General features: G+C 39.7%; 4 protein-coding genes and 1 pseudogene across 4 annotated transcripts; 4 read left to right on the forward strand and 1 right to left on the reverse strand.

The window, feature by feature from the left end:
- Nucleotides 1-524: 524 nt before the first annotated feature.
- SYT12 (synaptotagmin 12) lies at nucleotides 525-44,628 on the forward strand. Its single transcript, XM_070957364.1, has 8 exons — nucleotides 525-606; nucleotides 17,058-17,119; nucleotides 18,256-18,449; nucleotides 22,615-23,004; nucleotides 39,362-39,577; nucleotides 40,175-40,295; nucleotides 41,496-41,629; nucleotides 44,455-44,628. The coding sequence occupies exons 2-8, from the start codon at nucleotides 17,086-17,088 to the stop codon at nucleotides 44,626-44,628; spliced, it is 1,263 nt and encodes a 420-aa protein (XP_070813465.1). The 5' UTR covers nucleotides 525-606; nucleotides 17,058-17,085.
- A 32,226-nt stretch (nucleotides 44,629-76,854) lies between these two features.
- IGHMBP2 (immunoglobulin mu DNA binding protein 2) lies at nucleotides 76,855-157,184 on the reverse strand. Its single transcript, XM_070957365.1, has 15 exons — nucleotides 157,003-157,184; nucleotides 154,290-154,459; nucleotides 147,215-147,407; nucleotides 146,498-146,595; nucleotides 141,108-141,271; nucleotides 137,213-137,413; nucleotides 132,239-132,386; nucleotides 127,868-128,042; nucleotides 98,958-99,140; nucleotides 93,890-94,008; nucleotides 90,138-90,232; nucleotides 89,443-89,566; nucleotides 86,674-87,495; nucleotides 84,668-84,852; nucleotides 76,855-77,137 (listed from the first exon to the last, which is right to left on the reverse strand). Exons 1-15 carry the CDS (start codon nucleotides 157,083-157,085, stop codon nucleotides 76,940-76,942), a joined length of 2,958 nt encoding a protein of 985 aa, XP_070813466.1. The 5' UTR covers nucleotides 157,086-157,184; the 3' UTR covers nucleotides 76,855-76,939.
- A 65-nt stretch (nucleotides 157,185-157,249) lies between these two features.
- On the forward strand, nucleotides 157,250-177,551 carry MRPL21 (mitochondrial ribosomal protein L21). Its single transcript, XM_070957366.1, has 7 exons — nucleotides 157,250-157,341; nucleotides 159,809-159,869; nucleotides 170,927-171,012; nucleotides 171,959-172,122; nucleotides 175,195-175,247; nucleotides 176,135-176,238; nucleotides 177,272-177,551. The coding sequence occupies exons 1-7, from the start codon at nucleotides 157,287-157,289 to the stop codon at nucleotides 177,334-177,336; spliced, it is 588 nt and encodes a 195-aa protein (XP_070813467.1). The 5' UTR covers nucleotides 157,250-157,286; the 3' UTR covers nucleotides 177,337-177,551.
- LOC139327522 (E3 ubiquitin-protein ligase RNF4 pseudogene) lies at nucleotides 161,632-162,441 on the forward strand (annotated as a pseudogene).
- A 13,929-nt stretch (nucleotides 177,552-191,480) lies between the features above and the next one.
- Nucleotides 191,481-225,741, forward strand: LOC139327525 (ras-related and estrogen-regulated growth inhibitor-like). Its single transcript, XM_070957367.1, has 4 exons — nucleotides 191,481-191,577; nucleotides 217,252-217,308; nucleotides 221,975-222,048; nucleotides 225,256-225,741. The coding sequence occupies exons 1-4, from the start codon at nucleotides 191,481-191,483 to the stop codon at nucleotides 225,739-225,741; spliced, it is 714 nt and encodes a 237-aa protein (XP_070813468.1).
- Nucleotides 225,742-264,313: the final 38,572 nt, after the last annotated feature.

Here is a 264,313-nt window from a genome sequence, read left to right on the forward strand (position 1 = left end):
GGCGCTTTTTTTTTTTTCTTTATTAGCAGGGACGAATACTTTCCCCAAGGGCATTTTTGGTGCAGGGACGGAGCGCAGCGCCTGTGTTTCGCGGGACTCTTCCTTCCCCCCCCCCTTGACCTCGTGCTTCTGGTCTCCCCGGGGAATCTCCTCCACAGAGCACAGGCGGGGATGTTCCGCTGGCGCGCTGAGCGGCCTCTCCAGTCATTGCAGGGGGACGCCGTGGCGCTCCCGCAGTTTTAGGCAGGGGACGGGCTTCCATTCATTCCCCGAAGCCGCCGGCCAGCGCGAGGTTAGCTAAACCGCTCGGAGCGGCAAGAAAGGCGCCAATTCGCGTCCTCCCCGCGAATCGCCAGCCCTAGACTCGCTCTCTTTGCAAAGGGAGCCTTACGGCTTCCTTCCCAGCTGGAAAAGAGGGGGGGCGGGGTAATTCAAGCTGCCGCCGCCGCTTATCCTCCATGGGAGGAGCCCCGTCAGAAGACTTGTGCCTCTGCCTCTTCTCAGGCCGTTGCCGGAGCAAAGGCGGCGTGTCGATGAGGGGCCGTTGAGAGCCCGAGCTGCAGCAGAGTTTGCGGGTCGTCAGTCCTGCACCAAACTCCCGGCGAGGTAAGTGGCGCGGCGGTTGCTCCTGCTGCTTATTAGGGGCGTTTTTGGAACTAAGCACCGGGTGGGAAGCGGCGGTCGAGGTGGACTAGCCAAACCCCCGCCGACGGAGCCGTTTCTCTGGAAAAGAGCGGCTGTTTTGTAATGCGATCCGCTTGGCGCGCTCGCCGCTCCGGTGCACTTTAAAGCGGCGCTTTAGTTTCGCTGCCCGGGAAGGTGGTTTTTTTTTTGTTTTGTTTTGTTTTTTGTTTCCCCCGCTCGGTTGCGATGGCTGTTTTCCCGTCGACGGATCCCGATTGTACGGACCGACCCCAGCGGCCTCTGATGGGAGTGGAAAGATAAGGACGCTGCAAAATGCGCGCCTCGGTTCCGCGGACCTTTGCAAGGGAGAAGGGTTGACCGAGGATGCCTGACTGCCGGACCGATCTGACCTTCTTTGAGAGGCGGAACTGTCCGGAGAAGTCCAGCTGGCCTAACAGTGTCCTATCAGGCCGTCGTTGAACGTCAGTAAGAAAGCTAGGAGAGGATTCGGGGCGAGAGGGAATCGGACCGCTACAAGGCTAGGCGCTACAAGCAGCCAAGGACGGAGACTCGGAGAAGTGACCTTTGCAATCCCACACTGGGATAAAGCCCGAGGAAAGGACCGTTTATGCCTAAAGGGATATAAGACGTTCCCTTTAAAAAGTTCTAGGGTTTTTTTGCAATGCAAAGACCTCCGAATAAATATGTTGAAATAAATATGTGAAAATATTTACAGACCCCTCTCATCCTGGACATAAACTGTTTCAACTCCTACCCTCAAAACGACCCTATAGAGCACCGCACACCAGAACAACTAGACACAAGGACAGTTTTTTTCCGAACGCCATTGCTCTGTTAAACAAATAATTCCCTCAACACTGTCAAACTAGTTACTAAGGCTGCACTACTATTAATCTTCTCATCGTTCCTATCACCCATCTCCCACTTATGACTCTATGACTGTAACCTTGTTGCTGGTTTCCTTAAGATTTATATTGACTGTTTCCCTATGACTATCATTAAGTGTTGTACCTTATGATTCTTGACAAATGTATCTTTTCTTTTATATACTCCGAGAGTGTTTGCACCAAGACAAATTCCTTGTGTGTCCAATAGAATTCTATTCTATTCTATTCTATTCTATTCTATTCTATTCTATTCTATTCTATTCTATTCTATTCTATTTTGTTGTACACCTCCTAAGTCGGCAGAAGCTGCCCCCCCCCACTCCCCAGTGAATTTTTCAGTGAATCTCCTTTGAGCGAATGGGGTAGGACTCGGGCCGGCAGCTTAGTCTGCCCCGCAGGATGCTTTTTAGGTTGTCTGTGCGCTCAGAAGCACGGAGGTGTGTGGGGGTTTTTTACACCTGCTTTGTGTATAGGAACGATGGCAACGCAGAGCCTTCCTAGAAGTTCTCTTCTTCTGCCAGAAGGATGTCCAGGGAAAGCTCGCAAGCTTTCATATCTGGGTCAGAGAGGGAGGCTTGCTGGGGATTGAAGTGGGGCTTCTTCCCCACCGGGTAACACCACGCTCTGGGGTATTTGGTGGTAGTGTAGTCAGTTGGTAGCAGGAGCAAGGATTCGGAGTGGCTTTCTCCCAGCCATTGCGAGGTCTCTGTGAGCCCGAGCGAGGGGGAAACGGTGGGGATGAGAGGGGGGGGGGCTGCGGATTGACGCTAAAAAAGGATGAAGAGATGGCTGCTCCTGTCACTTGGCTTTTGCAGCAGCTTCGCTTCAGAGCTGCCTTGGGGATATTTCCCCTTCGAGTTTCTGGGTACAGATAAAAGTATCTTTGCTGAGCCGGATAATGTTAGTAAGGACTCAGCAGGCTCAGATAAAGACCCTTGGGTTTATTTTTCCTCTAAAGGCGTCCTGGGTGTTATATTTCCTTCCTTCCTTCCTTCCTTCCTTCCTTCCTTCCTTCCTTCCTTCCTTCCTTCCTTCCTTCCTTCGAAAACAGGATTGTAATACATGTGAATAATGAAGGAATATATTTTGCATTTACAAGTGTTGCTATTGATTGGCAAAAGCTTCAAGATTAGGCAGAATGTGAGGTAGACTAACAATTTGCATGGGGAAATGCAAAATCCATTTGGAATTCTCAAAGTGAAACAGGATTTATTTTATTAATTTGCTTGCAGTACTCCCTCTGAAGGTGCCTTCATTAACAATATTTACGGTATTTTTCCTTTTTAGTACCTAGCCTTTTTGTTAGGCAATCACAGCAGGAAATGCTATATTTTACCCATTTTCTCTTCCCCCCAAATGTAGTTCTTTGAGGCCAGAAACTAAAACTGGCTGAACATAGGTTTTGAAACATTTCTATTAGCCATATTCCAAACTCTATTCACTGACCCAGATCAATTTTACAACAAGTGCATTAATATTCAGTAATATATAATATATTCAGAAACAGCATCAATGAAGTGGCTTTGTGCTAAATCTTCAGAAATTCTGTCAAAAACCAAATAAAATTGTATCATGATGTTAATGTTTGACTGGGATAATAATGATGGTTTCAACCACCCTCTCGTGAAACAATCTCTTTAGAATATATAATTTTAGGCTCATTTGTCTGCAAGAAAGACAATATACAGCAGAGCAAGATTTAAGGTAAAACATCCACATGTAGAGTTCATTTTTGGTTGACTTTGTGGTTAGATCCATGTACCTTTCTTGGTAGCTGCATAGAAATGTTTGCTGTTGCTTTCTTTTAGGCTGTTTTTTTTTCCAATTTCCTCTCTTAATCTAAGGCCTTGGAATGCCCTTACAGTCCCCAAATGTTAACCAGGGCAGTCCTACTTAGCTTCTGAACTAGATTAGCTGCTGCTATTTGTGAAGACAGTAGAATTCAACTTTAAGGAATATGTTCATCAAAGTTAATGAACTCTTTCTTCCAAAGCAAAATAATGTACTATCTGCCATCCTACTGACAACATCCTTAAAAATACTCCATTAAAATTTCTATTGCACATCCTTTTATTAAGCTAGCCTACTTGAATACATTAATATAAGGGTGGGGTTTTTTGCCAAAATAACAGACTGAAGAACTGTATCTGCCACAAGCAGGAAGTGATTATTTACAAGTGCACTGTATGTATATATATTTCATACATCTTAACTACCAATCTCCTTCAGATAGGACCATTTGTATATCTACAATTTCCATACTATAATGGTCCCTAGCAAAGAAAGAGTAGACATATCTCATAGTACCCTTCTGCATTTCTCTAGGGAACCCAACTTTGGAAATTGTGGCCTTGGAGATAGATATAATTTATTTCTCCTTCCTACAAAGTTTGATGATAAATTCATGTCACTTGTCATAAATAGAATGAAAGTACCATTTTCTATAACTGTATTCTTTACTTCCATTGCATAGTGATTGTTTTGATCAAACTTATACAAACTCTTATGGTATCAGAGTCCAAAGGATAGGCTAAAGCGAGATTCATCTTACAGTCACCTTACTTTGGAATTGTTTTAATACTACTGTATGTGAACAACAAACTGCTGCAAATAGAGTAGTAACATTTGAAAAAGGTGGCTCTATTTTAACAGAGGTTTAAAAATTCTGCAGATCATTTTGATTCAAGGGAACATGCTACTGCAACACAATCTATACATTATGCAATATGATGTTTAATCAAGATGAATTTCTGCTTATGTTGTAGTAAAATGCCATTATTGTGTCAGGTTATCTCCTTTCAGCTGAGTTGGTCTCAGTATACTATGTTTAACTCTTAATTGCTATGAAATGGGCAACAGTATGGTGTCTTTCAAGGTAAAATCAATGGCCCTTGTGGCCATTAACAAGTGATGCTGCATGTAGTCTCAGTATATAACAAAAGCTTATAACTTTGTTGATTCCTTTTCTTTTTACTAAAAAGCATTCCATGAAAACTTCCACAATGAGTGGCTGAGATTAGAATATATGCTCCTATCTGATGACTATGGTCTATGGAAAATTGTGACTTGAAATTTAAGAAGATAAACGGTAAAGAACATAAATTAACAAGCGAAAAGAAACATACAAATAGTTGGGAAGAAAAAAAAGATGTGATGGATCTGAATGAAGAGTTCTGATCTGCAGTAGAATTGATGAGTATATATGGGGAAGCAAAGCTGTAGGTTGAATTAGGAATGAAAGGGTCAATATATATGTCAGAACATATGAATTGGTGTCACCTAGAATATTATATAACTATATAAAAATAGGAACTTGTAGATTCGTAATAGTTGCATGTTATGCTCCAGTGAATGATGATAATGGAAAACTAAGGATAAGAATTTGGAAAAATTGTACAGCATTCTGAATGAATGTATACAGGAAAAAATTAGGTAGCAGGAAGGGAATGGTGGGAATAAAATGAGAGAGCACTGTAACAGTTTTTGAGTTACTTGGTGCCTCAAGGATTAATGAGAATTAGGCTTGTTTGGTAAGCAGCTCTTAGAAAAAAGATTTCTTTTGAAGGCATAGTTTAAGCATGGGTCTGTTAATCTGCGCACACAGAAAAACAATGAATTTTAAGAATTGATTCTTTATGATGAAGGATTTAGAGAATTAATGGAAGGATACAAAAATGGTGAGAGGTCTTTATTTGTGTGTGTCAAGACAAGATGCAATAAAATCTAATTTTAAAGGGTGCTGAAAGAATGTGGACTGAACACAAGAATGTGTGACCAGGACAAAAGAAGAACATTGAGCATTAAGATGGTTTTGATCACATAGAAAAAATGAATGAGGGTCACATGGCAAAACAAATATTTGAAGGACAAATTAACTGGTTAAGAGGAAGGGAAGACAAAGTCCTTGTTGAATATCGTTGAAGAGATCCTTAAAAAGGAAAAGACAAGGATTTTAAAGAATAAAAGGCAGTGTTTGTGGTTGTGATAAAAAAAAATAGAGAACTAAAGTGAGGTATTATATTATGCCTTTTATTTCTTCTACTTACCAATTCTTACTTCTTTTCTGTGCTTTGCATGGTTGCTTAACCCAAAGGGAATGATACGGTGGTTATTTATGTACACGTTTGTAGGACCTCACTGTTCTGAGACATTAATTTAGAAAATTTCATTTGACTTTAGGCTCTTTCAAGAATATGCCATCTAAGCTTTTTCATTAGCTTTAGTGCTGGGAAATTTGAGGGCAGATTTTATAATATCAGGTTCATAAATCTGCTGATAGAAGGTAACATTTTCCATGGAAGTGTATGTTTGTGAGATAAAATGTTACCATTGGTATTTGGATTTTCTCATACTGATGCATGATACTCATATCCTTTTAGATTTGTTGTTTTACTAAAGCAAGAAAAGCTGGGATCCAAGTACAGGTAGTCTTTGACTTACGGCCACAATTGAGCGCAAAATTTCTGTTGCTAAGCAGAATAGTTGTTAAATGAGTTTTGCCCCATTTTATGATCTTTCTGCCACAGTTTTTAAGACCTTTCCATTATTCATCCTCATTCACACAGCTAGAATTGAAATGGGACGAATGGGAAAATGTGTGTCTACATGCAGTCTTCAATCTCTCACTTTTGCTTGGAGGAAGCAGTTGTCCCTGTCATCCCCCCAGTCAAAAATGCTCATTTCTCTGGAGCCAGTGGACATGTGGCAGTCACCACCATCACACTGAATCTATCACCTGAGTTATCTTTTCTCTCTGGCCCCTATTCCCCTCTTTTCTCTTCACCTGGCAATTCAGTTCAGTTTCTATTTCCCGTCCTATGCTGTCCCCACTATTCTGTGCTTCTCTCCTTCCTTTCCTTTCAGCTTCCCTTCTGAATAGCGATTTGCTCTCCCTGTCAACTTGCTTGTCAGCTTGTTTTTTTTAAATATTACTTAAAGGCTGAAGAACCTTCTGCTTAGATTGAATCTTGATATATTCCTGTTTTAATTAGAGATCTGATTTCTGTTTTTTTTCCCCTCCTCCTTTTGGGTGGGTGAATACCTTTGCAAATCTTTGGGTCTCCTGTACATTTTGCTACATCCCTTTTGTGAGCAGGGCAGGGTTGCATAAAGCATAAAATTGAAAAATAGGGGGAATAATAATAACAAGGTATGTAGGAATTTTGTAGAATGAGAAACGATAATAGTTTATACTGTATTTCCCTGAAAATAAGACCGGGTCTTATAGTAATTTTTGCTCCAAAAGACAAAGCATTAGGTCTTATTTTCCGGTTAGGTCTTATTTTGGGGGAGATGTGGTACTAAAATGTGTCCGTCTGACTGATTATCTTAACGGGGACTTATTTTGGGGGTAGGGCTTACATTATGAGCATCCTGAAAAATCATGCTAGGGCTTATTTTCCTTTTCTGTCTTATTTTCAGGGAAACAGGGTAGTAGTGTAACCTATATTATAAATTATGCACTATAGCTAGGAATTCTCAAAATTGAAGTCCCAGCTCATCTAGAAGGCATCAGATTGAATAAGGCTAAACTAGAGGGAACTTATTAGAGTGCACTTTCTGCATATGGTTTTCTCCCATTTTCTATGGGTTGTCCTCACAAGAACACCATTGTTGCTATAATCTGACTGAGTGTGGGTAAGAGTCTATATGCAGGCTTATTCTATGACAATAAAATTAATGAAATGTCAATATTTTCCCACTCAAACAAATCCATAGAGTGCCCTCTGACAACCCTTTTTAAAGTGACCCAAACTCTAATGGGCAGAAACAGGCAAGAGGACTGTCTTAGGGCCATTATGAAGCACTTTCTAGTCATGTCAAGTATACAGTTGCTTAGATTCACTCAGCTTGATGCTGTTTGGGCAAATCCAGAGGAGATATTAATTTTAATCAAGCTTGTGCTTTCTATTTTGAGATAAACTAAGTGCACCTTTGATTCAGGAACTCTTTGTTCTTTATGTATATTTTTTTCCTTGTCACCCATTTCAAAATGTTATTATTTCTTTCCGGCAAATGGTGTGTGCTTTCCTCGGCTTCATGTAGTCCTTCCTGTCATCACTCTCTTGGCTACAGCAGCTCATAAAGGAAACTAATGAGAATCTGTCTAGAATCACTTTTGTCTTCATTAGATTTTCATCACCCACCACTGGCTCCATCCATGCTTTAACGAAACTACTAGTGACAAATTGTCAGTACACTATTAAATAATGTTGCTCCAGGATATGAAAACAGAACTTCAACAACAATCCATGGACATCCAGCTGGGATATTTACATGAAGTCCTAGAACAGTAACACAGAAACATTTTTAAGGGAAAATAAAACGTTGCATGAGGATACAAACTACCTTATAATGGTTCCAATCATTTTTTCGTGTAGCTCTAGAATGCCTCATCTGACTGGCAGCTCTCCAGAGTCTGAAACCAAGAGCTACATATGAACATAGAACATAAAGTAATAGGGTTGGAAGCAACCTTGGGGGGGGGGTCCCTTAATGATCATTAAGATTTATTTGAGATACGTTTTGCCTTGAGATACCAGTGATTGAAATGGTGGCCTTCTGCATGCCAAAGCAGCACTTCAGCCAGTAGGCTGAAAAATGAGAACAATCTTAATGAATTAAATGTAGATGTGTTCTTTTAAAAGCAGTTCTTTTAAAGTTAGAAGAATTCTGCTGGCATTCACTCATTAGAGATTGGTTTCTTCAGACTTTGGAGCACAAAAGAAACAACATTTAATGTGTAATTTCATTCTCCTTTTGAAATTTTATCAAAGAAGATATCTATTAAGGGACATTTTGAAATAAGGGAAAATGTTTAATGGAAAGAAAAAAAATGAAATACTGAAATTTACTGGAAGTTTGTTTATGTCCTAACATTTCTGTTTTTCTGTTGTTTTCATCCTGTGCTATTCTGACTATAGACTTCCAAGGCCTAAGATTGTTCCTGGTTTTATTTAATATGTATATATATAATTTCAAAATTAAGTGGACTGCACTGCAGTCAGTTTTGAAATTCACAATAGCATACAGCCAGTTAGCGAAGAAAAGCTCAGTAGCATTGTCTGGTAAATAAGATTACTTTTCCTTGGCAATGTGTACTAGGTGAGTCTGTTTATAGGAAGACACCCCATAATCTTCATAGTACTGCTTTGATGTGTAGTTAAGTGACATATCTTGATAAAGAGGCTACTGTATATAGAGAAGGATGTCAGCGGAAAGTCTTTAAATATAATTGATGTGAAAGAAATTAGCTAGACATCTAGCTCCTAAGACACTTAGTGCCATCAAGACTTCTTGACCTGAATTTCAAAGCTTAATGCTTCCTGGATTCCTCAGGAATCCAGGAAATGAGCCATGTATGAATTATAGGGGCAACACAGCTTGACTCTTCTATATCTTCTGATGGGAATCCTTGCTATTTTCAGTTGGCGGGGAATATTTAGAACATTAACAATATGTTGTAGACATATGTACACTTGTGAAAATGTTCCTGTCCTGAGAATTTTTCCAGATAAGAAATCCATCATTTTTATTATGTAAGAATATATCTGGGGTTCTAGTGCAGGGGTGGGCAACTATGGCCCATTTATGACTTGTGGACTTCAACTCCCAGAATTCCTGAGCCAGCCATGTTAGCTCAGGAATTCTGGGAATTGAAGTCCACAAGTCATAAAAGGGCCATAGTTGCCCACCTCTGTTCTAGTGGAATCCACTAGATTGGATTGGAAATATAAGTACTCCTAAAAGATATTTTACAACATTCAGCTTCCATATATAATATTTAAAAAATTAAATGTATGCAGTCTTGTGCAGAAACTGATTCATGGATTGAGAAAATGTCAGATGAGTTGACAGTGGAATAACCCATTGTTGGGTTCCAAAATTTTTTACTACCAGTCCTATGGGTGTGGCTTGGTGGGCATGGCAGGGGAAAGATACTGTAAAATCTACATTTCCACCCCACTCCAAGGGAAGGATACTACAAAATCCCCATTCCCTCCCCACTCCTGGGGCAAGGATTTCCTCCCAATCAGCTGGGACATAGGAGGCAGAGAATAGATGGGGGCGGGGCCAGTCAGAATTTTTACTACCAGTTCTCCAAACTACTCAAAATTTCCGCTACCGGTTCTCCAGAAGTGGTCAGAACCTGCTGAAACCCACCTCTGGAATAACCCCTTATATAATTATGCTTGTTTATTTAAAATGTTTCTAGGTGGTGAGATTTCAGATGAATCTCACAGAATCAATTACATAAAAACATTCAGGCAATAAACATTAACTAAATTATAGGATTAAATAAAACAGATTTTTTTTCCTCCCCAAATCACATTTCTTCTTCAAAAAAATGAAACATATCTCTCTGCAGCTTTTGTTAACATCCCACAAAGCCAAATCTATATGGCCCAGTTAATAGGAATTTTCATTTGGATTTAGGAAACTTGTAGGTATTTAGAATAGCCAGGAATGGAGACCTCCCATCTTTAGCCCTCTACAGGGTTGCACTTGCCCCTTTGGAAGGGGTGCACAATTTAGGGATTCCAAAGACAACTGGACTTTTTGGGGTTTTGCCTTGAAAAATCATAGACACAATTTGGGGATCTTCTTGGACTCATAGATCTTGTTCTAGGAGCAAGTGGCAGCTCTAGCCAGGAAGGCTTTCATACAGATCCATGTATTGTGATGCATCAATTGTGCCCTTGCTTGGGCAAGGAAGCCTTTAAATCCTTGGTCTCCTTGCATTTAGGTGATTACAATTCATTCTACATGGGACTACCCCTGAAGACCACCTGGAAGCTGCAGCTGGCCTACAGTGCAGTGACATGGGTGGTTATAAGGGTGCCATGATATGCTGATGTAATACCTCTTCTTCATAGGCTAAAACTAGGCTCCTGATATTGGAAATAAAGCCCTTCATGTATATGGCTTAGTTATATGAGGACTATCTTTCTTCCATGATTCCTACCAATTGTGTATAATCAGGCAGTTGGTATGCTCTAGTTTCCATCTATTAAGTAATGTCATCTGATGGTACCTAAGAATGGTACCTAAGATACTTAAAAATAGCTTTCAGAATCTAGTTCTTTCCCTAGCCTCTGGACTGTAGTAGGTATAGGCCTCTTATGTACAGGCAGTCCTCAATTCATGACTATAATCAAGCCTGCCCATTATGGTTGGAAGTGATGATGGCTATTAAGTGAAGCACCCATGTGATTGCCTTACTTACAACCCTCCCCCAGCCCTGCTCTCACTAATATGGTCATTAATGTGCAGGCCATTAAGCAGAGCATGGAGTGCCTCAAGGCCCCAGGGAAAGCCCTGGAAGTTGCAGGACTTTCCCCAGGCTGCCCCCACCCCCATGCTCTGCTTTCAGCCCAATGTTTTTTTGCTTGTGTTTTTTAATGTATATTATACTTTAAATATTATATATTATACTTCCCAGAGTGGCAATGGAATTGGCCAGCTTTATACATTTAATAAATGAATAAATCCATGCAATGACAATAAAGTAAACTAAACAAACCACCATTTCAATACATGACTATATAATATATATAGTGATTAATATATGGAAACTTATATAAATACAAATAGCATACATTCCCTTTGTATATATGTGGAAAATCTCAACTGTGTGCTGAATTTATATGTAACAATAGTAAGTGTTTATTATTTCACTATGGTATGCCTGGGTTGGACAGTATTTCTATTTTGTTTAGAAACTCAATGTGTGAAGTAATCTACCGAGACCCTGTCTTATATTTTTTTGAACCCTGAAATAAGCACTTGGCCTTATTGCCATGCGCTCATAAGCCCGATTGGGCTTATTATCAGGGGATGTCTTACTTGGGGAGAAACAGGGAAAATTTATAAAAACTTCAAAAATATGGTTATTAAGGCAGATACTTTCTTTTTTTTTTTTTTTTATTGAAAAAGTTTTCAAATACAAATTTTCCCCCTTTTTTCCTTCCCCCCTCCTCCCTAACCCCCCCTCGCCACCCATCCCCCCGTGACTTCTTCACACCAAAAACCTAATTCGTAACAGATTACATAATATTTTACCATCGCCTTACTCCCTCCTCTATATACTGACCCTTACTTACTAAAAATATTATTAATATTGTTACTTTCCCCTTTTACCATACATTTCAAAAAAAAAAGCAGTCTGCTATAACATTGTATGATAACTTCTAGTTTAGCATAATATTATTATAACTCCCAATTTAGCAATAATCTGCCCTTTTTGTCCTCCCCAAAACTTATATCTATGTATTATTACAACATTTCAAAGCAACCTTCCACTTTAAGACTGTATAATAGATCCTACTTTAACATTTATTCTTTGTGTATATTAATATAACATTTCAAAGCAGCCTTCCCCATAAATCCTAATTTAACATTTATTCAACTCTATCCATTTCCTCCACTACCCTAAATATATCACTTAAACATCCCTTTTCTTAAGCTAATCCATCAGTAGACTAACATATTTCCACCCACTTTCCTACAAAATTATCATGCACAACAATTCTTAATATCTTCAATCCACTGCCCACTCTGCTAATATATATATATATATATGTATATATTCCGTTATTTAAAAAAAAAAAAGACAATAACTTTAAATTTATAATCCATATAATATCTTCTTTAATGTCTTTCCACTGGATTGTTGAGTCCCTCATCCATAATTGGGTAACGTAGCATCCTGGTGCAACAGTTTGTTCAAAGTCTTCAGTCATCATCTGCCCCCATCAGTAATGAATATCCTCATATATATATAAAAGTAAAAACAACCACCCGAGTGACATTATGATTGTATTCCATATAGTTGTAATTGTGGCTTTCATCAGGATTATTAATTCCCATCATCGTAATGGGTAACAACCAGATCTTCTGCATGCCCCAACGTAGCTCTCTTGCCTTGTAACTCAGAATAGTTATAATATATTTATCAATACAAGAAAAAAATCCAAAATAGATAATTCAAATCCAACAGTTTAAGGCTCTTTTCACATCCCAAAATTACGGCATTGCAGAGGTCTGTCACTGTCCTCAGGATGATATTAACCAATACTTCGCCTCCACTATCTTTTCACATATTCATTCATTTTTTTAAAATCACTGGCTTCACCGTTGCTTAATTTAGAAATTTCTGTTTTTATGAGACCTATTTCTTTTTTTCTTTTCTTTTTGTGGGTTTAATTTCCATCCTGTTTTCCTTTCTACAAGTTGTATATCAACTGATCGGTTTTCATTCTGCTTTATAAGTTGATCTTGTTGGTTTTGTTTTTGTATCTCATATTTCTTTTTTGCCAATTGCATATCAGCTAATTGATTTCCATACTTGTCTTTAACTTGGTGAATCATCACGTTGAAATCAGATGCCGCTTCTCTCATATTTGTAGATAATCCAGCTGGAGTATCGAGAGAATCCAAAGACAATTTGTCTACCGCAACCTCTGTAATTCGATGTTTTCCCTTTATTTCCAACTCCTTCTGCTTATCCTGTATTGTGCCTATAGATGTTAAGTTCATTTTCAAAATTTTTTGATAAAATTCTTCCGCTTTTTCAACAGTATCTAATTGGTATCTTTCTCCTTGATATCTCAATATTATGCCAACTGGGGCATCCCACCTAAATGGAATATTTCTGTATTTTAACTCAGTCACCAGAAAACCAAATTTCTTCCTTTCCATTAACATCTTGGGGGGGGAGCTCTTTGTAGATCCATATCTTTCTTCCATACAATTGCAAAGTAGAATTGAAGGAATTTTGCACAATATTATTCCTAATTTCCTTATCTGTAAAATAAATCACCACATCTCTAGGCAATTGCCTTTGCTTTGCAATCCAGGAGTTTATTCTGTACACTCTGTCAATCCTACAAAACACTTCCTCAGGTTGAACCTTTAAAACCCAGCCAGAATTTCAGAAGATATTTTCCTTAAATCATCTCTGTTATTTTCCTGCAAACCTCTGAGTCTGATCGCATATTCTGTAAAATTGTAATGCACCATTAGGACCTCTCTTTCAATCCGTTGTTGTAAATTTTCTGCATTACAAGACTTTTGTTCAACCTCCATTTTAGATTTTTCTTCTGAGCTATTGTCTTGAATATTTGTCAAATCATTTTCAATTTTTTGTATTTTATTATCCAAATTGTCCTCAATTTCTTCCACTTTAGACTCTAATAAGTTAGTATTTTCATCCAACTTAATCATAAATCCTACAAAACCATTAGCCATTTTTATAATCTTTCGATCCAGAATATCAAACTTTAATTGCACTAATTCTTTAATTTCCTGCTTAAATTTTTCAAAGTTCTGATTCACAATCTCATCCCTTCTTACAATCTCCTCCAAAAGAAATTCAATTATATTAAAATCAGTTTTCTGAGACTGGAGCTTTAAAACTTGGTCACGTAATTTGTTAATGGGGGAATCCCCCCCCATTGCTTGTTTGTCCGGCTGTTTGCAATGACAATAAAGTAAACTAAACAAACCACCATTTCAATACATGACTATATAATATATATAGTGATTAATATATGGAAACTTATATAAATACAAATAGCATACATTCCCTTTGTATATATGTGGAAAATCTCAACTGTGTGCTGAATTTATATGTAACAATAGTAAGTGTTTATTATTTCACTATGGTATGCCTGGATTGGACAGTATTTCTATTTTGTTTGGAAACTCAATGTGTGAAGTAATCTACCGAGACCCTGTCTTATATTTTTTTGAACCCTGAAATAAGCACTTGGCCTTATTGCCATGCGCTCATAAGCCCGATTGGGCTTATTATCAGGGGATGTCTTACTTGGGGAGAAACAGGGAAAATTTATAAAAACTTCAAAAATATGGTTATTAAGGCAGATACTTTCTTGAATTGTAAATATATTTAACATTTATATTACAAAAACTCCAAAATTGTACAAGAACATGCCACTGAGTCTCCTACTACTCTTAATACTGTAATCCTTATGGTTAACACAAAATTGGCTGTTATGTAAAAAGATACTTTTTTGTTGTATAAACTGAAACATAGATTTGTACTTAAAATATCTTTTACTTGAATTTCAAAGATTATTTTCTTTTTGGATGGCTTGAGTCTAACCTTAAATAGTGACCATAATTTTAATTCCAAAGTAGAGGAGTAAGACAGATGATGTGACTTAGATGTGCAGACTATAAAAGTCATAGTTCCAAACCAAAACGTTGTAACACCAAAATTGAACTACTTCTTGAGAGAGACAAACCATATTGAGCCCCCTAATCAACATTCATCTGAATGTCTTCTTGCCAATATGCTTTGATATTCAAGCAGCTGCGAACTGACTCAAAGACTATGCTTGGCTCCCATTAGAAAGGGATAGGCTCAGTTGAATGCCAGGATTTGCTGGAGCAAGTTGGTATGTAGAGCTGTCCATGGTCCTGAAAATCCGCTTGAATGATTGGCTGATCATGTTTGGCCTACTGTCTTCCATGAGAGATTTCCTATGTATGGAGTCACATTCAGGATTGTATCATAATATTCAGCTACTGTTGTGAAATCTCTGCTGTTTCATGATAAGAATGTGTGAAGCAGCCTGGGAAACTTTCCAAGATAGATCCAATTAGACTGGTTGGCCAGAAGACTTGATGGGGGGAAGAGAAAGACACAGAGAAAAAGAAAGGATACATATTTGTGTGTGTATGCAAACTATACACTAGTACATACACGCAAACATCACAGCATATTGAGCATCAGAAATGTTTGGACACTCTTTTTCCAAGATATGACAGTTGACCATTTAACACTTTGATAAAAAAATACCTTCATGGAAATTATTGGTGTTAAACACTGGAAACTACTCAAAAGATTATCAGCTAAACGGGATGATCTCAGGCAAATCTTTATCCAACAGTTCATTAGCAGAACATGAAATGGAATAATGTAGTGATTCCTTACCAGTAAATAAAGAACATTCAGAAATGTAAAATAAAATGGACCTTTCCCATTGGCAGGTTGCTTAAAATGCTTTTGCAAAGTTTCAACAGTCTTTGACCTCTAATCCTAGATACCCTATTTGAAAATCAAATCTTAATGAAATATTGCCACAAAACATCATGTACCAATGACTCATGGAAAACCAAAGACACTTTGATTTTAAATGTATTTCGTCTATCAGCATTTCAAGACACTAGTGCTGCTTGAAAAGCTTTATAATACAGGTTTCAAGATTTAATTAATATGATTGCCACAATTGCCACTATAAAATGTTCCATATTAGTCTAAGGGAAGCAACTTTGAGGAGCATTAAAAATTAGAAACTTAAAATAATACACACATTTTTTACTCTTCGTCCAAGATTTTCTTTATTTTTAAGCTTGTTTTTTTTAAAGAGCTGGAACCTTCCCAAAGGGAATCATCCTACAAGTTTTAACTATGACATTGAATCAATCCTTATTCCCCAATGGCTTTCATTGTTTGATTACAATCAGCTTGAAGTGTTTAACATAAGGCTGACTGTGTGAAATGAAATCTCTGTAGTTTGAATTCTCAGCAGCAACTGATCCATAATAGTCTTGTCTACAGCAGAATTTTAAAATGCTCTCAAGATGCAGATTAATCAACCTAGCTATTAACCAGTAGGGTTCCCTGTACACTTCTTTTTTTCTGACACAGATTTATAATACCTGCATGGTTGACAAAAATCAATTTTCTTCCAGCTCATGTTTGAGAAAGCTGCAATCTTTGAATTGTTGACCCTCCTACATCTATTAAAGGGTCGGTAACTTGTCTGGAAACAAGGTAGCAACCATTTTGGCTATCTCAGGTTTATATAAACATAGTGGATTGGTTTGACTAAAGTTGCAATGCTGTGCATGTTTATTTTATGAAAGCCTCCCTGTATTTCTGATAGATTGGAAGCTAATAATATTTTGCTTTGTTTAGAATCCTAGAACTGGAGAAGTGGGGCACTTTTTGGATTTATGGTAGCTTAACAATAATGGGGATCTTGTAGTGATAGTAGAAGTGAAATAACCCTCATATCAAGGGTTGTTTCACATAAGGAGTCTTTATAGTAATGAAGATAAGCTTCTGTGTAGAAGTACTATACGTAACAGGTTATGTAGCATAAGTGTTAGTAGCATAATGGGATGACGAAATAGTTCTGTACAAATATTATGGTTCACATCTTCCCTCACCTTAATAGGATGATGCATACATTAAAAGTAGGAGCAAAGGACTCTCTTGATCCTGCTGTAGCCAAAATAGCATTAGAGGATTATATTTCCCAGGAAGAAAAAGGAATTCAAATGTACAAAGGGATGCTTTCACATAGATGTGTGACAAATTGTGGTGGAAATGACATTTAATAACTGTGGAAGAAGTATGGGACCAACCAGAAAAAAGATTAGTGCCTTAAGTGACCCTACATATAGAGCAAGCCTTCTGTGCTTTTGGACAATCCTGCATGGTGACAGTACCGTAATCTCTTTGTCTTGGATTCTGTTTGTATGTTCTTGCAGGTAACTGATGTAATTTGAAGTAGTCACCATGGATCATGACATTGCTGACCAGCATCTCAGTGGTGAGTATTACGAATTTTTAACAAACTGGCCAAAAAGCATTCTTTCTGAGGCCATCGTAACCTCAAATGGTCATTGACTGGTCATTAAGTGAGGACTACCTGTGTGGGGAGAATACGTGGGCATATTAGATTACCCATTTTTGAAAAAAATCATAAACCTGTCATTCTTCCAGAGCCTTTGAAATGATTTTTAGACATTTATTTCTTGACTCCACCTCCTCTTTTCCTCACCCACACACCCCAAAGCATAATGTTAGGTTGCAGTCATAAGAACTTCCAGGTCTCATTTTAAGGAAAGTTGGGGGGAATGGGGAAAAAAATCCAAAACAAACAAAGATTTAGATCAGGCGTGGGCACCTATGGCCCCTTTACAACCTGTGTTCTTCAACTTCTACAATTCCTCAGCCAGACATGTTGGTTCAGAAATCCCAGGAGTTAAAGTCCACAGATCATAAAAGGCCATACTTGCCCACCCCTGATTTAAATATGTAGAGAAGCTGTATGTTGTTATGGTTATGCTATTAGCCTTTGGCATAGCACTGATTGTGAGTTTACTTGTTCACAGATTTCATAATTAAGGGAAGCAATATGAAGCCTAAAGCATGAAGTTGAAGTCTTGGCCATGCATTTTGTGCTGAAAAGAAAAATGTTGCTCATGTGAAGGTCTGGACAAATAGGGAAACAGAACAGAAAAAAAGATTCAAAATCTTGTAGAAAAGAAACTAATCACTACGAGGAGACATTGGTCAATTTTAAAACTTGATACTCAGCCTGAAAAAGGATTTGCAAAGATTAAAACAGCAAATATATTTTAGAATTTGTTACAGTGGTTCTTAATAGAGTTTATTAAGCTATTTACATTTTTGCTGAAGACAGTATATACCTACATAATGATGCTGTCATTCAGTTTAAAAAATTTTAAAAAGTATTTGCGCTTTGCCATATATTCCAGCTACTTTACAACAGTTTTCAAGGGGAAAAAAATCTCCCTGCAGTTTGGCGTATCAATTTCCTCCTTTTTCCAGCAGCATTAATCACATAAAAGGCATATTTGTACTGTTGACATAAAATATTTCTGCAAGATGGAAAGGCTCTGGTAGCTGCTTTCTTCTGATAAGAACTTTGTTTTCTTCCAGTCATAAGAAATCCATCTGGGTGGGAAATAGGTGTCTATATTACTGGTGCTCTTGCTCTCCTGGGAATAGCTGGAGTAAACCTATGGAAGTTATGGAAATCGGGTGGCTATCCTGCACCTTCTCCATTTCCAAACTATGACTACAGATACCTAGAACAAAAGTATGGGTCCACATATTCTCAAATCAAACAAAAGGTAAGGAGCAATTAATTGTGACAACAGTGTTAAGAAGCTCATCTGTTGCCACATCCATCCATCCTCTTTGCATGTCATCAAGCATCCTTTAATGAACATCCAACTCTTAATTTTGTCTTGAATATTGCAAATTAAGATGGTGGTGATTATGATAACAAAACTGAAAAGACAGGGGTAGGTTTAAGAAAAGAATCTTGAGCTAGGCATAAAATATAGCAATAGCACTTAGATTTATATACTGCAGTGCTTTACAGCACTTTCTGATTAGTTTACAACATATTGCCCCCAACAATCTGGGTCCTCATTTTACTGCCCTTAGAAGGATGGAAAACTGAGTCTGGTCAGGATCAAACTCCTGACAATGGGCAGAGTCAGTCTGCAATATTACATTCTAACCACTGCACCACCACAGCTATAGTGGTGGAAGGGCACAAAGTTTAGCACTGGTGGCAAAGGCTGAAACCATCTACCATTTGGCACTTTCTCTTCCTCATCTCTCATGTGGTTCCTGACTTAATTTGTTTTTCTCCCTTCTCTCTCCCTCCTCCTTTTTTATATTGTAGCTATTACATTATGAATCCTTGGTTTTTGTCTGTGAACTGCTATGTGCACTGGCCAGGTTGGCAATATACTGTATATATGTAAGAAATCCATAGAAAATGTAGAGGCTTTAAAACTCAGCTGTTATCTAATACAGATAGAAGAGTCTCATAAGGACTCTAGCCCTTCAGCCACAGCCCTTTTCATTTGCTGATTTGTTTAATTGCTTATAAATGCTTAGTTATCTTAAATAAAAATTTGGAGATAATACTGAATTGGTTAAAACATTCTTCCACCAAATTAAAAAGCTAAACTTTGCAATAGTGGTGGTGATAGCACCTGAGGGAAATGTAAATGTATTGAAACAATGGGTGGGATGGATTGTTAAAGTTTATTTTTCCTTTTTGCTTTTCTTAAGTCTACTCTCCCCCAACCATTTGCCTTTGATGGGATAATTGTATCATGAAAAAATTAGGGGGCAGGAAAGAGGTTTTTTCAAGGAGAAGGCCTGAACAAGGAGATGACTTAACAGTCAGCTTTGTGCTATATTTTATATCTCACTCACCATCCCCTGATGTATTGAATCTTGGCAAGATTAATGTCAAGCACAAACTCAAGGCTTGTTATAAATGGAACACAATAATATGAGTAATCCAATAAAACACAAAAACCTATTCTAATGCAGAATAAAAGAATGTACTTTTAAATGGGTGAAAGCCTTAAAGGATATTCAACATTGACTCCCAAATTGACCTGTTTGATTAGATAAATGATAAATATCTATGTTTATTGCTGACTGGAAACATTTTGGACTCTTTGTACAAAACAAAAAAAAATGAACTGAAGATCTGAGATTTTGACAGTTAGATAGGATATATTATAGTAAGAACAGAATCATGGTCTAACTTTAGAAAAGGAGGTAAATTTGCAATTGTACTTAATATTTGCCTCCTTTTTCCTTGTTGCTCTATTTTGGTTTGTATCAATATTTAGTCTTGTTTTTAAAACTTTCAATAAAGTTCTATTTTTTTTTAAAAAAACCTCAATCTTTACCCAACTGGTTTCTAACTAGTATATGTCCCATGATAGAAAAGATCCTGCTCTTTGTAAATGTTAACCTATATTCACACACACACACAAAGAAAAAGAAATTCTCTAAGTTTTTTACATAGAAAAAATAAAAATAAATTAAAGTAGTTCAGTAAGATCTAAAGTAGAGGGCACAATTTAAGTCTCCCTAGCGATGATCAACTGCGATTTGACCAAGAGGTCTGATGAATTCTAACTGTTTTTTCTGGCCATTCAACAATCTCCTTTCCAAATCCCCCAAACCAACACTACAGAATGTAGGATTGAATTCAGTGAAACAAGTCAATGACCATGGTCAGATTTCTCTTGGATGGTTTTTCATAAATGCTTAAAAAGTAACACAACTATGTTACTCCATGGGCCCTTCCCACAACCCCATCCACCCAAAATTCATAGCTGAATATTTTTGTTTTTACTAAAGTGAACCAAAATGCCTTAAAATGACTGGAGAAGTTTTGGAATTTTTATTCAGGCAGGATGTTAGAAAAGCAAGGGATGGGGGAGAAGTCAGAAAGTCCCAAATTTCAGCCAAGAAGTCAGCAATTCAGAGTCCATCTTAAAATGAAAGTTGTTCTGGGAAGATATCTTTTTGTAAAATCCAGTCAAAGAACTTAAAGTATCTCTAAATGTTAATATTAAATATTACTGTTTGCTTGAGTGAGAATAATTTGTCCTATATTTTCTTTCGGAATACATACATATATAAAATACATTACACAGTCCTCTGGGAATAGGTTTGTGGGAATGTTATAACACGTTTCCTTCCAAAATACAATTTTGGCTTTTTTGTTTTTCCCCATAGTTGTTTGGCTCATGAATGGGTATAACACATAGGTGGGTTCCACTTACCTTTGTTATCAGTTTGCAATGGGAGCGCGTGCGGTGCTTCTGTGCATGCGCAGAGTGTCCGTGATGACGTCCAGGCAGGTGGGCAGAGCCTCCCGCTGCCGTTACTACTGGTTCGCAAGATCCGGACCGAACCGGTTACAACCCACCACTGGTATAATAAATGTTTTTCTTTTCATACCAAAGCATAGGCAGGCAGAGAAGACTGATAAGAACATGGCAAGGCAGGAAGCAGAGATTAGATGTGGTTTTGTTGTTAACATTGGCAAACAAAGGAAAATCTGAGATTGTGTATGTTGGATTATTGATCTTCATTCAGAATTAATATAGTCCATCACAGATGAGAGTTTAAAAAGGTAAAGCCATACTTCTACTTTTACATTATGTAGCAGAATCAAGATTACCTGCCTATATATGTGCAGATGTCTGAAGGTAAGAGAGGTATTTTTGTTTCAGAATCTCATTTTGCATTGTGCCAAAGGTACCTGGAGCATAGCTGATGTTAGTGATTTTTTAAATTAAATTAACGAGCACTAGAAAGAGTTGTAGTCTAATAGTAAATTGTGAATTTGGAGTTTAAAATGTGGAGGATCTTAATGTCAGTTCCTGTCAGTCTCAGAATAGATCTGGGAAGACCCTAGTCTAAATCTGATGAGCTGCTGCTATTTAATGTAGACAGAACTGAGCTATTTGTACCAATCTGACACTCAATAAGGCATTATCTATAGATCGCACAGTTTCAGGCACAGTTTAAACAACGTTGCATACACAGTGTTTCTCTTCCAGGTACATTTTCCGAAGACTTTCATTTGTTTTCTCCTCTAGAACTTAAATTTAGAATCATTTTTGTCAAAAGGGTGTATAGATCTCTACATAAATATTGATAGGATTAAATGCAGTCCATAAAGGTAATGTGCACCACAAAGAAATGGAAGGAATAAAACTGGCTTCAGAATTGAAAACAGAAAATAAATGTGCGTGGCCTGAAAATTCAGAGAAAAAAATGTAGGCAACAATGAAGAAAATGCAACTGTCTCAAAGACTAACATTAGTATATATTCATTATTTAAGACACCATCATGGTATTTATTCTTTTCTGAATTCAGAAGTCCTGGGAAGCTAACTTTACCATACCTTTATGCTTACCCTCAAAAAACAAGCCCATCTTGTTCACACAGTTTTAAAAATAAATTAGCCAAGAGAACCACCATCAGTCTTTTGATCCTTCCACAGGACCAGAATTATTAATGAAATGGGCAGCACTCCAAGTATCAACAATGTAGCTAATCTCTTGCCATTGTTATTTGTGATGACATTGTAGTAATGCTAGTAGCACTTCCTAAAAAGTAGTTGTAATGCTTGAAGTGACAAACAGCTATGCAATGTACATCTGGAAGACACAACTTTTAATTCAGCTGTAATTTTCTTCAATGTTTCTTTGCACTGAAAAAATATCTCGTTTTAACTAAGGGAATGTTTTCTGGATGGGGATGTCAGTTTTTCACAATGTGAAAACTTACTTTCATGATATATGAAATATTTTTGTCCATTTTGTTCTGAATATTTTCTTTCTGCTAGCCTATGTTTATAAATAATTAAAATTATATGTTCTACATTTAGCATGCTGAAGTTCAGGTTAACCATGATCTCTGACTAGCTTTCTGTTTTGTTTTGTTTTTAACATTTGCAGAGGGCAGCAAGCAACTTCCGAAAGGCAGGAGAAAGAATATCTCCCGTCTGCAAGCAAAGTTTGAAAATGGACGATGCCTTTGAAAATATTAATGAGTTGGGCACCTTGGAGCTGATGAACAAAGACCTTGAGCTGACTCCTTATGGGCCATTGAGAAAATCAATCTCCACTGACTCTCTAACTTCTGTCTCCTCCATTGGAAATAACTTTGGCCAGGAATTCACAGTGGGACAAATCGAAGTTAACATGGAGTACAATGTGAATTCGAATACCCTGTATGTCACCTTGCTGCAGGGAAAAGATCTGATGGAGAAGGAAGATGTTAATTTTGATTCCTGTTTTGTACGCATCAGTTTACTTCCAGATGAGCAGATTGTTGGCATTTCTAGGGTAAGTTTCTCCATTGCTCATACTTGGTGGCTAACAATTCCCCAGCCTGCATTATACAAGGCTTTTTCAGTCATGCGTACAAGCGTTTAATCTTGAAGATGTTGTATGATATAAATATATTTAGCTGGATAAATAGTTTCATCTTAAAATAGATTTTTGTCCCCAATTACATTTAATTCCAAAATCTGGGCAGATCTTTTAATGTTGAATTTATCTGACTTTCTTCAAAATAGAGAATTTATCTTTATTATTTGTCTGTTGAACACAGCTCCTGCAGTTTACATTGCCACTGCCTTCTTATATGTTCTCTGTAATTTCTATTCCTGGGGGTTTCCCATCCAACTACTAATTCGGCAAAATCCTTGTGGGAGTTCCAAATTATAATTAGTCCTCGCTTAATGATCATTTGTTCAGCAACCATTCAAAGTTATAACTTTGAACTAATGGTATTTATGGCTGGTCCTTGAAGTTATGGCTGTTTTAGTACCCCCATGATCACATGACCAAAATTCAGGTGCTTGGCAGCACACCAGGGGTGGGTTCCATTTACCTTTACTACCAGTTCGCAGTGGGAGCACGCGCTTCTGCGCATACGAGATCACCCATGATGACATTGTGGCGGGTGGGGGGAGCCTCCTGCCGGTTTTACTACTGGTTCTATAGAACCGGACCAAACCGGGAGCAACCCACCACTGCAGCACACACTGCATTTACAATTACAATTTTAAGAAATCCCCCTCATCTCTGCTGGTTTGGTTGCTCTGCACTCCACCACTCCTGGAAACAAACACACATTATATTTATATGTTAAAAAAGAGAAAGTTGAGGGGAGATAGGTGGGTGAGGAAGCGACCATGGCAGGGAAGAAGTGTGAGGTCTCATTCTCGCCTAGCAATGATAGTCCTGACCTAAATACCACAACCAGGACTACTGAAACTGCTAACAATAAATAAGGAGGCCGTGTGATATTTTGCCTAATGACTGCATTGCTTAGTGATGGAAATCCTGACCCCAATTAGGATTGTTACATGAAAACTATCTGTAATCCCAAATTTGCTCTCCTGTTTTGGTAGCATCAGAATGTCTTCACTGCTGGCAGTAAATCTTACACTATTTACTAATCTGAAACAGAATCAAATGTGTTGCAGCCAAAGGCTCAGATGTGCTTGTTGCATAGCCTTTCCTCAATCTGACTCGCCCCAGTTGCATTGGGATTACAACATAACGAAAGTTAAGCTACCTGGGAATTCCAGAAGTTGCCAGAGCACTTCTGCTGTTTTTCCAAATATGGGGAAATGCATGAATGGTTTCTAAAGGAACCACACCACATTACATATGGTCAATGCAAGTACAAGTGGCTCAGGCTTGATTTTAATTAATTTGATGTTACTTTATTAAATAAACTTTTGCTTGTTTTTATATTTTAAAAAATAATACATAATTTCAACTGGTATAATGAGGTATGATTATTTTGCTACCCATATTAAAGTTACTTTTTAATATTTGCTGCCCTTAACTGCTTAAAAGCTTACATGTTGTTTATTTATTTATTTATTTATTTATTTATTTATTTATTTATTTGTAAGATTTATATGCCGCCCTTCTCCGGAGACTCAGGACGGCTTACAATGCTTTTAAGCAATAGCCTTCATACTTTTGTATATACCTGCTTAGTAGGGCTTTTGGCCCCCCCTAAGCAGTGTTCTATTTTATACAAAGTCAGTTTATTGCCCCCACAAACCAGGTCTTCATTTTACTTATCTCGGAAGGATGGAAGGCTGAGTCAACCTTGAGCCTGGTGAGAATTGAACTCGCATTAATTGCAGGCAGCTGGCAGCTAAACACTACTTTAACAGTAGTTTAGTCCAGTGCACCACCAGGCTCCTAATCTATGGTGGTTCTAATTCATCTATGGTGGTCTTTAGAATCATAAACCAGAAATGCATTGAAACAGACAGGAAAATGAGGATTGTACAACATGTTCATTGAGGAGTTTCATTCCTAAACAGAACAGATAATGTTAGACAAATACACTCATAGTTTTTATCACAACACTTGGCTGATGCAGCTTCATTGAATTCTCAGTTTTTTGCTTGAAAAGATCAAGATTTTCCCCATGAACTAATTTTCCCAAAATTATTGAATGAACTGAAAGCTACAGCCCCTTTACGCACACACACACACACACACACACAGAGAGAGAGAGAGAGAGAGAGAGAGAGAGAGAGAGAGAGAGAGAGAGTACCACTGGTTTATTTTTGTTTCCATGTATTGTCATAGATCAAGAGATTATAAAATCCATATAAATTGACACATTTGCTAAACAGGCTTGTACTGCTAGTTGTTGAGTGTCTCGGAGTCATCAAATGATACAGCAGATAATGATATGAAATTCAGCTGGCCAATTTTTCCTTTATCCAGTTCCTTGCAGAATCCATCCTCTTGGGTAATGATCCAACTTGTTGGTTCAGTTACATTCAGATGTTAGAGAGGAACATTAGATCCAAGCAATCCTTGAAACCAGAGGCAAAGAGGAATAATTTGGAGGTATCTGGTATGAAATAGAATCATACCAGATATATTTTGAATCATCATTTGAATCTAGATCTCCACAAAGTTCTGGTCCCACTTAGGGCTCTGCTGCTTTAGGGCACGAGGATGGGGCTATGCACAAAAGTGCTTTTCTTGGACACGAAGGAATATAGTAAATGGGAAATGTCTTCTCCAGGTGGCTTGTATTTGTCTGCAGGTTACTGTAGCCCTTATAATCTATTCTGCCATGCTGACATTGATTGTTCTTTTCGTATTAATACTGTAACTGTTTGCTTCATAGTCACTTAAATCCTAAAATCCTGTGCTGCTTAGAGAAGCCTGCGATGTGATCCAGAATAGTCCCAGAATTCCCTGCAGGGATTAGATATCTGGAGAGTTTCCATTAGATTGAAGCTGTGATTGCCAGACCTTGGCACACTATTGAAGCAACTGACAATTAGAGACCTTTTTACATTCCTTTTTGTCTACCTACCATTTCATCATTCTCTAGAACCAGCATTTGGTTTGAACCTAAAGAAGTAGTGATTAAATTTCAGTGATTGGATTTTGGGTCTTCAAATATGAGTCCATTTAATAATCAGGTGAACAGAACCAGCCCACTCAATTCTCAATATTGTCCCAAGATGGGACAAGACTGTTTTTAATAGGATTTTGGCCAAAGGGTTCTTCTTGTTTTGGTCGACAAACTCTAACAATTCTTCCTATACTAGTTTTTTTTTTTTTTTAATTTGATTTATATGCCGCCCTTCTCTGGAGACTCAGGGCGGCTTACAATGCGTTAAGCAATAGCCTTCATTCTTTTGTATATTTTATACAAAGTCAGCTTATTGCCCCCACAAACTGGGTCCTCATTTCACCTACCTTAGAAAGGATGGAAGGCTGAGTCAACCTTGAGCCTTGGAGAGATTCGAACCAGCAGAAATTGCAGGCAGTTGTGTTAATAACAGGGTGCACTAAACCCCTGTACTATCAAGGCTCAGGTTGACTGTTAGTGATTTTAGTTTGCTGCATTAAACAGGTTTTTTTGGCCTGATATATCTCATTTAACTTAGTGCTTCACTTAATAGGAGTGTTTTATTCTGTTTTCGTCTACAGTCTTTTCTAATCCAGAGTTTAAAGGACCATTGCTTTTAAAACCCTGAACTGATTTGATTAAATTTGGCAAGCTCCTTTCCATTCTATTTTGCCTGCCAATTTTGTCAGAATCTGCTTAGAAGCAAATAAAAAAATACAGCCTTTTGTGTTTATTTGGGCTAGGTAGTAAATTGATAATGCTGGGTTTTTTTAGGTAATAATGTTGTGATTGCAAAGACAATCAGGTTGGATAGATTTGACCAATAATACATCAGATTTTTGTAACATTCTAGATTAGAATTCTTTAGTCTTTTCACATTCCTACTTTAAAATACATGTTAAAGCTGAATTCTTGTAACAATTTCTAGCCAGGTCTGTTGAGGCATAAGGAATGGTATTGTGACTTACAAAGTAGATGCTAGTTCCTAAAACATGAACTAAACAGGGTTTCCCCAAATATAAATGTCGAGAAACATAGATCGACAGTAGAAATGGATTTCTCCACTTTCCTTTTCCTGGCTGACTTGGGCTATATGCACATTGTTCCAAGTAATAATATGTGGAGTGGGCTATGATATTCCGAGTTTTGTTTTTTAAAAAAATCTAATGTTCTCCAGCATTCAGGTGTCCTTTGGGCTAGCATGATAGGAACCCTATAGCCAGTCTCACCACTTACAAATCATTGCTTACAGATCTCATTTACTTCATTTAATTTCATTTACTGTGGTTTACCAATGGCTGAAAGTTCATCTCGCTATTTGGTGTAGCTCTTCGATTAACTACAGCAGGGATGTCAAACTCAAGGCCCGGGGGCCGGATCCAGCCTGCGGGGTGCTTAGATCTAGCCCGCCCTGGAAACAATGAAGGACTATCCCGCGGGGCCTCTGCCAGTGAAAACGGAGCTTGGGAGGGCTGCGTGCAGCCTTTCCAAGCTCCGTTTTCACTGGCAGAGGGTTGCAGGAGGCCGTTGCAGCCTAAAACGGACCTCGCAAGTCCGTTTTCTCTGACAGAGCACTCGGGCCACCACAGGCGCCCCTGACATGATATAGTGTGTTTCTCTTCATTCTTTCACTGAGTAGAAGTCACTGGCAGACTGCATGCAACACTTTTAAAAAGCCATTATCAGGAAGAAACCAGATGAGGGTTTTGGATTAATTTATGACAAGCGGTAAATCCTAGCAAATGTGTTAAGTGAATACACCAAATGACAAGATAAACAGTTAATCATTTATGATAGCTCTTACCATGTTAAACTAAATAAATATGTGAAGCAGGTTCGCATATGTATAGCCACTGTAGTTCATAAGCACTAATTTATGGCTTAGCAGAGCAATGTAGATTTTTCCTGAATCAGGAATTACCTTTGGCATTTATGTACATGGAGCTACGAGATGCACATGCCTACCTCTTAAAAGCCATGTTAGATTTCATCATACTAGGTGGGTTGTTCCCATTAAAGTTAGAAAACTGATAGGTGGACTCCTCAACAACATTGGGTAATGAAACATGTATAGGTTCTATTTCTTCTCTCCCTATCCTAACTGATTCTCCAGGAAAGGATTTTCTTATGCGCCGAAGGATAGTACATATTAATTGTGAATCTAAGCCTTCTTTTTGTCCTCAGCTGAATAATGAGATTCATTTAAACAAACACCTTTGCAGCGGGATCTCTGAGAATCTTCTCATGCTGCCTCATCTTCTCTAGGTTTTAAATAGGCTGCATTGCTATCACTGCATGTCTGTTTCACTAGCAGTACAGCTGACTGATTGAGGGCACTGTAAGAAAAATGTTTCTAGGACACCAGTCTTTAACTTTCTGAGATTAGGACCGACAGTATTTTTCACTCAAACTGTACCCTAACTCAGTTATTCTTCACCTGGAGTGCTGAAGAGACCCATTGTGCATTAGGCCTGAATGTCTGCAGCAAAGCTATTTGGCTGTTGTCAAGGCTTGGACTTAATATTACAGGGTTCAGAGCAGAAACCAGTGCTCATACCGCTACATGTGCAATAGCTTTGTCGTGGCGCACATTCATGCTCAATCTTATCAAAGTGATGTTGGCATGGCAGGAATACAGAGTGCACAAGGGACGGTACATTTGGGAACCAGCTTCCTAAATAATTTATGTAGTTAGATTGCCACTGCAGAGAGGCTATTTACGTCCAAATGGATTACAGTAGAGAATCCCAAAATTAAAAACCAAAACTCCAATGTAAGAAGAAGCAAATATTAGGGTTGACAACATCTGAATCAGCTCTTATGATTCTGGTTTGAATCAGTGCTGATCTGCAGCCCGTAGCAGTTGGTTGTGGCACCATGTTATAACAAAATACTTTCTTTTTCATTTCTGCCATGGTTTGCTGTTAGATATAATAACGTAGACTATGTTGTGGTTCTGATTATTTTACAATGTTACCATTTTCATGGTTTTAAGACTGGGTTTCAAGATTATTTTTAAAAAATAATTCAGCAGCTTATTTCATATTGATACCGTGTTTCCCCAAAAATAAGACCCTGTCTTATATTTTTTTGAACCCTGAAATAAGCGCTTGGCCTTATTGCCATGCGCTCAAAGCCTGATTGGGCTTATTATCAGGGGATGTCTTATTTTGGGGGGAACAGGGTAGAATATAAGAACATAGGAATACATGCAGCAGTGTTGGAATAGCTGAATGCCATCATAGATCACAAGTGGCTATGCAGATGCCTATTGGCCAGCAGGAGATGGGAAGAATTAGTTTAGATACAGAAAAAACTAGCTTTCAACCAATATAAAGGTAAAGGTTCCCCTCGCATATATGTGCTAGTCATTTTCAACTCTAGTGAGTAGTGCTCATCTCCGTTTCAAAGACAAAGAGCCAGCGCTGTTCGAAGACGTCTCCATGGTCATGTGGCTGGCATGACTAAACCGGTAGTAAAAAATTTCTATATTTATGTTCTACACTACATCTATTACTGTGTTCATAATTCATGGCCATTACTTACGGTCTCCTCAGTCTCCCCTGAGTACTAATAAAGACTCATTAGCTGCTATTATTCAAAACACTGGACTTTTAAGAAAATAAGCAACATTTGTAGACCATTCCCCATCTAAAATTACTCCTCTTCATTATTAGTAAAAGTCCTAAATGGTAATCACATCCTCTTTATGGTAATGTTATGCCAGCCTCTCTGTATTATCTGTATTATCCTGGGATAATATCAGTCCAACTTTGGAATTCACTTTGCTTGGCTGTCTACATTTCTAGTTGAGTTCTTCTTCATCTTGTAAACCAATTAAATAATATTCATCAGCTCTTTGCTACTTTTGTGCTTCATGAATTCTACTTTGTCTTTCCGTGTCAGTATTAATTCAACATAGCAAAGTCTTATACTTGTATTGATGCTTGCTAAAATAGCCAAACCAATCCAAATTTGCACAGTAGATTGCAAGTGTGGCTGCAGACTCTCTTTGCTGTTGTTGAAATTTTGATTTGCATTCCACTTTTCTGTAGTGAAGACACTCAAGAAAGTTAAATTCCCCAAGCCAGGAGAAAAAAAACCTGACCCAACCTATTGGCATGATATGGTCTCATCTCTATATCATCATTCCACTTTACTGCTCGTTTCTTCAGCCACTCTGTGTCCTCATTTAATAACGGTATTCAGAAGAGGATGAAATTTATCACTGAGAAATGCAAATAATACTTTTTAAGTCTCCATCTTAGAGACTTTGGCCTCTTCTACTCATCCGCTGGCTGGACTCCTTTTACAATTCTCTGTACTTTTATACAGCAGTTTGAGTAGTTTGGGGGCTGTTCCCTGGATCTTTGGTTGAAAACTAAGAGAGAAGAGGATTCATTCATCTGGCCAGGAGCAGGAGGCTCCCTCCATTCAGAGCCTCCCCCGCTTTTTCTTTGTTGGATTTCCATTTACAGGAAGAAAAAAATAGTGTGGGATGCCCACCCAATTACATGCCCACCCAGCCAGGCCCACTCAGTCACATGACCACCCAGCCAGGCCCACTCAGTCACATGACCACCTGGCCATGCCAACTCAGTCATATGACCACCAAGCCACGCCTATGAAATCAGTTGTTTAAAAAATTTGAATCCCACCACTGTGTGGGATGTGTGGCAAAGCTATGCCTCACTTTTTTGAAGATAGGGTAGAAATGAGGCTGCAACATTGTCTGCATTTCTGACAGGAGGAAGGAAACCCCAGAAGCCTGAAGGCATGATAAGTGGGGGGGGGGGGATTACCATACCCCACATTTTCAGTAGAAATGCTAAAGACTCTTCTTGTATCTTTTCATTTAGAGAATGAACTGATCCAAAAGTTGTAGGCTCAGCTTCCTAAGATCTAAATAAGACCCACAGCAGTGTGTATGAAGAGGCATTTTGTGTTTATTAAAGAAAAAAAATCTTCTGCTAGCCTTGAATTCCATAATATTCAATTGTTGGCATATGAGGCTGTTCCCTTTTCTTCTTCTTCCCATATGCCCAGTACTTCATCAGCTACTTTCCAAGAGTATTTTTTTATGATAAAAGGTCATTCTAGTGTAATCTACCTGAAGTAAAGTCAAACTGAATGTAGTGAGGTTAATTTCTGTGAGAAAAGGCAAGATACTTTGCAATCCCATACTTTCTAATGGGATTTTGGTAGATGGCTTGCTGAAGTTAGGCTTTGAAAGTTCCTCCACCAAAGTGTGTTATGAATAACCATGTTACAGAGCCATTATGGTGTGGTGGTTACAATGCAATATTGCAGACTAATTCTTCCCAAAGCCAGAAGTTCGATCTTGATCAGCTCAAGGTTGACTCAGCCTTTCATCCTTCCGAGATTGGTAAAATGACGACCTAGCTTGTTGGGGACAATATGTTGATTATGTAAATCACTTAGAGAGGGCTGTAAAGCATTATGAAGCAGTATATAAGTCTAAGTACTAGTGCTATTGCTTTAGTTCCGGGTCCAAAACTACCAACTTGTCTCTTTGGGAGTTTCTGTCTACATTATGGTAAAATATCAAATCAGAAGGCTTTAAGAGCTAGGGTGGTTATTAGAGATGGTTTGATTCCATCTGAATTAATTATTATGATACACACAGGAAAAGCTATTGTGCAGTACGACAAGAGTGAAATCTAATCTAATGCCTTGGTATGTGTGTGCCATCTCTTTTTCTGGCACCCTGCACGTCTTCATTCCACACCACATTGGTTCTGTCACTTTGCATACTTCTAATTGTGCATCCGAGGCCTCTGCTGCAGTGCGGTTCTCTTTGACAGCTTCCAGAAGACATGAAATTTGGGGAATCTGTCAAGGACTTCAGAGGAGATAGAAGCCATTTGATTTTTAGCACATTTATTTATCACCCTAGCTGAGAAATGTTCCCATTGATCCAGAGAGAAAAGAGTCAGTTCCTGCTGGGTTATATAATCCTTTGACAATTTACACATACCATGGTTGCTGGGGAAACAAAAAGTTTAAAGTTCCTGAAAGATGTGTGTTTGAGAGTCCAGAAATGAATAAATAATGTTTTGAAAGAAGTTAGTCACCTCAATGGGGAAATCCTCAGATTATCTGATAAATTGAAACATTCACATTTGTTGTATTTTGTTTAATCTACTTCGATTGGCATAGAGCCCCATGTTTTCCCAATGATCATATTTTGCAGACTACAAATCACTCTATTCCTGAGCTGTATTTTTGACAAATGGGCCATAGTATTCCCACTGAAGTAGGAAATCCTTGGCTAAAACTCCATATGGCAATCGTTCTTCCCTATAACGCACAATAGAAGTTTTCTAATACGAATGTGTGTAAATCATTGAATTTACTGTGGAATGTCTAGGAATCCAAATGTGACAATGGGTACAATGAATAGACAGGTAGAGAGGTATTACTGCTCTCGTCAGAAGGAGAAAAGCCAGCCAAATAGAAGCCAGTTTTCCTATAATATCATCAGCCCTTTGAGGTATCAAAACCATGAACCCTAATGCTATTTGTCTATATACTACTAAAACTCTTGTTCCTGTAACTTTTAACTGGGCAAAACAATGCATTGTAGGATAGAGCAACCCAGATACCTCAAATAGACTAATTTACAGAATATGCTTACATTTTGGGACCTATGATCCCAGGGAATTGAAATATGCCAAATTTTATAAAACAGTTTATGACATATAGCGTAGAGCAAATTTTAATGAGTTTTTCAGAACGGCTCCCATTATTCTTCTGAAGTTATCTCTTTGAAGTTTTTCATCTACTTATGATGCAATTTTTTAAATTGGTTTCTATTCTATATCACATTTCAATAAATTTATACATATACACTAGTACAGGTAAATCTTGTTTAAAGACCACTATTGGGACCAGCAATCTGTCACTGAATGATGCGGTTGTCAAGCAAAAAATTGCATGGCTGCAATTCAATTTACAAACTCACTTCCATTACAGTCATTAATCAAGACATCCACAGTCATTAAGCAAAATACCACATGACTGCAACCTGCAGTTTTATTGGCAACTCCTCCGTTGACTCTGTTCATTGGAATCCAGGTGTAAAAGTTGCAAATGAGCATCATATGATCACGGGGATGCTGCAACAGTTGCAAATTTCCTTTTTCAACTTTGTAACTTTGATGTCACTAAACAATTTTGGAATCTCTACACTAATAAATCCTGCACTGTCATCTTGTGAATACATAGAGAAGATATTTCCCATTGCAATGTGACCTGTTACTGATTATGAACATTTAATTTTTGCTTGATGGCTTATTTTATTTTATTTTATTTTATTTTATTATATTATATTTTATTATATTTTATTTTATTTATTTGTCAAGCATATATAAGATAACAAATAAAAGTATAAACATAATTTGAATACATGAAAAGAGTAAGAGTAAAAAGGAATATTAGGATAGGGATGGTAGGCATGCTGGTGCACTTATGCACGCCCCTTACAGACCTCTTAGGAATGGGGTGAGGTCAACAGCTCTTAAATTTTTGTATTCTATGTGTTTTATCTTGTGCCTGTTCACCGCCCTGAGTCCTTCGGGAGTAGGGCGGTATATAAATCAAATGAAATGAAAATGAAATGAAGTGAACAGTAGACAGTTTAAGGTTAAAGTTTTGGGGGTTTGGGGAAGAAACCACAGAGTCAGGTAGTGCATTCCAGGCATTGACTACTCTGTCACTGAAGTCATATTTTCTGCAATCAAGTTTGGAGTGGTTTACCTTGAGTTTGTATCTATTATTCCTCGTGTATTGTTGTAGTTGAAGCTGAAGTAGTTTGCTGGGTTCTCTGAGGTAATTCTGTATTTTCTAGGCACCAAGCTATTGTCAAGCAGTTGGAGACACTAGAGGAAACAGAATGGAAGAAGTTTAATCTTGTTTCACGCAGTACACTGGGCCCTGGAGTCTTCAATAGACTAATGCTCTACTTGAGCATTGTAGAGGCAGTTGCAAGGAGGTTGAGAGGGTTATTAACAAACTCAGTGGCAAAGGTCTACAGGGTGGTGTATGGGGCAGAGGGAGGAAGGGGGAGAGAGAGGGAGGGGGAGGGAGGGGGAGAGAGAGAGAGAGAAAAGCGGAGCATGGTTGCTCTGTGGATAGCAGCTTCACAAATTGTTTCCCTTTGATTTTTCTCTGAACATTTTCAGCTTTTGCCTCCCTGAAGGGGAAGTGGATGAAATGAGAAATCTACTGTAAAGATAGTTGATTGCAGCTGCTGATGGAGACGGTGAAAGGATTTGTGGGGCAGGAAGTCATCTTGTGAATGGACCCTGTTTACTGTACTTCCTTACAAAGATTAAAAGGTCTACCTCCTCAGCAGAACTGCAGACTTAATCATTCTGCTCAGAAACCTCCCACGCACCCAAGACAGGGGAGGGAGAGGACCAGCCAGTGGAGCAGGAGGAAGGTTCATTTCGCCCATGCGTTTTCAAGCACAGGCACCTCATTTTAATCTAAATTCTCTTAACATGTTGTGACTAATGTTAATTGCAGCAAATAAATAGAAATAAAGTCTTTCTATCTTACAGATGAGATTAAAAAAGAATTGTCTCTTTCTCTGAGACCTGCTTACAGTTTCTAATGTAATGTGATTCTGTTGAAATTTGTTGTGTTTTATTTGTAACATTTAGTCCCATCTAGCTCTAATTCCAGGACTTTCCATCTTTTATTCAGCCCATATTCTCTACTGGACAGTGGTGAAATCCTCCGCGGTTTGCCACTGGTTCGCTGCCTGCTCATGCACGGTGTGCGCCAAACACGCATTGTGTGCATGCATGCGCAGTACATGCCAAATGCATGCACCGTATGCACCAAACGCGCAATTCACGCAGAAAAAGGACGCTTAATAAGGTAAGTAGAACAGTGAGGGGGGAAACAGCTGTGCCGCGCTATTTAGATTAGCTGGAAAGCAGGATTTCCTGCTTTCTAGCAAATATAAATCACGCAGCACAGCTGATTGTCAGAAATACCGGTTCGGACCAACCGGTAGCTTTTTTTTTTACTACCAGTTCGCCGAACCAATAACTTTTATCACTACCGGTTCACTCGAACCGATGCAAACCATTAGGATTTCACCACTGCTACTGGGGCGGTTAGACTAAGATCACACCCAGTGGATTTCATGCTGACATAGGGATTTGAATCTGGGTCTCCACAATCCAACAGCAATTGCTATCCCAGGCTGTTGCAGAGCTAGGATCCAGAACTCTAGCAGAAAGAGCAAGAAAGTTCCCTATCCACGTATAGAGCCCCTTTTCCTTAGAGTAGGAGAAGCTAAATAAGATGGATACCTCTGCAATACGGCCTCTTTTTTTTTTTTTTTTTTTTTTTTTTTTTTTTTAGAAACAGCAGCAGGGCCCTCTGGTGCTAGCAAAATACCAATCACTGTACTTGCTCATTATATTTAATTGGTTGTATATGTCCCTATACTATGCCTGACATTTTCCTCCTCTGTAGTTAATACAAAGATTGAAGATGATTTAATTTGGGGGAATAATGCAGAGGAGAACTACTTAGTTTTCTCGTCACGGGTCCTTTTTCCTTATGCAAAGAAAAAAAGATTTCTGGAGAGATTGTGGGTCATCCCTAAAAAGAGATATTGATAAGATTGAGCGAGTCCAAAGTCGGGCAATAAAAATGGTGCAAGTTCTGAGGGACAAAACATATCAGGAGAGGTTGGAGGAACTGAATAGGTGCAGCTTGGAGGGAAAGGGATGAAAACCTTTAAATATTAAGAGTGTAAATGAGGTTCTAGAAGGCACTGTTTTCAATATTAAGCTAAAATCAAGAAAATGGAGACATAACCACAAACTGACACAAAGGGTGTTCAAAAGTGAGTCAAAACCCTCAAACAGCAGATTTGATGGACCCATAGTCCTTTTTCTGCCATCAGTTTTCTACCCTGTTTCCCCCAAAATAAGACATCTCCTGATAATAAGCCCAATTGGGCTTTTGAGCACATGGCAATAAGGCCAAGCGCTTATTTCAGGGTTCAAAAAAATATAAGACAGGGTCTTATTTTCAGGGAAACACGGTATGTTTCTAACTATCACATCTACTTTAGCTTTATGAAAGATTAAAATTTTATTTATATGAATACTCAGTTAGAATCAAGAAATCCGATATGCAGGAATATGCAGCCAGCAAAATAGAATTCATAGAAGGTGAACAACTTACAAGCAATTAAAGAACTGTAAAATGAAATCAAGAGCTTCTGGAATGAAAGAGGACAACTGAAGGAGAAGATCAATAAATTCAAGAAAATTTCTCTTCGTCACTGGTTGGGTTTTTTCAGGATTCTTGTGGGTCGGAATGGTAGCAAAACAGGGTTTTGCCATTTTTAATGCTTACATCAAACCAGATCTGTTCTGTTCTTTTTGTTGTCCTCATCAAGACACTGAAAATTCTGCCTGCTGTATTTCCCAGTATTTTAATGCTGCAGCTGCCGTTTACCCACACATCTGGGCAGTCTGAATAGAGAACTCTACTGCCAGTGCTATCTTCAAAAGGGGGACCTGGTTGGAATCAACTCCTTGCACCTGCTGTTCGCAGGGCGTGTAAGGTTCCATTGAGCAAATAGCAATTGGGGGGGGGAGGGTTATAGAAAGTATTGTAAGGTAGATGAACCTTTACAGAAATATTCAATAACTGTTACTTAGGCAAAGGGGGCTCAAGCATTTTTGAAATGTAGAACTGTGAAATAACATCTTGAAGTGGCTGAGACAAACATCTCTCTAATTCAGTGAACTGTAAGATGGAGGAGGAGGTATATATTCAGTTTTAACCTGATTTAACCTTCCTTCAAAGGTCTGGTCTACTTAGCAGGGTTCTGGGGAGGGGAGGGGAGGGAAGAGTTTTATTTTTAGGAAACAGACCCTTAATTACTTAGAACCCTGATTCTGATCACAACTGTGCAGGCGCACACAGCTATTTCTTCTTGCTGTTTTTAAATTGTGCAAAGCCAGTCTGTATGATAAGTGTCATATCTACATGGGCTCTTGTATCAGGAGAGATCCTAAATTGCTCTCTTTGAAGGAAATTAATCCTATGAACTGCTTCAGATTGTTGACTGCATTATGACAGCTCTAATGGCCGTGTGTGGTATTTCCCTGAAGATAATGTTGGGCTCTGCCTCCTATGGCCATTCACTAACATAAAACTTCTAATTTTGGGAGCTATTACTGCTTAAATAATGGAATCATAACTGATTTAATACAAACAGCTTGGACAGTGAGTGTAACAAAAATACTGTAACTGGCAAAAAGTACACAGCACATTATTCACAGAGGAAACACAGAAGTCAGCGCTATGGATTTTGCACAATGCCTAAGCCAAAATTAGGGAATTTTCTCTAACCCTCTGACCCAGGACTGGAAAATGCTTCTGGATTAATAAAAAATGGTAGTGCTGGGCACAGACAGCAGCTATAAACTAAGATCTGTCAGTATGAGGCCAGAAGCCAGAGAATCAGCAAACAGTTATAGAAGTAATTAGTATGGATCACAATACCTAAATAGGAATTCTGGCAGATGGAAACAGAGACACAGACACCCAAAGGAAAATGACTGAAGGTGGCCAAGCCTGAACTGATAGTTTTAAGTCTTTCATAAAAACCACTTTTTTCTTGCTTAAATTCTGAGATTCGTCCTATAATGCAGGGTAATATGTAAAACAGAGCCAAAAATATCATCCAAATACTGCAATCTGAATAGACAAAACACAATTAAGAGCTGTTGTGGTGTGGTAGATAGACTAGACTAAGGAAATGTTGTTCAGATCACAAAACCCACCTCTTCACTTTAGCCAGGCTTTCAGCTTCTCTAGATTATCACAGGGGTAAAATAGGAACAAGGGAGAACGCAATGGCCACCTTTAGGAGAATCAGACATGTGCTTGCAAGATTCTGAATACATAATTATGAACCCCCATCCAAGTGACAACGATTAATCCATTTGATAGGCTCTATACCACCCTGGGGTCCCAGGTCTGTTGACAAAGCCATGTCTTCAGGTCCTTTCAAAAGAGTATCAAGGTGAGGGCCAATCTTATCTTTGCAAGGATGATGTTCCTCAGGGGGGAGCCATCCCGGGGAAGACCTTTTTTCTAGGTGGCACTGGATGGACCTCCTTACCCTGTCTCCCTGATCCCGTGATTGGGTAGATATAGTTGGAAAAGATGGTCCTTCAAATAAGGCCCATTGAAGGCCTTGCAACAGTAAATCCCCACAGAACCTTTTCTAGTCTAGTACATAACTGTTTCTGAGAGCTGAGGTTTCTGAGGAATCTCCTTTTGCTGGCCTCTGGCAACTGCGATCTCTGTAGCATTCACATTGCTACATATGTTATAGCAGTTGTGGCTCCGAACCTGCGAGTAGATCTTTCATTTTACCCCACTGCAAGGAAGGTTGATTTGGTGTCTTCTGCTCTGGTCTCTCTTTTAGCACTCCTTGGGACTCTTCGCGGGCCATGCTGTATTTGAAGAGCAGTTGAAATGTGCTGTTGCTGGAAAATGGACTGTGATTTCCCTCTCTCCCCTCATTCTGCAATAGCCTGTTTCTCATTAGATCAGGATTTAACTGTCCTACAGAACAATTTGCGGTGAACTGCGGAAAACCTGCAATTTAGAATCGGGATCATTGTGTTGTAGACTCGTTTTAATAACAGTATCACTGCTCTTTGTAGGGATAAGGAACAGTCCCTGCCTCTATAGATTTCTGCTAGTGCCATTCGTGACTTTTGTTTATTAAACTTCTCTTTGGGGGAGTCTTCAGGTCAGGGAATAAGAATAAGATAAAACATCCTTTATGCATTGTCAGTTATGGTTTTCGGTAGCTCAATTTTATTTCGATTTTCTAATCTATTAAGTGGCTACTAACAATGTTCATGGTGGCGCAGTGGTTAGTAGTACTGCAGGCTACTTCTGCCGGCTGCCAGCAGTTCGGCAGTTTGATTCTGACCGGCTCAAGGTTGATTCAGCTTTCTATCCTTCCGAGATCAGTAAAATGAGGAGCATTTGGGGGGCAATAGGCTGACTCTGTAAACTGCTTAGAGTGGGCTGTAAAACATTGTGAACTGGTATATAAGTTTAAGTGCTTTTGCTATTGCTACTATTTCATGATTTAAAAAAAAACTTCTCTTTAAAAAGAGTGACAGCTTCATCTCCCTAGCCATGGGTGGCCTTTTTAACTTGAATATGTTTAAACCTCTTCTGCTGTTCTTCTCTTTTTCTATATAGATCCAAAGAAGTGCTTACTCGGTCTTCTTTGATGAGAAGTTTTCCATTCCCTTGGATCCTTCCACATTGGAGGAAAACAGCTTGAGATTCTCTGTTTTTGGCATTGATGAGGATGAGAGAAACATCAGCACTGGTGTGGCTGAGCTGAAGTTATCCGACTTGGGTATCTTTGTCCGGCCTTTCAACGCCTGGCTTTATCTGCAAGACATGAATAAGGTAAGAGTGTTCTCGTGGTCCATCCTACTACTGCACACTGATTTGGAGTCCTGGAAGGAAGGCCTATCATTTAGGATCATTGCTGGTTTTGTTACTATTATACTATCATGCAAGGGAAAAGGCCCTTGCAAGATTTTCCTACCTCAGGAGCCGAAATAACTTGCTGTATCTCAATATGTCATGCCTTCCTTCAGGCAAGAATCTCTGAGTCTCCAGCTCTGTCATTATTGTTCTCTAAAAATGAGTCGGTGGTCCCAAGAGCAATGAAGGAAAACCGCTGTACTGTTAGTCCGACACAGCTATTCTTCTCACTTTTGAGCTCCTGGGTTGAGCCTATAGTTGCAGGAGGAATAGGCAAAATAGATTTCCAAGGACTAAATGAAACAGAAGTAATTAGGGGAGCTTCTTCAGCCTCTTGGTAACTCTCTAGGTCATCCAAATATTAAACTTCAGGTTTTAGGGCACTTTTCCTGGTGGCATTCTAATGTATTCCCCATCCTTGGACTCAGGAGAGAAGAAAATAGATTATGCCATTAGTTCCTTTGCAAGGGTTGTAGAATATTGAATAATGAATGTTCCTCTCCTTTTTATTTATAGGCAACTGATTCGGTGGGTGAAATACTGCTGTGTCTTAGCTATTTACCCACAGCAGAGCGATTGACTGTAGTTGTGGTTAAAGCCAAGAATCTTGTGTGGACTAATGGAAGAATGACTGCAGGTCAGTAGGATGCCCTCTTGTCCCTTCCTCCACCCCCTCTCCCCAGTGCTGGATAAATTATAAACATGATGCCTCAGCATTCAGTGAATGGGTCAGCAATGGTTGAGAGTACAATCTGGTTCTCTTGCAACTCGAGTTGGAGTAATAATGTATTGCAATCTATTTCATCGTATTTAAAGATTTAGTTCTGCTACAAAACCAGGGAGTGGAAAAAATGACACACATACTAATGTCTGTAATATATTCTCTGTATTATAAAAGTATTGATCGGTGTAAAACTATGATAAGCTCTACTAAATCCATAGGATGAATGGAAGAATTCTGATTTCTGTATGCTGGTAGCAGATGACTTTATTTCTAAATTCAGTGAATGATCCACATCTGCTACCCACATTCTGAGACTGAAATACATTCCAACCACTCAGTAAAACCTTAGAAAAGTAGAAAGGATGGAGTGTAGTGATCCCTGCGCCCCAGTTCTCTAAAGCAGTTTTGTAGGGCCGAAGGGAACAAACACAGTGGCTGAAAAAAAATCTCATTTCTCCCACATTGGTCATCAGGCAGAATTAAATAATAATAATCTCCTCCTTCCATGATCCTAACTTTGAACATTTGCTAAATCTAAATTATAGATGTATAATTGATTTTTTCCAATAATATAAGATTCAAGGCAGAAAATATGGAGATTGGCTGAGGGATGGAGACCTTCGCAATGTGTTGCCAAGTTTCTATGGTCTTTTCCAGAAAGTGATCATAGAAGGACAGCCATTTTATATTTTAGAATGTCTCATTTTAAGCACTAAGCTACTTACTGTAAATAGCCATTAGCAGAAATTGAAAATCTGTAGGAGGTTACTGTCTTCAAAGAAATTAGGAAATGATCAGTTAATTTCCAATTTTAATTAATTGGATTTCTCCTGGTTGTGGTCAGCAAGTGTGTTTGTAGAAGTTAATGCATTCTACCCTGAAGACTCTGATTATAATGCTTTAAAATATGACCATAATGTGATACATATTTTTTTGTCATGTGGTAGCATACTTTCTATTCATCCTTGATGTCCAGAATAAAAAAGACAAGAGGTGGAACGTAGTAGCAGAAACTGCACCCACTGAAGTTATTACAGAGTTTCAAAGATAAAATAGGCATGGTGTGAAAACCATTTCTTTGGAATAGGGATCATCTTCTTACTCTTCCTTCAGATCCTTTTGTCAAAGTGTACTTGCTGCAAGATGGGAGGAAGATCAGCAAGAAAAAAACTGCAGTAAAGAGAGATGACACAAATCCAGTGTTTAATGAGGCCATGATTTTTTCAGTGCCAGCAATTGTCCTGCAGGTAAGAGCTCTCTGGTTCAAATGATGTATCCGGTGCCCTCCAGTGAAACGTCCCCTCCTCTCCCCCCCCCCCCGCTATAGGCACTAAAACATGTACAGTGCAGCAACACACTGGTGGTTTTGGTATCTATCTCTAGCCCAAGCATTCCTGGGACATTAGGTGCTATTGTGCAAGTGGTATTGAAGGACCCATATTCAGTTCTTGCCCTGATCTATAACTTAACTGTATAATTTACTAAAGTCTCTATCTGGATCAATATTGATTTGGTGGGTCACATTTGCATGTGACCCTACAGATGAACTACTCCTGAGTCATTCCAGTCAGGATTGTCTGCAGTGACTCAAGCAGTTATTTTTTTCCACAGCCCTACTGCTTGAGATGCTTTCAGCTAGAGATGCCAAGGATTGAATCTGGGACCTTGTACACGCTCTAATGTGCTCAGCTAGGCAGCTGTGCATTTTCTCATTTCAGTTTATGCTGAGTCAGGTGAATGGTGTATGATCATAAGTCAACTTTTGGCATGTCGATATAACTATTTTACATGTAAGCATATCCTGCTAGACTTACATCAGCCACAGACTGCTTAAACAGAACGATTGCCATTGGCCATAGAACTTGAAATAGTGACTCCCTCTGTATGTGCTTCAGAGTTTGAGGGATAAGAGTAGAATTATTAGCAAAAGTGAACAAACTGAAACAGAATAGGCTTATAGCATTCAATTCTGCAGTCTTAGTCCTGGTGATTTCCCAAGTTTTTCTTGATGGAAAATAGATTCTGTCTAGAAGGATTTGGCATAAAAGCAGAGGCTTTCAGATTAAATTCTGCGGGGGAAAAACTACATGGGAGATGTAAACCAATCAGCATGTTATATACTGCTCAAAAAAATAAAGGGAACACAAGCAGAAGTCATCCGAGATCTGAATGAATGAAATAGCCTTATTAAATACTTTGTTCTTTACATACAGTAGTTTATACACTGCTCAAACAACTAAAGGGAACACAAAACTACTGTATGTAACGAACAAAGTATTTAATAAGGCTATTTCATTCATTCAGATCTCGGATGTCTTCTGCTTGTGTTCCCTTTATTTTTTTGAGGTATATTCAGTGTATATTCAGCCTATTGGTAGGCTGAATATATAACTCCATTTGTTTTTCAGTCATTCAAAACCTTTTGTGCTGGAATCTAATGAATCCTATCTAAAAGAATAGTCTTCAAATGAGAAATCCCTGTATGAGGAAGCTTTATTCAGCAGCATGGAGACAAGTAAAAGGATGGGATATTACAATAACCAAGAAAAGGCTTACTTTTCTTGTTATCCCTCTTTTTCTTGAAGATGAGATGATCAGAAGAGATAGGATAAAGTTTCTGGAACAAGCGTTCACAAAAATGAACAGAATGGGAACAATGATAAAAAATTATTATACATAAATCTGCAGGTTGCCTGAAAACCTATTACTGTTTCATTTGCAAACAGAGCAAAGACCAACTTAGAATAAAGATGCAGCTACTAATTGCTATTGAAAGGTTGAGTTCATACACTTCAGTCTACATCAGAGCAGCAAAACTTTTCCCAAATAATAGGATTTACATTTGAAGACACATTTAGGAGTGGTCTAAGAAATTCATCCAAGATGAAGCTTCTAAAATTTGACTTGTTCAGACAAATGTCTTTTACTTCTCTCATGCAGTTGTTGAAATCCTGCATACTTTCAGTTTTAAATGCCTTTTTCCACATCAGCCTCTCCTCTCCTCTCCTCCCCTCCCCTCCCCTTTCCTTTCCTTTATTTTCTTTCCTTTCTGTCCTTCTTGTTCCTGATATGTCTTAAACTTCCTCCAAATGACAGAAATCGGGACTGTACATTGAGGGGCTTATTTAAATCACAGATGACCAATTTTCTGGAGAGATAAATACTGAAGTTGGTTTTGGAATGGGGTGATCAGATTCAGCATACAAAGCAAAAAAAAAAAAAATTAAACTAGATATTTTAATTAAACTAAACCAGTTAGTCTGATTACCACAGCAGTGACTTCTGAGAAGATGCTCAGCATGGCTGGTCCTGATGGAGCTCTATAGGTTACAAGATCATAGACTCATGGTTCCTTTTCCACTGCAGATTGCAGTGAATGGCTTAGGATAAAATGGAAACTTATACTAGTGTACACAGAAACACATTTTCCCCTGATGTTGTGAGGCTTTCATGGCTCTTGAGAAGCTGAAGTGATGGAGTGTGCCAAAGGAAACACTGAATATGCAGCATTTCCTTTAGAGCTGTGGGCCAGTTCATGTCCCATTGATGGGAAATTTCAGCACCGAGTTCCTGGAACTTCTCCCTGCCATCTGCTATCAGAACACAGTGATATTTTGCATTGTCCATCTCTACCCTCTCCTGTTGCTCTGAGGGATGCCCTTGCCACACACACACACACACACACACACACACACACACACCAGCACAGTGGCCAACTGGGGATTTTTAGTCTGTTTCCCTCTCAAAAAGCACAAAAGTGAGGTGTCTGTTGGCTGCCAATTTTTGTACTAATGGGATAATGGAGCACTAGAATGAAATCCCATCAAAGCCTCAAAGGGATGATGGAGCACAGGAATGAGGACACTGGGCAGCATTGCAGAAGTGTTGAAAAGGGTAAGATGTGCAAGCTTTGTGACTCTGGGCAAGTTCCCCAACTTTCAACCTTCCAACTGCATTACTTTTATTTAAACTAATCTGCATAACTGGGTGTAGTTTGTTAATTGAAGGTAGCACCATTCCAATGGTAGCTGTGTGCCATCAAAGACTCTAATCCTAATTTATGCCTTTACAGGAACTGTCTCTTCGGGTGACGGTCGCACAATGCTGTGAAGATGGGAGAGCTGAAAATATTGGCCATGTTGTCATAGGTCCGGCTGCAGGAGGCATGGGCATCACTCACTGGAATCAAATGTTGGCTACCTTGAGAAAACCTATATCCATGTGGCACCCACTTCGACAAAGCTAAGGGCGTACCTGCACCTCAACGAAAATAATCCAACACGGTGCTTAAATAAATAACTTCAGGAGACCGATGCTGTTGGAACAATGAATTTGTGAGACCATAAGAGTTTTTTAAAAATCTAAATATTCCTCACAAATAATAATAGCAGTGACAGATGATTATGTGATGATGGGTTGCCAAGACTACCCAAGCCTTGGAAAAGAATCATAGCTAAAACAATAAGAGAAGAAGATATATAAATACAGAGGGATGCCCGGTAGCTGGTGGACAAATAAGGTAGTCTTTTGATTCCGTCATTCTAACATCATCAACTTGGAGAGCCAATTTTTCTTGAAGTTCTTTCACACTAAGTCTTGCATTTCTACATTGTTTTTCTCTATTGAAGAAGACTTGAAAGGAAAGCTTATGGTATTTTATGCATTTGACTTCACCTATGTTTCGGACATGTTGACTTGGAAGATTCTTGGGAGTGAATGGGTCCTGCCTTGATATAAATGTATATGGATCACAATTTTATACTTCATTCCTTCTCACATTTGTTGGGAATCAAGTCTTGATTATTTCAGATAAATTTGGGCAAAATTACTTCCAACTAAAGTTGCTTAAGTCACATTTTTTGGCAACCATTGTCCCATGTGTCTTATCATGGCTGAGATTCAAGTACTGTTGTCCTGTTTGCCTGTTTTGGAGAAGAAAACTAAAAGGCTCATATTTGAGTAAATGTTTGACAGAGTGAACTTTTACAAAGGTGTGCATCATTAATAAATATGTGGACTACTGCTTGCTGTAAAAACTCAACAAATTTGCTTTGAAGATTCATGACTCTTTCTCCTCTCTTTGAATTATGGTAAAAATGTAATCCCATAGAGCACAGCACCATCACAGAGATGACCTCTGCTCATTCAATACCTACCTGGGCTCTGGCATGGTCCTGTTTAGTTCCAATGTCCAATAGGAACATTATCGTCACAGAGGTTGCAATATTGTGCTTATCTACTGAGATGTAAATTCACTGGGCCTTATTTTATACATATGATATAGAATTGAATAACCAATAGACTTTTCCTTTCCCTTTTCACCATTTATGAGCAATTGGAGACTAGCCTGTCTATAAAGTGTGAATGCTTTATTTATTCATTTTACGTGCGCTTGACCTCAAAAAGCAGTTGAGATGCAGGGCAGAAGAAGAGAGAAAGTGAAGTGGATACAGATGTATCATGCATGACAGAACCATCCTTAATATTGGAAATTTGACTGGGTGATTTGTAATTCAAGGCCACATCAGTCATAGGACACTAAATATTTGTATTTTGAGAAATAGGAAATGGCAGTTTGAAAATAAAAATGAAATTGAGCAAAACAAAGGGAAATTCTATGGCAAAATATTTCATGGTTACTGAAAACATTGTGGATGATGTATTTGCACCCAGTAACTTTTGGTGAGATGGGTGGCTACATAAATTTGATAAATAAGTAAATAAAAGTAACTTTAAAAATCTCTTTTGTTATTAATTGTAAAATTTGTAAAAAGAATGTAGGAACACCAACAAGATAAAAAAAAAAATCTTAACCTCGCAAACCACTAAGCACTGTTGTGATATAGTTTCTAGGCAATCTTTCATCTTTTTTGATCCTTGTGTAGTAATTTTGTGAATGTCTGATTAGTTGGCTGGCTTTCGAATTTGCAATTGATTTAAAATCTCAACAGTGGCAAGACAGAAAGTAATATTCCCATATCTATATCAATCTCTATCACGTTTGCACCTCCATCCATCATGGGATATCAAGAGCATGCAGGTGGTAACACATTGCAAAATCCCCGAGACTCTGTTTCCTTGACACACATGGAAAACTATTTTTCCCTTCTTCCCTTGTATTAGGGAAACAAGTTTTCCTGAAGTCATCCTATCTTTGTGGCAATTCACCTTGACTAGAAGGTGTCAAGCTCAAGGAACTGGCCTGCAGGGTGCTTAGATCTGGCCTGCGGGACCGCCCTGGAAACAGCAAAGGAACGGCCCACGGTGCCTCTGCCAGCAAAAACAGAGCTCAGGAGGGCCCATCCTGGCCACATCCACCCAGCCCCCTGTGATCAAATACAATCTTGATATGGGCTTCAATAAAATTGAGTTTGGCAGTCTTGGACTGTCAATCAGCCTGTCCTATTACCTCTATTTAATTTAGCCCATCTCAAGAAATAGCCAGCTTTGAATCTGGATTTGGTGGGATACCACATGGAGCTTCCTAGACTAGCTCCCAGATGAATTCAAACTTTGTCTCCTTGTGATGGAACAGGTCTTTTTTAATTCGTGGACTACTGGAAGCTCAGGCCAAAGCGGGATAACTTCACAACTGGCATGTTGTGAGGCAGAGCCTGTACTGCTTTAACTGCCTGGTTTTTGCTAAGGATCTCCCTGTGAACTCCAGAGCAAAGCCTTGCTAAATATGTTCCGAATTCAGGAATGGTGAGGACAAAATGGGGGAATCCCAGGAGGGATTGGAGAGGCATTGGGAATGGTTTGAAAAAATACAACAAACAGGTGGTCTGGCAGAACCCATTACCTATTTATGTAAATTAAACCCAGTGGTGGGATTCAAATAATTTAACAACCGGTTCTCTGCCCTAATGACCAGCTGGGTGGGCATGGCCATGGTGAGTGTGGCCAGGAGGTGTGGCAGGCAGCACTCAGTGTCCTGCACCCCCCTGGGAGCAAAAACGGGCCACAAGGGGACACGCCCCCCCCCCCTGCCCTGTTTTGGGCCTAGGAGGCCTCCCTGAAGCCTCCTGAGTGTGAAAACAGGCTGTGGGGGGGGCATACCACACCCCCGTGCCCCGTTTTGGGCCTAGGAGGGCTCCCTGCACTTGCCTGGGAGCCAAAATGGGGTGTGGGGACTCCTGGAAGGGGCAGGAGGGGAGGGGAAGAGCCAGCCAGCAATTTAACTACTGGTTCTCCCAAACTGGCTGAATCCCACCACTGATCAAACCCCATGTTCCAAAGAAGCAGTAAAAAATATTTTTAAGCTCCCTTCAGCTCTTAATACTTACTGATCAACATTTTAAAAGCAAGATTTCCCTAAGGGCAAACCTTTAATTCTTGCATGTGACAAATAGCTTGCTTTTGGATGGATATGCCATGTGTTTTTCTAGCACACATAAATGGCATCTGACTTCTTTTCCAGAAAATAAATCTCTTCCCATGCTACTAAATAATGGTAAGGATCTGCACGAGGTGTAAATTCTAGAAAAGTTGCTCTCTCTTGCCACCCAGACTTGCCTTTTACCAAAGCAGAAGCTATGCCTCTAAAGAAAAACATGGCATTCAATAAAGGTAATTTAAGCATCTCCTGTGAATAGCATCTAGGGAACAGACTATTTTAGCACAGAGGAAAGAAGCTGCTGACAGTTTAAATATCTTTTCAAGGATTACAATGAATCTTCTTAGGAAACAGATTTCATGTAGCAGGAAAAAAAAATCTGAAATAAAGCTAGATAGGGAATAGAACCTGTTAAAACTAGGAACAGATGCTTTAAATGATGTCTGGGATACAAATCTTACCATTTTGGGATGAATTGCCAGAAGTAGAACTGTCATTCCGAATATCAAGACCTGAAAAGGGAGACTGTGTTCTGTTTTGTGATCCATTCATTCATTTTTGGTGCTAGAGAACAAGCAGTTCTCCAACGCGCAGCTTGGAGAATCCAAAGCTTCGGGTAGTTCAGTAGTTGGGTAGCCTACACTGAGTGTGCTCCTTTAAGAGATTTCTCTTCAGACACGCCCACTTGCTCAACAGAGTCCCAGTTTAGTTCACTCAGTTGAGCCTGTGACACTGTCTGAAAATTTCTCTGATTGCTACTAAACATATTCCTGAAGCTTTGGATTCTTTAAGATTAATTTTTTTGCTTTTTTCCACATCAGTTCTCTTCTCGTTGCTATTTTCTGCCGGGGGTGAGTCTGCCTGCCGCTTCTGGCAGGCTGTCAGTAACTTTCTACCTTACTGAGGCCGGCCAAATTTCAGCCCTCATTAAGAGCCGCGGGCGAGTGGGTAGGTTCCCCGGCTTACCGGCAATACCTCCCTCGCTGTCTGGACTGCAATTTAAATTTGGCGGCTGGAGATTGACGCCCTGCGCTCAGCGGCGTCTCTCTCTCTTTCTTCAATTATTGACTTGTGACTGTTTTAGCGTCGGGATCACTTCTGAGTGATCGCACGCCGCGCTCTCGCAGAGATCGAGCCTCAGCCTCCCCCACAGTCGCTTGGATCGTCGGAGCTACCCTCGAGCGCCGGAGCGCCCCTCGAGCGCCCCTTGATTGCCGGAGCGCTCTTCTGCTTTTCTGCTCAGCCGGGGAAGCGCTCCTGTGCCTTCGGCTGAACTCCTGCCTGGATTCAGACTCCTCGGGGCTTTAGGCGGCGGCGCTGGACTGGTTTTTAAAACTACGCGCCATTTTAGCCGCCTCAGCGCTGGGAGCTGCGCTCAGCGGCAGCTCGCGCTCCTGGCTTTCCCCCCCCCACAGAAAGCCTCCCATATTCATCGGACCCTTGCCTGGTCAAATTCATCTGCCCCTCAACATCAATTAAAGGAGCAGCCCTTCTCCTTATTACTGCAGCCCTGCCTGGCGCCATTCCCTTTGCCCTGAGGGAAAGGGATTTTCAACGGCTGGTGAATTCTGCCTAGCAACTGCCGCACGCATGCGCAGTTGATTCCTGGAGGCCAAACTTCCCTTCTTCTGGCATTAGTCTCCCTAACTAGCTTGTCTCTGTGGAGCAATCGGCTAGTTTTCATTACTCCTCCACCAACACCCCCCTCCTCTACTGGACTTACCTGCTAGCTCCTTTTAGCTCTGTTTTTTCGCCACTGTCAATTCTTCAGCTGCTTCCTGTTTAAAAAAAAAAAAAAAAAAAAAAAAAAGAAAGAAAGAAAGAAGGGCTAAAGTCAATAATTCTACATAACCACAACAATATTATAATAATAATAATAATAACAAGGGGGAGAACAACAGGTCCTAACATGGCGGACCGGGTTCTCTCTTCAGAATTAGAGGACAACGTCAGCTCCCCCGAGCGCCCTCGCGAACGGACCAAGCAACGTACAAAATCCCGAAAACGCTCTTCACAGTCGTCTTCGTCTAGGGCTCCGGATCCAAAAAAGGCCAAGCATTCGTCAGCTGCGGACAAGGACGCCTCCAGGAGACACAAAGCTCTGGAGCGTCAGTTTGAAAAGGCGCGCAGCCAGTCAACCCAGGCTGCATTCACGCACTTACCAACCCCACTCTCACCTGTGGCTGAAGATACTGTCCAGCCCATCCATCAAGCTACTCAGCGACCTCTACAGTCGTTGTATTTGCCACCGGCCATGGAAGCTTTCCCTGAGGCGATTCCGACTCACTGCATGGAACCAGTGGACCTCTCGTGCAATGCCCCACTTTCTCGGCAGCCTCAGCCGGAGGCAACCTTTACTCCCACGGCTGCGGGGTTGCGGGCCGCGGAGTCGGCCCCCCCGCCCTTTCAGTATGACATTCAGCAAGTCATCTCTGACACCGTTACCCGGACCCTGGCAGCAACTTCTCATCATGCAGCACCATATGGGGCTTGGACTCAGCCGCGATTTCCTCCTCCTCCGCCTCTGGCCCGGGACTCGCAACCGGTCCCTATCCAGTACCAGCCTACGATCCTGGAGTCAGGTCCTCATTCAGTCTATGAGCGAGGTGCGGAGTCGTCCCCAGAGGAGGGAGAGGCCGACCCCTCAGATATGGACCTATCCGATGATGCCGATATGCCACCCGACAAGCCGGCCTTCTCTGGACTTTTTAGACCCTCTTTATTCAAGTCTCTCCTGCACAAGGCCAAGTTGGCCACGAATATGGCAGATCCAGCCCCTCAGGTTGATCAGCCTGGTCCCTCTCAACAACACGAGGCCTTGTTTACGACACCTAAACCGGCAACGGACTTTATTCCATGCCCACAGCTCTTTTCTGAGGTGGTCCAACGATCCTGGTCGACGCCTTCTTCCTTACCCGCCCCATCGGGGCTGGACAAGAAACTGTATTGTTCGGCGCCTAGTCTCCAGGACCTTCTTCAGTTGCCAACCGTAGACGCGCCTGTGGCCAATTTGACAGCTTCCTCCGTAATTTCCAACGACGTAGCTGACGGTTTGCGCTCTGAGGATCGAAAGGCCGAGTTTACCTTTCGACGTACCCACAATGCGGCCGCCTGGGCGGTTAAGGCAGCAACATCGGCTTCCTTCTTCAGCCGCGCCTGCTTAATCTGGCTCCGCCAACTCCATGAGCGCCTTCCCCCTGCGGATTCACGCCTCCGCCAGGATGTCAACAAACTGGTGGCAGCTACTGAATATACTGCGGACGCCTCGCTCAATGCCGCGAAATTCGCCTCGCGCGCCCTAGTGTCGTCCGTCACATCTCGCCGTTTATTATGGCTTAAGAATTGGAGAGCTGATGCCAAGTCTAGATGGCGCCTCGCTTCAACTCCGTACAAAGGTTCCCGTCTCTTTGGAGAAGCCTTAGACCCTATCCTTGTCGAGGACAAGGATAAACGGAAAGTAATGCCATCCTCTTATAGAAGGGCAGATCGTAAACCGTCTTCCTACTCCACCAGGCAGCCCTTTCGGAACGACGCCGGTCCTTCGGGCTCCTTCTCCTCAAGGCCTTATTCTCAAGGATTCGACCGTTCCTTTGATAGACCCTCCTTCAGAGACCGTGGTCGAAAGGCCTCAGCACCCAAACGGCCCTTTCGAGGTACGGGATCCCGTACCTTTAGAAGAGGAAAGTGACTACAACCATCTCCCCATTGGCGGCCGTCTGATTCACTTTCTTCCCCAGTGGGAGATCTCGACGACGGACGCCTGGGTGCTCCAGACAATTCGTCTGGGCCTTACTCTGGATTTTCGTTCCAGACCCCCCTCTCACTTTGTCCAATGTCCTATTTCTTCCAACCTGGACAAGCGCCAGCTAATGGAGGCAGAAATCCATCACCTGCTTCAAATTCAAGCCATCGAACCGGTTCCCCACCATCATCGCGGGACCGGCTTCTATTCAATTTTCTTCCTGGTTCCCAAAGCGTCGGGGGGTCACAGGGGCATCTTAGACCTCAAGAGGCTGAACGAATTTATAATATACCATCAATTCAAAATGGAGTCCCTCCGTTCGATTCTGGCTTCCATTCGACCAACGGACTGGATGACGTCTATCGATTTAAAAGAGGCGTACCTCCACGTGCCCATAAGACCGTCCCATCGTCGTTACCTCCGCTTTGCCTACAACAACAGGCATTACCAATACAGAGCAATGCCCTTCGGCCTCTCCTCCGCCCCCAGAACCTTTACGAAGCTCCTGGCAGCAGTGGCGGCCCATCTACGTCAACATCCGGTACGGCTCCACTGCTACTTGGACGATATCCTAGTTCTCTCCCCTTCCCCGGTCCGGGCCTCTCGAGACCTAGAAGTGGTGTGTCGCTGCCTTCGTCATCATGGCTTCTCCCTCAACATCCCGAAGAGCCAGTTGCAGCCCACTACTCGTATTCTTCACCTCGGGACAGTAATAGACTCAGTAAAGGGCCAGGTGTTCCTGTCACCGGACAGGTGTTCCAGTCTCCAGTCATTAGCCTTTCAGGTCCTTTCCTCTCGGAGGGTGACCTTGCTGCTCCTGTCCCGCCTACTCGGCAAAATGATATCCTGCCTGTCCATCGTCCCTTGGTCGAGGTTTCACTCCCGCCAGCTCCAGTGGTTCCTCCTCCCCTTCCAGAGGGCCAGGAAAAGCAACTCTTCCACACGGGTATCCCTCCCACCGGAGGTCTCAAGGTCTCTCCTCTGGTGGTCCTCCCAGAGTATTCAGCAGGGCTGCCACTTCCAAAACCTGCAGCGCCTGGTAGTGACAACGGACGCCAGCCTGTCGGGATGGGGAGGTCATCTTCTATCTCACGTTGCCCAGGGAACGTGGTCAACAGAGGAGAGTCGCAACGGGATCAACTGGTTGGAGCTCCGTGCAATCCGCCTCTCTCTCCAACGATTCCAGCAGATTGTGTCGGGGCACCATGTCCTGATACGCACGGACAATGTAACAGCAAAGGCGCACGTGAACCGCCAGGGGGGGACTCGCTCGGGTCCACTGATGGAGGAAACGACCCTGCTTCTGATCTGGGCGGAGACGCACGTCCTGTCCCTTGTGGCGGAGCACATCGCCGGGAACACGAACATCACAGCGGACTGGCTCAGCAGACAACACTTGGACCACGCCGAGTGGCGCCTTCACCCAGATCTGTTCGCCGAGATCGTCCGCAGATTTGGCATGCCTCTGGTCGATCTATTTGCCAGCCGCGACAACACTCACCTCCCCAGGTTCTTCACCCGGTACCAGTGCCCTCAGGCGGAGGGAGTCGACGCCCTCGCCTCTCCCTGGCCCAGGGGTCTCCTCTATGCCTTTCCCCCTCTACCACTCCTTCCTCGTCTGATCCGCAGGATAATAGCAGACAGGGCAGACGTCGTTCTGGTCGCACCCCACTGGCCTCGGAGGTCCTGGTTCGCGGATCTAATGGACCTGTCGGTGGCACGGCCGTGGAGGATTCCAGGGGACAGGATCATCCTCAGCCAGGGGGTCATTCTGCACCCAGACCCGCAATGGTTGCAGTTGACCGCCTGGCGCTTGAACGGATCTTGCTAAGGAGAGCCAACGTGCCTAGCGAAGCGATTCCCACGATTCAGGCGTCAAGACGGCCATCAACATGCCGCATTTATAACGCAACCTGGAACTCCTTCTGCTCCTGGTGTGCTAAATCCCACCTGGATCCAACGTCTGCTTCTGTCCCCGATGTGCTGGGATTCCTTCAGCGGGGCATGGACAAGCACCTTGCGCCTAACACTCTTCGTCGCCAAGTTGCTGCACTTAGTACGGTCCTTTCGACTTCTGCAAAGCTTCCTCTCTCCCAAGACCCTACGATTCGCGACTTTCTGCGAGGGGCATCCAACCTGCGCCCTCCTGTTATACATCGATACCCGACCTGGGATTTGACTCTGGTCCTTCAGGCCCTCATGCACCCTCCATTTGAGCCTCTCGCCTCCATCAGCCTCCGCTTTCTGACTCTTAAGGTGGCGTTTCTGGTCGCGATTACTTCGGCTCGCCGTGTATCCGAACTAGCTGCACTGTCTGTGAGAAGCGACCTTTGTGTCTTCCATGCAAATCGCGTGGTACTAAGACTAGACCCCTCATTCCTGCCTAAAGTAAATTCCACATTCCATCGAGCCCAGGAATTGATCCTTCCGGACTTCTGCCCCGATCCTCGACATCCTCGGGAAGCAGACTGGCACCTCTTAGATGTCCGACGGGCCCTGCGCAGATATATTAAACGAACACAGCATTTCCGGAAATCAGAATCGCTCTTTGTTTCCTTTCTGCCCTCCTCCATGGGCCGGAAGGTATCCTCCACAACCATTGGGAGGTGGATTAAGTCCTGCATCTCCAAGGCTTATTCAGCTCGGAATAGACCAATTCCGCAGAGGATTCTTCCACATTCTACCAGGAGTGCCGCCACAACGGCTGCCTGGGCCACTAATGCCTCCATCTCTGACATCTGCAGAGCGGCCACCTGGTCATCCTTGAATCCCTTCATCAGGCACTACAAGGTGGACTCCTTTGCCTCGGCGGAGGCATCCTTTGGCCGTCGGGTGCTCCAAGCTGTATGCAACTCTTCAGACGATGCGCAGCAGCCAGTCACCCTCCCTGTATAAACTTGCTTGGGTAAATCCCGAAGCTTTGGATTCTCCAAGCTGCGCGTTGGAGAACGGACGTTGCTTACCTGAACGTCCCTTCTCGACGCGCAGCTGGAGAATCCAACCCACCCAGCTTGGCTGCTGAACCTTCTTCTTTACGCTCTACTGCTCCTTACTTCGTGAACAAAACTGGGACTCTGTTGAGCAAGTGGGCGTGTCTGAAGAGAAATCTCTTAAAGGAGCACACTCAGTGTAGGCTACCCAACTACTGAACTACCCGAAGCTTTGGATTCTCCAGCTGCGCGTCGAGAAGGGACGTTCAGGTAAGCAACGTCCGGTCTATCAGCAAAATCCTACCCCTCTGTTTGTGTTCTTGTTAATAATCAGACTGGGATGTTTCCATTTGGATTCCTGCATTTAATAGGAAGTCTGATTTGATGGACTAAATAACCTCTTCCATCTCTGATACTAGGATTGTTTATTGGCAGCATATTTGACATGAGGGAACTTTTACTGATATGTTGCTAAGGCCTGTATTCTGAAGCACTGATGTGCTGTGGAGGGTGGAGGTAGTAAGTTACACATGCTTCTGAACCTGTAATAAATCAATGTACAGATGTTGTATGGGATGTTCTCACAGTGAAACAATATAAGATTAGTAGCTTTTCTTATGCCCAGATGGGCTGGTGCAAGCAGGCTTTCCTACCTCATCTTCCTTCCAAATGCTCTACAATGAAATTAGCCAACTGAGGTAATCTTGGTGAAGAAAATTTTCGTGGAGACAATTTATGTGGTTTCTAATGATCAACACTGAATTGATGACATATAATCAGTCAGTTGGCAGAGAGACCTTCCTTAAATGGTGCTCGTCTCAGGAAGAAGCCCACTACCAAATGTTAAAGGATTATCTCCCCATAGCACTACAGTTTATCCAATTTAGTACTCCTCTCTCCAGTAGTACAAAAGCAGAAATAAAAAAAAACTTGATGACATAATCGGTAGATTTCTTGGAATGAGTTTTGGACTCATTCATATAACAATAGTAAAATAGCATAGTAGATGATGTAGGTCTATGATACAAAGTCTGCATCCAGAATAGGACTTTAAATTTAGTAAAGGAAAAGTAGTAGTCAGCTTTGGAGGGGGAAAAATAAATGGATTAAGTTAACCCATCACTTTGGGTGGTCTTCTAAAATAAAAGCAGGATTTCCATTCTCTTTGTTGACAGAGCCAACACTGGCTTTGTTCACTTGATGTGAATAGCCAATGAAACACACACACAAGTAGTGGAAACTGGAATCCCTTCTTTTATTCCAATCAAAAAGAGACACTTGGGGTAGATGCCACAAATCAAGTTGCTCAAGTTTGCAATTTTACAGCATATTTAGACAGTTTCAAGCAAGGAAGTTATACAGCTTTAATTATTATTGGTCAATATAAATAAACAACTCCCTGCATAAAATTACTAGGCAATTATATTTTCATTATCTAAGCTCTCTGCCTCTGGGCATGATTTTGACTATGCCAGTGTTGAACTTCTGTGACCCCATGGCAAGGCAACTACTTGCAGTTTTAACTGTCTGCCTAACAGAAGGGTATACTTTCCCAAATGGCTTTAAGTTACTCCATCATTTCCTTTAACACTCTGTACCAAATCGTAGTGAAGGTAGTGATGTGTCCCTTTTGTGGGTGTTCCAAGCATAAATAATAAAGTGTAGAAGATTAGAATCATGAGTTGGGCGTCATCCCTTTTTGGAAGCAATTCTTTAAGCACAGAGGGGCATTAAGGAAAACACTGCATATATAGCACCACACCATGAGTCCAATCAGTCCAAAAAATATGATCATAATAATCAGCAATTTTAACCACTCCAAATCGGGTAGCCAATTGGTGAAGGAGTGCCAGATATGGAAGAAAGATGGTAAGGAAAGCATCAGTTTGTGCAATAGCATGAAAATTGGCAGACTGGCTTGAGATTACCCGAACAAGCAAGAACCTTACCCTGTTGATCAATAAAAGTGCAACAACTAGAATTAATGAGAACATAAACAACTCTTTGGCTAGCTAAGAGGAGGTCCAGAACTATACGATTGATGACAATTCGCAATACTGGAGTCGATTCTGCTTGTAATCTATTGATTGCATCTGCGGCAGTATTGGCATAAATCTGAAGGGAGGCAGAAATATTGAGAAGGGCAAATTTGAATTGTAATATCTAGAGGGCTGGCAAAAAAAAAGAAGAGAAAAACTCTATAAAAGAGATTGCCACTCTCGTAAGATATTACATGGGGAAGGAGGGATGAGATGAGTTGTGATGCCAAGGGAAGGGGGCAGCATGTGAACAGCTGAAATGAAGATTTCCAAATCCCATATCACATAATAGGTAAGATTTTATATACACTATGTCTGCAGACCCAGAACCACCCAGTTGGTGGAACTGCCCCTGGATTTCTGAACAGATTCCTTCCCATGGTTGACCATTGTTTTCCCTCCCCTTCTTTTGGGGGCAGGGGGGGTTCTACAGCAGTGGTGAAATCCATTTTATTTTTACTACTGGTTCTGTGGGCGGGCTTGGTGGGCATGGTGTGGCTTGGTGGGTGTGGCTTGGTGGGCATGGCAGGGGAAGGATATTGCAAAATCTCCATTCCCACCCCACTCTGGGACTAGCCAGAGGTGGTATTTGCCGGTTCTCCAAACTACTAAAAATTTCCACTACTGGTTTTCCGAACTGCTCAAAATTTCCACTACCGGTTTTCCGAACTGCTCAGAATTTCCTCTACCGCTTCTCCAAACTGCTGAAAATTTCCGCTACCGGTCTTCTGAACTGCTCAAAATTTCTGCTACCGATTCTCCAAACTGCTCAAAATTTCCACTACCGGTTCTCCAGAACCTGTCAGAACCTGCTGGATTTCACCCCTGTTCTACAGCCTTCTAAATATAAAGGCAGCTCCGAAAGCCCAATACCAAGAGCCCACCATCACAGTGAAGGGACAAAAGCTGCAAGCGGTGGACCAATTTACGAACCTTGGCAGCACCCTCTCCTGCGCAGTGACAATTGACATTTAGGTCAACTGCAGAATCACCAAGGCAAGCTCTGCATATGGCAGACTACTGACCAACATGTGGGACCACAGTGAAATAAGTCTTGCTACAAAGCTCAAAATCTACTGAGCAGTAGTGCTAACCACCCTGATGTATGCCAGTGAGACTTGGACTGTATATAGGAGGCACGCTAGGCAACTGAACCACTTCCAGACCACCTGCCTCCGCAGACTTCTGAGGATCTGGTGGCAGGACAAGGTGCCAGACACAGAAGTCCTCTCCAGAGTAAGCCTGCTATCACTTCACATCCTGCTGATGAAAGCCCAGACAGAATGGGCAGGCCATGTTGCAAGGATGCCAAACCATCACATCCCTAAACAGTTCTTCTATGGTGAATTGTCTCAAGGAAAGCGATTGCACAGGGGACAAAAGAAGCGATACAAAGACACATTGAAAGCCTCCTTCAGGTCCCTGGATATGGACACCATTTCCTGGGAAACCCTGGCACAAGATCGATCGACATGGCGCACGTTAATCCACATTTGAAGACAAAAGAACAACCACAGCACAAGAAAAGCGAGCACTCCGCAAAGCCAGAGCTGCAAATGCTGCAACAATGTTTCCCACACATGTATGCCCAACATGTGGCAGAACATTCCGTTCCTGTATAGGCCTTACCAGCCACCTACGGACACAGAACCCATTAGATATCAAGGTCCTCTTTGAACACGATGGACGAACATCATCATCGTCAAATATAAAGGCCTGTAGGGGAGACCATGATGCTGAGAAAAAGAAAAAGGAAATATTGCAAATATTTTAAACATAAGCTATGTATACAGGTAGCCCTCGACTTACAACAAGTTCATTTAGTGACGGTTCAAAGTTACAACGGCAGTGAAAAAATGACTTATGACTGTTTTTCACACTTACGACCATTGCAGCATCCCTATGATCATGGGATCAAAATTCAGATGCTTGGCAATTGGTTCATATTTATGACGGTTGCAGTGTCCCAGTGATCCCCTTTCCAATAAGCAAAGTCAATGGGGAAGCCAAATTCACTTAACAACCGTGTTACTAAATAACAACTGCAGTGATTCACTTAACAACTGTGGCAAGAAAGGTCATAACATGGGGCAAAATTCACTTAACAAATGTCTCACTTAGCCACAGAAATTTTGGGTTCAATTGTGGTCGTAAATCGAGGATTACCTGCATCTATTTGGCATATCCAACAATGCTTGTTCATATATTCATTTCACTTGGATGCTGGCTGACTTCAACTGAGCGGGCGACTCACAAAAACAACAAAAGAACAAAATCCAGAGAATTAATCCAAACAATTAGGAAAGTAACTATGGTATGCAATAATTACATGATGGCAACCCAAACAAGAAAGCAAACATAAAACATCACAAAAAAAGAGTCCTATGCAGGGAACCGCTTGACAAGAGAGAACTAGGGACATGCAGTGGTTAAGATGCTGAATGGCACTGGGGAGGCCCCAGTTCTAATCCCTCTCCAGCCGTGGGAGCTTGGCCATTCATGTTCTCTAAGCCAAGGGTCTCCAACCTTGGCAGCTTTAAGACATGTGGACTTCAATTCCCAGAGTTCTTCAGCCAGCTTTGCTGGCTGAAGGACTCTGGGAGTTGAAGTCCACATGTCTTTAAGCTGCCAAGGTTGGAGACCCCTGTTCTAAGCTCAATCTACTTTTCAGGGTTGCAGTTGTGGGGAGACCCGAGTATTGTGTACATCCTATAACTTCTGTGTGATGATATAGCTACACAGAGTTCCCAGCAGATAGTTTCTCTCTGGGCCCTGATAGAGAAATATCTGCCAAGTGGCAGACGAGCAGCTTCACCTCTAGGCCACCAAGCTGCTCTGGTCCTACCCACTAATAGTCCCCATAAATCTCTTTATGTTTATTAGTAACAACTCTGGATATATGCAGTTTAACCCACAAGCTCCTTTTTCTTCATTGCTTACTTAGGGTAGTTCAGAATCTACTGGATGATCTCAATAAACTTTTAGTATATGAGCTTGTAGTCACATATTTGATTCCCAGTTGTCTAACAACAGCAATGATTATAAAGAGGCTTTTTGCTCCTCAATGAAGTGCTGAATAAACACACTAAAGATAAAACAGGGAATAAAATTTTATGTGGAAGAATTTGTTAGTTTAAGACTGGATTTCTGATGACAAGTTTCTAAGTTGAGCATGTGCTTAGTGTCTAGCAAACACGCATCCACAGGAGCCACTATGTTGATCTGGTTCTGGTTGATACTGCTCAGAGTTACACTAAAGTAAATCCCAGGTGCTAAAGTCTGCCTGCCTTCTCAGTGATGGTACATATTTGCTGCAGTGGTGAAATCCATTTTTTTTTTACTTCCGGTTCTGTGGGCGTGGCTTGGTGGGCATGGCAGGGGAAGGATACTGCAAAATCTCCATTCCTACCCCACTCCAGGGGAAGGATACTACAAAATCCCCATTCCCTCCCCACTCCTGGGGGAAGGATATTGCAAAATCTCCATTCCCACCTCACTCTGGGGCCAGCCAGAGGTGGTATTTGCTGGTTCTCTGAACTACTCAAAATTTCCGCTACCGGTTCTCCAGACACTGTCAGAACCTGCTGGATTTCACCCCTGATTTGCTGTCAGTATGTTCACTTTACATGCCACCCTTCTGCCCATATAACCATTTGAATAACCCCCTGCCATGAATCTCCCACCCATGCCTGATGCTCAACTGTAATGGCATTAGGAGCCATCCCATCCCCCCCTTTCCAAAAATACAAGGACATTCTCTCTTCTTGCATATGAACAGATGGTCATGAATAATAAGCGAGTTTCCTGAGAGATGTTGCCAGTTATCAGTCATGGGACTCCCTCGCATTCTTATAGAAAAATATGAAATACAAATGCCTCTGTTGAGTCAAATCTGTCTATTTATATGTAGAAGGGAACTGCATCCAACTCACGAGCCTCTTCCAGTTACCAAGCTGCAACCAGACCAGATTTAGCTAGGAGTTTTCTAACAACTTGGAGGCCCAGAAGAAACATGCATGGAAAGGTTCTCACAGGTCAAATTCTCCCCAGCTCAAATCGGATGGAGAAGAAAAACTAGTGTTATGCATTACAAATACATATCTAATTGTCCATGGAGTTGTGAAGATAAAATTAGTGAGGCGTGGATACTGGGAAGGAAGGAAGGAAGGAAGGAAGGAAGGAAGGAAGGAAGGAAGGAAGGAAGGAAGGAAATAACTCAGATTATTATAAAGAGTGTGCCAAAGCAATATCATTTGAGCATCATGATCTTATAATTAGACCATTATTGTACCATTTTATGCCGCAGTTCATCCCAGGAAAAAAGTCTGTAGTTTTATAAAGACTCAAAACTTCTTTTTTTTCAATTATAATATTTTTGAAGATAATTTCAATCTTTGAACATTGGATGTGAAGAAGAAAGATACATTGTTTTTCCCATTTTGTACTTTGAGTAGATTTATTTTGCAAACAAGATCCACGAAACAATAACATTTCATATTTTATCTTATTATTGTCAGAAATATCTATTTCTAAACTAGAGCACCAAGGAAACTTCTGAATCAAATTCTGCATGAAAGAAACTCAGAAAATTGCTCTACCAAGCAAATCTAATTTTTCTGCCCTAGAAGGAATTAAATTGCTTCAATAAATGCTGAATTGCTTAGTTTGCATAAATGTTCCCTACGAGCATGCTTTACAATTCAGACTTAAATATGTTCACTTGAATAAAAGTCCCACTGGTTACATTTCGACCTGCTTGCTAGCAAGTATGATAGCAAATTAGAATATTTAAAAATAAGCCCACTAAGTATGACACGGTGTGAGAGAATAGGTATATGAAACTTGTAAATATTCTGAGTTATTGGAAAACAGAGGGTGGCCACTTATTTTTTGTATTGTGATGTTAGTTTAGTTAGAGCAGACACTTCAACTGCTTTCCCAGGTTCAGGGGTGAAATCCAGCAGGTTCTGACAGGTTCTGGAGAACCTGTAGCGGAAATTTTGAGTAGTTCGGAGAACCCGCAAACACCACCTCTGGCTGGCCCCAGAGTGGGGTGAGAATGGAGATTTTGCAATATCCTTCCCCCAGGAGTGGGGAGGGAATGGGGATTTTGCAGTATTCTTCCCCTGCCACATCCACCAAGCCACGCCCACAGAACCGGTGGTAAAAAAAAATGGATTTCACCACTGCCCAGGTTGCATCTTTGTGTTGTGCCTGGGGCTTCTTTGGGCAGAGCAATGAATTAGTATGATGCCTGCTATCTTTCCTGTAGAGTTTTTTTAAATAAATAAATAAAATAAGTAAACTTTATTGTCATTGTATGTGTATACACAGTATACACATACAACAAAATTTACTTGACACCCAAAGACCAGATCCCACACACATAATCCCCAAACACACTCCCACCAACCACAATTCCCCACCCCTAAACCACCCAAACATCCACACAAAAGACCAAGTAATACTGTCTAACAGCTCACTGTTGGTGGCCCTTTAGTTCATTGTTGAGTGCAATTATAGCTCTGGGATAAAAACTATTCAGAAAACGTGTGGTCCGAGTTTTAATTGTTCTGTATCTTCTGCCAGAAGGCAACAGTCCAAAAAGATTGTAAGCAGGATGGGAAGAGTCTCCGAGAATGTTATGCAACTTCCTCAAACAGCGAGATTTGAAGATGTCGTCCAGGGCTGGTAGCTGGAGTCCGATGATATTCTGGGCAGTTTTAATGATTCTCTGTAGAGCTTTTTTGTCCGCTACAGAGCTACTCCCATACCATGCAGGAATGCCGTATGTCAGGACACACTCTATGGTGCTGCAATAGTAGGACAGAAGTAGATGGCTGAGATAGATTCATCTTCCTGAGCATTCTCAGGAAGTACAGCCTCTTCTGTGCCTTCTTCACATGCATGTTAGCATTCATAGTCCATGAGAGGTCCTCCAAGATATAAGTTTGAAGCTTAGCATGTCAAGACTGACTGAGAAATACTATTGATTCAGGCCATGTGCACACATGGGGTCTCCTGCCCTAGAGCTGGCCAAAAAAAAAAAAAAATCACACTGCCCTAAATTTTATTAGCCACACAGTGTACCCTTAATGCATACCCCAAATGTGTCCAAGATGCCCTGATGTTCATACAGAGCATCACATATCATGTTCTAGGGCACTGATGGCGAACCTTTTCAGCACCAAGTGACAAAAAGGTCGCATGAACACATCGTGTGCGCGTGTGTGCTCGTCGGGGCTGCGCTTCGGAAAAGCCAAACGTCCAGGTTCTAGCATCCATGCATGCCCACCGATCAGCTGGCCAGCACGCATGCGCACGGCGTTTTTTGGCACTGCCGTGCATGCAAAGGACAGCTGATTGTCACATGCGTATGCGCGTCAAAAATCAGAAAGACAAACAGGCAAGGCCGTGTGTGCCGGGCGACATGGCTTCGTGTGCCACTTTGGGCATGCATGCCATAGGTTCTCCATCATGGTTCTAGGGTGATGTGATGATTCCCTCATTTGAAATTCCAGCACTGTCTAACCATGTGAAAAGCATGCCTCCCCCAGCTGTCATGCACAGCTCTCTGCTTACCCCAAGCATTACATTTCCCCTCCCCCCCCTTTTTTCTTTCCTTTTATACCTTTGACTGATTTAATTTTTTCATTATTTCTTGAAACTATGGGTTGAGTGGTCAACTGTTGACCCATTATCTTCTAGGGCCGTGATGGCGAACCTATGGCATGCGTGCCACAGGTGGCACACGGAGCCATATCTCTGGGCATGCAAGCATTGCCCTAGCTCAGCTCCAGTGCGCATGTGTGTGCCGGCCAACTGATTTTCGGGCATTCTGGGCCCACCGGAAGTCGGGAAACAGGCTGTTTCTGGCCTCCGGAGGGCTTCCAGGGGGTGGGGGAGGCCGTTTTTGCCCTCCACAGGCTCCAAGAAAGCCTCTGGAGCCTTGGGAGGGCGAAAAGCGAGCCTACCGGGCCCACCAGTAACCTTTTTGCCATCGCATGCCAAAAGCGGGGAGCGCAGGGGGGTCACAAGTGCGCAAGTGGGGGTCGTGGAGCACAGGGGGACCTTGAATTATGGATGTGGGTACGTACGCATGCGACCCCCCCCCCACGACCCACGCTTTTGGCACGCGACAGTAAAAAATGTTAGCCATCACTGTTCTAGGGGCTGCAGTTAAGAATGAGAGTTTTGTATTTTTTGGCTGCCATCTAGTGGCCTTCTGGATATCTGCAGTTGCTGAATAAGTGCCATTGAAGAGCAGAAGTTTGAAAAAGAAGGTGAATAGGGTTGCAAACCTATTTAATAATCTTATGAAATTCGATGAGAAGAAAGGAGGAGTCAGGGTTCCTGAAAGCCCCAATTGCTGCAAAGGAAATTCCTTCATAGTATGTTTTCAAAACAGAAGGGTAAAATCTTTTCAAATATGTGTCTAATTACTTTGAGATGCTGCCACAAAGAAGAGAGGGTTAACCTATTCTCCAAAGCACCCGAAGGCAAGACAAGAAGCAATAGATGGAATCTAATCAAGGAGAGAAGCAACCTAGAATTAAGGAGAAATTTCCTGACAGTTGGAACAATTAATTAGTGAAACATCTTGCCTCCAGAAGTTGTGGCTGCTCCAACACTGGAAGTTTTTAAGAAGAGATTGGACAACCATTTATTTGAAATAGTATAGGGTTTCCTGCTTGAGCCGAGGGTTGGATTAGAAGACCTCCAAGGTCCATTCCAACTCTGTTATTCTGTTATACTTTCTTTAAGTCCAGAGATCCAAGTTTTATACTCTGTAGATCAATCAAGTGACAGGAAGACGTATTGGGGGAGCTCAGAAGGCTTTGGGACTTCCTTACAGCTGAAAGATGGCTGAGGGAGATCAGAGACTAATTTAATTTAATTTAATTTAATTTAATTTAATTTAATTTAATTTAATTTAATTTAATTTAATTTAATTATTTAATTTAATTTAATTTAATTTAATTTAATTTAATTTAATTTAATTTAATTTAATTTAATTTAATTTAATTTAATTTAATTTAATTAATTTAATTTTTAATTTAATTTAATTTAATTTATCGCATTTCTATGCCGCCCAACTCCCAAGGGTCTCTGGGTGGCTCACAGCAAAAATAATGCAAAGATAGAAAAATTATTTTAAAAAACATTATAAAAACATTTTAAAAACATTAAAAGCCCATGCACACCATTCATGGCTGGATCTCGCAAGATTGCAACAGCGAGATCAACGGCCCCAGGCCTGCCGGAAAGGCCAGGTCTTCACCGCTTTCCGGAAGGCCAATAGGGTGGGGGTAGTCCGGATCTCAGGAGGTAATTGGTTCCAGAGAGCTGCGGCAGCCACAGAGAAGGCCCTCCCCCGCGGGCCTGCCAGCTGGCATTGTTTAGCTGATGGGACCCGGAGGAGACCAACTCTGTGGGATCTTACCGGTCGCTGGAAGCTATGCATTAGAAGGCGGTCTCGAAGATAGCCTGGCCCTGAGCCATGTAGGGCTTTAAAGGTAATAACCAACACCTTGAATTGTGCCCGGAGACCAATAGGGAGCCAGTGCAGCTCGCGGAGTATTGGTGTAATGAGGGTGTATCTAGATGCACCCACAACAGCTCATGCAGCTGCATTCTGGACCAACTGTAGTCTCCGAACACTCTTCAAGGGTAGCCCCATGTAGAGCGCATTCTAATAGTCTAACCATGAGGTGACAAGGGCATGAGTGACTAGAAGGGGGTGGTCCCACTGAAAAACAGCAGAAGCAATTGGAGCTATGGGTTTGCTAACACAGAACACCTCATATCAGCAGCTTCTCCCCCTACATGTCCCGCACAACATACATGCAGTGTCTGGAGGCAAGATAAGACAGAAAAAAATATTTCCAGAGCCGTTTACCTTAACTGTATTCAAATGCACACATCTTCTGTTAGAGAGCTAGAAGAAAGAAGCAAGCAACTATTGCACAATTTAAGGATCATAGAACACTGGTTGGTGTAGGGCAGCTAGCAGTGGTTCAGTTTCTGACTAGATGTCACAGCCAATAACATGTAGTAATAAAGATCTTGGGGAGGTCCATGTTCAGGCCCACTCAACCATGAACATTCATTGAGTAACTGGCTCAGCTCGCATTGCCTGACAGAGCTGGGTTAGGGATCAAAAATGTTCCTGCAAAGCAGAAGTGGTAAATTTTATGCATCCTTTACCCTAGAGATTCAAGATGGAAATAAAATTTTAAAATGTTCTTAAAGTGAGATACAGACAACTTTATGTAGTATTTAATATCCAAACCATTTATTTAATAGCAGTATGTATCTAACTCCTGCCTTTGTAAAATGCTTGGACTATAAAATGCAATTATAACATGATTTCTGTCACTGAAGTGTACTAGCCTGAATAAGCTTGGCCATCTTCCAATCTAGATCAGCATTTCTCAACTTTGGCAATTTTTAAGATGTAAGGATTTCAACTTTAAATTCTCAGCCTTCTGTCTCCTTAGGTTAGACTAAAATTTCTATGACACAAGAAGCTTTACTAATTGTGCCATGAGAAGGAGGGAATTGAGAAACCCAGATAGACACAATTAGTAGGTAATGATGGTTTCCTCAGGCACTTTGATGCTAGCATTAGTCGTGAGCAACTTCAAAGGGTTGGTAAATGGGATTACAGAGAACTAGGAACATTTTCAGTTATTCATATTCATATATTCAACCCATTGCACCTGTTCTATGGAATTACAATATTCATACACCCCTCAAGTATGTGGACAAGAACAGATAGCGGCCAGTAGTATCTTTTTTCAAGAGGCAGCAATAATCTTATTTTCAAGTCAAACATACACAAACATACACATACACACACACCTTTTTTAATATGGCTTACTTCTAAGACTCAGCTCAAACTTAATTCTTGTATGATGAAGATATCTAAAAGTTGTGCTCCGAGATAACAGGAACATATCTGAGCATATAGGGGAGCAAATGGCAAAATGTGCATTGTGACATTATAATGCCAACTCTGCTATGTCCTTGTGTACAATGTCATGATGCACCCTGTACTTTGGCATTATGGTTGGGAACAGATGCCTATGCGGCCATGTAATGTTTTTAGATAAGACTGTGGAAATAGTTTGCTATTATCTTTTTCTGGGATCTTCTCCCCAAGGTATTCTGCCAACCCTCAAATTTCTTGGTAGCTTCTCATTCAAATACAGATAGTCCTCACTTAACGACCAATCACTTAGTGTTATGATGGACCCCCCCTCCCCAAATACTTATCGCATAGTTCCAGAATTCCGATGGGTGTAGCTCCTTCTGCAGTCACATGACATTCTGGTTCTTGGAAATGGCCTTGCATTTATGACTAGTTGCAGTATTCCCCATCATGTGACACCATTTACATGGGGTTTTTTTTGCCAGACACTGTCCTTTTTGAATAGTTTCTGGGCAAAAAACACCCATAGGAATGTATTGACCTGTGGAGTTTGCTCATCAGTCACTGCAAAAAAGTTGGTCACACAGGTGCCTTGACTTATGACAGAAATTTCATTTCCAATACAGTTGTAAATTGAGGACTACCTATAGCAGTGATGGCTAACCTTTTCCGGACCGAGTGCCTGAATACGCGTGCGCGTGCCCGAACTCACAAAATGCAATGCATGTGCATCTCCTGTGCATGCGCCCTGCCCCCATGCATGCATGCCCTGCACACCCGCACATGTGCGTGGACCCGACCACGCCCCCCCACCCCACCGCGTGCACGGCAGAGACTTGAAGACCAGCTGGCCGGCAGGAGACACGTGCATATGCGCAATGGAGCTGAACTGAGGCAACAGCTCACATGCCCACAGAGAGGGCGCTGCATGCCACCTCTGGCACGCGTGCCATAGGCTCACATCATGGACCTATAGTAACCTGCAGAGGGTAAAGGGAGTGGCCTTGGAGGATAGGAGGGAGAGCCTCTACCAAGGTAAGGATCAGATGACTTGGACCCATTTCAAGAAACTAACTTCAGAAAACTTCTCAGACAAGGCCCTCCCCAATTCCCATGAAGATAAAATGAGGAGGGAAGCACATTCAGACTTGCAAGAACCCTTTACCATAGCTGTTCCAATAAAAGTAGCTCTAACCTGTATGGCATTGGTTTCTTAACCCTGTTGACCTTTTAGGATTGACCTAACTACCAGTAGATCTAACTCTGCTTACCTTTTTTTCCGGATCAGCAAGAGCTGGCTAAGAACTCGCACCTTAGCTGAGTAATTTCATTTAATCTAGGAATTTATTTGAAATTCTGTAGATTTGTCTTGTAGGGTGAGAACACCCCTGGCTGTTTTCATACAGTGGACACAATTCGATAAAAGCAGATATTAATCAATCCTACTATCGATAAATTCAGAAACACAGGAGTGCCCCTGCAAATGCTCCACCTTGATCACGCTTCCTTGAGAGGAAAGGAGGAATGCCTCCCCTGTACTTCACTCCTCAGCTCTGACTGCAAAAATTTCTAATGTGAGCAAATCATCCGATGCAAATCTGCTTTTTCTCTATGGACAGTCATTATCTGTAAGTGCTTAGTTATTTTCCACTCAATCAACAGGGAACAGGGACTTGCATTTTCTGCAGACCCAGCCCTTCTAGGATAGTTTTAGGATTTCATTCCATTTCTTCCAAATGGCATCATCTGAATCTTTTTTTCCGCACCCTGGAAAAAAAGCTATTAGATTTATCACTGGGATATAAATTAAGATGTTGATTATATTACACAACTGCCAACAATGGAGCAGACCGGAGGGTGCAAGAGGGGAGTAATGAGCCAATACTAAAGATGAAAACGCTACAAAAAAGGCAAGACAAGGAATGAGATTGCAAGTGAGAATATGTTTAAATGCTTGGTTTGGTATTGCCAATTGGAGTATGTCTAATTTCAGGAAATTATGACGTATTCCAGTTTATACCACACAATTGCACAGAGGAGATGTTTAAAAATGCCTATAACAGCCTTCCTCAAACTGGCATTCTCTTGCTGTTTTGGCTCACAACTCCAAAGATCCCTGCTACAGATCCTCAGGGTTGCAAAATTCAACAGCATTTTTTCGTGCGGCTGTTGATAAAAATAGGATCGCCAACATGATTACGATGTCCAATGACAGATATGGCACAACAACAACAACAAGATATTACAGAGAAGATTCCTGCCCATTTAGAGCAGTGGTCCCAACCTTTCCAGCTCCGTGGACTGGCAGCAGTGGTGGCGGTGGCACAGGGAGAGGGAGTGGTTTCGTGCATGTGCCCACAAATAGAGCTTTGCACAATCGTGTGCACACCTACCACTTACAGAGCCTGTTCCCAACAGGCTGATCGGTACCAGGCCATGGACCGAGGGTTGGAGATCCCTGATTTAGAGCCCAGGATTAGGATTAATGGGAATTGTGGAAATGACTTGCTTAACTGCATTATGTAAGTAGATCAGTCTTGATTAGGAGAGGTTACAAAAGAGTAGCCAGGGAATAATTTCTCTGCAGTCTTGTCTGTTCACACTCACTAGTGCTCTCTTAATATAAATGTGACTGGGAACTCAACCACTCTAATTCTGTGTGGGAATGGACTGCTGTGGGACTTAGCAGAAGCACATCTGAATATGGTCTATGATGCCCTTGTACAATGAAGACTCATCTGATTCTGGATTGATAGCAGATATCAAAGTAATATAGGATAAAGGCGGAATGAAACTGGATAAACTATGGAGAGAAAAAACCCTAGCAGGTATGGAAATCAGTATATAAGTGGGGGGGGGGGGTGTTTGAGGATGGACTGGGGGTGGATGAATAGTAATTCATTCTAGTCAGCCGAGATTATATGTAATTGAGCATCATCATATCAGCTGGTGATTTGCCTGGTGTTGATTGCTGAGTATAGTTGTCAAGACAATTTAATAAGATAAAAGCTGAACATGAGTTTGAGGAACAGGTTTGGCTGTCCAGGCCTATATTCAGCCTGCAAAAATCACTAAAAGCAACAAAAAAAGTGCAAAAAAACTAACTCCATATAGCAGCTCTGAATTTTGCTGCCCGATCTGGTAGGACTGTTTCTCCGTTGTTTTCTTTTTTCTTCTTCTTAACACAGATTAACTAAACGTCAAGAGAATTATTGTTCTCTTTCAATGTATTATCATTACGTCTTGTATCTTGCTTCTGATTACTTACTTTTATGACTATGGGCTTGTTAATATTTCATTACAGTTCATCTTTGAAATACTTTGACATATCAGGATATTTTAACCATTAACCAATTGATTTCAAGTGAGGATTCATGGCAAACTAAATGTCTCCAAAGTAGCAAAGGCAGCATTGCGGCAATGTAGAATGCCAAGATAAGGCAAGATCTACTATCATAAAATATATTCCTAAATAAAATTGGGGGGGGGGGGGAGAGAACGCCTATTCTTCAGCCAAAGGGCATGATGCAGCGGTGAAATCCGGCTGGATCTATCCGGCTCATGTGAACCGGTAGTGCCAGCGGTGGGAGGCTCCACCCACCCACCATTTTTTACCTTCTGCGCATGCACTGAAGGCTCTGCAGAAGAGGCATGCACGCTCACACTCCCGCACCAGTAGCGAAGGTAAGTGCATTTCACCGCTGGCATGAGGCTTCTTCTCTTCCTTTTTTTCTTGCATTTTTCCCATTAGAAAATCCATGTTGTTTGAGGTTAATGGAACTCACCTACCAACTCATTTGGAGAGCATCAGTTTAAGGAAAACTATTAATACATTTCTTCATCTTTTTGCATTTTTGTATTTGTTAAAACATTTTCCAGTTGCTTTAGGGTACAGGCTGATAGCTAAATCTATGGATACAAAAAGCATACTGATGTTTAATCCAGATTGTCGCAGGGGGACCAGGGGCTTATTCAGCACGGAATGGGACAACTTGCCACAGCCAACTCACCCCGGCCCACTCCTCACAGTCAACTGATCATGGCCAATTTGCAACATACAACTTGAATTCAATAATTCAATTATTTAAAATAATTAAAAAATTATTTTAGTTTTTGTCATTCACGTTTCATTTTGTCCCTCCTTTGGCATCCTATCTTTAATGATTCTAATCAACTATTTCTTCAATAATAGTGTAACTCTTGCCCCATAGTGACTTGGCCACAAGAAGTTGTCGTAGACCCTGTTCAGCAGTACCTTGTTGGCAGATCAAGTCAAACTGCAGACTAAGGACATGTTTTGCTTTGTGTGTGTTTGTGTGTATCTGTGTCTGGTTTAAAGTCATTACATCTTCAAAACATTGTGACAGCGGATGCCAACTGTTAATTTTTCTACAGGGTGACAGACAAAGATTCTTGCACCTGAATCTGAATAAGATTGCTGAAGCACCTGAATAAAGTCCTCTTTTACTTTGCATGGCTGAATGAATGAATGAATGCATGCATGCAAGCATGCATTTAGCCAGTTGTTATTGGTTTGTTATCCTATTTCTATCAGCCCTTCAAAAACTTTCTAGATCCTCTATATCAGGGGTGTCAAACTCAAGGCCCGGGAGCGGGAGCCGGCTCACGGGGTGCTTAGATCTGGCCCACAGGGCCGCCCTGGAAACAGCAAAGGACCAGCCCGCGTGGCCTCTGCCAGTGAAAATGAAGCTTGGTAGGGCTGCATGCGGCCTCCCAAGCTCTGTTTTCGCTGACAGAGGGTTGCAGGAGGCAGTTGCAGCCAAAAACTGAGCTTGCGAGGGCCACGGGTGGCACTCCCAAACTCCATTTTTGCTGGCAGAGGGTTGCAGGAAGCCATCGTAGCTGAAAAAGGAGCTTGGGAGCCCGTTTTGCTGGCAGAGCGCTCGGGTCACCACAGGAACCCCCAACACGAGTGACATTGAGCTGACCATTCCCGCTCTGACCCCCCGAGGTCAAACACAACTCTGATGTGGCCCTCAATGAAATTGAGTTTGACACCCCTGTTCTATATCAAGTATGTTGTGATCTGAATCTTCTAAAAGTTAAAGTTACTTCAACAGTTAATCACGCTATCCTCATTAGAGCCAATTTGGATCTCTCTGCCTTCAACTTTGTAGCCTCCATTTGCTCTAAAACATTGTGTCACACTGTGATTTTCTAAACTGTGTAAATTTATTTTATGTAAGCCATAATTATGGTCTTTTTTAAAGAAAAGGAATCCATTTCATTTTATTATTGCAGTCTCAGGTTATTCATAAGTCACACATGCTAAATCCAAGTGCAGTCAAGGTTGAAGCTACATTGTGCTTAGCATCACAGAAATGATAGGAAACCAGTTTATCTGGATGATAAAACATCAACAGCACTTTAATTTCAAGACAATGACCAAAAAGAAAAGCCAATAATTTTCTGAGTTCAGAAAGGTTAATTGACTCAAGGTTAATCTACCCACTGATGGTAAAAACCATGGGGGGTTTTTGTGGATCTTCAAGGACACATTGCCTGACAAGAAAAGGATGGCCAAATCGAAGGCTGCACAATTTCTGCCACAACTATTCTAGGACTAAGGACATTTGTGTCACAGAAATGTTGGAGCCACAATAATTGTTAAATAACCTATTGTATATTTTGGCAGTCTGTTCACATAATGAAGTAAAAATCAAAATCGCAGTTCCATAAGTAATATGAGTAATGCAGTTTCTTCCTTTATATTTGAGCAAATCTATAAACAAAGACAACATTGTTGCAAGCCCTCTTGAAAATGGACAGCTTTCTCTTTCCCTATTCAGGTTTGTTTTGCAGAATGAAATAAACACAACCATTTTCACAGTTATTTGGTTCTATAAATTAACAACTTTCCATTCAAAGCACTTCAAAAAGCATCAAACATTACTGGACTTTGAGAAAAATAAAATCTAGCTTAGATTCTGTAGTCCGAAATTAAGCTCTCCACCATAGCACACATCTCTGCAGAAGAATGGTTAAATTCCAACTAATTTCCAATTAAATTAAAAGTATCCAATTAAAAGGACACTAAATTGCAGGGTTAGAATAGTTTTCTTCTTGAAACCTTGAGAACTGCAGCCGGTGAGAAAAATATCTACATCAAAGATGAATAATTCAAACATCCAGTTTTACAGCAGGTTTCAGGCACCACATGATGAGCCCTAAAAGAATGTAAGTTTCCCATCTGTTTTTTCCATACTTTTGTGGAAATTGTACAGTTGGGGAAGGAAGTCAGAGGCTTCTTTGCTCTCATCCCACCTTTAAATCTTGAAAAGGTTATACAGCACAAGTCATATCACTGGTATTTGCTGCTTAAAGGCCCGACACTTTCCGTCCTTACTTCATAATGCTCCAATAACAAAATATTGCTGAAAATTGGAATTTTGCTGCTGAATTTTAGCAATGTGATCCTGGAATGCTAAGAGGATATCATCTGTAGCTTTCAACTCCTACGCTAAATAAACAACTGTATCTGACAACAGGAGGCAGCTGGATACGTATGTTGTGGAAGATGCCAGAATCACACCTCTCTCCTAATGCTGCAGTAATTTTCTAAAAAGATCTTGGAGTTCTGGACCCAAAGTCTTCCTTTTGTTGCACCAATTTATTTCTCTTCCTGATGCACTAAGAAGATATTGTGTGCCTGGATCTGCTCCAAATTCCACTGCCCAAACTTTCTGGAGTTGGGCGGCCTTGACAAATAAAATAAATGAGCAACAACTGTGATGAATTCAGATATTACGGTACTAGATTCCAACTTTCACCAAACCCAGGCAGAATAGTAACAGATGTGGGCATGCTGGACAGCCACTCTTCCCTCCATCAAAAGAACCTGCTGTTATTATAATGGGGGTGTAGATGCTTGCATTATGTGCAATTTTGTTTTACAATGTATGTAATGATCAAAGAAGCACAATCATATTCTCTACATATGACATGTTTTGCCAAAATCCCTCTACTTAAAAGGAGCAATGCCCATTTGGACTTTTATAGTTGGGTTCCAATAGTGGACTAAAATATGTTGCTTCAGAGATTTTATAATGACTTGCTGAGAAAAAAGGGCTACGCAGTTTGAAAGAAAAGCTATTTGTCTTCTTTATATATCTTCAAAGCAAACTGCACTATTCTTCAAGGCAAGCGGGGAAGAGACAAGATATTTTTGCAGATAAAAAGGCAAGGCAAGGCATAAAGAAATATGAATCAAAATAGCCAATTGTGGGTTTCATTTTAGATTTTTCTCTGCCTGAATGTATGCTTGTATTATGGAAGTCATCCATCCGACCATAACGATAAATCTACCCCTTTTGGGAATAAGCAAAAAAGAATAGTAAGTAGAAGACAAAGAAAAAGAGAGAGAAAGAGTTTGTTCTTTAAATTTCTCACCTGTTTTCTCAGGTTCTCATTAATTTCATTCAATTTCAAGGTTTTCAGTCACTCCCTTCTACATAACTCATTAATTTTCCATCATATATTTGTTTTGGGATTCAGTCCTCAATCCTTCATTTACTTTCATTCATTTATTCACATAACCAATCACTTTCAATCTATTTCATATTGTCACTCACTTTTGCATTCAATCTACATTTATCCCTCTCTCAGGATTGAGTTCTGGTTCTGGCTTTGCTATACACACCATTAAAGTACTGTATTCCAATTGCACTCAGCTTACCGCTATGCTTTGCCTGACATACACAACTTCGCCTCCATATAACAATGTGGGCAGAAGCAACTTCTTAAGGCACAGCCATTTTTGCTTCTTTCAAAAAATATTCATTCATTACTCCCAACACTACTCTTATATTAACATTTGCAGCCATTTTTTCATCTGTAGAAAATTATCAGGGCACACAAATCCATTTATCTGGCAAATATTTTTTATCATTTATGTTTGCTATTGTTCATACCTTTTAAAAATAAATACTACTTCATCGCATTAATTTTCATACTCCTTACTGCATCATAGAATATATCTGATATTAGCCTCACATTATTCTAGTTCTTAGCCTTTGACAAACAAAAATGCACATTTACATTCCCAACCAATAGTACAAGTCTTCCTTATACATTTATCCATAAATACATATAAACAAACAGTAGGACATTACAATCCTTGTCTTACTCCCTGCTCAGTATTGAATCATTTATTCTCACACATACTTTAGTTCCATTATACACTGCTTTTATGGTATTTAGTAAGCAACTTCACTATTTTATACAAAGCACTTCATAATTCAAGCCTATGATGGGAAATCAACTAATATTTAATAAGCTTTTTACGTCACATTCATACACTTATCAGTTAATTGCTGAGGAGCAAATATCTGGTCTACACCTTATTGGCATAAAACTGCAAGACTCTTCTCTAATTTTGCTCATTATCACCTCAGTACATTTTCAGTCGATAATCTGCCAAGCACTTTTTTACTTACACTTTATAAACTAAAACTTTTTTGCATTCTTTTTAGCACTTTTCAAAGAATCATATTAAGGAAGTCACAGACACTCCATAATAAAACTACATCCCTATTTTAAACTCTCCAGTAATTCCACCTGCATTTCTCTTTTTTCTTTCCCTTCCCTTCCCTTGACACTAACATTCATTTTAATTCCACTCTTCACTATATCACTATATAAATCTCCATAACCCTACTTCAATATTTCCTCACTTCAAGTATATTCCAATTCAGTTCCTCATTTTCATATTTAATGTCTGCAAGCAAACAACCAACCTCGGAGAGCACCAAGGACTCCACAGTTCAACCTGTAGCTACAAATATTCTCTTCTATTGGTTAATTCATTTACTGCTGGATGCTTCTTGTTCAGTTTTTCACCTATTTCTAAAACAAAGTTTTATTTCAGTGAAAATCCGTCTTCATTTTCTTTGCTTCTACCTTAATTCAGCCCTTTGTTTCATATTCTTTGGTACACTCTTGTGTCTGTACACATCATAAAATATACTTTGTTCATTCTCATTTTTGCAGCAATCATTCTCTTATATGCAATGTTTTGTTCACCCCATTCATTATGATTCAAGCATCCTTTTTAATACTCATTAGTGTAACTGCATATATTTCTGTAGCCTTTGTACGGTAACTTTATATTGGTTATTCTTTTCCAAATTGCTTGTGTCTACTTTCTATTAATTCTCTTGAGAGCATAATTAATGTACAAATAATTCTTCATTCAGGATTTGTACTTTTCCCTTACTCATTCTACTTCCACTCATTTATTTTCCTTTTTTTCTATTTGCATTTTCTCCTACTCCCCAAGATCCATTCACGACATTATAATCTGTCTCTCAGTCAGAAGCTTCTATTATCTTTGTATACTTCACAAAACCTCTCAATCTTTTATCAGAATCAAAATCACCATCCAAAAGGGTTAATTGCTTTTCAATGTCTACAGAAAAATACATATTAAAACACATACCACTTAAAGCACAAGTTCCTCTAAGTAAATGGTCACAAAACAGCTCCCATTCATTTCTGGGTCCCCAAGTAGCCCATTTAACTTTTATTGCACTCTTTCATCTTTTTCCCACTCATCCATTCCTATCGACTAGCAGGCTAATTTTTTTCTGCACTTTCTCAGATTGATTCAGGTCACATGTTTTCCCCCAGGCTCATCCTTGGCTCTTCCACTATAAACATTGATGAAGAGTATCATGAAATTATGATCAAACTTTTCTTCTTGCATATGCAGCAATATTCTAGATCAGGGGTGTCAAACTCAATTTCATTGAGGGCCACATCAAGGTTATGTTTGACCTTGGGGGGCTGAGTGGGTGGGCATGGGCAGCTTGACATCCTGCAGCCTCTGCCAGTAAAAATGGAGCCTAGGAGGGTCTGGTAGAAGCATCATGGACCAGTCCTTCATTGTTTGGGCCAGATCCAAGCACCCCATGGACTGGATCTGGCCCATGGGCCTTCAGTGTGACACCCCTATTTTAGATCATATCAACACATATATTATAGCTTTTTCATAATTAAATCTACAGCTTCACTTTCTTACATATATTAATTTATGAGCTCTACTCCACAATATCAGTTCGCCTTCATCCAGATTTATAATATCCTTTTCCTTCCTATCATTTTCACAAACACGTTGCATCCCTATGTTTCTTTCTTTCACTGATTCATGCTCTTAATGAAACTTCCCTCTTTATTGCGTAGCTACCTATTTAACTATTCACCGTATATTTGATTACACTTCCAGCAAAAGTAATTACTGAAAGCCAAAGCAGTCTGCTTTTCTCCCCTAATCAACAGGGTTTTATAACCTTGATGCAAGAGGTAGAAACACATTTTACAGCATAAGGTGCATCCAGAACATTTTTCAAAATCTGCAGGTAAGGTTTTCAGTATGCAACTTTAAGCAGTGTTGGGTCCTCTGAGAACTGTGACATTCAAAAGCACGTTCTGGTTATACAGAAAAAAAAGAAGCCCAAGTGTTCAAATATTTTATTAGCTTTTTTTTTTCCTGCAAAGTTGAACAAGCTTTAAAGGAGAGCTTGTTGGCTTTAATTCCTTTCCAAAGCCACACATCCTCTTATTTCTCTCTATCTTTCCTTTTGCTTTTTCGCTGTTTGGACAGTTCACTGAGTTTCTGGTCCAAGCGTCTCTGGAGGTGAGCTCTCTTGGTAGGATCCAAGGACTTGTCCTTCATCCCACTCCCAGGATAGAGAATCCCTTCCTTGCTGATTCTCTGCCGGGCATTTGCTTTGGCTTTCTCCCCACATCCGTGAACCTGTGGGAAATAAAGGCAGAAGATCAAGATACTCCAGTAGGAAAAAGTATTAGTAAAAAAAAAAAGAGAGGTTACACGACGTCATACATCTGCCCTAAACTACAGAACTGTACAAGTAGTTTACTTGTTTACTGACAGTTCTTTTAATTCCAAAAGCAAAAAAAAATATATTCAATCATTCCCCCCACCCCCAGTAGAAACTAAAGTGAAATTAATTCATCTTTTCAGACAGCTTAAGTATTTTCTTTTTAAACTCTACAAGTGGATGGGAAATCTCTATTCCATCTTCTGGGCAACTTTGTTTCTTGGTCTGATAAAATACAACTCTATCATCATTCTCTAAACTCCAACATTATAAAGAGAGATGCTTCTAAAGAGTATTGGAAGAAAATCAACAGCAACACAGCTGTATAAATACAACAACAGATATTTCTAGAAGCTAATTTGCCATCAAATGGACAAAACCAAATGAGCAGCTAGTGGGTACAAGATGCCACTTACCTAACTGAAGCAGACAGGCTTCACCCTGGCCAATACACAGGGAGAAAATTGCTTGAAGAAGCCCAGAAAAAAATAGGGCTTACAGGATAGGCCCGTTAAGATATTTTGCAAGCTGCACTGGTTCATAGTAGGTTTCTGGGGGTACTATTGCTTCGGACCCAACCAGAATGGACATACTTCAGATACCCTCTATGGCTTTCTTTTGGGCCCTTGTTTGTCACAGGACCTGACCTCTGGAACAGTAACCCCCTGAAATTCAAATGGCCCAATTTGGTAAGGTCTTGAAAACCTAGTCAGATTGTTGGTTGAGCCTGTCTTGTAATGGTTAAGAAAAGAACTATGTGGGACTTCAGATGCATTAAATTCTCTGCTGTTTTAATATTTGTTGCTGTTGTTTGTCTCTTTTCATTTTATGTTAGCCATCCAGAATCATTGCGAGTTGGGCAGCCAATATACATTGCATGAATTGAATGAATAAATAAAAGTATGTTTGAAACAAAGTGCCAGGAATAATAATTTATTTATATCTGGGGAGAGATTGAGCACACAGTAATTCTTAAATTATGAGAAAATATGAGCAGAAAATACCTAGAGGGAAAAGGTAAACACTTTAATAAAATAAAGGTTATAATAAAGACTGAAAATGGCTTTAATAGAAGTCTGTTTTATTAGTAGTAAGTGATGATGGAATCAGACAGAATTTCTGGAAAATAAGATTATAAAATGGATCAACTCAGGTAATTATATTATGTCAGAAAGCTTTATTTTAATAAGCATATAACATCTAGATTTAGAGGGCAACAAGAAAGTATAAAACATTCTGGTAAAAGATTTGAAGCAAATGCAGAAATTAAACTGTGATTGTCCTGGATCAAAGCCAAGCATACACCTAAAATGTTCACATTTATTAGTTCTGTCTTAATTGATCAAGCATTTGGGCTGACCCATATGAATTTTTCCATGACTTAAATTCTAAAAAGATAAAATCTTCCTTCTTTTCTCAAATAAGACATATTCAAATTCAGGGTGTGAGACAAAAATTATTGAACTAAGCAATATGAATATGTTTTTAAAAACTAGCTTATATCAAGGGTTCTGTTCTAATACTTTTAAAATTAGCAATGATATTATAGTAAAAAAAAAAAAAAGGAATTACTCTTTTGTGGCTATATATTTCTAAGGGCTTTCTTCTTGAAGTCAGACCTGGTCAGCAACACTAAGCTGTAAGCTTAGCTGTAAGATAAAGTTCATATAAGCAGTGGTGGCTGCTGTCGGTTCGCCCAAACAGGTTTTTCCAATTCTGTGTGGTTTGGAGAACCGGCAAATCGGACCACTGGCTGGCCCCTCCCCTGCCTATTTTTTGGGCCATTTTTCAGGCCAAAATTGGCCTGCAAACAGCCCAAAAAATGGCCTGAAAACGGCCCAAAAAAGTTGGCTGTGAGAGGAAGAGAAGCCGGGTAAGCCAGACCCAGATGTGTCCCGGGTCCCCTCATTCCAGAAGCAGCAACCTTGCATTCTTCCCCTGTCTGCTAATCCCCTTCTTCGCATGGGATCATCCAGCAATGAAATGGAGAGGGAGAAGGAGGTGGCGCTCCCGTTTCTGTGTGGCACTCTCCCCTCAACCCGCTGCCCTCTTCTCTCCCTCCGCTGCTGGGTGATCCTGTGCGAAGAAGGCGGCTAGCAGAGAGGGAAGAGTGCAAGGTTGCCGCTTCTGGGAAGAGGGGACCCGGGAAGCGTCTGGGTCCAGCTTACGCAGCTTCTCTTCCTCTCGCAGCCAGTGTTCCCAGTCTAGTTTGACGCAGTCTCTCTTTTTCTCTCTCACACACACACAAACACACACACACAAACAGTTTGGATCTTTCTTTCCTCCCGCCCCCCCTCCCCCACAGGAGACCCCTGGATTCCCTCCCCAGCCCTGCCTGTCCCATACAGGTATCACCTAAACAGGTAACATAAAGTTGGCCACACCCACTCAGTCACATGACCCCGCCCAGCCACACCCACCCAGCCAGTCATTAGGACAGAGAACCGGTTGTTAAAAAATTTGGCGTCCACCACTGCATATGAGATATAGTAAACATAATTCTCCAGAATCTGGAGGAATTATATTTGTTTTATAAATGATACTAAGTCTTCTGTCAACTTACAACATATATGAAAAGTATAATATGATCTGTACTGAGACTAGAAAATGTTGATACTAAACTGGTTGTAGGATGTAGGAGATGACCAGAGTGAGCCCATGTGCGTGTGTGTCAAACACATCCTCAGTCTGGAGTTCCTACACCCCTGAAAGAGACCTAACTCCAGCCCCTCTTGAAGTTTTATCTGGTGCTAATTTGCACTGACCATTAATAGTTCAGATTCTTGTATATAGGTAGCATGAAATAAACTTGTAATGCTTTTGAAAGCTATCTTGGCTCCTGATTTTTTGCGCCTGCTACTGGTAAAGCGCCAATCAAAATATATTGTTTTTGTTATTAGATTTTACAATTTACAAAATGTTAGATTTTTTTAAGGAAGTCTGATCTATGTAACATTCAGCAACATTGTGAATCTGACTTTATTGACAGTTCATTCTTCTACCACACTGATCAAAAGACGGAAGATTTTATATCTTTTTTTGTATATGAATGTGGGCTTTTTCTAGTCACTGGAACTATGAGAATAGCCGTGGGAGTATCAGTGAAGAGACAGAAATATTATGTCAGCTATCTCCATGGTGCCAACTGGATTGAGTAATATGAATTCTATTTCATCTTTCTGATCACTTGAATATGTGAGGCAGTTAACAAAATCTTGACATACCCACCCACATACCCACCATAAAATGATACTAAAACCCCAATTGTTGAAACTAGTAACATTTAAGACATGAGAAGATGACTGTGAACTTGGTCCAGCATATAGGAAGGGAACCAAATAGGAAAGGCTACTTTATCTGACTCTGTGCCTTGATGTGATTATAGGGCAGGGGTGTCAAACTGGATTTCTTCGAGGGCCGCATCAGGGTTGTGTTTGACCTTGGGCATGGCGGGGTGGGCATGGCCTGAGTGCTCTGCCAGTGAAAACGGGCTCCCAAGCTCCGTTTTCGGCTGCGATGGCCTCCTGCAACCCTCTGCCAGGGAAAATGGAGCCCGGGAGAGCCACATGCGGCCCTCCCAAGCTCCGTCTTCACTGGCAGAGGCATCGCCGGCCAGTCCTTCACTGTTTCCAGGATGGCCCCACAGGCCAGATCTAAGCACTCTGTGGGCCAGTCCTGGTCCCCGGGCCTTATTTATTTATTGGTTCGATTTATATACCGCCCTTCTCCGGAGACTCAGGGCGGCTTACAATGCGTTAAGCAATAGCGTTCATACTTTTGTATATACCTGCTTAGTAGGGCTTTTGCCCCCCCCCCAAAGCGGTGTTCTTTTTATACAAAGTCATCTTATTGCCCCCACAATCCGGGTCCTCATTTTACCTATCTCGGGAGGATGGAAGGCTGAGTCAACCTTGAGCCTGATGAGATTTGAACTTGCAGTAATTGCAGGCAGCTGGCAGCTAAGTACTACTTTAACAGCACCTTAGTCCGCTGCGCCACCAAGGGCCTTGAGTTTGACACCCCTGCTATAGGGGATGAAGGAAAGCAATGAAACTATTCACATGTAGTAAGGTGGTAAGCTATCCATTAACTTAAGAGTTGTTGCTGCTATTATTTTAGCTTACAGCAATGTCTTTCATTTAGTTGCTTGTCAACAAAGCACTCAATAAACATCTTTTAATCCAGACTTCTGCCCATCCAAACGTTTAGGATGTTTCTCTGCAGACCAATATTTTTATTCAATTCAATTGGTTCTTGACTGAAGCTTGCTTTAAGATTCATAATTGTTCTAGCATAAATATAGTTAGTCCATAAAAATCACTCTTCTTGGCCTGTTTTTTAGATTTGGTGAGGACCCAAACTTTGCAGACCTTTTTCTGTATATACTTATCTTTTGGATCAAAATGTTCTAGTAACTAGATATAACATTTTTCCCTTGAGATTAAAAGAACCTATGATCAATTATTTCAAATAAATCAGGCCCAATTGAAGATATCTGAAAACATTCCTCGTTAGTAATCACTGAAATTTATTCCTGTCAGACAGGATTTAAAATGCTGCATTGGTAGAACACATGCATAGACCTGACAGAGTTGGACAAATAAACATTTCCACATTATATAAGACTCATGGCTACCTCTTGAATGGATACAAAGGACATTAAGGTCTACTTCTGAGGAGATGCAAAGCATCTCTGCTCTCTAGAGCATTAGACTCCTTCAAGTATCTGGCTATTGGGAATGAATGTGAATGGGAGTTTAAAATAAAGAGGTGATTTGGGTAGAGAGAGAATGACTCAGAAGCTTGATGGAAAGGACACAGAAAATCCCCATTATTTCAGCATTAAAAAACAGATATCTTGCTCCACAAGGTTAAATGTCTTTTAATGGCCTAGAATGGTCATTCCATTGAAGGATATACCGTATTTTCCAGCGTATAAGACAACTTTTTAACACATGAAAATCTTCTCAAAAGTCGGGGGTCGTCTTATATGCCGGGTGTCGTTTTCCTGTAACCAGGCAGACCAGCCCGAAAGGCTCTGACGAGCCTTAAATGGCTCTGGCGATCCAAGCTCTGACGATCTGCTAATCAGGCAACGCAGCTGGGATCGCCAGAGCCATGGAGAAGGAAAAAAGTTTTCCCCCTCCAGCTTGCTTACCTTAGCTGCTTGCCTTGCTTCGCTTGCCTGAATCCATTCCATCAGCAAGCAACTCCCTGCCTGCAATCAATCAGGCAGGGAGTTGTGGACTTCAACTCCCAGAATTCCTCAGCCAGCAAAACAAAGCTGGCTGAGGAATTCTGGGAGTTGAAGTCTACTTAAAGTTGCCAAGGTTGGATACCCCTGTTGTATTGGGTAAGTTTTTTTCCCCTTTGGGATCTTTAAAAAAAATAGTTAATTGGGTTTTTTTTTAGTTGTTCTTTTTTAGACCTAGCCATTTAAAGTTTAGGAAGTTTTAAATTTAGCTTTCATATAAAAATAAAATAAAATAATATTTGTGCAGCTTTCTGAGATTTAGTGTGTTTTTGTAGTGTTTCACTCTAACTACACAAACACACAAAATCTCACAAAGCTGTATGTGGAATTTTGTGTGTGTAAAGTGTGAAAGTTGGGTTTTTCGGCTTTTTGTGGCTATGTGAAGTTCCTGCTTGTTGCAGGGGCCATTTTGGGTCTAGCACAGCTGCTTTTACATTGTCGGTGAGCCAGTTGATGTTTTTTAATTTTTATTTGGTGTGCGTTGGAAGAGGGGTAGTCTTATATGGCGAGTATAGCCCAAACCCTATATTTTAACAGGAAAATTCGGGGGTCGTCTTATACGCCCAGTCGTCTTATATGCTGGAAAATACGGTACATTTTCTTCGTCCGATTCATTTTGAAGAATCAAGAAAGAGGGTAGTAGGTGTACGTGTGTATATATAAATTTGAAGAATGAAGGAGAGTGAAAAATGTTGTGCACTTTAACTGGAAATAAAATCATTCTTTATATTAGAAAGAGATAAAAAGATGTTTCAAAAGTACGGATCTCCATAAAAAATAACTCCATTAAAATGCCAACAGGAGAACAAAAAAGAAAACAAAACCCCACTTCATTTTTAAAACTTAAAGACTATGAGCAAAAACAGCCCTCCAGACCAACATTTTTCCTCCTGATTGCACAGCAGGGGATGCATTTCCAGTCATTGGAAAATTAAACTGGAGGCAACTATAGCTTCAATTCTTTTGTGAATTATGCCCTGTGTGTTTATTATGCTACATTACTTTCATAAGGCCGAAATCCCATCTCTACCTTTCTAAAGGTAGATTTTTTTTTCACAAGTACTTGTATTTGTCTGTGTCTATACTGCCCTTCTCCCAAAAGACTCAGGGCAGTGTATAGCCATGATAAAATAATACCAACACAAAAATTAAAAAACAATTTAAAATAATTTAAAGCATTGGCCATATTTAAAACCCCTAGCTAAAACCCCTTTAAAACCATTAAAACCCACTTAAATTAATTCATTTGGACAGGCTGGCTTGCTGAAACAATAGAGACTTCAGCGCACGACGGAAGATGCGGAATGGGGGAAAGTTACCCTCCACTGGATTTGCCTATAGCCGTGATGGTGAACCTATGGCACGCATGTGACAGGTGGCATGCGGAGCCATATTGATGGGCATGCAAGCATTGCCCTAGCTCAGTTTCAGCGCGCATGCACGCACCGGCCAGCTGATTTTCGGGCCTGGTTCGGGCCCACAGGAAACAGGCTCTTTCTGGCCTCTGGAGGGTCTCCGGGAGGGGAGGGAGGAGGCCATTTTTGCCCTCCCCAGGCTCCAAGAAAGCCTCGGGAGCCTGGGGAGGGTGAAAAATAGGCCTACAGAGCCCTCCGTGCCATCGCGCACCAAAAGTGGGGGGAGCACAGAAGGGGTGTCGTGCATACATGTGCGGGGGTGGGGTGCATTGAATTATGGGTATGGGCACACACGCGCACAACCCCCCCTGCGTTCCCCTTGCTTTTGGCACACGATGGCAAAAAGGTTAGCCATCACTGGCCTATAGTCTGAGCCACGATGGCGCAGTGGTTAGAATGCAGTACTGCAGACTACTTCTGCTGACTGCCAGCTGCCTGCAATTTGGCAGTTCAAATCTCACCAGGCTCAAGGTTGACTCAGCCTTCCATCCTTCCAAGGTGGGTAAAATGAGGACCCAGATTGTTGGAGAAAATATGCTGACTCTGTAAACTGCTTAGAGAGGGCTGTAAAGAACTGTAAAGTGGTATATAAGTCTAAGTGCTATTGCTGTTGCACAACCTTTATTACAATGAGGTTCCTTGAAAAAGTCAACTACACTGAATACTTTAAAAATGGCACCTCAATTTCACCTGAAAATTACGCTGGCTCTGAAAACCTGGGAAAGGTGAGAAAATGGATGTGCTTTGTCTGCCTGAGGGGAGAGACCAAAGCGTACCTCTGGGATATGGTGGCTGAGACAGTAGCGTCTGTTGCAATGCTGGCAGAGCTGTCCCAGGGTTGTTACACTGGCTTTACATTTGGAGAAGCCACATGTGTTGTCTGCTTTAATTGCCGCAGAGATCATAGCATCAAAATCTTCCTTGGCTTCTATTTCCTTTTTGGATTTACTGGATGCCTTTCCTAAATAAGTATAAGGGCATAAAATAATTAGAGAGCAGTAACAAAAAGATTGCACACAACACTTTATTATGGACATAAAGAGGCACAGCTGTGTTGATTAAGTGTTTGATGATTTTCCCAAATGTGCTTTTTTCAAGAGGCAACTGGGCTTTCTGGTTTTTTTTGAAGACGTTTCGTTTCTCATCCAAGAAGCTTCTTCAGCTGTGACTGGATGGTGGGGAATGGAAGGGTGAGGAATGGAAGGACCCACCATGCAGTCAGAGCTGAAGAAGCTTCTTGGATGAGAAGTGAAACGTCTTCAAAGAAAAACAAGAAAGCCCAGTTGCCTCTTGAAAAAGCACTGGCAGGATGCTGGCCCTCTGCAACCAGATGGCCAACAGATAGCACTAACTTCTCCTTCAAAAGGAATCAGTAAGATAAAGTGGACAAATAAGAGTAGGCAAAGCATGATAATGGAATGGAAATAATGAGATTTATTTGTTTGTTTGTTTATAGGACGTACATGGCTGCCTATTTTCAGACAATGTCTCTAGGTGGCTTACCGCAATCCAGAAAACACAATTAAAAACAAAGACACCCTTCTTCTCCTTGTTCATCATTGCTCCTCAGGTGCCAGATTGCTCATAGCTTAATCTGATATGGGCCGTGTCTGGTGCTCTTAGAGGAGACTCCCCATTGGCTTGTGTATATGAAGACAAACTGCATGAGACTAGCTGAACTATCTTTGAAGCTGCCCAACTAAATTAGAAACTCTTTTAGAGAACACTTTAAAGAAGGAAAAGGGATTAGGGTTAGGGCTGCTAACAGTAGAAACCCATACACCTGGAAGGTATCATAGTTTAAGAAGGTTGCTCCAGACAATGTTACTGATTCAAAAATTAGGGGCCACACTCTTGATTTTAGAATCAAAATCAAAGGCACTGCCTGGATACAGGTTTATTCCCATGCCCAATAAATCCAATTGCCTCTGTATTTTATAGCAGACTTATCAATGTACTAGAGGGGATTTTCTTCCTCTTTAGAAATCTTGGAGGATGTGAATTTCAGAAGGTATCTATGTACATATTAAGTGGTTTCATACCCCCCCCCCAAAAGAATCAATCATGGGAAATGGGTACATTAGAGTATGTGCAAATACTCAGGTGCTTGCGCACACACACCTTCCTAACAAGGCAAAGGAAGTTTTTCTTTTCAATTGATACCATTTTTTCATTTGTATTGGCAAGCTCATGTATAGCCTCTATGTGAACATAAACATCCGAGAAAGACAAGTAGGGTATGTTAGAGGATATTTATGTAGTCTGGCTCAGCTTGGTGTCAGCTAAGGATCTGTACTTTGTCTCCTCAAAATGTTCTAAGCAATCATCAAACTGCACAAAGCATGCCCATGTTGTGCCCTAGGTCATCTGTTCTGATAATTTCAGAGATACTGATTTTGGGGGAAATCCATGTACTGTATATCCAAAAGCCAGGACAAATATTTGGCTGACATTTTCAAAAGAAGCCTATTTGTGGAAAACGCACTGTGCTTCCTAGATCTAAAATTAGTGGTTGCTCTCAAAAGTAGTTGTGTTTTAGAAGTAAGCCTGCTTCTAGCAACTCCTTCTGTAAGCACTGTATAAAAACAGGAGGCTTGATATTTAAAGCAGAGAATTCTGTTGGCTGTGTTTTGGTTTAAAATTTCCCCAAAGCTCCTCAAAGGATACACTACCTTTGTCAGGAGAGAATCTATATAGGGATTGCAAAGAAAAACAGGATAAACAGCGGATTAAAAAAGAATGAAAGGGGTATCTTTTAAACTTTTTTAAATGGATTCTTTACCTCCAACATCTTTTTCTTTCTTCCCAATTATTTCCTGAAGATTTACATTGGATTCTCGGCTTTGTTTCACTCTCTCTTCTTTCTTCTCTCTCTCTCTTTGCATCCGTTCCACATGCAACGTTTTTAGGTCTGTGGCCCCTGGGCCAGCACCGCTCTCCCTCTCTTCACTGCCTGCATCTATTTCTTTTGGACAGCCCTGAATTAATTCAGGTTGACAAACCACAGTACCTCCCAAAGATAATTCTGTGGGAGAATCTCTCCTACGAATACTTATGTGTCGTGCACTGCCTTCTCCTGTGCTCATGTGCTGCAGCCCGTATTCTTCAGCCAACTGATGGATAAGCATTCTATCGTGAGCATTTAAAGAGGAAGGGAAATCCAGTTGGACCTCACCACTATCCAGAAACTCCAATATTCTTGCTTTATGTTTAAATGAGTTTTCATTCTCTTTGGTTTTTGATGTTGTGACTTTGCCCGTGTTTTCCAGGGAACATTCTGTTAGCCTCTCTCTAGGCTTTTGGGCAGGTCTTCCTTTTGGTTTCTCTCCAAGAGCTTTTGGGACTGGACCAATGTTGCATTTAAGTCTCTTTTCCTGGTTACGGGGACCCAAAGAACTCTTGGAAGTGTAGTTTCCGGGTACAATATCATCCAGATATTCAAAGGCTGTGCGCACTTCTCCATGGGTGTTCATATACTCCACCAGCCGTTTAAGAAAACTGTGATTGCTAACGGTGCGAGAGTCACAGATTACAGCCACATGACGTCGGGCCCGGGTAATTGCAACATTTATTCTCCTGTCTTCGGCGAGGAATCCCACTTCACCTACACATCATAAAAACAGTAAGTCAGGATGCAGAGCTTTGCAGACCATGCAAAGTAATGATAATAGAGGCAGTTTTATTGCAAGCATATTTCCTCAGAAGCAAGTTAGACTGAACTCCATGGGATTCAGTGAAGTAGATTGCTTCTTTCTTTAATTATCTAAACTATTGCCCAAGAATGACATTTCCAAAATGGATTGAACACATGAACAGAGTGCAGGCACAAGTTTATTTATTTACAAACAAATCCAAACACATTTTCAGCACCAAGGGCCTGTATAAGCAGATCCCATCAAGATTTCAACAGTCATACTATAGCTTCTTTATTATCATTATTGTAAAACTATGAAATCTGAGGTGGGAGTGTCATTGCCTGTGCCAAATTTCAAACTGAATGCTCACGTTGACAGCTTCAAAGTAGAAAACATATGTAGCCAAGTCTCATAATCACCCAAAACCACACCTAATCCAGTGTATGACAAAGATCAGATGTACTTGACAGTGTTTATGGACACCATTTTGACACAGTGATAACTTGTTTTATAGACCAATGATCTGTGGAAGTGACCTTATGGACAGAGGGAAAAGCTTCAGCCTAGACAACCATCATACCTCAGCCCACAGAAGAAAAAGAGGGGTTCGAAGGATCTCAGAAGGCCCTCCTTAGTTTTTTGAAAAGTAAAAGTAAGGGAGAGGAGAAATGCTTAAATTCAGGCTTGTTTTCATTTCAGTGCTTGAAATTTACTTATAAGGTCATTAATTTCCAGAAAGGCACTTTTTTAGTCAATAATCTAGCCCAAGGAACATTGAAGCTTTGGATAGGTTGCAATATTATTTTAATATATTTTTCTGAGAAACCCATTTTACTTTTAAATAAGGAAAGCAAAATTCAATAAACGGCCAGGAGCTAGAAAAATAAGAATTTTTAGCACTTGATATGACTTCTGAAAGATGTTCAAGTGTTCATTTTGTTTCACAATGCTGAGGGAAAGCATATGGACTGCTCATGTTGATTAAATAAGTTTTATAAAGTTTTTGCCCACAATAGAACTGCTCTGAGACTGGAGCTGTATCTGACAAGCAGAATTTAACATAAGGAAGGTTTCTTGAAGTATTGCAAATGCGTTTTGCTCATTTCTAATTATTAACAAGTCTGATAAAGGTCAGAAAAATATTTAGCATAATCTTTAAAAAAAGCAGCATCCAAGACTGAATAAATAAATAGAAATGACAAAGCCTTTTCTAGAAGTTATTTCTGATCTCCAGATTTTTTTAGATTTTATAATAACAGATAGCAAATGCCAGGATGAGTCAACTCAGCTACTTAACCGATGGAGTTGAGTCCCATATAAGGAGCTAGGCAGAAGACAAATGGAAAAATAAACATTAAAGGGCACATTAAAATATGTGAGTCACCAATTTGTGCTCGAGAAGCCTAACCTGGGAAGTAATTACCAAGTGTCAAAACCATATCGGAAGACATAATACATAGACAACAATGAACCACAATTTGCTTATCTATTTTAAACAGGGAGGCAATTTTTTCTCTCCAGCAACCATATGAAGCAGAGAAGAAATCCCTCTCCATATCATGCTCCACTATTATAATGGGAAAGAAGAAAAATATTTACAGACTTTAGAAACATCTTTTGAGTTACATTCACAGTCATCTGAATAGTTATGATTCATGTGGCTGTAAGACAGAATTTTAAACTGAATGGCAGTCATCATAATTACCAAAAAGGTTGACTCAATTATTTTATCATTTTCTTATTGTTCGCCATTCTGGTCTGTTTGAAAAGAATTATATAGAAAATCATAATGTTCTTTTTAATTCCCCAGACAAAACCATGAATCAGTCACAACCACATAAACATGCAGTAGCATCAGTGCTTCTTGTAAATTCCTTGCTTTCATTGTGTATGGCTGTAGATTGTGACCGATTTACCTTTTCTATTGGATCTTACAAAAGAAAGAACAACTGCTTCCTTTTCTCTTCCTTGGAAGCCATCCACTGATTTAATCTCTAGCTCTGGATACTTCTGATACAGATGTTTTCTTAGCATGTCCACCTGGAAAACAAAGCACTTATTGGCACAGGAAATGAATGCCATCTTACTGAAAAAGTCCTCTCTTTCCAAGAGAAATTAAGCATCTTATATCTTAGAAGGTAGGCTGCTGCCTAGAAAAAGGAACAAAAAGCTATATCTGATGTTCATTCTACTATTTCTGAACTGGTGAGGTAGGACCTACATCCTGGAGGGAGGAATGGAGATCTTCCTAACTTACTATAGACCAGCAGATGCTGGAAGCAGTAGTTAGGTCTACACCAAACAGCATGCAAAGCACGTAAGTCCTCATAGATCAAGAAAATAGAATAAAGTTCTGCCTCTACCTCACTGAAGTTATTATTAGTGAGAGTAATTTATGTCCCTGAAGATTCAAATCAGTTTCATTTTCTTTTGTACTTACTATGGGGTTACTGGTGCTCTCTAAGCTTGGTGATTTTCTTTCAGGCAGTTCAATACCAAACTAGATAACATCATCAATGCCAGCATATTTCCTTCTATAATTTTGTACTTAAGTTTTCAATTTTTATTCAACATGACATATTTCTTAGTATATGATAGTAGATGCACTAACCTGAAGATTGTAAGGAGCAATGACAGCTACATCTTTTGCTTTCACACCAGCTTCAATCAAAGCATCTATATGCAAACTGGTAAGCTGTACCTCACCTGGGAACAAGGAACAAGCAACTTTAAGGTTGAAGAAGCAGGCAGGGAGATTCAATTAGAAAACCAAACCAACCTGTAAACTTCACTTCATGTTCTAAATTTAAAAAAAACAAACCAGCACTGTGTGTATAATCATTTAATATTGAAGCACAGATTTATTTGCTAAGAATTCAAAGATTACAGGAAGCCAAAAGAAAATATATTTTTTCATTATGTGGGTTTCCCACTGCTAAAGAATTGCCACTTTTGTAATACAGCAGCTATGCCATAGGTCACCTTGCTAAGGATTTATGTTCTTGATTTAGATGATGATCTGTGGTTGGGCATATGGCAAACCAAGAAACATTCTTTTGTTCCATTTATTCATTCACCAGGCTCTTGCTGGTCACCACACGAGGAAAGAGTTGTCCACAACTGTTCCTTGGCACAGTTAACAAGGGTGTATATACACACTAAAACATAAAATGGTCCTCATTCACATGTGTCATAAACTGTACATTGTAAACAAGATTTTTTTTTTAAAAAAAAGCTACTTTATTTGCAGTGTTTATAAACTGCCCCATTTAGTTTATTAGTTTATAAACTAATACCGAATGAGTATTTCCTACCTAGAAAACCAAACTGAAATTATAGTAATGAAACATCATAAATGCAAATAAAATAGATGTATGCTAAAACGCCAGAGTGCAAAAGCCTGCTGACATAAAATCATTCTGACAGGCTTTCTGAAACTCAAGGAGGGCAAGGAAGGAGCCGGTTCCATAAAGCAAGATCCACTATTTACTAAGAAAGTCTTACTCAATGTTTGAGCATTGACCTATCCTTCTTCTAAGCATAAAACAAACCACATAGACATATTGCTGCTTTGGAAAATGTCACTAAATATTATTCAGAAACATGGATTCTAAGACTTATGGCTTTTGAATAATATTTCCGAAATTCTCTTTAGTTCTTGATGTACAAACTGCATAGGTTTGTGCCTTTGTTTGCTCAAAACTGGACAAAGTGTGATGTGCCAAGACAGTTAAAAGTGAAAGCTCTTTCAACTCTGCTGTGCCACAAACAGAATGGATATGAAGCCAGTTCAATATTCCTGGCTGAGAGCTGATATCTTTCCTGTTGCTTCAGAGCCAATTGTGTATCTAGAAAGATATTTAAACTTCAGCAGCAAGATATGACAAGCATCGCTGGTAACTGTCCATACAATTTGCCCAGCTGTTATCAAGATGTAAGTTGTCTAGCTGGAGACCAGTAGACCAGCTTTCAACCTGGCCATGGGAGCCTCCTACCTGTTATTTAGAACGTCATCCCAACTTTGTATTTGAGTTTAGGGCAGAGGTAAGAAATCTGTGCTCATTCAGAAGGTTATTTTTTAAATTATTTCATGTGGTTATCCAGAAGGTAACAGACTACAATTCCCACCTTCCCTGATCCCTTTTAAAGCAAAACGGAATTTAACAGTATCTGGAGAATTTAAAATTCTCCATTCCCCCCCCCCACTCCCCAGTTCTTTCATATAACAAGATGAATACATGGATATTTTTTTCTTTCCCATCACCAGCTATTGTTCCTCTAGTTAAAAGAACAATAAACACTTTTCCATATTGTTCATGTTTATTATTCAGTTTCATGATTCTAAAAAGGATCTGATTCCTTTTGTGTTTAAACAGGCAAGAAATCAATATGTTATAAAGATTCTCCTAGCAGATTCATCTATTTTGCAGAATTGCTCAAAAACCTGACATTATTTCAAACTTACATAAGCAGCCTTATTCAAGTTCAGAGAATCAAATGTTCCTGCATATATAAAAAAGTATCCTTGAATGTGTCTAACGAGACAGATACGGATTACATTACTATAACTTTTCAGAGCCTTTTTTGGTTAAAAAGTGGGAATGAAACATAATACTGCAGACCATTTGACATTCACTTATGCATCAATGCCCATGTGAGACTATTTAAGGCTGCAACCCTATGTACATATGGTAAAAAATAGACGCCAGGAACAACAGTGGGCAGTGGCAAAAAACAGGGGAAAAATAGATGCCAGAAAAACAGTGGCATGTCAGAGCAAACATAAATATGAACAGCTTCTAAAATACATACTATTGGTTATTCAATTTTGGCATGCATTCTTTATTCTCATAAAATTTCCAAGCTAAGTTAATTATAACCCACCACAATTGATTTCCACCTAAAACCCATGAGCATGTTTTGTACCAGTTTAGTAGCCTTTTGTTCCACCAAGGCTAGGTTTCATTCACTTAATTCCTGGGAATGCATAGGAAAGTTCTCTTTCTGAATTGTTAAAGCAGCTCCTTCTTTTTAAAGGCCTCATGTCAGTTTTGCAAGCTGCTTCAATCCCGTGCGCATGCACAGTCATTTCATTGCAACATTGGTTTCTATTTTTTCAGGCTACACCTGAAGCCCAATTTAAAATTCTGTAACTCTTAACTACGGGGGTACAAAGTTCAAGCTTATGAAACAAAATAATATTTAGGATTTTGCTACTTCTAGTCACTACCAAAATTGTACTACCTTCTGTCTCTTTCTTGCTCTGTTGTATGTTTTATATCGATTCATTAGTTATATTATAGTAAAGTGTGAGGTGGATGGAAGTTTTGGTATGTCAACATCTGTTTCTTTCATAGTTATCTGTCATGGAGGTTAAATCAATGTACCGTAAAACCTTATCTCTATAACAATCTACTATAACAAATGAGACTTACTAGCAGTTCACAATAAACTGTTTTTATTTACATAATAATAAAAACAATATCTATTCAAATACTAAATAGTATGTCAATCCTTTTCTTTAATATCCTGTCAGATATATATAAGTAATCACTCTATGTGATTATAGTTCTGGCTATTCTTCCTCAGAAGAAGGATTCTTTTAAAACATCAGATCTACCTCGGATCCCTAATCAGAACTCTCCTAACTGCCAACTTACTGATGACTAACTGCCTTCAGAACTGCCTTTAAACTGCATACTGACTGCAGAACTGCCCTTTAGAGCTGCCCTCTAACTGACTTCTAACTGACATTAGAACTGCAGAGCTGCCCTCTAACTGACAACTGACTACTTACTGACTTCTAACTGATAATAGTTTTCTGTCAGGAATCTCCTTTTATACTGTCACAGTGACAGTTAGGGGAGGAAATATAAAATCCAGGGAGTTTCAAACCCATTAGCCGCTTTCTGATTGGCTTATTTACTTGTCCATTCCAAATGCCATTAATAGGCACAGCAACTGAGAAATAACTTTTCTCTAACATTATCACTTACATTTGGATCCAAAAACAAAAAAAAAAACAAAAAACCCCACCTAGAAACAAAACTCTAAAAACAGCCTTGGAAGCCATGGCTAATTTAAATAGGCGATTCATCTGCTTCAAGGATATAACATATGTAATTCAAGCATGACATGCAAGAAATTTCCAGACATGTTCAACAATTTCCACAGGAGTTGTACCTGTGATCATGGGTATAATATGTCAATAACTCAATTTTTACCATACTTTTCAGGTACAAGGAAACTTTTGCATTGGCTGGTATTACAAAATCACTATACAGGTAATATAAATTGAAAAGGCAGTTTTTTGAAGATGCCACTCAAGAAAGAAAAATCATGAAGCAGAGTAAATGATGGTACCTGGGTTTCCTCTAGATTGTTCTTCTTCCACTTCAAGTTCAAATAAGCCACAACCAGCTGTATCTATAAGCAGCAATGGGATACTGGTCTCTTCTGTGGGGGCCACTCCTGGCAAGTCTCTGTCAAATTATTAAAAAGAATGACACAAACTACTTTTGCAAGAAGCTGTAAGGTCATTTTATTCTCTCTCTGCAACTATGAGATCTCAGAACCCATTCTTAGTTATTATGTGGAAAGAAACAATACATGCAGCCTGATGGGAACACAAATTAGCACATATGGTGTTCCTGTTTAACAGTAGATGCTTCTAGTAACACATATATCAAGCAAATTACAGAACAGGGCAGTTCAATGAAAGCAAAAAATAAAATTATAGACAAAAGCTTTCACAGAACACAACTACTTCCTTTGCTCAGAGACAAAAGATTTATTATTGGAGACAGCTGTGATATTAGGAAAAGATACACTCTGTGGGTCTAATAACTGCAAAAAGATGTTATTTGTACTTAGAAGAGACATATTAATCATCAACATTACAGAACTACAGTTGTTCCTTATATATCTAATCTCTGAGCAAACACATGAAAATAATTTTAAGGGATCCAAGGATGGATAGGATTTGAAGTATGATTGGGGATTTTACCAGAAATATACAATAGAGAAATCAGATATTTAATTGTGAATGTTTTAACGGCGGCTAGAATTGTATTTGCTAGAAATTGGAAAGGTGAGAAGATACCCACGGATGACGACGTTATCAAGAAAATTTTGCAGTGTATTGAAATGAATAAATTGACATTTGAAATTAGGGATCAAGAGATAAACAATATTATTTGATATGGGATTTATTTTATCAATGGTTAGACAAGAAAGAATGGAAATGAAATATGAAATATGAAATGGATAAGATAATAAAACATATAAAGGGTTTTTTTCCCCCTTATAGAGGACAATTTACTGTTAAATAATTGGTAAATGAGAATAATAATGTAATAAACTGTTAAATAAGAAAATATTGGATAGAGGATTAAGCACAAAAGATTTGTAACCGATCAATACACTTTCTGTAATTGTAATGGATGATAATTGTTTTATGTTTTAAGTTTTGTTTAAAAATAAAAAAATCCCCCCCCCCCCCAAAAAAAAAAAAAAAAGGATTTGAAGTATGAGAATGTAATTCATTTTTTAAAATCTTGGTCACGTACAGAAGCTATTGATAAGAAAGGATTCAGAATATAAGATCATAACAACACATGAACGGACATAATTGTAGGGGGGTGCAAAGGAAAATACAAAGATGCAAAAGAGAGGTTTACCTTCTCTCCCATCAATGACTCCTGGGGACCCAAATCCCATCAAACCTCCAAGTTTGGTAGCCCAGCTCTTTCTGGCACCATTATCTGTCCCTTGGCATTATGTTTCGTTTGTCAAATGTCAAAGCAATTGATACGTGCAAGTGTATTGATCCTTGCCAGTATATAGACAAACAGGAGTAATACAAATATGGCTTGACTTGTCACAGCTATGAAGAAATTCTCTATAGCACATGAAGGATAGTTGTTTCAAACCCCTTCTCCAAATTAAGAAGTTGTTGTTCCCGTTATTAAGTATTAAAAGTATTAAATTTTTAAGTATTAAATAACCAAGTTACAATTTTGGATTGCCCAGGAACTGTGATTAATATTAATTGTATTGGTTCAACCAAAGTAATTTCAGAAATCGTAGCTTAAAGTTAACATATTTTAAACTCTAGTTACTATTTAGTACAGATTGTTGGTCTACATATAAGAGAAAACATTGTAAGCTAAAAGTGGAAATGACCACAAACTTCCCACCAACCGAAAAGGATGGAGGTTTGTCAGCATGAATATGCGCTGAAGCAATCTTCCTTGAAGATCTCTGACTATAATGTTAAGTTTAATGGACATAATTTGTTCAAAACTGCATTTGCAAGTTCTTCTTAGTAGTATGCTCCCCAAAGACCAATTCTTTGTTCTGGATGGAGAAGTAAGCAATTACAGTACTGATTTTTAAAAAAAACCAAATATTTCAGCATTATCCATTGTTCTACTGCAAGGCTTCAGATGCAGAGCTGGTCTCTCACATATTAGTCGATATACAGAGACAATGCCAGCAGATTACTGAAGTTTTTGTTTTTCTCTACTTATACTCTTTTTTCAACTCCATTTTGGTTCTTTTAAAATAATTCCATCTGCAGAGAAAATCATGCCAAAAGAATCTTTATGTCAAATAACTCTCCCTTCAAAATTTAGATACAATCTTTATGAGATTAAAGCTACTGGGATAGCAAACCAATTCTCACAGTACCATCAGTAGTTATTAAGGAATGCAAAAGAGAATTGGTTAAAAATGTGAATTTAAAAAGAAAGATACACATTGTATGATCAGAGGTTTTGGCTATTTATGTAAACAGTGCTGGGTTGTGAGAAAAGTTAAGATGAATGTGTTATCAGTAAGAGCAAAACCAAATAATGTTTTCCCCACGTATTCAAAAAGCTGAAAGCAAAGATGCAATTGAGCCAGTGTTAAGTGTTTTACAAAATTTCGCTGGGAATATGATGGTACATATTTTATAAAAATGCTAACATCATGCTGAATCCAGTTAGAATTATTTATACATTTCCTTAATAGTGAAATGGATATTAAAACTGCAATTGTGCATGCTTCTTTGAACACAGTAAGGCAAAAACCAAGCACATTATTGAGGCAGGGGCAGAGTGTGATTTAATACCATGAGAAAAACTCTAAAGAAATTAGTTACCACAACACCATTTTCTTAAACTAATAATGTTATTGCATCATGGCATTACTATTCAAGTTAAGGGCAATATTGCTGATGACTTAACTAAATGTGTCTCTACTTGCAAGATCTTAAACAAGACTAGTTCAATTTTTAGTTTAACAATATTATTAAGTCTGCTAAGCTAGAATTCCATTCACCCTGCCTTGCCCACCACCCCATCTCTATTCTTCTCGATGGTGAAGATGAAGTCCTACTCTCAAGTAGACCCTCAAAGACACCTTAAAACTCTACTGCTTTACTGCTCCAGAGAATGCCTCAAAATAAATTATTCTAAAACAAAGATATTAGTATTCTCTAGGAGACACTTTAAAGCTCTAATAGGATGATTAGCAGCAAACCTATCAGGCAGGTTAAATCTTTTAAGTATCTAGAAGTCTATTTTAAATCTTCTACTTGCAAGTCTATTCACGCAAGAGAGCTACTAGCAAGAATCCAAAAAGCATCCCTTGCAATTACTAAATTTGCAGATCAATCTGGAAACAATGATCTCTCAGAAGCTATTAAACTATATAAAATTAAAGTTCCGGGCATGATGCTATATAGTGCTCAGATGTACCTACAAGGAGGTCTTCTGGATTAAAAGCAATTCAGTCAATTTTTTAAAAAAATCTTATTGCAAGTTCCTCGTTCAATTTCTTATGTTGCAATTTGACTGGAACTTGGCTGCACTTTCCTTGGGCCCAATTTTCTTGTCCTAGGATTTGGCTGAGGGAAGCCTAAGAAGGAAATTGCTTGGTCCATCTCACCATGCTAGATAGTTCTCTGCAGCCCTAAGAAGGAATATTAGTGATAACACAATTATCTCTCTTCTCTGGCCTATCCCTAGATATTTCTTCAAAGTTCTATATGGCCCTCATAGGAGACTATTACAATAGCCTGATTGGGCATTATCTATTAGAGCAAAAACTTGCAGATATTTAAGTCTTCCACATGAAAGCCATAGTTGTTTTCAGACATGGAAGTAGAATCTGTTTCACATTTTCTAGTAAAATGTCCACTGTATACCCAATGATGATAGAACTTGATATTTCCTGGTCACATTGCCATTGTGATCAAGAGACCATGAATCTTCTTTTTGTGACCCGTCTTCAGAAATCTATAAGAAAGTTTCAAAATTTCTATCTTAAAAACTGTCTGGTTCCTCCATCATGTTATTAACTACTGGGTATTGTCTCAGGATTTTCTTACAATTTTTAAAATTCTTTTATAATATGAATTGTACTGCTGTTCTTTTTCCATATGTTTGCTCTTGGACTATAAATAAACTTTGAATGCTTACATTTTAGAAATCAAATGTGGTCCCAAAGTGGGGGCCTCTCCTTCAAGGCATGCCTAGGGCCCAAAACCCATATAGGTGGGTTTTGGGCCCTAGGCATCTCCGTTGCTTTTCTTCTTGTACTTTAGGTGATGTTTTGACTTGAATGAATAAATGAGCCATGGTGGCGCAGTGGTTAGAGTGCAGTACTGCAGGCTACTTCTGCTGACTGCTGGCTGCCTGCAATTTGGCAGTTCAAATCTCACCAGGCTCAAGGTTGACTTAACATTCCAACATTCCAAGGTGGATAAAATGAGGACCCAAATTGTTGGGGGCAATAGGCTGACTCTGTAAAATCGCTTAGAGAGGGCTGTAAAGCATTGTAAAGCAGTATATAAGTCTAAGTGTTATTGTTATTGCTAATGAATGAGTCAGGAATATTACTGTAATCAATAGGTAAACTCCTCTGTGTTTACCTGAGAGTCAACCAACAGCCAGACAGTGTCAAGGTTGAAACTACTTCTCTTTTAAACAGGGTGATATCCCACTCCCTTCCCTTTCTAGGTAGGAGAAGTTTTGTTTATTGTAAAGTACCCCAGGACGATCTCCAGAAAAGGAAAGAAGCAAGAGTCAAGGCAAATTAGAGAAATAGGAAGCTAATATTCTCTTCCAACTTTCAATAAAAATTTTCTGGAAGAGATATTAGCAAACCTAACACCATGATAGCTGGTGGGCCAACAATGACAACAATTTCAAGTCCACAACACATCTTCAGCTGTTGAACAAAACTTGCATGCTGTAACCTTCAGTGCAGAAATCAGCTATTTGCCAGTTGAAAATGGGGCAAAAGTCTATTTGCTAGAACAGAGCTAGAGGAAAATATTTAGTGCTGTCAGGAGAAGTCTGCATTAGCTTGAAATATTAAAAGACAGCATCAATTTAACATTTGGGCAGAAAAAAAGAAAGCAAGTAAGCCATCGATCACTTACTTCAGTAAATGTTGTGCAACAGAAGAGTGAGCTGATAGATGACCGTCATACATCTCAGTGGAAGCCCATTGCATTATAGCTTGGTGCATTCGGTACTGCACAGTGAGCATCTTCACAACACGGTCTCCCCATTTCTGAATCAGACGTTCCATTAAACTAAGAGAAAGACCTTGTGCAGCAGCCCTGCACCAGGGAGTAATAAAAACAAAGTGAAAAAGAAAAAGGCATTCAAGGACTGTAACAAAGGCCACACTGGTTGCTTTGCTTCCATCACTGCCTGTCATATTTAGAGGAGTTTTTTTAAGGGATGCTTATAATGTGTAACTGAATATCTGATTCACATTCTGATTTACATGCAGGAGTTTCTGAATATTCACTTGCATTTCTCTCTTTCCATAATGTACAAGGGATACAAGCGCATAATTCACCAAAGGCAATGGAACCTAAACACATCAAATGTTACACAATAGTATAAACTTCTAGATAGAGACTGTATCACACAGCAACTGCATTCTTGGCAATATCTAAACCTTGGAACAGAAAACCTAATAAATGATGGGAAAGTGTCAAGTAAAGTTTCATTTCTAAAGTTCTGGCCCAAGCAGCATTTGTATGGAGAAAATGTCAGTCACCTGTTAGCAGTAAAGAACAACAGATACAGTGCTCACAAAAAATGGGGGGGGGAAAGTGTTATCTATGGTTTTATAATATAAGCCCAAATTCCATGGGCTTGTAGTGGGGTCAATGAGAAGTTGAGCTTGACTCCTGTTGAACGCATCCATCTATATTATGGAAATAGTTTGTTGTCATTGTCTTCTGCAAGGATGTTTCAATATTTCAGTCTAGCCAAGAGCTCTGGAATTCCTCAGGTGGACTTCTGGTTAGCTAGAGATATCAGACTGCACCTAAAGAAAATTCCATCTCTATATAAAATGTATTTATTTATTCATTTATTTTTCAGGCTGCTCAACTCTTAATTATTCTGGATCGCTTTACACATAAAACAGCAAAAGTCAAAATAAAGCCCCAACAATAGAATCAGGTGGAGGGAACAACAACCAATTCTCCTATACCCATACAGATAAAAGAGACAACAGTGTCCCCCAATCATTTAACTCAAGGTCTGGAGAAGGAGCCGTGTTTTAAGGCACTTTTAAAGGCCATTATGGGGGTGGGGGGGAGGTAAACGCAAATCTTGAGGGTGATGCTGTTCCAGAGGACAAATGCTGTGACACTGAAGGACTGCCTCCTGAGTCCTATTGGATTACACCGCTGGATTGGCTAGACAAGAGAGAGCCAATTCTGCTGAATCTTACCCAGATGAAGAGAAATCAGGGGACATGGCCCACTCCCAAATAATCTTTTAGGGTTATCGACCATGTAAGGCTTTAAACATGACAATCAGCACCTTGAATTGCACTTAGAAGCCAGATGATAGCCAGTTCAGTTCACGGAGCCTTGGTGTTATATAGACATGGCCCAGGCCATTTATTGTTGACCACATTATAGATAATCCTCGACCTACAACCACAATTGAGCCCAAAATGTCTCTTGTTGGCCAAGACAGTTGTTAATTTTTTATTTTATTTTATTAGATTTATATACCACCCTACTCCCGCAGGACTCAGGGTGGTGAACAGCCAGATAAAACACATAAATTACAAAATTTAAAAACAGTATAAAATCTGATTAAATAATTTGGCAACCCTAATGTTTTTAAGACAAATTTAAAATTCATCATTTGAATTAAAAAGGGAAAAAAAAAAGTTAGGCCAGGCCGGCCTGTTGAAATAGGAAAGTCTTAAGAGTGCGGCGAAAGGTGCGTAGATCCGGGATCCTCCGTATCTCCGGGGGGAGCTCGTTCCAGATAGCAGGTGCTCCCACAGAGAAGGCTCTCCCCCTAGGGGCCGCCAGTCGACACTGTTTGGCCGACGGCACCCAGAGGAGCCCCTCTCTATGAGAGCGTACTGGCCGGTGGGAGGCTATTGGTGGCAGCAGGCGGTCCTGTAAATAACAAGGTCGTAAGCCATGGAGCGCTCTAAAGGTGGTGACCAAAACCTTGAAGCGCACCTGGAAGACTACTGGGAGCCAGTGCAGCTCCCGCAGGAGAGGTGTTACATGGGAACGCCACGTCGCTCCCATAACCACCCGCGCGGCCGCACTCTGCACCAGTTGGAGCCTCCGGATGCTCCTCAAGGGGAGCCCCATGTAGAGAGCATTACAGTAGTCCAGGCGGGAAGTGACGAGGGCATGAGTGACTGTGCATAAGGAGTCCCGATCTAGAAAGGGACGCAACTGGTGGATCAGGCGAACCTGATGAAAAGTCCTCCCGGTCACGGACGTCAAATGCTCTTCTAAAGATAGCCGTGAATCCAGGAGGACGCCCAAGTTGCGAGCCCTCTCCATGGGGTCCAACGACTCGCCCCCAATAGTCAGTGATAGCTTCAACTGACTATATCTGGACGCCGGAAACCACAGCCACTCGGTCTTGGATGGGTTGAGCCTGAGTCTGTTTCTCCTCATCCAGATCCGCACAGCCTCCAGGCACCAGGACATCACTTCAAGGGCATCGTTGGGGTGGTCCGGGGTTAAGTGAGTTTTGTCCCATTTTACGACCTTTCTTACCACAGTTGTTAAGCGAATTGCTGCATTTGTGAAGTTAGTAAAATGGTTATTAAGCGAATCTGACTTCATTGACTTTGGTTGTCAGAAGGCCACAAAAAGTGATCACAAGACTCTGGGACACTGCAAGCATCATAAATAGGAATCAGTTGCCAAGCACATGAATTTTGATCACAACCATGGGGATGCTGCAACAGTCATAAGTGTGAACAATGATCATGTGTCACTTTTTTCAATGCTGTTGTAACTTTGAATAGCTGTAAGTCAAGGACTACCTGTACTACATTTGCTACCAAGTAGCTTGTGGATTTTTAAGGGCAACTCCATGTATAGTGTATTGAAATAGTTTTATCTGCAAAGTGATCAGGGGCATGAGTGACCAATAAGAAGGATCTCAAACAGCAGCAAAGGGCACAACTTTGTGCACAGAATGAACTTGTTCAAAGCCTGCCTGACCAAAGCTGTCTTTTCATGCTTCAGCAGAAGCTGTAAATCCAAGAGGAACCCCAGATTGCACACTAGATCCAAACCAGATAGTGTAACCCTTTTCATGGCCAAAAATGGGAAATCACCATTATTAAGAGGTCTAAACACTCAAAGTCACTCAGTGATCCTAAAGGTGAATCTGAGCTTATTCTTCCCTATTCAAACCTTCATAGTCTTTAGCTACCGGAACATGACTTTAATCGCATTGCTTCATGCTGGCCTGGAAGAATATCATGTTAAATAATAGTGCAATTTTCCGAGAGACCATGAAGGACCTGAATGAGCTGTCTGTCCCACTCTGTCTCTGCCTCTCTCAAGTGTGATCATTACAATCTTCAAGGTTTTACTCCAGGCCCTCTGCAAGTACAATCCAACCACCATGAAATCATCTGGTTATTTTTAAACACGGCAAACCCAGGGGTGAAATGCTCCTGGTTCGGACCGGATCGCCTGATCCGGTAGCAATGGAGGCGGTTGGTTCTGAGAACAAATCCCTGCCCCCCCAACCCATTCCCCAGCTGAGCCGTGCAATCATCAGAGGCTTTTTTTATATTTTTAAAAGCATTTTTTCTACAACCTCTTTGGCTGAAAAAATGCTTTTAAAAGTAAAAAAAAAAGCCTCTGATGATCGCGCAGCTCAGCTGGGATCATCAGAGGCTTTTAAAAGCATTTTTTTCTACAACCTCTTCGGCTGAAGAGGTTATAGAAAAAATGTTGTTTTTTTTAAAAAAAGAAAGCCTCTGCTGATCAGGCAAGTCAGCTGGGATCGTCAGAGGCTTAAAAAAAAAAAAAGAAAACCTCTGCCAATCAGACAAGTCAGCTGGGATCGTCAGAGGCTTTTAAAAGCATTTTTTTTTACAACCTCTTCAGCTGAAGAGGTTGTAGAAAAAATGGTTTTAAAAGTAAAAAAAAAAAAAAAAAGTTGGCCATGCCCACTCAGTCATATTACCCCCCACCCACCCACCAAGCCACGCCCACAGAACTGGTAGTAACAAACTTTACATTTCACCACTGGGCAAACCCTTTTTAGTACTGCTAAGGTTTTGGTCCAAAAAATGCTAAAGAACAGTCTATAATCAGACCAGAAAAATGATGCATAGAGAGAGGATGTGAAAGAGAAAGGAAAATTGCTGATGCCTGTGCCATTCTGGTATGTTCAACACAGCTCACAAAACTGTTAGATGAAATACGAAGCAAGTCCAGAGCTGTCTCACAGTTAAAACTCTTTTGCTTTAATGCCACGTAATAAATGGCCTAAAGTATTCGTTTTAATGGAACCTCATAAAAGTGAAGAGAGAACCAATAAAGCTCACCATGCATCTGAAATATAACTTTTATATACAATAAGACTGTCCAACTGTGCCCAAGGCATTGTGCAATACACTGTGGGAACATATAACACCCGATAAGATGAATTAATTACAAAGAGATTTTTCACCTTTTAAATAATTTACCCTTGGTCCTAGTCAAGACCTATTCATATTAAAAAACTGGCAGAAAAAAATATTCCTTTGATTCATTCTTTGTTCTCTTGGAATGTTCAGCATTTAAAAGAATATGAACTCATGGTAAGAATAACATATACATACAAACAGAGATGTATTTCTTAGGGATGGTTGTGTAATAATATGGATTTTGAATTCAGAATGTTTGATTTTCTTTGTCAAGTAGACCTCATTTGTGGGAGTTTCTCAAAGCTTTTTAAAATTATTTCCAAATTTTATATAAAACACTGTCCACAAGCAGTTATCTAAATTTTCTGTTAAACTGTCCTCCATTGCCTTTAGATCAGCTGTTCTCAACCTGGGGGTCGCGACCCCTTTGGGGGTCGAACGGCCATTTCACAGGGGTCGCCAAAGCCCTCTCTCGCCCCCCCCACGCCTTCACTCACCCTCACCCTCTGCCTCTGTTGGATCGCCGTTCGCTTACCCCGCCCACTCCCAATCTATTGCTGCCTCCGGAGTCCCAGCTGATGGCTAGAGGGAAATAAACCGTTTAAATTCTTGCCGCGGGGCTTCAAAGGGCCCTACAGCTAATCAGTGTTAAAAGAAAACAAATGAGAAGACCAGTGCCTGCAAAAATAGAAAAAATAGAAAAAAACAGCCCTTTTCAGCTTCACCATAAGTTGATTTGCTCAGCCTCCGGACTCTCAGCTGATTTGCTCTCAGCTATTTTGCGGAGGGCTCCGTTGCTAGCTGCAAAGAGAGGAGCAGATTTTTTTCCCCCTAGCTATGCTGAAAAACGAAACTGAAAGTAAAACAGGGTCTTTGCTGCAACGTGACAAAATGAGGCAGAGAGAGATTTCTTTTTCTTTTTCCTCACCAAAAAAGGTAGGTGCAAAACTGCAAACAATGGGAAATTTAGGGCAAAAGAGGAGGTTCAAGATTTTAAAACACAAAAGAAAAAAAGCTCTATTTAACTAGGGAATTGTAATAATTGAGATACTATTAATTGTATATTGTGTTGAAAGCAGAAATGGTTAAGTTGTGGTTTGGAGGAATGTATGGGGGAAATTATTTGGTTTATTATTATTGGTAAATATAATTAATTGATTTGTAAGAAATTGGATTGCATGGAAATAATTGGAATATTCATGTTCATATTGATTGATATACAAAAAGATAGTTATATAACTAATTGATTTATATTAAAATGCTGACTTTGTATTAAACAACTGTATTACATAATTACATAATTAACCAATGTGAGGATGGATATAAAAATAGATGACAATGGGAAGGGGTATAATATAGAATAGAAGGGAAAAATTGAATTTGATTAAGATTAGAGATGAGGATGAAGGGTAATATTGGTTTTTTAAAAAAATAGATGACGAATAAATATGGCAAAAAGAAAACATAGAAATTGTAAATTTAATTGAAATGACTAAACACTGGTTAAATTTGTGAACCGGCCAAATACTCTGTTCAAAGAAAATACATTGTATGTTTGTATGTGTGCTTCTAATTATTGCTATTTATTCATATTTGTTCTCTTTTATTCTTTAAAGTTTAACAATTCATCTTAATATCTTTATATTTGTTTGGGGTTGGTTTTCTTCCCTTTCATCTTTTTTATTGTACAGCAATCTTTCTCCTCAAACCTACCACCTCTCTCTTTTCTTTCCTTCTTACTTTCTCTTCCCGCCCTCTTCTTCTCCTCCCTACTTCCTCTTCCTTTCTCCTTCTCCTCCTCTCTTCCTCCCTCTCTTACCCTCCTACTCTAATTTCCCTTCCCTTCCTTCATCCCTCTCTATTGCTGTATCCTTTTATGCATCTGGACTACTCAGAGGGCTGAAAAAGTTATTTTTGACTGGTCCTCGCACATTTGACCAGTCCTCGAATTTACGACTGTCCTCACATTTTACGTTTTTGCCCTAGCTTGTCACCATGGTGAAGAGAAGCAGTTGTGAAATGAGTGACACGGTTGTTAAGAATGCTACAATGGGCATAAATGATGACCAGTCATAAGTGCGAAGACCAGTCAAAAGTGCGAGGACCTGTCAGAAATCACATTTTTCAGCCCTCTGGGTAGTCCTTTTGTGCACATGGACTACTCAGAGGGCTGAAAAAGTTATTTTTGACTGGTCCTCGCACTTTTGACCAGTCCTCGAATTTAGAACTGTTCTCACATTTTACGTTTTTTGCCCTATCTTATCACCATGGTGAAGAGAAGCAGTTGTAAAATGAGTGACATGGTTATTAAGAATGCTACACGGGCATAAATGTGAGGATGGTCATAAGTGTGAGGACCAGTCAAAAGTGCGAGGATCTGTCAGAAATGACTTTTTTCAGCCTTCTGAGTAGTCCCTATACACATAGCCATGGCCACCCGGTCACATGACCAGCTAGCCACGCCCACCCAGTCACATGACCTCCAAGCCACACCCACATAATAAGCCACACCCACAGAACCAATAGTAAAAAATTTTAGAACCCGCCCCTTGTTGGGGGTCACCACAACATGAGGAACTGTATTAATGGGTCACAGCATTAAGAAGGTTGAGAACCACTGCTTTAGATGATAAAAAGACAGCATTAGTTGTTGATTAAACATGTAAAAATAAACAAATCTGAAGCAAGCTACACAGGCAATTGCCTCTTCATTTTATGTGAGTGGTATTTTTCCAATAAGTTCATTTTTAATCAGCTTTTTTTAAAAAAGCCTGCAGTCAAACTTAATGAAACAGAAGGCATAGAGTTAAGCACTAACCTTTAAAAGAATTACCTTGAGGTAAGATGAGTTGCCTATAAATTTTTATAAATTAATAATTAATTAATTATAAATAAACAAAGATGGATTACAATGACAGTTTGCATGACATACTTAAAATTATGATAATAGGCAATAATTTGATGGTTTAACCTAAAACGTGTCATTTAGGTTAGAGTTAGGGTTTAGCCCTCAAGCCTCAAGTTTTTTTTTTCCTTCAGCCCAGTCAATAATTACCTTAAGATACTCTAAACAGAAGATAACTAAACAGATCAAGATATTCTCGATCTCACTAACAGGTAACTAGAAGTCTTTTATGACAACATGGAGCATTGTACAATCTTACTGATAATCATCGTCCCAGCAGTAGCATCTAAAACTCTCTTGGATTTTGTTATATACAATACTTGATATTCTACTTTTCACATATTTCAATACTATCCCTTAATTCAAAAGTGCCTGCAGCTTTTGAAAATAATAAGATTGGAACAAAATAAATAGTGCTCAAAGTACCACAATCATTTTAGAAGGGGGAAAGAGAGGAATAATTGAACTTACTTTGACATTTCTGTAGAGCTGGTTTTGAATTATTGATAAGCATTAGCACTAAGTGTTATTAATGCTGAGACCACATGTAAAGAATTGGGGCAAGGAAGGGGAATAAAGGGTAAGACAGATGTCCTTCAATATTAATTAGCAAGTCCAACTGGTAAAATCAATTCTCAATTTTCAGCACCACTGAAGCAATGGATGTACAAATGCTTTGGAAACAAATGTGTTTCTTGGCTTCCAAGTAATACTGTAGCTAAGAACAAAAGCCCAGAAGAGGCACTATTTCAATGGCATTATGATGAAAAAACTTCCTTGCTGGTATGTGAAAGTTGTGATTCGAATACTAAAATTCTACCCCATCAGAGCTTTGCTAAATCCCCACCCCCCAAAGATTATTTTGCAGCTTGTTTGAAAGCTTCATGATCGTAACATTGTCGCAGATGATCATAATATGTTCATCATATTAACATTTTACACATAAGAGCATGAAATTAACTGTTAAGGATCACTTTTCCCCCTGAACTAGACTTAATAGATTGGGGTTAGCAAGAGAGAAAATGGATAAGAAAGCAGTTTATGGATACATAGCATCGAATTAAAACCTTTGCTATTTCTTTTGATTTATACTGATAAGACGCTGCAGGGAGATGGAGTTGATATATAAAAAAAAACAAAAAACCAGGGGTGGGCAACTATGCATCCATTACGACCTGTGAACTTCAACTCCCCAAATTCCTGAGTTCATATGCAGAAAAAAAAATAGACAGGTTGTTTTGAGAGAGGGAGAACCTGTGATGTAGAAACTTCCCTCAGGTTTTCTCGCTCAAATTGGAGAAGTCGGAACTGATGAAACAGAAACATTTGATGCAAAACTTGGGGAAGGGGAAGCTTACATACCTTTCCCAAATTTAGCTTCCCTATCAGCAGTCTTGGAATTCCATACGCCTTCTGTCTATGACACAACGTGTGCTGTTTTATTGCACAAGCTTACACATCCTAGAATGCTTCTAATTGGCTATAATGAAACTCTCTGAATAATTCTCACTGCATAATTTATAAATCAGCCATTTCTTTTCTTCTGCCAAATACAGTCAGTAGCCCGAGTCGTAATATTATATCTTCTCTCCCCTGAGCCCTGAATCCAGCACTTTACAAGTGCAGATATTCAGAAAGAAAATTCCTTGGCCTAGCTCCCCTCTCTGCTTTGAAATCCCCAGAATACCCTGCTCTATAGGATAAAGACCTTCAATAAGGTAAAAAGATGGCATTTCATACTTCTTTCTCGCTTCTCCTAGCAGGTTTCTAACCTATCACCCAGGTTCTTCCTAAAGAAGTAATTTGGACCAGTGTCGGTGAACCTTTTCGGCAACAAGTGCTGAAACGGGAGCACGCACGCGGGAGCACTGGAGACCGGAAGAGCAGTTCCCTGGCATGCATGTGCATGCCAGGAAGCTGAGCTTCCGGTTTCCAGCGTGCATATGCGCGCGCTGGTCACCTGGTCTTCTGGTTTCTGGCACGCATGCGAAGACCAGCTGGCCAGTGTGCATGCATGTGCTGGAACCCGAAAGAGCAATGGGTGACAGCTGGCATGCCCAGAGAGATGCTCTGCATGCCGTTTCTGGCACGTGTGCCATAAGTTCGCCATTACGGATCTAGACCATTTAGAGCAGGTTGTCAAACTCAAGGCCTGGGGGCTCGATCCAGCCTGCAGGGTACTTAGATCTGGCCTGCGGGGTCACCTTGGAAACAGCGAAGGACCAGCCTATGGTGTGTCTGCCAGCGAAAACAGGAGGCTGCCAGCTGCGGGAGGTCCTCTCGAGCTCCGTTTTCACTTGCAGAGGGTTGCAGGAGGCCGTCCCAGCCGAAAACGGAGCTCATGAATCCGTTTTCGCTGGCAGAGCGCTCAGGCCACCACAGGCACCCGACACAAGTGATGTTGAGCTGGCCACACCCATCCTGGCCACGCCCCCCCGTCCCCCACCTGAGATCAAACACAACCCTGATGCAGCCCTCAATGAACACCTCTGATTTAGAGGTTTTTAAAGGATAAAGGGATGGAAGACATCCTTGGTGCAGGGATCATACTGGAAGATCGATACTGGATAAGCATTGGGCTGATCACACTATGCAACTTTTATTTTGCAATGTCAATCCATCATGCAAGTAAACATATATATATATCTCCTCAAACCTTATAACCACATTTGTTATTGTGCTTAATTAATTAATTGGGTAATAAACCTCATTGGAGTCAGAAACTATTAGAAACCCAAGGATACTAAAGAGTCCTTGCTAATTTCTACCAATTTCAAATAATCACAATTAGATGGGGGAAGGGGGATGGGGATGGGAAGCATCCCAATGTTTATAGCGTACCAGAGTAATTGGTGACAATAAACATTTTAGAATATTACTTCTGTTAGCAATTTGATGTAACATAACTAATTACATACTTCATTGTTAGTATATTTTGCAACGATGATTCCTTCTATCTCACTTCCCAGTTTATCCAAATTATTCCTTTCCAACCTTGCAAAAGGTTTCATGCAACTGCCCACTCCACTGAACAACTATATTTACTTGGTAGTAAGAAGAGGGATTGATTTACACCAGAATAAGAGTGAGATAGGAAGAAAGCAGGCAATCTGTCTAGTAGTTAGTCTAAAAATTAGACCTTGTTCTGCCAAAATGGGGTTTGTCTTTTTTCCCCCCCCTCCCCAACGCAATTCGCCTGTCAATCCATCTTCATTGTGGATTTTTCTTGGTTTTTTTTACTTTCTCCTGGAAAGGAGTATGGTACACAATGTGTGTGGAAACCATAACACAGCAGGATACCTAACTCCAGAGTGGTCCCTCAAGGAAATCAAGCTAAGTGTACTTTCTTGGAATTCCTAGAGCATGGGCACATTTCTGTGTATTTTCAAGTAACAAATGCAAGGTTTTTCTACATCAGGGGTCTCAAATTGGATTTCTTCGAGGACTGGATCAGCATTGTAGTTCTCCACGGGCCGGCCAGGGTAGACGCCTCCTGCAGCACCTTGCCGGCCAAAATGGGACATGGGGGGCCACACGAGGCCCCTCCGCACCCCATTTTGGCTGCCAGAGGCACCACGGGCTGATCCTTTGCTATTTCCAGGTCGGCCCCGCAGGCCAGATTTAAGCCTTGAGTTTGACACCCATTCGACATAAAGGACCTGGTGCAGCTGCTTCCAACAGCTGTACTGCTCTAGAAACTTCATCTCTGATTCAAGCAACTGCCTGCATTCTTTATTCCCAGAATAATAGAATAACAGAGTTGGAAGGGAATCTTGGAAATCTTCTGGTCCAACCCTCTGCTCAAGCAGGAAAGCCTATAACATTTCGGACCAATGTTTGGTTGTCCAATCTCTTCTTAAAAACCCCCAGCATAGAAGCACCCACAAGTTCTGAAGGCAAATTTCTCCTTAGTTCTAGGTTGGTTTTCTCCTTGATTAGTTTCCATCCATTGCTTCTTGTCCTGCCTTTAGGCACTTTGGAGAATAGGTTGATCCCCTCTTCCTTGTAGTCAAATATCTAACCCTAGAATACTGACATGTGGAGATCAAGATCATTTTACAAACAAGGTACCTTATTTTACAGGCAATTCATTTTAGTTGTTCATTAACAACTGAGTCCTTTGGGAGTAGGGCGGTATATAAATCTAATAAAATAAAAATAATAATAATAAATTATGAATTCAGTTAGTGTATTTCTATTTTTCCCTAGTAAATTCAGGTAGTCCTTAACTTGCAACAGTTCATTTAGTGACCATTCAAAGTTACATCATCACTGAAAAAAGTGACTTATGACCATTTTACACACTTATAACCATTGCAGCATCCCCATGGCCACATGATTGACATTTGGATGCTTGACAACTGACTCACATTTATGACAGTTGCAGTGCCCCAGGGTCATGTGATCCAGATCCTTAACCAAATAGGGAAACCAGATTCACTTAACAACTATGGTACTAATTTAACAACTGCAGTGATTCACTTAACAAATCCAGCAAGAAAAGTCGTAAAATGGGGCCAAACTCACTTAACAAATTTCTCACTTAACAACATAAATTTTGGGCTCAATTGTGGTCATAGGTTAAGGACTACCTATATATGTAAACCTGCACACACATACCAGTGTGAGATATGCACAGAATCAGAACAAAATTAAGAGGAATCCCCAGAGCTGGTTTCAGCTAGAGCTGTCAAGGTGAATAAGATAAGGAAGTTGGTTCTCATATAGGTTTTGCTGACCACTCTCCCCTTGGGAGAAAGTTATTTTAATTTCAGGGCATCTTTGTTTCAGACAAATATGGTACGTGATTACCATTACAACTGATGTATAAATTACAAAAAAATCCCATTCATGCTAGAACAACTTATTATATGCTTCAAATGTTTTGGTAAGCACATTTTCTGGGTGTTAAAGTGCACTTGGTGAAGCAATTCTAACACAAGTTAACAATTTTAACATTAGGATCGCACTGTGAATTGGAATATCAAGTTACTGCAAAACCTGATACAACAACAAACAGAAATATTTTTCCCACCAAAATCATCCTGCCTCCACTGCTGCTGCAATGAAATGAACTCAGTTCAGCTGAAAGGGTGTTATAATCCTGTCACCCAAATCAAAATTTTCCTTTGATCTCACAAGACTGATGCAGCAATCTTGGAGCTGAAGTACAGCCGTGATGGTGAACCTATGGCACTTGTGCCAGAGGTGGCACGGAGACCCCTCTCGGTGGGCATGCACGCCCTCGCCAGCTGCTCTTCCGGGTTCCGTCATGTGCATGGGCGCCGGACATCTGCTCTCTTCCAGGTTCTGACACTCCAGCATGCACACACTCCAGTTTTGCCACTTGGTGCCGAAAAGATTAACCATCACTGACCTACAGAATAAGCCCCTACATCCCTATAAACGGGTGGGACAGAAAAAAATGAACCCCGGTTTGAATATTTGTTATTCTGTGCAGGCAAAACTGTTCACTATAAGAAATCTTCCTACACTTCCCTTTCAAGACAGCAATGGGTAAAATACTAGATCATGCTAGTACCATAGCAATCTATATTTATACATTTCAAGCCGTCTCTAATATGACTGAAACTGAAGAGCTGAGCACCTAACTAGATCTCTAGAGGCACATATGGTTGAGCTTCCTATATTTCTCTATTATTTTTTGCTTTAGCTTGACTTTGGCTTGAGCAGGGCCTAAGGCTAGTGTATCATTCTCCAATTACCTACACTAATTCAACTTAAGCAGAATGGATCTCTTCTCTCTAATCTTCTGAAACAGAAGACTGCTTTTAGCCAGTAGTTGAGTGTATTAAATTACATCACTTTCAGTTTTATTTATACCAGCTTCCAAGCAAAGAATGTTTAAGAAAAAATGTTTTTCTGGAAGATAGTTCTCAAAATTTAGATTATAAGGATGGTATCAAGCTATTTTTTATAAAATCTGATCTGAGTATCATATTGAACTTGCACTTGGGCTTTATGGCAATAAATAGTTTAATTGCTATTATAAGATATTCCCTGAGATTTATCTATCAATGAATAAATGCTATCAAGTTGGGGTAGACTCTTGGCAACCACATAGATTTTTTTCCAGGACAACCTGTCTCCAAGTTGGTCCTTCAGGTCTTCCAACAGGGTACTAATTGTTGGTGTAACTAAGGCCATCCATCTTGCTACTGATCATCTTTTTCTCTTTCTTTCTATGGTATCTTTCCCAGCATTATGGACTTTTCAAGAGAACTAGGTTTTTCTATAATGCACCCAAAATATGATAATTTGAGCCAGTATTGACACCTGGCAATTCCTGGGAAAAGTTTCTGCAGTTTTCTTGGCAAGATTTTGGAAGTGGTTTATCATTGCCTCCTTCCTAGGACTAAAAGGGAGAATGGCCCAAGGTCATCCAGCTGGCTTCGTATCTGAAGGTGAGACTAGAACTCACAGTCTCCCAGTTTCTAGCCTGATGCTTTAACCACTACACCAAATTGGCTCAATAAAGAGCATACTGAGCAAAAATCTATGTTCAAGACTTTAGTCTCATTGCTATACTTTTTTCCATTTTTAATTTCTATCCCAATTTTTCTTCTGCTATCTTGCTCAGTTAATCTTTATCATATACCATCATTTAGTAACTGAACAAGAAGTAACTTTCTTTTTACTAATGACTTCATGCGTTTTAAATTCACAAATTTGTTACAAAATTTAACTGTGTCTCAGTAATTCCTATTATTTCTAGTAATTCCTAGTAATTCCTATTACTGAGATTTTCCACCAAGCTTTTAATAACTGGTTTTATTTTTGTTGCCATAATTTTAAATGAGATTATAGTTAACGAATGTTCTTTTTTAGAAGCTGGGCTTCTTGAACATCAAAAAAAAATCTCCTTTGATAAGACATCTTCGTTTAAAGAACATTCTTAATTCACCAACGTTGCATACTTCTTAAACATCTTTTATCTCCCACTGCTGGTTATCACCAAAATCTGGCCAATATATTCCATTCATATATTTATAAACATTCAAATTAATATTATTCTTTCTTATTTTTACTTTTAACAAGGTAACAAGAACAATACAGAAAAATGTGACGCATATTGCCTTTTGGACAATTTGTTTTTATAATGTATTATATCTTTAACTTTATTTTCATATAAACCTCCAAAGGCCTTGATGAAAAATGACACTGTGGGTAGTTATATATTTGGATTTGCATGCAATGTACATTCTGCATTTACTTCTGTATTCAAACTGATACAGGTGTGGGTCAACTCAAGATCAACATCTTGAATTAGGATTCAACAGGCTCCTGAATGCAGTGTTGGATTTGAAAAATTGTGGTTGAAAGCTTGGTTCAGTCATGAAGCTGACTGGATAGCTTGAGAAAAAAGTTAGTAACACCTTGATTTACCTGAAGGGATTAGCATGTAATTAAAATATTAATTTGAGGTCCACTTGGAAAAAGAAGATACTACTCAAGAAATTCAAGAGTATAAAAGAAACTCCATGTTTTCTTACGTGCAGATTGTATGTAGCTACATTTCTGCTTTGTTACCCATCCCATTACACAGAAACATCCACTCTCAGTTTGCATATACCCAATAACTTTTCTGCTAACAAAGTGGCCAACACCTATTGCAAACTCAGTATTGGACAGGCGTAGGAGTAAATTTGGTAATTGTAAACCTTTTTGAATTTGAAAGAACTTGCCCATTTTGAATTTGAAAGCCCAAATGGGTGCATGGACCTGCATCACCACATACTGGTTGAAGTTACCGTTCTTCCACCAACCCCCAACTAGACTTCTTTTCTTATTAAGGATGGTTATGAATCAGACCAGAGTAGGTTAATGTCATAAAAACTCCAATATCTCATCTTTTCCAGGGAACCTATCTTAATCGATATAACAGTATGCACTTTGTGCATTTGAACATTGAATTAAAGATACAGGACCAGTCTGGACCAACAGAACCAGTCTACTCTACCCTAGAATGTTCTTCTGAGCAATCAAGCTAAGTGTAATAAATAGGCAAATGTTTGTCCGTTCAAATAGTTATAAATGGAATTGTAATCCACAGTACAAAATTTATAGGACATCCAATACTTTAATTTTTTCTTAAAACCTAGTACAATGCCAGTTTTTCACAAGTATTCAACAGGTAGATTGTTAGACAAATTTGAGCGAGATCACATATAATGATTATGTGCCATCAAAGTCATGTTTGACTCCTAGCAAATACAAAGATGGATATCAGGAATAATGCAGCATAATAATTCTTCAACTCAGCAGTTTATAACATAAAGGCAAAGCAAAAGTAGATTTTCCCCAGTTCCGAGAGAAGCCTAGTTCTATTTTAAAAACGTACTGGAACTCATAGGTTCACTTAGGAGGCAGAGAGCAATTTTTTTAAAAAATGATTTGCAGTTGAAGATTGAACCTTGATTTTGTAGCAGTATTCTTTCTAGAATAATAACTGCAGAGTTGATTATGGCATTAAGATTCAAAGTGCTAGGATGACATTATGAGAAATTAGCTGGTATGTTAAAGATCTCTAAATTGAGCAAAGTTAAGTCTTACTTCTAAATTAGGCATGCTATGACACATTGTTGTTCATGTAGAGGTATTATACAACACAGGAAATTTGCACCTAGCAACTTAGATGAAAACGTCATAGTCAAGAAAACCAGTGTAGATATTTGAAATAGATTAGATCCTTGTTAAAGAGGTTTGAAAGGGATGCCACTTTTCAAACTGTTGTCCTTTTATCATGCCTCTGCAGGGAAACCAGTAAAGTTGGAGCATGGGCAGAAATTAATGTGCAGCTTTTTTTTCTGTGCAGCAATTGCTTCTTGTGGTTTGAGAAGCAGCAGTGCTTGCTATAGAAGAGGACTTATAAACTGTTTAAATTCTGTGCCCCCTATGTAAATGCTGAATTTTAAGGGGCAAAAGAAAGGGAAGTGTTCTCCTTAAAGACTCTGAACTCAATGGTTCCATCAGGAACACTCAGTTTAAAGGGACAAAGAGAGGCCGAGAAAAGAAAGATATCTGGCTAAGCCTTACAGACAAGGAAAGTCCTGAAAATCCAGTATATACTACCAATATGTTACAAATATGTTTAGTCGCCTTGGGAGCAATTTCATTTATTGAATTTCATTCTCCTTTTGCAAGCATGTAATTGTTGCTCTGGAGGCAAAGTTAAACCCAAGAAACATGCCATTAACAACTTCTGTGTGATACTAAGTCTAATTAAGAATTCTCCAATTATTAGAAAAGAAAAGAGGATTTGAACCCTGCTGGATATGATCAAAGGTTCTCTTGATTAGGCTTCCGGTTTGATTTCCGTCGCCACCAGATGGTCCTTTGAGACCGCCAGCCCCGTCGCTCGTAAAGAGCCGCCTTTACATCTGAAAGGCGGCTCGAAAAACTCCATTTCCATAAGGAAATGTGAGATAGAGCAGGTGAGGGTAGGTAGAACCCTCTGCGAAGTCCCCAGAGTTTTTCCTTTACTCTTGGGGACGAAGCAGGATGAGGCTCCCTATTTCCCTCGCCGCTGCTCCGGGCTTCGGGAGATCTCTGCCTCTTGCAGAGCCAGGTGACGAGATCAAGCCTTTCAATGAAAACAACAGATTACTTAATTAAAGAGGATGAGATCTGGACTTGGGACCCTAAATTGCAAGTATTTTTAATGATTTTATAAGCGTTTCTAAGCGAAGGAAAAAAAAAGCTTAAAATGGCGACCGCTGAGGCTTGAGAAGTAGCCGAAAGTGAAAGTCCTTCTGTAACAAGTTACAAAGTAGCGGAGCAAACAGTGCTGGCTAGAATAGAGAAAAGAAAAAATTTCTATTCTAAGTTTCTTTTTTTTTTTCTTGGAGATCTGATATTGATCTTGTTGGAGAGAAGTCCTCTTTCTTCAAAAAGAGTTTGTCTGTGTGGCAGGATGGCGTTAAAATTAACAAAGCCAGACAAACAAGCAGCGGGGGGGGGGGGGGGTTCCCCCATTTATAATTATGTGAGCAAGTTTCGAGTTTACAGACTCAGAAGGATGGTTTTAATTTAAAAGAATTTGTTTTGAAGGAAATGGCAAGACATGACGAGATTGTGAACCAGAATTTTGAAAAATTCAAGCAGGAAATTAAAGAATTCATACAATTAAAGTATGATAACCTACAAAGAAAGATTGTAACAGTGACTAATGCTTTTTCAGAAATAGTTATAAAGATGGATACAAATATCAAGTTATTAGAGTCTAAAATGGAGGAAGTTGATAAGATTTATAATTTGAACAACAAAATACAAAGAATGGAAAATGAATTGATAAATATTCAAGACAATAGTTCTGAAGTAAAGTCTAAAAAGGAAGCTGATCACGAGACTTATAATACAGAAAATATAAAACAAGGGATTGAAAGAGAAGTTACAATGATGCAATACAGGCTCACAGAATTTGCGGTTAGAATGAGAGGGTTACAGGAAAACAATAGAGATGATTTAAGAAAAATATCTGCTGAAGTTTTGGCTGGGATTTTAAAGATTCATCCAGAGGAGGTATCTTGTAAGATCGACAAGGCCTATAGAGTAAATTCTTGGATTGCAAAGCAAAGGCAATTGCCTAGAGATGTGGTGATTTATTTTACAGATAAAGAAATAAGAAATGATATTGTGCAAAAATCTTTTAATTCTACTCTACAATTGTATGGAAGAAAGATTTGGATATATAAAGAGTTGCCGCCCAAGATATTAAAAGATAGAAAGAAATTCGGATTTTTGGTGACTGAGCTAAACAAACAAAACATCTCATTCAGGTGGGATGTCCCAGTTGGCATAATATTGAGATATCAAGGAGAAAGATATCAACTAAACTCTGTTGAAAAAGCGGAAGAATTTTACTATAAGGTTCTTAAAATGGGTTCAACTTCTTCATGTATAATACATGAGTGGAATAAAGAAAAGCAAAATCAACAAGAGATAGAAATTCAGGATAAGCAGAAAGAGATGGAAGTAATGGAAAAACAACAAGTTACAGAGGACTTTGTAGATGAGCAGCTTCTGGATTCTCCTTCAGAGGTTACAGCTGGACTATTTATAAATACAAGAGAGGCAGCTTTGGATTCTAATGTGATGATTCATCAAGTTACAGACCAGCATAGAAATCAATCAGTTGATATACAACTTAAAGAAAAGAAACCAGAATGGAGACTTAACCCACAAAAGCAAAACCAACAAGATCAAGTTATAGATCAGCATGAAAACCAAATAGTTGATATACAATTTATAGAAAGGAAATCAGGATGGAGATCTAACCCACAAAAAGTCAAGAAAAGAAGAAGCAGGTCTTACAAAAACAAAAAACTTTTAAACTAAACAACAGTGTGATGCCAGTTATCTAAGAGATGATTGAATATATGAAAAGATAGCTGAGGCAAAGTATTGATTTATATTATCCTGAGGACAGTGACAGACCTCTGCAGTGCTGTACTTTTGGGATGTGAAAAGGGCCTTAAACTGAATGGATTGGAATTATCTATTTTGGATTCTTTGATAAATGTATTACGTTTATGTTGAGCTACAAGGCAAGAGAGTTACGGGATTGGGGCACGCAGAAGATCTGGTTGTTACCCTATTACGGTGGTTGGAATTAATAATTTAGATGAAAGACACTACTATAGACACTATATGGAATACAAATATAAAGTCACTCGGGTGGTTGTTTTTTATATATCAAGACATCTATTGTTGATGGGGGCAGATGTAATTGAAGATACCGAACATACTGTTGGAATTAGGATGTGATGTTACCCTAATATGGGTGATGGAGTTAACAATCCAGCTGAAAGACACTACAGAAGATATTATATGGAATACAAGTTTAAAGTCATATGAGGATTTTATTTATATAAGGGAATACTTCTTAGTGGTGTGGGCAGAAGAATAAAGAGATCAAGAACTATTATGTATGGTAGTTTTGTAGGAATGTGGGTGGAGATAGGTTAGTTTATTGATGGTTTAGTTGAAAAGGGATATTATGTTATATTAATATATCTATTATGTTTAGATATGAATATATGTAAAAGATTTGAGTTAAGAGATATCTATGGGGGTGGAGGAAATGGGCAGACTATGAGTTGAATAAATGTTAAATTAGGATTTATTATATAGTTTTATAGTGGAAGGTTGCTTTGAAATGTCATATTAATATACAAAAAAGATTTGATTTAAGAGATACATGTATGGGGGAGGAGTAAAAGAGTAGATCATGAGTAAAAATTGTTAAATTGGGGGATATAACAATATTACTATGCTAAATTAGGAGTTATTATATAATGTTATAGTAGAATGTTATTTCGAAATGTATAGTATAAGGGGGATATAATAATATTATTAGAAAGAAAGGGTCAGCATATGGGGATGGAGCAAGGGGATGGTAAAGTATTATATAATCTGTTATGAATTTGGGTTGTACTCTGAAGAAGCCACAGGGGGAGGGGAGGGCGAGAGTGGGTTAGGGAGGAGGGGGGAAAGGGGGAAAATTTGTATTTGAAAAACTTTTTCAATAAAAAAAAAAAAGGTTTTCTTGATTCAATAAATTTGCTTGTCATCACAACCAGTTGCTGCCAGAAGGATCACAATCAGGGCAAATAAGCCAAGATTTCACAGAAGGTTATCAGGATCTAAAAGTTACTGCGATAGATTGGATAAGGATATCAATAGCTGTAGCAGCAATAGCAAAACACCCAACAGGGTCTATTTCAAAGAAATGGTGATATTGATCCTAAGATAACAGATCTCATTCAATTAAGGGCACGTCATTCCTTGCCATACCAAAGAGCTAAAGATATTTCTCTTTTTTGGTTCTTTTGAATTACTCCTGATTCTTGGGAGACTCCCTGGACAAATCCCTGCAATTTTGTTGCCAACATTTTTCAGAGGTGGTTTGCCATTGTCTGCTTCCTAGGGCTGAAAAGAAGTGGCTGGCCCGATGTCACCCAGTTGTGCCTAAGATGGGGATTAGAACGTCTGATCTCCAGATTTCTAGCCTATAGCTGAAATACCAGTTGCTGCACATCAACCTCAAACCCCAGCATTTTCCTCTCTAAAGTGTTCCTACTAACCCTAACCCTAAGGAGAAAGATCTTGGATAATTCAAATGTTTGATTAAAGGAATCAGACCACTGTTGAAACAAGCAAGAATTTTGATTTTTGTACTGAGCAAGGGGATAAATATAAATGCCTAAATGGTTCTTTCCAACTCTGTGTACTTTAGTTGAACATTTTTTGCTATCTTGATCAGCCTACTGCCTATAAACTACACTTGTGCTGGTATTTTCTCCTTTGAATACATCTTCATAGAACAAGTTGAACATCTGATTTGCCAAAAAGATAAGAAACAGGACAAAGAGGCAATCATCTGGAGATAACCCAGGCAATTCTGGGAGTGCTGAGGAAAGAAGAAATTGATGTTGCATTATTATTGTCCTCCTACAAAAGTCTCAGAGCTGGACAGCAATGAGAGCAATAATTTGTATAACAAGAACCTAGCATTTACACAACTGACAAGTTGGCTTTCACTCCATATATAATTATTTTCTTGCTGTTCACAATTTGCCATCTTAAACATCATTTTGTGGTTATAATCAGTTAAACTGCCCTATAACTACTACTATTCATCTCTCTAAACCAGGGGTGTCAAACTCGCGTCATCACATCATCAAGTGACGTATCATGACTTTTCCCCCCTTTGCTAAAACAGGGGTGGGCATGGCCACCACATGATGCATTCGACCCGTGGGCCGCGAGTTTGACACCACAGCTCTAAACATTTCTTTACATTTCAAAAGACTATCTTGGTCAATATTACATCTATTATTAGTCCAAAATTGTATCTATAATGGCATCAAAGTAGAAGAGTTATGGGGAAATTTAAAAGAGGACTTAAGGTGATGTCCTGGCAGAAACTATTTAACCGCCTTAAGTTAGTATTAGTTTATTGCGATTAGGATCATCTTATCTATAAAGCAACAACAATATATAATCTTCAGAGAATAAACTTGTACTAGAGGGCTGTTCTGGGGTGGTTGGTCTTCAAGGAAGCAATGCAATTTTCAGTTGAAACTTCTATTTGCTACTCTATCTGCCAACAGCACAAAGAATGCTTTACATTAGCAATTATGTGCAGGTTTCCTGAACTAAACTTATTCCTGGCAAGTTTATGCACGAATGTTTTATGGATCTCTCTCATGCTTAAAATATATGAGATATATATCCATAAAACATACGTGCATAAACAATAATGACTGAAGAGTTTCACAGCAAGAGCAGCATATACAACAATGCACGATTTATAGTCTCCTGCATGCTAATTTTCTGCCAGGAATGTAGAGAATTACATTCCTGCTTCTGGTTTAACTTCTTCCAGGGTGCAGTTTAATAAATTGCATGCAATTTATTCTAGCACAGCAAACAGAAAAATTCAAGCAACCTACACATGCACCCATGGGAAAAATTACGGAATATAAATCATTAACAATTAAAATATGAACAGGATCTCAATAAGTCTATGCTGATAGGGAACGATTAACAAATGTTTCACAGAATGTGGAGATTTGAAGATCTAGCATGAACTTCATTTGGAATCTTGGTCAGGATATAACACCATGGGATGCAAGTAGCTCTTCATAAAAACTTATGAAAGGTCAGGCTGCTAATGCCATTTCATACTGATCTCTTTTCACCTACCTTATCAGTGGGAGCTAATTTAAGCAGGTTTTAGGCAAGTTGTATTTCAGCAACAGATGCTTCTAGATCGTATGTTCTGTGATAAAGTACGGAATGAATTCATTCCGTAAATAAGAATGAGTACATTCTTATGAATCTTTAATTACTGCAACTACCCTTTCCAACAGTTGATTGTCCAGTCGAGACATTCTCTCCCAAAGTAGTTTATTTTTTTTAATTGACTGAACTATGCAAATGTCACCCAAATACCTACATGATTTATTACACAAGAAAAATTCTGCAGCTAACAGAAGTTCATGGTCTAGAATGGACGTTGTCTTACCTGAACGTCCCTTCTGCGTAGCAGAGGGTCCAGCAGTCATTACAGGGTTAACTTGCAGTTTTGGTGATGACTGAGTCTGCAATTTGTGAAGCTCCTCCCACATCCACTGGCTTCCCAGATTTCTGACGAGGGAGATTCTGCAGACCGAATAACTGAGCTGGGAAAAACCACAACAAAGAACAGAAAGAACCCCCACCACCACCACGAAACACAAAGAAGAAGGACTGGATAGGGTGGGGATGACTGCTGGACCCTCTGCTACGCAGAAGGGACATTTAGGTAAGACAACGTCCATTCTACTATAGCGAGGGTCCAGCAGTCATTACAGGGACATGCCAAAGCAGAACCTCTATTGGGGGGACTACCGGTCCGAAAGAGAATCCCCTTGAAGCACCTGCTGCAAAACTTGGCGGCCAAAGGCCTCCTCCGCAGAACCGTATACATCCAACTTATAGTGACAAATAAACGGAGAAGGGGAAGATCATGTGGCTGCCCGGCAAATATCCTCCAGGGATGCCTGAGTGGCCCAGGCCGCGGACGTGGCAGCACTACGAGTGGAATGAGCAGTGATCCGGGAAGGCACTGGCAATGCTTGAGCCTCGTAAGCAGAGGTAATAGTGGCCCTAAGCCACCGACCCAGGATGGGAGAGGAAACCCTCAGACCCATAGAGGAAGGTAAGAAAGAAACAAAGAGACTCTCTGAATGCCTGAACGAAGAAGTCCTCCTAAGGTAAATCTTGAGGGCTCTACGAACATCCAGTGTGTGCCAGGTCCGTTCCCTATGATGAGAAGGGGAGGGATAGAAGTTGGGAAGGATGAGTTCTGAAGCTCTATGGAACGGGGAATTAACCTTAGGGATGAAGGAAGGATCTAATCGGAGAACCACTCGGTCCGAATGGAAGATGCAAAGGTCCGAACGAGAAGAGAGAGCTGTCAATTCAGAGATCCTGCGAGCCGAGATTATGGCAACCAGGAAAACTACCTTATAAGAAAGGAACCGTAAACCCATCCACCTCAAAGGCTCAAAGGGAGGACGGGTGAGGGCAGATCTTTGGGGAGATCCCAGGTAGGGTATCTGTGTAAAGTAGGAGGGCGAAGGTTAGAGGCCCCCCTGAGGAATTGCCTGATGAGTGGACGTCTGGAAAGGGGCAGGGAAGACCCACAAGACAAAATCGAGGCAAGGGCAGACACCTGTCTGCGCAGGGTGCTGGGAGCCAAACTTGAAGATAACCCAACTTGAAGGAACCCCAGGACCTGCTCTTCTGAAGCATCTAAAGCGACCAGGCCAGAGCGAGAGCACCAACGGCAGAAGGACAGCCAGGTGGAGTTGTAAATGTGGTTCGTGGAAGCCTGACAAGATGCCTGAAGGATAGTTATGATGTCAGTCGAGAGACCTCGACTGCGGAAGATTTGCCGCTCAACCTCCATGCGGTTAGTTGAAGCCACTCGATGTCTGGATGTAGAAGATCTCCTTGACTGAGAGCTCTCTTGTCTTGAGGAAGACGCCAAGGAGGAGCCACTGACAGAGCCACCAGGTCCGCGAACCAAAGACGGCGAGGCCAATGGGGGGCGATGATATCAGCTCGGCCTCCTCGATGAGAAGCTTCTGGATGACCTTGGGAAGAATCGCCAATGGTGGAAAGGCATACAGAAGCCCCGGTGGCCAGGGACTCCGAAGGGCGTCTACTGCTTCTGCCCCCTGGTCTGGAAACCGCAAGAAGAACCTGCTCGTCTGATGATTCTTGCTAGAGGCGAACAAGTCAACAGTTGGAGCCCTGAACTGTCGGGAGATCTGGCGGAAGATGGCTGATCGAAGACGCCACTCGCCCTGGTCCACTGTGGCCCGGCGGAGAAGATCTGCTTGCACATTCGCTGCTCCGGAGATGTGGGTGGCTCTGATGGATTCCAGGTGTTTCTCCGACCATAGCCCCAGCAGGTTGGACTCCTCCATCAGATGTCGTGACTGCGTTCCCCCTAAGCAATTCACGTGGGCCTTCGCTGCTACGTTGTCTGTCCTGACTAGAATGTGAGTGCCCTCCAGCTGGTCCTGGAATGCCCTCAGAGCTAAGTGGATGGCTCCAACCATTTGATACCGTTGGATAGATCGGCCTGGCTCCAGCAACCCTGAGCAAACAGGTTCCCCAAGTGTGCACCCCAGCTGAAGAGACTGGCATAGGTGGCCAGGACCAACAGAGGAGGTTCCCTGAAAAAACGTCCTTTGGATAGGGCCGGAGACACCCACCAGGTTAGAGAAAGAAGAACTTTGGGTGATAGCCGAACTAGGGTGTCGGAAGAACTCATGAGGGACCGTTGAAAAGGTAGGAGGAACCACTGCAGAGCCCTGCAATGGAGACGGGCCCAAGGGACGATCCCTATACAGGACACCATCTTCCCGAGAAGCTGCGACAGCCAACGCACTGGAACTGGCTGCCCTAGAGAGACCTGCCCCACCAGGGACCGCAAACTGATCAGGCGCTCTTGTGACAGATAAACCTTGCCCTGGATGGAATCTATTATGGCCCCCAGATGTTGAATACGAGTCATCGATACCAGGTGGCTCTTGGCCTCATTGATCGAGAAACCATGACTTTTCAGGACCTGAATGGTGGTGAGCAGGTCCTGATGCGCTAATTTCTCCGAGCCGGACTGGATCAATAGATTGTCCAGGTAAAACTGGATCTGAATGGGAACCGCTCGGAGGGAGGCCGCTAGCGCTGCCATCAATTTGGTGAACATTTGGGGAGCCGAGGAGAGTCCAAATGGAAGAGCCCGTAATAACAGTAATGATGAGACACCAGACAAAAGCGAAGAAATTTGCGATGGGCCAAACAGATGGGAACGTGAAGATACGCCTCCGTCAGATCGATAGATGTGAGGACGTCTCCCTCCTTGATGGATTCTAGGATGGATTGAAGAGATTGCATTTTGAACCGATGGTAGATTATGCGACGGTTCAGGGACTTCAGGTTGAGAATGGCCCTCCAACCCCCCGATGACTTCTGGACGAAGAACAGGCGGGAGTAGAACCCCTGTCCTCTTTGGTCCACTGGAATCAGTTCAATGGCCCTGATTTGAAGGAAGTGCGCCACCGCCTCCTCCAGTAGAAGCCGTTGAGACCTGTCCCGCGAGAGAGGGACCCAGAGGAATCTTGTGGGCGGGGGTAGATAGAAATTCTAAAGATAGTCCCTGGGAGACCGTCTCCCTGACCCAGGCATCCGAGGTCAACGCCTCCCACTGGCTGGCAAAGAGCACCAGGCGGCCTCCTATGGGAGGGTCGGGCAAAGAGTCAGCGAAACCTGCAGGAAGAACGACCCCTCCCCCCTCTGAAAGATTTGCGACCTTGGCTGCGGAATCCAGTACCCAATTGTCTGTCCTGGGATCTATCTTGCCTGGTAGATTGAAATCTTTGGGACCTGGAGGAAGGAAAACTCGAGGGGGGGTTCCGAAAGGGCCAAAAGGAAGAAGGGGAAGGACGATCTTCTGACCTTCGGGACAACCTAGGCAGGGCCTTCCTCTTATCCTTGGATTCGATAAGCAAGGGCTCAAGAGGAGGACCAAAGAGAAGGTTCCCCGAATATGGGGAAGATGCCAAATGCCACTTATTCTTAGTATCAGCCTGCCATTGGCGAAGCCAAAGGAGGCGGCGAGAGGTGATGCTGGAACCAATGGATTTAGCTGTAAATCTGGAGGCGTTAAGAGTGGCATCTGCAGAATACTCCAGAGCCACTATAATTTTATTGATATCCTGGTGAGCCCTAGTATCAGACAAAGGTAAGCGACCCTGCAGTTGTCTAACCCACATAAGGGTAGCCCTGTTAAAGAAAGAGGCTGCCTGTAATGACCTCTGGAGAAGCCTCACACTGACCGCTGATTCTCCAGACCTGCTGAGTTCAGAGTAAGCCACAGCCAGGAAGCATATGGAGCAACACCCAAGGGACGCCAAATTGGGTCTGCCAGCCTGCAGACCCACTGCAGTAAAAGCGGTCCTCAGCGGAATTGGGCGTGAGCCTGTCTCGCTGGAGAAAGCAGAGCTCAACCAGGTCCCTGGGAGCTCTGCAATCCTGCAAAGAAGTAAAGAAATTAACTACCAAAAGGAATTATTATCTAAATTAAAGAATAATTCCCAGCTCAGCCAAAATAGGTCTAACCAGAACGACTGAGTCTGAGATCTGGGAAGTCAGTGGATGTGGGAGGAGCTTCACAAATTGCAGACTCAGTCATCACCGGAACTGCAAGTTAACCCTGTAATGACTGCTGGACCCTCGCTATAGTAGAATTGCAAAGCTCTTTCCATAGGAGTTTGTTTCATTGTGATAATTTCCCTTTATTCTTTCTATGAGGGATGTTTTTTTTATTTCTAGCACTTGAGCCTAGTTCTCTTGTACTGTCAAATTTATCCCCCTCGTTGTTTCATGGGCTTGGGCTTTCCTTCTAGAGAAGTTCTATAATTAAATCAATCATTTTAATTTGACTGTTACAATCTATTTTAAAGTCAAATATAGACTTGCTTCACATATATTGCTTGATAACAAATGAACTCTGTGGGGCGGTTCTCTTTAATAAGTTGTTTCACTTTTGGCAGAAATCTTTGTTACAAGTTAACCAATAATACATAATGCACACAGATCCTTCATTATTCCGTATCCAGTAAAATATAATTAGCTGGCTTGGGGTATAATTGAAAGCTATGGTTTCATTGAAAGTGGAAGTAATTCATTAAAGCACCGCATATAGTTTAAGAATGGAAAAAGCTGGTTGAAAAATCTATCGATAGTGAGCAAGGCAGCAATTACAGACAAATGAATAACAGGGGTTCGTTTAAATAGGTCAAGGATAGGAGATCTGTAGCATTTCAAAAGTGTCTGTAGCTCTAATGCTACCCAGCCTATAAAATTGAATTAGAAGGAGTTACAGTTCCTCAATTTCTGGAAGCCTATAAGCTTTTATGCAAAACATACAACTACCTACGAATTTTGAAGATTATACTGGGCCCACTTAAGTGTATGGGTGTAGCAAAAAAAATAATAGAATCCATCAATTCTTGGATGATGAATCTTGGATCTTGGAGTCTTAGTGGACAATCATTTAGATATGAGCCAACAGTGTGCTGCAGTTGCCAAAAAAGCCAACACAGTTCTAGGCTGCATAAACAGAGGGATAGAATCAAGATCACGTGAAGTGTTAATACCACTTTATAAAGCCTTGGTAAGGCCACACTTGGAATACTGCATCCAGTTTTGATTGCCACAATGTAAAAAAGATGTGGAGACTCTAGAAAGAGTGCAGAGAAGAGCAACAAAGATGATTAGGGGACTCAAGGATAAAACATATAAAGAACGGTTGTTGGAACTGGATATGTCTAGTTGAATGAAAAGAAGAACTAGGGGTGACATGATAGCAGTGTTCCGATATCTCAGGGGTTGCCACAAAGAAGAGAGAGTCAAACTATTCTCCAAAGCACCTGAGGGTAGAACAAGAAGCAATGGGTGGAAACTAATCAAGGAAAGAAGCAACTTAGAACTAAGGAGAACTTTCCTGACAGTTAGAACAATTAATCAGAGGAACAACTTGCCTCCAGAAGTTGTAAATGCTGCAACACTGGAAGTTTTTGAGATTAGATAGCCATTTGTCTGAAGTGGTGTAGGGTTTCCTGCCTAAGCAGGGGGTTGGACTAGAAGACCTCCAAGGTCCAGGGGTGGGTTCTACTTACCTTTACTACTGGTTCACAATGGGATTGCATGCACGCACTTGCTTCGCTCGCGTGCGCGCCTTGCTTATACAAATGCGCAGAAGCTTCTGCACATGCGCAGATCGTTGATGATGACATCTGGGGCGGTGGGCGGACCCATCATTGCCAAGGTCCCTTCTAACTCTGTTATTCTATTCTATTCTATTCTATTCTATTCTATTCTATTCTATTCTATTCTATTCCATTCCATTCCATTCCATTCCATTCCATTCCATTCCATTCCATTCATTTTTCATCACTGTTCTTGTTATAAGAGAAATTCCCAAATTGTGCACAAGGAAAAATAAATTCAGTTCAACCATCCCCTCAGCAGAAGAGCTCTGAAGTGTGGATATCTCAAATGATTGGACTGTAATATAAAATTATCCATGGCCAACGTTTGTTTTCTTCCAATCTAAAAATACATTCAAGTCTTATTTCTTATTCTTTCACAAGATGTATTCAGTTCAAGAGTGTGTTCTGCTAATTATACTTCAAAAAATAATTACTTTATTATCTTAAGTTAGTTGGTTTAAGTTTCCTGCTTTATAATAAGCAGCTGACATATATAATCAAATCTCATTAAAAAACAAGGAAGGTTATCTCTACCTACTGTGCAATTAAATGTAAAGATGGGTATTCTAATTGACAGGCCTTTTTCCAGATAGGCTTTTTCGCAGCACCTTTAAAATAATTAATTGGTAATGGAGGACATTTTCTTACTTGTGAGAGATGATTGTGGGAGGCAGCTGTTTGTGATCACCAGCCAGGATACACTTCCTAACCTTCAGCAGTGGGATCCAACAGCTTGCTTCAAGAGCTTGAGCACATTCATCAATCACCACAAGATCAAAGTGGTTCTCGGGAAGAAGCTTCAACGGACCATCAGAAGAAGCACCTAATTAAAAACAAGATTAAAAACTATACTGAGCCTTTCAGCACTGCAAAAATGGAAAAGGACTAGTTGTCTTAAAAGATTGTCTTCTGATTCCTTGGTACTTTCCGAGTGTGGTTGTTTGCCTGCAGATGTTTCATTACCTGCTCGGAGAGCACCAAGGACTCCATAATTCAACCCTGATATATATATATAATGACACAATTCTCTCTCCCTCCCTCCCTCCCTCCCTCTCTCTCTCTCTCTCTCTCTCTTTCCCTCCCCCCTCCCCCCTCTCTCTTTATATATATAAAGTGTTTTTCGGTCGAAGCACCTGGTCTACCCCAATATGGGAGGGAGCATACTGTTTCCCTTTCGCCTTTCAGCTCCAATCCAGGAGCCCTCAAGCAGTTGCATTCACGACAAACTATTTTATACCAAATTTATAGTTGCTGATAAAGAAATAAAGGGAGACTAGTATAGATCTATTTCAAGCTATTTAGCTCTCATCAGCTAGCTATACCCTTACTCGGATTCAAATCCAAGTAAGGGTATGGCTAGCTGATGACAGCTAAATAGCTTGAAATAGATCTATACTAGTCTCCCTTTATTTCTTTATCAGCAACTATAAATTTTATATATATATATATATATATATATATATATATATATATATGTATGTATGTATGTATGTATGTATGTATGTATGTATGTATGTATGTATATGTATATAATCATTATTGCCATTCTTCAAGTTGTATGATTTTCAATTACATGCAAATAAAGTTTCCAATGATATCTATTTTCCTTTCCACCAGAACATTCTTCTACTGAATAATAATAGAAATGATGCATTACCTCCTTGAAATCAACAGATTTCAGAAAGCTAAGCAGGGTTGGGTTTGGTTAACAGCTGGATAAGAGACCACCAGCAAATCCCAGAGCTGCAGACTTAATTTAGGAACTCATAAAAATCCCAGAAGACAGACTGGCAGATAGTTGCCAGAAAACACCACAGCCATGGTCATGCCAGTTGCACCCTCCTTGTAAAATTCTACCTTTTTATTCACAACTGTTTATTTGCTATAAGAAATCTATCAGTCAGAAAAAGGGGCAGAAGTAAGAGCTGGCAGATTTACGTGCGGAATGAAAAGAAATTGATCTGCAAGCCTATAATGAAAGAGCTGCCGAGTTTATATCTATGGAACGACTTAGAGCTGCAGTGTGCCCATAACCTTTACCCTTTTCCTTAGCTTGGCAGAACATTCTGTGGACCCAACAGTAGCTCAATCTACATGAATCTTCCATTTCCACAATAGGAAAATAGACAGCAATGGGAAGCCCACAAGGAGGACTTGAATGCAACAGCATCCTCCTGCTCTTTTTCCGACCAACTAATATCCAGAAATATATTGCTTTTGTGTAGTTTTCTTGGCAATGGTATGGAAGCAGCCTGCCCATTAAACTGGCTGACAACAAGGATGCCATCAATGAAGTCGCCTAACAATAAAATCTCCATGAATCATAGGGCCACATGGCCATGTAATAGATAAAAACATAATTTACAAGCAGGGAAAATGAAGTATTGGAAAGAACATATTTATTCTTAAACTTTTGCTTCCTCCTAGACTGGCAATCACAACCCAGCCTCAGAAAGGGATGCTCAAAATGATTTCAACTTATGGAACAAGTAGAAAAGAACAAAAATGAAGACTTGGGATAAAATAAAAATTACAGTTCTCAATATAATAGATTGAATGAGGCAGTGGCAATCTAGTAGAAAAATCGCAGGAATGAGATAAAACTGTTAAGGGAGGTCTGGGACTGATAGAGGTGTCCCATCTTGTTTCTTCTCTTTGCCTGACTAGCTAGGCTGGAATGAAGTAAGGATGTGTGAGTGAATGCGGCATTTAGGGCAGAAAGTAAACAGTAAAAGCTGCAAATCTACATTTGTGTCTAGGTGTCTGAGTTTTTGAATGAAGGACAAATAATACTTGAGATGTCATAATATTCTCCATACAGCCCCTTAGGGGTTCTACACACATAACAGTTTTGAAAGGTAAGAAAAATATTTAATGAATAATCAGTTATACGGGTCTGCGTTTTGAGTTGCAGGTAAAATTACACCAGTCCTGGTTTATTCCACTTTAACCATTCTGGGAAAATCCTAGTGTATTGAACTCAGTTAATTAAAAGCCAGTTCTGTTCCTTGGGTAAAAGCAATTAAGCTCGCCTGCTGAGCATAGCAATAAAGTGACAAGATTGGGTTGCACCAAATAACCTTGCAGAAGGGAGAAGGCAACAATGATTTCTACCTTTAGTTATAAAAACTGGGTAATTGCTGCAAGGGGAGCATGCTTCTAAAAAAAGGCCGGTGGGGGGGAGGAGGAGAGTGGAGAAAGAATCTGCTGCAGAGAAATTGATGATTCAACACTGTAAATCTTCATTCTTACCTGATATCTATGCCACTGATTTCAAACCAATTCATTTGCAGAAAATATGTAACTGTACGTAACATGAACACACATGCAGAGTTTATGCTTATAAAGGAAACAAAAAGATGATTGTAGACACACACACATACATTTGTTCATGCATGCATGAACAAATGGAAAGGTGCTGAGTAATCTATTCCCAATTGCCTTTTAACAAATAAAACAATTTTGCATTTTGCCTCTAAAACCACAATGTTTGAAATTTTGCTTCTGGAAACCAGTGCAAACCAGGTTTCTATGAAAAAGGCTGAAGGGGAAAGGATTCCTATGCTTGTTGTAATAGTCCCTCGTTTTCAGAACACATGTTATTATTTCAAAACCTTGATGGTGGACCTAGTTATTAGACCAAACACCTCAAAACAACCTAAACCAAGACAACTACCAAAAAGTTCTTAAAGTTATTTCAACAGTGGTTGGGAGAAAAGGTTATTCTCAAGTCATCTGAATGGGTATTCATGGCAATTAAAATCCACACAAAACAGGGGACGTGGTTGGAGACCTATCACTTGAGGATAATTCCCTTTCCTGGGCTGGCTGTGATGGACAATGCATGTTGATATTTATCACACTAATTGCAGAGATGGTGTAGGCCTCTGTAGAAGTGACTATCACTTTATATGAAGTATCCTGTCCCTCTGCAAATGAATATGGCCTTTTTTAAGGACATAACTTAGGGTAGGATGAACAGAATAAGACTGAACAACCTCGTCATCAGGCTTTGGCATCTTTCCAGGAGAAGTAAATTAAATTGACAAAGGAGTGAGTATGATTTTATGCCTTCTATAGATTTTTGACTAAAGTACTTCTTTTAAATAAAATCCAGAGCTTGCCTACAATTCTCTGGTATGAGATTTCAGAGCAAAAGGGGAATATAATTTTCAGTAAGAAATTGGAATTGATATTGTGTTCATAAATCAACTTTGTACAATAGACATTTTAATGTGTATTCTTTACACAAAATTATCTGCAAGGTTTCCTGAAAATTATCCTTATGGGATCGGAAACAGTTCCCCAAACATAAATAATTGCAGTCTGGTTGAGTCCTCTCCAAGAGGCTGTACACAGGAGTATGCACTTGGAAACAAAAATAAATTCCCTCCTTTGCTGGTTCAAGGGCTTAATTATTCCTATAAATAATGCATAAATTCCTTTCCTTCATTAAATGGAACAAGAAAACGGGAAGCAATGCTTTGTAAAATGTGAACAACAGTATTTGTCTGCTGTTCAAATTCACATAGTATTGGTTAGTTATCAAATCACCCAATCACAGAATAAAATTTGATCAAAAGAAAAATGATAAATTGGGCAGCAAGATTGGAAACCCAGTTTGGTCTAGTGGTTAAGACTTTAGGCTAGAAAGCAGGAGACCGTGTGTTTAAGTCTCATCTCAGCCATGAAAGCCAGCTGGGTGACTTTAAGACAGTCCCTCTCTCTCTCAACCCAACCCATCTCACAGGCTTGTTGTTGTGGAAAAAATAGAAGGAGGAAGATGCCTTGAGCTACTGGTAAAAATAATAAAGAGAGATTCAAATAAATAAATAATAAATACAGTGCACTGTTTATGTTTATAGATACTGGGGTAAGAAACAGTTCAAAGATATACTATGCAGTTGGGGAGTTCCAGTTTAAAGAGAATACAGTTACAAATGGAACGGTTAGATCAATAATAATCAAATTAATCATTTGATTAAACCTTATAGGCAAATCTAGAAAAATTCTCCTAACCTGTGTTCGTAGCAAGAATAACATGAGCTTTTTGCAAAGTTTCAGACATAGCCATTTCTTCTCGTTCCTTCAGTTCCTTTCTCAGTATCTTAATTTCATTAAAAAAATGTTTTCTCTCTCCTTTGTCTTGGGTCTTCCTGGTTTTCATCTGCATAAGAGAAACAACGATCTCAGCACAGCACATATTTAGTAGTCAAGATAATTGTAAAACAGCAGCAGGATTTCTCTGATAAAATTCTATTAGAACATCAAAAATGCTTTTTGGGTGGATCTTCTCCAATCCAACCCCGTCAACTGTCTGGGGACAATGGGAGTTGTAGTTTAGTAGGAACATATGACCACTGAAGTGGTTGATAACAGTACTCATTAAATACTTGATATTTTTTAATGTATACCTGCTTTTCTGCTTATATAAATATTCAAAGCAGCTTACAGTAATAAAAAAAACACTACTGTATAATTAATTCTGCAAAGTAAAAATCAAAATGAAAATCAGTATCATTGAAAGCAATTAACAATCAAAAGTCAAAACTGAAAGAGGGGATTATTTGCCATTTTCCTAAATAAGGGAAGAACAGGAGCCAAATAGTGGAGCAGTGATTCGCAATCTCAGCAGAGATTTAAAATGTGTGGCCTTTCCTAGGCAGCATGCTGGTGAGTTGAAGTCCACACATCTTAAAGTTGCTGGAATTAAAAACATTCAGATAGCCCTCACTTAACAACCCACAATTGAGACTGGAGTCTTGGTGACTGAGCAAGGCAGACATTAAGGGAGAAACCCACCTGGGTCCTTCACTCAGTAATAGTGATCCCAGCACTCCTATTGCGGTCATTAAATGATCTTACGGGAGAAGCAAATGGAGTCTCTCACAATGCCTGTGAAGGGATTTTGGGCTGCATGCTTGCTTGGCTCAAGCAGGCACAAAGCTGGCCATTCTTCTTTCCCTGCCTTAGGGAAGCTTTTGGGAGACAGGGAGAGAGGGATTCTGGGGTCCATGTGTGATTGAATTTTAGTTGCCAAGGTTCAAACAGGCATGGATGAGCAAGGAGCTCTTTCATCCAGCTTCCAGAGATGACAGAGACTGCTTTTGGTACCCTGTTTACCCCAAAATAAGAAATCCCCTGATAATAAGCCCAATCGGGCTTTTGAGCACATGGCAATAAGGCCAAGCGCTTATTTCATGGTTCAAAAAAATATAAGACAGGGTCTTATTTTCGGGGAAACACGGTAATCGGCAGTAGTTTTCAACCTTTCCTGCCGGCTTCCCTATCGACTCTCTGGGGAGGCTGACAGGAAAGATGGCAAGTGGCAATCACATGAGAGATAGTGATCATATGTGGGATGTGACATTTTGCGGTAATTGGAAACGCTTTACTTTTTTGAGGCCTTTGTAATTTCGACCTATCGTTAAGCGACTGGTCATTAAGCAAGGACTACCTGCACTGCACTGCAGTGGAATAAACATTCTATAGGCCCATTCCTGAAAACAGAACTGCCTCACCTCTGGGAGTGGGAGCTCCTTCAAAAGAAGCTCTTTTGCCATGTGGGCAAGTTCATAGTGGTATCGACAGTCTCTCAAATAGTCAAAACCATGATAATATAGAGGGATTCAAAATTTCACATCTTAAATTATGTCCAGAAGGCAGCTGGCAACCAGTATAGATTTTTTTTTCTTACACAATGATCCTGTACTTTGCACCAGTTTGTTTTCTGAACATTTTAAGGATGGGACAAAGCAAAAAGGGTTGGAGGGGGGGGAAAAAATCAGTTTTCAGAGGCAGGGTGAAAAATGAAAGGGATAATTTTTAGAATACAAAGGAGTTGTTATTTAAAGAGAAGTCGCCAAAGTGCTAGTCATTTGCTCTAATTCTTTTTAGTTTAAAGTGATCTTCTGGTTTCTTACAAAAATGCACAAATGAAACTTGCTACACTATGAAGTATCATCACTACCAGGAGAACTAAGGTAGGACTGGAGATCACTCTCCTTGTTCTCCAATGAGAACTCTTTATAGTTTCTGTGTATAAATTATAAATCCCTTATACTCCTCTGAATAATTAATTTTGGCCCAATCAAGAAAATTATTGAAAATGACTTCAAGGATCCTAGGAATGGTGAGTGTGATGACAGCTGACTTTCCATTTAGTGTGAGCCAATCAATCCTTGACCTATACCTTTCATTCTTCATCCTTACAAGTTCTCTAGGGACGTAGTACAGCTAGAATATATTGCATGCCTCTACAGAAGGTTCCAGCTGAGCTATCCTTGGTGAAGAGATTATTCTCAAAATTCCCCAAACCTCATCTTTTATTAAAATCAATTTTCTAGCCCTGAAAAGAACAAAGCAAACAATAAAAATAACATTAAACTTTACAGAAAATCTTAAATTGAACTGTATTAAAAAGTGCCACTGAACACACTCATAGTGCTGAGCACAGCAGAATTTAAAAGATAACAAATAAGCAAGCCACTTAACATTTTCTCCTTTCAACCCTCAGATAAATACCCCCCTTTTCTGCCTGCTTTGCAGGTAGTCCTCGACTTACATTTAACAACCATTTGAAGTCACAACGGTACTGAAAAAAGTGATCATTTCTCACACTTATGACAGTCGCAGTGTCCCCCTGATCATGTGATCAAAATTTGGGCTCTTGGCAACCAGCATGTATTTACAATAGTTGCAGTGTCCTGGGGCCAAGTGATCACCATTTGTGACCTTCCCAGGGGGCTTCCAACAAGCAAAGTCAATGGGGAAAGCTGAATTTGCTTAACGACATAATTTGCTTAACAACCACAGTGATTGTCCCAAAGGTGTTTTTTCAAGAGGCAATTGGACTTTCTGGTTTAAAACAACAACAACAACAGAAAGTACTCAGGAGAGAAGGGCAGAGAAAAACTGAGTGAGGAATCTCAATTTGATCTTAACAGTGCTAGAAAACTTGGGAAAAAGAAAATGGAAAGAAAAGACTGGATCCTAAAGAATCCTGAATGTTCTATAGAATACAGGTAGTCCTCAACTTGCAACCACAATTGAGCCCAAAATTTATGTTGCTAAGTGGAAAATTTGTTAAGTGAATTTGTCCCATTTTACGACTTTTCTTGCCACGTTTGTTAAGTGAATCACTGCAGTTGCTAAATTGGTAACATGGTTGTTAAGTGAATCTGGGTTCCCCATTGACTTTGCTTGTCAGAAGGTCACAAAATGACTCCTGAATACTGCAACCGTCATAAATATGAGTCAAATGTCAAGCATCTGAATGTAAATCACATGACCATTGGAATGCTGCAACGGTCATACATATGAAAAATGGTCGTAAGTCATACATCTCATCTTCTCATAACATCACCACCAACAGGATCCTACAAACCGGCCCGATAATCCATCCAGTCGGACGGAGAGTTTAACAGCTAGGATGCAGATATTGCAGGAGTCGGTACATCGCTCTTCACCACCAGATGGATTGGCACATCAGACCATTTATACTCTAGCCAGCCACTGTGAGAGGATGGCCTTGACATTATTTCCTTGGTGTTCTTGAACATAAGACTCCTCCTACTATTATTATTAGAGGACAATATAGCATTTTCTACCAACAACTAGATTTACATCTTCCTTCTCTCCAGGACTTTCAGAACTTATGTCATCTTCTTGGCCATTCTAAGATCACCCCTTGGTCACCGGATGTACTCAGCGGCTGAGCTTCTTGCTCTGCGAGATTCCCCCCTCTCGCAGACCTGGCCCTCCACATTGAGGGCCTACCTTGATGACGGATTTTGGAATTCCGAGAGGTGGCATGTTGCAAAGAAGGGGTTGAGGGTCTTTTTATCTAATTTCTTATCCAATATTTTAAAGATTTCTAAAATCTTGCAGTGCCCTTGCAGTGATGTCCCGGTGCCTCGAAGCCGTGCGGATCTAGATGGGGAGAAACAGGCTCCGACTCAACCCTTCCAAGACCGAGTGGCTGTGGCTGCCGGCGTCCCGATATAGCCAGCTGATACCATCGCTGACTATTGGGGGTGAGTCATTGGCCCCATGGAGAGGGCTTGCAACTTAGGTGTCCTCCTGGACACGCGGCTGTCTTTAGAAGAGCATATGACAGCAGTGGCCAGGGGAGCTTTCTATCAGGTTCGCCTGATTCGCCAGTTGCAACCCTTTCTAGATCGGGACTCCTTACGCACAGTCACTCATGCCCTCATCACTTCTCGTCTGGACTACTGTAATGCTCTCTACATGGGGCTCCCCTTGAGGTGCACGCGGAGGCTCCAACTGGTCCAGAATGCAACTGTGCGGGTGATATTGGGAGCAACATGACGCTCACATGTAACACCTCTCCTACGCGAGCTGCACTGGCTCCCGGTGGTCTTCCGAGTGCGCTTCAAGGTGTTGGTTCTTACCTTTAAAGTGCTCCATGGCTTAGGACCTGGGTACCTACGAGACCACCTTCTGCAACCAATAACCTCCCACCAACCAGCACGCTCCCACAGGGTGGCCCTCCTCAGGGTGACATCATTAAAGCAATGTCAACTGGTGGTTCCCAGAGAAAAAGCCTTTTCTGTGGGGGCACCTACCCTTTGGAACAGGTTACCCCCAGGGATACGAATGATCCCAGATCTTGGTACTTTCCATTGTACAGTTAAGACCTTTCTATTTCACCAAGCCGGGCTGGCATAAATCTCTTCTAATTGTTCTAAATCTTTATGCTGAAGATTCTTAACCGATGAACCAAATTGGCTTAATCATCTTATATTCACATTTTATATGTATGTTATTTTAACTGTTCACTGCCCTGAGTCCTTCGGGAGAAGGGTGGTATAAAAATTAAACAAACAAATAAATAAATAAATCATTTCTGCATAGCACAGTATTTATTCCAAGAATACAATGTCACAAAGAAAACTATAGATTTATAGTGCATAGATTTATAGCCACAATTTATTCTAAAGAATGGCTGTAAAAATGTAATACAAAACTTACGAATGCTTGATCAATATCTTTCCTGATATCTGCTACAATCTGGGCATTATCTCCACGCATCAGGACAGCATCCAGTGAATGGTGCTGTATGGACCCCAGGAGACGAGCTGGGCGACCCAGACGCAGGATCCGCACCTTATGATCAGAGAGCCTTTCCACCAAGTTATCGACTGCAATGTTAGAGGGAGCACAACAGAGAACCTAGGAAGAAAAAATATCTCTTTAAACAGTATTAATTCACTTCACTGAAATAGCTACAGTCTTACACAGATTCATATCTATAGTTTACAGAAACACTATAAACATCAATGTCAAAAGGAAAAGAAAGGAGGTTATTTTATAAGTGCCAGGAAAAAATATTATTCTCAAGTCAATGCTGGATCAGGATTTGACCTGGAGTTTGAAGGACTTTATTATAGGCCAGACCTCTAAGCTAAAACCACTGAACCTCAGAAGATCCAGGACCTCTGAGCAGGAACAGTTGTGCTTCAGCCAAGAACATAGAGAGAGAGATTAGCAGGGAAAACAAAGATTTTCTAGAAATACAGGTAGCCTGGATGAATTTGTAACACTTCCAAGGTTTTTCCCTAGCTTCTAAGTGGAAATAAGAATATTATCCATCGCAAAGAACCCAAACTATAAGATAAACATGGTGATTCTTAAAAACTTGTATCCGTGAAATAAAATTATGTATCTTTCTGCTGAGTTTTTGACCAGAGAATCAGACCACATATGACTCCCATATCCAATCTTTTGATACTGCCAAATGGCCATTCTCTAGAATCTTCCAAGGTTTATATTATATCCAAATTCCCATACTCATGACCTAATGTTTTTCTAAATGTATTCTGAGCGCAAATGTAAAGATTTTAAAATACCACTGCCACCAACCCAAAATTATTTGTTTCTGTGTTAAGGTTTTATTTTATACTAATATTATCCTACCTTCTATTATTTTTTTTCCTAGTAGTTTAGTATCATAGAAATGGGAGAGGGTTTAGGTTAGGTTTAGGTTTTATTTGATTTATATACCGCCCTACTCCCGAAGGACTCAGGGCGGTGAACAGCCACAAGATAAAATACATAAATACAAAATTTAAAAGCAGAATAAAACCGAATTAAACAATTTGGCCGAAGACAGATTTAAAACACCCCAATAATTAAGAACACATTAAAATTTGCATTTTAAAAAGGGAAAAAAATTAGGCCAGGCCAGCCTGATAGAATAAAAAGGTCTTGAGAGCGCGGCGGAAGGTGCGTAGATCCGGGATTGTCCGTATCTCCGGGGGAGCTCATTCCAGATAGTAGGTGCCCCCACAGAGAAGGCTCTCCCCTGGGGGCCGCCAGTCGGCATTGTTTGGCCGACGGCACCCGGAGGAGCCCCTCTCTATGAGAGCGTACCGGCCGGTGGGAGGCTACTGGTGGCAGCAGGCGGTCCCGTAGATAACCAGGTCCTAAGCCATGAAGCGCTCTAAAGGTGGTAACCAAGACCTTGAAGCACACACGGAAGACCACCGGGAGCCAGTTCAGCTCGCGCAGGAGAGGTGTTACATGGGAATGCCATGTCGCTCCCATAACCACCCGCGCGGCCGCACTCTGCGCCAGTTGGAGCCTCCAGGTGCTCCTCAAGGGGAGCCCCATGTAGAGAGTGTTGCAGTAGTCCAGGCAGAAAGTGACGAGGGCATGAGTGACCGTGCGTAAGGAGTCCCAATCCAGAAAGGGACACAACTGTCGAATCAGGCGAACCTGATGAAAAATCCTCCCGTTCACGGCCATCAAGTGCTCTTCTAAAGACAGCCGTGAATCCAGGAGGACGCCCAAGTTGCGAGCCCTCTCCATGGGGGCCAGCGATTTGCCCCCAATAGTCAGTGATGGCACCAATTGACTATATCGGGACGTCGGAAACCACAGCCACTCGGTCTTGGATGGGTTGAGCCTGAGCCTGAGCCTGTTTCTCCCCATCCAGATCCGCATGGCCTCCAGGCACCGGGACATCACTTCAAGGGCATTGTTGGGGTGGTCCAGGGTGGAGATGTACAGCTTAGTATCATCAGCGTACTGATGGTACTTCATCCCGAAACCACGGATGATCTCGCCCAGCGGCATTACATAAATGTTGAACAGAAGGGGCGAGAGGACCGACCCTTGTGGCACCCCACATATAAGGGGCTTCGGGGTCGACCTCTGCCCCCCCTGCCAACACAGACTGCAACCGGTCGGACAGAAAGGAGGAGAACCACCGCAACACAGTGCCCCCCCCACCCCTAACTCTTCCAACTGGTGCAGCATGATACCATGGTCGATGGTATCAAAAGCTGAGAGATCTAATAGGACCAGGACAGAGGAGCAACCTCTGTCCCGAGCCCTCCAGAGATCATCAACCAACGCGACCAATGCCGTTTCCGTGCTGTAACCAGGCCTGAAGCCCGACTGGAATGGATCTAGATACACCATTTCATCCAGGTGCTGGGGGAGCTGTCGCGCAACCACACTCTCAACAACCTTCGCCACAAAGCGAAGGTTGGAGACCGGACGATAATTAGATAATTAGGGGATTACTTTATTCAGGTTATTTACCCAGAGGTCCAGTTTATTATGAACAATTAAAACTTTATTTAACAACAGAGAGCATTGTGAACAGAGAACATTGGGAATTGTAGTTTAACACACACAAAACTCTTCCTCTGAGCATAATATTACCATACTGTAGTTTATTTTTCTATAAGGGTTACCAATTATTATTTGTTTTATATTTACAGTTCAATTCCTTTTCCTTTATTTTCTCTCTTTGTAAAATTATTCCTTTCCTCTCCCCTCACCCCAAAACCTTTTGGACACTTTGTTAAAAAATAAGCCAGTTAACTTTTCACTTAAATTATATTAAAGATATCAACCTACTGTTCTATTACATATCTCCCTTTTAAAGTGAAGGATGGAGTTATCAAGCATCCTCATATTTTTCTATAATAACAAATACATTATTATTGCACATAGCATTCTTTCAAATATTCACATACAATTCCACACAAACTTATGTACAAGCTTTTCATCAGTTCCAAGACTGTTTCCCACCAAATATTAGTTCCATTAGTAATGGACAATACAATTAAGTACTGACTACATCCAAATATGAGGCATCTGGCCAGCAATTCATGGTCCCAAAAGCCCATTTCTCCCTTTTTCTTTTTCTCTCTCACACACACCTACTCTGCAAGTCTTATACGTATGCCATTTCTTGCACATGCCTTCAGAAATTGTGGGTGCTCCATCACTGGAGGTTTTTAAGAAGAGACTAGACAGTCACTTATCTGAAATGGTATAGGTCAGGGGCATCAAACTCACAATGACACATTGTCATCATGTGACGTATTGCAACTTTCCTCTTCGCTAAAACGGGATGGGCGTGGCCAGTGTGTGACAACATCTGGCCCGTCAGTCGCGAGTTTGACACCCCCGGTATAGGTTCTCCTGCTTTAGCAGAGGACTGGACTAGAAGACCTCCAAGGTCCCTTCCAGCTCTATCTCAGGATCCTCGGACCAGGGCGAGCTCGACACTCTATTCTATTCTAAATTCTAATACTCTGAGAAAAGCATGATTACCATTTGTATGTATTGTGACCGTTTGCAATTCACCTGCCATACTGGACTTAAAACACTAAGAAGGAGCTAAAACCTTGAAAGAGGCTGCAGGTCTATTAAGAACTGTAGGCAATAACTCAGCCAGCTACTTCCCACCTCCTGCTTTAACCAAAGCTGAAATACGCATTATTTGAATGGCAAGATTCACCTTCCATTCTTGCCTCAGAATAGTACGATGGCTTCAGAGACCTAAGTTTCCAGGCTAAATCTGACCTGGAAATAGGCATCTCCTCAGAAAATGTATTCCTTCACTCACTTTCAAGCCTTGCTCCACAGCTTGGAGTATTATCTCTACCACAGTTGTCGTCTTGCCAGTTCCAGGTGGTCCGTGGATGAGAGCAAGTTCCTTCTGTGCCAATGAAAAGCAAACAGCCTCCTTCTGAGAGGCATCCAGGGATTCATCGTAGAACTTCAAAAGCTCTGTAAGCGACAGGAACATTTGTTCAGATCTCAGTCTTACCAAGAACATTTGTGAGAAAGCAAGTACAATACAAATAAGAGGCTGTTTTTGGACATTGACCAGATTCTCAGCAAAGGAAGCATCCTGATAATTACTAAGAGCAATTCTAAGCCCCCACTGAGACCAGGCATCTCTCAAGAAAGTTTCTGTTTTACTGCAAATATTTTCAGTCTTTAAAAGAATAACAGAAGATTAATGTGCTTTTAACAGCCCATTGCCTTTAACTATTCCACCCTACAAAATATATTCTTACTAGGAAATTCCTTGAAAAAACACAGACACCTTGCTTTCCTAAAAGTACAAATGTTTTAAACAATATGCTGAGCCAAAACCCTAATTATAGCTTTGAACACTAATATGTAATTAGATGAGCAGCAGAGTTTCATAGAACAACTGCTAACAATTCATTAGACAGTGACGGAAGAAGAGCAAGTAGCACTACCTTGAAATGGCCAACAGACAATGGTGGCTGCTGAAAGGATGGAAGGAAAATACTCTTTAGTCAGTTGGAAAATGCGCCACTCTGTGTGTGAGAGAGAGGGGGGGGGTCCTAGCTACAACAATGGAGCTAACAGGTATGAATATCAACTTCTGCCTTGTTTTCCTGAGACCTCATGTTTTGAGTGCTGTGCAAACTTTAAAATAACTACATAAATGTCTATACCTTTATTTCTTAATTCAGGACCACCCTTTTTTTCTTGATGATAGTTGCAGGGGAGGGAGTGAAACTGTCAATTAACATCCTGTGTAACATTTCACTTCTGCCTCTAGTATGCAGCCCCAACTGGAATGGGGAAAGGGAACTTTCAGAAGACCCTCACTTTTGTAAAAAGTGTTATATGTTATTTTTTTCTTTGGGTGTATCTCAGGAACTGATATTATGCCAATGTTGTTATTATTGTTGCCATTATCATTATTATACCATGATTATTATTCCTGTCCACCTCCTCCTCATCCCACCAACTTTTCAATTGCAAAGATGAGGAGGCTTTTAGCTTGTTTGATGCCAGTATTGCAGGAAGAAGCAGAAGAACATTTATTCACCCAAATCTGGAGGAAATCAACTAAAATATAAACAGCAATTTTATATATAGGGGAGCAGTTGGTAAGTAGGAGTTGTTGTCATTGTTAGTTTGGCAAATGCTACTGGAATAGGCATTTTTAATTTCAGACTGGCAAAAGACACTAAATGGACAGTTTAATTCCTCTCTAGCTATAGGAGCTTGTACGTCAAAAGGGGCAGCAATGCCACTTTGCTGGATCAGGATGCCAAAAGGTTTTGCATTCTGAACGGCAAGAAAATAATTCTCTCTCCAAATTTGCTGCTGCTAATTTGATGCCCGATTGGAATGGCTCTTCTGCAAGTGGAGAGGTGCTAGCATTACAGTCTTACCATACAACTGTTTCTCAGGCAGATTTTATTAAAATAATGCAAATAGCAAGTTTGTTTAAAAACACAAAAAGCAGATGTTTGTAAAATCATAGTAACAGCAAGTTTTGTAATGATTGGTAAAGAATATGTTAGAAAGTTATCACCATCCTATTATTTCTAACTATTTTTTATAGATAATCCAAGCCAGGGTTCCCCAATTCCCCGTCTATGGACCGGTACCGGTTTGCAGCCCATTGGGAACTGGGCTGCGCAAATGGCGGACAAGCGCGCAAAACTATCCCTTCCCCTGCCACTGCTGCCAGTTGACGGACCCGGAAAGGTTGGGGACTGCTGATCCAAGCTACATGTCGTTTTAAGCTTTTTTGCTTTGTTTTATAATGTTTTTATTGTTAAAAATGTCACATGCACAATCAAAATTTCTTTTAATGTCTAAAAATAAGAACCTTTAAATAAATCCTCTTTCCACATATAAAATCAACCTTTAAAAATTGTTGTGAACACTTGAACATCTTAAACTTTCCATTACTTTAACATGAGCTTTAGGGACTTTTCATTTTTTTAAAAAACATACTTTTATAGTGCATTTTCCATTTACCATACTTACGTTCTATTTCTTGCTGATGAGTAAGGCAATATTGCAGCCCTTAGCAAAACAGTACAAATGAAGGATTCCAGCTCTTGTGACAGCATGAATGAGCTCTGGTTTGTTAGTCATGACTAAGCTACACTTTCAAAAGCCAAAAGTCCTATACATCACGAATGCTAAAGAAGCTTTTGGCTCCACTTGGCATTTTATACTGCATTCTAAGTTATTCACAAGATCGGATTCATTTATCAGCTGACAAATGCAGAATGAGGGAAGGCATGTCGGGCAAGCTGATAAGGTGCCTATTTGCCAAGGTGCATAAATAATTACTAGAGAAAATTATAATGCATTCAGTATTTTTCTGCAGAACAGATTCAAGAACAGGACAGTGCATCTGTCAGATGCACATGAGAAATATGGGATAGTTTTAGTAAAAAGACAGAAGTTTTTTTACCACATTAAGTTACCTAAAAGATTAATTCATGGAACAAATTCTGTTTCCATTCACAGCAGTGATTTTGCCCCAGTATCTAGACTTCTTATTTTTCACAATTCACTAAAGGTGTAAGCAATTTATAAAGTGCCATTTTTATGTTTTCTCAAGGAAAGACTGCAAGTGTTAGGGAAAACAGAAAAAGAGGCAGTATTTACTGTCAATCTCAAAGTATATCATGATTTATGGCAAGTTGGTTTGGGCTTTTTCTGCACACCTTCTTTTGGATTGTATTACTTGAATGCTAGTAATTACTAGTATTTAAGAAAATGGACCTGTTTTTTTGCTACAGGGCTGAAATTCAGTTACTTCTGAATGACACCAAGTGCACCTGCACACAGCTAGCAAAAAACATAATGCTGAAGAAAGTAATGTATGTACACATTTATTTGTGTGTAAGCTTTAGGAAACTGTCTTCAGGTAGTTTCAAACAGCAAAATTTGCTATTTCTTTTAGGACCCATCCCTTCTAAGAATGTAGGAACTGCTGTACAGCACCAAAGGGCTGCTCAGTCCAGCATCTCCTCCTACTATGGTGACCTAATGGCAAGGCTAAGGCAGGACAGGAGTACAACAGCATACTCTTGTTTCTGTTTCCCAGTTAAAACAATCAAAGCATCACATTTCTAACCTTTTCCTTAATACATCAAAATCTAACTGGAACTATTTAAAACATAGAAGAAAAACCACTCAACCACTAAAAGTAGTCCAGGAGCACCTGCAAGGATTCAATTGCTTACACGAGCCTTTACCACAGATAAAAACTCATGTAAGATTAATCTGATGTTCTAGTTGGTTGGAATTCAGTGTGATCAAATGATTACAGGAAATGATGAAGGGAAAAGCGGCACACCTGCTGTCCTTGATTCTTAAAAGGCAGCACTCACTCACTTCTCTGATAGTTGATCATAAGGATAGGTCAGATAAAAAGACATCTCAGTACAAAAGAGAATCTGACAAGAATAGAGACGAGCAGCACAAAAATTATCAGAATTTGTCTGACTTTACAGGGATGCCTAAGTCTGTTTTTTTTCTGCAGAAGCAGCACATTTTGGGAAAAGTGACAATAGCGCTCTTATGGCTGTGCTGCTCATAGAAAAATGCTGACCTCTGGTGGTTACCAACTGTCTTTATATATGATTCCCAAATTCTAGGTTTCTTTATTTCTGGCTTTCTGGGTACTTATTTTTAAATGTAGGTGAGTTTTTAAAAGTATTCTCTCTCTTCTACTCAGAATAGAATAACCCATTTTATTATATGTGTTTTTTCTGACATACTAGCCAGAAAATGATTGGCCTTTATTTCTATTGGTTGCCCTTTATATGTGTGTGGGGGGGGGGAGGCTTCATTTTAACTTCTACTGATGTATACGCTAAAGTATACATCAGTACAAGTACATTAAAGAATGTTTTATAGTTTAACATAGCGATCAGGTTCACGGTTCACACAACAATAATCAAACCATTGTGTGACATTATACACCAGAAAGGAGGCATTATATGACTGTGATCTTTTCCTCATAGACAGGCTTGCTCTTTTATTTATTTAAAATGACTTCTATAGCCATCTATAATTTTTGAGGTCATTTAAGTTGTTTCACTCAAATTAAGGGGAAAAAAATCTCTCTACAGATTTCAGTGTAAGTATATTACTATGCTTGCTAACAGTAGGAATTGTGTCTACTGGCTTAATTGGGTTCTCGATAAATGGAAACAGAAAAATAAAAAGTCCGTTTATGAAATGTTGAACATTATCTGCACAGGATCTATAAAGACAAATGGAGAGTACACAGCATGAATGCTGGGTGGACATCATCTGGTCTTTGGATTATGAATATGAGAGAGGTGATAATAAGCAAAATTAGAAAATGTGGTTTGATTTTATACCAGAGGGGGAGGGGCATACACAAGCAGAATCAGATTTTTGTTCTTCAGAATTAATTGAGAAATATACAAATGTGAAAAAGCAAGTTTAGACGCTTGATTTAAAGAAAGTAGATTCTAAATAAATTTGAATTATGGAATGCTTTTTGGGAATATGGGATTGAAGATTTGCTGAATGCAATAAAAGCAGTGTACTGTATATACTGAGACTAAGGCTTAGATGAAAATAAATGAAATGCTTCAGGAACAATACACTAAACAGGAGCAAAGCCTGAGGTAATTATGTTCAACTAGGAAAATGCAAGAAACAATTACAAGTTACGTCTAAATGGTGAAAAACAAAACAAATGGACAAATTTCTGATCCTTGCTAGAATGTTTACTAAAAGTGGAAAACTAGAGGGAGAATTGTCAAGATATGCAATCTCCCACACTGTCTAAGCCTCAACAATCACCCTGCGTTAATGTGTTATGCCTTAGCAGGATGTGAGAATCTAGTCAACAACTATAATTTTGATAAATGAATACACATTTGTACTTGTGTTATGAAGATCTATAAAGACAATACAGAACAATACTTGCCCAGATATAAATGCTTACCCTCTATGAAATAAATATTTATATTTGCTTAATATATGCCAGGTCAATGCAAAATGGCACTGAACAAAGAAAATGATGTTCAATTGTATCTTTTCTTCAAAAGGCATCACAGAGGGCAAGAGAGGAAGGCTTTTTAGGGACACCAGTTGTGGATTAAATTAAGCATACTGAATAACTTTATTTCCATAGATTTTTCAGCATTCATTAAAGAAAAAAAGAGAAAAAGTTCTTACTTGTATCACTGGCACCACTAGGTTCAGAAGAACACAACAGCACATCAATAAGATCAGATGCTGGACCAGACCCATAGTGATTAAGTGTACTTAAAGCCCTTCCAAAGAGAAGAAAATAAAAGGAACTGAATCTTAAAGACGACTCCCCTTCAAAGCTTAGGAAACACCACCAAACAATAATATCTTAAATAATTACAAATGCTGTGTGATCAGCTTGAAATGACATATTGTAGTCTCAGAACCATACTAAAACTTCCCAGGAACTTAGTATTATCAGTCTTGTAAAATTAAATTAGCTTCTCTTCCACTAACTCCTTCATCCAGGGCTAAAAAAACTTCCAACCACATGCCAACTTAACCCAATAGGCACATGCCAGTTGGAGCCTACTTGTTTCATCGTTTTCACAAGTGAAAGGCTCAGATTATGAACATATGTTGCCAACATATGCACTACAAAGTGTATGACAAAAATGCAGCCGCCAATATACAAGTGAATAAAAAATAGAGAAATATTCATGCATCTTTAAATTCCAGAACCCAGGAAAATGAGGCTATCATCCAAAATCTCAGTACAATGGAGCAAATGGACAGGTATCTCCCAGCTATACCTCGCATAACTATTTTCCTTACTTCTTTTCAAGCGTTCTGGTTATTAAATAATTTGTTATTCTTTGTTTAAGACATAAAAGTTCCATAATCATTCTTTGTTAATTTTACCTTTTGAGTCTGTTGTATGTAACATCATTGGCAAGTTTCAACAGACGGTACAAATTCTCCTGATCTAAACTCACAAGGTTACTCTGAGGCTCATCAACTGCGATAGTAATTGAATTGGAGGCTTTCCGGGTGACAATTCCTGTGCAGATCTGATTATTTTGTCCAGCTGCTTCATAAAGTCCCACTATGTCACCTGCAGGAGATAAATGACGACAAAGAATAAAATTAGAAGACAGAAAAGGTACCTCATATAAAAGCAAAGGCATTACAGCCTATCTGAAGAAACCACAAATATATGAAGCTCATCATTCCTCCAGCAACAAACAGGAATAAATCAACAATAAAGACAAAGAGAAATGAAGCATCTAAGATACATCATTGGGGTAAACAATACATTGATTCTCATTCAATCATTGATGAGACAACTCAGGCAAGACCTAAATCTGAAATGGGAGAAGATTATAATGCTAATAAGAGAAAATTTAGCAGGCATAATAAATTAATACAAAATTTAAGGAAATGTCAAAGCAAATGTCTAATAAAGTTTAAATAGGTAGCCAATCATATGATTCTAGCATACAGAATACATCTAAGATAGAAAAGGTTCAAAAAAGCTATTTCAAATAACAAGATAAATTTGGCGAATTTACAAGATCAGAGTACTGCAAAAGAAATAATCTAAGGGTCAGAGATTTTAGAGAAACTGCTGAGAATGTTAATATAATTATTTGGTGACAAAACTTAATGAATTGTTTCCTGATCTAAAACCTATGGATAAGAATATTGACTATGCAAATAGAATGTTTGCTTCACGAAGATACAAAGACTGTGAGACACATTGTATCAACATTTCTCACTGCATGCATAAGAGACAAACTTAAATGAAAGAAATATGAGCTACAAGACATAAACCAAGAAGGAAATAGTAGTGATGTTATTTCAAGATATCACCAGGATAAGCTATAGAAAAGGAAACAGTTCCAAGAAACTAAATAAGGAATAAATGAAGGGTTCCTTTCAAATTAATTATTTAAACATTCCAATTATTTCCTTTCTGAGTTTTGAATATTTCTATTCTTCAAAAAATGAGTAGTTTTGATATAAAAATAAATCCTTATTTTTCCTTTTTTTGCTGTAATTTTGTATTTGAACTTTATCTTTGAAATTATATAGCTGTATATGCATATGTATATATATAAAGAGAAAGAGAGAGAGGAAGGGAGGGAGGGAGGAAGGGGAAGGGGAGGAGCCAAGGCAAGATCCTTAACAGGATATACAGTTGACAGACACAGTAGTGGAGGTGGCAGATAATGGGAAATCCCAATGACTGGAATGGGCTGGACTAAAAGATAGTGCTGATCATAGCAGCACAAGAACAAGTACTAAACACCAGATCCACAGAAGCAGGGATCTACCACACTAAAAAGGACCAATGCTAGCAGGCTATGTAGTGTTGGACTATCTATGCCTCAAAGATAGTCCAACACAAAGTGGCAGAGTGTAAGATGTAGGTAGGAATGGCATAACCGAGTAACTTGCATTGTGTACAGTAACATCTGTACAGAATATGGACTAGATCCTCATAAACCTAAATGGGGGATCCCACAACCTTTTGTTCCCACAAAAGTTTGTGGAGAATAAGAAAGCTTAAAATCCTAGGGGACTCCCAGAACCAGACGGACAGGCAGGCACTGGTTTCTCAACCGTTGCAACTTGAAGATGGGATTTTGGAAGCTGAAAGCCACCCGTCTTAAAGTTGCCAAGGTTGAGAAACACTGATCTAAATTATATGAAAAATGAATTAATATTGGCAAAAAAATCCTTGTGAGTGACCAAGAAAGTTTCCTTGAATGTAGAAGTTTAAGAATTCTAATCAAAAGAACTAGAATTAGTAAATATTTGAAATATTTAAATACATCAGTAGTAATGCTATAAGAAATATATATATAAAGAAAGGCATTAACAATGATTATTTTATAAAAATATTTTCTGAGAGTACAAATAAATCAAGCACAAGATGGCAAATTAAATGAAATCAATTTGAATTTTATAGTAAAACATACAAAAGGATCGGAGGTTTAGTTTTATAAAGGGAAATAGGACAACTAAATATTAACGCTTGCTTCGATATACACTAATCTAGGACAAATACATTTCTTTCGGAAAGTAACTCAACATTTAAAAGATTTGGTATAGAGAACTTGATTATTAGGAAGAAATTATAACTGCAGGCATAATTTAGGGAAAATGGAACACAAAAATTTACAGGCAAAATTCACTGTATAAAAAGGCTTCCAAAAATTGTGCAGGCTCAAAATTTACTTAATACATAGGAATTATGAATCCCCAATCAAATCGATTTACATATTACTGAAACAGATTATCTTACTCAAAAATTGATTAGTTATCAGCTTCTAAATTCTAAGTCATATTCAACAAGCTGAAATGTGGCAATTTGTAGGTTAGACCATGCACTGGTGATCCTAAAGTTGAAATGAGATAACATACCTTACTGTTGGCATTTCAATTCTGTCTTAACCCTTAATCAAACAACAAAACGAAACTTCAGGTACTAAAACTTTATTTATAGAAAGTTATACAAAACAACCTATTGCAAAAAATGTATTTAACTTTAACCCATTTATTTGGGGGCAAAACTCAAGGCAGCACTCATCTCTATTGTTTCTACCTCCTATTTTCCACATAACAACAGTGTGAGATTGGTTAGGCTAAGAGAAAGTAATTGGCCCAAAGTCATCCAGCTGACTTACATGCCTAAGGGAAAGGTAATTTAATATATAATATTAGAAGTTTATATGTTGTAGAAATAGCACAGTGAACCATCATTTGACAGGATCCAGAGAGACTATGCAGCATTTATTTTTTTTAAAGGATACTAAAGTCTTCTGTCAACTCACAGGACATGTGGAAATTATAATAATGTATAAGGAGATTACAACATTTTGATGCTAAACTGGTGCAGTGCCAATCAAAATGCAATAGTTATTAAGATAAGATTTTAAAATGACTGAATTGTACAGAAAAATGGGCAAGTATCATACTCGAAATTTGCCTGGCCATCCTTTTGCTACCTTTCATAATGTTCCAATGTACTCAAAAATAACATAGCAAATAAGATTTTTCAAAAGCCCTCATGCAGACTATAGTCTGTACTGATGAGACTGAAAGTAGGTCATGTCCGATGGATTCATCAATTATGCATCAAGAGAATCCAGGCTTTCATAAGCAAAAAATACCCCTCCTGGTTGGTTACTGAAATAAACTATATGTAAAGCAATAATAATTTATTAACCATCACAAGACACAAAGGAGGCAAAACTGTCAGTCATACCAAGTGACATTGCTACCCATCTGAGGAGAATCCACTAAAATTAACTAGGGCACCTTATATTCCTTTTAACTCTTTCCAAGGTTTCTCACTTTAATTCCCAGTGTGTGCTAAAATTCCAGCACAGAGCTCAGAAAAGCTCCAATGCAATGGCAAAATCCACAGGCTCCAAAACACATTTTGCCATTGGGAGTTCTTTATCCATGGTCAAAACTTGAATACACAAGAGAACTCTTTGGCTAAACAAAGCTGCTCTGAGGTAGTTTCTGAGATTCCTGAGATAGTAAAAAGCACACTGTTAGGGTGTGTGTAAAAAGTATTTGTTGCTTGTGCAACGAGCAGAGCAGAAACACACAGGGAAGGAGATAAACGTGCAGCTCGTGTGAGAAAAATACTTTATATACAAGATAATAAGCAGTCTCGGTGTAGGTAAAACAGTCCAAGGTCATAAACAGTAATATCAGTCCAGTAAGTATCTTCCCTTACCAAAGCAGACTTTAGTAACTCTCGGTATACAGTACCATATAACAATCCAGTCTAACACCAATCAGCAGAAAGAAGCAGGAAGCAACAGGAACAGGAACAATCAGGAACAAAGAACGCTTCTCTGCGCTGCTTATTTATTCACTGTAGCCTAATTACAGGGTTCAGCAAACCCTGATTACATGGCTCAGTTGTTTCTTAAAGAAACAGATATATTGCCTGACCAACAAGTTAGGGGTAAGCTACAAGCTGAACCTAACACACACGCTTTGTCCCCAAAACCCTCTTTTTATTTCAATGGCTGTGAAGCAATGAATCACAAATAGTTTGTAAAGAGTCCAACAGAAGTCTGCCACAGTCTTTCGGGATAAGACTGATAAGCACCCACCTTTATCTCCCTTGACACGCTGCCAAAAATCTAATTGGCAATTAGCTTTGCAAGGCCACACGGAGCACAGAGTCAAAACGGAGCTTCAGAATTCAAACCAACCAGAACGAATGAAGTTGCTTCCTTTATGTCTTATGGGAGAAGCCAATCATCTCCAAGCCCTACTCCCGAGTCATCCCTTTTGTCCTAACTGTTCTTGCCTTCTGGCAGCTCTGCGCATGCATGCACTGGGGACCGGCTCCCCGTTCCTCTGCCTCGCTGATGTCCGACTCTGGAGGCTCCAGAGGCAGCACATAACTCCCAGATGGCCCTGACCCCCTCTCTGCCTCCGACGCAGCCTTCCCCAGATTCCAGGACTGGCCCATGTTCCTCCCCAACATCCTCACTGTTCAACTCTGCTGCCAGCTCCGCAGGCCACCAGCGGACCACAACAAAAGCTTAAAAGAAGATGCAATCCCTATTTTTTTTTAATTCAAAAAAGTAAAAGCAGGAGCATTGAAAGCCCCAGCATTGAAACCCACAGCTTTAGGGGGCAGTTCAGAATCATTACTTTGAGCTCTGACTAGCATCATCCAGAAAAACAAAAGCCTTCCAGAAAACCCTGGAATGATGCTAGAAGCCATTCTTGGCAGATACCATAAATATTTTGAAACACTGATACAGACATTATGCCTCTATGTAAATATAAGAAATGTAAGAAACATACATTCTTACATGCCATTCCCATTTTGGTAAAAAAAAACAAAAAACACCTGTATCCACTCTGTTTACCAGTGAGAATACATTCTGTTTTGGAAAATGATTGAACTGTCAATGAAACTGATTAGCTCAATTGTTTAAATATAAGCTGTGGGGCATCTTTCATCATAACAATTTTAATGTAAGCTGTCATTATTCAATGAATCTATTCTCCTTTAAGCCATAAGAAATGTCCTGTGCAAATTCACACATTACCCTCCAAATGTATCTGATTTATTCACAACAAGAAAAATGCAATTGTGCATTATTGAACCCAAGATTGGAGGTTCACCCCCTAGCAACTCTGAATCTAACAGAGTATGTGTCTTTAGCACATAGTTTCAATTTAGAAAACTTGCCCCTCAGAAACAACCTGTCTTGAACTGATGTTCTTTTCAAAGCACATCCTTGTCTAATTCTGCACATATCCTATTTCTAAACAGCATTTTAAAAAGACAAAAATTATCTTCCCGATTACTTCTTTGATACACAGTTAATTCAAACATACAATTAATTAATTATACAATTAGTCCAACTGTCTGTGGCAAGGGAAAAGAATGCCGGGAGGGTCTTGAATCTCCTTTTTAAACAAAAAAAATACCCTTGAGATTCAAAACTGATCTAAATTGAAAAATATGCCTAGAACCCCTTGTTTTACAGGACTGTCTAGTTGGCAGCTCAAGTGTATGCGTGTGTGTGCATGTGTGTGTCCATTAATGTAATACTGTGCACGCAGTAAGTAGCATTCTCAGTGACTGCAACATAATGGAAAGATGTTTAATAAAGCTCTTGGAGAATAGCACTTTTTAGGCTACAGTCATTTGATTCATAAACTGTAATAAACCTTATAATGTTTGGTTTTTGGCTTCTGAACCCAGCCACTGTGGTTGGTAAACTATGATTTATGGCTTAAAATTTTATTAAAATTATGTTTGAACTATGCAATTAATACAAATCATGCCTTAACATGATGTGTGACCAGCCAAGCAGGAAGGAAGATAAAGGCTCTTTTTTAAAAACGAATCAGAGAAAGGGTATGATTCAAATATTTACTCAGAAGTTAATCTTACTGAATTTATAAGCCTTTTTCTTAAGTGAGTGGATGCAGAACTGTGACAAAATTACTTTACAAATATTGAAAATCAGATTCTAAGCATGAGCCTCTACTAATATTGTACATCATTTCATTATGATATAGTGAGTTACTAACATGAACAGCTACCCATAAAAAATAAAAACCTGGGTTAGAAGGTAAGGCACATTTATTTTCTGAGTGTATTTCAGAAACTTTATTACTGTCGTCAACTATCTTGAGAGAATCTCCAAGATGCTCTGTCACTCTATTCACAAAAGTCATCATGACAAAGGCAACAATCTGACAAATTCAATCTGAAACAATCAGGTTTGTCAGCACTCCAGAATAGACCAGGGTCAGGAAGCAAACACAGCAAGGACTCTGTTGTTGTAGGGTAAAATAGCAGAATCTTGAAAGCCAGCCAGAGGTGGCATTCTTCCTCTTTTCTACCATACAGAATCAAGGCATGGGTTTTTTGAGTTTCTTTCTCCTGCTCTCTCATTTCCCAGAAATATGTTTTCATTTACTTTATCTTTTGTAAGAATTTATTAAACTTCTTTACCATTCAATCCACAACAGTTCTGGGTGGTTTACAATAATCAAAGAAAGATTACAATCAAGATAAAAGATGGCAAGTGCAATAAATCTTCCCTCCCCCAAATTTTAATTATTTGAATGTAGTTATTTTCAGGGGGGGAAATTATTGCTTATACTTCTACTGTAAATTGTCAAAACTGACTTGAATACCGAGAAATCCTTATCTCTATCGGGTGTATTATATTTGTGATAATAAACTATTTTTCTTGGGCATTTATATTTTTAAAAGAATGCAAAATTTATACTGCTAATAACTCCATGTGTGAATAAAAAAAGAAATCTAGTTTCCTCATTGTTTGATGTAGCAGCTATAATTCGAAGACTCTGAAATCATTACAGATTCAGAAAGAACCCATCACATCATGAAGGTATATCCTTCCAATATCTAAAGCTACACCTACCCTTTTACAATAAACTTTCTTTCAAAATTAACACTTTTACTTACCAGGCCCAAAACTATTGGAAGGTAACTCTGTGTCTAAGCCACGTTTTTGCGGCTGTAAAGTTACAAGCAGATGGCCATATAGCCCAGTTTTTTGACAATGTAGTTCAAGCTTCAGTAAGCAAACTCCTTTGCGCTGCAGCTCTTTCAGGGAGATTCCTTCTTGCCATGCTCTGAAAAAGATCATGCAAAGAGAAAACTACATCATTGTTAACTAGGTACCACCTAAGAAGCTAAATCATATTGTGACCCTCTTTGCTTCCATCCAGAGAGAACATTGGCAGACAACAAAAAACATCTCCCATATAGATAATAATGTTATTTTATTTATTTAAAAGATGTGTACAGTCACTCATCTTGAACAATTCTAGGTGACTCATAACATTGTAACAAGTCTTCTCAAACCTCCAAATATGTTGAACTAAAACATTCATAATTTCCATTTGAAGGACATCAAGTTAGATAAAACTATTTTAAAAATTCAGAGTCTGTAACAAGATTAACAGATCATACTAAGCAATTACACTTAATCTTGGCTTAGCACAATACATAAAGCCAGCCAAACATCTAATAATTATGGCTTATAATTTACTGTGTGAGCTTAATTTTGAATTGCAGATAAATTTCCTAATCTATAAGTGAAGAAACCTTGCAATATCTCACAATATTCATATTTGTGTTTTTGATAGCATGTCAAAATTTCAAGACTGCTTGTTTTTTAGTGCCATAATATTTTGCATATGCTAGGCTTTTAATGAATCATGGAGTAAATCAAACCACTTTCTAACTCTTATGTCTATGTTTAGCAGGGATGCAGAAGATTTTGGGGTAGGGAAAACCACATATATGTTTTGAATGGCATGCTTGCAGCTACCCTCCCAAAAATAATAGATGTGGATAGGAATTTTTTGATTATTACAATCTCTTAAAGATTACTTGGGTCAATTTAAACCGGATTTTGTCCAAGTGTGATGATTGCTTTGATCATTTTGGTGGATGTTTTATGCTGGAAAGTAGATGGGGCAAGTACAATTATTCCAGTTTTTCTAGACCTTTCAGTACCCTTTAATAACCCTGACTGTGATAACCTTCTGGGCTATTTGGTAGGCATTCCAGTGGTCCTGACCCTTCCTCTCAGGATGTGTCCAGATAAGTAGTATTGGGAGATTACTATTTGATACATAAATTGTTGACCTATAGAAACTCATAGGAGTCTTCCTTGCCTTTATGCTATTAAACACATACATGAACATGCTGGAAGTCCTTCAGAGTAGGATTCATTAGTATGCTGCTAACACCTTCTCTATTGTTTCTCCAGCAATGCTGCTGCAAGGCAGAAAGCAATGACCTTGAACATCGCCTAATTTCAGTTTTGTGCTGATTTCAACAGAAAAAGTTGAAATCAGAAAGTGAGGTGAAGCCTGTTTTATTTATTCTCTGGGCTCTTTAAAAAAACGTATCCAGTCAAAAGAAAGTGCCATTATATTCAATGCATTACTATAGGTACAGGACTTTCATCCTTTCATACTATAGGTACAGCCTTCAATCCTTTCTAAGGTGGGTAAAATGAGGACCCGGTTTGTGGGGGCAATAAGCTGACTTTGTATAACGTATACAAAAGTATGAAGGCTATTGCTTAACGCATTGTAAGCCGCCCTGAGTCTCTGGAGAAGGGCGGCATATAAAAATAATTTTTTTAAAAAAAAAAACTTTCCCTCTTATGTCTTAGTTAATGTGTTATTCTAATTACCTGCAGCTGTTATGATTTAGAGAACACATTAATCAGTAACTTCCAAGCAGCCCATATGTGACACCAAAACTATATTTAAAATATGAAATCCAGATACTTGATCTTAATGAATACTTTTAAATTATTAGTTTATTTGTAAGTGCTTTCAACTTTGCTATCTATAGAACTAGAAAGATATTGACTGGGTTCACACATAAAAATCTATGCTGTAATTGTTTGGATTAGCATACTTTGTAAACCAGTCATGATTAGCAAGCCAGTTTATCACTATTTTTGCTCTGTCATCCTGGTCAACTGACCAACAGTACCTATAGTTATCCTGAAGTAAATACCACACAAGTTTATAGAATTTAGCCCTCACATAAGTAGCTTGTTTACTGTGGTATTTATCTATTAAATATACAAATACACTATTTGTTTTTTTAAGTTTTATTTATTTTTTTTAAAAAATAAAAAAACAAATACACTGTTTTTTTAAGTTTTATTTTTTTAAAAAAATAAAAAAACCTAATACACTATTTGTGTATTTACACAACTATTTGTTTCTAATAGACCCAATTCTCCAATGGCAGGTTTGCTTAACGGTTTCAAGTCTTCAGTTATAAGGCAGGGGATACAGATACTCAAAATTAAACAGTTTAATTGAATATAGCGGTAGCAAAGCTAGGTCAACCTGCTGTCCCTCAAATGTTTTCGATTACAGCACCCCATCAATCCTTCCTAATGAGCCTACAGAAAGACACCTTATCTTACCTATTCTTGCCCTAACAAATGTCTATAAGCCAGGTTATAAACCAACATTGGCTAGCAGCAATTTAGAATTAGGAAGCAGATATTTGAATAAGCGTGTTTACAAAGGTCAAAACATATAACTTAAGTCGTGGCTTAAATTACTACATTCCTATTTTTTGCTATGGGGACAGAGGGATGCTGAGAAACCCAACTGCCCCCTAGCCGAAGGGATACCTTGCTTCCGAAATTTCGGCCTCTCTTTCCTCCTTTAGCAACTCCATTTGCCGGGACACAAACTCTTCCACCGACGCCGCCATTGCTGCCGGCTTGAACGGATGCCCCGAGAAGCCCCGTTCTGGGGACAGCAGGCAACGACGTGCCGACCAACGAACGGCCCTTTAAAACCCGACTCTCGTTGCCCGACGGCCCCTATAAATGGCGCCCCAGCTGGTCCCAGGGCTTTACTTCCGGTTCCGTCGGGAGCGAGAGCAGGCGGGTAAAAACCTGGTCAGCTTGTAATGGCAATAGCGGCGTCTGCCTCCTTTGGTTACGGGCAGCTTCTTTCTCGGACAGGTGAGCGCGGGCTGTGATCTTTTTTAAACCCAACGTTTATTCGTTTCCGGGGTTGGTTACCTTTCTGGTATTTTTCTGTTAATGTGGCTCGGCTGTTTTATTCTGCACTTTCTGCCTGCATTATAATTACCCTTTGTGTTCTCTTTGCTGCTGGTTTTAAATCGAAAATCCTTTTCCTCTCCTGCATCGAGCTCTTGTTTATTCTGGCATTTTTCTTCAGGTAAGCCTTCCTTTTCCCCCGACCCCATTCCCCATACACTCCCCAATTACTCTGGACTTCATCTCTGGGCGGTCGTGTAATTGAGAATGCTTTCCGATTTGTAATTCACCTCAACCAGGTGAGGAAGGGTGCTTCAAGTCCTGGATTATTATTATTATTATATTTATACATACATACATACATACATACATACATACATACATACATACATACAATTTGTTTTGCCTTGTTTATTGTGTTTTCGCTGCTAAGAGCAATTATGAGTTGTATATATGAGTTCCTCATAATGCAAGTAATTCCTGTATTTATGGGGAACTCGGCCTTTAAGAAGCAAAGCAAATTTGGTCAGCTTTTGAACCGCCAAAGCTCAAATGTTTCTTGCATTTTTCCCCTAAATTTCAGTGAGGCCTGAGTGATTGTATCCTCTGTATTATCTTTGCATGTTGTTTCATTTATATTATTACAAAAATATGTCCAGAAAACTTGAACCTATCTATTTTTGAAAATTAAAGTCTGACTCAATCCAAACTAGCATAATAATGATACTGATATTGCTAATAGTGCCTTTTTACTCTTTTCAGTCTTAATTTTATTAATTTGATAGTGTAAAATAAAATACTTTTAAATATTCAACTTTTTTTCATTTGTTTTGGGTGCTTTGGTAGTTTATAACTAAACTGCTTCGTAACTTATTTGTTTTAGCATTGCCAAATTGTTTTATTTCTCAGAATGTAAGTATATGATTAAATAAATATTAATCTCCATTCCAATTGAATATGCTGTGATGGCTACATTCTTGTTACATGTTTTTGAAGTCTGGTAGTTTAAGTGACACATTTGGTAAATTACATTTATTTTACTCTTTAGTATAAATTCACTCAATGTTATATTTACTTCTTAGGTATGAATAGTATTAAGCAGCACCCCACATTTAATAAAGAGTAACATCTAAGTGCTCCAATGGCAGTCAAGATTGAGATCCTACTATTCCCTTCTTACTCTTTCAAGCTGGTAATATTTGAACAACACACCCACCTACTCAAATAAGCATTCCAAGAAAGTAAAGTTATTTGTCATTACATGCTTTGAAAGAGCTGTTTCAATTAGTATATGTACAATTTTTGTCTATCAGAAAAGTATTGCTATCAGTTGGAGCAAACTTAACCCTCAGGACTTTAGTCAGCAATTTTTGCTGGCATTTTCCTGCAGATAACTGTTATTGTTCATTTATTATTTATAAATGGGTAATTTTTATTCCAAGGTTCTATTATGTGTGTTATGTAAGTATATCTAAAAAGCCAAAAAATAGTTATAAAAGATCTTTGCCAAAAGGAGGAAAGTCTTGTTACAGTCTTATTCACCTGGGTTCAAATAGCATTCCCAGCTAAAGCAGTTAAAGGCCTAATAGCTGGGTGCACACCATATACTGAAATTTGGTTTGTTTTGTCCTTCAATGTGACATAAATTTAGCCTGTTTGTTATTGTGGTTCAGTGTATTGTGCCAAATTAAAGAGAGATTAATTTAGTTCAGATTGTATGAACCAACCATTTCAAACAATGGCTATATACCTGAAATGTCTAGAAACCTTCAAGTTCTCTGTATTATCACTTCTTCCTGTTTATGTTGGAGGTCACCCACTTAATTCTCAGTTTCCTGTTTATAGCATCTTACAGTACCCTTCCCAATTTTTTTACTTTGAATTTTTTATTTTGTATATAAAAACAATTGTTATGAAAGAAGGAAAAGTTGCATGTAAAAAGGCATAAACTTAATCTTGACCATATGGAATATTGCTACTCAGTCTATCCAATATGTTTTCAAGAATTCAATTCATATTGAAGAGTGAGCACATATTTTAGGATTTAAGATCTGGTGCAGCATATTTTCATAATATTTGGCTATGCTCCAGTATGCTGCTTTACTGACAACTATGCTGATTGTCTACCTAGTACCTCATTAGGCCTGCCTTTATATCTGAAGCTCTTTATAATTCTCATAAACCAGAGGTTTAACTAATTAAGTCTGCCCAATTAAATGAGATTCTTTACTGTTAAAATCTTGCCTCTCTGACCCCAAAAAGGTTGCAAAGATCTTTTTGTATGAATTGTAAAGTCTCTAAGGAGGAGTATGATGATTCCAATAGAACTTTTATTCTTCCTTAAAAAATGTAAACTATTCTTACTAATTCTAGAATTGGAACATCTTAGTTCTATCTGAATGACTTTTTGTTCCGGTTTCTCTTTCAGCATTTCTGTTGAAATCTACAGTTCGAAGTCTGAGTGCGCAAAACACTTTACCAGTTCAAGGGTAAGATCAGGACATTGCAGAATGTTTTCTTTTCTGCTTTGGTATTCTGATTTAGTTTTGGTTAGATTTAAATAACAAATTTAACCTTTTAGCCTCAATGTTGTGTGAAAGACAGTATACCGTTAATTAACTAACATTTTACCCAAGCAGAAAAAAAGATATATTATTCAAATCATATTCATTTGAAATTGTCTTTGTGTTACTGCTAAATTGAAATTATATGAATAAGTTTCATGAATCCTTCCTTTTTCTCCCATTATTGAGCCATAATATGAGGACCCAGATTGTTGGGGGCAATATTCTGACTCTCTAAACTACTTAGAGAGGGCTGTAAAGCACTATGAAGCTGTACATAAATCTAAGCGCTATTGCTATTTAGGGGCTCTTGAAACACCATATGGGTGCCTAGTTCTTTTTCTCTTCCTTCTCCTCCTCTCATGATTTTGGGAAACTTTACACCTTTTATGCTGTCGGGGCTTTGGGAAAATAGCAGTTTTTCTGTTGCAAATAATGGTACAGTTACTTACTTATGATTGTTAGTCACTTTAGAGTCTCTTTGTACAAAATGGCCTACAACTAAGTAAAATAAGCTATTGTAACAGAAGAAAAAAGGCATTCCAGCATGCAGGAAAGCCCATATTGATATCCCTTTTTTACATAATGCAGGCCATGTTGTCTTTCTTGCAGTATTGTAAGACAAACCCCAATGCTGGGTAGTTCTGCAAGACCTGTCTTTACATACTGATGTTATCAGACACTTGAAGCAACAGTTACATAGTATTTTAAATGTTTAAACATGTATAAAAAGTCTTTATGTCCTACTTATTCCTAAGAAGCATTCACTTCTTGCATTCATTTTCTGGTTTTCTCTTCTTTTCTGACTTCTTTTATAAAGGTAGCAGTCAAGGAAGTCATTGAGATTATCACCCCAGCAAAATGATCACTTTGCTGCACATGCATTTCTTTGCTTGAGTGTATAAACAAAATTGACAACATGTTTAGTTTTAGGTGGTCCAACCTTAAGGTATGACTGTCAACTTTGGAATAATTAGCCTGACTAGGTGGCTCAGTGGCTAAGACACCGAGTTTGTTGATCAGAAAGGTTGGCGGTTCGAATCCCTAGTACAGGTCTCCTGCATGAGCAGGGGATTGGACTAGATGACCTCCAAGGTACCTTCCAATTCTGTTACTGTTAAATAAACCAGAAAAGTACAGCAACTTTAAGTTATGGTTTAATATTCTCAGATTGCACCCAAAATTGGTAACTAGTTTTTCAATTCGGACAGAATAGATACCTACAGATAATTGAACAACTGGTTTGCTCAGTTGTTTGAGCAGAGGTAAATATAGTATCTGCAACCAGAAGCCTTGCTTTGACTTAGTATACTGCAATAAATTGTCTGAATTTCTTCATTACCTCTTAATAGTTTTAGCTGATTATTGGCTGAAAAAAATAGAAAATGAATTGTATGTACTGGCTTCTGAGCCTAATCATGTTTTTTTCCTACTTTGATGCAGTTCTAAAGTGTAACATTTCCACACAAGAGTTTGAACTTGCTCCCAGCTTTGCAGTACGTGGCATTAAAGAGATCACTTTAATGGCTGTAGTGCTCTAAAAATTCTCCCATTGTATAAAGGTACTCCAGAATATTCATAACCAGCACTGTAGAACTGAGTGGCAGCTAAGCATTAACCTGCAGTTGGAGATAAGAGAGAAAACAGATATTCTGTGCAACTTGTTCCAGTCCTCTTGCTGCATACCATGAAGTCAGCCAGTGTGAAGCTTGATGGAAACAAGAGCAGAAAAAGTAAAACACAGAGTCCTTTCAACTCAGCAACGCCTTCTAGTGGCCCAGGCAAAATGGCTACAGGAGCTACTTCTAAAATCAAGAGTTTCTCCTTGCCATCCATTTCTCCCATAGCCACTGTAGAAGCTGCCTCTATTGGCTGCTCTTCTAAAGCTGGGCCCAGTTTTCTGGATGCAGTTGTCCCCTTGAGTGTTAGCAGAGGCATGGATCAGGAAGAGATTCAGAAGGAACGCTATGGAGAGAGGACTCCCCTGCAAATTCCTAACCAAAGTAGAATATCAGCTTCAGCTGCAAAAGCACTATCAAAAATAGAGCCAATCAAACTCGATGAAGGTGTAGAAGTAATAGATCTCACCGGTGACACTTCAGTTGTTGATCTTACACATAATGATTCCATTGTACTTGCGGAAGAGACTAGACAACAGCAAAACCAAAAATTAAGAAGCCGACCGCTGTTCAACAGCTGTATAGTATGTAATGATAATGACAACGAATATAGTGAAAGTGAGTTGGCTGCCAGTAAATTGCCTAGAGAATTAGAAAAGGAGAAAATTGGAAGTCTGAAATCTTCAGGCACTGTGAGTTGTCCAATTTGCATGGATGGCTATGCAGAAATTATCCACAGTGGACGACTTATAATGTCAACAAAATGTGGCCACATCTTTTGTAGTCAGTGCCTCCAAAATTCTCTTAAAAGTACAAACTCTTGTCCTGCTTGTAGGAAAAAACTCAATCGCAAACAATACCATCCAATATATATATGAATATATGGATGAATTTGGTAATCTAACTTCTCATTTGGCTGCTTTGTTTTTTGTTTATTTTATGTAAACTTAATTCTGCTTTAAGGAGTATTATAGCTCTGTTTACTGGGGGACCATAGACTCCCATCTACTGAAACCTATGTTAAAAAAAACCTGTACAAGTAGTAAAGAGAACTTATTTTTTGTTTAATTGTAAGCCAGTTATAAAAATATTGATGCAATCAGGCAGAAGCTGATGAAGAATGTAGGGCACTGTTACAAGCATCTTATTAGAATTAAAATAATAAAACTCACTTGATGGAAAAACTTATTTAGTGAGAAAATTTCTTTTGTGTTAGTAGAGCCCAAGTAAAAACACTGAACTCCCAAATGGATAGGATTATAAAACCTAGAATTCAGATCTCGGACTATGTACATGGATATTATGTATACATGAATTTTCTTTGGTAGCCTAAATTTTCATTTTAATTGCATTCATAATTAAGACTCTTAATGGTAATAAGAACTGTGAATGTACATCCTCTACTTCGACTCATATGAAAATTTTGTGATTAGTGACATTTTTGTCTTTAATATGGGCAGTTATACAAACTAAATTGCCTAAAGAGCTGCTCTTTCCCATAAATAGTAGCTAATAACCATTTTAAGCCTGTAAGAAATAAGAACATATAAGGAATAGATTTTGAGCATAAAAGTGATCAGTTGAATATTTGTAATAAACTGGTGGATGGCATGATGTTGTAATCTGATCTATTTAAGAATGTTAGTAATTCTGAACTAATTGGATTTATTAAATGTAACCTGTTAGTAGCTAACCCTGGGTACCTATGCAATCATTTACCTCCAATTAGAAAGCCTAAACCTATTCTCATATCACTAAAAATGGACTAGCATGTTTACATAGTACAGCATGAACTATATAGTCTGAGTCTCAGGTTCAATGAAAAAGGTGTAAATCTTTTCCCCTTAATGATCCCCCACAGTTGTTTCAGGGCTGGCTGTATAAGATAGTTACTTACTTACTGAACTTCCTCATGTCTGGTCATGTAAAATTCTGTAATAAAGATCAACATTGGAGAAACGTGCAATGGCAGTTGAAAAGCCATATCCATGCTTATTGTAGTACTATTGTAAAATCAATTAATGAAGTTAAACAAGCCTTATATAAGCTTGGGATTATGAATGCAGTTCTCTTCTTTTTCATGAATTCTCCTGCTTGAAATTGCACAACTGTCTGAACAATAAATGTTACATGCGTTTAAGGAAGGAAAGTGCACTTTTGATATTTGTTTTCAGAAGAGATGTTGGCTTAGTAATAAAGCTTTAAACAACCTTCAGATATTTGTTTCGTGTGTGTGGGTATGTCTGTGTGTGTGTGTATATATACACACACACACACACGCTTTTGTATAGGCAATTGATTTTAATTTATGGAAATAAAGTTTTTGATGGTTTATTAAAAATTCATTTAATCGTCATGTTTTAATCATTTTTCAGATATTAACTATTTCCTTAGAATTGCTTACTGTCTTTTTTCTTGAATTGTAGAATTTTATCATAGGAAAGTACAGCTGAAAAATACAGAGTGGTTCCTTGGCAGAGAAGTAAATGGTTTCTTATAACTTAGGTTTATTGTTAACTAAATTCTTAATTAGTCTTTCCTAATACCAGTACCAAAATGCAGGTTATGGACAGACAGATAACATGTGTTCTGAACCTTCGCAGATAACTGTGCCCTTAAAACCGGGACTTTTTAAAATACAGAGCAAAGGTTTCCGATGCTAGTAGGGAAGATGCTGACATTAAACCAGATTGCTTTTCATGCTTCTGCAGAGGGTAGCTTAAGAGAGCTTTGGAAAAAGATACAGCTGTGTTCAGGAGTTCCTGACAGGTGCTATGTGAGCATCTTGATGCACTACAGAACACCTTTTTCCCTTTGACAGTTCCAGTAGTAAAGAAGTACCATGAACTTAAATGAAAGGTATCTAACAAACTGGATGAAATGTTTTGGCCCCAGCAGGTGGCAGCACGTTTTGAACACCCTTGAAAAAGCTACAGACAGATGTGGTTAGTATTTGGGATATCTGATCACAGGGAGATAATTTGGGTGGTAAACTAGATTTGGAAGCTGAAAGGTCAATTTGGAAGAAAGAGACAAAATGCTTCTTTGCTATTGCCACAATGTGCCCATCTGGTCCCCAGGGTTGAATTGAATGAATGTCTTTATGCCTGCCTTCTCTCCAGGAGGTAGAGAACATGCTCATGTTCGCATGAGACTCCTGGGGCTCTGTAATGTCCCTGTCTAGCCCTACAAATAGCTTTATATTCCTCGCCTCCCATCACAAAGTCAAGGGAAGAATAATGTTCTCCTGCCTGTTAGCTTCTTTATATTCACCCTTGTCTTCTGGCTGGTAAAGCACGAAGATGTGATTACATCACTACCTCAGGTATTTGGTACATTAGCATTACATCACATTACATTAGCATTAATAGCAGTATTAATAGCCATACATTCAGAGTCAAGGTAGCTCTTTTATGATATAATTGCTATTAAAATCAGATGTGCAATTTGGGCTTATATAATACCGTAACTTCATGCTCTTTAGGCATGCAAAGTCAATATATTAAAACACAAGAATTCTAGTCTGTCCCCTGACATGTTGGTTTTTTCCTTTTATTTTAAAATATTTGAAGCATTCCTATTTTACATAAATATTCATCTCAATACACCATCTCTAGTTTTCATTCTGTGGTTTGTTTCTGGAACAGGTATGCGTGGTATTTAACCTAGTATTTTACTAGATGCAGTATGGACAGTTCTTAAGGCCCCTGGGATTGCAGAAGTGACACTGCTGTTAAAAGAGCTGCACTGGTTGCCGGTTTGCTTCCAGACCAATTCAAGGTGTTGGTCATTACCTTTAAAGCCCTTTATGGCAGGGTTCCAGGGTATCTGAGGAACTGCCTTACCCTGTTGAGATTAACCTGCCCCATTTGTTCCAGCACAAAGAGCTACTTCTGATCCTGTCAGCCAAAGAATTTTGGCTGGTAGGATCCAGGAGGAGAAGAACCTTTTCTGCTGTGCCCCCCTCCCTCTGGAATATTCTCCTGTCAGAGTTGAGATCGGCCCCCACACTCCTGGCCTTCTGGAAGAGCCAAAAAATTTGGCTCTGCTGTCACTAAAGTGGTAGTGGCTAATGGGATAGAGAAGATTCTCTTGGTTTCTAATTTTAATTTTTAACTTTTTATTCTATTTTTTTTTCATTTTTTCACTTCTATTATATTGTAAGCTGGCCAGAGTTGTATTGTTGAGATGGGCAGCATATAAATTCAATAAATAATAAGATACATTTGTGGATACCTCTGTTACAAATAGGCATTTCATGTTTTTCAAAGTTTGCTATGGAATTCTAGTTTACCACATTAACCAATTTGCCTGAGTATGCTTCTCAGACTGGATTATAAATCAACTATTCTGGTGGGACTCATACAATGCCTGGAGCCATAAATCAGCTAACCACATTTTAACTTAGCTGCTGCATGAACCCAGACAATCTGAAGTGAAGTCTGTCCATTTTTAAGAATCAAACACATCCAGTAGCTTTCTTGACAATAATAAGGAAGTGGTTTACCACTGCTGACTTTGAGACAATGACAGAGAATGGAGCTATGCACATTGTACATAAATATCCTAATCCTCTATTGTCTGTGAACTCTCACCTCATTCAGAGAACAGCATGAAGTGAATTGGAGTTTTGCTACCACTTTATTCAGGATTTTAGTAAAGCAAAACCTCAAATTACACAAAAGAACTGTAATCACATTCTTTCATGTAGAAATTCAGCTTTCGTTCAAATTTCTACCTAATGTGGAGAGGGGGTGGAATCTTAACTCTAAAAGCAGCCCTATTTTTCATTGTGCCCTACATGCATTTGGTTCCTGCCAGAGCAGGGCTTCTGTCCAAACTCTGAATCTATTAGGCTCTTGGGGGCCTTTTCCAATGCCTAGCTGAGGTTTTCCATCCTTGGCAGAAAAATAATTGGTGTGGAAATTGCCATTTCCATTGCTGATCCCTGTCCTGCCTCTATTGCACATCACTGCCCCCACCTGATTTCCCTCCAGATTAACAAGCATTGTAGATTAACACATTGTCTCCATCTTGAAGCTGCCTTTCGACTGAATTGGGAATAAGGGATAAGTAGCACTTTAATAAGAGTTCAACTAAGGCTGGTTTAATTCTACCTCATGGTTGGAAATGAGTTGAAGACAATATCACAGAGAAATAACAAAGAAGAAAAAATGTTGCTGGGGAGCATGTACTATAGAAAAAAAAAGGTTTGAATAACACAGGTGGGTTAGCCAAAGAATACTGGTTTGCATTGTATTGCTAGTTTTGTTGGGGACCAGAGCGAGACCTATTTTAAAATTATTCATTTCAAATGATAAATGCAAAAAACAAAAAGATAAGCTGTATGTTTTTCTAATGGAGGTTAGAATTTAGATTTGCTCCCTTTGGGAAAAGACATAGTTTGCATTTATCATACATGAGTGCAATGTGGATCTTTGGGATTCTCCATGCTTTATTACAGTAAATGGCAGTGAGAGTTTGAACATCTGCTGCCGTCTATTTTTTGGAATAAAAAGTATGTGCTTTATTAGCAAAACTGGCTGAGAGGCAAGACTTTTCTACCAGGTCTAGGCCAGTAATTCTCTTAAGTATAGAACACTGGGATCCATCAGGTAGTCCATTCAGTCACCCAAGATTCAAGGGCCAGAAACCACTCACTACCTCAGTCTCCTCCATTCTGCATATACCCTGACTCATAGTAATAGATCAGTGACTGGAAATTGGTTCACTGAAGCACACAAGAAGAAATACAGATGGTAATATGATTTCTAAAATTCAGAAAACTGACAGCAAACAGGGCTTGAGTACCCTGTTATTAACCAAACTCATCTGTGCTAGTCTAAATGAAATTGTGATCTTGCACAAAAAAACCCAAAGAAAAGTGCAAGTCGGAAATAAAAGGATGGCTATTAAACTCTTTGAGCAGGAGATCCATTCACCTCTAGCCCCTCAATATTTAGAAAAGTCTGTTAAAGAAATTCCTGACCAGATTACTGCTAAGAGTTGTTATGACATGAAGTACATGAAACAATTCAAGTGCAAATATTTAATTTGGGATTATATTTTTGGTTCAAAATTTACTTTTAAAAGACTTTTAAATATAAAGGGGATGAGAAGGCATACATAAATGGAACTAGAATTGGCTTTTTTTGTCCAAAAATGAACTGTTTTCTTGAAACCAATCAAATAAACCATCTCCTTATTTTTTTTCCTGTCAGCTATCTTTGAAACCCACAAATTTCTAACTGCTGCTTTCCCATATCTCTTTGCCTCTTCTCTCAAAATTCTTGTCACTTTTATCAAAATCCCTTAGTAGTTCCAGTGAAACAGCTCCATTAAATTCCTTATAATTCAAAATAAAAACAATAATAATCAACATCACTATTTTAGCTTATTCTATAGCTTTTTAAATGTTTAAGTCATCCAATTCTATTTGTCAGCCCAATGTTCCCTTCCTTTCTTGTAAATTGTAATTTTAAAATCCAACTTAATCTCTGTTTCAATATTATTCAATGAAGCTTGTTCCTCTGCAATAACATGTTTTGATTCCATTGCAGAGTTAAACAGCTTGAGAACCAAGTGTCAAATGTTTCCTTTAAAGTAGCCATCGGTGCCCTATAATGTCCAAACTTTCAAAGACTTGTTAATCAGTTTGTAATGTAAGCAAAAAAAATAATTCTCATGAGAAGAGGGTCTTTTTAATCAACTTTAATTTTTTTTTAATTCAAATTCATCTGAATCTTTAATCCATTTACAAAAAACTTTCTAAAATCAAAACTGTAATAACCCTTTTGTTGTGTATTGCAAAAAAGAAAAATTCTTAAAACTGTATACGTATAATTTTCTTTTTTTCTAAATGGATTGAAGAGAAACAGGAGCCTTGATGGCATGGCGGACTAAAGTGCTGTTAAGTAGCACTTAGCTGCCAGCTGCCTGCAATTACTGCAAGTTCAAATCTCACCAGGCTCAAGATTGACTCAGCCTTCCATCCTTCCGAGGTAGATAAAATGAGGACCCGGATTGTGGGGGCAATAAGCTGACTTTGTATAAAAAAGAACACCGCTTAGGGGCGGCCGAAAGCCCTACTAAGCAGGTATATACAAAAGTATGAAGGCTATTGCTTAACACGTTGTAAGCCGCCCTGAGTCTCTGGAGAAGGGCGGCATATAAATCGAACCAATAAATAAATAAACACCCAGCAAGTGCCGAACTTACAGTTCTGAAGGTTTTTTTAAAAAAACTTTAACAAACAATAAGTGATTAAAAAGATGGTGTGGTTGAACTTTGAGACCCCCTAAGAGGCTAGATTAATGATTCAGAGCACAATGGAATTGCATGACTCCCAACTGTTTGCAAGAGACTAATAAACATTAGTGTCTGCTCACCAAAAACAGCTGTCTGGAGTATGCATAAGTAATCTAAAGATCTCCCCATCTAGAGAGAATTTTGGCAGTCTGGATCCAGTATCCAGCTGCCTTTCAGCCGTAATATCTCAGTTTGTCATTCCTCACTGGAAGTGACTTCAAAATACAGTTAGTCTTCGGCTTACAATTTTGAGCAAAATATTTATGTTGCTAAATGAAATGTTTGTTAAGTGAATTTTGCCCCATTTTATGACCTTTCTTGCCACGGTTGTTAACTGAATCACTGCAGCTGTTAAGGCTTCCCCATTGATTTTGCTTGTCAGAAGGTTGCAAAAAGTGATCACATGACTCTGGGATACTGCAACCATCATAAACATGAGTCAGTTACCAAGCATCTGAATTTTGATCACGTAACCATGGGGATGCTGCAATGGTCGTAAGTATGAAAAACTTCATAAGTCACTTATTTTAGTGCCATTGTAACTTCAAACGGTCACTAAATGAACTGTTGTAAGTTGAGGACTACCTATATTAGCTTTTCTACCATGGGCATAGAGAAAGAAATTGAATCAGTTTCCCATCCAATTTACCAGCTTCTTCCTCAAGCCATAAAGAAAAATCTTCAGCCATCCGCTCCTTGAGCTGCAAACAAATTTTCAAACGCCTCCTTTATGTTGTCCCAAAAAGGGATTTATCAATCCTTCCATTCCCCATCATTCAGTCAGAACTGAAGAATTCTTGGATAAGAAGCGAAACATTTTCAAGGAATAAACCAAGAAAATCCAGTTGCCATTTGGAAAAGCACCTTTGGAACAACCATGATCTGGATGACTGAATATCTCCATAGGTACTCCTTTATGCTGGTTGGGACTTTTTGAATGCCTGATTGCTATGTCAAAGGGAAGGCTGGCAATCAGTAGAGCAATCATCACCGTCTGTCTGCCTTCCTGCCTGCCTGCTTGCTTGCCTGCCACAGAATGGTACCACCTTGAGGTAGCTGAACCCTTGGTTAGATGACAACATTTTACAAGACAATATGCAGAACACATAGGGATTTGAATGAATTTGTAGCCTGTGATTTGGCAATCACTCTTTTTTCCTTCCTCCCATTTTATATACTGTAAAACGAAAGGAGGAATCAAAAGATGTGATAAATTGAAAACATTTTCAGAAGGTTTTTTTCATTATTGAAATACTGTTGATCATCCATGAACAAAAAAACATAGTTTCATCTACTGTGGTTAGGTGAATTAACCACTGATGGGTGGACTTTCTCAAAGATAAACCATAATTCATAGTTAGGTTTATGCCAGATACCCAAACTTCCCCTTTGTGATACTGCTTTTTAATTGAAAGCTTTTGAAAACGAGTGTATAAACAACAGATTGGCAGCAGATTGGTATCTGGTAAGCATGTCAGTACATGCTCCAAATGACCTCCCCCAACTGCTGGAAGTAGTCTCCTAATTGAATTTTAAATATGCTCAATACATTGCTTGTTTTGAACTAGTTTTCCATCAAGCCTCATTATGCCTGAAGGATGAAGAAAGCCCACTGCAGCTCTTAGTAACTTTTCTCACCCTTTCCCCAAGTCCCCACCCCACCCCACCCTAGACTCTGAAATCCTTTTAAGTGAGGTTTCTAAGTACCTTGAAACTGAGACATTCTACTTGGAAAAGTGTGAGTTGTCCAACACAAAATAGGGGGCCTTCTACAGTATAATCAAGGAGTTGACTGGAGATTGACTTTCCTGCCAGTGCAAAAACCTATTGCATTTTGGAATTGGTTAGGTAATTCATTTTTCTCTTTCTGCTTCTCCTGTAATCATGTTTTATGATTCATGTTTCTGTATGTGAAGCTTATTCTAAAGCAAACTTTCAGTTCTAAAGCTGGGAGAGGTGTGAAAAATTATTGGCTAGAGGAGATTTAAGAGATGCAATCAAGCATCCAGGAATTGACTCTAATATTTATAATAGTGGATTCTTGTTATTTCACAGGCTAGTTCCAAAAACATCCTTGTCATCACCTCCATGGCCTCAAATCAAGCTACCAGATCTAGCAGAAGAGGCAGAACATCACAGAGGTAAATAATCTGTACCCTCTCAAAAAAAACATAAGGTATGCCACTTCTGTGTGTTTCATTGTGACATTGTCACTGCCTCCCATTTGTTTCTGCTTTTGATTTAATAAAGACATGCAATCATTAATACAGAATAACACAACAAGAAGCACAAGCAACACTAGCGTTGGTGAAGTTGTCTTCAGGGGTTTCATACAGTACAGAAAGTAGCTAGATTTGTCTTCTACCTATTGTCATGGTGTACCCTCTTAGCCAATGCAATCACTATTAGCAGACTGTTATGTAGTCAATGTTGCCTGCTTAGAGACCCAATGTTTCTACCCTACCTCCTATGTTTCATAAACCCAAAAAGAAAGCCCTCACTTTGATTGGTGTTGTGACCCATCCAAGAACATGTGGATGGAACTGTTTCAAGTCTTTTTCTAGACTTGAACTTGACAATGCCAGCCCAAGAAATGGTGCAGCTTTTGTGAGGAGATGCTCACAAGTCAAGATGCCTATGGCCCTTCCTGGCTTTAGATTCAAAGCAATGTGCATTTCCCCTTATCTTAAAGTTTGCTTTAGAATCAATTTTTTTTAAGTATAAGAAAAGCAGTACTATAGATACATAATAGGGCTATTCATCCAAGGCAATTTTCTCCCACACTCATCTCAGTACATATATTTTGTTTAGAGAACCATGATGGCCTATAATTTAAAATGTTCCCAACTAGGAATGGGAAGACCCAGGTTTTACATCTTCAGCCATAAAAGGAACCAATCACTTCCTCTTAGTCTAAACTATCTCAAGTCTTGTGTGGCCGGAGGGAGGGTTTAGGGTTAGGGGGGAAATCAGATGAGGGAAAAATCTAGGTACCATCTTGAGCTCCTGAACAAAATGTGGGATCTTAATGTAATAAATAAACTTAATTAGTCAATAACTAAGCTTAACTCACCAATTTTCTTCCAGAGATTGTACAGAATGTGAATGAGTTAATTGCCACGGGACAATATGGAAGACTGTTTGCAGTTGTTCACTTTGCCAGCAGACAGTGGAAAATAACCAGTGAAGACTTGATTTTAATTGAAAACCACATACCTGCTGAATGTGGAGACAGAATCAGAATGGAAAAGGTAGGCTTCATGTTAGCAATCATTTTTTTCTCCCTATGTTAATCCGAAAGATTACTTTGCCATAAATGTATCATTAAATCAGCATAACACACACGTCTGCCTCCGTCTCACCATGTCATTAGCTACCTGTTAGCATTTCCCGCAGGAGTGCATGTCCTGTGACAGGGGAGTAAATACTGTAGTAGAAGCAAGGAGACAGAGCTAAAAACATTAAAGAATGACTGCTGGGAGCTATTTGTGAGAACATCAAAATGGTTTTCTGCTGATGGCTAGAGAGAAAAAGATGATCAGGAACCCTTTTAAGATTCAAATGGCATTCCAAGGAAAAAAAGAATTAAGTGGTAAGTGATGAGCTGTGGAAGAAAGGTTGCTGATGGACCTATGGGTGTTGTTCAAAGGCAAGATAGGAGTGGAGAAGTACTAATAGCCATCTTACCTGTTTCCATTAATCCAGGCATTTATCTAAGCTTCCACTTCTTTATATTCAAGTTAAATAATGCATACAGTGTACCTCAGTTTCCCTAAGGTTAGAATTTCTGTGCCTCTTACTTTATTATTCCAATTTGCTTCTCTTATTTAGTCTTTTCTTACTAGTGCAAGTTCCTTTAGCTGCTGCCTAAACTCTCAATCAGCCAGTGCAGTGTTGTGTGCTCTTTGGTGTCAGATACTGCCCTATGCTAGCACTTCTAGTGCTATAGATCCCTATTGGCAACAATTAGACCCTCTTGTTAAGATCTCTGTTAGATCCTTCTTTTTTCATGACTTTCATGCTACCACCAACCCCATTGATGTTTTCAAGGCTCTGGCGCCTCTAATTCTTCCCCCTTTACCAATACATCTAGTCCTCGGGTAGCAACCACAATTGGGACTGGCAATTGGGTCATTAAGCGAAGCAGTCACTAAGTGAAACCATGATTGTACTTATGATCATACTTCACCTTTCCTTTGCTTTACAGACTTGTGGAGGCCTTAAATGTGAGGATTGTTGGTAAAGTCATCTTTTTCTCACTGTCATAATTGAACAGTCATTAAATGAGGCAGTTGCTAAAGAGGACCACCTGTACTACTTGCCACACAGTTTTCAGCCCCATCCACTTTGCCTTATTAAGGTGACTCACAATGTCAGACCCTGTGAGTTTGTCATGTTGCCTCTGTGCCCTTGCCCTGGGTCATCACAGGGTTGAATCCTCAGTTTTAGCGTCTTTCTCCAGGAATTCCAGAATAAGATTTATTGAAAGCAGATTACAGCCTTGTAATCTGTAATTGACAGCACATTTTGATATATAAAGAAATTTTAATATATAAATAATTTCAAATCATGCTATCCAGGTTTCAGCATCTTCCTCTGACCAAGCTGAACACACCCAACACACAAAAGAGGCTTAACAGCTCTTACCATGGGTGTCAAACTCGCGGCGCCACGTTGCCATCACGTGATGTTTCGTGACATTTTTCCCATTCGTGGAGCTAGGGTGGGCGTGGCCTGTGCGTGACGCATCCAGCCCGCAAGCCACCAGTTGCTGTAGTAGACAAAGTATTGTCTTCAGTCTGAGAACTTTCTCAACACTGGCATCTTCTAAAAAGTGAACACCTGACTTCATTCACACAACTAATTCTGACTTCATTAAATTTTTGGGGTTGGAGGAAAATATACTTCGAATAACTTACTTCTCTTTGTTAGCTTATGTGGGCATTTCACTTTTTCAATTGATGTCTCCATGTCCCTGTGGCACTATAAAATATACTTACTTTGATTTGGGTTGAATTTGTTGCCCTCTGTATACCTTGGAAAACCCCTCACATCAACCCCAGCCATTTTTGTAGGGGCTAAAATCTCATTATTTGCGTAATTCAAATCAAACTAATCACTATCATCTTTTAGTCAGGACCTCCATGCATGAGATCTTTTTAAAGTGATTTATTCTGCTCTTATCCAGACATGTTTTAATTATACATTGCCATATACATCTGCTCTGATTTGTAAACATAATTCTGATGCATAGTTCAATTGCCAGACTAATCCACTTAACAATAAAACAGCCTGGATAATTGAAGATTCATATAAAATAATAAAAGATGCCACTGAGATGAACTGTATTGTCTTGCATTCTGATGAAATATTACAATTTGGAATAATTTAGCAATGGAAAGAACTTTTCCTCTATTCTACTCCTTTAATTTTCATTTTGGAAAGACATCCCTGGATATTTATGCATCATTTAACTCAGTAACATAACAGGTGTGAAATAGAAGGAAATCTTGCAAGAAACTATCATGGGAGCATGAAATTTTGCTGGCTGGTTAGTGAAATGAACAAAAAGTCTGCATGAACAATTTGGCACTCCTCCAGTATGTTGGGATTATAATTCCCAGAATTCTCAGAAAAATGGCTAGGAATTCTGGAACCACCAAGCCCCAGTGCATCTGGAGAACAGAAAATACATGATTTCCCCCCCCCCCTTCCTAGTGTTTTCCTGCTTTTTTTCAAATCAACCAAATGTTGATCCATTAATTACAAGAGGAAATGACCAACCAGCTTGTCTCCCAAGCCTGACATAATGGGCTGACTGGCCCAAAGTCACTCTGTCAGCTTTCATGTCTAAGGCGGGACTAGAACTCACCGTCTCCTGATTTTTAGTCTTGTGCCTTAACTACTAAACCATGATATTCATGGTCCCATCAGAAAGCTCTCTGTACTGTTTCCTTCAGATTGATTCTGAGCTGTCAGAACCCCAGGAACAAACAGGTGTCTAGCAGGGTGATTTCCTTCTTTCTTTTCAAAATGTGTGGTTGTCACTACAGCACTGAAAGAAGTCATGCCATGCATGAAAACAGTGAAGCTTGCTATCACTTATTGTCTTCTCTTGGATGTCCCAGAGATATAGGGAGGAAACACAATTTTTGTCCTAAACGGTATTTATTTGGCAATCCCCTATTTCATCCTGGTCATTCAACTACCAGAGTGAGAAAACCAAAGTGCAGATTTAAGTGCATCTTCCACGATTGCCTTGGTAACATTCTGACATATTTTGTAATATGATGATTAACATGCATTATTTACTTCTGTCCCAGGTACTGTTGGTGGGGGCTGATAACTTCACACTGCTGGGAAAGCCTCTCCTGGGGTAAGGCTTGCTTTGGGGTCATTCAGTCATGCTGAATCTTTTCAGAGTCATGTGCACTGGACTGAAAAGGAGTTCGAAAGGCTTTAGAAAGGACTTTACCAAGCACTCAAAAGCAGCTGAGGAAGGATGTGTGCAGAAAAAAAGGGAATTGCCGTAGTAACTCCACTGAATTTAGACCATCCTTAAAAAAGCAAGTTGAAATAGTAGAGAGTTGCAGTTAGATCCAAGAGAGAGAGAAAAGAAGGAACTTAAGTATTCAAGGATCTGGGGGCTTCTTATCAAAACAAATGGTCTGTAAAAGGCTACAAATTCTCTTCACCAGGGAGAATCAAATCCCATGTTTCTTATTTTTCTGTTCCTTTCAAAATCTGATGTAAAACACTGGGCTAAAAGAACCATTGAAAGCAAAATCTATTATAGACTGATATACACACATCATTACAGTTTTGTGGGCAGGAAACAAAAAAAAAAAAGGAATCTTCATTTTAGAATTTTGCTTAAAAATGCTCATTAAAAATGTGTCCGTTGACTTAACATACTGAACACAATCTAATTCATCGTGTTTCCTTGTTCTGAAACATTCCTTCATGACCAGCAATTGTCCACTTTGTTTTAATTTCCTGGAGAAATTAGTTCTCTTCTAAAATCATAAATGTATATTTCAAAATGTTGTAGTCTGCTGTTTTGTGGTATTATTTCTTTGATATTATCTCTATATATGCTTTGTGTTATTGTTTGTTTTGTAAGCTACCTTGAGAAAGTTCTCTGAGAAAATTGATATGCAGTAAATAAATAGCTTCTATTGCCATTGCTTAATTTTTCAAAGAAAGTATCTATTTATTAGAAAGTAAGCAGGCTTTTTTTTAATCTCTCTATTTGTTATAAAGAAAGGACCTAGTCCGCGTGGAGGCCACTGTTATAGAGAAGACTGATTCTTGGCCAAGAGTTAATGTGAAGTTCCGTCGAAGGAAGAGTTATGAGACGAGAAAAAGTAAGATGAAAAACATACATAATTTTTTTTATCTAAACCTCTACTAAGCCAAATAATTGCTGTAATCATTGAAAGAACTGTATATAAAAGCGGGGGAAATGATTTGAGTTTTAAGAAATACAACAGAAATATCTCCCTTTCTTTTTTTTGCCATTTTAAAAAGATAAAATATTTTTATTTGGGTCACGTTGTTGTAGCAACAATGCAAATATAACTCGTTGTTGGCCCCTTTCAGCTTTTTTTTCATTAAGATTGTAATTCTTTTATTTGGATTTATTGTATTTATTGAGAAAATGTATTATCACTGCCCCACTCACAGTAACCCCAGAAAGCTTACAGAATTGGAATAAACTCTCAGACCCCTGGCAACAATAATCCGATCACTTGATGGGTTCCATCTCACCTGGGGTCCCCAGGCATGCTGGTAAACACATGTCTTCAGGGCCTTTCAAAAGAGTATCAAAGGGGAGGCGGGGCAATCTTATCTCTGCAGGGATGATGTTCCACAGGGAGGGAGCTACCACCAAGAAGGCTCTTAATGGAGGGAACACATAACATATCCTGTCCCCACACTCTTGTGAGTTAGGCAGATGTACCTATGAAAGATGGTCCTTCAGATAACTTCCTAATAGTCTCCTATTCAAAAATTAAGTTTAATCCTACTTAGATATCAGAAATCAGCCAATGTTGCACAGTTGCTGTTAGCTTGTTAGACTTTTAGCATAGTACCCTTTAATTAGACCTGATTTAGATTTCACTGAATTTTAAAGCAAGGCAGTTCCTTTCCAATAGCTCCAAATCTTGCATGTGATTCCGTACATGTTAACAAGGTATAACAATGTATTTTAACAAATGCATTTAACAATGCATTCTTCCAAAGTGATGGTTTATTTCTCAGTGCCAGAGACAAGCAACCTTTAAGATGTATATTCTATGATCAGCCATGGAATTATTTAGCTCTTTTTGGCAACTTATAAAGTAATTCATTTGTAAAGCCAAGTCCTGAATTGAATTTTTCCTTCTTTTTCCCCAGTTGTCATTCAGCCGCAAACTGTTCTCCGGATAAATTCCATTGAAATTGCTCCTGTTCTGTCATGATAGATTGGTTTGTAACATCTTGGGAGCATTAAGAAAATAGAAAATGTTCATGTTGCATTTGGTTATTCTTAGTAAATATTTTTTCTTTAAAATATTATTATAATCATTATTGTTGCCATCACCAAATATCTTCATTGCTTGTGTACTTTTTTATTTTTAAATTAAAATATTATAAACAAAATAAAATTAAAAAAATTAAAATCAAGGCAATATATAAGTGTAATCAGTATTATATACATTTAATAAAAACACAATGAATCTGTTATAAAAATGATCAAATATATTACTACAATTAAGATCATCCAATTAAAATGCTTGTGTTTTAAGGTTTCAAACTGATAAGAAAATACTAGCACCAAATTTCCAGAGAGCATTTTTAATAACTGTGGTTCCATAGCCAGAAAGATTCTCTCTTATTTTGCACTGAGGCTACATTTGCACATAAACTAAGGGGTCTATGACTATTTGCCATGGCCAATTTGCTGGGGGACAACTCACTGTGGGATTTCAACGCTGTATTAATCATTTCATTCAGTTACTTTGATATTGGTGACCATGTTTTCGTCAAAATTATAGTATTATAGTATTTCTAGATTGACTTTATTTTATTATTATTGGCCACTGTTCCATTGAAATTAATTTAACTTTTGTATTTGTTGAATTGTCCTGTGACAAGTTCACCGTGGTGAGTTGGCCATGGCAAGTTGGCCACTGTGAGTTGGATGTGGCGAGTTGTCCCATTCTGTAAACTGGGACATATTCTGACCATGGTTTAGAGGAGGAGGAAAGTACTCATGACCAATTGCTGGTTTGTTTGTTTTCCATTTCTTGTATCAATGCTCAGAAGAAATAAGCAGAGTATAACAAACTCTAAATAAGGTAAGATTATGGATTTGGATACAACTGTGTGATGGTTAATATGTGCCAAGATTCACAAAGTGATTTAAAACTATGATTTCAAATGGAAGTTTTTGCCAAACATCATGTATTATTTTTGGAACAGGTTTGTATGTCACTCAAACAAAGAATAAGTAAGCTACAGGATGGCTCCCCATTACAGTACAAGTGAATAGTGTTTTGATAGACTTGGAGACAAGCTTCTCACAGAATCTGATAAAGATTCTGGCAGTGTTACCTATCAGCAAATTGGAGCTGATCTCCATTAAAAAGCAAATGGTGAACAATATTTATAATACTTCATTGTTCATTTATCATAGCATCTATTGTTATAAGCCCCTTTGCAAGTCAATGGTACAAAATATATATTAATTTCTGATTTAGATATGTACTCCTATTTTCTCCTTAAACTGACTCTCTACAGGTAGTCTTTGACTCACAAGAGCAATTGGGGCGGGGATTTCGATCATAAAGCCCACCAGTTATAAGTCAAGGCACCCACATGACTGGACCTGATTTTACAACCAATTTTACAGTGATTACTAAATGAATTGTATGAACCTATTTTCCCAAACTGGCATTTTTTCCTGGAAACTGGCAAAAAAAAAATTACAAATTTTGATCACATGACTGCAAAATGCTGCAACCAGTTGTAAATGTGAACTAGTTGCTAAGCGCCTGAAATGCAGTCATGTGACTGAAGGGCACTACAAAATTTTTGGCTGCCAGAAGTGCTTTTACAATATTCAGAAGTCTAGTTTTCATATTTAATAATGTAATTCTACCAGTTCTTACAGTATTTATTAGATCTGGTTTGCTCCCATTAAACTGCACTAGTGTATGCATAGTGTATCTGGAACAATTTAAATGTTCAAACTGTGGTGCACAGAAGTTTACACAGAAAAACTGAGAAACAGCTAAGTATATCTGTATTTGTTTTATTTTTTTCAGTGATATCGATAGGGATGCTGTCATTAGGGAGAGAATAGATTATGAAAATTGTGTTGGTAAAGCTTGTTGGTTTTTCACTTAAACAAGTCCCATGGATTTTTTTAATGAACCAGCCTGTGTCCATGGCTTTTTTTCTTTTAAAATATTTATATTCATTGATTTTATATAACTAATAAAGCAATTCACAGGGTTTTTTAAATATGTGAATCTGCTGACTTAGATTTTAGGTCTGGTTCCGAGTAAATGCTCATACCAGTTGGTCAAAGACTGCAGCATGAGAAAATGGTTTATCAATGGACCATCGCTAATTTAAATTACAGGCAAAATTTTCATATTCTTCTATTATGCAGGCTTCTCATTAAAGCTGGTTTGCATGTTATGTTGCAATCAAAGGTACAGAAACAGCTGTCACTGGCAGCTTTTAGATGATAACATTGCTATAACAGATGCTATAGAAATTGAATGAATGAATGAATACATAGATAGATAAAGGGGTAAATAAATAAGAGTTATACATATGCAAAGAGGATCATAGCCCCAGAACTCTGAAAAATATCTGTGTGAATCTGTTTCAGTCCTAGAGTACCTGGACAAAAGTAGAATTGGATTTGCACCTTCTGCCTTTGGAAATCTCTGAAATGAGTATTACAGTGTGGCAAACACTGCTTTGACAAACATTTGAGGCTTGACACTACAATGATAAATATGCTCTATTCATACTTTCGTTCCAACAACAGTTTTGGGGGAATATCTTTGAATGGCTTGGTTTATTTTTAATTTATTTTTCTAGGATATCATGGGTCCATTCTAACTACAAACAAAAAATACATTTTAATAATCTGGGTTCTGATAGCCTGCAAATGTCATTGAGTTGCAGGTGGGAAGTGGCACATGGAGTTGTAATCCTGAGTAACAATAATGGAAAAAATAATTTATAAACAATTTATCATCATAGCATATACTAGCTGGATCAATAATCAATGCTTAGTTATAAGACATAAAAAGGTTTTAACTTTGAGGCATGGCCAGGAGTGACCATAATATTTTTTAAAAAAGGACAATCCATTACTAATCTCATAATATTGGTGATAGTTGATATGAATATTAATATTCATGCAGTGTTTCATACGAGCAGTGTGGTGGCCTAGTGGTGAAGATGCTCGCCTCTCACTCAGAAGGTTGAAAGTTCAATCTTAAGTGGCAGCAGATGTTTCTCTCCTAGGGTGGAAAGAAAAAATATCTGCTGCATCCTCCACATAGCGTCATTAAGGGCATCCGGCCAGTAAACGCTCAGCTCCATCCAGTCGCCCCAAATCTATCCCAAATTAAGGGATTCCGGGGTTATATAAACATATTTTTGTGCATTGTTCATACATAATATTTCATTCATTTTAACTATACTAAGAAAATCATAACTCAATACCCTTACATTACAAGTTGAAGGCTCAGACTACTTTAATGCTTTGCAAAGTTACTGGGAAACATTATGTTTAAATCACTAAGACTGACTTCTCTGAGAATTTCTTGTAATAAGGCTATTTAGTTCACAAATTAGTACAAAAGGGCTTCCTGAACTACCACGAGTCAGGCTTTTAATGCAGCCCTCTTTATCTATAAGCTTGTTTTTCTCCATGTCTCATCTTTACTATACTTCCATAAAGGTACTAAATTGTACTGCCAAGCACATGAGATAAAACAGCATCAAGATGACTATATTCACATGGCACCCCAAATGAACTTCTCATTAGGTCCACATCATCTGAACCTGGACTGTAGACCAAATAATGGTTACCATGGAATAATTTAGTTGTAGTTGGAACCAAGGTTAGTAAAAGGTAAGTAAGTAAAAGGTTTCCTCAGATTGATTTCCTTTACATTAATCCTTATTTTATCTGGACTTCAATGGAAAGGTCAATCAGAAAGTTAATCTTGCTTTCTGGTTCTAGACACCCAGATAGGCAGCTGTAGAGTGGAACTATTTGACCCATATATCTCTGCTGCTTCTTGTGTCCCCGTTAGTGTGTATTTGGGAAACAAATAAGATATAGTTTAGCCACAGGACACAATCATGACTTCTTGTAATTTATCTTTACCTATGGTCCTTTGTAGAAATTCAGGCGCTCCTGGATTTTTCTGTGTTGTTTACAATTTAACAGAAAAAACTGAGCAGGAAATATTGATTAGCACAAAGGTTTTTGCAATAATATCTTAAAAGTGGAGGATTATTAAACCCTAAATCAGTCAAAATTTCATATGTTGTCTGGATTACATTCAGTGGCTGAGTCATTTCATCATAATTAATTCTTAGTTTCTCATGCATAGGTGTCCATAAGAACCCACAATGAGAGAAATGATACAATTCACACCATTTCTTCAATGATATTATGATGCAAGGACATCCCTTCCCCTCTTCTCTATGGATGCCATTGTATCTTGTGAACGCAGCTGGTTTTTTATTAAGATTTCTGAGCATACACAGTGTCTGTTCTGTTATTTGGAAGTGCACTTGTTCCTACTCAGCAACAAAACTTTATAATATTTTTTGGATTTGTATTAGAGAAGGGGTGTTAAAGTCTGCAGTCTGGATCCAGCCTGCGGGGTGTTTAGTCTGGTCCATGGGGCCGACCTGGAAACAACATAGGATTGGCCCACACAGCCCTCCCAAGCTCCGTTTTCGCTGGCAGAGGGTTGCAGGAGGCCATCGCAGCCAAAAATGGAGCTCGCCCACCCAGGCCCCCCGAGGTCAAACACTATCCTGATGCAGCCCTCAATAAAATCGAGTTTGACACCCCAGTATTAGACGATGCAGAAAGATGACACTAGAGAGAGATCCGCAAATCACCTTCCATTTATTCCACTATTTACACCATTCTGCATCTGAATTTCAGGTTATGTGTTGAGGAAAAGAGCAACGAAAAGGAAATCTGGCAGACTGTAGACCGATGAAAATGCAGGGGTTCCCTTTGGATTTTTCTAAGAATTTGCCAATATTGATTCATCAATATTTAACACAGTTGGATCAGGATGAATAGAATTTTCCTTTCATATTTAATTACTGCTCGAAGTTGAGTATACATTTTTAGACAAATTATGGTTTCCATTCAATTTTTATTGAATGTTCTTTTGTGTTAGATTCTTTTGCTTTTGCTATCAAAAACATGCAAGCAATGAATGCAAGCAAGGGTTAATTAAAAGTTATTCTGCCACAGAGACTTTTGCGAAAAAAATATCTGGTTGCTCAGGAGCTTAAGATAATCATAGCTCAAATTAAGGAGAACTGCTTTCTGAGAATAATAAGATTTATGGGCAACTTACAGGCCACAATAATGGATAATAGCATTAATAAGGTATTTAATTAACCATTCTTTCTGTGTATCATTAAATTATGTGGTGACAGCTTGTCTCTAGAACCTCTCTTTCCTTAAACACAGCAGCCATCAAATCTTCCATCCTGAAATAGGCAGGGATATCGACTAGATTTTGGAGTTACTTATTGTCAGATAAGTGGCCCTAAGCTCCTAGTTTATATACCACTCCATAGTGTTTGACAGCACTCTTTGAGAGGTTTACAATGTCAGCCTATTGCCCCCAACAACCTGGGTCTTCATTTGCCAACCTCGAAAAGATGGAAGGCTGAGTCAACCTTGAGCTGGTCAGGATCAAACTCCTGGCAGTGGGCAGAATTATAGTGCAATACTGCATTCTAACCACCGCGCCACCACAGCCCATAAAGTTCAAAAGGCCTTTCTCTTTTCATCTGCTGCTACTGAAATGAAAGGTGCTGTAACACTACAACTGTGGAGGGTAGCAGATTGAAAGAGTTAGGTTGGGTGCCTTATCAGTATGATAACAGTTTTAACAATTGTAGAGATGCCTGTTGCCAGTTGTTCTGGCTCCCTGGTTTCAGAATACATTTTCCAACTTCAAGATTTTACTGTTTTGGAACAGATGTCCTTTTTGTTTACTTTCCTGTATGCTACAAAACATTTCTGTTTCTTATGTTAATTGATATTCAATTTACTAAATTGAATAAAAATGTAACCATGCACAGCGTTACTAAAACAGTTCCCAACTATGGAATCAGGACAGCATTACCTAGGATGCTCTTGCCAAACTTTTTCCCCATTCATCTTACTATCAGTTTCTATCCCCACTTTACACCATAACAACTTTTTCCTATAACTGTTCTGAACTAGCCTTTCAGCCAGATAACATATCAAAAAACTAAAACTAATTAGGATGAACCAAAATATTATTGGGAAAATAAAGCTTGTGTATAAGTCTATCCTGGACCTGGAGCTTTTTATATCGGAATGTTTTGCAAATGGTCTACTAATATACTACGGTCTCTATATACTAGGTGGTCTTTTTCTTCCAAGGTAAGAACTCATGCGGTATACTAACTAGATATATCTCCGTGCTCATCCTGTTCTTCAGTGTTTCCTTAACATTTCAAATGAGCAGATGACCAATTCTGTGCACCAAGCTGGTGCTCTCTAACGAAGGTATAGAGCAGTGGAAAGCCAAACAGTATGTGGGAAAATCCGTTTCAAACCCAGAGTGCAAATTGTACTCCCAATTATCCATTCATAGTCAAGAAACAAGCTCGCTACTCCAAAAGTTCATCAAAGGGAGCTTTGTGTGCACTCTTGTGGTCTAGTCTTGAGGTTACAAAGTAAATGACGATCAATAAATCTAGATGTCAGCAGTTCTGAATATTTTTCTCTTCAAAAATAAGAGAACTAAAATGGCATTATTGACTGCGTGCAAGTGTCATGTAACATGTTACGTTGTCATCCAAGCCAATAAATTGTGCTCTACTGGGATAAACAGCTACTTCATTTATTCCCAGTGATAAAAGGGCAAGAAGTTCCATCAGCTGAGAAACATATAAACTACAAGTGAATTGAAAATGACTAAGTTGTTTGGGTAATCCTTACTTATAATAATGATTTAAAATACAGCCCAGGGGTTAGATGGGCAGGGAACTGGCAGAATTTAAGGGAAAAATACTTAACATTAAAAGTTTTTTTTTAAAAAAAAACATAAAAATACCTTAATCACCTCCAGTAACCCTACAGCTAAACTGGGTGTGGAATTCTGGCTCTTGTTTTTCGAGCATTGAAAAAGGAACAAAATACATTACTATATGTATAAATTGTAATATGGAGGGTTAGTAAATTCATGGGACAGTCAAGGTTCCAGCCAAAAAAAGTTGGGTTCTACTCAGGGACATCAAACTCTTGCAAATGGAGAAAAGATGGGCTCAGCCTCAGAAGTAAATGTATGTTTATTAATACTTTACATAGAATTTCATAAACAACAAAATGGTAGAACGGGGGACAGAATAAAATATTACTTTATGTCCAAGCACCCAAGACATATTGTGGCTTGTTTCAACATATTTATTACACTGTGCGAATGCAGCAATTATGTGTAAATCATGTGCTATGGTTTAATATGTGTAAGCCCAAATAATTATGGTTTGTTTAACAAATTGAATTATGTAATATATGTTAAACATGGTACTATTAGTTCAACTGAGTTTTTTTTATCAAATATTACAGTACTAATTTGCTTTTTTTCCAAGTTTAATACTTGATTTAAGGAGGGGCAGAAAACCAGGATAAACCAATGATGCAATTAAAAAGGTGTGTTAGAAATGCCACCTGTAAGAATATATTGCCATGCCAGCTGTTTATCAAATGACTTGACAAAACACAAAAAGCTCATCTAGCAGTAAAACAAGACTGAACATTGATGGAACGGCAAGTTTTGTTTTAGCTTGACTTAAAACATCACAAGAAAGCCCTTAGCAAAAGTTACGTGATAAACAGCATGTTGAAGATGTGGAACATGAATAAATTAAATCACCCAAAATAAACAGCAACTGCAATCATATATGGTCTTGATGTTCAAACTACTCAGAGGCTTAGATTCTGTTCAGTTGGGGGGGGTAGAGGGTGAACAGTTAACACAATGTACTTAGATGGAGAGATCTTGCAGCTCTCTTTTCCAAATGGGAATGAACTTTCTGAGCTTTCTAGAAGTGTGTCTAACCAACTGCCTATTTGCCCTAGGGAGACACCTAGCATCCCCCTCCCTGCATTTTGATAGAATTGCAGATGATGCTGATGCTGAGAAAAGACTTAAAATGCAAGCTGAGAACCATTGTTTCTCCTTATGGCTCTTGCATCCGTGCATCTCAGGATGGTCTTTTCATGCCCATTGCTGCAAAGTAACATTCTCACCAATCTGCCAACAGAAGCTCATTGGCAGGACTGGAAACATAAAGCAGACAGACAGTCTCTTTTGGGTTCCCAGGATATGTTAAGGTTTTTTTTACTTAAGCAATAACGGTGTAATCCAGAGGTGGGTTCTACTTACCTTTACCACCAGTTCGCAATGGGATTGCTTCGTTTGTGCACCTTGCTTCTGCGAATGCGCAGATCGCCGATGATGACATCCAGGGCGGTGGGCGGGCCCTCCCACCAGTTTTACTACCGGTTCTTGCAAACAGGTCCGAACCGGGGGCAACCCACCACTGGTGTGGTCATGGTAAAATCCAGAGGTGAGCAATTTTAGTGTTCAGGATCCATAATATTTATTGGGGATATGATAGGTTGGTGCTTGTTGACCTTTCCAACTTTATGTAAATGGGAAGAGCATTTTCTTAAAAGTTTTTCCTCCAGATTATTTGAGAAGGGAAGTGCCCCCTTTAAAAAAAAAAACTATATTAAGAATGATTTATAGTACACCATATTTTTTCTGTGTTTCTTACTTTAAAATGATTGGAAAAAACCTACCACTGATTTTCAACCATTGTGCCTGGAAATCTGGAGGCATAATTAGAAGGCTATTGAAGTCAACTGTCTTATGTTAGGCATGATTCATTTAGGTACTATTAATGTTTTGAATGGGACTAAAGCACAAATAAATCTGATTCCAATCTCGGGTGACTGGTCCATTTGTATGTGTGACTGTGGCACATTCTCAGAATGGAAGGTCAAGGGCACCCCATATGGGTTTTGAGATCTGTCTTTCAGCCTGTTATAAGGATAGGCAACAAAATTTGTGCTTGCTGTTGATTAAACCTCTATAGAACATCTGCAGAAAATGGCAGGCTACATGCATGGAAAGAGGAGGGGAATAGTTGTTAAAGCAAGTTTGATCTCATCACCAAGCACTGCTGTGTAAACAGTCTATGTTATAGGGTTAGAGCCAGGCTCTACAGAAGAAAGACCATATTGCAAGAAAAGAAGGGGAGGAAAATGCCTCAGAGGTAGAATTATGAAACTCTTGCTTCATTTATAAGAGTCATGAAATTATGGTGCCCAGCCCAGTGTGTTTATTCTACTATTTTTGGTAGTGTCCTTTGTAGCTGCCTGCAAGAAATCATATTCAGCTCTAACTGCCAGGATGGTAGGAGGGTACCTGAAATGTTTTGCTAATTCTGAGGTTTCTTGATCAGGAGGAACATATTATTGATGCACTAGGGCAATAATAACAATATTAATAATATAAACTAGGGCCTGGTGGCTCAGCAGACTGATAGCATTGTGATTAACACCAGCTGTCTGCAATTACTGTAAGTTCAAATCTCGCCAAGGCTCAAGGTTGACTCAGCCTTCCATCCTTCCTAAGGTAGGTAAATTGAGGACCCAGTTTGTGGGGACAATAAGCTGACTTTGTATAAATATACAAAAGTATGAAGGCTATTGCTTAACGCATTGTAAGCCGTCTCCGGAGAAGAGCGGCATATAAATCAAATTTAAAAATAAATAAATTGTTAAATAGTTATAGGTGCTTTGGGTGCCATCCCAAAACAACTGGAGCACCACTTGAACACCACTGGCATTGACAAATTCACCATCAGTCAATTGCAAAAGGTGGCTTTACTCAGAACAGCTTACATCCTGTGACACTACCTCTAACACCACAAAACATCAACATCTGCCTATCTCAGGTCCTTGGGAAGGACTTGATAGGTGGATAAAAATGCCAAATCCAATCTGAACATCTAACTGACTGTGCGACGAACCATAGTACCAGCTATGGGGTTGCACCCACAGTACAGATCATCAGAAGAAAAAAGTATTAGGAAATGTGGCTTGGCGTTCATAGGCTAGTGATTTAAAAGGAAATGGATCCTTACAGTAATTTTCAACCAAGGTGGATGAAATTGTCAGTAACAGGGGTGTTTTTCTTTTTAAAAGCAACCAATTTACAATCTGATGGAACCTCATAAACTGTAATCCCAAATCACACAAATATTTTGATGACCCAACAGTAGTGACCTCTAAGTGGAAACAGAATTCATCATTAGGCATAATGCAACCTATGTTTAGTTTATCATGTTGTTATCTTTTCACACAGATTTTGGATAAGATGGCATCTGTTATCTTTCTCTTTAGAAACTAATTTCTGATTTTGCCCATTGGGCTCTTGGGAGAGCTGTAACAAGTTGCCAGAAAAAGGAAAGGGATTTTTTTAATTTAAAAAATGCTGTTTTACCAATACATGATTAGCACATAAATTAGGATTATTAGAACAGATTGGCATTCCCCCCCAACTAATTTAGGAATGGCAGAAAAAATGCAATTAAAAATGAACATATGCTTTCTGTCTTCCTCCTGAAACAGAATCAAAATATGTTAGAGAATTCTGGCCTTGATATGAAAAGAGCAGAGTTTTCAGTTTGTGAGCTTAGAATATTTGCTATAATACAATGTTTGTCTCTTTATAATTCCTTCATCACAGAATACTCCCAGCTCATATAATCTGTCCCAAAATGTCTAAGAAACTGAGCTTTGTATTTAGGCCTTTAGTTATTTTAGCTGGATGACAGGATCTAGCAGGCAGCAAAGCTAGACCCAAATTTGTCCAGCAACTTTTTTGTTTAGCAGTAAATCCTGCTTTCTATCAGGGGGCGAAGCCCCATTAGTTTTGTGGGATAAAAGCTTCTTCTTCCTGTTGTAGATTATGAAAACAGCAAGGCCTTTTTATAACCAGTGCTTTTAAGAGTCTTGCAGGCAAAACGCAGAAGTGCAACTGATCAAAAAACAGCTATTCTGCACAGAGAGAAATAATGGGAAAATTTGTCACCGCAGATTGGTGGCAGATCCATGTGTGCATGGATCTGCCAAAACGAAAATCCATTAATAAGCAGAGCAGTTGTCTGATAAAAGCTGGAATATCAGAAATCAGAGTTGGCAACCGTACAAAAACATTTTTTCCATAGCTTTTTTCTGAAGCTTTTGTTAACTTCCCATTAGCTTATACTCTTTTTCTGGTGGTTCTCCCCATCATATATTAAACTGAACCAATCTAGTTAGCGGTTTCAAAATCATGCAAGACCAGTTAAGTTTTGTCACCATCTGTAAGTTTTATAATTAAAGAGCATCAACAGTTTGGTGAGATACTAGGAAAGTCTAATAAATTTTCACTAGCCTAGCTCAGGAATGTATACCTTCTATCAATTTGTGAGTCAAACCAAGATGTGTGCCCCATGCTGAAACTACATTCTCAAAACAGTGGAGGAAACTGTTGGGGGGGAAATGTTCAAAAGATATTTTAAAAAATGCTTGACCTGACAAATTTAAGTCATATATTTTGTCTCTTAATCCCCTCCCATTCCTCCCCAACCCCAAAAAGAGAGAGGAAAAGAAGAAGACTGAACATTTCAATCTCATCCTTCATAGATCGCTGCAACAATCTATGCACTACATGTTGGTCGGCTACATTTAGTTATGTATCACTATCTTAGTGACTTGCCAATAGTACAGTTTTTAAGATGTCCTAAAATTAGCTACTCCTTAGTTATTTGCTAGCATAATCTCTTGAATTAGCAATTATCACACTGTACTTCTAAAGAGGTTTGAAAGAAACTTTGGTCTTTCATAGTTTGAGACAAGGAGAACACACCAAATCTTTAGTTCTTTCACAATTGTCTATTCAGTCTTCAGTTGGAAAATGTCCTGGTCCCACTGAATAATATGGAGTTTCTTGATGGGCCAGTTCTTTAAACACCCTTGGGAAATAGCCTGGCATTTCCTCTCATGGTTTACATTTTCCACTGCACCGCAATTTGCTCAACATCCAGTGAATTTCCATCTTTTAGAGTATCTGGGTCCCATGCAAAGGAAGGAAAGATTTCTTGTATAGTTGGAGGCAATAACCAGCACTATTGAAATGATAAATTGACGATAAATTCATCATCCAGCAAGAAGAATTGTTTTGTTCCAGATTACTTAGTTGAAATATACATGATATCTTTAAATTTATATGAGATTTTACTCAAAATGAATATTCTGTTGAAGCACACAACCAGATAAAGTTGCCTATTTTTTTCTCTAGGTTTGGTCAATGATAGATAGAAATTTGATCTTTAAAGGATCTCATCCTCTGTATTTATGTGCCAGATGTTGCACCTGATAAATATGCACTTGCCATCCAGCTGTTAAAGACAGAAAAAGATAATTTCTCAGATTTTATCTGCCTAAACTCTTCATGTTTTACATCAGTGTTCCTTCATCTATAAATATAGATGTGCAACGATGTGTATGTCACAATGGGCAAATTCCCTAGTAACTGTTGGCTGATCTTGAAATCAGCTAATCAGGGTTGGACTTGATTAGTACTTGAATGAGTGATAACCAAGCAATTTCAAGGTTGGATCCAGGAGTGGGAAATTGTACAAAATCCCAGAAAAAAATGGCAAACCACTATTACATAAACAATCATATTAATATAATCAAACAAGTATTAAGCATGAGTTCTTGCAATAGTACATGTATACACATATTTATAAGTCAAAAGCTTTGATATTCAACTACCACATATGTGTAAGAAATTTTGGGAAGGATGGAAACACTGGTACAATATGGACAGAGTGGGCAAATCATTTGGCAGTTTATCACAAAAACAGCAAATTAGTGCAGGTGGAGTGAAGTCTGGGAAGAAGCTTTTCAAGGTATTCAAAGAGATGCCACCTTTAATGAACTCATTATAAAGGAGGCCAGGAAACTCCTATCACACTTTTCAAGATGTTGTATTTGTATCCCTTAGCAAATTTACTGAAAACTGTGTTGGCTTGCTCCCTTGATTTTTGCTCAGCTGCCTGGGCAAAAATATGAAGGCTCATAGCATAATATGCTTGCCTTTCAGATCCCACAAGGTTGTTGCCATCGTTGAATATTCTGTAACATTTTAGTCTTTTGAAGAAGATGATGTATATCATTAATTGCAATTATTAGTAACCACCACAAAAACAACCAACTGTTGGAGATCTGGCAAGCAGATATCATGCAATCCATAAATGATGAGCTAGCGTTTTATACACCACAACCAAATGTGGTTTATTCAATCAATCATGGCTAAGCCAACCGTAAGAGCACGGTACGTACTCCCAATCCTTCATTTAAATTGGATAATAGGAGACAGGATGAAGTAACGCATCTCCCCTGCCTGACTTGCCGCCCTCCAGAGAAGTGCAATTACAAGCTCTGTAGTCATGGCTGCAGTCCCTGTTGTCTCAGACCCTGGAAGACTTCAGCTTAGGGCAGAGAGTGTGCGTTTCGACCTGTTCTTCGCTGCGCCATTGGAACCAAGCCGTCTCAAAAGTGCTTTTTCAAAAGGCCACTGGACAGTGTTTTGTTTTGGTTTTTTGTGCCTCGAGGTCAGAACCGATGAAGCTTCTTGGATGAGAAGCGAAACGTCTTCCCCAAGGGGAAAAAGGCAGTCCAGTGGGCTTTTGGGGAAAAAAAAAAACACCTTTGAGGCAATTATGTCCTGGATGACAGAGAATCTCCACAGACGCTGAAACCAACTGGGAGCGCCTCAGAGCCACGCGGGGCAGCGGTAGTAACCGCGCTTTGTGCGGAGTTCACGCCCCCCCCGCTAATTAATGCCTAGAGCCCCCCATCGCACCCCGAAGCGGCGACTGAGGGCGCAGCCGGTGCCAGCTTGCCGTCGCGACAGAGTTTTAGTCTTAGCCGAGGCTCGCCCGACGGCCCAGGCTTTCCCTTTTTCTGTGCGCCGCAGCCTCTCGCGCGGGCGAGGGGCGGGGTCGGCGGCCCCAGAACTGGGTTACGCGATCCCAGGAGGAGCCGATGGCTCTGACCAGCCCCTCCTGGGCGGAGCTCCATGCCCCCCCCCCCCACACACACACAGAGCCGTCGACGCCCGGCTGCCGAGTGGCGTGAGTTGGAGCCCGGGCTGTGCATGGGGTTCCCGGTGGCAGAGAGCAGCGGTATCCCCCTCAAGCGTCCTGCGCGCCGTCGAGCGCCGGCTTCGCCATGAGTTTCCCGCGACCGCTACGCAGAGCCGTCAGCTTGACCCCCGCGCGGACTCTCCGACTGGTGGTGCTGGGACAGGGCGCCGTGGGCAAAACAGGTACCCATCCTTATCTTCGGGGGCGGGAAAGTCTTGAGCCGCCGTGTTGTTTCCCTATTCAGATCCGACGCTTCCTTCCCAAAAGTCAGGCAACCCGCCTCTGCCCTCCAGGTCGGGGCGTCAGTTACCGAAGTCCTGCAGTTCTGTCTCCACCGCCCCCACACCCCACCTCCCGGGAGAAATCGCTGTCTCCTGTCCTGTCAAAAGTGGAACTGCTCCGTCGTGGCATATTTTACCTTGCCAGCGGGAAGCGACTTCCCATCGCCAATTTATTCGGAAATTTTTCAAAGCGAAAACTTCATACTCGTCCAAGGACCAGTTAGTATCCCAGGTGCGTGGTGCGGTTTGGAGGTTAGAAAAGGAGAGGAAGCGCTGAACTCCTCTGGCTGCCCGTGGGTGAGCCCTTGGGGGGGAGGGCGCATATGTGGACCCTTCGTGCTTGATCCAACTCAGAAACTCATGTAGTGCTACAACATCATTGCTCTACCGTGAGCAGTTGTACAAAGTGAACCCTCAGATCTCCAACTATAGTGCTGGAGCTGCCTTCCAGAAAAATATACATTTGATTTTCAGTTAGATAGGGAAGCATTACCTCTATTTGTCCTTTACTGTTTTATTCAATTTCTCAAAATCCACAAGCCTTCAATAATCCACTGCTTGACTAGTATAGAAGCTCTTTAATTCAACGTCTGTGTTGAAATTTGGGAAGAGTCTGCTAGTGCTTTTTGAATTAACAGACTTATTTAAAACCTGAGCTTTTATGCAATTATATGCCTATATCTGTGTTGAATTATTTTAAAAATATCCTTCCTTTTTTCTTGGGAAAGTAAGATGTTCCCAATGGAATCAGACCAGGGATTGCTTTCTCCAGCATTCTGGATCAGAAATTCAGTTAAAAGAAGTTACCTGAACAAAACACAGGTAACAAAACACAGGTTTTGTTCACAAGTGATTTACGAGTTGCCTGAGTAGCTGTGGCTTTGTCAATCCTGTTTTATTTGCTTTTATTAATAGGGCTTAAATCCTGCCGTCCCATGAATCTTAGTTTTAGTGTGTGGCAAGAACTTCAACCCAGATCTCCCAGGCTGAAATCAAAGAGAGTGTCAGCTGCTCATTCTACTTCTTGCTTTACATTTGTCATATTAAGGCTTCTAGTCCCACTTTTCTTTTTAACTGTGGAGGAAATTAAAAGTTAGACTTGTGTCATAGTTGCATTCTCCACTGATATAGTTTGCCACCAAACTTCTTCCCCAAAGTATTTCAATCATACTTGTTGATCTACATTTGCAAAGGAAGGAAAAAGACCGTTCTTTTTAGACTTATTTAGGGAAGGGTTTAAATATGGTAACACTATATTTGGCTCCAGTCTTGTCCATAGTGTGTCTTTGCATCTAACCAACTCTTCATCCAAAATATACCCCAACAGCAACATGAAAGAAAGTGAAAGGATTGTATAAAAGGGAATAGAACAGGCTAACAAAAATCAAGGAGATAAAAAGCAGGAATGTACTTTTTTTTTTTTTTTTGACTGAAGGTTACCGGTAATTTTCTTTTAATAGTGGGCTCATGGCAAAATGCAGATAAATGTTGCATGGATCACTTTCTTTCATGTTGCTGTCAAAATGTAAATTAAAGTTTGAAGTGCAGTTATCCTAATCCTAGCCTTCCGTCACTTATACCCTGTTTCCCCCAAATAAGACATCCCCTGATAATAAGACCAATCGGGCTTTTGAGCGCATGGCAATAAGGCCAAGCGCTTATTTCAGGGTTCAAAAAAATATAAGACAGGGTCTTATTTTCAGGGAAACATGGTAGTATTTATTTATTTATCTAGTAAATTAATTGGCTACCCATCTCATATGCATGACTTTGCGGAGCCCACAATTTTTAAAAAATAATGTTTTTAAAATCAATAGCATTTTGTTAATACGAGCAAGACAAATATACAAAGAATCTCAAGATTTAGTACTGGAGTTGCATTCCAGAAAAAAAAAAATCACCTCAGGCACTATCACCTCAGGCACTTTGTACCAGGTGAAGCAAGTTTCTTTTCTTCCTAGACACGCAAGTCCTTTAACAGTATACAATTTATTGAAACTTTTAATCCTATCTCTCTACACCTTCATATTTTCCTTTGGTGAATTTCTGTTCAATTAGAAATCTATAGAGATTTAATACCCTCCTTTTGCATTTTCTGCTAAAGGACAAAAGAGGTTAAGCACATTTCTATGAAGCTCAATGAAAGTTCCATTCAGATTGTCTTAGTAAAGTGATCCTTTGATGGAATCTGTTTCCTGGGGTATATATGCATTCCTGCCTTAAACTTCTGCAACATAGACACATTGTCCCACTCTCCTCCTTTCTCTGTTACTCTTGCACTGATTTTTGATACTTGACTCAGTTGATCCAAATTTTAAAGCAAAGGTTCCTGAAAACATAGTTTGGGGGAGGGGGAGGAATTAAATTATGCAGTATTGCTCTACTGCAACCACCACCTGGTTAATCGCACTTTCCTTCATATTTTACACTCACTATGATTTCAGAATAAAGTAGGTAGACTTCTCAGTCTACTTCGTTTCTGAATTTTTCTGAACCTTTGATGAGGGGACAGGTATTTGCATCAGTGGCTCTTGACCCTTTTGTTTCTTAAGTCTCACTAGTAATACTGTCAAGAATTCTACCAGAATAGAAATGAAAAGCTTACCTTTTTCCAAGAAATATATTTTTACAATAACTAGCATTATGTTATCATATTTATGAATTGCAATTTGTAAATGCAGTGATAATTTAATAATTCCATTGCTGTAACTAAAATTTGAAATAATAAATGATTTCATCACTAAGAAAGATGTGAATTAATTTGTAGGGAAAAGTTTATGATTCTATTTCACCAACTAGCCTCTCATTTAAAAGAGAATCAAAAGTCTGTTTACAACAGAGTTGCATATTGTAAAGAACTGTATCTCAGTCTAATAATAATCTCCATACAATCCAAATAGGGTAGCTACCCAAATCTGGACGTCTCATAGATGGTACCAGTTCTCTTTCTCTGATCACCAGCCATTCTCAAGCCCTAACCTCTTTCCAGTACCCAGCAAAAAAAAGGGAGCATAAAAAAGTGTGACACTCATAAAAAAAGAGAGGACTCCAATATCGTTGCTGTCTTGGCTTTTATAAAACCTCATCCCATGGACGAGGGATGAGTCTTTTTCTGCATATATATTGGGAAGTGTCATTCTCGTTCCTTCTGATCAGTACTGCTTCGGAATTCTTGGTTTGGAGATTGTTTGCTCTACTGCTCTTTCTTTGCTCTCTTCTCTCCCCTGAGCACAGATTTGCATCATACCTAGGGCAATTCTAAGCATCACCACTTCACATAACGCCACATTGGTATACATGATGTTTTATTTGAAAAAGAAAGATCCTATTTCAGATCTTTTTTCTAATCCCTATGGAGTTCTGAAGGGGAAAAAAATCTTACTTTAAAAAAAAGCCAATTCATCTACCATATGGATCTCCTTAGTTTCTACCCTGGTAGAATCTTTATACTACTGCCTCCAAGCTAGCTTTTATTTCTTTTAATTGTTGAACTCAATGTGGCTATTATGTTTTGTTGAGCAACTTTTAAGGTTACTGTACTTTCTGCTTGGAATATGCTCTACATCTTGACTCAGCAGTTCTCACCTATCAAAAGAAATAATGTGCTATTGCCAAAATATCATTATGGATTCCTATTTCCTAGAGTGATGGGAAGTGAATTTGTCTTGTTTAATTCCTTTTAATGAAAAAAATATTAGAAACTTCAAATTTTATTGATTATTTATTTAGTAACAAAATGTATAGGGCTGCCCAATTCATGGTGACCCTGGGCAGCCTATAGAAGTAAAAGCCCATATACAAAACCCAATAAACATACTGGCTATAACAATCAAACTATTTTATTTTTACATAGCTACACTTATATAAAAAAAGGAATAGACATCCCATTATACCTCAAGATTCAGATAAATCCAGCTAGATCCCTCTACTTTTTATTTTCTTTTTTCAAATATACACATATATAGTTTGTTTTCAACCTGGTTGGATGAATAAGCCACATTTGTTAGGTTTATACCATACAGTAAACCAGATTTAAGCAACATTTTCTAAAATAAGTGATATTTGACTGGGTTCAAATAACATATTATGCTACAAGCTATGATTTACTAGTGCAGTTGAATTTGGTAATATTTCACAGCTGCATTTCAGTAAACCTCTAAGTCATTGTAGGAAACAGTACCCTTTTTGTGAAGACCATGATTATTGGCATCAGAGTGATCACATTTCAGGAAGCAAATCATTTTTAAGAATAGCTCTGGGATTCCATTTTATTTAAGAGCTTAGGTACTAGTTTTCATGACTACAGAAGAACAGGGATCTTCAACAATACAACAGAAAACTTGATTTGGCAGGAATGGTCCTCAGACCTGAGTGGGAACATATTCCCATATCGTCCTGTCCTCCTGTAACTATGTGCCTAAGCACGTACTTTTGAAAAGAAAATTACATATATCACCTCAATAACTCCTTTTTCTCTCCAATGTTTTTCTTTGTCTTTCTTGTCTCAGATTTTAACTTGCAAGTTTCTTGGGGGAAGGTTTTAAGTTGTAAGCTACTGAGGATTGGGATCTCTCTTCTTGTACTTTGCAAAATACCAGGCAGGCTGAGTTACTCATATACATACAAAACCTACAATAATGATGCTAGTTTTGACTGGATTGTGGCCAAGCCCAAGAGTGAGGGGATTGCTGATAATCAAGTGATGCCAGTCTCAATGCTGTACCTGTTTGACTCAGCAGCGTACCTTGTAGGCTTGTTAACCAAGACAAAATAAAGTCTTGCACATACATTTTTAAAACCACTGTGATGAAAGCAACTTTTATAGTTCCAGCCCACATATCATGCCCTCATCACAGCATTGAGGGCTTGCAGTTTGCCAGTTTTGCCACGGAGGAAATGTGAGTAACGAGGAACAACATCCAATTAAGCAGACTTGTTCTGTACTCTACTGGTGGCTGTCAGAGACATTCCGATGTGCTGCTTAGAGCTGGGGATGAGGTGAAATAGGATAAAAAAGTATCTTGAAAGGACACTTACAACCTTTTTCACTCTTTTATAAAAATTCATTTTTTTCTAGCATAGACCCTGATTGCCACCAGAAAAGAAAAAAAAAGGGCCAGCTTTAATTAAGGATATGTTGGAACTTTTGTGGCCTTTATGTGAGAAAAAAAGCATCCTTGTCTCTGCCTGTCTAAAGTTCAGTCATGCAAGTTCATGAACAGTCTAATCCTGCAATCACTTCTCTTTCATAGAGGAAGATCTCTATTAAAAAGTTCTTCATGGCAAGATTACCTGTATCGTGTCATTTATTTTTGCTTCTGGTTGTAAATCAACCCTACAATTAGGTAACGAAGCCACAGGCAATAGTCACCGGAGGTGGGGACATAATGGTAGTTCCCAAGTTGATCTTTACCCCACACAGCTATTATGTTCTTGGAAGGCAGAGTTATGTATACCACACAGCCTGTTTCTTCATCCCCTTAAACATGGGTTTCCAAACTTTTTCAGGCTGTAGAATCTGCTGTTTTTTAAAAAAATAATCTTGGGACCCCAGATAAGAAGGGTTGCAGCCTCTGAAGGTTGGAGGATAAATCCTCTCTCTTCTGTTCTGACTATGGAGATTAAGGGAGAAGAGCTACAAGGTAAGGGGGGGAGAGCCCTCCAGAGACAGGTTCCCCCTATTCATTTCAAGTCCTTCTGGAATGCCAGGATTTTATAGAAACACCCCCCCCCCCAATTCTAAATTATTGGTGTCTCCTCCCAATCCTTTGGAACAGCCTCCCACCTGAGATCTGATGGATTCCTACCCTTTTAGGCTGTGAAGACTTGGTTCTTCCCCCAACCATTGGGCTAGTATGACAATTGACCTGTGTATTACACCTGGGGGTAAGGGTAGTTTTGTTTATAACTATTTTAATGAATTGTTGTGAGCCACCTAGAGTCATCATGTGAGTTTGGTGGCTATATAAGCCAATAAACAAATAAACAAGCCAATAAACAAATAAATAATATTCAAGCATGACAGAGCATCCTAAGGCATTGTCAATGCTGAAATATGAATTGACTGACAAAACAATTGGCCTAGAGAAAAGGGAGTAGTCAGCCCTACCATTTCTGATTTTTTAAAATTCAATCTAGCTTTCTCCATCCTGGTGTACTGCAATTGTAGTAGGACCACAACTTTCAAAATTCCACTTTACGGAGAAAATGGAAAAGGCATCAGAAGGATGCCAGCTTTTTAAAAATCTGACTTGATCTCTTAGCTTTTGCACATGGTATAGATATAGAATCATCAAATCACAGAAATGTAGAGTTGGAAGGGACCAATTAAACCATCCATGAGATTTGACTGTCCTGTCTCTTTTTAAAAATCTCCAGAAATGGAGAACACACAACTTATATAGATAAATTATTTCCCTGTTGTACAGATTTTACATTGTGATTTTTTTTCTTATTAGTGGAAAGCACTTGGAAATCTGTCAGAACAAGTAGAAAATAGCTATAAAACAATGCAGATAGAGTCCTTGTAGTAATTAATCACTTTTACCTTTTAGCTTACCTTAAAGGAAATATTTTACTTCACTTGCATCTGTTATGAAACTCTCAAAGGAAATATCTCTTGCCATAAAAGTGAAAAAAAGGGAGCCATATACCTTACAGAAGATATTGCAGGTAAATTAGTTCAGTCCTTCAGGCTTTGCTGTTGTAAGTTCAAAAATAGGAGTTGAATTGTGCACTGAGGGTGAGCTTAGGTGGCTCTAAGCAGTGTTTCTTAAAATAATATAATGATCGTCAGCCAATTATTATAGCTTATTGAACATATCTTGTTTAAAACAAATCACATGACGTGTGAAACAACCATTGAGTTGCTACTATAGGTAGTCTTTAACTTAAAACATTTCATTAACTTACTGTTCGAAGTTACAATGACTCTGAAAAAAATGACTTATGACCATTTTTCACACTTACAGCCATCACATGGTGACATGATCAAAATTCACACACTTGGCAACTGACTCATATTTATGACAGTTGCAGTGTCCCGGGATCATGCGATCACATTTTGCAACTTCTGACAAGCAAAGTCAATGGGGAAGCCAGATTCACTTAACCGCTGTGTCACTTAACAATTGTGGCAAGAAAGGTTGTAAAATGGGGCAAAACTCACTTTACAAATGTCTCACTTAGCACCCAAAATTTTGGGCTCAATTGCCATAAATCAAGAACTACCTGAATTCAAATATATTAGTGATCATTAAAATGTTACATTAGAGAAAAAAAGCAAAATGTATTTTAGGTTCTTTTACTCTGTTAATCCTATTCAGAGAAGTAAACCCTGTCTAATATTTAATTTGGTCCACACATTGCTCAAGTATGGTTTAATAATGATTCATTAAATAAACTACAATAAGGATTTGCACAACACGTTAATCCACAATCAAATGTTTAGTGTTTTCTATAAAATAGGCCAGTGGGATTAATATTTGAGATGGACAGTAAAAGTCCAGTCCTTCAGTTTGACTGAATTGTATCAGCTGGATAGAAAAGAATCTAAAGGTAATGATAAATCGTTACCAGTGGAATCGCTGAAAATAGAGAATAATGATCCTTTCTGCAAAACCCCTAGTTTTGAGGTGGTCAATTTAGATATTGGTAACTGTTTGTTCCCCATAAAAATTGGTTCTTCATTATGAAAATAGTCAAGTTACAGCAGAAAATGGGCATATATAGAATAAAAGCTGTACTTTAAAACATCAATTGTTTTTAGTAAGTTGAGCAGTACATTTCCCCCATTACCAATTGTAAATCATCAAATTTAATTTTAAAATCAGCTGAGAGTCAGTTTGGTGTCTCGGTTAAAGCACCAAGAGATCAAATGTTCTTGTCCTTCCCTCAGGCACAAAACCATCTGGGTGATCTTGTTCCAGTCGCTCTCACTTAGCTCTAGAAAGGGGAAACTTCTGAAATCTTGCCAAGAAAGCTGCAGGGACTTTGTAGACATTGTTACTAGCAGTGAATGCTGATTTGAAGGCACCAAAATTATTATCATCCAATTCTGGAAAAGGGACCAAGGGCTGCCAAAAAATGCCTTTGCAGGCCACACACCACTGCAGACCAGATACCAGTGTTTTAGGATTATTCTACAAATTGAGGGATTGTGGTAGGTAACCAGTATCTGGAGAGCCTCAGGTTCCTGTGTCTAAAACCATTTTGTGATTGACATATGCATGCACACCGTTTATCTGTGCTCATTGGAAATTCTTTTGGTTTGGTTTGGGGTTTTTTGCCCTCCGTGAGGTCTTCCAACAGGAACCAAAATGGGGGGATTGTGCTCAGTTTTGGCATCATCCCATGCCTCTTCACCCTCAACTCCTTCCTTGCAATGTTGCCTTCTGTTGCGTTCTCTTGACATTTCTAATCAGTTTAATTGGCTTGCCTTCTTAATAGAGACTCATGCACTTTCAGTTTGGGAGGCTGCCTAGTTCCCACTGTGGAAGCACTTCCCAGAACTCCAGGCTGATTTGTTTTGTGGTCTTGCCCTTTACCAATAAGTCCTTAAAGATGGAGATAATTACAGGCTGCTACATTTTGTACGTAATACTCTGGTTTTACTTATATATGGCACAGTGTACCATGTGTTGTTATCTGATATCTATTTCTAGAAACTTCTTCAATTAACATTGACCTTCATTACCTTTGCTTGGTTCTTCCTACTAAACCAGCAAACTATTAAGATTTAACATAGAGCAGCAACTTCACAGTAAACTGCTGATGTAATTGTGTGGGATGGTGATTTGGGGTCTGTTCCTTATTTAGTTGCTATCATGGTGTGTAGGTAGATATCTGTGCCCTTCCTTATTTCTGAGTTGACTCTGTGAAACAGCTGTTTGTAATTGGCCTTTCCTGTAACCATATATTGTCCTTTAATGTTTCTCATAGGAAATATTCTAGCAAAAATGGAGTGTGTGAGAGAGAGGAGCTTTATTTATTTATTTATTATGCTTTATTTATTTTCTTGTTATAGTGTCTTAATGCCCTCATTTCTGTCTCTTTGTTTGACCCAGTGATCAGATAGACTTCTGTGGTTCTAGTCAAGACCTAAGGTATTTGAAATAGATATATAAAGAACTGTTTGAATGCTTATTGCCTCATAGGGCCATTAGCCATCGAGACCATATCTGCCAGTCTTTAGGATCTATTAATGGCAAATATAGCAGAAGGCCATGTTTGGTAATGACCCTATAATTTCTGAAATTGCCTACCAAGGGTTGTATATTAACACTAGACATGCTCTGAAAATGATTTGGAAAAAAATGCTTTGCAATATATGCAAGCAAAGGACTACTTGCTAAATAGCCATATCTTTTTTTAGACCCTCCTGGAAATTTGAAAAAAAAAAACTATAAAACTACATTCTTTTAACTCAATGTTATTTTTTACAAAAAAAATCAATAAAATTATAAACAAGGAAAGTAAAAGTAAAGAAAAGTAAAAGAAGGATAATTAGTAAATAAGAAAAAAATTATTTATTTATTGAATTTATTGAATTTATTTATTTATTGAATTGATATTGCTGCCTATTGACCCATGACGACTCAAGGCAGCTTACAGACTATAAAACCACATTTAAAACAATAAAACTAATAAGAAGAATCAAATAAATTAATATAGTATAATATAATAAAATCACCCCACACACACCCCACCTGCCCCGGTGATAGCAGATCACACGAGCCATTTAATGGGCTCCATCCCGCTCTGGGTTCCCCAGGCCCGCTGGCAAAACCAGGTCTTCAGCATCTTCTGGAAGAGTATTAGAGTGGGTGCCGTTCTAATCTCTGGGGGAATGATGTTCCAGAGAGAGGGAGCCACCACAGAGAAGGCCCTTCTTCTGAGTCCACCAAGTGCATCTCCCTCAGGGATGGGATCCGCAACATTCCCTGCCTCCCTGCTCTGATGGGTTGGGTAGATGTGACCCAAGAGATGGTCCCTCAGATAACCTGGTCCCAAGCTATGAAGGGCTTTAAAGGTGACAACCAGCACCTTGAATTGCACCCGGAAGCAAATTAGCAGCCAATGCAGCTCCCTCAGGAGAGGTGATATATGTACTACTCAAAATTACAACGGCAGTGAATGAGTGATGGTTACAATCGGTCCTTGAAATTCTAACTGTCCCAACATCCCTGCAGTCACATGATTTGGGCACTTAGCAACCAGCTAGCATTTATGGTGCTTGTAGTATCTAGCAGTCACATGATCATGATTTGTAACTTTCCCTGTTGGCTTTGCACAAGCAATCAATGAAGATTTCAGGGAAGGTTGCAAGTTGCTCAGATTAGTCTCTTCCAGCCCCTCTTTTCCTGGATCGCTCCTCATTAGCCACCCATGCACACTCATGTACCATCCTGAGTCTTATGCACTCTCCCCAGCTACTCATGCCTTCCCCCACCCAGCAGCAGCCACCACAAATTCCTCTGATCTAAAACCATGCCTCTGACACCTGTACCCCCTTTTGCTTGGTCTCTCCACTTACTTTGCTTTTTGGAAGCCAACAGGTAATTGTAAGGAGGTGCTCACTTAATGACCCACATTCCTCACTTAACAATGGCAGCAGGGGCTGCAGGGATTGCTATTGCTAAGCAATGTGGTCACATGACATCATACTTTATAACTGCACCATTTAATGACAGAAATTCAAGGCCCAGTTGCCATAATTCAAGCTCTACCATAAAGAAATAGCTTCCAATCTTCTTTATAGTGGTTATAAATGCATTTATATTTTATCCCCTCTCTCTGTCATTTATATCATGGTTCCCTTCTTTCCATATTCTACCTTTTCTAATCATCAACCCATAAATCACAAGATGTCTTTTTTCATTTTCAGCAAAAAATCTATAAAGAGTTTCTAGTCTCTAATAAATTTATTTATTTATTTATTTATTTATTATATTTCTATACCGCCTTTCTCCCGTAGGACTCAAGGCGGTGTACAGTCAAGAAAAATATAGACACACAAACATCATAAAATTGCTAATTAAAATTATTACTTAGTTTGGTCAATTAAATAAAACCCAGAATTAGATAACATTTAAAAAATCATTCACATGTTTGTATGTTTAGCCCTGCCTGTTGGAACATCAGGGTCTTGAGGGCACGGCGGAAAGCACGGAGATCAGGGATATTCCGTATCTCCGGGGGCAGTTCATTCCAAAGGGTTGGAGCCCCCACAGAGAAGGCCCTCCCCCTGGGAGTCGCCAGTCGACATAATTTGACTGACGGTACCCTGAGTAGTCCCTCCCTGTGAGAACGAATTGGTCGGTGGGAGGCTATTGGTGGCAAAAGACTCGTAGGTACCCAGGTCCTAAGCCATGGAGCGCTTTAAAGATGATAACTAACACCTTGAATCGCACCCAGAAGACCACCGGGAGCCAGTGCAGCTCACGTAGGAGAGGTGTTACATAGGCGTAATGAGCTGCGCCCATAATCACCCATGCGGCTACGTTCTGGACCAGTTGGAGCCTCCGGGTGCTTTTCAAGGGGAGCCCCATGTAGAGAGCATTACAGTAGTCCATATGGGAGGTAACTAGGGCATGAGTGACCGTGCGCAAGGCGTCCCGATCCAGAAAGGGACGCAACTGGCGGATCAGGCGAACCTGATAAAAGGCACCCCTGGCCACGGCCGTCAAATGATCTTCTAAAGATAACCGTGAATCCAGGAGGACACCCAAGTTGCGGGCCCTCTCTGTGGGGAGCAAGATCTCATCCCCTATTGTCAGTGATGGTACCAGCTGACTATACCGGGACGCCGGAAGCCACAGCCACTCGGTCTTGGAGGGGTTGAGTCTGAGCTTGTAGCTGTTGTCTAAAAAAGAAGTGATGTGGCTGCCGAAATGATTAGCAGAGATGCTGCACCCGTGCAAATTCCAAAGTGTATCTTCCAAATAATTTTTAGAAGTGCACAGCAATAATACAGTATATATTATAGCAGTTTAATTGGAAACAACTTAAAATAAGAAAGTTAGCTTCACTATTCCAATTGAAGTATATAATATATTCATATGTATATGTACAGATACATGCATATATAGGGTCACATTATTAAAAACTTTGGTGTGGCCCTTTAAAATTGATTTATATTATTTAAATGGTTGCATTTAGTTTTGTAATTGCATTTATTAGGTTGTTTTTAATATTTATATTTTATGTTTTAATTATGAGCTTATATTGTCATATATATTTATATATGTACCGGTATGTATGTGTATGTGTGTGTGTGTGTGTGTGTGTGTGTGTGTGTGTGTGTCTGTGTGTACTGTGTGTACTCTGTGTGTGTGTGTGTGTGTGTGTACTGTGTTTCCCCTGTCTTATATTAGACCCTGTCTTATATTTTTTTGAACCCTGAAATAAGCATTTGGCATTATTGCCATGCACTCAAAAGCCCAATTGGGCTTATTATCAGGGGATGTCTTATTTTGGGGGAAACAGTGTGTGTGTGTGTGTGTGTGTGTGTGTGTGTGTGTGTGTGTGTGTGAACTAAAAACATACCACTTTTAAAATTCATATCATTCGATTCAGATAGCTTTTCTGATAAATTGTGTTTTTTATAAGTTTCTCCAACTATCAACATTGATAAATAAAATTATGTTACCTAGTTGTGGGGTAAAATTGATGAAAGGTTAGACAATGGTTTACACAGCTTTCCCTTCTCCTGAGAGAAACTCTTTGCAATTCCCATGCTCAGATTTTGAGTATACAATAAATCTTGCAGTTGTGGTTTTTAATATTCTGCTTGCTACCTTTTCTCTCTTAATATAACATTATACAAAACACATCTAAAAGAGCATATGTTTTACAGCATAAAAAAGCATATGTTTTATAGTTAATCTCCATGGGCTTTCTCATAAGGTAGCAAAGCAAACATGTTTATATAAATTGTCTCTGGCAAATGCTAAAGGAAATCTAGAATCAACTTTTTGACTATCTTGGCTTTAAAATTTTAAATGAATCTTGTTTTATAATGTGGAATTTATTGAGTGAAATATGATTTTCAAAACCTCTATACTAAATGTCATATAAAAAATCCTGCTTTCATTGTATCAGCTTGAAAGCCACTGCTGTGAAATGCAATCAAGACACAATGTGAGGAGGGTGAATGCCTTTAAACTCGGAGAAATGTAATTACCCTTTCTCTGTGTACAACTCCAGCTCTTCAGGAATATGTGCCTCCCCATTAAGAGCTACTGGTAATTGTACTTAGAATTGTAGGCATGTATTTATTGGATTTACAAGGCAGCTAACAAAAATTAAAATACAGAATAGAATGTTTAAATTGTTGTAAAATTAATTGACAACTTAAGAAAGAAAAGGAAATAAGTCTTGCATGCTTTTCTAAAGATTAAGACTGTGATGGCAACCTATGGCACGTGTGCCACAGGTGACACGCAGAGCATGTGGGCATGCGAGCCGTTGCCCCAGCTCAACTCCACTGTGGATGCGTGCACGCCTCCCACTGGCCAGCTGGTTTTTGGGTCTCTGCAGCGCATGCGTGGGGGGCAGGGCACACGCAGGAGATGCACATGCATGCTCGGGGGAGCAGGATGCACATAGGGGGCCACGTGTGCATGCACGGGGTGTGTGGGGCGGGTGGGGGTCATGCATGCATTGCATTTATGGGTGTGCACGTGCACACTTTGGGCACTCGGTGCCAAAAAGGTTAACCATCACTGGATTAGGAGATGGGGGTACTAAATGCAGCTTCCATGGCTGTGTGTTCTACAGGCTGAAAATTTTAAAAAATACCATTTCCTGTTTCCTGGAAATATGAACCTCTGATGGGGCATCTTTACAATCTCTCCTGCAGATTGTATAACTGGCCAAGTTCTATGGTGGAATATCTAGCAGGCCCTGAGAATTCAAGAGTGGAAATAGGACCATTGCAAAAGAGTCATGTCAGCCCAGGGGAAGAGAGCAGTGTGAGAAAGAGTCTCCAAGTGACTTGACCTCCATTATGCTAGGCACAAGTTGAACTGTGGAGTTATTTTGAAGGTTTTCATGATTTTGTTACAATAGTCAACTGGCAATAAAGACATTTTCAAAAATCCAAGTAAATTTTGTTTTATTGATTGATAGATTGATTGATTGATTGATTGGTTCGATTTATATGCCGCCCTTCTCCGGAGACTCAGGGCGGCTTACAATGCGTTAAGCAATAGCCTTCATACTTTTGTATATACCTGCTTAGTACAGCTTTCAGGCCCCCCCAAGCGGTGTTCTTTTTTATACAAAGTCAGCTTATTGCCCCCACAATCCGGGTCCTCATTTTACCTACCTCGGAAGGATGGAAGGCTGAGTCAACCTTGAGCCTGGTGAGATTTGAACTTGCAGTAATTGCAGGCAGCTGGTGCTACTTAACAGCACTTTAGTCTGCTGCGCCATCAAGGCTCTTCTGAGTTTTCTGAGTTTACTTATCTCAAATTGCTTAACAACAATCTTGTAAGTCTCATTACTTTCCCATTAATAAAAGAATTGATCCTCATTAGCAGAGAACTAGGTCATAGTTACCAAGCCTTATGACAATCCATTGTCTTCAGAGCGAGTTGTTGCAGCTTAGACAAGTGGTAGATAGACAGAAAACAGCTTTGCATAATGCTCTGATGCTGTTGGCTGGCATTTGATCAAAGTTTGCTTCAATCTGAAATAGTGCTGCAGGATTGTCTCCCACCAGTTACACTTCATTCCCCTGAGAACCAGCTGGAGAGGTTCGGGTTGTGGTTGTTGGTCTCAGGATCAAGTCCTAATCTTCAGCACCTGATATGAGCTGTTTATGGCAATTAAGCCAGCAAAGGTCCCTGAAGTTTGATGCAAAATGGCATTTGTTGACAGCAGAAATGGGCATTCCATTCATTGCAAATGATGCCATCCTGGACAATTGTTGAGATTTTATGCAAAGATTTGGAGCTGCCTTTGACAGCATCATCAGAAAATTGATCTATAAATCTATAAATGTCTAATTTGTGCCAAGTACACAAGCACATGGTAGATTTTTTTACCATTTTTAACAGGGTTTTTTTGTTCACCAGGAACATGGATTCAGATGATTTTGCCCCGAATGACCACTTTAGAAAGACTTTTCTGATAAACTAAGAAATGAATTTGTGATACAGGGCACACCAGAGCTATTTCAGCATCATGTGGTCCAGTGGTGGGTTGCTCCTGGTTCGGACCGGTTCTTGCAAACCGGTAGTAATGGTGGTGGGAGGCTCCGCCCACCTGCCCCAACGTCATCACTGACGATCTGCGCATGCACCCACTCCCATTGCGAACTGGTAGTAAAGGTAATTGGACCCACCCCTGATGTGGTCATTGATGATAAGTTGGAAGAGGAGGAAATAGCAGGCAATTTTACAACCTTTCTTTTTTATTTGTTTTAACCCTGCCTATAATTAACTCAAGGCAGCAAGCATACCTAATATTCCTTACTCTTTCTATTTTCCCCACAACAACAATCTTGTGAGGTGGGTTTGGCTGAGAAAGAGTGACTGGCCCAAAGTCACCCAGTCAGCTTTCATGCCTAAAATGGGACTAGAACTCACAGTCTCCTGTTTCTAGCCTGATGCCTGAACCACTCCACCAAACTGGCTCTTCACCTATTTCCTCCCTCCTTCCTCGTTGTCTCCTTGGATGTCCGTGATATGGAGCCAATTTGCATTGGAGCAAGGAAGAGATTCTTGCCTGCAACAGATAAACAAGAAGATGTGACCTAAAATTATATTTTTAGTATGACACTTTTGGGCACCCACTGATGGATTGCCAATCTGGCAGCTAGAAGGTATGAAGATTTCGGTCACCTTGTGAGTAAGTTTCCAAATTGTTCCAAAGCCTTGATACCAGGAAACTTTGCAGCTCACCCACCCCCGCCCCCACGTAAGAGCTCTTGTAAGGAGGTCTTCAGGCAAATAAGGAAGCTCCAACGCTAGGCATTTTATTATTCCCATCAATCTTTGTACTTTTTTAAATTATTTCATTTATATATAATTTATAAATTATCCAGTTTCCAACAATTCTGGGTGACTTGCAGTTAAAAGTAAAAATAAAGTAGGATAGATTATAGAAAGAAGAGGAATATGATGTAACTTTATAGATAGAGGTTAAAATATATTTAAAACTGCTGTGAAGACTATCAGAAGCCTCTCTATATTTTTTCCTATTTTTAAAAACTTTTTCTTTGTACTTTTTCTTTGATTTCTTTCTCTGTCTTTTCTCTTCCTTATTTTCTATTAGTTTGTGTTAGCCCTTATGTTCTTGCTTAAACACTTTAATAAAAACTATACATAAAAAGTAAAATAGAACATGCAAGAAAAAAGAATCATGAATGACTCCAGAAACAACAGAAAATTAAAGAAAATACATCCAATAGGAGCTCAACCTTCTCTTTGCCCCAGAGCCTGGGAGCAAAGCCAGGTCTTTAATGGTTTTCTGAATGCTATTAGGTTGGGACCCATCTGGATCTCTGGGGGGATATCATTCTAGAGGGCAGGCGCAGCAGCAGGCAAAGCATGCTTCCTGGGCTCCGCAAGATGATCTTGCTTAAACAGTGGGACTCTCGGCTCTTTTGGATTTGGGATTGGCTGCTATTTTGATGAACGAAGATACTGTGAATCAGTTCATCTTGCACGTACAACTGCAACTGGTGAGGACAGAGGGCAGATCAAGTCCCGTCCTCCAACATAGAAGTCTTCTGCAGTGAAAATAAATGACAACAAATAATTCTTCCAACTATATTTGACTGCTTCCTTACACAGTTCAATTATCTTGGGGATAGACTAGCTACAAATGCATAATCTTGATATTAATTGGAACATAGGATGATTTCTTTTCCTTCTCAATATTATAAGCTGCACCATTTCCAGGCCTTGGGCTTTTCTCCTGTTCTTCCTTCCTTGATTGGAAAATATACAGATTTTGCTGATTTTTGGACAGGCAGGAAGTAATGACCTTGCCACCCCACCAAGTGTGTGTGTGTGTGTGTGTGTCTCTGTGTGTGTGTGTACAATTAACTTGCTGCCTAGAGTCCAGATCCTAGTTGAACAGCAGTATCCCATGTCTGTGTAAGAATTGGCAGCTTTACAGGAATTTTTGGATGACATTCTAGCAAAAGGATTTATTTTCCCTCCTTTGTCTCCTGGACCTCTGCCAACATTTTTTGTAAAACTCCCTTGAGAGTTATGCATGAATATAGACTTCTGAACCATTAGGGATTAGTAACCACTGCCTCTTATTTTGGTAGGTTACCTCCAGAAGACACAGGTTTCATTGTATTTATTGAAACTGCAGCTTGATTTAGATGAAAGAGAGTCATAAATACTTAACAGTCTTTGACATTATGAGATGCCTTTTGGACTTTCTAATTGTGCCACAATTTTTGCCAGATTCATGAAGTATTTTCAGATATTTTGGACAACAAATATGTTATATTTGTTTACCTAGATGACATTCTGATTTTTTCTCCCCAAAAGATCCTTGCCTGCATTCTACTCATGTCAGAAATGTGCTAGAACTCCTATGCAAACACAATTAGGTTAAGTTGAAATAGTGTGCAGTTGAGAAGGGCTGTCTTCCGTTGCCTTGTGTAATGTCCATTAGGCTAAGGCTCCCCAGTCACTCTTCTCTTTCAGACTATGAACTTGGATCATAATTCTCAATTTACATCCCTGTTCTGAAAAGCCCTCTTCCAATTACTAGGTATTCATGTCCATCTGTCAACACCAAGAGACAAATGGCAGACAGAGAAGACAAACTTTGTACTAGAACAATATTTGTGTTGCTTTTTGTTATGTCGACACGACAACTAGCCTGACTTGTTGCCATTGGCAGAATTTGCATGTAACATCTCTCTTCATTCCTTCATCAGTATGTCTCCCTTCCAAACAGTTTATGGGCATAACCTGTACTCCTTGTCCTCCAGAACTCTTGTCTCTGTGGTTCCTCTGATTTTTTCCAAGAGCTACAGTCAGCACAACCTCTCATAAGAAAACAGCTGGATTTGGCCAAGATGCTATATGCACAGGCAGCAGACTTGCATAGACAAGAAGGCACAAGAATTGCTGTGTTTGCCTTCATCCTGCTTGGCTAAGAAACTGGACACAAAGTAGTTGGATCCTTTTCTGTGCAATTGACCCAGTTGTTTTCCTGTTCCAGAGCAAATCTAGCAGGACCCTGTGGTGCTTACCTTATGGAACATCATCACCTTATCCCACCCTGAAGCGAAGCTGGCTCCATTCTTGTTAACTTTTCCCAAGTCCCTCAAGACTTGGCTGTGTCATCAGGCTTGGTGCTAAGGAGTGGCTCCACTGTTGTTACTATATGTTATTCTCTCTTTGTCTTTTTTAAATTGTCTTTTTTTAAATTGTTGATTTTTTAAAATCTTATTGCTTTTTAAAGTTTGTACTGTGTACTTCCCGGAGTCACGTATAAATATGATGAATGAAAGAATTGCAATTGCCCACTTCCATGAAAATATACTCGGTGTTTTGCTGCTTTCTTTGGGTAATTAGCAGTGTGCACAGAGCTTTCCATAGAGTCGTCTCTACACCTTAGCTGCTACATTTTGGACAGCACCATTCCAGCATCCAGATATTTTTAATGGGTAATACCACATATAATAAGTTGTGGTAATCAAGTTGTATTATAGCCAAAATGTGGCTAACCATTACCAAATCTGACTGGCTCATAAGTGCTCTCAACTGGATCCAAATAGTAATTATGTAAATGCACTCCTTGCCATAACTATCCTCTGTGAATCTAGTGACTGGAGAATCTAGAAGAACTCCTAGACTGCAGACATAATCCTTTGAGGAAGGGCAAACGTATTCCAAACAAATTTAAGTTTTAGTCCCTTTATTGACCAACAGTCCTTCCATCTTATCAGGATGTAACATCAGCCTGTTTACTCTTGTCCAGCCCATTATCAAACATAACAAATGTTCAGCAGCACTGATGGATTCCTTAAAGTAGAACACGGTAGCGCTTCTATGGGGCCTCCTCCAAGAGCAACCATGTGCATGCTTTTGGCTCAGGTCTGTAGTTTTTAAAACAGCAGTCCTATATAGTCCCATTAAATTTGGTGAAAATATGGTTCATGTGATTTTCCTAACTGGAGGAATTTTAAAATTTATGGGTATAACCCAAGCAACCTTACAGCATCCTTAGATAGCTGCTAGAGCTGTTGGCAGAATTTTCAGTGATAAATCACTCATTAGAAGATTGGGAAGTCACATTTTAATTTTCCCAGGGTATAGCATCACTCTGGTCATGTGAAACCATAACTCCTGGATTCAGAAGCTAAACAGTGATTGGCATACTGCTCTTATTATTGCTTCTGTCAAACTTCAGACTGGCTCATCAGAAGTCCCCTAGAATGAGCCCTGAAGGGAAAAATACTGGAGCCTTTCCCTTGAATCCCAATGTCTGTGGCTGCTCTGTGCTCACTGGCCACTTTTAAAGAGAAGAACACATACTAGCATTGCCTTCTTAATAAGAAATGCTGAGCTTCAGGTGCAAACCTACATGGTTTTTAAAAACAGTGATGTGTGTGAATAAAAACTGAAGATATGTATGCCTTTTGCAAATTGCTTATGATAGTGATTTTCTTAAGTGGTGAATCTACAATTTTGTATTTAGGGTTTGTGAAGAACCTGAACTAATGGTATGTGGTTACTCACCACCACCTCTCTCTGCTGAGCTGAGTTGTGGCCAAGGTGACATTTGTTCATAGAAGCATGATTACCTAAATTGTGTAATCATTTTATTTGACAAACAAATATTATTATTATTATTATTATTATTATTATTATTATTATTAATAATAATAATAATAATAATAATAATAATAATAATATAATCTAGTCAAGAATCACAATTTGCTTTCCATCCCTAAATTTTACTTCCTTTTAACTTACAAAATCCCACCAGATTTGCATTTGGTAAAATAAATAATTAAATCTAAGAAAAAATAGTGTTGTTTCATACTCAAAAATTAAAATATACACAGTTTACTGTATCCAAATCTAAGTTTGTATCACTTTTCCTTTGCCAACTGAGGTGCCTCTGATATTTTTCCAAGCTGTTCTCTGGTTTGTTGTTTCAAAAAAGCATAGAATTGGAGAACTGATTAATCCATTGATAGCCATGTTGTTATAAACAAATTTCTGACTGCTATTGTAGTTTAGGGGGGGAAGCTCCTTAAATTCCTTTAAGCTAACTGCCATTTTTGAAGATGGGATGTCATCCAGCAAGGCCTAAGAAGCATCATTCCTCTATGACAGAAGCTCCCTGAAGGATCATTTGGTCCCTATCCTAACCGATTTCAAGGCGAGCTCTAAAAATGTGATGGTTTAGGGTGTTTGCTGGGCCTTTCTAGGTTGGGAACGATGTTTGTTCATTACTCCCTCAGAACAACCATGCCTTTATATCATAATGGCAGGGATGGTGCAATTCAAGATGAAAATGGGATGCGGTTTGCCCTCTTACTCTGCCTGCCTGGCACTTTCCAAAGCTGGAAGAGACTTCTATGCATGTTTTGCCACATGCCGACAGTAACTCACTGAAAACCTCTTCTTAGTATATGGCAAGTATTCAAGGAGGCAATGGAGAACTGAAGCAACATGATTATTTCATTTTTAAAAACACAGGGATCCATATTGTAATATTGTTTCAAGAGGGTCCTTTGAGAGCAAAGACCTCAAAGGCCTGTACAAGCTTATTAATAACCATTGTCATTTTTTTTCTTCTGAAATGCTTTTAGAGACATTGGATAAAACTTAGTCAATTTTATAATTTGTTTATTTGCCTTGGCCATCTGTGGTGCTACAAAACCTCTCGAGGCGTCTGACAGTATAAAAGAAATAATACAATAATGGTAACTGGTATGACTGCTACCTTAGATATTGTGGTTTTAAATATAAACAAGTTACTGGTTTTATTTATTTATTTGATGCTTTTAAAAGTCTTTTTTAAAAAAACCAACATAAAAGTTTAAATCTCCCCCAGAACATTAAAACATAAGTAATAATTTGAAAAACGAGGTAATCTCAGATTTATAGGTCCTTTTCAGACACTGTAGTTTTGGCTTCATGGTATAAAAGACCCAAAAAAATTAGATCTTTAAAATCTTTTCTTTGGCTCCTGGATTTAACATTGCAGTCATGAACTTTTAAAAACCAGTTGTCTCTTTTATTTGAAACTAATAATTATGGTTCGCTATTGATTTTGAGCCAATTTGATATGGCTAGTAGTTTTTCATAATATTGAATAGTAATACGGTAAGATTAAAGTATTAAGGCAGTCACAAAGAGGAAAAGAGAACGTATTTTACAGATACACTGCTTATTCTTGGCTTAATAAATTATTATTGCCATGAATGAATACTTAGTTTGCCCAAATGACTTCAAATATTCCAAAGAAAGAATTTCCACAGTTCTGAAGCAATGACAAACATTTTTTTCTCCCTGATGCTATTGTGCAAACAGAAAAGTCATGCAACAAGTTTGCGGATCACATGAGATCCACCAAGCAGTTTTTTGCAACCAGATATTATTTTTTAACCAATAAATAAAATAGTAAATTTACAGCCACTGCTGCTGAGTACTTCCAAGCCTTTCTGCTCCACTAGCCACAGAACAGCTGATCAGCACTCCAGATTTTGCAGCCCACAAGGATTTTTAATTTATCATTGTGGCCCTTTCCTTAGGCACGTTCTGCTTAGACTTTGGTTTCTGAGTAACTTGTCCAGGGAAACTTTGTCTTTTGGGTAGGACAGAGCCAGAATTTAAAATGCTTTCATGTTTGTATTTCGATGGTTGAATTTCTAGGAGTTGTGGTTTTGGGTCAGGGGTGAAATGCTCCCAGTTCAGACTGGATTGCCCGATCCGGTAGTGATGGAGGCAGGTGGTTCGGAGAACCAGTAGCAAAAATCCCTGCCCCCCCACCCCCGATGCCCAGCTGAGCCACACAATCAGCTTTTTCTTTGAATTTTTAATTTTTAAAAGCATTTTTTCTACAACCTCTTCGGCCGAAAAAAATGCTTTTAAAAGTAAAAAAAAAAAGCCTCTGATGATCACGCGGCTCAGCTGGGATCGTCAAAGGGATCATCAGCTGATGATCCCAGATGAGTTGCCTGATCGGCAGAGGCTTTTTTTCTTTTAAATGCCTCTGACGATCCAAGCTGAGTTGCCTGATGGCAAAGGTTTTTTTTTCTTTTAAAAGCCTCTGACGATCCAAGCTGAGTTGCCTAATCAGCAGAGTTTTTTTTCTTTTAAAAGGCTCTGACGATCCCAGCTGAGTTGCCTGATCGGCAAAGGCTTTTAAAAGAAAAAAAGCCTCTGCTGATCAGGCAACTCAGCTGGTATCGTCAGAGCCTTTTAAAAGCATTTTTTTACAACTTCTTCGCTGAAGAGGTTGTAGAAAAAATGGTTTTAAAAGAAAAAAAAATTGGCCACACCCACCGAGTCATATTAACCCCCCCCCCCAAGCCATGCCCACAGAACTGGTAGTAACAAATTTTAGATTTCACCACTTGTTTGGGTCCATTAGTCAGTATTGTATGATTCCCCCAGCTCATCCTTTTGTTAGGAAGCTGTTCCCTAAATAACAGTCCACAGAGTTTGTGCTTAAACTGGTTCTTAGCCACAACTGTTTCTCAACAAGGAGCCCGTCCCTCTCTCTCTTCCAGTCTGCTAAAGCCACCTACATTCTTTAATCTCTGAATCCTGGACATTCTGTTAAATTTAGTCTTCCTATTTTTAAAACATCCGCAGAACACATAGTTAGAACTGATTTAGAAGAAGAATATGTAAATAGTTCTGATGGTCTAAAGCTATCATATTTTATAATATTCCTTTTATTTTATTTATATTGATAATGTTTAATCTGTATCAATATGGAAATCTATAATTTATTTGAAGTCTTACTAAATTAAAATAAAAAATAAAAATGTGCATGTGGAAAAATATGCTCCTGTATGACTCTATCATATATGAGATCCTTTTTTACATAAACAAAGCCAACTATGACCTCTGTATGGCAGCTATGAAGAACATAACTGCAGCATTTAGCCAGTCATGACTGATCTCAGAAAACAGCCAGACCTCAGTAGTGCTTGGAAAGGTGACCACCAGGAAATCTCATGACTGTAGAATAGATCAGAAGAAGGCAATGGCAAACTCTTTCTGTACTGTGCTTAAGAAAACAGCATGGTTTCCTCTGTGTTATTGCCAGGAATCAGGTTCAACAAGAAGAACACTATTATTTTAATTACCACTTAGGATTTAACCCAGAGGAAAGGGGCATCAGATGAAATTATCTCTCTCTGTATAGCCTTAGGGAGCACATTCTCCTCTGCAATTTTCATTTTTTTCCTGTCATTTATTCCGATATACATCATGGCAAATCTTTACTTTGTGCTCTGCAAAAATAAATGTTAAGTGTGTACAATACTTAGCATTTATTGGGGCCATTGTTAGATACAAATCTAGAATATTTATACTGTTGCCCAGAAATTATCTTAAGTTGTAGCAGGACAAAAAACTGTTGTTTCCCAAAAGTTTTCTCCATCACAGATAAGCACAAGATTGTTCAGCTCAGAACAATTTGCAATATATCAGCAAGACATTATAAATCCCTGTTATCTATTCTCTAAATTGGGATGTGAGTTAGAAAAAGTTAGGGTTCTGATCTGAAATTCCTAGGCTGAATTCAATAAATGCTCAGAAGTGCCTTTCTGCCTTAAATTCTAGAAGGATAGTTTCCACCTCCTTAGCTACTATTTTGGTGGTAGACCTTGAAATTAGATGCTAATAATATCCTGTGTGTTCTTTACATAATTGAATCTATATTCTCCTGGATTCTGGACTTCCTTGGGGTTCTGAGAAGATGATAGTGTGCCTTTCTAAACAATTCCATCTGTAAACTTACACCAGGCATTCAGACTCCTGCCACCCACAAATGTGCATTACATTTCTTTCAGTCTTTTCTCCCTCTTGCTGTCACATATAGTACAGCACTTTGTGCAAATTACAGACAGACGGAATGATTCAGTCCATCAACATGAATTCTCAAACCATTCTATTATTGTAATATGTAAACAATTTTCAGAAAACAGTATTCTGCTTTCCTGCTCCTTGACCAAGAGCTTATAATTTCCATAACACTTCTGATAGTGCTAGTTTGGTCGCCTGATCTGTCTTCTCAAACCCAATGGGGCCTACAAGCTATGCTGGGTATGTACAATGAGAGATTATATCTAGTGCCTCCAAAGACCACCCTATTGAGAACTGTAGATCTAACTCCTCTTTCCTAGTTCATTTGTGCTTATGAAAAGATTATAGTTATGCTTAAGTGGTCTTCCTCTGGGAATAACTGCTCCTGTCCCAGCCTTGGAAGTGAAAGTTGAATTTGATTAAAATGAATTGTGTTTGCTGGGAAAAAAGACAGAAAGCAGTATTTTTCCATGGTATAAGAAAGACAGAAACAACATCGGGATTTCAGAAATCCGTAGACTAGACTGGGAAGTTAAACAAAAAACATCCCAGACAAAGGCAGTGACAAATAACATATTATTGCCAAGAAAATTATATGGACTTTGAAGAAGATTTATCTATTATCAGTCCAAATTATGATTTCAACAGAAGCCTTTGCCTGATGAAGTTCAACAGAAGAAAGGTTTGATCCTTAGATAATACATCCCATTGACTGATTTTCACATACATTTCTCATTTAAATGAAACAGAAAGAAAGTTTTTTTTAAAAAAAAAGCCTTTAGCTATGTTTTCCTATTTGCTACCAGGGAACAAGGCAAACTCTCTTTGGGACTCACATAAGAGTCGACCCAAAATATCTATGTTGTTCTTTTTTGCAAAATATCTGCAGCGGATACAGATTCTCAGGCATACATGTGGATCGTACTTATGGTATATTTCTAGCAGATATCTGGTTCCTTCATAGAGGGAGTAAGAGAATGATGATCTGCACTTTGGGTGATTTCTTGAGCTGCCAGCTCTACCTGGCTCCTGTTTTTAAATATTCTTCTCACAATCATTTTGAAAGCTACAGCTTGTCCTTCCTCAACCTGGCATTGTTCATTTCAGTTTTGTATTTGTTGCAATTCTTTGAGTGTTGATACTGTATGTAGTAGTTTCCCTCAGAAGTATGTCTTGAATCTCATTCTTAAGTAAACGTTAAGTGAAACCAATTGCTAACACGAGGAAATTTTAGCTCAAATTTCATAAATACCTTGTTTTAAAAAAGCATTTTGAACAATCATTATATTCTAGAAATGAACTGCCACTTCACCTAGAACCTGTCATTCTTATGCCCTTCAAACTTTGCTATTTTTAGGTGGGGGTATAAGCCAATCTGAATGTCTTAAACAGTTACCTTAATTTTTCTATGACATATATGTTTTCTATGACAAGTGGATTCATGTATAAGGTGAATATCTGTAGTTGATTAATAGCTAAACTATTGTATATCTATATTGATTTGCTCTGCTAATTGTTATTTTTTCTTTTTCCAATGAAGCATTGACAGTAAGATTCATCACTAAGCGATTTATTGGTGATTATGACCCTACTCTAGGTAAGTTTAGTTACTTGCTCTGTCAAATCAGTGTGTTAATTTGTATTTTTGTTGATCAAAGGCAGTTGCTGTTAACATTGGATCTCAGATCAAAAATATTTAGGCAGAAGAATTAAGAAATAAAATAAATAATAAAATAAGTAATAAATAAGTGAAACTAGTAAACTAACTAGCCAAATGGTTATCAATGATGATTGACTCTGCTGCCATCTTACCTTCATTGGTCAAGCTCACATAACCTAGAACAGCTTTTTGCAAACTTGGTGTCCTTCAGAGAGGTCAAAAGACAATTCTCCATCAACCCCTTGCCTTAGACTCATGAGAAAAGGAATCCAACTCATTTAAAAGGCACCAATTGGAGAAAGCTGTTATAGAAAGTACATATTCATAGGTCCAGTTAGTTGATGTTCAGATGAATTGCAGTGCTGTAATTTAAAACTTGTCTTGTTGGATCAGGTGAGACTCTTATTTTAATTCACAATTTGGTTTTGCTAAGTTGCCAGCCAGAGTACTCCGAAGTAGAGACAATATTCTTCGCCTGCCATTATTTCCCTAATAGTAGTATTTGGAGATACAAAGACAACTCTAAATCTTCAGGATGGAGAATCTTTGATAGACTTATCTACCATGAATTTACCCAATTCAACCCCAAATATCCTAACCATTTCTTTTAAGGGAGGTTTTGAGCTATCTGATCATTATGGTTGCTCTCTTCTTCATTTTTTTCACCCTATTATATGTTTCAAATGTCACAATGAGAACTGTACCCAGTATTTCAAATATTGTCATATCATAGATCTGTTATAAAACCATTATACTGTTGGCAGTTTTATGTTCAGTTCTTTTCCTAATGATCCCTAGCTTGGATGTGCCTTCTTCACAGCTGCCACACATTGAGTCAACATCTTAATTGAATCATCTATTATGACTCCCCATCTATAACAATAACAACAAATGGAACATCGCTTGAATACCATCAGCACTGACAAAATTACCATCAATTAATTGCAAAAGCCAGCTTTAGTTGGAACAGCTTACATCCTGCGACATCAAACAACATGTCCCCCCAGATCCTTGGGAAAAAATTGATAGGTGGAAAAAAATATCAAATCCAGTGTAAAAGACTGGCTGACCGTGGGACTCTGGGACCAACCATAATAATATAAATGTATGACTCCCTGACTCCCAACTACTCTTTTTCCTATATAATAGTTTAGACTGTAAGAGTCCAGGTGGTGAAGTGGTTAGAATGCAGTATTGCAGGCTAACTCTGCCCATAGTCTGGAGTTTGATCCTGAAGGGCTCAAAGCTGACTCAGCCTTCCATCCTTCCAAGGTCAGTAAAATGAGGACCCAGATTGCTGGGGGCAATATGCTGACATTGTAAATCATCCAGAGAGTGCTGTAAAGCACTATGGGGCAATATATAAGTCTAAATGCGATTGCTATTATATTCCATCATTATATATGTGCAGTTATCTTGCTTTGCCCCAGTGTGCTTCACTTTATATGTTTACTGTATTTAAACTTCTTCATTGGTTGTTTTGGTTGATCATTCATCAGCTGAAAAGACCCTTCTGAAGCTCTTCACATTTTCTTGTAGAATCATCTAAAACCATGGCCAGTTCACTGCTTATTCTAAATAGGGATCATTTATGAACTGTTGAAAAAAATCAATCCCGATATAGATCTTTGAAGGACTCCACCCTTGCTTCCCTCCACTAAGAAAGTTGTTCATGTATTCACAACTTTTGCTTTCTGCTTTTTAACCATCTAGCAATTCATAATAGAATAGGTCCTCTTATTGCACGACAGAGAAGCTAACTTAGGAAACTTTGATGAGAAACTTTATCAAGACTTTTTTGAAAATTCAAGTATATGACATAAATCTGTCTGGTAACATTCTCATTCTATAATTTACTGGATCTACATTTGGTCCTTTTTTAAAAAATAGGTGTAACATTGGCGACATCAGACACTAACCCCGATTAGAAAAGCAAATTACATATTGTTGCTATAAGGGCAGTAATTTCAAATGTGAATTCTTAAAAAAACAATTATTTAGGTGATATTATCAAGACCTAATGATTCATTACAATATTGCCTTGCAAAATATCCTAGAATTTTCTTAGCTTTCTTTGGTGGTTGCAATTTCTTCCCTGAAAAATTTGTGTAGGCTCAGGTCCACATCTCATATGATAAAGGGTGATGCAACAAATCTAACGCTGTATGGTGCTTATTTTATCTCTGATTTTTTGCACATTTAGGCTGTGATGAACATGTTTTCATTTAGGTTTCAGGCTAGCAGTCTTCGACCTACTTATAATGGTTTTTTTTTTTTCATTTTTGCAGTGAACTTGAAAGTAATTCATAGAAAATTAGACTAATATTCATTGTGCCCTACTTTTTCTTCAATTTTACTTCCTTGCTTTGTTAGAACCATGAAAGCATTCCTCAGAAAAGTAAAAGCTGTTCTTTAGATAACTACTTTGAATATAGGCTTGTAACAGTAAAAGTTCAGATATTTTAAATATAGCAGCAAAGAAGCTTGCTGTGAAAACTGGAACAACTTCAGGGAGGTGCTTTAATTAGCAATTATAGTTTTGGAAACACTCCCAAGAAACATTGCTATACTGTATGGAAGTAGTAAGGCAAAATCCATGACTGGAATTACTACATTTTGAGATGATTTTGATAGATAACTTTTCTAGATGGAGAGCAACATTTTGTGAACTATAAATTCCTGGATAATTACTGAACATGTCTCCATTGGTTTTTTAAAAGAAATTGTCCTTGCCTCAGGTGGGGGCGGACGGACCCTAAACACTTTTTTTTTCTTTTCTTTTCTAGCTCTAAGAATATAATCCCTGAGTGGTAAAACCCCACTGAATATTAAAGAGATAGAGATGTATTTCCAAATAAATCTTCATCATATATTTTAAGACATCACAGATTTAACTATTTGGAGGGCGCTATGGGTGGGAAGGAATGGAATCTGAAATCTCTCTCCATTTTTTTTTTTTTAGTAGTAATAAATAGTTAGGAGGTAAAGAATAAATCCAAAGGTGGTTATTATGCTTAGGCAGAATATAGCAGTTCCCCTCCTTTTCCACACTGTTAAGTACAGTACCAGCCTCTTTGTCTAGAAAAAAAGAAGAATGCCTTTAGGGCCAAGATGAATGAATCTGGCTTGTAGTGGCTTGGTCACGTGGAACTCAGAAGGTAGAGATGAGAATTCAATAAAAAACAAAATGATTGGAAAGTAAGATGGCTTCCAGGCATGTTTTTTTTTTTTAAGCAGGTAAACTTTCTGCTTTTCTCCTGCTGAGTTCTGACAGGGCCTCATTTTATAGCATTATTGACATGCCTTCTTTTAAAGCCCATGGCAAACATTTCTGATACCTTCACAGATTTCTCCATGCTTAATGCAGAATTGCTTCACTGAAGTAAAAGGACAGCTCGGTAGCTCATTATGTTTTTGCAGTCACATTTCTACCCATCATCATTGCTATGATAGTGCACAATGATGGTAGGATGAGGCCTAGAACTGGGGCTCCATCCTCACCTAACAAACTTCTCTGTCTCCTTTATCTCCTCCATATTATGCATTTCCAGAATGCATTTCCAGAAGATGGAGCCTCCTTTTGTTTTTTTCTCCTCCTTATGAATACCAGAGGGATTTATGTGCACTTTTATTGCTGTTATGCCTTCATATTAAACCACTTGCAGGATGTTTTCCCAGATGTTTCCTTATTCAGTCTTGCATGTTTTATGCTCTAAGCCTAGTCCCTTGTGAACAGTGGCCACCCATTCCTCCTCCCCCCCCACTTAGCTTCCTTCAATTATGTCTTAACTGTTATTTCCATAAATATATATACATGTTGCTGTGGTTGTGTTTCTCCAGTACTATTTGTGCTTACATTTTGGTGAATTCTCAGGAATGTCACCAGTGCCTCCTCCAAGCCATGGTATTCCCATGTTATGTTCTTCTCTCATTCAGCATAAGGATATACAGTTCTTTTAGGCAGAGGACTATACTTGACCTTTGAATGGTATGTTAATATTAATAATGGCAGCATGGCCAGGACAAAACATAAATTATACTAAATTAAATAAACCTCTAAATGAGTTAAATACATTTAATATGAGTTGAGTCATGTATTTAAAATAACTTAATGGAAACTGTTAGATGACATCTGGAGGCCATGTCAGGTATTTTTTTAAAAAAAATATAAAGATAGAAGCTTTTATTATGACATTGTTCTGTCTGTGCAACTCTTCCTAACTCTCATTAGTTTAAGTAGACAATCAACCTCTGGTAAAAAAAGACCATTTCTTTGTCCGGTAATCTTTATCATCTGATGATTTATATTTTTGTATGTTTTTACTATAAATATACTGAAGATTATTGCACTGAAGTGTTAGAAATGTCTAGAAATATACAACCCTAAGACTTATTAAAGGCCAAATGTGTGTTCCATATTAGCCTTCTCCCATTTGGTGCCCACCTGATGTGTTCGACTAAATTCTTATCATGTCTCAGATAACATGGGAGCAAAGAAAGGTTGTTAAACACTTCTGGAGATATCAGACTGTCAAAAGACTCCATGTAGCATAAAAAAAAGCTTTATAAGTTCGCTTTCTCACACAATGTTTCTGTTCCACAGAGATGATTTACAGGCACACAGCAATCATAGACGGAGACATGGTTCATTTTGAAATTCTTGACACAGCGGGGCAGGTATGGTTTTAGTGGCTTCATTGTTTAAAAGGGGGGGGAGGGGAATGGTCCTGTAGAAAAGGAAAAGTACTGCAGTGAGCACTGAAAATGCCAAAAGGCAGCTTTGGCCTGTGGTAGGGAGGTATGGATCACTCTTCCTCTGAACATTAAAGAATAAGAAATGAATACACTATGTGACAAATAAAAAAACAACATATAAAAGTAACTTGGGTTTTTGTATAATTTTTTGTAATACATGGTATTTTAGATGCATTTGTCCCTAATATGTTGTTTTATTGTTATTAACTATAATGTGCTTTATTAAAATGCATGCAGTTTGTATGAAGAAAAACAAATGCTAGCGAACTCCAAGATTATCACTTTATATCCCGCCTTTATTATTTTTTACAAATAACTCAAGACAGTCAGCATATCCATTACTCCGTCCTATTTTTCCACAACAATAGCAACCCCATGAGATGAGTTTTCTCCCTATAGATAATGGTTTTGGTTACAGACATAAGCTTAGCCATGATAAAATCATGGAGTAAGGAGATGGGAAATAACATGTAAGATGTGATAAACAAACAAATTCCAAAAATCACAGGACATTCAGATCCTTAGAGAAAAGAAGAAATAGGAATGCAAAAAATGTGATATAAGGCTGTGTGTAAGAAATTAGAATCGATTTAGAAGTAAAACAGTTCATGTGACAGAAAAAAAAGCAGTATCTTTGCAAAGATTAGAAGATGGGAAGATTTCAACAGTAATATGACTAAAAAAAAAATCAGATTTTTAAATTTTATTTTATTTTTTGATTTCCAACAAGATGGAACAACTAGCCAGAATAGCTGGAGAATGCCTGTCTGTCAAAAGGAAAATGGAAAAAATGAAGGCTACTTGCCTTATTGAGTTCTTACTGCAATTTCCAAATTTGGAATACACATAGAGGCAAAATATAATAAGAATTTGTAAACATCAGTGAAGCTTGTTGTGGCTACGCAGGTTGCCTCTCTGCGCTTTGATCAATTGGTTGTTCTTTGTTAGGATGCCCTAAAGGCCCTCTGGCACAGGTGCTGAGGGTATTAATTACTACAGTTTAGAATGACATTAGCTCTAAAGAACCAAATCAAATCATGCAATATTAGTTTCTAGGTGGTCATTTTTTAATGCTGTACTGTATTTCAAGGGAACATTTTTTCTTATTCTGAATTAAGCCAGCCCTACCATTTTGGCAACAGAAATACGGTAACCCTTAAAGTAACAGGTCAGATATATGTAATTTGAATTAAATATTCATTCAGTTACTTCTATGATAGGTAGCAGATACTGTAAAGCAGTTAGGTTCTAATAGAATCCTTCAGTATATACTCGGATTTCTCAGTTTTATTTATCTGGAAGCCCATTTTTTATTCCTTTTTTTCCTCTTTGTGCATAAAAAAATAGTAGATCATTTTTGCACATGCAAAGTAAGCTTTTAAAGGGTCAGACTGATTGATTGTCAGTTTCCTCTCTGATTAGAGTGTTGGCAATAATGTAGTAAAGGACATAGAAAACAAGTTTTGAATATTTTCCAAGCACTGGGGGGCTTTTCTATTCATTTAATGAAGACTGGTCCTGAGTCATGAACCACATTTAGGAAATGCTACGATTTATTAATAATCAAACTCACTTTCAAAGTATTAGCAATCTAAGCATTAACCAAATGGCATTGTACGAATGCCAAAAAGAAGTTTGGTATTTTGGATATAATGGATGTATAATGGGAAGGGTGCTGGATAAATTTGCCCTGTTGTTTAATGTTCATCCACTTTACTTGAAGCCTCTTCTAATGGTACTATGAGGAATCACTAGTTAGGGATAATGGCAAAATCTGGAGAGAGAGCTGAAAAAAAAAGTTTTAAAAATGTACTGTCCTCTACCAAATGGCCAATCTAATATGTTCAGTAATTCCTCCAAACTGAGTGTTAGAGGGGAAAACAGAATAATAAGAGTTGGAAGGGGCCTTGGAAGTCTACTAGTCCAAACCCCTGCTCAAGCAGAAGACCTATACCATTTCAAACAAATGGTTGTCCCATCTCTTCTGAAAAACCTCAAACTGGGAGGGAAATGAAAGGGAGTAGCCTAAATGAAGACTATATTTTTAGAGAACACACATTCTGCTTTAGAGAATTGAGTGGGAAGTAGTGATACTCCCTTTCTTGCACTTGTCCGTATTCCACTATGTATGTACCCAATCCTGCTTTCCCCAATAGACAAACACAGACAATGTAGGCTGAGGGAGAAGCCTGTGAAGGATGGAATGGGATGTTTAGGCGCCTACAATTAGCCATGCCCACTTCAGTCCCATCTACCCACTCAAGCAATTCACAGCCAGCTTTCCTCCAGTGCCTCTGCCCCATTCTCCACTGCCAGTGGTACCCTGGCCCTCCTCCCCCAGCCTTTTGTCCTGGCCCATTGGCTGAGACACGGTTTGATCTGGGTGTTGGGCTCCAAGGGACAAGAAGCTTCCAGTCAATCAGGCAAGCCTTGCAATTGCTTTTCACTCCCCCTGCACAGCACACAAGTGGTGGAGGGGGAAAACTGCGAGGGGGGGGGCTAGCAACATTTCTGGCAAGCCTCACAGCTGCTTTTTGTGAGTGAAAAGCAGCTGTAAGGCTTGCCAGAAAGGCTGCTAGCCCCCTACTCCTCATAATTGCCCTCCACCACCACTCACACGCTGCACAGGAGGAGTGAAAGCAGGTGTGAGGCTTGTCCGATTGGCTGGAAGCATCTGATCCCATGGAGCCAAACATCTGGGTCAAACCATGCCAGGACAAAAGGCTGGGGATGGAGAGCCAAGGCGTGGTGGAGAATCGCCAGGGCAGAGGCACCGGAGGAGGAAAGCTGGCTGTGAATTACCCTGGGTGGGTGGGTGGGGGCAAAGTGAGTGCAGCTAATGGTAGGTGCCTACATGTCCTAAACCCTATGAAGGAAGACAGTTTGTAAGAGAGTCACAATAAGTGGAGGAAAGGTTGGGTACTCTCTTACAGGGATACCCTTCTTTCGCCTGCTTTCCAACTCTTATTATCCCTGAATGTCTGACCTTGTCAGCTTCCTTTCTGGGAGCTGTCTGACTTTCTTTGTACAACTACTATTTGTCACAATCAGTTATGTAGACGATTTCTGATTTTCCTTTAGAGAAAGTGCCATTTTTATACTGATCTGTGTTTTCTCTTTCTGGACTAGGAGGAAGATTCTCTCCAAATTGAAGAAAAGATAAAGTGGGGAGATGGATTTGCTGTAGTTTATTCTGTCACTGACAGGTGTAGCTTTGATGAGGTGATGAGGCTGTGCTTTCTCATCAACCATATCCATTCAAGCCCAAAGCGGAACAGTGGCAGTGGAGAACCGCCAGTTGTGATTGTTGGAAACAAGAAGGACCTGCAGTTTGACCGAATGGTAACCTTTGAGGATGGAGAAAATCTCTCCAAGGCTTTGAAGCATCCTTTCTATGAGATCTCTACCAGGGACAGCTATGAAGAGACTGTTGTGGTCTTCAACACCTTATATGGTGAGCTGATGAAGCAAGGGCATTTTTCCCCAGGGTCCTTCAAGAGGCGCGCATCATCTAAGTTAATGGAAAAAATTCCCAAAATTCATGCCAATTCAAGTCTAACTTCAGCAGGCAGGAGTCTCAGCTTCAATTCATTCAGGGACTACATCCCAGAGTGAACATTTGTCTAAACCGCTATACAGTGATGTTCGAAGCACACAGAGCCAGTTCAAGATAACAAGGAAGAGGCTGCAGAATTGCTAGCACAAAGGGCAAGAAGCCTGCACATTGTTAGGAAAGCTTTTTTTAAAAAAAATCCATCAAAATTGGAGTATCTGAGTTTGATTCTTAGCTGATAGCACAAGGCTATGTGAGGCAACAGAACAACTATTCCACATACCCTTCCCCATGAATTTGTTCTCTTTCATTTAAAACTAATTGAAGCCAGTAGCCATCTTAATGGCAGAGAATTCTAAAAGCAAGTGAGTTGTAGCGTGTTCTCCCGTAGAGTCTTTTAAATTTGGATTTAAGAGCACTATAAAGCTCCATTGGGTTGGGGCCTTTTTATTTTCTCTTCAACAACAAGAAAAACAGTAAAACTAAATGTCTTTGCAAATGGGAATTCAGGTGCTGAATTCAACAGTGGTTGAGCCTTGTTAAGTGTTGATCTCTCTTTTATGTGGTTTACAACAGTGGTTTACAAGGTCTTAAATATATTGTTATCTCTTTGGTTCTTACTACTGATCTGTCTTTTCCAACAAGCATAATATGTGTGCATCTTTTACAGACCGATTAAGACCATTGTTATCATTTCTTTTTGATGGATGCAGTAAAAACTACCCTTAATTTAGTCAAATACACTTCGCCCACTGAAAATGTTTGCTTGATCTATAGGCTTGGGTAAAAGGGTGCTTTATTTGCATAAGAAGGTACAAGGAGATCAGACTTCGTGGCCAGAGGGAAGAGATGAACTGGGCAAGTTTACAGTATCCTACAATTTAGTATTTAAAAGCCCATTAAGTCTACTGCCAGGAAATTCCAGGTACTCTTTACCAGAGTAATTTGAATTCAGATAATTCAGATAGTGTGGGTAATAGGAGACAAAAATGTGTTCACCTGACTCCCCCCTTTTCAGATTTTGCTTGAAAATGTGAATGTATGAAGCTGCCTCATGGGAAGTTCCTTCTAGCTTATGAGTTTCTATTTGGACAGGTAGGAACTTTTTAACATCTCAGCTTCACTGTTCCCTGAGATGCTTTAGCAAATAAAATGTTCCTTATTTAAAGAAAAATAACTGGAGAAATGCTTGAAGCATATATGGTTTGCCACAGATCTACTGCCCCTCTTCAACCTATCCCCCCCTCCCCCCTCTGGGAGCTTCATCTAGTAGGCCAATATATTGCTCAGACTCCAAGGCACTTGTTGTTCTGGAAGGAGAGATGACAGATTAGTTGGTTCAGGTTTTTCCCTAAGGCTCCTACATGGCTTCTTTGCATTGGAAAACTATTTAAATAGCCGCCTGCTCACTTCTACTACTCACTTCTTTACAGTGGTTTGTGTGGCTTCTTTGCAATGCAACACACAGAAACAAAAGGTTTTATGTCTTAAACATGCAGATATTTTACATATACCTTGAAGGATGCTCTGTATTTCTAGAAATAATAAATATGTCTGTATTAATTTCTCTGGCTCTTGATTACTATCCACTCCAGCTAGTTCTCAAGTTAGAGACAGAAGTTTGGGGTATGTTTTTGCTTTGGCACCGTGTGACTTTACAGTTACAATTTGCATTGTAGAATTATTACACTTACTATTAACTAAAATATTAACTTAACATATGGAGAAGGAATATGCATATGTATTTTTAGATACACACTTTGGGAATGTTACAGAGATCATGAAAAGAGAGTGAAAATGTGATAAATCAATAAATGAGAAATTAAGTAAAACAGCCATATCAAAATAGTACTTAGATGCCAGAATTCTCTGCTGTTCAGTATATAGCTATTCCAGCACCCAGATTCTTAAAAACAACTAGCTAATATGGACGACTTTTTATTATGATCAAAAGTTCACTGCCTCCACTCTGAGACATGTCCACAATAGCATAGAAATTGTGGGTAACAACAACACAACATGCATTTCAGAGATTCTTGAATGGTTCCCATTAAAAATATTTCCAGCATATGAGTGAAAGAATCTTCCAGTTCCAGATATTTTCCATTTCAGTCATGCCATTCGTGCTAATCCTTTGGTGCTTCAGTGGGAATAAGGAAATGTCATATGCTATCAAACCATCCTGATGCTGACATAAAGAAGGAAAAAAATGGATGCTTTTGTTATCATGTCTAGGAGCTCTCAGTTAATAGTTGATTTAAAAGCATCTGGTGGGATCCCAGGAGTGGTCCTTCTCTATTGCAATGGCTGTCCTCTGGAACACCACTATCCTAGGGATGCATATGGCTCCATTCTGATGATATTTGAAACGTCTATGAAAACCTGTCAGGCCTTGAGGAAGAGTGGGTGTTGAGCCTATTGGCTGTTTTTCTTTGTATTGGTTTTTCCCCTTCTACATGCATAGTTATTTTACTGTGTTTTATGTTTTTATTTTTTCCTCTTTCTTTTAAAATTCTAAGCTGCCCATAGTCATCTGGAATCAGGTGATCTCTACATTTCATAAAACAAATAAAGGTGCACTTAAATCTCATTGAAATCAGTATGAAAAACTATTAATAATCTTTCACACTGATTTTACTTGAATCCACATGCAAATAATTAATAGTGGACTGTTATGAGTTTATTTCACTTATGTTATAGGATAATTAGTAAAAGAAACCCTTTTATTATTGTTGTTCCAAGTTAATAAAAGTGAGCATTGTATTTATCTTCTGTAGTTTTTAGCTCAGAAACAGTGATGTCGGCTTCCTCCTCCCCTTTATTCCAAAGTAATCAAAGAAAAGATAAATATGAAATACTGTAAATGATTATTTAGAGGAAAGTCTTATATAGCAAATGAATCATCAGCCCAGGACTTGGAAAATAATGATAAACACTATTCCATTGTTTAAAAAAGTAATCTGGGACCATTGGGTGTTATGTATAACATCATATATGCTTTTAAGTGGTTTTTTCTACAGTATAATATTATACCACTGTCTGCTATTGGTTTTCCCCTCTTATTTGGGAATGTTATCTTTCTCAGACAAGTTTATTCTATTTTAGATATTGTTTCCATGTGAGAAAACTGTCAGTAAAATTTTCTTTTAATCTGCTAGGCATAGAGAGTATTCAAAAATAATTACATTTGATTGATACTTTGTGTTCTATTAAATATTTGTTTTTCTTAATTCATTGGGAAAAGATCAATAGACCTATATAATTTCATGCACCTTTATCCCTCCTTGTGAGGTGGGGCCGTGGGGTTCAGATGGGCTTGTTGCTTACGTACCTGGCTCCCTGCCGCGTGGCAACAGCCCTACCTGAGCTACTCGACGTGATAGCCACGGTGGCAGTAGATACACCCAGGCTTTTAGTCATGGGTGATTTCAACTTGTCATCCGTCGGTGAAACGTCTGAGGTGGCTCGGGACTTCATGGCTTCCATGACGGCCATGGACCTGACCCAGTTAGTTCATGGCCCTACTCACAGGGGAGGTCACACTCTGGATCTGATTTTTGTCTCTGGCCAGTGGTTGAGTGGTCTTGTTATAGGGGATATAGACATGGAACCCTTGTCATGGTCTGACCACTCACTCCTTCGCCTAGATCTTCGAACCGCGACCCCTCGCCGCAGGGAGGCGGATCCAATTAGATGGATCCGCCCCAGGCGCCTGATGGATCCTGATAGGTTCCAGACGGAGCTTGGGCCATTTCCTGAGGATCTAGCACATGACTCGGCCGAGGACCTGGTAGCCGCCTGGGATCGGGCGGCTGGTGGGGCCTTGGACCGAGTTGTGCCTTTGCGGCCTCTGACCCGATGCCGATCCCGTGCGGCTCCTTGGTTTACTGAGGAGCTGAGGGAAATGAAGCGCCGGAAAAGACGCCTGGAGAGCGGTTGGAGGGCCAGTCTCGCTGAATCTGATCGAACACTGGTAAGGTCGCATATTAAGGCCTACCTAGTGGCGATAGAGACGGCAAAGTCTAACTACTTTTCCGCCTCTATTGCGTCATCAGGGAATCGTCCGGCCACCCTGTTTAGGGTGACCCGCGCCCTGCTCCATCCGGGAGTGCGGGAGGATCCCTTAGAAGGCAGGGCGGAGGATTTCGGACAATACCTGTATGACAAAATCGCCCAGATCCGGGGGGATTTGGACTCTGACTGGGTAGATCAGGGCAGGGTGACGAGGAATAGTCTTGAGAATGTTATCTGGGAGGAGTTTGATGCTGTGACTCCTGATGATGTGGACAGGATTTTGGGGAGACTTAGTGCGGCCACATGTTTACTGGACCCGTGTCCCTCCTGGTTGGTACTGGCTTCCCGGGAGGTTACACGAGGCTGGCTCCAGGGTGTTATCAACGCTTCGTTGAGTGAGGGTTACTTCCCCACCGCCTTGAAAGAGGCGGTGGTGAGGCCTCTCCTCAAGAAGCCGTCCCTGGATCCGGCAATATTGGCCAACTATCGTCCTGTCTCCAACCTTCGCTTTATGGCGAAGGTTGTTGAGAGTGTGGTCGCACGACAGTTTCCGCAATTCCTGGAGGAAACATCTTATCTAGATCCGTTCCAGTCGGGTTTCAGGTCTGGGCACAGCACAGAAACGGCATTGGTCGCGTTGGTTGATGATCTCTGGAGGGCTCAGGACAGGGGTTGTTCCTCTGTTCTGGTCCTGTTAGACCTCTCAGCGGCTTTTGATACCATCGACCATGGTATCATGCTGCACCGGCTGGAAGAGTTGGGGGTGGGAGGCACCGTGTTGCGGTGGTTCTCCTCCTTTTTCTCCGACCGGTCGCAGTTTGTGTTGGCAGGGGGGCAGAGGTCGACCTCGAGGCCTCTCATTTGTGGAGTGCCGCAGGGATCGGTCCTCTCGCCTCTCCTGTTCAACATTTATGTGAAGCCGCTGGGTGAGATCATCCGTGGCTTTGGGGTGAGATACCACCAGTACGCTGATGACACCCAGCTGTACATCTCCACCCCAGGCCACCCCAACGATGCCCTTGAAGTGATGTCCCAGTGCCTGGAGGCTGTACGGATCTGGATGGGGAGGAACAGGCTCAAGCTCAACCCTTCCAAGACTGAGTGGCTGTGGCTCCCGGCATCCCGATATAGTCAGTTGACTCCATCACTGACTATTGGGGGCGAGTCATTGGCCCCCACAGAGAGGGCTCGCAATCTGGGAGTCCTCCTGGATATGCAGCTGTCCTTGGAGGAACATCTGACGGCTGTAACCAGGGGGACCTTTTGTCAGGTTCGCCTGATTTGCCAGTTGCGGCCCTTTCTTGATCGGGATTCCCTGTGCACAGTCACTCACGCCCTCGTCACCTCTCGCCTTGACTATTGCAACGCTCTCTACATGGGGCTCCCCTTGAGGAGCACCCGGAGGCTCCAGCTGGTCCAGAACGCAGCAGCGCGGGTAGTGACGGGAGCAGCATGGCGCTCCCATGTAACACCGCTCCTGCGCGAGCTGCACTGGCTCCCAGTTGTCTTCCGGGTGCGCTTCAAGGTGTTGGTTATCACCTTTAAAGCGCTCCATGGCATAGGGCCTAGCTATCTTCGAGACCGCCTGCTGCTACCAACGACCTGCCATCGACCCGTGCGCTCCCACAGAGAGGGCCTCCTCGGGGTGCCATCAGCCAGACAATGTAGGCTGGTGACCCCCAGGGGGAGAGCCTTCTCTGTGGGGACACCTACCCTCTGGAATCAGCTCCCCCCAGAGATAAGGAGAATCCAAGACCTCAGTGCCTTCCGTCGCGCCCTTAAAACCCATTTATTTAAACAAGCCGGGCTGGCTTAAGATGAAATTTTTAACTGTTTTTTAAATGTTTTAAACGTTTTTAATTGGTAAATGAGTTTTAATTGGGCCAAATTTATATATCTTTTAATTGTTTTTAATATTTGTTCTGCATGTTTTTTAATCTGGCTGTACACCGCCCTGAGTCCTCAGGGAGAAGGGCGGTATAGAAATCCAATATAAAATAAATAAAAAAAAATAAAATAAAACAGCAATACCAATTTATTTATTTAGTGTAATGCAAATACCTGGATTTATAGTAGTTCAAATGTTAATGTCCAGTCCACCCAGCCATTCAAGAACAGGGTGGTCTATGTTGAAAAAATCAGACATTGGGCTGATGTAAGCAATATCAAATGTAGCTTTCTTGTATAGTTTATTTTATTTTTAAATTTGTATGCTGCCTGGCTTTCTTTAATTCTCCTATCTAGGTTGGCCCTGGTAAATGCTTGGGTGCAAAACCATCTAGGAAGCCCATTATTGGAGATTCTAGTGTCCTTAATCTTTAAAGTTTCTGGATGAGTCAGGTAGCAACTGGAATTCTATTACATATCCAGTGTATTCATCACGACATTCTTGATGCTATTAATTGGTGGCTTCATCTGTAGGCCATAGTGTTGTGATATTACTGAGTGCTGAAGAACCATTCTATTTTTTGCATATAATTCAGGGAGAAAATAGAAAGAGATGTGATTTCACAAACTTGCTTGTTGCTCTCCTTACAAATTGTATTAATTGTTTTTAATTGTTTTTACAGTTTATGTTGTGTGCTGCCCAGAGTCATTTGTTGAGATGGGCAGCTATAGAAAATAAATAAATAAATAACATCTCGCATGTCATGGACCCAAGGTAATTTTTCAGGGAGCTGTGTAGGCAATTTTGAAAGTTCATGCAGAAAAGGTTCAAAACAGTTTGATGAGATGGGTCAACCTCTCAAACAAACAAAATTTGCTTTACTTCAATTGCAAAAATCTCTAGTGAAAGGCAGCTTTTCTTTACATGGATGAATATCACAGTTTTCAAGTTCTGTTTTATGACATTAGGGTTTATCTAACTCCTTTAAATATAGAAAGTTTACAAGTGACTTCCTTTCTGGTAAACTATGCAGAGAATTCCTTGATAAACTGCCTGGTTGCTATTGACTCATTTTAATATTGATACATGCTCAAAAGGCCATCTTGGCCTTAAAACTAAACCTGTCATTTTCTCAGGGATTGGAAACCTCTAGATTTGTGTATGTGTGTACACATCTGTCAGATTGCTTCTTAAAATACCTATGAGAGAAAGAAAGTGCTGTCATTGAGGCAGTTATCTAAGTACCCACTGAATAGAAGTAGAAGAATCTAATTGTAACAGAACTGGATTACCATATTTTGAAGAAAGTGAAATAATATAAATCAGGTATCATTACAAAAAGGTGAGGGGAATTAATAGATAATTAAACTGAGTCCATAATTACCTAAAACAATCCAATTAGATTCTTAGCACTTGTACATTCTCTACAATTATCCTGCTCTGACAGTTCATGCAAATATATTCCAGTGCTTAAACTTCTAATGAACCTACCAATCTGAAATAAACAGAGATAAGTACTATGGGCTTGTACTGAATGATGCTAAGATATTTTCTGGGAAGCATCTGCATTCTACAAGACAGACCCAAAGTTGCTTTTCCAAGAGGCAACTAGATTTTCTGATTTTTCTTTGAAGATGTTTCACTTCTCATCCAAGAAGCTTCTTCAGCTCTGACTGCATGGTGGGTCCTTCCATTCCTCACCCTTCCATTCCCCACCATCCAATCAGAGCTGAAGAAGCTTCTTGGATGAGAAGCGAAATGTCTTCAAAGAAAAAACAGAAAGTCCAGTTGCCTCTTGAAAAAGCACCTTTGGGACAACCATGACCTGGATGACTGAAATCTCCATAGACATCTACAAGGGAAAACTTTTCCTACAGTAAAGAAAGCTACTGCTCTGCTAAGATGATAGGAAAATTAAAATTTTGGCAACTATGCATAATGGTACTGTCACTAGTTGAGTTCAACTGCAATTCACACAACTGAGAAGATATGAAGTCACAATGATAATTTCAGTAGCAGTCAATTTGGGAAGGACATTATAGTCACACTCTGACCCAAGGAAGAAGTTGAAGGGAGACAGCTCATATTTGTCTTCTGTCACCTAATCTTTCTGTAATCATCTCCTGCCTTGGAGGAAACAAAAGTTGGATTGTGCAAAAATGTTGCTGTTGTTGACAACCATTATGCCATATGTATACATTCCTTAGGGAACAACAACCTTGTTTTTCAAACTTCAAGGACAAGAATTTGCTGCTAAGAATGTTGATGATGATCTTTTTCCTTTTTATGTTCCTCTCAACTCTGACAAAAGACATTGTGTAAGCCCAACCATCTTTCCTCAGGCCAACATGAACAATTCTAAAAAGTACATTCCCCAAATTCATTGCAAGACCACCAAATGCCATTCATTGATTCATGGGTTTGTATAACTCCAGATTTTGCCTTCGTTCATCTACTAATTCAAGACCCCATTATGGCATGTTACCTTCTACTACACACATGCACACACTGACTGGCTTCATGGTACTGCTAATTTACAATGTAGTTCAATTTTTTCTGGCTTAGGAGTCAATCATAATGATTTTTTAACCATGGTTTATGATTTATGTAAAAACCCAGCCAATCACAGATTATTCAAAAAAAAAAAAACCCAACCCATTATTTTGTATTTATTTATAAAATGAATATAATCCTCATTGTCCAATATGTAAACCCCATCATTCTGTGGCAACATACCTGTTCACTCATGTGCAAACACACAGTATCATTTGGCTGGATGACAATCTTCTGAAAAGAAACTGAAATGTCATCATTGTTCTTTGTCTTTCACAGTCCTTTGTGGTCTGCATTTTAAACTAAAAGCCAGTTCAACTTTCAAGCTTCTTCCAAATGTCAAAGGATTATTTGTTCCCTTCTTGACTATAATTAGTGTAAAAAAAAAAAACCTAACTTAGGCAAAGTTGCAGTATTGAAAAATGTCAATCAGCATTTGCTGGCAAGATTACTAAACCTATTAATATTCTAATCTTCTTATATTATGATCTCTCCATCACAGGAAACTCTGAAGCTAAATACCTTTGAGTTCTAATCTACATCCTGTGGCTCTGACTAGGTTGTAACAAGCCAATTGTATTCTTCCACTAGCCTCTTCTGTGGTACTATTTGTGCCTTTCCTTGTGGTTGTAAGCAATATTGTCCATTTGAAAAAACAAAATCAACAACCCAGAGATTTTGCAACAAACTCTTGATTTGTTGGCGGTTTCTTACCACTTATTTTTAGTAATGGGGATCATGCTAAAAGAGGCAAGTAGTTACCTTATTTAAGAAAGGGGACAACTTGGGGACTACTCTGTACAACAGCAATGGACACTGTGTGACCTACTCTAGAGTTGCTGGTAATAATTCACAGGAGTCATAGCCACTAAGGCCAACTGCAGTCCAACAAGACCTGTGAGGGCCAAAATTGTTTATGCCTAGATCAGTGGTCGGCAAACCACGGCTCGCGAGCCACATGCGGCTCTTTGGCCCCTTGAGTGTGGCTCTTCCACACTCGTGATGCCCTGGCTGGCTGAGGCTGAGCCGGGAGCGTGCACACGTGCAGGGAGACCCCCCTCAAGCAAGCGCCGAAGCTCAGGAAAGGTGCGCGCAGGGTGGGCAGTGGCTTGCTTAAGGAGGGTCTCCCCACGTGTGCGCATGCTCCTAGTTCAGCCACGACCGGCCATGGCATCACAAGAGTGGGAGGAGGAGGAGAGTGCAAGAGAGAAGCTGCCCTGTACCTACCTTCATGCCACATTTGCACATAAGGCAGCCTTTGCTTCCTGCCGCTTCAGGCTGGAGTTCGCACCCTCCGCACTCAGCCGAAGAGCTGCTGGGGTGGGGGATGAAACAGCAAGGCGATGGCCAGAGCATTAGTGCAGGAAAGAAGCCGCATCCTGTTAAGACCCTCCTAATCAAGCAGCCGCTCACCCCACGGGTGCCTTTGCTGTGCTTTGGTGCTCATTTGGGGAGGATCACCCCGCCCCAAGTGTGCGCTTCTGGCTCAGCCACAGCCATCCAGGACATCACAAGAGGAGGGGGAGGAGGAGGACGGTCACCCAAAGGGAGGGGGAGAGACACAGAGAGAGAGAGATGGGGGGAGAGAGAGAGACATAGAGACACATACAGAGTGAAACATAGAGAGGGGTGAGAGAGGGAAAGAGAGGGAGAGATACAGAGGGAGAGAGACATGGGGGGAGAGAGGTGGAAATAGGAAGAGGGGGAGAGAATGGTTTTGTGGCTGGGTAGGCGTGGCTAGGAGGTGAGTGAGTGACATCGAGTTGGCCATGCCCACCTAGGTTTTGTGGCTCTGGTGTGTTTTTTTTCTGTGGGAAACAGGTCCAAGTGACTCTTCGAGTGTTTAAATTTGCCGACCCCTGGCCTAGATCATAGGAATTGGCTTCCATAAACTACACTGTTTCTCAATCTTGGGAACTTTAAGATGTGTGGGCTTCAACTTCCAGAATTCCCTAGCCAGCATCTTAAAAGTTACCAAGATTGAGAAACACTGATATACTAAGTTCACCTATCATATGGTGCCATGGATTTTTTTTTAAACTGTGAATTATAAAGCATACAACAACTTGCTTCATGCAAAATATTGTCACAATTCATAGTTAATAAACTGCAGTGGTTAGCTTCAAGCATAATGTGGTCTACAGGCAACCCAGGGGTTAAGAACATCTAACTTAAAGACAACTCATAGATACAAACATGGCTTCCTGTTACAAAATGGGGGAAGGCTGTCCTGTTAAGTGCTTAATATGGTGGATGGCTGGCTGGCAAGGTGATCCAACTCAAAATGATGGTCAACATTCTTCCTTGAGCCAACAATCAATACTTCCATGAGTGTCATATTCCAGTGCTTAAACTTCTAATGAACCTACCAATCTGAAACAAACAGAGATTAGTACTACGGGCTTGCATTGAATGATGCTAAGAGATCTTCTTGAAGCATCTGCATTCTACAAGAGAGAGCCAAAGTTGTTTTTCCAAAAGGCAACTAGATTTTCTGATTTTTCTTTGAAGATGTTTCGCTTCTCATCCATAATTCATGAGTGTCACAAAGTAGCATTTGCATCTTAATAGCAACAGTTGATTCATGAAAGCATTGCATGGTTTCAGTGGTTCATGGGCTAAGGAAGGAGAACGCCATTTACTATTCTGAGTTGGAACACTTTGCCTTCAGGATGGTGAATTATTAAATTCCAAAGGATTATCCTTAAATTGGGTTCTCCTTGCTGAAAGTCTATGTCCCCTATAACTTGGTCCCCTGATAACTAACTATGTCCCCTGATAACTAACGTTATCAGTTTAAACTTTACAAAAAGGTTAAAAACAGAATTAGGGAACAAAACTCATTCTTAATCCAGGGAATTGCCTGTTTCATGTGAAAGGTCAACCCAGCCTAAGGAATGGAACAATAAAGTTTTCTTATTGCACACTGTATACCGTAGATGTGAAGAGTAAAATGTTAATAAATCTGGCCTACTGAATTATCAGTGATATAACCTGCACCTTGTCTGCTGCACAGTTCTTCCACTCTGAAAGCAGAAGATCCCAAAGGAGAAGCACAGAAGAAAAAATCAGCAAAGGAGAAAATGCCAAATCGATGAGGCAGGTCTCTGGACATCTCCCAAGGAGAGCAACAGACGTAACCTGGAAACAGGCTCTCTTCGGCTGTTCCACAAACTCTCCAGAGGGACAAAGCTGAAACATTGATACCCAAAGGCTTGCTACTTAATGTGCAAGAGTTTTTTCAAACAAAGTTTGAAGGTTTTATGTATTTCCTACATTTTTGCCAATACTTTATATATTGTAGGATCATTCTCACATTCTCACAACTCCTACTTTTGGCCTTTTGCTTTACATTATATATGTATATGTATGTATGTATGTATGTATGTACTGTATGTGTGTGTGTGTGTGTGTGTGTGTGTGTGTGTGTGTGTGATAAATCTAGTAAAGAAATAAGTTTGGCAAATTTTACTTAGAAACAAGCTAACTATAAATAACTTAAGTCAAGAATTTTTAGAAACAAAGTAAGTTGTAGAAATGTTAAGAGAGCAACAATTCAACAAAGAAGCAAATTCAAAGCAACTGGGTAGTTTTCCACATCTTTGGAACTGATCTGCAAAAGCATCCAGAGAACAAGAATATAAGTTTTTAAGATATTCAAGTCCAAATACAAACTTTCCTGTCTACTCCAGGTTGCTAGGCAACGTCAGAACAGGGCTACTAAATTAGATCTGTACCCTGGTGATTTCTAGTATCATACACATATTCTTGCATATATACGTACATAATATATTCTTGGTTTGGCCCGAGAGAAAACTAAACTGCTCAGAGCTTTGAAGTGGGATCCTTGGCTGTAGCTATTCTAACACATTTGAGATTTTCTCCAATTTTGTTATAAGTTCTGGAGGTTGTTGTCCAAGCACATCTAAAAAAATAGACATTTTCAGCTTTGAAATTTGTTGCAAGATACAAGCTGCCAACAAGAAGTTGGTATTTCACCACCTGAAAGTGATGCAAATTCAGTTGAAGAAAGTGCAGGTTGATATTATGTGATGGGGCGGAGGATCTTGCATGATCAATAAAGCATTTTAGAAAGGCAGACATGATTTTAGCTGGTTTGGTTTAGTGGTTAAGGCACCAGAGTAGAAAGTGGGAGACCATGAGTTCAGGTTCTGCCTTAGCCACGAAAGCCAGTTGGGTGACTTTGGGCCCGTCACTCTCTTTCAGCCCAACCCACCTCATAGGTTTGCTGTTGTGGGGAAAATAGGAGCAGAAAGGTGTGTTAGATATGTTTGCTGCCCTGAATTATTTGCAAAAATAATAACAGGTAGGGTATACATAAATTATTTTTGCCCTAGGTGATTTAAAAGAAGAATTTATTTTCCAAATACATCCATGCTAAGTATTTGCCCATTTAGCCCTAGGCCCTATCTCCATTGTCCTAGGTTTCTTTATGGTCCATAAAAATTTACCACACAAGAAGCCTAGTCAGGAGTTAGGTCATCCTGTCTCTCTTCAACTAACCTGTATGTGTGCAATGGATCTTTTCTTCCATGAGTCATCTGGCAACGTCCAGCAACATTCCTTCAAAGGAATAACACCTTTGAACCAGAAGTCTCATTTAACTGTCACTGTAAATAATTGATTGGTCAGTCCTTCAAAGATTTATCTGCCTGATCCTGTTTAAGAATCATCTTAGGCTGCAACCATAGTTACTTCTTGTGTAATGCATTCCATTAAAAAAAAAACCTGTGGTGCGCATAAAGATGCTTTGAAGAGAAGTATTAAAAGAGCACAGCTATTCAGTTCCTCATAAGAAAATTAGAATCAAACGTAGTAACCTTGGCTTGTATCCCAAACATCAGCCCCTGGCACTCCTGCTGTGCCTTTTGCCCCATCTGGAAAAAGAAGAAATGGTACAATGTAGGATTGTTTTTACTTTTTGGGATGTCTGATATATGCCCCCATGGAGCAAAAGCAAAGGATCAAATCTTTTGAGGTTTTCATGCATCTCAGCTTGTGTGGAAGAAAACCAACAGAGAATTGCAACTCATTAAAGAAGATATTTTAATATATTTTTATTATATATAAACAGCTATTTTAGTGGATGGTGGAAGGAAGGGGCCAAGGGGCAATGGCAGAGGTGAAATAATTAATTAATGTTACTTACATTGCTTACATTGGCCCAACAGAGACTTCATTTCCTTAGAGTCCTGCGGAAAAATCAGGTGGAACAACGGCTGATGACCTCTTTCTATCGGTCCATGATAGAAAGTGTCCTCACATCCTGCATTACAGTATGGTACGCTGGTTTAACTGCTGCAGATAGGAAGGCACTATAGCAAGTGATCAATTCGGCACAAGAAACCATTGGTTGCCCTCTAACACCACCGGATGTTCTCTGCAGATGTTCTCACTGCTTTAGCAGACTAAGAAAGATACTCAGAGATGATTCACACCCTGGTCAATGTCTCTTCGCACTTCTACCATCGGGCAGAAGACATCGAAGCACAGCCATCCAAACAAATAGGTTTAAAAACAGTTTCTATCCTTGGGCTGTCAGACTCTTAAACACAACCACAATCACTCCATGCACACGTGGAAACGTATGACTAATGTTTCTTTTTCTTTCTTTTTCTTTTTTCTTACTAATTACTTGCATAGGGATTATTCTTTATGCTATTTATGTTGTTTGTATTTTTTGTCATGGATTGCACCAGTGAGGCTAAAACCAATTTCGTTTTATACATGATGTACAATGACAATAAAGGCTATACTATTTACCAATTTCAGTAACTGTCCATAGAAGGGAGAAACAGTTGTCTCTCTTTAACTTGTACAATTTTTTGAACCTGCATTACATCCTAGGCTTCTCCTTATTCCTAAACTAAAATGCACAGTGCTACAGATTGAGTTTGCAAACACCATTTTCCCATACAGAGCAGCAAAGAAATACAGAAAACTCAAGGTGCTTGCGCTTAGCACTCATCTGAATTTATATTTACATCCCATCTATAGTAGCTCTAAAGATCACACACACACACACACACACACACACACACACACACACACCATTCCTGACTTGTACCTTTTTTAAAGGTCCCAGGAAAAAATGTTGAAAAACAAAATGTTGTGATAGGATCATTTCTGGGGGCTAGAAAGAAAGAAGCAGCTGGGCTTTAGCTTTGCAGGAAGCAATTGGTGGGATGAACTGATGGTCTCCTCCCACTCTTTGGTGAATCACTTAAATGGGGTTGCAATTCCTCTCTGTTTTTCCCACCCAAACACTTCCTTTGATTCCAGGCACAGTGGCTTGGTAAACATAAATTGGAATGTGTTACATTTAGATGTGTGGGAAGTTCAGAGAGGAAAAGAAGTTTCTGAAGCTCATTCCTTATTGATTGTGTCAGTAACCCCTCGGCCCATAGAAACAAGCTCTTTACAGCAAATACTATCTATCTATCTATCTATCTATCTATCTATCTATCTATCTATCTATCTATCAATCTATCTATCATCTATCTACCTACCTACCTACCTACACTACACTATATAGTTTATGTACCATAATGTATAATGTTGTGTTATTTTAAGTTTTCCCCAAATCAACTGATACAAAAGCAGTTGTGTCCATATAGAGAGTTAAAGGCTGTACAGACAATTTAACTGAATTATCTCCTTTTCTTAAAGTTGAGTCTTAAAGTTGAGGCACCTTCTCTCACCATCTCTGATCAGGCGTCTTCTTTTTGAGGCAGAAGACGTGTCCAGATGGGACTAGAGTCCACTTTGCAGATAGAGGTTTGCCTTCTCTAAAAGATGAAGTACTCTGCTCTCCCTGAAGACAGGCTAGGCAAGTGAAGGGCTCAGAAGGCAATACACAGAAGAATCAAGAAGAGTGGCAAGAGAGTATACAATAAATATTCTCTATATTTTGAGTGAAATGACATAATTCACTAAAACCGTTGTCAACAGTTCACCGTTACAAGGAAAATTGTAGTTATGTACTTCTCAGCTGAAGTATTAGACTCAGCCATGAAAATGAAGGTCATGATCTAAAATTCTCAAGCTACATTAGTAAAATTATGTAGCTAAAATGTTGTAATTTAGGGGCGACATTAAAATGATGCAGAACTTAAGGCAGGACAGAGTCCAATGATGAAGAGCTCAACCCAAGGACAACAGCGACAACAACGACAGTAGGAAGTAACACAAAAATGCTACTCTTGGCATCCATTGACAAGCCTCCTGCCACCATCACAGACTGCATCCATACATGGCACCAGGTGAATCCAAGTCCATTTAATGAAAGCCAAACTCTACCATTTCTGATTGATAAGAGGTATGAGGAATAAAATGATTACTATTTATTTTAATATTGTACTCAGGTGTGTGTGTGTGTGTATGAGAGAGAGAGAGAGAGAGAGAGAGAGAGAGAGAGAGAGAGAGAGAGAGAGAGAGAGAGAGAGAGAGAGAGAGTGCATGTGTGCATATTAAGGACTACTTACTCTGCTTGGCATTCAATTATGTGTTTCACTACAAATTTAAAGGTTCTCACTGGGGAAGGAAGGGAACTCTGACTGCAGCTGTAACCAAGGAGTTTGGTCTGGGGTTTTAGAGCTAATATGACTGAAAGTTTATATATCAGACTAATGCAGGGGTAAAATGCTCCCGGTTCAGACCGGATCGGCCAATCCGGTAGCGATGATGGCCGGTGGTTCGGAGAACCGGTAGCGATGGCGGCGCGAGGCTCCGCCCACCCACCCAGTCATCATTACTTCCTGCTTTTACTTCCAGAGAACCAGTAGTTAAAAAATGCTTAAAAAGTTAAAAAAAAAGTTCCGACGATAAGCTGAGCAATGCCCGATTGTCAGAACTTTTTTTTTTTTTTAACTTTTTAAGCATTTTTTTCTACTGGTTCCGGAGAAACAAAGTGCTCGGCTGCTCTCCCTTTTCACTCATCCCGAGTTTCCTGCTGTGGATTTCCATGCCTTGCTTTACATGCCCGGGATTGTCGCCCTCGTCTTCTTCTTCCTTCTCCCTCTCCAAGTGAAAAAACACCAGGAGCAAGTGCAAAAAGAAGTGCTTGCTTGCTCCTGATGTTTTTCCATTTGTAAGGAAGCTTTCATACCTGTGAAGACAAGTCTAGCTTCCTGTGCTGCTCGCTAAAAACCTCACCAGTACTGCTGTGCACGCAGCTTGTGTGTGTGTGTGTGTGTGTCTTTTTTCTCCTGGTCTTTCACAGCAGCCTGTGCCTGCCATCCCATCCCCGGCCAGCTGAGCCAGAGTTGGGGAATTCACCCCTTCAATCCACCCCCGCCTTCATTCCTCTTTTCTTTGGAGGCCAACCTGAAGGAGCCCCAAGTGATTCTACAGGTCTTTTAAAGCGTGTGTGTGTGTGTGTGTGTGTGTGTGTGTGTGTGTGTGTGTGTGCGCGCGCTGCACTGAATGTTGGTGCGGAGGCAGAGAGGGGGAGGGAAATGACCCCTCCAATCCACCCCCGCCTTCATTCAAAGGTCTTTTAAAGCCTCTGTGTGTGTGTGTCTTTGCTCCTGGTCTTCGCAGCAGCCCATGCCCGACATCCACACACACACACACAAGCCGTGCACACAGTGGTACTGGTGAGATTTTTAGCGCAGGAAGCCAGACTTGCCTTCACAGATACGAAAACTTCCTTACAAATGGAAAAAGGCCAGGAGCAAGCAAGCGCTTCTTCTTTTTTTTTTTTTTAACTTGATTTATATGCCGCCCTTCTCTGGAGACTCAGGGCGGCTTACAATGCGCTAAGCAATAGCCTTCATTCTTTTGTATATTTATACAAAGTCAGCTTATTGCCCCCACAACTGGGTCCTCAATTTACCTACCTTAGAAAGGATGGAAGGCTGAGTCAACCTTGAGCCTTGGCGAGATTCGAACCTGCAGTAATTACAGGCATCTGGTCTTAATAACCAGCTTAATAACAGGGTGCCTTAGACCACTGTACTACCAAGGCTCTTTTGCACTTGCTCCTGGCATTTTTCCACTTGGAGAGGGGGAGGAAGAAGAAGATGAGGGTGACAATCCCGGGTGGGTGAAGCAAGGCGTGAAAATCCACAACAGGAAGCTCGGGGTGAGTGAAAAGGGGGAGCAGCCGAGCACTTTGTTTCTCTCTCTCCACCCCCCATCATCTCCCAGACTGGGTGGCCGAGGTAGAGAGGCTTGCAATCTTTGGGGCTAGGAGGTGTTGGATCTGGCTTGGCAAGGGGGGCCATGCTGGTCAGGTGCTGATCATCAGAAACTTTTTTTTTACTTTTTAAAGCATTTTTTTACTAGTTAAAAATGCTTTAAAAAGTAAAAAAGACCACGCCCACCCAGTCACATGACCACCACCAAGCCATGCCCACCAAGCCACACCCACAGAACCAGTGGCAAAACCAATTAGATTTCACCACTGGACTAATGCATCTAGTTTCAAACACTGCCTCCATAAACAAGACTGAACTGTCACACACAATTGCAGGAGAATGATGTAAAGGTCCCTTATGGTTCCTTAGAAACTTTTCCAATTAAAGACTAAGGGATATTAAAAACTTGTAAAATGCTTTTTTGCAACATTTTTGCAAATCCTTTCATGAAAAAAGCTAGTCTTTGAAACTCGACTTCAGATTAATCCCTAATGAATTAGATTGGGTGGTTCTGTCCTTAATGCTATAAAGGTCCATGGTATGATATGAAATTATTCAGTCACAATTTGCAAATTCCAATGACGTGTTACCATTGCTGAAGAATTCCGAGTTCGTATTTCCACTAACATACAGATCTAAACTGCCTATTGTACGTTCATGCATATGAACTACAAGGAGGCAAAATGTTCACAGAAATGAAATTTGCATGTGCATTTTGCAAGGATAGTTTGGTAAGAAGGTTATGTTAGCAAAAATTCTGGTTGCTGAAATTCGAACAGACCTTTTTGTGTCTTTCTGTTGTGATCACACATGCATGAATGTGCATGCTTATTGACAGACATACTACAGTAAGTTTTACTTGTAAGTCTTTCTTTCTACATTCTGGGCTGCTATTCCATTCCACACAATCGTGGAATATTTACAAACAATAGATATAGGGAGGACAAATGAATCTGCACTAAGAACATTAAGAAAAAAAGAAATTTCTTTGTGAATATTTCTTCCATCTCTATCCCCCTAAGCTGCCAGGTCTCCAGAGTGTCCACCCACACCCCTATCTCCCTTTCAAAAGTATTTTCCAGGTTATCCAATTCCATTTTTAAATCCTTTAAGGTACTTTTCCCTTGGTTTACTTCATCAGTCATTATTATCTTTATCGTCTTTTCCTTCTCATTTCTTGCTTTAATTGCTGGTTTGTCTGTTCTATCTTTTCCTTCATTATTTCTGCTGTCTCCTTTCTTTCCTGGACTCTGATCTTCACTCATTATGAGTTGTAGGATATTTTCTGTTTTCCCATTTATGCCTTGCAAATTTATATCTCTGTGATTCTTTGTCATAGTGCCCCTAATGCTTTGAAACATCAACAGTATTTCGTTTGAAATCTCACTCAGTTCCCCCTGGTGGAGCATCTTGTCTTATTTTAGTAAGTCCCGCTCTTACTCAATAGTTGAAAAACAACATATTCAAGTCCAATGTTGCTTCTCAGAAAGTTCAATAATCATAGTTCTTTACATCTCAGGATTATTAATCAGTTCCATTTAAATAGCCCAGGCAGCTTTCCACAAATCAAAATCACTTTACTTTACAAGAGTCTTCTTTATTCTCACAATAGAGTCTCTAGTAGTCATAAAGTAAATAGTTATAGAACAGTAAATATCACCACAGTCCTCCAGATGAATACTATTTATTCCCAGGCTTGTAGGGGTATGGCATATTTTTCATTCACCAATAGATGGCACCCTCAGTTTAGGTTTCAGCATTGTTTGGAGTCTAATACATTGATTAATCTAATTTTAGTTCAATTTATGGAAACAAAGTCAGCTATTCAAGTAGATAGTTCCAGCATTTTATAATGCCTTTCCAAAACAACACCTACCCAGTTTAAAAATCCAATTTTCTATGTTTTAAAAGGTCTTTAGCTTTTCTACCCTTAGATCCTTTCTTTTAGGTCTAGGATTTTTTCTCTCAATGGTTGTTCGCTTCTTTAAGAAATAGTTCTAAGAGTCTCTTTTCCTGGATTTTTTTTTTCTTTTAAAGTTAGGGTCTAAATAAAAAAAGAATCTTCTTGCCCAGTTCCAGTGTTCATCTACACTGCTCCTGCACATTTCTTTGTTGCCTTGGTTGTCCCAGCTTCACAGCAACCATGATGGCTGCCTCTTTTCCTTGTGGAGGGTGAGAGGGAATAAGCCCTGGGTCAAGCAGGAGAGTTGCAGCTCTCCGCAACCTTCAGGGTGCCCCTCTTTACTTCAGCACCCCTACAGGGTGCCTTTAGCTCCTTTCAGAGCCCTCCAATGAGGAGAACTTGGCACGGGAGTACGGAGACCCTCTCCTCACATCTGATCTTGCCGCAACGTCAGCTGGAAGTCTCCTAATAATGCCAACTCTGATTGCCAGATCTGTTACAGGTCATAGCAATGAGTTTTCTGTACTGACATCAATCAAATTCTGCATATTCTGTGATTTTCTTGGGGTCAGATTGCAATTAAAAATATTTCCCATCCAGTACACTCCCCATTCACTTTCTCTGCTCCAGCACAGTCTTAGGTATTCTGACTGTCCCCAGCTTTGTGGCAGCCATTTTTGCTGCTGCTGCTCTTTGGATGAGGAGGCTTTCCTGATCAGGGAGGAGAGATGCGGCTCTCCTCGACCTGCCAGGTGGTCCCCCTTTACTTCACCACTCCTCCAGAGTGGCTATGACTCAGATTTGAGCCCTCCAAGGGAGAGAGCTCGGAATGGGACCGTTGAGCTCGCGGTTCCTGCTTCTGAAGGTGCCAGAAGTACAGCCGGAAGTTCTAAATTCTGCATGTTCTGTAAGTGTTACTATTTGTGTTTGTTAAATTTGTATCTTGTCTTTCCAGGAGGAACTAAAGGTCTGGAGGAATTTAGCTGGAGTCTTGAAGAGGAAGAGAGAGGTGGCTGGTAAGTCCTGACAAAGTAAAAAGCAAGAGAAAGAGGCTCAGATCAGATCTGCCTTGAATGTGTTTTCCTTAAAAAGGGGACAGTGAAGGCTTTGAACAGAATCTCAGGCTCCTGATAATATGTCCTATAATAATAAAGAGCATTCTTGTAATTCCTTGTAATTAATTAAAAATTAATTTAAAAATCATTATAAGCCTGTTCTTTACCTGGCCTATCTTAAAGGGCTGATTATACACTGTATTCCCTTTCACATCCCCCCCACCAGTAAAAAGTCTGTGAAGTAGATTCGATGGTGAGTGAAAAAGTGCCCCATAATCCCCCACTGAGTTTCTATGGTTGGAGGTGGACTCCCCATTTCCAGTTAACTACCCCACCATGCTCAGGTAGCATCAATTGTATGGTATTTTTAATATAGAAATTGTAGTAAAATTGCTAAGAAACAGACTTTTATTCTAGTAATAAATCCCCTCTCCCAATATTTTAAGGTACTAACAAATGGCCCAGGCTATTCTGAGCAATTCATACTAATCTGCAAAAGAACTGGTGGGTACTTCTATAATTCTGTGCTCCACCAGGTGGTGTTGCTAAATCAGGAGGTTGAGAGAGAGGTTCATTATCTTCTTAAACCAGAAAGTGCTGGGATACACAATCTCCATTTAGTATATGAAATAAGATTACTTTAAATCTGAATGTGTGTGTTGAAGTCACTTTCTTGTCAGCAAATGCATAAATCTTGTAGGTAGAAACAAATATGTAATACGTACTTGTGTGTAACCGCAATACAATTCCATTTTGGGGAAATCAACTTTATGCAAAAAGCAGAAAAGGAGTAAAAAATAATAAGCAGAAAAAATTAATGGAAGGAGATGAAAAGGAACTCTTACTAAATCACATTTATGTCATTTATGAGGATTCATCATTCCTCTTCATAACTTTCTAATCTGGCAAACCATCCTTGCTTCCACATACTCATAGTGATTCATATGTTCACACTTCAAAAGACTTAGTGACAATCTCCAGGTTGACATATCTATATATATTTGTAGGGTATAATATGATCTTTCAAAAATGTATTATCTAATCAGAAGGGAAATTACGACACTAATTCCAGATGGATACAAATATAAAATATATAAAAACAAGAAATATGTAGGTGATCCATAAATGTTGGTGACTGTACAGTCCATATCTAAAGTCCAATATATTTTGATTGCAGCTTGGTTGCATAAACATATTATCTATCACCTGCTCTTAGTTCCAAATATATGTACAATGACTTGTTTTCACCTGTTAAGTGGTTATTGACATTTTCTTTGCAAGTTAAACTGTAATGTTATTGTATCTTATTTATTTATTGGTGTCTTCATGGCCTCCCAATTTCTAGCTGGATGCTTTAACTATCTCACCAAACCGGCTTTCATACCTTAGTTGAAAGTTATAGAACTGATTATAATAGTTACACAATCTTACAAGCTAAGAAATTCAGGTTGGCAATGCTTGATTTATTCTTACAAATTTTATATAAACTGCTAAGTGTGTGAGAGTGATGGGAAAAGGTCCAAAAAGCTGCAGTTCTGTCAAGCTGATAAATGGCCTCTCAAAAACTATTGCTAATTACTGGTGGCCATGAAGTTATACTTTTAGTCCTATTTAGCCAAATGGCAAGGCATTTGGTAAAGCTTTTAACACATTCAACAATTTGAAACATACATCTCAATTGTAAGTAGAGACATAGGCAACTAGGAGAACATTCCCGTTGTCTTTCATTTGAAGACATAATTTCTCTGATATGCAAAAGGAGGTTAGAAAACATTCCTTGCTGCATTACATCATCTCTCAAGATTGTTCTCTTGTTTTATTAGCCTGAAAACATAAATGGAAAAATAATTCCATTATGTAATTAGACTGACTGTTGTAGTGGAAAAACTCATCTAAGGACATGCCAAGAGTTGGAAAGGATACAACAATCATTTTATTAAAAGTAGCAACATACAGTGAATCACTGATCTCCTGCTGTTAAGAGCAAATAGCCTTGAAGACTGATCAACCAAGTTCTTGTGTATTACAGAGATTGGGTCATTGACCAAGAATCATTTTATTGTACAACTGATAAGAAGCACTGATAGGGTTGCTTGGGAATCTGAATGTCCTGTGTCTAGAAACAAAACATTTTGCAGGGCAGAGTGCTTAGCCCATGAGAAGTATAAATGCCAATCAAGTGGACTATTACCCCAATGGCTAATAGGAACAGGAAGAATGGTAAACACACCTCTTACGAGTATCCTTGAGAAAGTTACAGTCTATGGAGTGATACAATTTGTGAATCAAAGCTATTCATTGATATAACAAAGTTCACTGTAGGAGGATATTTATTTTATGAGGGAGCAGTCATGCCATGTGTGGTTTAGCAATTACAGCTATCATGGCTTAGTACATTGACTTTTATGTTAAATAGGCGTTTTATATTAAACAGGAAAGCAAAGGCAGAAATATTCAGGGACAACTAGTTATGAGCATAAATGACATTATGTTCCCTGCACACTGTCAAAAGCAGTGAAGTGCTAATCCTGCTAAGGACAAGTATCACTTTCAGTGTTGATAGTAGAATGGAGGTGTTTTTATGAAGTTCTTTTGAAAATGTTTAAAGAATAATCTGCTCTAACTTGCCTTGGGTGTCCATTGTTCTTCTCAGTTTTCCTTATGTGGAGAAAGTCTGGCAGGGAACCGAAAGGAGAAGAGGCAGCAGTATTTCCATGAAGGGGAGGTGCGGGGAGGATTACATGGGTGTTGGAGATAGATGACAGTTTTGAAACCAAAAACTTATCCAAAATGTTCACATTTCTTCATTAAGTCAGTTGCATGGAACTTGGTTTTTAAAATAAGGAGTATGGGTGAAAGTTCACTGATAGATTAGCCTATCCATATAGAACTTTAATTGAAAATCCTGCTTTGAACTTTTCCATGTTAATCTGCATTTGTGTTCTAGAACAGGAAACCCCGGTCTCTGGGCTGCTGCCCACTACCAGGCCTGTGGCTTATTTGCAACCAGGCTGTGTGAGCAGCATGACAGTGCGTGTGCATGCACATGCAGCTCAACTCACATGAGTGGCAGGGTGGCACACAAGTTGCTCTGCGTGTGTATGCACATGCTTCCTGGCCTGACACTGACATGCAGTGGTACCAGTTTGCCCCGGATCGGGCAAACCTGTAGTGGCGGTGGCAGGAGGCTCTGCCTACCCACCCGGATGCTTCTGCGCATGTGCAGAAGCATTGTGCACACACACACACACACACACACACACACACACACACACACACGCATCTATGAGTGAACTGGTAGTGATGGGTTTTGAAACCCACTACTGCTCACATGAGTTGTGCTCCTTGCGCGTGCATGCACCACTCACACAGTCCAGTTCCCTCTCCCCCCAGCCAGGCCGCCAAGCTGCAAAGATTGGAGACCACTGTTCTAGAACAAAATCGACCCACTCCTTTTTTTCTCAAACATCCTTAACTGTTAGTATTTCACAAAACATTGCAGACCTGGCTGTTTCCCCAGACATTTGAACAGGGGATTGGGGGAGGGGAGGGAGTAAATGAATTCTGCTACTTTTTTTTTTTTGTATATATGCCGCCCTTCTCTGGAGACTCAGGGCGGCTTACAATGTGTTAAGCAATAGCCTTCATACTTTTGTATATTTATACAAAGTCAGCTTATTGCCCCCACAAACTGGGTCCTCATTTTACCTACCTTAGAAAGGATGGAAGGCTGAGTCAACCTTGAGCCTGGGGAGATTCGAACTTACAGTAATTGCAGACAGCTGGTGTTAATCACAATGCTATCAGTCTCCTGAGCCACCAGGCTCGTTTACTTTTGATAGTGAGTGGGGTCAAGCATTCATCCTTGGCGGTTATAGTTGGTGGGTCTATCTGTTTTAATCTTGCAAGCCACCCAGAGCCACTTGTGGGGTGGCTCTGAGTGGCTCACATAAATTATGAGTGGCTATGTAAATAATATGAATCATTATATAAATAAGTGAAATAAAAACAAATAAGCTACCAAAATGTTGCCCAGCCCTGTCAGTGTTGCACAAGAAATACTAGCCCTCTGACAAAGAGTAAATTACTGTCAGCCTTGTGAGGTAGTTCAGACAAGAAGCACACCCAGAAATACCAACTCTAACTTTATTGCAAGGTTACATTAACTGAATCTTGCAAATCTGAAAGTATACAGTATCTCTTCCCTCCTTGCCTTTACAGTCAACAGGGAACGAGGGAGGGTCTCTTCTGAGATACTTGCCATATCACCACTCCTTCTGATGACTCATCTGTCTCTTATTGGATCATTGACTAGTCCAGGGATGTCAAACTCGCAGCCCGCGGGCCGGATGCGTCACATGCTGACCCCACTCCTGCCCAGTTTAGTGAAGGGGAAAAAAGTCCCGATACATCACATGACGACATGATGACATGAGTTTGACACCCCTGGTCTAGTCTGTGGCTTTTCTTCCCCTCTCCCAAGATCATTCCCATATACCAGTGATGGCTAACCTTTACCGGACCGAGTGCCCAAAGCATGTGCATGCATGCACAAATGCACGTGTACGCACCCAAACCCCCAAAATGCAATGCCGTGCAGCCCCTGCGCATGCACCCTGCCCCCCACACATGTGCATGCATCCCCCTGCATGCACATACCCCCCCGTGCATGTGTGGCAGAGACCTGAAGACCAGCTGGCTTGCAGGAGGCATCCTGCAATATAATAATTTTAAATTGGGGTATTTTAATTTTTGGGGTTTTAAATCGGCCAAATTTATTTAATTATTTTAATTTTTAATCATTGTGGTGTCTTGTGTTTTTAAATTGGCTGTACACCGCCCTGAGTCCTTCGGGAGAAGGGCGGTATAGAAATAAAATTATTATTATTATTATTATTATTATTATTATTATTATTATTATTATTATTATTATTATTATTATCCACGCATGCGCAGCAGAGCTGAACTCGGACGACGGTTCGCGTGCCATCAGAGAGGGTGTTATACCATGACAATTATTTTGTGTATGAGCAAATAACAGATGGAAATGTTGGGGTGATTTTTGGCTCCTGGGTAAGATAAGTGCATTAGAATGGTCTATAAGTCTTTTTTGGTCCTGATCCTTATTGAAGGAAAATTAAAGAGACATCTAGGAGGCTGCTGTCAAGGCTCTCTCCTGTTTCCTAGGAAAAGTTTCATGTTGTTATGAGATCCCTTCAAATAATCATCATGTGAACCTCACATTGTATGATCAGTAAAATTCTTAGAATATCTCTTCAAGGGAAGAAATGCAACTTCCCATCTGAGTTCCATCAATTTGCCATGAGCAAGTAAAAATAAAATAAACACATAAATAAGAAAATAAGGTTCAGTTAGGATATTCGTGCAAACTTGGATGGGAACAAAAATAGTGATTTAAATTGAAATTCTCCGGTATGATAATGTAGGATTCAAACTTCAGATAACCAAAGCAAAGGGCTAAAGTGTTGGCAAGGTTTAAAATAGTAGACACAGGATGAGAATTCCACTAAGCAATTAGCATAACTATTGTCTTTTTGTCATGTCTCTAGAATTGTATGAATTTGGCAATGTATTTTCCCCCTGCAATGTATTGGTTCACTTGTTTATTTATACTGAATGTTAATGAAGCATCATCAGGACATCATGTTCTGCCTTTTAAAATCTTCTGTCAGACTCATTGTGGAGGAGGAGGAATATGAAGGATTTGAAAACAAGCACATCAGTCAAGATCCCATTTCTTTCCCACATTCTCTTTAAAATATATTAGCCCTTCCCCTCATTCTTATCCATGATTTTAATTGCTATTCCAAAGGACCTGTGATAACCCAACCTTGGAAAACAGCTAAAGGGCAGCATTCTGAGCTGGAAAACTCCAATACCTATTAAAAACAGTTTTAATGGAATGGAAATCTACCTAGCGTATGTTAGGGATGATGAATCTGAGCTATTTTCAAGCCATTTAATTGGCCTTGTTCTATCATAATTACTGGATTACCTATATACAGGCAAAAAACTAATTAGGTTTAAGAGTCATAAAGGAGAAAAGGGTTTATTATGCATAACTGCAATAATTGGAAAGGTTGTTGAAATGTGTATATGTGAATTAGTTCAAAATACATTGGAAAACCAAGCTTTTAATTTCATTTGGACTTTCTAAATTATTAATGGAACCCAATAAACTGGACACCAATTCTACTAATAAGTGACTGAAAAGAATTGTCCCAACATGCTCATAGCTGAATTCAAAACAGATGGTGCTGCAGTTAGTTTTCTGATTCTCCAAAAATTAATTGGGTCAATTTGACATTGAATTCTTGGGATTTAGAGCAAGACTGGAATTTTTTGATGCCTGCAGTAGATGAATTTTTTTTTTACTATCTCCATTTCAGCTTGTGTGGTAAATATGATGATAATACCTGTAAGCTAATGAGGTGGAAGACTATCAGAATCCCTTTGCCTTCATACCTGAGAATACAATGTTACCCAATATATGGCTTATTATATAATTCTTATCTTCAGCCTGAACAAATAATGAACTGTTTTTGACTTACACCTGTGGAGAAGAACTTTCCTTGAACTTTCTTTTTACATATTTAAGAAATAGATAACGAGGAAAATCCAACAATCTGGAACATGGTTAAGATCATTCCCAATTCTAAATAAACCGAAACTTAACCTGCCATCATATCTCATGCAACCCTTCCAGATTAAAAAAAAAATACAGTATGTATAGCCCCATCCTAAGTTACTTCCATCCCAAATGACCGTATTTTTCAGAGTATAAGACCCACCTTTTTCCCTCTAAAAGGGGGTAAAAATTTAGGTGTGTCTTATACACCGAATGTAGCCCTGCTCACCCACTGGCCCCCACCCTTTGGCCTCTGCCTCCCAGCAGTTTACCTCCTTGCAGCAAGCAGCAAGAAGAAACAGCTCGTTTCAGCTTCAGCACAGCCTAATTAGCACAAGTTGATTGGATCGGTCTCCCGACTCTGAGCTGTTTTGCTCTCAGCTGTTTTGCACAGCCTCTGCTGCTTGCTGGAAGGAGGTAAATTGCTGGGAGCAGATTTTTTTTTCTTGTGCTAATCAAGCTATGCTGAAAACGAAAATGAAAGTAAAGAAAATGAAAGCATTTGCTGTTTGCTGCAACAAGGCAAAATTGCTGGGAGGCAGAAGCACATTTCGTTTCCTTGTTTTCCTCACCAAAAAAGGTAGGTGCGTCTTATAGTCCGGAGCATCTTATACTCTGACAAATACTTGGTTTCCAGTTCAATACATTCTTTTAAAAATCAAACAAACAGAAATCTGGAATATTCAGTTGCTTAATATGTGAGCCTTAGCTTACTAGAAACCTTAAACTTTAAGGATATATGTGGAGGTTCAAGTGATAGTCAGTGTATATACTCTTTGTGAAGCAGGGGCATGGGGTGCAGATGGGCCTGCTGATCACGTACCTGGCTCCCTGCCATGTGGCAGCAGCCCTGTCTGAGCTGCTCGACGTAATAGCCGGAGTGGCGGTGGAGACCCCCAGACTTATGGTCATGGGGGATTTCAACCTGCCATCCATCGGAAGCAGCTCGGGAGTTCATGGCTTCCATGACGGCCATGGACCTGACCTAGTTAGTTCATGACCCCACTCACATCGGGGGACACACACTGGACTTGATTTTTGCCTCTGGTCAGTGGCTGAATGATCTTGATTTAGGGGAGTTAGTCATTAATCCCTTGTCATGGACGGATCATTCGCTCCTTCGGATAGACTTTCGGGCCGCTTCCCTTCGTCGCAGGGAGATGGAACCGACCAGGTGGTTCTGTCCCAGGCATCTGATGGACCCGGAAAGGTTCCTGATGGAGCTTGGGCCATTCCCAGAGGCTCTGGCTCATGACTTGGCTGAAGAACTGGTAGCTGCCTGGGACAGGGCGGCTGCCGGAGCTTTGGACCGCGTCGTGTCTTTGCGGCCTCTGACCCGGTGCCGATCTCAATTAGCTCCTTGGTTCTCCGAGGAGCTGAGAGAGATGAAGCACCAGAAAAGACACCTAGAGAGTGATTGGAGGGCCAGCCACACCGAATCTGACCGGACACTGGTGAGGTCTTATATCAAGATCTACCTAGTGGCAATAAGAGTGGCAAAATCTAATTATTTTTCCGCTCTTATTGCATCTGCAGAGAACCGCCCAGCCGCCCTGTTTAGGGTGACCCGCTCTCTACTGCAGGTGGGAGTGCAGGATGATCCCTTGCAGGGTAGAGCTGAGGATTTTGTGCAATATCTGCATGAGCTCCTGCGTGAGCTGCACTGGCTCCCGGTGGTCTTCTGGGTGCGCTTCAAGGTGTTGGTTATCACCTTTAAAGCGCTCCATGGCATAGGGCCTAGCTATCTTTGAGACCGCCTGCTGCTACCGATGACCTCCCATCGACCCATGCGCTCCCACAGAGAGGGCCTCCTCGGGGTGCCATCAGCCAAACAGTGCAGGCTGATGACCCCCAGGGGGAGGGCCTTCTCTTGGGGGCATCTACCCTCTGGAATCAGCTGCCCCCAGAGATAAGGAGAATCCAAGACCTCAGTGCTTTCCGCCGTGCCCTTAAAACCCATTTTTTCAAGCAAGCCGGGCTGGCTTAAGAAGAAATTTTTAAATGTTTTAATTGGTAGTGAGTTTTAATTGGGCCAAATTTATATATCTTTTAATTGTTTTTAATATTTCTATTGCATGTTTTTTAATTTTGGCTGTACACCGCCCTGAGTCCTCAGGGAGAAGGGTGGTATAGAAATTTAAAATAAAATAAAATAAATAAATAAATAAAATGATAAAATCGCTCAGATTCAGGACGGCCTGGACTCCGATTGGTTAGCCTCAGATGGGATGATAGGGGCGGATCTTGAGAGTGTTATCTGGGAGGAGTTTGACCCTGTGGCTCCCGAGGACGTGGACAGGATTTTGGGAAGACTTAACGCTACCACATGTTTACACGAGACTGGTTTCAGGGGATTATAAATGCTTCTTTGAATGAGGGTGTCTTCCCAGTCGCCTTGAAAGAGGCGGTGGTGAGGCCCCTCTCAAGAAGCCCTCCCTGGACCCGGCTATATTAGCTAATTACCATCTGGTCTTTCTCTCTGACCGTACGCAGTCTGTGTTGACAGGGGGACAGAGGTCAACCTCGAGGCACCTTACTTGTGGGGTGCCGCAAGAGTCAGTCCTCTCGCCCCTCCTGTTCAACATTTATGTGAAGCCGCTGGGTGAGATCATCCGTGGTTTTGAGGTGGAGTGTCAACTGTATGCAGATGACACGCAGCTGTACATCTCTACCCCAGACCATCCCAATGATGCCCTTGACGTGATGTCCCGTTGCCTGGAGGCCGTGCAGATCTGGATGGGGAGGAACAGGCTCAGACTCAACCCCTCCAAGACCGAGTGGCTGTGGTTTCCGGCGCCCCGGTATAGCCAACTGATACCATTGCTGGCTATTGGGGAAGAGATCTTGTCCCCCTCAGAGAGGGTTCGCAACTTGGGCGTCCTCCTGGATATGCGGCTGTCTTTAGATGATCATATGACGGCCGTGGCCAGGGGGGCTTTCTATCAGGTTCACCTGATTTCCCAGTTGCGTCCCTTTCTGGATCAGGACGCCTTACACACGGTCACTCATGCCCTTGTCACTTCCCGTCTGGACTACCGTAATGCTCTCTACATGGGACTCCCCTTGAGGAGCACCCGGAGGCTCCAACTGGTCCAGAATGCGGCCGCGTGAGTAGTTATGTGAACAACTCATCGCTCCCAGATAACACCTCTCTTGCACGAGCTGCACTGGCTCCCAGTGATCTTCCGGGTGCGTTTCAAGGTGCTTGTCACCATCTTCAAAGCGCTTCATGGCTTAGGACTGGGATACCTACAGGACTGCCTTCTACCACTGAATGCCTCCCACCGTCCGATACGCTCTCACAGAGAGGGCCTCCTCAGGGTGCCGTTGGCCAAGCAATGTCGGCTGGCGACCCCCAGGGGGAGAGCCTTCTCTGTGGGGGCTCCTGCCCTATGGAATGAGCTGCCTCTGGATATAAGGAGGATCCCTGATCTCCGCGCCTTCCGTCGTGCTCTGAAGACTCCATTGTTCAATCAAGCCGGCCTGACCGAATAAATTAATGTTAATGGGTTTTAATTGGTTTTAAAGGGATTTTAGCTAAGGGTTTTAATAATGGCCAAATTGCTTTAATTTATTTTAACGTTTTTTAATTTTTGTGATGGGTTTGTTTTAATATGGCTGAACATTGCCTTGTGTCCTTCGGGAGAAGGGTGTATAGAAATGTAATAAAATAAATAAATAAGTAGTTGGCTACTTGGCTACTCTTGGCTAGCTACCTGAAAACAAGGCACGTGTTTAAGTGGACTGGAAGTATCTTCAAAAGAACAAAGTTCAAATGTATTGGATCAGATATCTTCCAAGTATTTCCTTGACTACTAAAGGCAATCCTGAGGCCTAGCAGAAGACAGACATATGTGTGATGTCTTTTTGCAGAGAAAGGTTAGGCAAGGGGAAGGAAGGACTGGATTTGTCAAGGTGCATAATACACATCATAGACCCCTAGGTAATTCAATACCTTCATTCTATCAGTACAGCTTCCTATATTCTAATTGTTCTATTGAAACAATGGTTAATCTAAGCACTAGTAGTACTTTAATGGATCTTGTGGGGGCCAACTAAGAAGCCTGGTGTACACTAGCTACAAAGGGTTAATAAACTGCTGTCAGCTCTTTTTAAACCAGGGGTCTCCAACCTTGACAACTTTAAGAGCATGGCTGGCTCAGGAATTCTGGAAGTTGAAATCCACAAGTCTTAAAGTTGCAATTTTGGAGACCCCTGTTCAGTGGTGGGCTCCACATTTTTTAACAACCGGTTCTCTGCCCTAATGACTGGCTGGGTGGGTGTGGCTGGGTGGTGTCGTGTGACTGAGTGGGTGTGGCCAACTCTACGTCACTTGTGTGGGTGATACCTGTATGGGACAGGCAGGGTTGGGGAGGGAATCTAGGGCTCTCTGGTGGGGGCTGGGAGGAAAGAAAGATCTAACCTGTTTGTGTCTTTGTATGTGTGTGAGTGTATGTGTATGTGTGTGTGTGAGTGTGAGAGAGAGAGACTGCATCAAGTTAGATTGGGAAAGCTGGCTGCGAGAGGAAAAGAAGCTGAGTAAGCTGGACCCAGATGCTTCCGGGGTCCCCTCATCCCAGAAGCAGCAACCTCACACTCTTCCCCTCTCTGCTAGCCCCCTTCTTTGCACAGGATCACCCAGCAGGGTAGAAGGAGAGGGAGAAGGTGGCAGCGGTAGCCACTAGCATTGAGGGGAGAGTGCCACACAGAAACGGGAGCACACAGAAACATTGTCCCCTTCTCCCTCTCCGTCTCCATTCCTGGGCGATCCTGTGCGAAGAAGGGGGCTAGCAGAGAGGGGAAGAGTGCAAGGTTGCTGCTTTTAAGACGAGGGGACCGGAGACACATCTGGGTCCGGCTCACTTGGCTTCTCTTCCTCTAGCAGCCAGCTTTTTTGGGCCATTTTCAGTCCGGTTTTTGGACTGATTTTGGCTGGAAAATCAGCCTGAAAATGACCCTAAAAACAGCCTAAAAACGGCCCTAAAAACAGCCTAAAAACGGCCCTAAAAACAACCTGAAAATGGCCCTAAAAATGGTTGCCGGTTCTCTGAACCGTGCAGTATCGGAACAACCAGTTCAGGCGAACCAATCTAAACTGGCAGCAGTCCATCTCTGCCCCTGTTTTAAACCAACAATAGAAAACAATCTATTCCTTTAAAAAAACAGTACTTTTCAATATTTAGATAGTCCAAGGAGCAAAAAGTGAGGTATTACAGAAAAGATAACAATGATCCAATGGCTTTCATTGGCAGCAATTAAGGTCATTAGAAACAGAGCTAGGAAATGGTAAAAATGAAAAAGAAATGAGAAGGTACTTATATTCACTTTTCATATTGTTCTCAAAAGAAATAGACTTACTAAGCTTTGTAACCTTTGGAGAGATGTAGAATAAATTTGGTAGTCTCTGCATATCTTTAATTTTTACTGATGCTTTATGTTTTTAAAGAATTGTTATTACTTTCTACTTTTTTTAAAAAAATGGGTTATAAAAATAACACATACATAAAATAAATATTTTATATCTACTGCAGACCAGAAATGTGTTTAAGGAACATATGAAGGAAAAACAATAAGGGGAGTACATTCAGAAAAAAATGGGGGAGACCAGTATATGAACATTTGAGGAGGGCGGGGACCTTTATTCTTTAAAATGTATTTCTCTTGCAAGCTGCATAAGAGTTTAAAATACAATGATTGAGAAGGGGGGGAAATCTCATCTTAATGAAGAATTGCATGATTTTGTCCAAAATAAACAAGAGATGAAATTGGAAGGGCAGGCCCCATTTTGGGAAATAAAAGAAATGTTTTTCTTCAATCAGGTCAAAGAAGATTAATTTTTCTTGGCTGCAAGAAGTAAACATTGTAGGCCATTCAAGGAAAACTTAAAAGATGAAATGCAGTTTGGAACTAGATTAGTTTTCCAATGGGCAGGAAGAAATACATTAATTTTTTTTTTTATAAGGGAGAACATTTCTATAAGAATAAGGCTGGGATGAAAGATTCATTTAAATCCAACTTCCAGGCTGAAGGATTCTTCAAAGTGCTTCCTCTAAAAAAGGCATATTGATAATTCTATTTTTTTTCTGAATTATAACCAAGCTTATTGGAAGAAAAATAGAGTTTCCATTGTCCGCATTTTATCTGTCTTCTGAGCTTTTGAAAAATGAATTCTGCCCCTGTGAAATTGTAGCAAAGGAAAGTTATTGTTTAACATGACCAAAATGGAAGGATTTTTAAAATTTATTTATTTATTTATTTATTGGTTTGATTTATATGCCGCCCTTCTCCAGAGACTCAGGGCGGCTTACAATGCGTTAAGCAATAGCCATCATACTTTTGTATATACCTGCTCAGTAGGACTTTTGCCCCCCCCCCAAGCGGTGTTCTTTTTTATACAAAGTCAGCTTATTGCCCCCACAATCCGGGTCCTCAGATTACCTACCTCAGAAGGATGGAAGGCTTAGTCAACCTTGAGCCTGGTGAGATTTGAACTCACAGTAATTGCAGGCAGCTGGCAGCTAAGTGCTATTTAACCGCACTTTAGTCTGCTGCACCACCAAGGCTCTTTAATGCATCAGAATAACAGAGCAACAGAGTTGAAAGGGACCTTGGAGGTCCTCTTGTCCAACCCGCAGGAAATCCTATAACATTTCAGACAAATGGCTGTCCAATCTTAAAAAACTCCAGTGTTGGTGCACCTACAACTAGATGCCAAGCAAATCTTCTCCAGTCTGATTTATCGCTATGCTATGCTATTCTATACTATGCTATGCTATTCCTAATTTTCATTGCTGTTTGTTCTGACCTAGACTTCCTGAGACAGTAAAAAGAACACAATTAATCCCAAAACCCTCTTTTTATTTCAACCGCTGTGAATTCTGTTCATTCACAGCCCGTGATGAGTTACAAATAGTTTGTAAAAAGTCCGACAGAAGTCTGCCACAGTCCTTCGGGATAAGGCTGATAAGCATCCACCTTTATCTCCCTTGACACACTGCCAAAGACCTAATTGGCAATTAGCTTTGCAAGGCCACACAGAGCACAGAGTCAAAATGGAGCTTCAGAATTTAAACCAACCAGCATGAACAAAGTTGCTTCCTGCAAAGGCTCACGTGCCTTTGCTCCTCCTTTATGTCTTATGGGAGGGGCCAGTCATCTCCAAGCCTTACTCCCAAGTCACCCCTTTTGTCTTAACTGTTCTTGCCTTTTGGCGCATGCGTGCACTGGGAACAGGCTCCCCCTGTTCCTTTGCCCCACTGACATCAGACTCTGGAGGCTCCGGAGTCAGCACATAATCTTTGCTTCCGACGCAGAGCCCTCATCCAATCCCTCCCCAGATTTCAGGACTGGCCCATGTTCCTCCCCAGCCTCCTCACTGTCCGACTCTGCTGCCAGCTCCACAGGCTGCTGGTGGACCACAACACTGTTTGCCTCTTTGGGACTTATATACTCTAGGCAATACTTAATCAAAGTATGGAATCCTTGGTGCTCTCTTGGTGTTTGCTTACCAAGCTAGGTAATCACATCATCTCATCAGTGAGTATGGGCCAAGTACTGTATATAAAAGAACCATTGACTTCCGACTCTCTCTGTTGCAGTAAAATAAGGCATTAACATCAAATCACAACTTTTTGTTTTTTCATAATAATATAAATTAGCCATTTCTATAGATCTGTCAATCTAATCAGTAAAACCCAGAATCAAAGTTTCATTCTTTTCCACTTCAAGCACAAAGTTCAGAAGCGGTCTCCATGTGGAAACAAAAGTGTTTACTCTATATTCTTTTCTTTAATCAAAATAGTCAATTTTGCCATTTCAGCCAACTCCATCAATTTCTGAAACAACGGTAGGAATCGACGTGTCCTTCCATTTTCATGCATACAATAATCTTGCTGCTGTCAACATATATAGTAATAAAGTTCCAATTTTTTACTCCAGGTCTTTTTCCATTAGGCCCAAAAGGAAAATTTCTGATTTCATTTATCTTCATTTTCAAAATTTTCTTTATTAAAATATGAATCATACTCGAAAAAAAATTTGCTTCATCACATGTGCACCTTGAGTTTGACACTCCTGGACTAGGGAATAAATTTTTTTTCTTTCTGGACTGGAATAAAAAGTCCAGAAAAATGTGAGTAGCTCAGTGAAAGAAAAACAATAATTTTACAAACATCTGAACCAGTGACCCTTTGCTTTCCAGGCAAATATTATAACACTATGCTACTTGAACACTATTGCTATCAGAAGCTACAGCTAAGATTAAGGAATTGCAGGCACAACCAAATGACCCAGTCGAGAGGCTATTCCTACAGTTCTGTATAGCTGCCACTGAAACCACAGGCACAGCAGACAACCCAGATAGTTATGCTTGATTTGATACAAACTGGTTAGGACTTTTAATGTGAAGCAGCAAAACTTATATAAAGGTCATCTTTATGGTGTGCTGGGGCAGAGTCGACAATCCAATCTTGCACTCCAGAAACAGTTAGAGGCCCATACTTGTAACAAGGCAACTTGACAATGTGTATATATCCTTAGACTTAGTATCCAGTTGATAGATATGTTTGTGAGTAAGATGATAAAAACTGGTGAAATTGGTTTTTAGATCCTTTGCATTACTTTTAACTAGTTTTTAATTATGAGCAAGAGTTTTTAAAGTTACAAGAATTCAAGATCAAACTATCTCCCTGAAATCTCTGGAGTGTTGAAAGATCAGGAGTTAATATTATTCTTTCAACTTCCTCTGAGAAGGAAAGGGCTGATTCCTCTTCAGTTGCTCTCTGTTCTGTGTTGCTGGCTGAAAAGGAAAATTAAAGAATAGCAGGAGGTCATTTTTTTCCTCTGGTGACGCACTTTAGAGTCCATGTCTCACAAAAAGCTGTAACTTGAGAAAATGTATAACATTATTCACTTACCAATGAAGTTATGAAACAGTCCAAATTAGGAGAAAACCTCGAAAACTGATGGGGGAACCAGGATAGTAGATCATGTGATTGCCATTAAACACCAGAAATCCACATTTTTATTTTTAAAAAATGATGTTTAGAGGTCATCAGAGATCCCAAATAAAAATCCCATATTACAAACAATTCTATACTTTCTAATGTTAATTTACATTATTTGGAAGCCAAGTGACTTTTGTTCACAGCTTTCTTTAGACTCTAAAGGACTTTAGACTCTAGAGTTACTGTCTACAATGAGGAGGTTGGTATCATTGTAGCAGGCTCCATTGAAAATTATATACATCTCCTTTAATATATGAATGAAACCTACATGGATCCTGTCCATACATCAACTCATACAAGCAGTTGGGAAGGTGAGCTCCCATTTACAAATGAACAGCATATATATGCATACACACACAGAGAGAGAAAGACATATATATATATAGGCTCTGGTTCCCAATTTACTAAACCGGTTATGTCAGTTGTCGGCAATCCACAGCTTCGGAGCCGCATGTGGTTCTTTGCCCCTCTCCTGCGGCTCCTGCCAACCCAGTCATATGACCTGCTCTCTACCACGAGACACTTGCCCAACCCAGCCATGGCTGACACCAACCTTCCTAATACGAGAGCTGCCGGGGTGGGAATCGGATCCGGGAGGAGGGTACAACGGAAAGGGGGACAGGCCCGCAGCTGAGGAGTGAGCACGAGCCACGGTGCAGCTTCCCTCAAGACGACCCTCCTCCTCCTCCTTCTCAAACAAATCCCTGGCCGGCTGTTGCCGGGAGAGCGCGCACGAGCAGGGATACCCTCCTCAAGGAGGAAGTTGGGGTGCCTTCCTGAAGAAAGAAAGAAATGACCCCTGCTTTTTCACCAGTGGAAATGTCTTCTGAATCCAAATTATTATCTAGAGATAATTTGCATTAAAAAAAAAAAGAGTAGTCGAATGTCAGATCTGATATTTCTATTTACCTTCACCTTCTTGGGAGGTGGGAAGAACCAAAATCTCTCTGTGGAGTCATTACATGTATAATTGTGTTGTTGGTTTAAAGCCCACGTCATTGGAATCTTCTGTACTTCATGATCTACTGACCATGGGGGTTGGGGAATAGGGGACAGATAACACAGGATTTACTCTGTATCCACTCTCTGTAGCACTCTGCTTGCTTCTTGTCTAAAAGATTGCTAATCTGAGATTACATCCTTCTTACTTTTCTTCTTCTCATACCTGCATATGTTCTTAGTTGCCCTACCTGCCTGCTGCTACAGTGTATTTCCTATGAGTAAATCTCATTTCTGTTATAGATATAAAACTAGTTTCATTAGTTATTGCTCACATCAAATTCCTGCTTTCAGGAACACTCACTCACAGAGACACAACGCTTCAACTGCCAACAATTCCAAACAATAAAAATCTCTAAAGAAGATGTTCAGAGATTCATATGAATCTCCGTTTCAGATTTCACTCTCTAGAAACTTTGCGAGCATGTGCACACATTTACAGATGCATAAGTTTTTTAAAAAGAACTCCGTGTTCCCAAAATTTTCCTTAGTCTAACAAGGCATGTTTACGTAACCTTCAGTGTAAGGCAGCTACCATCTTTCAAAAAGTGGCAACATCTTGCTTGTGCTGTGTCTGACCTCTGTGCTGAGTATACTTTCTAAACATTTTGCTGGGTTTTATCACATGCAAGTTATAACAAATCTGGCCAACTTGGATGCCTGGATTTTATCAGAGGCTGCCTTTGTGTCTATTACACTGGACCAGGCTGATGTGAATTATATCATAGCAACATTTAGGATGTCATCCCTGGTAGCCTATCACGGTGGTTTGGAGAACCCAGTAACGTGATTGTTCAAGGGTATCAAGCTGAAAGCAATATTCGTGATACATTTTGCTCTGAGATTAGCACTAAACCTCCTGTTTTTCTGCCAAAACTTCTCCAGGATTTTGCTGGCAGTGTTTTAAAAGCCTTGGATTATGCAAAACCAATCTGCCGAAGGAACTGTCAGTTCTTTTCTTGCCTTTCTAATATTGTCATCAGGTTCTAGAGGTTGGAACAGGTGAGCACCACAGGCCGTTAAGACCAGGTAAGGACTCTTCCATTATGATACATGAAAAGAATACTGAATAATGCTTGTTTGCCTGTCTTACCAAGGGGTTCATTAAAGAAGAGTTTAGTTTCCTTTTTATTTCATCATCTGTAATATAGAATCAAAATAATGTAACTTTTTTCCTCAAGAATCTGATCAGCTATTGTTAGGTTACCAGAATTCTAGACAACCATCAAAGTTGTTTCAGAACTGATGGTTTCAATTGATATGTGTGTGCTTGTGTGCATGCACATCTCTAAACACATCACACAAGGAAGCTGCTTGTCTTTAGTGTACTAAAGTACTAGTGTACTTTAGTACACTAGTGTACTTTAGTTGTACTGATACAACTAAAAAAGGCTTAGCTTTCTTTGT

Source organism: Pituophis catenifer, unplaced genomic scaffold (assembly GCF_029215685.1).
Source record: "Pituophis catenifer annectens isolate HBS135680 unplaced genomic scaffold, rPitCat1.0.hap2 SCAF_1, whole genome shotgun sequence".
NCBI lineage: Eukaryota > Metazoa > Chordata > Lepidosauria > Squamata > Colubridae > Pituophis > Pituophis catenifer.

Excerpts from the sequence above, each read along its gene's own strand:
- SYT12 (XM_070957364.1), top strand. The coding sequence starts at position 17,086 with ATGGATCATGACATTGCTGACCAGCATCTCAGTG. Across the intron at positions 18,450-22,614 it reads ATTCTCAAATCAAACAAAAG|AGGGCAGCAAGCAACTTCCG; the intron begins GTAAGGAGCAAT and ends TAACATTTGCAG. Across the intron at positions 40,296-41,495 it reads TAATGGAAGAATGACTGCAG|ATCCTTTTGTCAAAGTGTAC; the intron begins GTCAGTAGGATG and ends CTCTTCCTTCAG.
- IGHMBP2 (XM_070957365.1), bottom strand. The coding sequence starts at position 157,085 with ATGGCGGCGTCGGTGGAAGAGTTTGTGTCCCGGCAAATGGAGTTGCTA. Across the intron at positions 128,043-132,238 it reads TATTCTTGCTACGAACACAG|GTGCTTCTTCTGATGGTCCG; the intron begins GTTAGGAGAATT and ends GTTTTTAATTAG. Across the intron at positions 94,009-98,957 it reads GTTGCACAACATTTACTGAA|AGACTTGCCAGGAGTGGCCC; the intron begins GTAAGTGATCGA and ends ATAATTTGACAG.
- MRPL21 (XM_070957366.1), top strand. The coding sequence starts at position 157,287 with ATGGCAATAGCGGCGTCTGCCTCCTTTGGTTACGGGCAGCTTCTTTCT. Across the intron at positions 157,342-159,808 it reads GCAGCTTCTTTCTCGGACAG|CATTTCTGTTGAAATCTACA; the intron begins GTGAGCGCGGGC and ends TTTCTCTTTCAG. Across the intron at positions 176,239-177,271 it reads GAGTTATGAGACGAGAAAAA|TTGTCATTCAGCCGCAAACT; the intron begins GTAAGATGAAAA and ends CTTTTTCCCCAG.
- LOC139327525 (XM_070957367.1), top strand. The coding sequence starts at position 191,481 with ATGAGTTTCCCGCGACCGCTACGCAGAGCCGTCAGCTTGACCCCCGCG. Across the intron at positions 191,578-217,251 it reads GGGCGCCGTGGGCAAAACAG|CATTGACAGTAAGATTCATC; the intron begins GTACCCATCCTT and ends TTTCCAATGAAG. Across the intron at positions 217,309-221,974 it reads TGATTATGACCCTACTCTAG|AGATGATTTACAGGCACACA; the intron begins GTAAGTTTAGTT and ends TCTGTTCCACAG.